We start from the raw sequence: 268,792 nt of genomic DNA on the forward strand, positions 1-268,792 counted from the left end.
TTGCTATTTTACTTGTAGTTTAATTACTTCATCTTCAGTTTGTCAGAAAGTTTTTCTTTCTCCATATTCTCAATGTTCTGGACTTGAACAAGTGGATTAAAGACAGACTTATGTCTAAACTGGAAATTTTATTTATATAGCACCAGTTCACAACCACAGTCACCTCAGTGCACTTTTTATTGTAACGTAAAGACCCTACAATATTAGAAAGAAACCCCAAATAATTACACAACCCCCTATGAGCGAGTACGGTGGCGACAGTGTGGATGAATACTCCCTTTTAACACAAGAACCCATCAGCAGAAACCGACCAGGGTTATGACTCAAACTTTATTAGATTTTAATATAAAAAAAAACCAACAACAAAATAACAAAAAAAACACACACACACACACAAAAAAACCCAGAAGATAACAGAATGGACATTCCCAGTCACAACAACAAAAGAAATTAAGAATCAATACATATTCTCATCCAAAAAACCAAAATCCAAAATAACGTAAATACACAATGATGCCAATATTTCACATAGACCCAATTACAGGTATCATATTTAGTCCGACCTTAACTACTTTAGCCGGATACGTCACTGACCTGTATATGAAAGGTAGTTGGCCCATTTATCATTATAGTCGTCCAGTCTATTTAGCAGCCTATATGATAATTTTTCGTAAGCTGCCACTTGTCCCAAAGAAATATACCATTGAGAGAAGGTAGGAGTCGATGAGGCCTTCCACTCTTTCACCAACAGCTTCCTCCCCAGCATAATAGCCGTTTGTACCCAATGAGCAAGAGGAGTGGGTAAGTGACTCAAAGCTGAAGGGTCTCCTAATACATAAAGACTATTCATAAATGGGACCCCTTGGCCTACAACCTTCTCTACTACAGTGTGAATATGAATCCAATAATCTTGGACTTTGGAGCACCCCCAAAGCAAATGTAAAAGTGTGCCACTATCCTGCTGGCACTTCCAGCATACATCGTCAGTCGCTAGACCCACCGTGTGCAACCGTGAGGGTGTCCAGTAAACTCTATTTAAAATCTTAAATTGAACCAATCTTGAACGCAGTTCACGTGACGTTTTTTTCAGATTCCTAAAAATGCCAGTCCATTCCTCCACTGTAAAGCTGAGATTTAAGTCCATTTCCCAGGTTCTTTTGAGGGACAGTGTGTTAGGATCGGAAGCTAATAAAAGCATTTTGTAATAAGCTGATGTCTCTTGTCCACGCCCGAAGATTTTTTTGATTTCCTCCAGAAAGTCGCAGCTTAAAGGGAACTTTGTGGATGAGCCAAATGTATTAACCATCAAATGTCTTAGTTGCAGGTATTTCCAAAATTCCTGCCGAGGTAACCGACCAGGGTTATAACATCCGGAGTAAGTCTCTGGTTAGATATCATGTTCCTGAGATTTTTTTGGCGAATAACCTCAGTTTTATCTTAAATTAGGAGCAGGAGATTAGACGTAATCCAGGTCTTTATGTGATTAGACTTTAAACTCTGAGGATGCAACAACTAAAACAGTTTTTTTTACTTTTCCAATCATGGTGGAGAAGACAAAGAATAGGGTTTTCGAATAAATTCAAACTTTAATTATCTTTATAATCGCTAATGAAGGATTTCTGCCACTCCTCTTCATCGTGTGCTTTGAGTATTCTCAGATTTGGAAATGTGAAACACAGTGGAAAGTTGATTGTCACTGAGAGGGGGTCTGTTTCTGGATTTGTTAAACGTCATTAATTCATGCATTTATTACTTCTGGGCTTAACACCTGTATTTCGGGTTTTTCTAAAAGTTTCTTAAAAAGCCCTCAATTGATCAAGAATACTGTAGTGAGCGTAAAAAGAGACTAGAAAGGGACTAGACGGAGAGACCATATTTATCCCATATCAGCTTCTTGTCACTGGCTACCTGTTAAATTCAGAATTTGATTTAAACTTCTTGGCGATAGTCAGAAATAAAAGCTCCCTTTTAACAGGAAGAAACATGCAGCAGAGCCAACTTCAGGCAGTGTTCAATGCAGCCACTATATGTGATTTCTTGTCTGAAAATACCGGCTAACTGTTCGCTAAGCAGTAGTGAAAATGTGAAAATGGAACGTAAAGTGCAAACAGAGAAATCTTTGATGTAAAGTTGCACATTTTGAGACATGTTGATACCTCTAATGGCAACCAATTCACCTCGCAATGCCCTGCAGCCATTCAGGCAATACAGGAAACCTGGAGACTTGCTAACAGGGTTCTAGATGCACCCTTATTATTTATGCACCCTTCAACTATGTTATAAGTTTCGATGTTGTAATCTTTGTCCACCAAAGAACTGCAACTTCCCAGTTGGCAGCAGATGTTTAAAACACATCAAAGACAATTACCAACTGATCCAAGCAGGTCCAGGAAGAGTGTGTCAGTATATCAGTCAATATACCAGATTTTTAAATTGCTAAATATCTGTGTTTGGAATCAGTTTTCAAAATCCTATATCAGTCACTGTGAATGTGAAGCATATATAATACTTGGCCCTATAATTTTCTTAATATTTCTCCCTTTTGGTTTTCATGCTAGTAATGCAGAAATTCTTCCACATGGGAATCTTTTATAATCTTTTCTATATTCCCTAGTATGTGATAGATTTTGTCCTACAGCAGGGGTGGGCAACTCCAGGCCTCGAGGGCCAGTGTCCTGCAGGTTTTAGATATCACCCTGGGTCAACACACCTGAATCACATGATTAGTTCGTTACCAAGCCTCTGAAGAACTTCAGGACATTTTTGAGGAGGTAATTTAACCATTTGAATCAGCTGTGTTGGATCAAGGACACATCTAAAACCTGTAGGACACCAGGACTCAAGGCCTGTCCTACATGAATGGTTACTGATTATATATACTGCAACATTCCATTACTTAAAGTTTAGATTCAGCTACAGATGAGGACAAAATTATCCACCCCTCCCCCCATTCTTTTTGCTGGATAACAATCTGCAGTCATTTGTTCTAGTTTTCAACAAGTCTCGCACACGTCTCCAGAGCAGTCCGAGCCCCTTCTTCTTTGGCGAATCTCTCAAGCTACTCCAGATTTGATGGTATTCTGACATGAACGTTTATCTTCTGTTCACCCCACAGATTCTTATTAAATGTGCCTTCTGCACCACAAACAGGACTGTAGACCCTATTCGAACATCAAATTTTGGAACCTTTGAATCCCTGCTTTAAAGATGGACATACGGTGGCCGCAAGAGGCCAAACGGACTGCAACTTAAGAAAACACCAGCAATAAGAAAAACGCTGCAAAAGCACACAAAACACAACGGAAATAGGAAAAAAGAAAACAGAAATAGGAAAAACAACAACGGAATTAGGAAAAAAGGAAACAGAAATAGGAAAAACTACAATGGAATTAGGAAAAAAGACAACGGAAACAGGAAAAAACAAAACAGAAATAGGAAGAACAACAATAGAATTAGGAAAAAAGACAACGGAAATAAGAAAAAACAAAACAGAAATAGGAAAAACGACAACGGAATTAGGAAAAAAGACAACGGAAATAGGAAAAAACAAAACAGAAATAGGAAAAACGACAACGGAAATAGGAAAAATGACAACGGAAACAGGAAAAAACCAAACAGAAATAGGAAAAACAACAACGGAATTAGGAAAAAAGACAACGGAAATAGGAAAAAGGAAAACAGAAACAGGAAAAAACAAAACAGAAATAGGAAAAACGACAATAGAATTAGGAAAAAAGACAACAGAAATAAGAAAAAACAAAACAGAAATAGGAAAAACGACAACGGAATTAGGAAAAAAGACAACGGAAATAGGAAAAAACAAAACAGAAATAGGAAAAACGACAACGGAAATAGGAAAAATGACAACGGAAATAGGAAAAAACAAAACAGAAATAGGAAAAACGACAATGGAATTAGGAAAAAAGACAAAAGAAATAGGAAAAAGGAAAACAGAAAAAGGAAAAAACAGATTTCCAAGAGTACAAGGGAAGTGTTTCTGGGGAGACAATAACCCGATGGACCAGTTGCAGGAACCAAAATATGCTAAGAATTGCGCTGGGAGACACTTAAAAGAAGTGGAGGATCTATCGGTTTTGTGGGGAAAGAAAAGATGAGAGGTAAGTGTGTTAGCCTAACTATTAGCCTAAAAATCTGTCATCAGTATTATATGAATCTTGATAAAACACACCTAGCATGTTTTGGGTTCCTGCAACTGGTCGGTCGGGTTATTGTCTCCCCAGAAACACTTTCCTTGTGTTTTTTCCTATTTCTGTTTTCGTTTTTCCTATTTTGCAAAATATTCCCAGCTTATGTAAGTTAAAGGATACAGCAGTAAGCAATCAGTTGTTGATGACATAAATATCTTATGTGTTAATGAGAGCACTGATAATAAAAGCTGACAACACAATCTTTGCCCACTACATCTTCATGGACAATGAGTTCTTCCTGCCTACTGTCACAGGTGTGCCTCTGAGGATTGCACTCTCTGGTACTTTTACACCCGGTATCAAGGGTGGACTGAGGATTGCTCGTGACATGGTAATTCTCCATAAATATGTTTAAATGTCACCTGTCATTTTTTCACCACATCATCACAGGTGTTAACTTCTGTTCCTGTTTCCATATAGATTAAAGTGACTTTCATGCCCTCTGCTGGTATTGAGTTTGTAACTCAGATGGTTTCTCACAGCCCTGAATATGTCAACTCTGGATTAGAAATGCAAACGAATGTTTTCCATGAGAGTGGCCTCCATGCCAAGATCACAAGAGCAGTCATGAAATACAACAGAAGGAGGCATGTTATCACTGCTGACATCCAGATCCCTGACTACAATGTGAAGGCTGGAGGCTGGGTGTTGTGGATGGAAACACAAAGGGCAGATGAACTCACTCCATCTCTCTTGATTTAATAAACAAAAATGTTTCTCAGTGCGTCCTGGTTGGTCGTGCCAAGTAAGAAAGCAGATTTTCCTACCAGAGACACTATTCCTGAATACTTAAGTGCATTAAACTTCATGGTAAATATTTAAACAATCTAATTTTTAGACCTCAACAACATAAACAATGCTTATTTCCGTATGCCTCTTGGAGGAAAGCCAACTTAACTCCCCACCAGCTTTGACCACTCCAGACCTGTCTCTAAACCAGTATGGACTGGAAATCTCCTCCATGAAGATTCCCATCCCAGAGATTGTTATTCCTGAGAGCTTCACTGTGTCTATTCCTCTGTTTGGTAGAGCTGAGGTTTCAACAGATGAAAAACAACTTGACAAAGAGGCCTCTGTGGCTTTTGGCTAAGTTGGACATTAAAATAACCTCCACAAATAAAATTCCAAAGCTTGAAGCTACACACTGAAGATCACTGATAAATTTAAAATTAACTTAGTAGTTAAAATGAGGAGCTGTTTTTATTTGAAGGATTTATTTGCGGTTTGTGACTTTGTTTCTTTTATAATGTTTTGGTAATGTACTTTACAAATCTACTAATAGATTTTGGTTGTATAAAATGTAACACTAATAACTTGAAAAAACTTGCTGCTGAGCTAAAGAGGCTCTTTTCATCCATTGACTTCAAAGCTTATATTGAGGAACTAGTGAACTACATTCTTAGGCAGATTCACACTGGCACTGATTTCATTTGGAAAATAATTCAGGGTCTCGTGAGTAAGATCAACATAATAAATTCCAAAATAAGAAAATGCTCAAGCTGTCTAAAAAATTAAATATTGACAGAATTATCAGTTATGTAGTTTAATGAATGCCTTTGAGGATATCAACACGTGAAAACCACTAAGGATTGTTTTCATGTTCAACCTTGAGACCAACTTTATCGCACTGTGTGTGCATTAATTTGAAAATCAGGGCCCCTCTGGTGGTCCTCCATGGGCTCTTGCTCTCTCTGGGGGGCCTCTAGGTGTCTGGGGCCTGGATCTCCTCCATGCCTGCTTCATGTCCTGGGGGCCAGGGCTATGGCTCCCGACACCCACTAGTGTGTGTTCACAGACACAGACTATATCTTTCTTGGCTGCTGCCTCAAAGCATACGTTGCATTGTCGGTCTTGTGTGCTGCTTAGTAGCATTCAGTATTTATTATTTATTGTTTCTTATACTTATCTAGGTTGTTGCTGTGATCTCCCTACTGTGTTGTTCTCTTTTTGCTTGTTCTATTTTTTTCTTCCAGCACATGAAGTATTTGTACTATTTCTCACCTCTGCATATGAAGGTAGATCCAAGGAGAACCAACATCTTCTAAGCATATCTCCTTATGTCTGGAAAGTTCTCTTCTGTGAAGGAAGGATAAAAATCCAACAGTGATACTGACTTGAAGGATATTTTGGAACTCAAACCTACAGATGCACAAATGTAATGTCTATTTCCAACCAGAGGGGGTCACTGGGACCTTTTTGTCACAAAATATGTAAAAACAGAGCGACAAGGCTGTGATAGCTCATATGTTGTTGAATTAATGAGAAACAAAAATAGACTGGGCATTTGTCTTTTCGATACTTATTGTAAAAAATATAGGTAATTTATATATTAGTCACTCACAACATTTTTTAATTCTTAACATGTTTCAGTAATTGAATTTTGTGTTAAAGTGGGAAAAAAAATGCATTTTAGACATAAATAAGTAACATGAAAAGCTTGAAGCCCACAGGGTTGTTGATTTTTCTCAAATATATTTCACTCGTGTGAAAAAGAAAGTATACCTTCTTGTTCTTCAGTGTTCAGATTGTACATATCAGGACATAATAAAAAATAATCTGGTCAGGTCAGGTTATCAGGTTCTAAAATAATTGAAACACAATCAGAAAAGAACAACAACAGAGAATTATTACACTGTTTCATTATTTATTTAACAAAAATTAAGTCAAAATGCCAAAAAACATGAAAAACTAAGTATATGCTATAAAAGCAGATGTTTGGGCAGTTTGCCTTCTGCTGTGTTAACAGAGTGCCTAGTAGGAAAGACGTGGTCAGTAATCTTAAAGAAGCAATTGCTGCTGCCGATTAATCTGGCTAGGCTTATAATGTTATTTCCAAACAATCTAAAGTGCATCATTCTGCAGTGAGAAAGATTATTCACATTTAAAACAGCTGTGTGGACATCCCAACAAATTGCAATGCAATGCTCAGAGAAACTGCAAGAAGAAAAAACAGGGGCTCTATTTTAATTTCTACAGGCCACAGTTAGCATCTTAAATCTTAAAGTTTACAACTGCAAAATTCAAAAAGACTGTGGCTTTTTTTAGAAGGCTTCCCAGGAGAAATATTCTTCATACCAGAAAAGAACATTCAAGAATCAAGATGGCAACACAGCTCAGGTGTAAAAGGTTGCACCTGAACAGATCACAAGATTTCTGGAATAATATCTTTTGGGCAAATGAGACCAACATGAAGATGTTTGGTCATAAAGCACAGCACCACGTTTGGTAAAAAATCAAACAGCAGATTTGTACCAGCAGATCAAACCGACTGTCAAACCTGGGGGTGGATGAGGGATGATTTGAGTCCTTTATATACCCAAGTATTCTAGAGTCGGATGTGAGGCTATCCAGCCCACAGCTAAAGCTTGGTTGAAACTAGATCAAGCAAACAGGTCAATGATCCCAAGCACAACAGCAAATCACCAACAGAATGGCTAAAAAAAAAGAAGGAGGTGTTGCAATGGTCCAGTCAAAGTCCAGACCTCAAACTGACTAAAATGCTGTGGTGGGACCTTAAGAGAGCTGTACATAAATCAATGTCCACAAACCTCAATGAATTGAAGCAACGTTATAAGTAGGCGAAAATTCCTCCGCAATGATGTAAGCGACTTATAATGTCATCCACAAAATGATTACTTCAGTTTATTGCTGCTAAAGGTTGCTCGAAAGCTACTGAATTATGGGGTGTACATAGATTTTCACACTTTTTGGCTTAATTTTTGTTAAATTCACAATTACACTGTGTAACATGTCTTGAGGTTTTTGTTCATCTGAGATCGTATTTAGATAACTGTACAATCTGCTGAGGACCGTATGATTTTTGTTTTGTCCTGTTACACAAACTTTACAATTAAAAGAAGGTATACCTTCTTTTTTCATATGTTTGTAATAAACAGAAACATAGTCTCTGTATTTACTTCATCACCGATGTACAAGACATTTTTATATAAAATTAGCGTAAACAAGTCGTGGCAAACCGAGCAGAGCTTCACCTCTGATAAAACTTTGAGGACCATTGCCAGAAACTGAAACCTTTGATCCATGACTGCCCTTCCATAGCAGTACAGGAACATGTTATCAAGTTCCTGGAGATAGTAGAAGTTACTCGTCAGTGAGATGTAGGACAGTGTTTTCCCAATGCTCTCCTTAAACAGGACCGTAAGTTTCCAGATGCTAAACAAATCAAGCCTCTTTCTGACCATAAACACGTGAACAAACATTGTGAAATTTACACAAACATTGCATTATGCAACATTTTGCAATAAATTAAACATCTACTAAACAATAGCTGCAATTATTCATCATCTGGTGGGTTTAACATGTCTGTCTGGCCTTTCTTTACTCCATCTGTTGCACATCCCTATTTGGTTTTGCAAGACACATCCAAAGCCACCTTCCACAAGTTCAGTCTTGACCAAGGCAGAGAAACCTCAGACGCTGTCCTAAAGCTGCAACATCTGTAATATTCTTGTCTCTCAAGCTAAAGCAAGCTATAAAAACAAATGTTGGGTAACTGCTATTACCATGACTCAAATCCCTTTTGTTCAAACAGGCCTACATGCAGTAGCTGTTCAGTCGCAGTGTGTGTGTGTGTGTGTGTGTGTTTGTTTCTTCTATTTTAGTTTGCTGCTTTCACTGTCTTACAGTGTTTTACACAGGTTTTTAATTTTTATTTTCTGTATTAAACACGTCAAGTTCACGTATAATTAAACTTAATATTTAAATAAAAATGCCTGGTTGGTGTCTGATACCCAAATACACTGTATATAAAATGCTTGCCAAAGAAACACACAGACATTACTTAATAGTGACCAGCACTGTGTTGTTCATCAGCTGACAGGAATCAACATGTCTGCATTGCTTTACTTTGATTCACCTGTTGCACATCCTGATCCAGTGTTGCAGAGGCCACCCAGAGCTATTGTCTTTTGCTGCAGCTGCTCCAAAGTTGTGGAATGATCTGCCCTTGCACGTTAGGCAGGCCTCTTCCCTTTCTGAGTTTAAGACTCTTCTTAAAACGTATTTATTCACTGAAGCCTTTGGCACTGTTTAAGGGGGTTGACTCAGTTTGTTTTAACATGTTTTATTTTATTTTATTTATTTAGGTATTTATTTATTTTATCTTATTTTATTCTATTTTTTTAAATTTATTTTTTAAATTTTATTTTTACTTTGCTTATGCTATTTGTATATGTACAGCACTTTGTGAACCCTGGTTTTATGCTAAAGTGCTTTATAAATAAAGCTGGTATGGTATGGTATTGTCCACAAGTTCAGACCAAGTCTTCCTAAAGCTGGTTTATCTGTCACTCTGTTGATTTTGAACTCTGACATAAGCGTGGCAACCTACTTTATAGGCCCAGAACTAATAATGTCCAGTACTAACAGATGCATTGGTCGTTTCAGCTTCATTGCTAGAGTCATGATTAGATTTATTTAAAATGTACTTAAAATAGCTTTTAAAACATTTTTTCACACAAGGATCATGCCAAACAAAGATCATTCCATAGTCAGAAAGTACGCTGTAAACCTGAGTAATTAGCTTGATTTATTATGCCTTTGAGGCAATGATACATGAGCCAGTGTGATGAAACTTTCATCTGTTTTAAATCCTATAAAATGTGTTCAGTTTACACGGCAGAAAGCTTTGAAAGGAAGTAAAGAATTAAAGAAACCTGAGATCTGGGTCTTATTTGGTCTCTGCATTAGCTTTTTAATCCAAAGATTTTGAAACGTAGCTCTTTACTTGTTGCTTGTGAGAATTGTCTGACTTTTCCAGTTCACAGTGATGAGTACAATATTCATCTTGTTATGCAAAAACACAAAAAAACAACAAAAAAACTTGTAAGTTATTTTAAGGCAGAATGACTATGAAAATAAAGCACAGGGATGAGGTTAATTTGAGTATAAAACTGCAACATGTTGCCTTACTGTCATTCTAAAAGGTTAATGAGTAGGCACATTTGAGGGTGGCATACTCGTACCTGACAATTTGTAATTACACTTTGCTAGGACCCCTGTTTACCTTTAGAACTACCTTAATTCTTTCTGGCATAGATTCAACAAACTGCTGAAAACCTTCCTCTAAAGTTTTGCTCCATGTTGACATGATAACATTACACAGTCGCCGCAGAATTGTTAGTTGCACAACCGTGTTGCACCATTCCACCATCCCGCGATGCTCTATTGGATTGAGATTGAATGCAGTGAACTCATTGTCAATACTCTAGTAGCCTGTGGTAGGCAAACAATCCTCAGCTGGTGTGAAGGGGCCCACCACCTGAACACTTCATACAAAGCAGGATGTTTTTCCAATCTTTCCAATTTTGGTTAGCCCACGTGAGCTGTAGCCTTAGTTTCCTGCTCTTAGCTGTGTATTAGCTCATAATCTTTTATACTAAGTTATGTTCCTGATGTGTTGTCCATCAAATTCAAACTGAGCTCATATTTTACTTAAATGCTACGTTTTCTAAGTCAAACATTTCATATGTCATCTGTGTTCAATTGTGGGTAAAATGTGCGGTTTATGGTATTTTCATATCATTGAATTCTGTTTTTATGTACACTGTACACAACAACCCAGCTTGTGGAGAAATTGAATTGGCTTTTAGCTTTAAGTATATTTTATTAATTTTAATATTTATCATGAAAATATGTCAGGATTGAGGTTAAAGACAGTAAATCTTTAGTTAGCCATTTGCTTATTGTGTTACATTTGACAGAAAATGCAAGATATTTCTATCTGCCTTGACTCTTCTCTGTATTCATTTATGTTTGTTTAGTCATTATGACTCATGCCGGATCAACAAAATACTATCACTACAGTATCAGAGGGGATTTTTCTGAGTGGCTCTAAAGCAATGAAGTGTCTCCTTCCAACTAAAAGCTGTAAGGGTACAAACATCATTCATGCCATGATCTTAGTCTTAAATCATTTGTGTTAATTTTGTCTCCTTAATGACTTATATATACACTACATCTCCCATGTTTGTTTACTGCATTGTGGTTTTTATTATTATTGCTTTATACTTATTAATTAAATGTCCAGCACTGCCATTTCCCTCTTTTATCCACTAAACATCTGGTTTAAACGTATTAATCAGAGGTAATATATTCACACTGGTTTTGATGGCGAGCACTTAAACCTGTTGAACCTTATTGATTTGGTAAGTTTTCCTTGTTTTCGGAGATCAGCAGAAGATCAGTATCTCAGACTGAACTTTGACTTGAGCCCAAATGAAACAGGAGACAAACATCTTTGTTTACCTTTATTTAGGAAACTAGCTTTATTTTCAAAGTGACCATTTCATATTTTTTGATGAGATATTTAACCATAATGCTGCAAGTGATTAAAGTACATAAAAAAGCCAAGTAAAAAGGTTCGATACATATTTCTAATTGCTCTTTTAAATAGCCCTCATTTATCCAATTAAACTAACTAACAATTGGTCACTTCATATCATCTTGTTCACTGCAACTGGCCTGTTGCTAAATTAGATGATCTGCTGTGTGGTAACTTGACTTTAGTCCAAAGATAGAATGGTAAAGAAAGATTTTACAGCTTTGATATTATAAAGGTTTCTCTTTTTCCTCTGACATTAAAATGGAATCATTAATAGCAGAGACAAAAGAAACAGACATGTTAACAGGAGGTGTCAGTGAAATGGCTTATTTAAATAGTGGTTTTAGTATTAGTCCCAAAAATTCACTATTTTCTCCTATTCCCATACATCCCATAAGGCCACATAGTCCATAAAGTCTACATACTGTACTGTAACCCATTTGCACAGTACTGATGTTACTCTTGTGCAACATCAGCTAGTCTCCTTGTGTCTGATTGACTTATCTTGAGTTCATTTCTCCTGTAAGCCTTATCTAGAAGCTTTCACGGGCTTTTCTTAGTAGGTGAAAGGTTAGCCATAAATACTGAGACACCACTGCTGAGATTTATTTGCATCCAGTCTGGTTCCCACTGGGAGTGACTAAAGCTCCAGGGGGCTCTTGCCCACAGGAAGCTATGAAACCTTGCCATAGTCACACCTCTCACCCTGTTATTCCGAATGCACCACAGCAAATGAGAAATCAATAAGCAGGTTTATGGATTACTGGACCTTTAGTGATCTGAAAGGCACTGGTTATCATTCATTTAACAGCTTCAGCACTTTACTACTTCAGGCCATTTGTCATATTATAATAATTACATTTTGCATGTGTTGCTGTGGGACATATTGCATAGTGCATATTGCAGTAGAAGTCATTTTAGTCAAATTAGAATTGGCTAAAACTAAACTCTTCTTATTTTGTGAATGAACAGTTTAGTAAGCCATGGTTGATGTTTAAGGCTATTACAAGACTACAAGAGTCTAGGGTGGATCCTAAAATGATGTTACACCCAAATGCAAGACATAACTGTTGGAGTTCAGAAGGGAATATTTTGAGTTTTCCATTCAGGTATTTCAGGTATTCCAACTTCTTCTGGACCAATCCCTTTGAAATCGAAATTCAGCGTCCTCCCACCACACCTTCTACCCCAAATCCCACTGATAGGGGAAGCAGCTTATAAAAAGGGATGCAAGTTGAATTTGAGTGAAATAGCTTCAAGGTTTCATTTTAATTTTATTCCATAAGTGAAATTACTCATTATAATCACTTTCACTTTGTATTTTTTCCCTGGATCTCCAAGTGCCACCCTAGAGATCCCACCACCATTCTGAGAACCACTGCAGATGCACTGTACTTCTGATGACTGATTAGGCCCATCAGAGTCCTATCTACCATGTGCATGTCATAAAACACCTAATGCTTTGAGACGTGCTTTAATATATGCTGATAACAAACTTTAAGCAGGAGCACACTAGCAGCGGGCGATATGGGTTCACATGCTTCGGGCATCTATGAGGCAAAGGTGAGCGTCTGTGAAGGCGTTCGCATATTTGTAGTACATCATAGTGCCACATTTGCGCTATAAGCTATATTTTGAATCGTATGAACGTTCATGCACTCATACGTTTGAAACAAAGAAATAATACTCAGAGAAACTTTATTAATCCCAAAGGAAATTCTGTAAAATCAAAACTGAAACCTACCTCAGTCAGGTGAACTGATTGCCTCTTAGAATAATGGCACAAAGCATTGAAATGAAAGTCAATAAAATCCTGATACTACCAAATGTTTCTGTGCCCTGAGCTTTGAATGCAACATACAAACAAAGTTATTGATCCATGATGATTAGTACCTACACAACACTGATGATGGTTATTAAAAATGTTAGCTAGCAAGACTATATTAATGTTGTAATAAAATATAATGATATATGAAAACATATAAACATTAGTATTATTCTAGTACCACAAAATCTATGTTGTACTGCACTACATTACTTACTAACACATAAAGTAGTACAGCACTAAATAGCAAATTATCTGCTAGATAGAAATTGTGTGTGTGTGTGGGGGGGGGGTTGGTTTTTTAACAATAACCATTAGCATTAGCATTCTATATTAATGACCTCAGGATGATCTCAAACCAGAAATAATAAAACAACAGTCATTTAGAATAATCACTGGCCACCCCCACCCAGTGCTGACAGACAGTCTTTTTACCTTTGACCTGCCACAAGGACTGCTCAGACTTTGGAACCAGGGCAACACATTTGCAAGTCCCTGCAATCACATACAGTATGTCGTGAAAGCTATAAAAGCCATAAGGCGAAAGCACAAGAATTAGTCTTCAGAGAAAGAGGGGGACTCTACTTACCTTAAGGCTTCTAGGAGCTTAACCCATGATGTTGGGTTACAAGCTCTGCCTTGTGCTGTTTCTGGGCACATGCACACTAGCCCGTGAGTACAATATATATATATTTTTTAAAGGCAGTGGATTTTTAAAACTTAGACCTGTATGTGACTTAAATCTGCTTGTTTAAAAATATGTAACGGATGCTTTTTTTTAGCTTTGTGAAAAGTTGGCAACTTGCTCTGAAATGGAAAACATATTTTACAAATTTGAGACGATGATATTTGATACCGTTTATGTCTCTTACGTTTTTTAAAATAGAGCAAAACAAATGTGTAACTATTTAATTAGACTTCGACATATAAAATTTTACAGTAAATATTGTTAGTTTGTGTCAAGTGTTTTGCAAGGCATTGACAAATAACATGTTTTTTTTTATTATTAGTAGTATTTATTAATGTATTTAACTTGTAGCTTAAACATTCACCAAACAAAAATCCCCAGTTTCCCCCCAGTAGGAGACACAAATTCCTTAGGGCTTGCATAAGACAGCGTATTTGACATAAAATCTGCCAAATCGAATGCGCAGAGGCTCACGCTTGGAATAAGAGAGCAGCCAAAAGTGGCATAATTACTGTATTCAATCATTTACACTTGTGTTGTTGCACTGTAACGGCAACTTGTGCGTTTGTTTGGGGTTTTTTCGTTTTTCAGAGCAAGATGTTGGAAGTGTTGAGGAACCATCTCCAGCCTGCTTTTGTGAGTTTCTTTGTTGTCATTGTTTGAAAGTAAACATTTTATAATGTGTAATTTAATATTATCAAGTGGGAAAATTGAAATGGGAAGCTTGAAATATTTAATTTCCTAGAACGTATATAAAGAACTACACATTAAAGATTTGGCTTCAGTTCCAAAAGTCCTGGATGTAAAGCTTTGGTTTGAGTGGAGCTATCCTTGAAGTTTTTATTTTAGTTAAGCATTTGATAAACTGGCTGTTGTTGGTCTAACTGTCGCTGTAAATGCTTTAAATACTTTTCAGTGGCCAAAAGATACAGGCACTTCAGAAGATTTGTGTATGACTACGAAGCTGAGACCTTTAATACTGTGAATGGAGCTACAGACAACAAAAGCGGCCCCAAAGTCTCCTGCACAGTAAGTCTTCGAGCTTAGATCATTGCTGGGGGGAAAAAAAACAGCAATCTCATGACCCCGAATGTAAAACAAGAAGTGCAAACAAACTGTTTATTCTGCTGCGCAGGTTGAGGTTGATGTGCCCCAGACCTGTAGCTTCATCCTCCGCACAACAGAGTGCTCTCTGAGTGAGGCTGTTGGCGTTGATGATGAGGGGAATCCACTGTATCGTCCTGCTGCTGGAGCTGAGGCTTTCAAAGCTGCCATGGAGAAGTGAGTCATCTTGTTTGTAGGGAAGATTTATCTATTTCGTTAATTGCTCTCAGAAATTAGGATCCAGGGTAACTGAGGAAATCAAAGAGTGACCTGAATGGCAGGCTGTAAATGATGATCTGTCCACGTCAACAGAAACACTCTAAAGATCACAGTCGAAGGACAGACAGATGTCAAGCTGTACCCTGAGGACGATGAGCCCGTCAACATCCTCAACATCAAGAGAGGAATTGTCTCTGCTCTCATGGTGCCTGTGATGGAAGAGGAAAAGAACAATGAAATGGTAGCTCCCCTCACTTGTTTATTACTTGATTTCTTCTTTTTTGGGGGATATTTTCATGGCTTCATAGTTGGCAATTAAATCAGGCCAAGTAGAGCCTGATTCAGTTTGTTGTTTAGTCATGCACAGATAAGTTGCACAAGGAGCAGATAAGCTGCCCCAGTCAGAGCAGATAAATACACTGTTGTAACAGCATGTTCCAACAATGACAATCTTTAGCAACAGCTCAAAGTCCTAGATAACTTTATCTTGTTATTGACATATGGTGCTCTCATAATGGGAGGTAATCTATAAGAATGATTGATTACCTGATTTAAGAGATAAGTTAAAGGAAAGAAAGCACGTCCACAGGTCCAGTTCTTACAGCTTGAATATTGAATTGTTTTGAACATCCTAATCATTTCCAGCCCACCGTGCACGGAGTGTGCTCCACCAACTTCACCGTCAACAACAGACAGGACATTGCTACTGATGTGACAGTCAGCAGGGATCTGTCCAGATGTGACTGGTTCACTGCCCGCAGACAGGACACCAGTCCCCTGGCTCTCGTCTCTGGCATGGTAAGAGTTCACACAACAATCTGACACTGCCATCACAAACTCAGGCCAAGAGTCAAAATATCAGCACTCAATCCTCAGTGGAAAACAATATGGTCTGATTACATTATTAAAAAGAACCCAAGCTATATTTTCATAGTATAAAACCACAAAGCAGACATCCATCCCTTTTTTCTTCACACGTGAAGCCATAAAGTACATCTACATTTCCCAGCATTCTACGTTCTCCAAACGTCTGACAAAACATTGATTTTTTTGATTTTTTGATTTTTTGCCTGTCAGAAATACGGCCTGTCCAAGCTGATCAGGAGCACTCAGAGCTGTAACTACAGGTTTGACAACCAGAAGAAACACATGACCAGTGGAACCTGCACAGAGAAACACATCTTCCTGCCCCTGTCCCATGAGTAAGTTTTATTTTGACTTTTTGTATATTTTTCATGAATAATTTTGTGAATTCTCTTTGAAATCTAACGCACATTTGGGGATTTCTCTCTTCTGAAAAAAGAAACCAATATGGAATTTCTGCTATGGTGAAGCAGACTGTGACTCTGAGAGCGACTGCCAAGATCAACGACAGAATCTTTGATCACAGTGAGTGCTTCTGTTGTGTGAAAACAAATTTTGTAAAAATGGGGGAAAAACTAATATAAATATTCTATGTGTGTCTCTAACATCCACATTCTAATAGATTTTCCACTGCTTGTGATTTATTTCTGTACAGATGAGGACAATGTCAAGTACTTGCCAATGGATGTTGTTGACGACAAATCCCCAGTACAAACCATGGATGCTGTCGCTGCCACAATGCAGAAGCTGAACTCTCTGTCAGAGACCAACGAGGGCGAGAAGCGCGCCGGCCTTTTCCGCCAGCTGGTGTCAGAGTTTCGTGGCCTGAAGGGGGACATCCTGAACTCGGCTATTGTTGAGATGACAGATATTTCACCCTCTCTGACGTGGCAAGCTCTGGCTCAGTGTGGTACACCAGAATGCACCAGCGCCATGCTCAAGCTTCTCAGGACCTTTGATGGAGACGCTGTTGAGGTTGATGCTGTAGTCTACGCCCTGGGGCTGCTGCCGAACCCTTCCCGCCAGATGGTGAAAGACTTGCTGGCAATGGCTCAGTACAAGCAGAGCAAACCCATCATGTATGCTTTGAGCAATGCAGCCAGGAAGTAAGTGAACATACTGTACATATATGACATTCTGAAGGACGCTCTCCTCAATGCAGTAACAGTGAATTGTGGTGCCTGTTTTAAATTAATACATGATCCCTAATGTCTATCTTTGCCTCTAGACTGTATAAATCTGAGGGAGTCACTCCAGAGATCACAGCTGTCTACAAATACATTGCTTCTCTTCTGGGTGCAGACTGCGCTGGTGACAAAGACCTGACTTTCCTGACTTTAAGGGTAGGTAACAAGACGTGAATAAGAATAAATTTTCATTCAAGAAAACTTTATTATATCAAGACAATACAGAGGGGAAAAAACACTGATGCCACATTTCCTGAAGACAAAGATAAACATTTTTTCATGGGAACATTTAATTGCATGATTTATGATTTGCTTTAATATTCTGTCCAGGTTGTTGGTAACATGGGAGACGCAATGGAGGCCGTCGATCCTGCTATTAAGACCACCCTGCTCAAGTGCATGAGACAGCCTGCAACCACTTTGTCCGTGCAGCTGGCCGCCATCCAGGCTTTCAGGCGCATGTCTGTGACAGATGAGGTAACTAACCACATTCCTCTTCTACATGAACAGTCTCCTTGCTTCCCAGTTTTATAGTGGAGACAAGCTGCAGCTACAAAGACCATTAAGTCACTGTTTTTTCACATTGTTTTCCTGTCCAGATTCGTGCCAACCTCCAGAGGGTCAGCCAGTATTCCAAGGGCGCTGTACAGAAACGTCTGGCAGCTTATCTGACACTGATGAGAAACCCCGAGGACAGTGACATTGAGGTGGTGAAGAAGCTGCTTAACCAAGAGCAGAACGAGCAGATCAGGGCTTTTGTGTCCTCCCACATCTACAACATCATTTCCTCGACTGATTCAGAGACCAAAAAGTAAGAATAAAGCATTTTTCAGCTTAATTAATATACTAATATAGCGCCGATTTGGGCACCCATCTATTTACACTCAGCTAATAGTTTTACTTTTAATCTTCACTCCAGGCTTGGTGAGAAAATAATGGATGCCCTGCAGGACACAGAAGTTTCTACACACAGTGACTACACCACAAAATCTCGCAACTATGAGCTGGGAATGGCACATGAGAGCATGGCGGCCAAAATTCAAGGCAATGTCATTTTCGATCCCAGCAGCACGTTGCCAAGGGAGGTCTTGCTGGAAACTACCCTGAATGCTTTTGGTTACAGCATGGATATTTGGGAGGTATGTACAGTGCTTTTCACATACAATTATTTATGCCATTTCAAATTGTAGTTTTACACCTTTAACACTGAACTTTATTCATGGGGATTAATGTTATTTGATGGGACCTAACCCTAACAACTCCTGGTTCATTTTTGTATTCATATTATTAAATTATTTTTGGCAGGTTGGCATGGAAGGAAAAGGCTTTGAGCCAACCATTGAGGCTCTGTTTGGCAAGAATGGATTCTTCCCTGACACAGTGTCCAAGGCTCTGTACTGGGCTGAAGAACAGATGTCACCAAAGATCAAGGAAGTTCTGGAGAAATGGGTTGCTCCACTGAAAATAGAGGGGCAAAAGGTATATCACTCGCATAACTGTTTCTGTTAAACACTCTTAATCTGAGTGAACATATCATTGTCACTCACACCAACATATCTAACATATTGGTCCCTTTTTCTTAAGGCTCCTGAAAACCTCGCAATAGAAATTGTCCGCAACCTCAACAAGCTGGTAAAAGACCTGCTGAACCGAGAGTCCCCAGAGGCCATGGCCTACCTGAGGCTAATGGGAGCTGAGCTTGGCTACATCAAGAGCAATGAACTGAAGTCTATTGCTGAAAATGCAATGATGTATGCAAACATTTTCATGAGGATAATGCCTACAAAGGTAGTGTTCTGTAGTCATTAATATAGTGTCTATATAGATTTTTTTTTCTTTCCCGCTGAAAAACTGTATTTGTTAACTGTATTTCTTCCTGTCAGGTCATGTCTAACCTGATTTCAAGCACTCGCAATGAGATTTTTGCCCATTACATCTTCATGGACAACAAATTCATGATGTCAACAGCATCTGGCTTGCCTCTGACATTTGCTCTGTCTGGCACCTTTGCTCCTGGTGCAAAAGGAGGTCTTCGCATTACTCCAAACATGGTAAAGCTTCCATCTTTTATATTTAACCCGTGTTTAGTACTATACTAAAACAGCAATTGTTATTACAATGTTGCTGTTTTAATTGTTTGTTTCTGTGACATGTCTATAGAATTCTCAGTAATATTAATCCTGACTGTTGGTCATTTTTTCCCCACACACTTCAATTTTTCTGTGATCCCATTTGTTTCCAGGAGCTGGTGTTCATGCCCGCCATTGGAATTGAGTTCATGACTCAGATGGGAATCCATGTGCCTGAATTTGTTGTCTCTTCAGTTGAGATGCACACCAACATGTACCATGAGAGCTCTTTCAATGCCAAGATCACCATGGAGCAAAACCAGGTCAAGCTTTCCATCCCTGCTCCACAGGACACCATGAAATTCTTGAGAATCAGGTAAAAAACAATCTGATAACATACTTTGTGTAATACAAGTAAATGCTATTAATTGATATTGATTGAATAATTATAAAGAACACTAGAACCAGGGAGCATATTGCATTTTATATATTCTGTATGTTTAATAAAGTTGTTAGAAGTTGTAAAGTAATTTTGCTGTTCTTTGTTTGAAATAGCAACAAAGTTATGATTGTGGGTGCTGGGCACGCTACAGTGATCCCACACAGACTGGCCGACTCCAGCTGCAGCCCTCTCTTCTCTGGAGTCAAATACTGCACAAAAACACTTCATGGTGACGCTCCTGGCAAGACGGCTGTTCCTTACTTCCCTCTGAACGGAGAGACTGAGTAAGATGTTCTTTAAAAAGTCAGGTTTTGCTTTGTTTCTTTGCTAAACAAGAAATGGAAATGCCTTAAATATGATCATGTAACATATTTCCATTTAATGCAGAATATTGTTTAGTATATTGTGATACAGTTGAAAACACCACCTTACTTCACCTTATATTTATACTTGGTCAAGAATAGAGATGAAAAGATTTTAGCTCATCTGAGATGGTGTTTTTAGCTGGATGTATGCACATGAGATCATAGATTTCATTGCATTAGGAGAAATAAAAATTTACTAAAGACTATTTTTACTCAAGGTTTGCTCTGGACATCGAGCCTACTAAAGAGGTCTCTGAGTACACAGCCAGTATCACCTATGGCGAAGAAAAGGATGGACGCCACAAGGTTAATTCTGTGAAGATGACCCTGAAAGCCGAAGGTATGAATATTGCTTTTTTTATTGCTTTTTTTTTTTATCAAGGATTTTATTACATGTGCTGCATCTTTCTTTTCTTTTCTTTTTCTTTTTTTGAGTTATACAGATAAGTGATTAACCTTTTTCTGACTCTGTGACTTCAGGTGCTCAACCTACTGAGGCTACAGTCACCATGAAATACAACAGGAACAGAAATGTCTTCAGCACTCAAATCTACATACCTGACTTTGATGTTGAGGCGGGCGTCAAGCTCGGCATGACAGATAGCAATGCCAGAGGCAAATCCATTACCCTCGAGATCTCCAACAAGAACGTGCCTCAACTCACTTTGACAGGCCGTGCCAAGTGAGTAAACCCAGCAAAATCTTTCCTTAAACTGTTGAGTTACTTTACTATAATTCCACAGACCTCATTGCAGAAATTAACTGCTTTTTTATATTTAATTTTAGGCTTCAGGCCATGACTGATGGCATGCTGCAGCTTCAGCTGTTAGTCCCCTCACTCAGGACAGATGCCACAGTCACTGCTACCATGAGCAAAGCTGACGGACTCACCATGGAGATCAGAAGTGATGTCAAGCTCCCAGAGATCTCCTCTATTCAGGCAGTCACCTTCAAATATGGTAATTTTGCTCAAGAAGAGTGGTAATGGAGCTCAAAGAATGGCACAGTTCAAAACACTGTCTTTTTGCTGTCACAGGTGAAGAGCAGGCTGAGGTTCAGCTGACGTCCAACATGAATGCTGAAACAAAAGTCCCAGTGCATTACACTAAGGTCCTCGAGGCCTGGCTCAGGAAGACTGCAGAGGATGTTATGGACCAGCGGGTTGTCAAGACTGATATGAAACTACGACACATCCTCAACAAAGGACTTGAGGTAAAAATAATTTTATTCTAACTGAATGTTTATTTCGTAGTTTTTAGTTTGTCCAGACTGAATCATAAGAAATATGATGTGTTTTAATCAGGCCAGCAATATCTGGATGGACAAAGTCTCAGCTGATTGTCCCTATATGGCGAGACTGAGGAACAGCTTAACTATGATGGAATTGCCATCTGTGCCTGAAAACCTGTTCATGAACCTGTAAGTGAAGCAAAAACAGTAATTAGTATCTTCATAATTGTTATGATAATAAAAAAAACTTTCAAACCTTATACCGAATAAATACAACATTTTAACAAGTTCCCTACTTTCACCATTTCAACAGTGAAAGCACACTGAGATACCAGTTCAACCAGGACCGTCTGACTATCACCATCCCAGTTCCTTTTGGGGGCAAATCATCTGAGGAGCTGAGGATACCTCAAATGGTCACCACTCCACACATTTCCATGCCGAAGTTGGGCATAGATTTTGCCCCACGAGGAATCCAAATCCCAACTTTTAACATCCCATCTGACTATGATCTCACCCTGCCTCTGATGGGCATGGTGGAAATGGCTGCCAAGGTCGACACCAACTATTATAAGTGGGAGGCAACAGCCTATGCTGGTAACAACACTGCAGAGTCTCCAAACTATGTGGCCAAATTCAACATTATGGCTGACAGTCCGATCAAATTCCTCTCGTTTTCAGCTGAGGGTAATTATTTATTCTTTATTCTTATAAACTATACATTTGTTATTGAACAGTGCAGAAAAAACATAGACGCTGATATGAATTGTTAATTTTTTCTTTTATTTGTCTGTTCTAAAGGAGCAACCAAAGTCACTGACACAGAAGCGAAAACTATGGAATTCACTCTTGATGGTTCCCTGAAACACATGCTGATCACCACAGGTTTTAATGTTCAGGAAACCATTGCAGTCACAGACAGTTTGATGTCAACTGGCCGCTACAACGTGCATGCTGTTGCCCCTGTGGGTCTGGACACCTCCCTGACTATTACTACCCAGACGGCCCTTGACTCTAAAAAGCTTTTTGGAAATGTTAACACAAATGGAAGTGTCACTGTTGGACCCATGACTGCTACCACCACCTATCTCTACACCTTCTCGGTCGAGCCAGCGAAGAAAGAAGCAATAATGCAGAGCTCACTGAATGTGAAGTCTGAAGACCTGAAGCTTGAAAACAAGATGAAGGCATCATATGCAGAGGAGGAGCTTCTGTTTGACTCTAACACTAAAGTGAACAGCGACCCCATTGTGCACAACACCAAAATTAACCTTAGGTACAAGGATCTCAAGCTTACCATCCAGTCCAGCTCTGAGACACAGGCTGATGAGAGGATGCTTCGGAGCCAGACAGAGTTTGCTGCCTCTAGAGGACAGGCCAGTCTCAGAATAGAGAATCTAGCCGATGATACAAGCAACCGTATCTACTCACTGCTTACTGGTTCCCTTAATCCCTCTGGCTTGGAGGTCAACACTGAGGCCTCCATGAACATCTTCTCAAGCCTCGCCTCTCACAAGGCCGACTTTTCCCTGAACACCAATGGCCTGACCACCAGCTGTACAACAACCGCCCAGCACAGTCCATTCACATTTGAGAATATTTTCAATGGTACAGTTGACACTTCAAGTGCCACCATGTCTCTCACAACAAAAGGAGGCATTAAAGAAAACAAAGCAGAGCTCACCATTGGAGGCAAAATTGCAACCACAGACGTCTACCTTAACAGCAACTTTGAGGCTAACCTCTTTGACATCAACAGCAGGAACAGAGTGAACTTCAGAGTGAATGAAAATGGCTTGACTCTCTCTAACAACATGGTTGGATCTTTCAAGGAGATGAGGAGTGAAAACACAAATGCACTGTCTCTTACACTGAGGTCTTTTACCTTGCAGTCCAAGACTGACAACTTGCTTGACAGCAGCAACTCTTACAAGCATGACATCACAGTCGAGATGGACCGTTCTGCTGCCTCAGTTATTGTGAAAAATGACCTGAAGATAATGGAGGTTAGCTTTGTGAATGATGCTCAGTTCAAGGCAAAGCCCTACAACCTGGAGCTGACTGGAACAGTGACGGGAGCTTTCTCAGAGGAAGAGCTCAAACACATCTATGAAATCAAGTTTATTGACCTGGTCCTGTCTGCAAAGTACAACACCAACGGTAAACTCCTGGGAACTCAAATGACGCATACCACTGATATCGAGGTTGCTGGCCTGACCATGAAGTTCAACAATGTGGCTAACTTCAACTCGCCATCTCTTCATCTGGACAGCAAAGTTGCAACTGTGGCTGCACCCTTCACCCTGAACATTGATTCCATTTTCAATTCAAATGGTGCAGTGCATCTGTATGGAAAGCAGAGTGGCGAATTATACAGCAAATTCCTCCTGAGAGCACAACCCATGCTTTTCACACAGTCATTTGAGTACAGAGCTTCAACCACACATGAACTAGAAGGCAGACCAACCATTACAACAAATATGGACAACAAGTTCAGCAGCATGCTGAGCCTCCAAGAGCAAAGCGTCGCACTGAAGGTGACATCTAAAGTAAATGAGCACGGCTTTGAACAGGAAATGAGTGCCTACAACAATGCAGAAAGAATGGGTGTTGAAATGGCAGGAGCAGTCTCCACTCCCCTCTTCAGTGAGTCCAGTCAAAATTATGGCATCTCTGGATTTGTGAAATATGACAAGAACAGTGACAGTCACTCTCTCCAGATCCCATTTATTGAGCATCTGCCTGCATTCGTTGAAAAGATGAAGAGCACAGTGATGGTGCTGATGGACAACAGCATTGAGATGCTAAAAGACATCAACAACAGGTATGAGATCAGTGCCAAGTTCCAGCTCAAGGTGGCAGAACTAAAGGAGGCCATTGACAACTTTGACTTCAACCTGTTTGTCCAAGACCTGAGAAAATTCATCAGCTCAATGGAAAACTTCATCACCAACCTGACATCCAAGCTCCCAACTGAAAAAGTCATGAACATACTGAAATCTATCAAAGATACCATAATGGTTTGGATGAAGAAACATGACATTGCAAACAAGTTCCAAGTGATTTACACCAAAATTGAAGAGATTCTCTCCAGCTTTGAAGTTGAAAAACAGATTGGAGCCTTCATGGATGAGATTGTTAAAATTATGAAGCAGTATCAGGTCAGGGAAAAGATTCAGCATGCATTTGATGCTCTCAGGTCAATTGACATTCAGCTTGTGATGAAAAACATAATGGTACCTGTTCAGGAGCTGTTGAATGAGCTATATGCCTTTGACTTCAAACAGCTAATTGATGACATGAGTGACTATTTCATGAGAATGATCCAGAAAGTAAAGTCCTTTGATTATGACACCCTCACCATGGAGCTGAAAGAGAAAGTGGCAGATATGAGCAAGATCCCCTGTTTTGGAAAACTTTATGGCGAGTTCAGAGTTACTTCACCTCATTATAAACTCACAACCACTGCTGACCTGGAGAACACCACAACAATTTCTGACACACCAGAGTTCAAAATGAACCTCATCTCAAAGACTACATCTACTTTGCGAATCCTTGACTTCACTGTGGATGCCAGTGCACATTTATCTGTGCCCAAGATGAGTCATTTGTCCATCTCTGAGGTCATCAAGGTTGATCAGTCGTCTTTTAAACTTGACCACAAGGGTCAAATGACCTTCTATGGTCTGACAGCTGAAGCTTCTGCTCATACTACCTCAACAGCAACAACTGAGCTCTACTCTGCAACCCTTGTTAACAATGCAGTCTTCAACATGGAAAATGGAATTTCAACCACCGTAGCTACTAATTACAAACATGACCTCAACATGCCTGCCCTTAACATCTTTAGTGAAATGGAAATTAATGAAAAGGTAGTTTTCCTGCTTAAAGATGGCTCCATCCAACTGACCTTTAACAATGTGGCCAGTGAAAAATATGCAATTCGGGACTTCTCAGATGAGGCACGCCACAAGAGCGACTTGTCAGTGATCATGGATTTCCATAAAGCCAAAGTGAGTTTCACTGGAACAACAAACAGTACCCTTCTGAAAATGAATCAGAATGTTGGTGCTGAAATATGCATTTTCAGCCACGTAGTTGTTGATGCCAAGGCTGAGACTGAAACACCTTTCATTAAAAACAGCGTTGCAGAACTCAAGTTCGAGGCAAAGGTTGAAGACATGAAAATTGATTTCTCTGCCTCTCACAGTGCACAGCTGGTTGGTCAGGTTGAAGGAACTCTCTCAAGCTCAGCCCTTGCTCTGGTCACACCTAATGAGATTAAGCTTTATACCAAGAACACAGCAAATACCAAAATTGCCCTTCCATTAAAGCTGTCTGGAAAGATAGATCTCCAGAATGACATTGCTTTCAATGTAAGCACCAAAGTACAGCAGGCTAGTTGGACAGGTCTGGCTAGATTCAACCAGTACAAATACTCCCATGACTTTGCTGTGGACAACAGAGAAACAGAAATTAACCTGCATTCCCAAATCAAAGGCGACGCCAATCTTGATGTATTGAAGCAGCCTATCACCATTCCTGAAATTACCTTGCCATTTGTTGACATGAAGACACCAAAAGTGGAGGACTACTCACTGTGGGAAGACACTGGTCTGGGCAATCTACTAATCACAACACAGCAAACATTTGATATGAGCTCCAAGCTGAAGTACACTAAGAACCATGAGTTGATCACCATTGACATCAATATGGATCCAGTCATCAATGCCATTAACACCAATTTCAAGACACTGCACAAGAAAATGATGAATGGCAAGGATAGGGCTGCTGCCATACTCGCTACATCATATGACAAAGCGAAGGAAGAGTATGAAAAATATAGCACTGAGTTGCCTAAAACTATTACTGTCCCTGCCTATAAGGTTCCCATGATGAACATTGAGACATCAACATTCACAATTCCCCTGCCTGACTTCACCCTCATCACAATGCCCACTCTGCGTGTGCCCTCTGCCCTACGCAAGGTAACTCTTCCAAAAATCACCCTGCCCAAAATTCAGAGCATCAAGATCCCAGTTATGGGTGATATGACCTATGAGATCTCCATGAAGACACCAATGATCACTCTCAAGACTACTGCAAGCATCCTAAACCAGGACAGCATCACCATCAAACTAGATGCTTCTTCAACATCTGAATTTGAGATCCTGAATGGAATGATTGAGGGCAACACCAATGTGAACGTGATAGGTGGATTTAAAATGGCCTCTCTCCTCAATGTGAAACATTCAATGCTAGAGGGACACCATGACAGCACCATCTTCCTAACTACTGAAAATGTAGCTATCGCCATCACAAACACAGCAAAGGTCAACATTCTTGACCTGACCATGGAAATCTATGAGGAGATTACAGGAAATCCAGAAGAAGGCCTTATTGTCTCAGTTTCCAATCCATCTGCAGGACTCATTGCAGTTCAGATGCAGGCTAAGCAACCGGCACAAGTGAAAGCAAGACTCTATGGTCGTTACCCGGTAAGATAATAGTCTACTATCGATGCACTTTCTAATTAAAGCTTTTTTTTCAACCTAAATGATATATTATTTAAATAATTAACCTATTGGTTTTCATGTGTACTGTTTAGTCTGAGCCATCCACAGACATTGATATCTTGGGTCTGAAGATGTCTGTGATCAACTCTGAGAAGCTGAACCTTCAAACAACCTGGAATATGGAAATACCATACGAGATGATGCTCGGAGCGAAGAAACAGGTGCCTGCGGTAATGGAAATAGTGTCTGAATCTGCCATCATGACATACAACAAGGTCAACAAACAAGTTAGAAGACTGGAAGGTTCCTTTGCACAGGCTAAAAAGCAGGGTAATGTGATGTTCAAGAGGGCTATTAACAGTCTCGAATCAGTAAAATCTTGCAAGATTGTGACAACTGTCACAGATAATACTGTTTTGATCCTCAAAAACTACCAGAAGAAAGTTGAAAAGTTCCTTGATGCTGTTGTTAAATTTCTGAGAGAGACTAGGTTCCAGATTCCTGGCTATAAAGAGAAGCTGTCCGGGCTTGAGGTCTATCAGAAATGTACTGCTTTTGTTGTTGATGTATCTGAAGAAGCAGTCCATAAGATTCCAGAGTACCTTTCTTCCATGTTTGCAACTGCACTTGATTATTTCCAAGCCATTGAATTCACCTTCCCAGGTTCTAACCGCATTGTCAGTGGAAAGGAAATTCTTGATGATATGTTGGTAGCTTTAAAGAAAATCCAGGACCAAGTGGTTGTTACTGTGAGAAAATTTAGAGATATCCGGCTGGAGGACATTATAAAGAAATTATCAGCAATCACGCAGTTTACCATCCAACAGAGTGAGAAGCTTCTCCAAACTCTAAAATCCCAGAATCTGGAGACACTTTCTGACTTTGTGAGCACTGCATACAACGATGCCATGAACTCTCCTGTTCTGGCTGGTGTTGTCAAGCCGGTTGAAGAGGTCTGCAGAGTTGTTATGGAATATCTAAAAGCTGTGGCTGCTAAACTCCAAAATATTTTGGCTGACATATCTAGTAAACAACTCACAGCTGACATCCAGTCCTGGATTAACTCAATGGTAAAAGGCATTAATACTCTGCAAAACAATGCCATTACATCCCTGAAGGAAAAAAGCAAAAATGTTGAAAAATATGTTAGAGTAAGTGACCAAAAAGTAGAGGTTGACATTCCTTTGCCATTTGTTGCCAAATTCAACTAAGCAACCATAGCTAACAATGATATAGGAAATAGTGTCTGTATTGACTTTCTGTGTTTTGTAACCAACGGTGCAATAGTGAATCTATTTTCATAACAGCAAACCAAACTGAGCAATAAAAATGATGCCTGTATAATGTTTGTTCCTTTACTAGTTTTCAAATTGATAAATTTGTTTATTATTTCACAGCAGACGCCCAGTGCTCCCTTTTTGTCTTGTACTATTTAAAAAAAAACCCTGTCTGGGTATCAATAAATACAGTTTGTACTGCATTCATGTCTGTGCATTCTTTACATAAAGTTTAACATGGCTGGTTATAAAGATTGGAAGCTAATGGACTATGAATATTACTCCATGTAGTGTTTTACGTTTTCCTGTAGAGATTTAAAAAAAGAATAAAAAGCTTACTCCCTAAAGATCACAACAATACACCCTTGCCATTAGTCATTTCTATCCTCTGGTCTAATTTTAGATCGGACACAAATAGTTTCTGTGATATACACACACATATTTCTTATAATAAAACAATCACAATAAATGTAGAAACAGAGTCATTTTGACCATGGTTATAACAATAGTTAGAAGTCAAGTCTCAAAATGTACCCCCCCTTTGGAATAATGGGACTATTTTGTCTGGGGACAGCTACAGGCTATGTGTCATCATGAGAAGTATGTGACTCATGTAAAGTGATAAATAAGTCATTGGAAGTATAAACAAGCTTAAATCTTTAAAGGGTTTGCAAATAATATGAGAATGAGTAAACTATGAGACTCTTAAAAGTAAACATATTCATAATAATGGGAACACGACTCAGTACAGTGTATACAGTGCTTAACAAATTTATCAGACTGTCTGTCATAAAATAAAGAAAATGCAAATATTTTTTTAAATCTATCAAAAATATATTTATAACTAAAACAAATGATGCTGTTCTTTATTATTTATTAGGAAAATGACAAATTGAATCCAATGTTTCCAAGTACACTGGACTTCTCTGAGAACTCAAATATGAACCAAACATAACATTCAAACACTAAAACAGATTTTTCTATTCAGGAATGTTTGTAAATAAATAACTGTAGTAAAAATAATAATAATAATGTGCTTTAAATATTTTTTCTGCTTTTCTGTAAAATGGTAAAAGTGGAAATTCATGGATAACAACAATAATTATATTTTAGCAGTAAAAATATTTATTTTGAACATATTGTAATATTAACAAAAATGTTTTCATTATTAACAGTACTGTTAATTTTGGGAATTTGGGTCATAAATCTGTATAGTGGGGTATAATTATTCATTTTCGTATAAGTGTTATTTAATGTTGTCACTTGTTGGAGAGCAGGTATTTTGAACTAGCATAAATTTCTTTCAGCAAAACATACAAAAGTAAGTTAACTGCAAATACACAAGTACATCAGATTTACTCTTGTTTCAAAGGCCTGAATCAAAGTGATGGTTCAGTGGATCCTGATTAAAGCAAATAAAGAAAGAAATACTAATTCTCAAAATTTACCACCAGGTTCCAACTATTTTATCAGTATACGTAATGTTTCTTTGTATGATCAAAGCAAAGGGAGCTGTGTGTCAGGAAAATGCGACAAGAGTGGAAAAGTGCAGTTACTGAAACACATTGATTTTCTTTATTGACTTTCCCAGAACAGTACCACTTGTTCCCGTACATTCTGTTTTTTTCCCCTCACAAAATTTCCACTCTTTTAACTGTACCATTCTTCTACAGAAAGCATTTTGTAATTACACCAATGGCATCAAATAAACTCTTACAAAGAGATACGTTTGGCATATTCCACAATTTCCTTTTGTGTGTTTTAGTTAAATAAAAGGAGACGCAAACTGTACCATCTTATCACAAATACTAACCTAAAATCATTGCAAATCAGAGGCACATGAGGGGGGCCGGTGTGGGAAATTAACCAGTCCAGCACAATGCATTCCTGTGCTGTATGTCAGCAAAAAAAAAAAAAAAAAAAAAAAAGAGCCCAGCAACAGACAGCAGACAGGAGGAATGTGACTTTTAAACGCCACCGTAACTCTGGCTGGATTTTTTTTTTTTTTTTGTTAAAGTCTTTTTAAACTCAGATGTACCTGCAGTGCAGTTACTTAGTAAAACACAGACAAAGTGTTTAAAGCAAAAATCCATCTTTTTTGTTTCCATGACAAGTAAAAGAGCAAAACATGAACAGTAAGAGTTTCACCCTTAACAACAGTCTCTGTAACTGATGTTCACAGTCATATGAACAAACACTCCCACCATCATGCAAGAGGACAGTTACACAACACTTATGTAGACACTGGAAAAAAAAAAATCTGAATCCTTTTCACAAAAATGAAAAAAAAAAAAAAAAAAAAATATCAGCTCAAAATACACTGATTTTAGCTTTCAGTAACATTTTTTGACAACATAAATTTAAGGTACATTCACTGTCATAATGGAAGACATTGAGATTTTAAGAAAAAAAAAAGGAAAAACTTTCTTTCTCAACTGTATTTAATTCAGTTTAACAGCTCTATACACATTCTTAACCATTAGTACTTCACATTTACCGTTTTCTCGCGTTTTAATAATCAAAGGGAAGCCCTTTAGTTTAAGTGTGTGTCACTATTACATAAGTGTTCTACAAATAGAATTGCATGAAACACTTCCAATAAAGTGTTGCCATCAGATGGCTTAATCCCACATGAGCGTGTGCTGTTGGGTCATAAACAGCAGTTTCATGACACTTTGAGAAAACGCCCTTTACCGAGCAAGGCCATCACATGCCACACCATCTCAAGTGCTTAATTGTCTCTTGGAAATATCCTCCGTACCACTCTAAATGAAGCTGTGCCCAAACAGAAAATTTCAAGCTGTTTTTCTTTCCCCAAGTGTTTGAAAGAGCAGAGACAGCTGGATGGAAATGAGACTATATACTACTGTATGTGCTTCAAAAGATGCTGTTCAGATGTGCTGTACAGAAATATATGTACAGAGGACAGTGTGTTTGTATAAATTAGCCAAAATGAGTTAAAACTTGTGTAAAAGCATGCTTAGCAACATAAAAAACTAAAGTAGTAAAACATGACTCCCACTTAATACTGACAGAGTTTCTGCCTGAAAACCTGCAAAACTACAGGACATTGTGGTTAGCCCTTTTCAAGACTGGTCCAGGTGTAGTCTTGTAAACTTTGAATCAAATCTAACCTGCTGCACAATTTAAAGGAAAAAAAAAAAAAAAAAAAGGCGTTTAATACAGTGGAATCAAAACTATACGTTATTTTTAGCCGTGCTCCTAACTAACAAACTCTCAAAACATAAATAACCAATTATAGCCTTGTGCTATGAAATGTCTTTGCAAAAGTGCCCTAAAACATCACAAAAACAAAAACAACAAGTTGGCAATGACTTGTAGTTTTAACAAGCTTTCTTTCTATGAGTTGCTGTAGCATCCAGGTCTTGTGCAAGATCAAACTTCAATTTCGTCATATTAAAAATAACAGTGCATTTGTTCTTTTTGTTTTGCTTGTTACACGGTATAACCTTGGCAATAAGGCTTGTGGCCTATGCAAACTTTAAAACACAAAAAAGAGAGCAGAGTAATCTTGACTCTCCAGCAGGCCTTCGCGTCTACACGAGAAGATGCAGAAGGGGATTGAAAAGTCTCCCATTGAAATCAAACGGTTTGTGATTTTTTTCAGTCAGACTGGGATCATGTGACCCAAAAAGAACATGCCAACATGCCATAACCAGTGTATTTCCCCCCCCAACACATTACACCCGCCATCTGATGATATTCGTGTGTGTTCCAATCAGCTCCGTTTGCAGTCATCGGTTTTGGTTCAAGCAAAGGCATCCAACTTCGAGGGAGTGTCCGAACAATGGTCACTGCCCTCACATGTCCAGACACGGACCCCAACGCAGGAAACGTCTGTTCTTGCGCTTCCCAGTAGCCCCCCGCCCAAGCCAGAGTCACTTCACATTAAAACACAGCATTTGAAACAGCCACCTGGGGTTGTTTGTCGTTTCTGTAAAGCCGCCCGTGTTGCCGTGTCAAATACTTCCCAGATCCCCTCCTTGGTTTTAGCTGAGCACTCCAAATAGTCATATGCGCCAATGCGCGTGGCCATGGCCCGGCCATCCTCTGTTTTCACTGGCTCCAGCTTCAACCGAGACAGCTCATTCTTTACGTTCTCGTCGTTGCGGAGATCCTTCTTGTTGGCCACTAATATGATGGGTACGTTCGGACAAAAGTGTTTCACTTCAGGGACCCACTTTTCAGGGATGTTTTCCAACGAGTCTGGGCTGTCCACCGAGAAGCACATCAGAATGACGTCGGTGTCCGGATAGGAGAGCGGCCGCAGCCGGTCGTAGTCCTCTTGTCCGGCTGTGTCCCACAAAGCCAGCTGGACTTGCTTGTTATCCACTTCTATGTCCGCCACATACGTCTCAAACACAGTCGGGACATACACTTCTGGAAACTCGTCTTTGCTGAATACTATCAGTAGACATGTTTTCCCACATGCACCGTCGCCCACCACGACAAGTTTCTTTCGTATGTCTGCCATTGCTGCCTCTCCCAGTTCTCGCTCTCAAACACGGCTCAGTCCAAAGTCGGCAGTTGTAATGTTTAGTCGTGTCAACTCGAGTAGCTTTTAAACTCTAAGCAGATACTGGTCAAACTCGTCCCTCAAGCCAGTCCTTTCCACTAACTCCGGAGTCTTTTGCCACAAACTACAGCAATCTCTTTATAAAGCGTAAGGCGTTTACCTAAATATAGCAATCCAATCGAAAATGGGGAAGTGAGATCACCGTCTGTAAAGGAAAAGGTGATTGGATCCCGTCGGGTTTTTCTTGCGTTGGAGGAGGGAGGGGTCACTGACCACGAGGATCCACCCGATTGAGAATCAGCCGAAATCAACTAAATATCACAGCACGATGACGATAAATATACACGTACTTCTTCTTTAAAAACTCCCTTTCAAATAAGCTTCCTGGACACATTGCCTTGCTACTTTTATTACTGAGTCAGCATTTTGTTCACAAAATGAAATGAGCCGGCTATCTAATACGGATTCATTCAAACTAAGCCAGTTTATCCTATGAAATGTGAGAGTGATTTTGGGTGGGGAAGTGTCTCTGAGACTAATTTCTATGGTACCACACGTTAGGTTGCCTAACACAGGGGGATTTGGTGCTCAAAAGGCACGCTGGGAAGGCAAATTGACACTGACATTGTTATACGCATGTCTACGTAGTTCACGCTATTTACAGGGAGGGGGCACTAGCGTAGACAAACTCTTAGCTTTGACTACCAAGCTTTGCTAAATCACCGCTCTCTCTCCAAGGAAACAAAACAATATAGAATCGTGTTGACGGCGTGCAACAAGCACAGATCCTCTCTCGACACGACAACGCGTGAGTATGCCCTCACATCTGTTCACAACCGAATCCAAAGCTGTGTAAGGGAACTGCTTTGGAGGCGGTTGTCGCCGTGCGAGTATTTCCCCTTTTGTTTAGCGGTTAAGGCCCCTCTGTTTGGAACTTGAAGGGGGGCCATGTTGTTTAGCCACTCAGTGTTTGGCTGATGTTTTAGCTAACAACAGCAACATGGCTATTAGCGTTTGTTAGCTCCCGGAGATGGCCGTAACGTGTTGTGTACAGTGAATATTGGATAATAAGTCGAGAAAATGTGTTCTATTTAACATGCAAAGCCACTCCCTGACTATAAAACAGGAGTGAATTAAGCGAATTTCTTTGATGTCTCACCAATAATAAACACAACAGGCCCTTTGCGGTTAGCACTAGCTGGTTAGCTCCACTGAACCAATGGTTAGCTTTAACCATGTTCGATTTCCGCTAGCAGAAATACATGAGGGAGGGAAAAAGTAAACAATCAAAAAAACCGAGGATACAAACCAAAAAGCAAAAATAATCTATTAGATAAATAAATAAATAAGCATTTACGCAAATTCCCGATGAAAGTCGTTAAGGTAGCTTCCTTATTGTAACAGCGGCTTGCTTGCTGCTGGCTAGGCTAGGCTAGCTAGCCAGGCTGCTAATTGGTGTGCCACAATGAACAGTTTCAAATTTGAGTACGTTGTTGCAAGCTCGTTACATCATCTCAAAAATCAGTCGTGGCTATCGCTGAATAGTTGCATTTATGCGTGTATGTCTGTGTGGTAGCCGAAGCTTTATTACTGGTATCCCCAGTCTTATAGTCACCAGCTAGTATTTGGCTAACGACAACGTTACCGAGCGGTGTTGCTCTTATAAGCCACCAACATCGATGTCAGTCGCTTGTTTTGTTCTTGGCCCGATCTTTTTAATTTAACAAAACATTAATAACCTGTTGTAGGACAAATAGTTCAGCAGAATTAGACAACTATATCCCTGGCGTGTTGTTAGCAGCTCGGGAATTAGTCTTGTCCCAGCGAGGAAAATTAAAAGCATTCGTTATCATTTTATTATTCTTTTGGATGAACGTCTTTAATGGGATGCAGTGTAAAAGCTGATTTTTGTCTGAAGGCTCAAGGAGGATTTAATAAGTCCACGATGTTCGCATTATAATAGCATGGGCTTTCATAAGAGCCAATTATAATGCCGTAAACACCACATTGTAATGGGTGCTACATTACATTATATAATGAAAGTAAATCTTACTTTGTCTGTTTATTGTTTTGTTTTGTTTTTTAGGCTTTCCCGTGGAATGAGCATTCCATGCAGCATCCTAGGTATGAATGACGTGGCCTGGCAGGAGACAAGAGGTGGGATGCTGCATGCAAACGGTGCTCCTGAGTCTGGGGGTGTCCGAGTTCATGGCGGAGGGCCCCTAGCCACAGTTGGGGGAGCTGGTCAGGCTCCTGGAGGGCCACATATACAGGGCATGGACAGGGTTCCTAACCCTACCCCAGGTACCCCACAGCCCCCGCTGAGCGGGAGGTCTCAGGATGACGCCACAGTAGGATACTTCTTTCAGAGGCAGCCTGGGGAGCAGCTTGTGAGTTGCACACCTAGCAAGCATCGCTGGCCTACTGGGGATGCCAATCATGTCGATCAGGTAAAGAGTTGGTTTGTTTTTTTGTTTTATTGAGATAAGGCATGTGGTGATGTGCAGTTTAGTATAATTACCAGACAGAACAAGTCCTCAATTTTCACTGATTATTATATTGGTATAAACGGCAAGTAAACAATCTGTTGTTTATTGTTTAAATGTAGTACTTTGTTATTATTGGAATTACAGACAGGTCTATCCACAGCCGTTTGCCCAGTCAAACGTGAGGTGAGGTTTGGAGTGCAGATTTCAGAGATCACCAGTCTCTTACTACAAGTATTAAAAACCCATAGCACTGCTTCTGATTTACAACAGACATCAGCAAGATTATAGTTTTGGCCATTGTGTCAGCACAACAGGGGTGTGAGTCTCACCATGTTGACTGAGCCAGAGTTGTAATAGAAAGTGTGGTTATTAAATAATGAAATAAATGCTGCAATTACACTTTAATGAAGAAAGCTTGTCTTTTAATTCTGTTCCCCTTCAAATTATTCCCCTTCTGCACCTACAGACTGCTGCACTCGGGGCTTTCAGTGATCAAAGCAGCGTAGTAAGTCTTCTTCCATTAGTGGTCTAAGAGGCTTCATGGTTTTGTTCTACACTGTTGGATCAGGCTTGGAAGTGCTTCTCTTAAACGCAAATGTGATTTTGAAGGAAAATAAATAAAGTTGCGTGGTACTTGTATCAGATGAATAAGGAGGGTTGACATGTAGTTGGCCAGAAATGGCTTCACTAGGACAGCTCAGCATACAGATATGGATGGAAATATTTTCCCACAGCTTTGGCTTCTCTTTTGTTGACCATATATTGAGAAATGTCTACAATCTGTCTGTAGTAATGTTAAGCCAATGGTGCACTGGAAACCAATCCTCTTTTTAATTTCAAAACCTGTCTTTGTGTTTCATTTCATTTAATAGCCACACCTCACATCCTGTCTCAACAGTACTTTAAGCTGCTCTGCAGCTTTTTTTGTTGCTACATACAAAGCCCCGTCTCGTGTTTAGGTTATTTCATTTTTTTTCTTCCAAACTACATTCAAACTATTCTGTTTCATGCAAGCAAGTCATTGTGCCCTGCAGAAGAGCGAGTATAATCGCCTCTCTTTATAAATCATCATGTGTAGTTTGTGCAAATGGTTTTTGTGTTTAGCGCTGCATAGGTCCTAGTCTAGAAATGTTTTTTAAAAAAGGTCTTTCTCAGATTTTTATTTTTATTTTCAGTTTTCCTTAACACATCATGTATAGTGGGCAGGGGGGGGTCATACAATAACCAAAGCTAAATGATCGTGTCAGATACCTTAACATAAGTCGAACAGTCAGGATTAATTGCTTTGGGATTTCATGTAAGATAACTTTATTAAACAACAGTCTCTTATTGGCTTAACAGCATATTCAAAATACCATGTAAGTCATAATTCGTGTCTGGCTTATTTCACAAAACCAGAATGTTACGTAATGTAAAAACAATTGCACAGATTGAAGAATAAATGTTAGTTTTTTGCTATGAATCTTTATGTATTCTATTGAATTGTCACATATTCTTACAACAAGCACTCTTTAGCATTGCAGGTACAATTTTACAGTTAAAATTTTGTTAAATCAGTGCTGTTTAATTTAAAATGTTTTTTTTTTTTTTCTTCTTTTTTTTTCCTTTTTTAAATCTCTGTCTCAGGTCCGTGCAGTGGATGAAATGAACTATGATTTTCAAGCTCTTGCTTTGGAGTCGAGGGGGATGGGAGAGGTAAGAACAGTTTTTGTCTGCATATCGTTCACTCTCCTCACTCTTGTACAGTTTTCTGTGATTATTATTTTATTCTTTCCCCGCGCTACAGAATTGAAAAGTGACTGTACACATCTGTAGGTTGCTATTTTACAGAGGCCATATTTAAGTATGGCTATCTTCAGTCCTGTGAAACCACGTCTACAGAAACTATAGAAATGCTGAACTATTTTTAAAGCATCAATGTTTACACCACCACCACCGAGTCTTTAAAATACAGATTTATTGTAAACTAGTTCATCTTACCCTTTATTGAAATCCGTTAAACCCTCACCTGACCCTGTTTGTTTGCCTAATAAAGAGTTTTCTGAAAGCTTTTTGACTTAATGCTATTACTTTTTTTTTTTTCTTTTTTTTAACGATAAACACCTTCTGCTCCTCTGTCTGCTACACTGATGTAGTTACATTTTTTTCATATGTCTCAGACCCCCCACCCCAGGCTGCTGCGTGTAAATCTATGTGCAGTCCTCTACAGTGATGGTAAAACTGTGTTGTATAGGAGTGTTTTTCTTACTTTATGAAGCGAGAAGACTAAAATAGCCTGTTCACTTAAGCAAATAAATTGTTCACTTAGTGTTTGGTTAAAGCATCAGTTGCAGCATTGACTTTCTTACTAATGACAAATCTTCTTAACAATGGTCATAAAACTTGGCACGACTTTCCTAGAAATCTTCAAGCTCAACCAGCCTTTTTTCCTGGCAGTGTAGATTGGGTCATTGACTTGTTTGCCTCACCGGAGCACTCAAGGGGGGGAAAAGATTTCAGTTAGAATTTAATCTATTTTAAGAGGAGTCTGAAACAGAAAATTTGTACGGATTCTTTAGAAAAGCATTATTGAACTGACTTGAAGTTAACCAAGAGTTGCTGAAAGGTCTTGAGTGTAATAGCCCCAATTATAGGTAATTAGTGTCTATAATGGGTAATTAGGTCCAACTTACACTAAATAATAAACATTTGAATCCTATGTCAATAAAAAATTCTTATGAATTAGTAGTCAGTCACTCCCTATGTCTGTGTACAAATACAGTCTAAACCGTTATTGCAGCTTAGATTGTTGAATTAAGTGATTTTTCCTGATATCTTCCAATTATGCCAATTAATTATTAGTGAGTTTAACTTGGCCTCAAAACATTCTGTTCTCAAACATCCCATTCACATACGGAGTCGAAAATACGTCTCCCTTTGCACTCGCAGTTTGGAATCATAAATGCAAATGCTTTTCTACACCATTCAGAAACGCTGTTTATTTTTTTTCTTAGCTTTTGCCAGCAAAAAAGCTCTGGGATTCTGATGAGCTGGCCAAAGATGGCAGGAAAGGAATGCTTCTTGGAGAAGAGTGGAGAGACAATGCATGGGGATCATCTCGTGAGTGTCTTTTCTCTAATTAATTAATTATTACATGTGTTAAGATATCTGTTCCAGTCATGTTTTTGGGAATGGAATAGCTCAGTTTTCACAGGTGCCTGCCAGCTATAACGTTTTGATATAAATACTGTTAGAACGATATAAATACAGTGGCAAGAAAAAGTAAGTGAACCCTTTGGAATTTGTCTTAAAATCAGGTCAGATCTTCATCTGAGTTACAATTATAAACAAACCAGATTTTTTTTTTTTCTGCTTTTTTTAAATTTTGTGTTGAAATTGCACACATACACAATTATTTTTACATATATCATGGCGCATTTTGACTTTATTTTGTCCAAAGGCTATGTTAGAAAATGGTAAACATCTCCCTTCACGAATACCAGCTATAAATCATTCCTGGTTAGGACAGTAAGGACTGATTTAGAGTAATGCAGCAAGTGTTTGTAGAGCCTGTGGTGTAACTTGTGTAAGTGGCCGACTTCATTGGCGGCATTTACGCTTGTGCGAAATACATTCTGTGCTGATTACCTCGTGGTTATGTCCTGGTCATTTCTATGCGGAGTCATCCAATAGAAACCAATTAACTGGTGGGGCTTTTTTTTCCCTGTCTTTGATTCCCACTCGCTGCATTCCCTCACATCTATTCTGATAGGTTCAACAACCTGCCTGCAGGAATTTGCTGACATTTGTGAATCCTTACATTGATGCTATGATCATTATTCCTCATATTGAAGTGATGACAGTTATTCTCTCACTGATGAATTAAGAAACTGCAGCAGAAAGGCAGCTGGACATGCACAGGAAGAATCGGCAGTACTGAACAGGCCAATCACAATCGTTGTGGGCTGCGTGGACATGATGGGTAGTTAAATCGCTGGTTAGAATGCCACTGCTGTCCATAAAACCTTGCCTGATATTTGCTAAAGGTGTACTTTGATCCTTCACAGCACTACTGCAATACTGAATGATGTAGCTAAACTGCAAAGTAAAGCCTGCGCTTCCTTTGCCTGAGTTCAAATTATTCTTCATTTATCTCATTTGTCCCTTTTATCCAACATTTATCTGATTGGTTGTCCCTCGTAAACGGAAGGTTAGAACAGCAGGTGAATGGAGCTGCTGAGCTTGCAGCCAGATATGTGTGCATAAGATGAACATATTAAGCACATCTGCTCTAAGTGACCTCACACAGAGCTAAGAGTAGGGGAAAAAAAATGAAATTAACCATTTAGAACAGTCTGAATCCTTACTTACTAACCATAGCTGATTATTTGAAATAGCCATGTTTATTATGAGCATTGACCATTGTGCCCATTCACATATGGCTGAAAATGAGCTAAAGTATAATAGGTTCCTGTTACAAGAAGGTCTAACGGTTCAGTCAGAGCCCAGTTTCTTAATCTAATAGAGGTGCTGAAGAATGAGCTCGAGGATAATTCACGCCAGAGATTCATTTCTGACAACATGGCTGAAGTCAGACGATTCTAGAAGAATGAGTCAAACTTCCTCCTGATTGTGGCTGCAGAAAACCTTTGAGATCACTGCTGCCACAGGAGGTTCAGTCACTTGTCAAATCCAAGGGTTCCCTTACTTTTTCTACCAGCAATCTAAAGTTTTAACAAAGACATAAGAGATTGTTTGGGTCAAACATCACGTTTGTGTTACTTGTGACTCAGATGAAGATCAAATCAGATTTTCTGACCAGTGAACGCAGAAGAACATGTAATTCCACGGGTTCACTTCGCTTGCCACTGTATTTGATTACGACTTTTCGTTCAGATCATTCAGTGTCTCAGCCAATCATGGTGCAGCGACGGCCAGGCCAGGGTTTCCATGGGAATGGTGATGCCAATTCTGTGCTTTCACCTCGCTCAGAAGGCGGAGGTCTCGGCGTGAGCATGGTGGAGTACGTCCTGAGTTCGTCCCCTGGTGACAAGATGGATGGCCGCTACAGGAATGGTGGCTATGTAAGCCAGACTCTTGCATCTCATCGATCTTACCAAAAGTGGAGTTTGGATTTCTTTGTCTAATTGTTTTTCTGTCTGTCGTATTTACACAGGGTGCAGGAGATGCTGACCAAGATGGGAGAGAGAAAAGTGATGCGCAAGAGAAGGTGTCGCCTTTTGAAGAGGACAAAAGCCCTGAGATGAAGGTGGGAGAGGAGAGTGATCCTACTAAAGCCAATGGAAGAGGTCTGCTGAACGGCATGGACAGAGACTGTAAAGACTTCAAGTGGGTTTTCCTTTTACAGTGATACAAGTTAACCAGTAGAAAATGGGTTTAAAAAAATTAAGTGACTTATGTGGCCATCTTTTAAATAACTGTATCTCTGATATATGTGCAGATGTTTAGCCTTTCAGTTCAAAATTAAATATAAAATATCAGACTGTGTAAATATGAACATTTATAGGTTGATTTGAGGGTTTTTAGACTTTGGTTTCACCCCAAAGTAACAGTTGTGTATAAATATGGCAGTCCTTCTTAAACTTAAATTGTTTTTTTTGGTTTTTTTAGCCCAACTCCTGGAAGCCGTCAAGCTTCTCCCACTGAGGCTGTGGAGAGGATGGGTCCCAGTCAGACAGGTTTGGAGATGATGGGGCAGCACCACCACCCTCATGTTCTCCAACAGCAGAACCCCTCCCAAAACAAGGTCCAAGCTGAGGATTTCCAGAACCAGGAGGCCCAGAACATGGGCGGTATGGAGCAGCAAGCTGGTGTGGAGTCCTTACAGTTTGACTATGCTGGTAATCAGATTCAGGTGGACTCTTCAGGGACTCCAGTTGGATTGTTTGACTACAACTCTCAGCAGCAGGTCTGTTAAATTCACAAAATCTAGTTGGTAGTTTGCTCAGCAGGTTGTGAGCAGTTTGTTGATTTTTTTTTTTTTTTTTTCTCCCCAGTTGTTCCAGAGGTCTAATCCATTGACTGTTCAACAGCTCACTGCAGCTCAGCAGCAACAATATGCACTGGCTGCAGCCCAGCAGCAGCATCTTGGTGAGACAGACTTTGTTCTCCTCAGATTCTTTTGCAGTATTGTTTAACTGCTTTGTCTCTCAGGTTGTCTCTGTTTGAGTTGCATAGACTTTTGAATGAGAATTATATTGCTGTTCTTCCTCATATTACTCAGCTGGCCTTGCTCCTGCGTTTGTGCCAAACCCTTACATCATTAATGCTGCCCCACCTGGAGCTGATCCCTACACTGCTGCTGGGTTGGCAGCAGCAGCAACGCTTGCAGGTGATCACATGTTCATCCGCAAGTTCTCATTGATATCCAACAGATCATTATTATTTTATTTTTCTTTTACTCTTCATTATCTTCTGCCCAGATCCAATGTATAACTTCAGAAGTGTTTTTTTTCTCTCCCCCCTCCCCAGGCCCCACAGTTGTTCCACCACAGTACTACGGCGTCCCTTGGGGTGTGTACCCAGCTAATCTTTTCCAGCAGCAGCCTGCATCTACTGCCAATCACTCGGCCAATCAGCAAGCATCCAGTCAAGGGCCAGGGCCAGGGCAACCACAGGTAGGAATAATTTCTTTAACCAGTATTAATTCCCTACCTTATTCGCCTCGTATGATTGTATGAAAAATGTGCTTCAGGATGCGGTTTCAGTCATCTGTCTGTGACCAGTTATCGTGTGCAGAATGTTTATGATGACAGGATTACCCTGAAAATGAGTCATCCATGAAGACCTGCTGTTAAAATTTAGAAAAGTTAAAAGTGGGCAGGGCTTCGGTGGCGTAGCTCCATCAGTTGTGCATTTGATTCAGAAATGTTCTGGGGTTGGTTGTATATGTTTCCGAGCAACTCGTGACGTCTGATCAAACCAAACAGTTGTGGTAAAACACGTTAGCTATATTTTAGCTGTTCCTCATTTAGTCACTTGTTTATTTTTTGTTGTGACGACAAGTTGAGATTGCTTCCCTTCCCAGTGCCAGTAACAGTATTTTTTTTTTTTTTTTTTTTTTAACCGTTTCTGCCAGGTGATGCGCACTGGAACCAACCAGCGACCTCTTACACCTGGGCAAGGCCAGCAGAGCCAGCAGGAATCCCTAGCTGCAGCAGCTGCTGCAAACCCTGCATTGGCATACACAGGAATGCCTGGTTGGTCTACCATTTCATACTTATGCTGTACTGCAATGTAGCCAAAGACACTGACAACCAAATACATTTTTTTTTTTCCTTTGTTGGTTCACATTAAGTGTACACAGTGTGGAAGTAGTAGTAGTAGTAGTAACAAAACACTGAAACAGTGTTTCTAACAACACTCTAAGTATGTTGTGTAGTAGTAGTAAACTGTAATTACTAGAGATGGCACGATACCACTTTTTTATGTCCGATACCGATATCATAAATTTGGATATCTGCCGATACCGATATGAATCCGATATAGTGTGTTTTTTAATCAATAAAACTGTTTTTTTAATATCTTGCTGCATTTTGTATAAGTTCATACTCAAGTTTAAATAAACAACAACACTAAAGCTATTCTGTTATACCTGTATGTAAAAAAATGCACTGCACCCAAAATATTTCATAGTTCAGCAACACTGATCAATCTAATAAACTTAAACCTACTCCATCCTCCCTATTCTGGTATTTTAAAGAGTACTTAGCAGAAATATTAAGCAACCTAACTAATAGGGTTGCAAACTCCCAGCAAAAAAAAATAGGGAACCACCCCCCACCCTCCACCTCATGATGCTTAATCGATGTAATCAACTTTAATTTGATGCAGTGTGGAAAAAAATGCACAGAATTAAATTATTTTTCAAGAATAATTAAATAGATTCAACATCTTTCTTCAACAGAATTGCAGACTGCACAGATGGTACTTTCCCAAAGGAAAAAGTACTATAGCTTACTAGGGTATATTAGACTTAACAGTTACTATATACAGTAATGGACTTCTATACATTTTACATCAGATTAAAACTTTGGGTGTAAGATTCAGATAATTATTTATTAAAAGCTAGACATTTTAAATGAGAATAAGAAAGAAAAGTATGTCTTTGTGCCCCCTTTTCCCTGTTCATGCCCTATCGGCCCCCCTGGCTAAACTTTGCTAGATCCGCCCCTGCACAGTTACCAGCCGTCAGGTACGTAGAAAAGGATCCTGGTGTAGAAAGTAATATTAAATAAATTCTAACAACAGCTTATCAAGCTTAAACGTGCTGCTGTTGTTCAGCCGCTGGTTTCCTCTTTCTGGTGCAAAGTGGGCCAAAAACAAAGAAGAGAGACGGACTCGCGACAGAAAAGCCGATCAGCTGATCATTAAGCAGTTTCACGATTGAAGTAGCCGCAGGAAGGTGAGGGAGGGAGAAGAGGCACTCGCTCCATATATCGGTTGTTAAGCTTAACGTGGGAACGCTTTACAAACATTCAGAGATGAACTTACACACTTGCTTTACTTCTCTCTGGGATAACTTCCTCGGAGATGAAATGCTGGATTGCTAGCGAGGCTACAAATACACACAGCCGCTCAATCACGTGATGCACACTGCTCCGACCTGCTACGGTTATAAGCCGAATTACACCGTGTCGCAAGTTTTGTGAGGTGTTTTTTTTTTTTTATATTTAATGTATCGGATTACATTTTTAATTTCTCACCGATATCCGATCCAGTAATTTAGGTCAGTATCGGACCGATACGTAATATCGGATCGGTCCATCTCTAGTAATTACTAACTATCTCCTCTTTGTGTGTCTTTTTTCTTCCTCAGGTTATCAGGTTTTGGCCCCTGCAGCTTACTATGACCAGACTGGAGCTTTGGTAATGGGCCCTGGTGCCCGCACCGGTCTGGGTGGGCCTGTTCGTCTAGTCCAAACCCCACTTCTTATCAACCATGCAGCGGCGCAGGCTGGTAAGAATTTTTTTTTTTTTTTTTTTTTTTTTCTTTAATTTGTTTTAATTAAGGAATTCTTTTCTCTCCGGTGTCACCAGCTGTTTGCTCAGAGGGGATCTGTGGATGGTTTGGTGTTTGTCTATCCTGTTGTAGGGTTTTTACATTGCATTCAAGTGCCTTGGGGTAACTGTTGATATTTGGCACTATATAACTCAAATTTAGCTAATCTAATTGCATTAGAGATCATTATTTGGAATTCGGTGACTGTACCAACTGTTATTTTGTCTGATTCAAATCTCAAAAAAGGTCTCTCTCATCTCCTGTGGACTATTTTTTTTTTTTTTTTTTTTTTTTCCACTGACACCTTCTTCAAAAAACCAAATGTGACGTTGATCAGATAAGCAGATCTCATAGTTTGGTTTATATTTGTTCTGTTAGCAGTGTTTGTCTCCTGCAGTTACCACTGCTGTCTCCACTCTGTGTGTGGGGAGGACACACACCGAGCAATGTTTCATTTGGCTATTTTTGTGAATAAATTCATTACTTTAATACGTTCCCAAGCCTCTTACCCCGAGTTTAATCACCACACATAAGCAGTAACCTTTAAATATAGGTGGAAAAAATGATTCAGCCAAGAAGTCCCAGCTTCTACAAAGTGTGTTCACGCTGATGGTTTAAAATGCAAAGTGGCTCTCCCAAAAATAGCTGAATATGTTTATATTTAATTCTGCTTTTTATTATTTGTTTATATTTGAGCTTGTCATTTGTGTTTATCTGTGGAAAAATGACTTCACCCACTTAGCAGTTCTCTAGCAATCTGCCAGATCTGCTGTTTTGAGTAGGCACAGTTGCATGCGCACATGTAGCGATCTGATTTGTATAGATGTCCTCTTCTCAAAATGATAACTTAATGAGTGCTTCTGTGTGGTGTGTTGAGCAAATAATATGTGTGTGTATTATTAATAGAGCTGGGACTTTTTTTTTCTTCTTAGATATGCCTACTATAATGTCCGTCCCACACACCCACTTCTTTCTATTCTTACTTGATTAGTACCACTCATGTGACTTTTCCTCACCTTTGACCTCTCACAACAATCTCTCTCCATCAGCAGCAGCAGTGTCTGCATCTGGCTCCGGTAACAACATGTCTGGTCCTCCAGCCAACGGACTGTACCGCTCCATGCCTCAGGCTCAACCTCAGCCGCAGCAGCAGCAGGCTCCTCCACCCAGCAGCGGCCTGCCCTCCAGCTCATTCTACGGATCTGGATCAGTCCCTAACACCTCTCAGAGCAGCTCCCTTTTCTCTCACACCTCTGCTGCCCCACCACCCCCAAGCTCTTCCCTGGGCTTCAGCAGCACCGGCGGCTCTCTTGGCGTTGGCCTGGGCTCTGCTCTTGGGGGTTTTGGCTCTTCTGGTCAGTGGCTAAACGACATGCTGCTTGTAGAGGAAAATGGTCTTGAGTTAAATTTAAGTTTTGTGTTCTAAAAGTGCTTTGTTAATGATTTTTCAGTATCCAGCTCGACCAGTAGCAGTGTATCCCGCAGGGATTCCCTGTTGGCAAGTTCTGACCTATACAAACGAGGTGGCAGCAGTTTAACTCCCATTGGGCAGCCGTTTTATAACAGCCTGGGTTACTCCTCTTCACCTAGCCCCATTGGCCTTACACCAGGTCATTCCCCACTCACTCCTCCGCCATCTTTGCCCTCTTCCCATGGATCCTCTTCCAGCCTTCACCTAGGTAAGCCTAAGGGGGGGATGTTTACCTTTGGTCGAATGTTGTTTTTGAGGTAGAAAATAAAGAAGCATTTGAGCCTGTTCGTAAGTGAGGATTGATGCGACTTAAATAGAATAGAACTTTAAGTTGTCATCCCCTGTTAGGGGCAGCTTCAGTGAAATTGATGCTTGTAAATGAAATATTCAAAATTGTCTTATTTAATCCTAGGTGGCCTGACAAATGGCAGTGGTCGTTACATTTCTGCAGCTCCCGGAGCTGAGGCCAAATACCGGAGCACAGGCAGCACGTCCAGTCTGTTCAATTCCAGCAGCCAGTTGTTCCCTCCCTCACGGCCCCGCTACAGCCGCTCTGATGTCATGCCATCTGGACGCAGCCGCCTATTGGAAGACTTCAGGAACAACCGTTTTCCAAACCTCCAGCTCCGTGACTTGCCTGGACACATGGTGGAGTTCTCTCAAGACCAGCACGGATCCAGGTGACGGGCCTAATTTAATGCTTGAAAATGCCACAGCACAATAGAATATATAGGCTTTTGGGAAATAATGAGTTTCTTTTAGGTCTTGTAAATGTAAGCCTTAGCCAAAAAAGAAAAAAACGCAAAAAACTACATTGCAGTGTTACACTTTGTATAATGAGTCTTTGGAGTGTCTTTTTAATCGTTCACTGCTTCCTCCCATCTAGATTTATCCAGCAGAAGCTAGAGAGGGCCACTCCTGCTGAGAGACAGATGGTGTTTGGAGAGATTTTGCAAGCAGCATACCAACTGATGACTGATGTATTTGGGAATTATGTCATCCAAAAGTTCTTTGAGGTTGGGAGTGTTAAAGTTCATCCTTGTGTCTTTTGAGTAACTGCACAGTATAAACTAAACTAGATTCCATTTATAATAGATTACTCTCATATTGTAATAGATTCCAGCATATATAATATATTTTTTATGTTGTCTCAGTTTGGAAGTGCAGACCAGAAACTTGCTTTAGCGACCCGTATCCGCGGACACGTCCTTCCCCTGGCGTTGCAGATGTATGGGTGCAGGGTCATTCAGAAAGCCCTGGAGTCCATTTCCTCAGACCAGCAGGTAATTGTAAGTGAGATTTCACTTCTTTATAACCTTTTTATTTTCTATTGAAAAGCATTTTATTCGTCCTTCATATTAAAGGCTTTGATTTAAACAGTCTTCTTTTACGATATACTTTGATGTCATTTTCTTCCATTTAGAGCGACATTGTCCGTGAGCTTGATGGCCATGTGCTGAAGTGTGTGAAAGACCAGAATGGGAACCATGTGGTACAGAAGTGCATTGAATGTGTCCAGCCTCAGGCCCTTCAGTTCATCATTGATGCCTTCCAGGGACAGGTGGGTCTTTTTAGTTTTTGTTTTTGTTTTTTAGAATAGCTGCCATATAATAAGCTGCCTTATAATGTAACTACCATTCAGTATAGTTTATTTTTGTAGACTCGTGTGATCCGTAGGGTTGCATTAATATCTAAATCCTCTGATGTACTTTCACTACATGTAACAATAAGTACTGTTTTTATTTTCTAGGTTTTTGTACTTTCCACACACCCCTATGGCTGCAGAGTTATCCAAAGGATCTTGGAGCACTGCACCCAGGAGCAAACTCTGCCCATCCTGGAAGAGCTTCATCAGCACTCTGAACAGCTGGGCCAGGTGTGCACATCAATTTCCTCTCTGTCCCGTTTTAAACTCCACGCTGACTGCCTTATTTTTGCTAGCTGCGACTGATCGCTGTTGACATTTATCATTTTATGTTGCGTATTTGCATGTGTCCTTCATGTTTGAACATTTCATATTTTTAGCCTGTCATTGTTCCTGTGTAGTTGTGGTCTGCTAAGTGTAAGGATGAATGTAATTGTGCTGTTAGCTGACATTACATCTGACATATGTGATTATTTAAACATCCACCCTGCCCCCCTCACTTATTCCATCTAGAAATATCAAGGCGTATCATTGGAGATGACACCCAAAACATATTATACAGTGTCCCGTGATGCACTGTTCAAGGTCAGAATAATTTGCCTCTATCGCGGATGTCCCTGTGCTCACTTCCTTTTTCCCCTCTTTATTTTTTTTAATCTTTTCTTCTGTAAAGAATCTAATTTAACATTTAGATAGTTTTCCAACTCCCAACATTTATAGTCCTTTCCTAACCCACTGAGCTGCCTGTTCTTTCTTTTTCCTCCCTTCTTGCTTTATGCCAGAGGATTTAGGGACATGCTAATCTGCTGTCTGATGATCCCTCTTTTGCCTACAGCATTTTTTGATCAGTCTGTTTTTCCCTTTTTTAAAAAAAATAAAAATAAAAAAAAAAAATCTAATTTTGCTAAAATTATAATTGTTTGATTCAAATCTAGGAGTGTGAAACTCTATTATAACCAAATAGTTCACAAATGGTGTTTTAAAACCAACATAATGCAAGTTCATGTTAAAACAGATTGACAGAAAATGGTTCGGGAGGCAAATACTTCAAATTTAAAGGTGGAGATCACACTACCTACCCAACAAATTACCACTTTAACAAGCTTGGCAGTTGAGTGGTGTTATTTGTTGTTTGGTCAGTTAATTCTTTGTCTCCATCTTGTCGCACTAAAAATTACACCCGTAACTGTCTATCACCCGTTTCTGAAGGGGCAAAGATGCTATTGGTTGTGTTGCCTGGTCAGCGACACAAACCAGCAGCATCTGTTTTGTCTGACCTTCCGCAGTGATGACGTAAGGGTATTCGAAATACTACAAATGGGGGTGTCGCTCATTCATCGGCCAATCATTGTAGAGTTGCATGATTACCCTATCAATCGAGGCCAATGGGGAGAAAGTAGTGCATGAGTATCAATCATGTTCAGTTGTATCTCACAGTTTGTTTGGTTTTTTTGTTGTTGTGATTAATCTTGTTGAGATGACTTTGCCTTGCCCTTACATCTCTGTTGCCTCCTGCAGGATCAGTACGGTAACTACGTCATTCAGCATGTTTTGGAGCATGGCAGACCAGAAGATAAGAGCAAGATAGTGGCAGAGGTGCGCGGGAAGGTTCTTGTCCTGAGCCAGCATAAATTTGCAAGGTAAGCTAAGCAGTCTGTATGGATTAAGAGTGGGCTGTATATTGTTTGCAGATTTTGACATTAACAGGACAGACAGTGAATATTCTAAAGTTCATTTTGTATGAAATGATTGTGAAAAATAAATATTCTGTTGTGGGAGGGAAAGCACTCACATTACTGTCAGTATTAGAGCAGCTGTGTTTCTTCACACTTCTGCTGGTGTGAGGACAGATGTGAGTGATTTGCACTAGCAAAACTAAGGAACATAAGTTGATGCATATCATCTGAAGATCAGTCAATACGCTGTTGTTGTTTTTCTACATCTTTCGAGTGTTTACATTTGTAAAAAAACGGTTAATAGTAGGTTTATAACACGCAGGTTAACGACTCACGTTTGGGCCTGATAGGAGATCATTTTAGGCCTGGGATAATTTATCAATAACCATGTGGTAACAGTGGCAGGAAGTTCATAACCTAGATCTTTCTTGAGTCGAGGAAGATGGGAATGCTGAATTTTAGGTACCTGATGGTTCCATGTTCTTTGTTTTTAAAGCAGAGTCCATTCTGCTTAGCTTGGAGTAAATTCTTTTGTAATGTATAAGTGGCAGCATGATGGTACAGTGGTTATGGCTATCACCTCACAACAAGAATGTTCCTGGTTTGAATCTCCGGTTTGGCTCAGGCCTTGCTGTATGGAGTTTGTAAGTTCACCCTGTGCCTGCATGGGTTTCCTCGAGCTTCCTCTCACACTCTGAAGATATTCATTTTAGGCAGGTCCTGTGCTTGAAGTGTATAGCATAAAATTATGATTGAATGCTTGGTTAAGATGAGATATGCAGTGAAGTGCCTTGAGTGGTCCATAAGAATAGAAAAGTGCTTTCTTAATGTGAGTACATTAGGCAAGTAGATATTTTAAAAGACACGTCTATGTTGAACTAAATGTGTCTGTACGAGTCGTTATACCTGTCATATTGGTTTTCGCTCTTGTGGATGTGATGTGTTTGTCAGTGAGCAAACACGACTTTAGGCCAACTTTGGACCTTAATTAATTTTAGTTTGATTTATTTAATTACATGGCTCACGACTATTGTGAATATGTGGGACAACGGATGTTGGCTAAGTAGGAGGAAAAGACCACAGAAGTTTCATGGAGGTAGGGACAGAGGGTGTAGAGGGTTGGTGTGACAGAGGATCCTAGGGATGGGGTGAGATGGAGGCAGATGATCCACTGTGGGGATCTTTAAAGGGAGAAGCCAAAAGTTGAGGACAAATCCTCGACTAGGAGCCAGTATCACAAAACAACTCCCACGTTCAGTTCCTGTAGTTAAACAAAAGTGGTTATCTACTTGTTTCGTAATACAAGGTTTTCCAGTCTTGCTACCATTAGCCAATTTGTAAAAATACACGTCTGCTGGCAGCAGAGTGGTATATTTTATAAATTTAAAAGATGAGCTGTAATATTAGGAAAAAATAAGATACTCACAAACTTAACATAACTGCTGCAATTAAACAGCAATATACAAGTGTATGAGTGTTTGACGGGAAAAGTGATCCTTGTAACTTTTAGAAAAGTGATGTAAGAATATAGTAAATGACTAATATCCTCTGTAGTGTAACATGGAGCAGTCGGTAAGACTGTCTCAGTGGGCCATCATTGTAGCATATGTTTAGAGTTTTGTGTTTCATAAAATTCATAAACTTTTTCCAACTGAAGTTGTTGGAAAAAGTTTGGAATTCTAATCAATAAATGTCCTCAGCTTTAGGAATAAATTGCTGTGTAACTCTAAAATTGAACCTGTTAGCCAACAGAAAAAAAAAATGAAGCTGGGAATAGTAGTCCCCTCTCCTAAAAACCTGTGTCTGGTAGATTGTAAACTGATAGACAAAGGGCTTAGACACTCTAAAAACTAAATGCCCTTATTGGGATGGTCCAGTGGGGGAGGATTATCTGGAATTTTCTATAGTCAGTAGGTGGGAATGTTGTACATGTTGTTTTCTTATCAAACATAACCTGGTTGTGTCAGGTGTAAAAGTAGGTCAAAGTAATCCTCCTTCATATTTCCCAAATTCAAGTTTACCCCATTAACCAGCCCTTGCATCACAGTTGGGGTCTTAGGTGTAAAACTTCAGAATAACCATGGCCTGTAACAGGTCAGCAAAAACTTAAACTAATTGAGCTGTTTGAACACACTGCCTAATAATTACAGTTTGCTAACACACATGCAAACATTGCACGTGATGCCAAAAACAAAAGAAAATGATTCTAATATGCTGGCATCTCTCTGCTTCCATCTGTTCAGTTATAAACTTGAGTAACAGTAGCATATTTTTTTTTTTTCCCCCAGTAATGTGGTGGAGAAGTGTGTGATCCACTCCTCGCGTGCAGAGAGAGCTCTGCTGATAGATGAAGTGTGCTGCCAGAAGGACGGGCCCCACAGCGCCTTGTACACCATGATGAAAGACCAGTACGCCAACTATGTTGTCCAAAGAATGATCGACATGGCAGAACCTGCTCAGCGTAAAATCATCATGCACAAGGTGAGTCGCCTACTAAATGTGCTCATGTTAGTGGTAATGGGTGTTAGTGGGTGGATTGTGGTCCATTTGATCCAGTGAATTCTATCTGTATTCTATAAGGTTTAGCAAAGCTTAAAAAGTCTAATCTGTTGATGTCCATAGTTTCTGACAAGTGATCAGATCAACTTCGCTGGTAAAAGTTTAACTGTGAAGTTTTATCAGTGGTATCCAGGGCGTTGCACAGCTCATTCAGATCATGAAACAGCCAATGTTAAAACAAGTGCCTGCATTGGTGCTTTCAAGGACCCTTGATATGTGAAATATGACCAGAAAGACCTGTTGTTAGTCATGTTATCAGTGCCATTATGTGTACAGCGATTGTATTTTGCATGAAAACAAAGTAATAACTAGGGTGTGCACTTCCATATGTATCTGCCAGCATTGTGTCCATTGTTTACATATTTTACATTACTCTTTGTGTACATCAGTGCAGGCTGTTGTGAAGGCTCTTGTGTTGACATCAAACTAGTTAGTGCTGTTTTTGTTTTTAAACATCAGTGTAGTGTTGGCACCGGAAATTTGCTAAAATATCTGCATTCTTTCTGCTGGCCAACAGGGGGCGACTCCTGTGGTTCCAAAAATAGCCATTTTTTTTGTAGACTTCTGCAAGAAAATCACTTAACTCATGAATTCAGTAACCCTTTTACATACACAATCTCCGTCAGTAGTTTCAAGACTTACTTAATGTAACATGATATGCATTTTGTAAATTATGCTACCCATAATTTGAAAACATGCCCATTCTTTACCCCTACTTCCAGATTTAAAATCAGTCGAGCTTCTTTAGATTTTAAATGCAGTTATCATCTTCTCTTCTTTCTTTAGATCCGGCCTCACATTGCCACTTTGCGTAAGTACACCTACGGGAAGCACATTCTAGCCAAGCTAGAGAAGTACTACATGAAGAGTGGATCTGAACTGGGTCCAATCGGCGGTCCCACGAATGGTCTGATGTAGTCACGTACACATCCCAGGTCCCCTGAACAAGTGGAGGAGTAGGAGCCCCAAACCCCCTGTTCTGTCTGAGATGCGCTCCTTAGCCATAGGGGTTAGCCTTTGACGCCCTCTGTTATCCCATCATTTGGGGGGGCAAGTTACCAAAAAAACAAGACAAGTCAACTTCACCTAAGAACGCTGTGACAACTGACCCCTGCCACTCTGCCACCCCTGGTGCAGGTCCCCAGCGTGGCCCCCAGGGGACGCACAGTCAGCAGGCTGTTTATTCTTTTTGTTTTTCTTTTGTTTTCCTCCTTTTTTTTTCTTCTTTTTTTTCCCTGGGTAAAGCACAAGCCCATTGTTAATGATGTAATTGATGTATTTGACTGGTTTTCATATTATCTTGTACATTTAGTTTTTTACCTTGTAAATTCTCTGTAGAAAAAGAAATTATTACACATTTGCTGAAATTTACAGTTCTTACAATTAACACCAGCAAGTGACTTTATAAAGGCTAAACTGAGTGATCCTTTTAAAACACGATTCCATTTGTTTTTGTAAACAGACAGCTGTTCTTATTAAGCTTAGGCAATTTATTATAATATTTGTATATTATCCCACACACAGTTTAAAAAAAAAAAAAAGAAAGAAAAAGGAAAAAAAAGTGTTTTCCCATGCCAAAGCAGCTGATGGATTAGTTTTCAAATAGCATCACATAGTATGGATGGACAGAAATCCCTCCATCCACAAGCGAGTACTATGCGTCACGTGCCACAGTCACCCAGAGGTCTTTGAGGCCGCTTTGCCAGCTCGGGGTTTGGAAATTGGTGCTTTACTCTAGGGTAGCGTTTGCCAGTGGTGGCTTTTTCTTGCCTCGTTTTTTTTTGTTTTGTTTTTTTTTTCCCCACACCCTTTGCGGGAGTGTGTGCATGTTTGGTTACTCCAGCAGCTCGTAGCCTGCATTATGTTTTGGTACTGACAGAATGAGCTGCTACATCCACCGAGCACCATTTGAGCCGTCTTACTCTCCCCTCATGCAGGCGATCACTTGATTTTTATGCAGGGGGAAATAAAACGCTACCATTTAACTTAAAGAAGCAGAGCATGAGGTTTGGTTGTACAGCGGGCGTATGACCTGGTTTAATATTAACATAAAATGACCATAGCTTTGGGTGGGGTGGGGTGGGGTGGGGCTTTTTGCAGGGATAGCAGGGTGGGAGTGGGGTACGCGTTGGCATGCTGTAATAGGTTTTAATCCTTAGAATGATTTTTTTTCTTTCCTTTATGTTTTGTGTAACATCTTATCTGTCTTGTAGTTTGAGATGAACACTGCCCTAGAAAACAGTATCTTTATGTACTGAATAATCATCTCTTGTGTAGAAGTAGTTGAGCAATGTATAGCATCTTTATGTATGAGTAAATTGTTGCTCTTTTTTTTTGGTTGAGGGGCTTGCAGCAGTGATGGGAACCCCCACCGCCTGAAGGTCAGAGCAGTCCAAAAAATTATCATTATTATTATTTTATTTCTGGAATTTGGTCAGTTTTGTACATCTGAGGTGAAATAAATTAGACGTAGCTGAAGAAAGGGATGTTTAAAGAACCTTTTTCTTTTTTTTCTTTGGGTATGTAAGTGGATTGGCGGAGGCCGGTGGGGCCATCAAAAGCTATACAATTCACCTGTAACGCTCGTAGTGATGGCTTCTTTGCTTCATATGAATTGTAGAATAAATGTAGTATATGTGCAGTTAATAAGTGTAAGATTATTAGTTTCACTAAAACAAAAAGTCTAGTTGTGGTGTTTGACAGGCCTTGCTCTAAATTTGTAGTGATGCTTTTATTTGTCTGTACAGTTGTACATTTGTAAACGTTTATGCTGTAAATGGGATGTCTTTTACACTTTTTCTTTATTTTTCTTTTCTGTTTTTTTGGAGGGGGGAGAAAAAGGCTAATGTGCATTTAGATGTGTGTATATTCATCACTCCTTTCCCCTTGAATATAATGTATACAGGTTTTATTTGATCAAGTGTTATTTTAAAGGAAATGAAAAGTTAATGGCTTCACAATCTGGCATGGTTTTTGTTTTTAAATCTGTTCTGGGCCAGCCTCTATTTGTACTGAAGCTGTAACATCCACTGTTGATAGTCTTTCTGATGTGTGACAGTTTAAAAAAAAAAAAAAAAAAAAAAGGAAAAAAAGAAAACACTCTGTACTAAAATCGAGGCTGCATTTAGTCCTCTCTGCTACCATGGAAACTTCACAGGATATGACGAGAATTATTTTTGTACAGAAGAGTGCTGTATTTTGGAACAGCTACTACCTTGTAAGCAAAAGCAATGTAAAATATTGTCAATTATATAAATATGAACATATGAGTTTTGTCACACTGTCAAAGTCATGTACATTTTCAGGTGGCCTTATGTACATTTCCAGATGTTAGATGAAGAAAACGAACTCCTTTTTCGAAGCAGAATTGTGACATTGTATGATTAAACTGTTCTTCTAACATTTGACCTTAATTATTGCCGAGTTTTTTTTCCTCCTCATATATTAATGATTTCTTTAATCATTTCAAGATGCTGGATTTTAAACTAACGCTGAAATAAGTGCCCCAAAATTAGTTGGTGTGTGTGAATATGTGTGTGTGAATTAGGGTCAAGTTTTAGCCTCAGTGAAGACTAACATGTTTTTAAGATTAGCTTCTTTTATCTATGTATAAACACATCCACTTGTATCAGTATGTGCCAGACTGGTGTTGGAAAGATTAACATTAATTTCTGCTTTCCAAAACAATTAAAAAGCCTTCACTTCACTAAAAACGCAGCAGCTGGAACAGAAGCTAAAAGCGAACTTGTTAACTCTTCTGTATTTTTCTTCATCAGCTTTGTGGTAAATCAAAAATTACATTTATATTCCTCCTCGCGTATGAAATGCTGAATGACTTAAAGATATCTTGGCATTTATCTCAGTTTCCAGCCTTGGTCTTAGTTCCTACAGTTACAAGTCTTCAGGTCCTTTTTATGTAGAACAGCTCCCACTCTGAATCCGGTGACCCTGAACAGTCCCTTAGTTATGCTGCTATAGTCTCAAATTGCTTATGGACTTCCTGTGAAGCACTGAGCACTTCTTTTCTGAGGTGGATTGATGCTGGAGCAGCCGTGGCTAAGGAGATAAGAGTCTACTATTTATGTCTGACAAGGAGCTTAGGCATGAAATAACACAGAATGAATGATGCGTGGAAGTACAACCCCAAGCCCCAAAATGTTTAGATGTTGTGTAAAGTGTAAATTAAAGCAGAATGCAATAATTTGCAAATCTCATAAACCCATGTGTTATTAATAATCAAATACAGAAAACATCAAATGTTTATAATGACACATTTTATTATTTCATGAAAAATCTTTGCTCATTTTGAATTTGACGGCAGGAAGACATCTCAAAAAAGTTGGTTCGGGGGGAAAAAATACTTGAAAAATTCTGACAAAGAGATTAAAGAACATTTTTCAACTAATTAGGATAACTGGAAACGTCAGTTACATGATTGAGTATAAAAATCGCATCTTAGCAACGAAGAGTTTCTCAGAAAGGAATCTGAGCCGAAGCTCGGTGTAAAATTGTGAAGGCGTTGGATATGTCATCATCTACAGTACATAATATCATGGAAAGATTCAGAGAGGAATCCCAGATGTTTACAAACTGATGTTAAAAGAAGAAGGGATGCTATACAGTGATGAACATGGCCCTGACCCAAAGATATGTTTTGTTAGATTGGTAGATTTCTGCATTTTAAACATGTTAATATATTTTCTGCGTTCTATTGTGAACAGAAAATGGGTTTATGACATCTGCAGATTCCTGTATCGTATTTTTACTTACCTTTTACACAGAGTCCAAACATTTTTGGAGTCAGGGTTGTAAAAAACATTTTGGTCGAGTAAATAAATAGAGTAATTAAAAAAGCACGTCTACCATCCTCTGGCCTTGAGCCTGTTCTGTAAGATATCTTTTTCTGTGTGAAGGGAGTTCTTCCTTTGGGCCATTGCCATGTGCTTCTGGGGAATCAGCTGATTAGTATGGTTCTCTTTCTTTACCTTACAATATAAACACCTTGAGAGGCTGGTGTGGTACATAAGCAAAAATGATTTAAATGATCACACATGAATACACAGTGAGGAACCAGCTTATTATATCTACAAACAATTCTACATAACTCTTTCAATTCTTTACTGAATTGGTTCCAATCTTTTGTTCTTCTGAAAATTTTATACAGCAGTTATTATAGTTTTATGGTTATCTCTATATCGTTTTGACTTTTTGTTTTAAATTCAGTTTATTTTCCCTTTCCAGGGTGGATTTTTTCATTATAAATGTTTATTTTTAGTTTAATTTTTATTAGTTCCAATGTTAGTTTGAGTCTTTTTAATTATTACTGTATGGAGAGCATGTGTCAGAGGCAAAGTCTAAGAAAATTTCAGGTAAAGTACAGGTATAACAGTAAAAATCTTCTGAAAGCAGGTGACTCATAGTGTGTCATAGTATTTACAGCAAACATGTTTTTCAGTGACTCATTAGAACTCATTGTAATCAATGTTTTTAACAAACAGACCGATAGGAAAAGTAGCGATGTTTCCCTTACATTTTTATTTTACTTTAGTTCGTTTTTCGAGTTCACAAATCGTTTTAGTTAAAAATTTTTTTTTTCAAATTTCTTCTTATTATTATCATTTTAGTTAACTAAAACGTTTTTTGATTTTTGTTTTTTACATCTAGTTTTAGTTTTAAGTTTAGTTTTGGTTAAATAGATTTTTTTTTATACAAAGCCAACAGGATCCTCACGCGATATGATATAGATAAAAAGATGTCAAACTGTCAAACTACAGCAAGAATAAACGGTTTTGCTTTTATTTCCTCCTACGGTAAGTTAATTTATTAATTAACTTATTATTATTAATTTATTTGATCTTCTCAGGGGTCTGACTTATGTACAGACGCCAGCGTATGAGCCCTGCCACCTGTTATCAGCTACAGTGAACGCGTGTTTTATTGGTGGGCGGGGTTTGGACACCGTGACACCGGGAGAGGCTGGAAGTTCAATAAAAACACCTTCGCAGCTCCGGGGAAGAGCAAAGTGGACACCAGCTCAGCTGAAACATGCGGCTATCTTTGGCAGCTTCTTTATTTTTCTCTCTGGGATTAATACATCCGGTGTGGACGTCGGTAAGTCCTTTTCATCTTGTTCAACACTTAAAAAAGCAATACGAGACGCTAAAGATCTCGCGCTCACCTTTCTCACTTCCTGAAGTTAACCGGGCTGGATTAGACTTTCGAGCAAGAGATGTTAATGTGTTGTCAGCTAAGGGTGTCTTGTGGTTTGTTTTTATTTTTAGGATGAGTCAACTGAAGATAATAGCAATTAAAGACCAGTTTCTGTCGTTTGTAAAAGTCATGTGACTGCAAAAAACAATAGCACACACCTATTATCCACCATATTGTTATCAGTAGTAGTGATGAAGTAATCTAATCCTTTTAATCAAAGCTGAAATTCTTAACTGTAAAAAAAATAACATAGAAATAATCAAAAGTATAAGGAGGCTTCTCGCTTGTTTATAATGGTGCATGGTGTAATGTAAAGGCCGTAAAAATCAGATATATTTCAATAAATTGTTCTAACCTAAGAAATATACAAGAAAACGTTTTCGAATTAGTTGAAATTTCTTTGTGAAATTGTCTGATCTTTTCATCTAAGCTTCATTAAAAGGCAAAGTTTTGTGTGCTTCAGGGTTTCGACTGGAGTCTTTAATCCTCCCTGAAACCTACATGATGTATGATCTATGAGGCTATAAGCTTAAGTTCGGTTAGCGTAATGACTCTGATTTGGCCTCCATAGCATTAGTTTTCTTCTTTTTCAACCATTCTGTTGTCGATTTACTCGTGTTCATTGTGTCTGGTTTAAACATCCAGCCTCTCCTGACCTCAGGGCATATACACATGCTGTGACACATGACTGAAAAAATGTTTTGATGCGGTCTTAAAATTCATTATCATCTCAGTGATTGAAAGCCCTCCAGGTCCTGAGCACCTATTGTGCTTTAGCAGGATTGTAAGACTGGTTCTTATATAGTGCTGTCCTACTCTGGTTGAGCACTCAAAGCACTTCCTTCTATGTTTAGGTGTAGGCAAGCGTCGGGAGCACTTTGGAGTTCAGCATCTTACCCGATCACGCAGACAGGGATCAAACCATGAAACCTTCTGATTAGTAAACAACCCACTCCACTTCCTGAGCCACAGCCACCCACGATGTTATGTTGTTGTGGAGTCCCTTGTTTCCCCCCCTTTTTGCTTTTAGTGTCATTTCTCCATGAGCATTGTCATAATGGCGTTGTAGAGGTTTCAACAAGTATTTTCTCATAACCTCAGGTTCTGTTTACCGCCTTCTTGAAGGGCATCCACAATCTGGGAGAGCATCAAGGGTTCTGATTCCCTCCATAATAATAGTGTTTGTCATACTCAAGTCATTGAAAATGGTTTATTCGGTGAATGTTGTTCATGGTTCAACCAATTTATATCGAGAAAAGCAAACTTTCCCAGTACAGACTCTGTATGGTGGGTCATGTTTACAACCCACGTTCCATATCTCATCTCTAAAACTGTAACACATGAATTCAAGTAGCTTTTGGAGGCTGTGTTATGACTCAGTGGAGCCTCGGTTTATTGGCTTAGTATGACTGTGTTTGCCTGTAACTGTAACAGAGCACATTTTATTAGAGATAATGCAGAATACCGGTCGAAGAGTACACAAACTCTTTCTTGCAGCTGTAGAATGGCTTCCTTATGAGGCTTGTATCTGTTCATTACACATAAACAACAGATTGTATATGTTTTATTGTACTTTGGGTTCTGAATTCACTGGAGGACTAGACATTCCCATTCTGATTGTTCTAGCTAAAGAATTAAACTAAATGTCACCTGTATTTATTTTTACTCCCTGAAGTTGTATTTTGTTAAGTTTAATTACTTGCCAAATGGGTGGAGTTGTATTCCCGCTTAAAGTCATCTACTTGACACTACATGCCAGTAACAATCTAATCACTTGTGCCATTATGGGCTTGTCAGCCACAGTGTGTGTGTGTTTCAGGTTATTTATTTTTTTGTGGGACTTTGTATCCTTGACATGATTCATGTCTTTATTGGCTTCTTAAGGAAAGTACCTTCATTAGCTTCCTTCACCTCTTGTATGTTTTCATATCTAACAATACAACGGGAAGCAGTCAGCATGTTTAAATACCCTCTTGTGTTTTTTTTCCCATGATGTTAGTTTCCTGTCCCTCCAGAGGACTTGGAGGGATCAGGTTATGACCTGGATGGTTCTGGTTCCGGTTCTGGAGATGGAGATGGGTCAGAGCAGGGTAATTCTTCATCTATACAATGTTAATGACCCGTTTTACATGATGTACGTGACCACTGTATGTTTCATCCTCTCTAACTGCACTCTTGCCAGGTGTAACTGAAGATCAGCACAACAGCAAAGACGGCAGAATTCTGAAACCAGAAACCAGAGACGAGACCAAGATTACTTTCCATGTATGACTTACTTCAGTCAGTCCCATGATTTCTTCACCTGTTGACGTTGGTGGTGTAACAGGAAGTGATCGTGTGTACCTGTCTTGTCTTTTGCTTTAGGGCTTTTCAGACAAGACGTTTGGTAACACGCACAGGTCTGCAGCACACGATGACTCTGGATATGTTATTATAGCAAACAGCAGGAGCTACTTTGAGAATAGTGAATTCCTTGCAGGTACTTTGCAATATGGCACAATGAGAAAGCTATAAGCTGTGACTTTCTAGTATAGCTCACCTATGTTTATGTTTACAGGTGTTATTGCAGGGGGAGTAACGGGATTGGCTCTTGCAGCAACTGTGGCAGCAATATTAATCTACAAATGGCAGAAGAAAGAGGAGGAGGACCGCTACAGTCTGGGCCCAGAGAAGGCTTTAGATCATAATTATCAGAAACCAAACAGGGAAAAAGTATTCCTTGTTTAACCACACCTGCATCTGATAACTGTAAAGCCGTTGTTTGATAAGTTGATGCTACTGGCCAATTTATGTACCTCAAAATCTACTGTAAATGCATACTTTACTCGTGGTCTCTGGAAGGAAGGTGGGGTTCATATTTCTTATGCACTTAAAGTGAAATATGTCTATTGTTGTTGAATGTATTTATATTTAAGATAAAACATTAAGGATTTTTTAAATCGATGATCTTCCAGGTGTCCGTCTTTTAAAAATAATTGTGATTCCTTCATCGTACACCGAGTAGCTGTAGCACTGGGGTCGTATCCTCTGAGTTTTGGGTGATGTGGGATTTTGTTACGATGTGTAATTTTAATTGCCTTCAGTGTGTTTGGTTGAATGAAGGTAAAGCAAAGATGCACAATTTAATATGTAATTAGTTATCATTATATGAAAGTTTCTGTTTAATTGTTTTGAAGAGGTAGCTTATTGTAGCATTTATATTTGCCTTTAAACGGGCAAAAAAAATATCTACTGCACTTCTAAAGAAAATGGAGTGAAACAGGCCTGTCCACCAGACATTTTGACAAATCACAATGTAATAATAAAACACAAAAAAGCAGGCGAATTAACTTTTTTTGTAGAAACTTGGCTACTCTGTCATGTTTTACAGGGACGGGTGAATAAATGAGAACCATTGTTAAGTTGCCAGAGAGTGATAATCAAAATTTCTGTAATGTGGGGACCATTGATAAGCAGGAAAATCTGTGTCATTCACCATTACTTTAAGCTATGTGACCCATGTGATATGAGATATGAATTGAAGGGGCAGCTCATTTAAGAGTGCATAACACCGCTATAGCTGCTGTAATGCAACATGTTTTATGTTGCGTATATGTATGTCTATTTTTTTTTATGTAATAATCAATAATAAAACAACTTTGTAACAATTAAAATCTGATTTTTTTTTTATGTGCATAGGTGGTTTCTTTGAACCACAGAGTTTGCTTATATGTGCATATGACTGAGAGTTTGTGCATTTTATTGCATGGCACGTGTTACTACTCAAAGATGATCAGAACTGCAGAGCCTTGATTAAGTAGAAGGTTGTTTTATACACTGCATCCTGTAGGCTCAATACAAACTGAAAGGCTTTAAATTATAATACCCAAATAAATATCATCTGTAAGATATTTTGTGTTAGTGAGCTTCATTATTTTCAATAGTATTATTATTTTTTTGTTATTGTTATTACCAGAAATATAAGAGCGACAGTGACAGTAGTGTGGTGTGCAGTAGTAGTGATTTAATTTACAATGGAAATGGACAGACTGTGGACTATGATGTTTGCAGATGACAGAGACCAGGTAAAAGAGAGTGCGTGAAGGTGGGGATTTGCTCTGGAGAAAAGAGGAATGACAGTCAGTAGAGGAAAGTCAGAATATGTCTTTGGAGGGGGAAGATGAAGGTAGATGAGTTTAAAACCTATGGTCAACCTTCCAAAGTGGGTGGAACAGGTGGAGATGTGAGTTAGGGATAGCAGCAAGTCTAAAAGGTAAGGTTTACAAGATGCTAGTGAAACCCGCTATCATGTATGGTTTGGAGATACTGGTAGCACACAAAAAACATGTGAGGTAGAGCTGGAGGTGGCAGAGTTGAACATGCTGAGAATTTCACTGTGAGCGACCGGGATCAAAATCAGAATCAGAATCAGAAAGACTTTATTTATCCCCAAGGGGCAATTAATCTCCTAGGACCTGCCGTCCACATATGTGGACATCACATTTTTGGTTATTTTGACCAAAATACTCAATTTTGCTCTACGTGGGCCTGATATCCACTTACGAGGACATTATACTGCTACTGTTCTATCAAAATTTTAAATGAATATCCTCATTTGTGGCTCTCATTTTTCTTAAAAACAAAAATAAGGTAAAAAAATAAAATAAAATCTGGAAATTCTTTGTTTTTACATTCATCGGGCCCCAATATGCCCAAATATCAAAGAGAAATTAAAAATGCATGCCGTGGAAGAGTTCGGGTCTTAGGAGGTTAAGATAAAACAGCAGCATGACGTTGAAGATAAGGACAGGGCATAAACAGGCAATAAGAGTGAGATAATAAATACACAGAATACACAGAATGGATAGATGGATGGACAGGATCGGAAATGTGTGCATCCGAGGGAGAGCTCAGGTCGAGGAGTTTGGAGACAAAGTTAGAGAGGCGAGACTGAGATGGGTTGGAAATGTACAGAGGAAAATTATTGGATCTTGAAGATAGAGCTGGCAGGTAGGAGGTTTATGGATGCAGTGAAGGAGGACATGCAGGGGTTGGTATGGCAGAGGGGGATGCAAGGGGAAAAAAATGAGGTGTGTGCAGATGAAATAAAAATAATTTATGAACATTTTTGCGTTGAGGAATATTCAGTAAAGTAAATCTATTTAGGCCTATTTAATTTTTTTATTTCTTTGCGGCCAATGGTTGAACCCCCTGTCAATCAAACCCTGGTGTCCCTGCCTTTTCCTGCCCGTCAGAGGGTTTGTTTTCATGCGCGCTGCGCGCAGGCCGTCAGGGAAGTGGTGGGCGTTCCTCCGCATTCGCTCGTTGACTGTTGATGCTGAGAAGAATTTCTCCTCCGCGATCAGCTCTTCAGATGTTTCTCCCTACGCTTGTAGAGGACATGCATCATTTTAAACCCAGTCGAGACAGACTGTACACCACCAAGTGTTGCGGATGTTGCCACGTCCGAACGGGGACGATCATCCTGGGAACATGGTACATGGTACGTACTGTGGTTCGCAATGATAGGGGTCAGTAAGCTAACGTTAGCTAGCACTTTACCAGTTCCGTTAAGTTCCCCAAAGTAGGAAGTTATGCAACGAAGGATGTTAATACAAGGTGAAAATGGCTCTGAGAATTTGTTGCGATAGTTTTTAGGGACTAAAATATGAAGTAGCTGTTACTCTGGACTCTTTAGTCGTCGAGTTAGTGTTAACAGACAGCTAGGGTTAGCAATAACCCGCTACCGCTGTCATGTCGGATTTTGCTTTCTGTTAGTCTCAAACTCGCACAAGTTTAAAAAAAATTCGGTTAGAAAACTGAAACACAGACAACAGGTAGTGATTCATCATTTTATCGCAGTCATCAGCAGCTGGTTGGTTATTATGCATATTAAAATACATGAAATTTGACTTGCGTAGCTGACATTTCGCTAACTTGCTAACATAACGGTTAACAAATAGTGGCCATAATAAGATTTAGAACCCAAAAAACCAAAAACGCGCAATTAACACAATAATGGTACTTATTGTGTCTCATATATGTGGTGGTGGTGATGGTGATGGCAGTTGTATTAAAGTAGTCAAAAGTAAAGTAATTGGGCATGCCCATGTAGCTAAGGTTAGCTAACTGTTTTTTGCGCATCTTGTTGCTGCAGCTCTGCTGGCTGGTTAGAGTTAAATCGCTCACTGAATTAATCCCCCTTTCCTTTGCCCACATCACGTAGCAGATGTTGCAGGCTTTGGTTGCGTATGTAAATCCCGTTTTGCTTTTTTTTACCCCTCTGCAGCTGCACAAAATTTGCCTGGTTTAAACACGTGAACTGCGACTCCCAAATCACTCGGTCATGTCCATAATGCTCTCTACTGCAGTCGGTTAAATGAATAACACTCGTAATCGACCGAGGTGTCAATTTTACATTATTTAATCATACAGTTACAACGTATCAGTTGAATGTCTGGTAGATAAATAAATACTAGCAGTTACACACATTATACCAAGCTTATTTTCTCAAATTAATATCCATAAAAACTTCGATGGAGTTTATAAAGTTAAGCCCTCCACTCTTTCCTTTGTTGTTTTGTTGTTGTTTTTCTTTTTGGGGTTTTATGTTCGCTCATCTTTAGCCCAGCTCAAGCCGTACATGTATACGTATAGTATTGCTCACTATCGGGTGGGTGATATAGCCTCAATATTACGTCGCAGTATTCCAAGAAAACTTGCATATATTATATATATACATAAATATTTCTGACAATATAGGAAAAAAAACTAAACAGTGTGTTTTTTATATTTGCAGGCAGCTGCATTTGTAACTTAATGACTCAGTTCCTAATTTAAGGTGTGAATCAAATAAAACAAGACGCAAACAGCAGGATTATAGTTCAACAGTTGTAATATATCTAGTGACAGCATAAATCAAATGTCAGCACAAAAGTATCCCAGGTAGTTTTCTCTTGGGATATTTCAAGTAAAAATAGAAAATGTCTGCTTAACACTTTAGCTTAAATAAAGTAGTTGTAACCTTGTAATACTTGTAATACTACAGGAGCTGTACAATATTGTCACAAAAAAAATCTACCTGAGATGTTGTATCTTGGCTTGAGCTTCTTAACCAGCTGTTGAAGCCCTACTACAAGCTTAACCACACGAGTAATTTCCAGCCACTGTTTGCTCTTCCTGTAATATGTGGTGCATCTAACAAGTTGCAGTGCTGCTTGGTGGAATCATTTGTTTATATTTACGTTGAACTTCACCAGCTGTTAGTATCTACTCCTTTCCAGAAATTTGATTCTGTTCATTTGGAGTTTAGTAGGTGAAATGTTTAGTCACTCATCCAAGTGAGTGGATATTATTCATCCTTACCTGGATGATTAAGCTTACATCAAGACATATCTCCTGCCTTGTAGCCTGGTTGTACTCGACTGTGTAATTTTTTATTTTATTTTTTTGAAACAAGTGTGTTGTTTCCACCTTTAGCAGAACCATTTTTCTTGCATATTTTGTAAAGTATTGCACTTTGTTGGAGGATGTTGAAGTAGCTTCCTTTTTAGGTAATAAATTATCATTGGAGGCTGACCCATGGCTCTTGCTTTCATGCTCAAGCTTGTCTCCTTGTTGCACACTGGGGAACTTTAACACATGATGTTGCTATAGCAGTGATATTGTGATATGACACTTTTATAACACGTGGTATAAATTATCATGGCTGTTATAATATGGCACAGCCCTACTCACTGTGCATTCAGACAGCGCTACACAACAGCAGGCTCTGTTATTTTCAATACAGAGTATGTAGCGACATGGTTTTTAATGTGGTTTAGGCATCTCAGGCTTGTTTGTTGTTACTGTTAATGTAAAAAGCGGAAGTAGAGTTACTGAGAGAGGCGAAATGAAGACGTACCTACTAGCTGGGGACTTAAGTATAGTTGATGCAGCATGGTGGTGCAGCAGTTAACAGTGTTGCTTCAGCCAGAAGGTTCCTGTTCTGAGTCTGCTGGCCAGCTGGGGCTTTACTGTGTTTAGTTTGCAAGTTGTCCTTTTGCCCGTTTGGATTTTCTCCAGGTGTACAGACTTCCTTCTACAGTCATGCACGTTAGGTTAACGGATCCTAAATTGCATGCATGCTGGTGTCAGCAATGATAGACTAAATAACTAAATATTCACCTCTTTGTCAGTAATTTTGATCTAGAAAATTTAAATATTGTGTCTCAGATGTGTCAGTCACTTAGTCTTAACAATACATATGTGGTCATATTCAGTAAAGAAGCATTAACCGCAAGTAAAGATAGCTGGTAGTACTAATTGGTAAGCTAGTCTGGGGTTATGTGTTACATATAACACCAAGTGTCATACATTCCAGATTTTAGTTATTGAAAAGTGTACTTAGTTTTTTGTAGTGTTTCTTTTTTAACAATTTTGAACTTTTTCAGCTTAAATTGTGCTACTTTAGAGTGTTTTGGGATGTTGTTTTTACTTTCAAGCTACAATTTTCTCAAGTGCTTATCCAGCTGGGGCTCCCAGTTGTCAAATAGCAGGTGGAGTATATGAAAAACAGGTTGCTAGTCCATGATAAAATCAAACTAGTTGAAAGTGACTTTGACACGTTAATCACTTTATGATAAGGAGAGTGTTTTCTTGTTTAACTGTCCACAAATGAGTCACCAAAAAGATTCTTAAAATAGTGTTTGGTTTAACCTGTCAGTATGTGGGCTGGTTTTTCAAAGGCACCGGATCAGAACTGGTCCCGTGGCCCATTAGTGGGAAGTCGGTAATGGTGTGTAGCAGTGATTAATTCGGGCATCCACGTTTGGCATAAAAATGATCTTTCAAGCAGATGATATCAAAGGAGAATTTGAAGGCTACATAACAGAGACCCAGTGTAGGTTTTATTTATGTCAGTGAGTAATTAGAGCATAAGTTGAAGGGCACAGGTGTAAGGGGGCTTCCAGATTGGGTTCACTTAATATCTTTGGGCTTAAACAGTATGTGCTAGACTCCTAATTTTGAAAGCATTCAAAAAAAACAAAAACAGAACAGTTTCTGAAAGATATTGTTGTGCCTTCTTGAATCATGGAACAAGATGAATACCCAGATAAGGCAAAGAAGGAGGTTTTGCAATCTTGTTGTGATCTTTATCTGATCATACAAGTTTACTTCTCTTCCTTTTATGTAACCAGTGGTTTCAGTTGATTTTTTTCAACAGTATACTTGTTGCTGTGCCTTTCAGCTTCAGTGTTGGCATGTTTCTGGAATCTAAAATGTGTCCCAAAATAGTTCTTCTTGATGTAAAAGTGCATGGTAATTGTATATTCATCTACTTTTGGTAAAGGAATACATATCTATGTATTTTAAACCCTTTTGAACCTTCTCTTTCCTCCACTCAGGTAGTGAACCTGTTGATGGGCATCCTGCTCACTGTCGCTGTGACCCACCCAGAGAACGTCCCCACTATCGACCTGCAGTATGAGGTCATTGACCACTATTTTGCTTCTGACCGGATGTCTGGTAAGTAAAAACAAATTGTCATAAAACGAATTTCATAACAAAAAAACCTGGATTGTATTCTGGTTAGTGGATCATACACCAGTATTAACTTTCAAAGGTTGGTCTTTGAATTGTGCTGCGTCCTATGACAGTAAGGGCTTGTGCTCTGAGGTAGAATCAGTGAAACATTAGTTCACTCCGTTGGAATAAATAGTGGAGCCATGTCTTTTCTTTTCAGTGCTTTCCACTAACTCATGAGTCGCTGTTATTCTGTGGTTGATCATGTGATTCATTTTCCACTGGGAGATCAGCTCCACACTGACTGCAAAACAAAATTCACAAGGACAGCAGAACACTGTTAAGTTGTTTACGTGTCATCTTAAAATGTAGTTTGGGGTGTGGTGCCACTGGTGCTACTTCCTTTGTGACTCCTTGAGGATTTATGTTTGTTTAGATATTTGTGCGTGCGTGATGGGGCAGGGCTGGCAGGACTGAGTGTGAGTTTTGTTTAGCTGGCAGTTGTTTTGTTGGTTGGCTTGGTGAAGGCCTCTTCATTTTTCTAAAACAGTGACTCAGCGAGAGAGGAGGGCCACATCGGCCATGGGGTGACCTTCCTATAACAGGCTTGTGGCAGCACACAGGACATTGGAGGATGTCCACTGCTTGCAAAAGCAATGTTAATATTCAGATGGGTTAAGTTGTTAAAAGTCGTGACCATTAGGGCAGCTTCATCAGCCTCCACTCATTCAGCAGTCGAAGTCATTTTAAAAAGTAGTGCAGCTGATAGAAAGAACAGGTGAAAGTGGGTCTGTGGGTTTGAGGTTAAGGTCATTTCTTTAAATACTCCTTTTAGATATGCTGGTATGAATACAAAATCCTGTGTTATTAATATCGGAACTATGAGTTGATAAAATTTTAGCTGTTCGTCTTCCTGCTTTAAAAATATATTGTAATATATTATTGCAGTGTGTGCATTTGCCCCTATTAAATGTATTTTTCTTGAGCGGCAGTCCCCTGTCAGGTTCATGCATCAGTGAACATGTTGTTCTGCCTGAGCTACTGAATAACGGAAGATTTTGTCTGGACCGCATTGCTGTAGTTGCTGTCTCACAGCATCTCCAGTGCAACAGGCAGAACAGTTGAGTATGAGAGAGACTGAGAAAGTGATGGGGAGAGAGAGGAGGATATGAAAGGCAGACCTTTTAATTATACCAGACTGAGTTTCATTACGTCTTTACTGACTGAAAGCGAGAGGCTTAATGCTCCCCAGAGCTGGCCTTTAAAATGGAGTGAGCTGGAAAGAGAGAATCCCTGGAGACTGTTCACTTAACACTGTATGCAGCTGCCTCAAAGACCACAGGCAAAAATCCATTCTTCCTCACTTACTGTATGTTTAACAATAAAGTAGTAGTGCTGTAGTAAAATGTAGTAAAATCTTTAACTGTATTCATTCAGTGTATTCCTTCTGTCTTTTTCTCATACAGAAAATGCCTGTGTTGGATTTGCCATCTCTCTGTTGATGCTCACTATCAGTGCCATGATGGTGTACGGAGCTATTACTGTAAGTGTGCACTGTAAATAATCATTTTTTTACTTTTAAATCTCTTTGACAGCATGTAATAGATTTAAAGTGTTGTCATGCTTTTTTTAATGCAAAAATGTAATCCCAAATGTCGTGTTTAAAAGTGTAAAAGAAAAAGAAGCAGGAAAAGAGGTAACCAAGGGAGAAAAACACGCCAAATAGCCCTGATGGCATGGGGCTGTAGCACACAATACTGTGATCTTACTGCCTGTTGTCTTTACCTCACAGGCTTGCCTGATGGCATCAAGACTGACAGGTTTGATAGCATTTTGACGTGGACCTGTATTTAGCTGCTAGTATGGATGACTACACAGTTAAAAGTATGACACCCATCTGCAGGCTGGGTATACTGTGCATGCTGATTGCTGTGCAGGTAGAAACCCAGAGACAAATGTGGCAGATACCCTTTTCCACTGTAGTATACCAGGTACCCCTTTTAGATAACCCCCACCCCCACCCAAGTGTTTAATTATAATGTACCAAATCCAATTTCCTACTTAATGTTAGCATTGAAGAAGATTTTTGTCAGAACCTGAGTACACTGTGCTTTGGTAGAAAGAAAATGTATCAGAAAGGACTGTTTTGCTGATTCAAACCTTCTCTATATATATTTATGATAATGCCTGTTCATATGGGTGCTCATTGTTAGCTGTTTGTGTTTTGTTTGCCTCAAAGCACATCTGATATCTCAATCTGAGCAGTGGAAATTCTCAGAATCATAAAGTTTAAAACTTGGAAGGAGACTTCTTAAGAACTGAGTAGTGCACCCACAGCTGTAAGATTTGTAGATCTAAATAAACCCTAAACATATTAATGTTATCTTAATTAAGACAAGTGTTTAGAGATAAGGTTTGAATCTGCATTATGGTTCTTCCAAAAATTATAAAAGATCTGCCCAAGTGACTCATTTTTTAATCATGTTTCTTTTTTTCTTTCTTTCTTTCTTTCTTTCTTTCTTTCTTTCTTTTTTTTTTTTTTTTTAAGCATCGTGAGGGCTGGCTCATCCCATTTTTCTGCTACCAGCTGTTTGACTTTGCTCTGAGCTGCCTGGTGGCCATCAGTTCTCTCACGTACCTACCCAGGATCAGAGACTACCTGGACCAGCTGGTCAGTGTCAGCAGTTCAAAGTCCAATGTTGTTTTTCACAATATCTCAATCTGACTACACCCTTTCCATTTATGACAGTATCTTTACAACTTCTCACTTGGCCCTTATCCAGTATCGCCCTCTTTGCTCTCTCTAAAGATTTAGTGATTCACACCATGCCCAGCCGGAAACTGAGATTTCGGACACTTATTAGTCATCATTTTCCATAAGTGCTGTTGCATAAATGCAAAGTTGTTAAGAAGGTAGTGTACTTTTGTGTCACACTGAAAGTCTCTTGGACACTACAGCATATAAATGTAACTGGCTCTCTCCAACAGTGTGTCTTTTAACCTGTCTTCCTCCCATCAACCCCAACCGGTCACGGCAGATGGCTGTCGCTCCATGAGGTCCTGTTAAAAGGGAGTTTTTCCTCCCTACTGTCGCCAAGTGCCTCTTTAAAGAGCATTGTTTGATTTTCTCTCCATTATTGTAGCGTCTTTACCTTAGCATATAAAGTGCCTTGAGGCATCTGTTTTTGTGATTTAGTGCTATATAAATAAAACTGAGTAAATGTGCACATTTATACATCAAACACTCAATTAGTAAACAGTCAGTCTTTATAGGGAGTAGTTTCAGATGCAGCCATGACCACTGAAGCAACAGTCGTCGTATCCACAACCTAAGCTTTTCATGCTTCTAACGATAATAAGAAAGAGTATTCTGATTTTTATCGCTACACATACAGAGGTTATTTCCTAGAGGAAGAAAATTAAGAAAACAAATTAGCTAATTGTTATTCTTTCAGTAAGGGTGCTTCAGAAGAAAAAAAAAGAAAACGATAGTAGTATTTTTACATTTCGAGTGTGGAAGTGCTGACAGTAAAGTGAGTAAGAATCAACATTTTGTCTCCTTTTCTTCCTCAGCCGGATTTCCCATACAAGGATAACCTCCTCTATATGAACTCCAGCTGCCTGCTGCTCGTTGTGCTGGTCTTCTTTGCCTTCCTCATCATCCTCAAGGTGAATCTATCAATTATTCACAGTCAGACATAGTTTTATTAGTATGTTTGTTTGGTTTTGGCATATGTGTTCATTTAGGAGGAGGAGACGGGAAGCTGTCGACTGTAACAATACAAATAGTTTTCTCTCTGCTTTCCAGGCTTATTTGATCAACTGTGTGTGGAACTGCTACAAGTATATTAACAACAGGAACATGCCAGAAATCGCTGTGTACCCTGCCTTTGAAACCCCTCCCCAGGTATGCAAGCCACCTCAGTATCTATGAACAGAAAGTATTGAGACACTAGCACCGTGATGGTGTAGTTGAGGCAGAACATGACTCTCAATTCCTTTTTTCAGAGACATTGCTGTTTATTACAGAGACTCTGCTTGGTTGGGTTTTTGGTTTCATGTTGTTTTTTTCCTGCTCTCTGTACAATGAGCTACTTTAAATGTTTCTCTCTCTTCTTTAGTACATCTTGCCTACTTATGAGATGGCCATGAAGATGCCAGAGAAGGAGCCGCCTCCTCCTTACATGCCAGCCTAAGCACCAGCCCTGTTGCCAAAACACACACACACACACACACACACACACGCACAGCCATCATATGCATTCCTTCTTGCCCTAACCTTATCCCCGACCCCTCTGACCTGTTGTGTAAGTGTAAGACCACTGAAGATGTTTAGTTCAACCCTCCCACCCGCCCTCAGCCGCTGTATTTCTATAGTGTCTATAGAGCGTTCTGGAGATGAGAGAAGAAAGGTGGCAAATGAGAGCATGACTGAAAATAAATGAATGAATGAATGTGTTTAAAAAGAGGCACAAGTGCATCCCCATCCCACTCCCAACTTCTGCCAACATTTTTTTGGTGTCTTAGTAAAAGGGATATATGTGAAAGTTAAACTGCTTGAAATGCTCTTATCAATCCAGCACATCCCATTAATAGATTGATATATGAAGGTTAAAAGAAAAACAAACTGACAATCCACTTATTATAGCACTTATTGTTGCATTGTGTTACAGTTTTCCCCCCAATCATTAAGAAGTAAATGATTCTATCTCAGTCTTGAATGGAGTCTGTAGCACTTTTTTGTCTGTTATTTATTTAGCTTCACTGTAATTAAGTTTTACTCCCACCTTAGACATCATCACCACTCTCTGCTGCCCCTGTGTGTTGGCAAAGGTAGTAAACTGTTCCAGCTAAGGAAAACTGTGGGGGCAGAGGGCACTGATGGTGGATCATTTTCTCTGCCTTTTTTTAAAAAAAACTTTTACCTGGTACCTGTAGGAAACGGCTAGTCTTGTGAAAATTAGTTGTTGCATGCTTATCGGCAAACCTTACCCTCGTTCCTATATTGATCATATGATTTATTCTAGTAGAAATACATTTGACTTCAATAAACCTTTCAAAACAATTACATCTTAGTTCTCGTCTTTTTTTTTTCTCATTATAAATAAACTGAAGGAAAATCGAGAGATGTTAAAAACAAAGAGCTCTCACTACAAGTCTTGAAATAGCATTAAGGACGAAAAAAAACCCCAACCACATGATTTTTAGCAGATTGAGTTTAAAGAGACCGACCGGAGGGGTGGGGCTTGTTCTATATTTATTTACTTTTCCTCCATATTTAGTGTAGAATTCAGTGAGTTAATAGCTCCATACTCGATATGCACATGTTTTTGAATGTTTGCAGATTTTAAAAAATTTATAATCTTATATATTTATAATCTACAACCTTATGTAAACGGTCTCATAGACTCATATACTGGTGATTGATAATACTCATACGCCATCTAGTGTCAACAGGTAGTAATACAGTTAGTGTTTAGGGACGACCTCAACCCAGCCCTTATTTCTTTATTTTGTTTCCAAGTAGCCAGACTTTCTTTTAATTTTTGAAAGTGGTATTAAACAGTAATTCTTTAGAATTTTTTAAGGTAATGTGTTATTGTCTATAGCTACACAGGTTTTATATTAAGTTATTCAAACTCTGGACTTTGTTGGTAGAGTGTATTTCAAATAGCATGTTTAGACCAACAAAATTACATATTTTCCACTTCATAGTCCCACTTTTTGTTGCATATTTGCAACACTGTTGCAAAAAATTGAAAAAGTAAGAACAAACTCTCTGAAAAATAAAAAGGAGACACTTTAGACTCATCTATACACCTTCTCCTGAAGTTCATGACCCACCTTTTTGGGGCAGACACTTTGACGTGTCTCACTCAGGTCTCCTCCTACTCAGTGGCGGTTTGACCCCCTGATCCTCACAGACAAAGTATTCAGAGAGGTCAGACCACAGAAGGAGCTCTGCACACTAAAATGATGAAGGCTTTTCACTGGATCCTCCTGTACTGCGCTGCACCGCTGCTGTCTGATGTACAGGCCACATACCACCTCATGGCAGGGGATCCCGAGCTGATGGCTGCTCAGAGTTACGCTCAAACCAGAAATAACGGGCGCCCACCGCTCAGGACCCTGAATCCAGCAAGTAAGTCTTTCATTTTTAGTATTCTCGTTTTACACAAAAGTCTAGCAGTGGTGGAATAAGTAGGCTAGGAAAAGAAATACAGCAGCTTAAAAACATTTAAAATATCAGAGAGCAGAGCAACTAGAATTTGACTCCCAAGTTTAGTGGAGTAGACATGGTACAAGATACTTGAGTGAGCATACTTTGTCCACCACTCCTTCTTAGCAGTATTATTTTGCTTTTTTCCACAAAAAAGTAATGCACATTTTTTGTAGTAAACACCATTCATTTTTAATATTACAGATATTTCATTCATAAAAATTCATTCTAACAAATACATTTTACACTCTTCTCAAACATCATGCATGAATTCTCAGATCTTGGCCGGGGGTTTCACAAGCTCTGTTAAGACTATAGTAGAAGCTTGTCTGAAACAGCCTGGATGGCTGAATGCATATACTAATAATTTGTCTGTGATCCTAAGTAAACAAAAGAGATTACTGCACAGTGTATTTTACTTACTGCACAATGTCAACTTACACAACTTTCCTGTTTACCTTCTACCAACCTACTAATGTTCTCATCACTTTTCCTTTCTGGTGGCCCTGTAGTTCACAGAAGTGACTACACGTATAGAGGAAGGTATCACTACCACTACCAGCCACCAAGGATCCCTCCACCGGTAGTGTATCACCCCATTCCTCTATCTCCACCAGTGACTTACCACAGACCCCCAGTCCCCATGTCCCCTTTTCACCACACATTCAAAGGCCCAGGTGTGCCACATATGCATCACATACACAAAGCTCTCTCACCACCACTGGTTCGTCATCCCCAACATGGGATCAAAGACCCGTTCCCTCACAAAATGAAAGGTCTCTGCCCCTCACCTGTGGTACGCCCTCCAACTCAACCAGAACCGACAATTCTACCAACCCTGCCAGCGAGTACAGTGGCACCGGTGACCGCCGTGCCGCCAGGGAAGACCACCGCTCCTGTGACGCTACCGGTCAGTACCCAAAGCGGCTTCATCACCACCGTCAGTCCTGTGCCGACAGGTAGAATATTACCAGTCAGGTTTGCTTTCCAAACCAACCAATGCTCCTCACTGTTTTTCAGGTCAGATATTTTAGTTCACTTTCATCAGTGATGTTTATGTAAAGAGGTAAACACTCCAGAAATTATCTAGTTTAATGTATGTGTGTAAAACCGGACTGGCAGGGATTCTAACTGCCATTGACATGCCATTTTTCATGTATTGGGCATAGGGCATCCCTTTCATTCAGGAAAATGACATGAAAGGATAAAGCATGTCTCTGATGGACTGTTGAATCCCTGAAATGATGCATAGTATGTCACATAGCATACAGTATCATTCTAGAAGAACCACCATGGCGATGCTCAATTGTTTCATTGAGTGCATCCCAAAGTATTCTTTCTTCTTTTGTGGATGAATAACTACATAATGACCTCAGAGAAAGTACAAATGTTTGTCTGAATAACGAACTGGATTTTTTTTTTTGTATTAAATCGATTTAATCCTGCCATGGTTTGATCACAGAGACAGACTCTCAGTGCAGAAGCCGTTCCCTGGACCTGGTCTTCATCATTGACAGCTCTCGCAGCGTGCGTCGAGGAGAGTTTGAGAAGGTTAAAATCTTTCTGGCCAACATGGTCGACACCCTCGAAGTGGGCTCAGATGCCACCAGGGTGGCTGTGGTCAACTACGCCAGCACGGTCAAGACAGAGTTCCTGCTCAAAGACTATTTTAGCAAACTAGACTTGAAGAAAGCCATCTCCCGCATTGAGCCCTTGGCGACTGGCACCATGACCGGCCTCGCCATCAAAACTGCAGTGAATGAAGCTTTCACCGAGCAGTCTGGAGCCCGGCCTCGTTCTAGGAATATCTCCAAGGTGGCCATCATTGTGACAGACGGGAGACCTCAAGACCAGGTGGAAGAAGTGTCTGCTTCAGCCCGGGGAAAGGGTATCGAGATCTACGCTGTCGGGGTGGACCGTGCGGACATGCGATCCCTGCAGCTGATGGCCAGCACCCCTCTGGAGGACCACGTCTTCTACGTGGAAACCTACGGCGTCATCGAGAAGCTCACGTCCAAATTCAGAGAGACCCTGTGCGGTAGGACATAGAAGGGCCTGCAAGAGCTTTTTCCATCATTAAGTCTGGTTCTAGTTCCTCAGTAAGGGGCATCTACAGTCCACAAGGAGGAGGCTGTTGTGGGTCATTGACAGTTATTGGTAAAAATGTAAAAAAAAGTATTAGAACAGATGGTCTCAGCCCCCGTATGGACTGCAGATGTCGGTTCTAGAACGTGCTTGTAGTCGCCAATTTAAACCCACGGAAAGTCTTAAGACTGTCAGCTTCTCTTTAAAAAGCAAAAAGTTTACATGGTGATCATAGATTGATTATTTTTGCAAACAAAGTGTCCTGATTCTCAGATTTTTTCCTTAGTCTGTGAAAATAATTCAAACGTAGAGTAAAACCTCTCTACAAAGTTTTTAAACATTTGGAAAACTGATTAGAAAGCATTCGGATGAACATAACATGATAAGTGAAATCCATCCATATAAGCTGATTTTATTCTCTTTTTGAAACATCAGCTTGAATAATAGAAACATTGAATTTTCAAAGTAAATTTATCAGACACAATGATCAACAATCAGAAACGGTTTGCTAACTTGTGTGACTGCTCTTCAATTATGTTCGTGTACTAAAAAAAAGATGTTAAAGCTGAAGGTTTGAAAATTCATGTTTTGCTGTATTGTTTCTCCTTATGTGTGAATTTGTGTGCGTCTGTTCGTTAACTGTCCAAACTGATGGTGCTTTATTATGTTACCTCAGTTTCTGCCATATGTGTGATCAACTACAAATATCTTCGAAAAGTTTCCAGTCATACTTTTTTAACTCGTGCATGCAGAAAAAAATCATAAAATTCCAAAATGTAAAGTAAAAAATAGCTTCTATCTTTTTTAGCATAGTCTTACGTTTCACAAGCTACCCCCCTACTGTGCTGTATGCTTGCACGCGAAAAACTGTACCCATGCTGCCATCCCTTAATCCTGGCTTATTCTAGGTGTGGACCCCTGCTCCATGGGACACGACTGCAAACACATTTGTGTCAACAGCAACGCCTCGTATTACTGCAAGTGCCGGAAAGGTTATATCTTGAATGCGGACAAGAAAACATGTTCCCTGAAACGTAAGAACATACTGTGTGGATTCCTGCAGCTCTTTGGTGTCATACTAATGCTGCTCAACAGTTTAAAGACATGTGTAGATACCCAGCTTGGATTCTGATCAGGGTTTCATAACACTGCAAAAATCCTGAATCTGTAACAGATGGTTTTGTTTTTTTGGACAGTTTACGTGAAATTTGTACTTTTCTGCCTTAAAAATCTGCTTCCCTTCATTTGAGCTTTGTTTTGTTCTCCATCAGCAGTCTAGTGGGGGAAAGTGGCGTGGGTGGTGCTCTGTGTGCTTTTTCACTCTCTGCGTGATCTGTTACCCTGATGTGAAATTTGCTTTCTCCCGGCAAAGAGGTGAAGGTCGAGGTGGTGGAGGATCCCTGCAAATGCGAGGCTAGACTGGCTTTCCAGAAGCAGACGCAGGCAGCCATCCAACAGCTCACAGCCAAGCATATCCAGTCTGTTGTTTCAGATGGACGACAGTTTATTATAAACAGTCTCTGCAGCTGACAGCTGGTGGTTTCTTTGTGTTATTATTGTTACTGGTGTTATTGCTCCATTGTATAATTGTCAAATAAAAGTCCTTGACTCCTCAAACTTGCTGACGTGACTGGGAGAATAGAGCGTCTTGAGAACACGGTGGGCCGTGCCTGAAGCTTTGCACGTAAGTAAGAGTCAGCGGCTTTTTCCTCCATGATTGGTAGTAAAAGGTTCCCACCCACTGGGAGCAATCTGACCTCCTGATTATTTATTTTCCGCAGAGCCAGATGACTTTTGTTGCTCCCACAGACTACTGCATCATGGGGAGGAACTTCCTGTGATCCACTCTAACTTCAACCACAGACTGAGAGAAGCGATGACTCACAAATCAACCCCCCAGGTTACTGACTGCTAAGCAACAATGTCTACAAATAAACTTTATTTTAACTTTTTATTGATGATTTTTTCCCCCAAATCTACTGTAAATGTTACTTAAACTAAACCCCCAGGAGCATATTAAAATGTATAGTTATCTAACATTTCTTTAGTCTTTTTTTTCTATTTTGTATAAATGTATATTGTATATATTAGCCTCATGCCGTATTACATGCCTTAATAAATATGTAACTTGAATTCAGCTAAAAATACAGAATAATGAATATTTTTCCATTTATCGGGTGGTGACACAAACATGTATCATACCATATATATAATAAATATATATAAAATATATATTTTAAAAAATACAATTACTATCTAAAGATGTAATAGCGTTATAGTAAATTCTTTAAGTAGTAAAATTCTAGCTGATTGACTGAAAGATGGCATTTATTTTGTGAAAATATTTAGCATTATAACTCTGCATTCCAGAGTTATTACAGTTTTTGTATTTTTTTTTTAGCTTAGTTTTATTGTATTTACTTTTCAGTGTATGTTCCCTTTTTTAAGCAAAGCTTTTATTGTTTGGATATGATTAGTTTTCTTGGTTTTAATGTTAGTTTTAGCCTTTTGTAGATGTTGCTGTATGGAGGGAATATGCTAGATGTAGGAAAATGAATACAAATGTTACAAAAAAAACAGAATTTCTGTGAAAGCAGGTATCTTCATTAAACATGTCTGTTTAAGCCTCACTGCTCACTGCTTATAAACCCAAAAACATTACTGTAAATGAAGGCTGGCACTTAATGATGATTAATTTTTCAAGTTTAAATAAAATTAAAATTAAATGTATCAAACTGTCTCGGTAACTCTTCTAAAATTCATTCCAAGTCCTCTCAATGAACATCTATCTTCAAAAACTTGAAGGTATTTAGGAAAACATGTCTGCAGATACAAAAGAGTCATTGCCTCTCTCTTACATAACTGTACATTTTTATGGCATACACATATTTCTATGTCAACTTAGAAAGGCAAATATGAAGGTAAAGCTCTAACATGTCTGTTTACAGTGTGCTGTAACGCCGTTTGGCTTCACAGAACGGTAAGATGTGTGGGGTCAGGGGGAAATCAGTTTTTAAACCTCTATTTTTTTCACTCAGAAACATCTTTGATAGTAAAACATAAAGCACGATTAAAGTCTACAGTTTACTTCTCTGACTGCTCTGAGCTGAAAACTTTCTGGTTTTGTACCCTGCTATCTTTTACACTTCGGCTGGTGCCAGAAAAACAACAGACAGAGGTCATCGTGTCACCTCTGGAATGACTTGGCAGCACTGACAACAGAGCTTCTCTGTCTGCGCTGTCTGTGTGAGTCAACATGCCAACGTTTGCCTCAGGTCTGCTCTGGATCCTCTCCCTCCTTCCTTTAAGCAGACATCTGTTTTAGGTTTGTTTGCTATTTCAGTTCATAGTTACCACACACAGGCACAGAGAGGTGAGCCCACCAGTGTTTCGGGGGGAAAAAGATGAATGGGACTCACATGCTACTGAGAAGTGGAAAAGACACTACAACGAATGTCTCTTCAGGAGGTTTAGATAGCAGAATTGTCTGCTTTCATTCATTGATTAGTCTGTTACTTTAACAGCTGCACTTGTCCTCATTTAAATGCTTTTCTCTTGTCTCCTTATAATAAACCGTTTACCCTTTCTCACAAGTGTTAAGCTGGGGATGCTTTAAAGTAACCATATGTGCTTGTCAGAGGTGCAAAGCAGTGAACTTCCTGCTAGGTTTTTATTTTGGGAAGAGAAGTGTGAGGCCACTCTCATATCTACACACTAAATATTAATCACCTTAGTATAAAACCTGGAAACAGGAAGAGAAAATGGAAATGACCATAATTTTCGTGACCAAAAAAATTTGCCATCTATCTCAGGCTCCAGAAATCAAATCGGCCTCATGAAATATTTCTTATAATCATTAATCCAGACAATAACTGTTTTGTCATTGGAGTAATAAAATAGAAAACGGACTTTGACTTGTGCAACAGCCAAATCTCATGATAAACAGTCTGTTCTGTAATTGTGATCGATGTATCTGAATGTATCACAGTGCAGACTGAGAGTTTTACATCAGCTGCACGTCACATGAGCTCCACATTGTCAGCGTTTTTCATCAGACAATTTATTTTAAATCTACATTTGTACATCATGTTTGTGTTGTATGATGCGCGCACAGAAAGGTTTATTTTTATGTTGTTTGTTGCCACGGTTGCATTCATTTCTATTTAATTTAAAAATCTGCCAAATATGTAAATTACTCATAAAAGTGTATACAGCTATATGTACGAATGGCACATATGTTTTACCTTCAGAGTGACTCTGTGCTGTAGTTCACCTTCAATAGGACCCTCTTTTGAAGATGTGTCTTTCCTGGTTCTGTCAGTTCAAAGTGATCTTGGATGTTTTGTGTTAATTCTCTCAGCAAACAGCAACATTTTGGGTGATGAGACTCGGCGGTGCTGAGATTTCTGAACATTATGTTTTCTTCATGATATTGGTGTCAAAATAAAACAGTTCAATCTTACACAAAGCTGACTTCCTCCTCTTGGATTCCTGTCATGTAATAATTTACAGTCACAGTGACGTGAAAATTAGTATATTACATCCGTTTTCTCAGTAGAGTCAACAGACAGTGGCCTACATGCCCTTCCTCTGGTCAAAACTGTCTCTGTTTGATCCGTTTCAACTCGTCCACACAGTCTAGAGATAAATGGGCTGTAAAAGGGAAGTGCACAGCCTCTGAATGACCTTTAGCTCTTAGGGTGTAATTTTTTCCAGCAGGACCGTTGACTTCTTCACCCTGGACATTCTTCCCTACAGAATTCCCTTCTTGTTGTTTACTGCAGTGAGAGTTCCCATTCTCTGGCTACTGGGGTGATTAATAAGCATTTTTTTTCTTTAAAATATGAAAAAACCTCTTTGTAGATATGAAGTATCTAGTTGGATTTCCCAGTCAGATGATATGCTTTTTATAGATATAATCAATATTAGTTGCATTAACTGCATCGTTTACTTTTTAAATCAAATCCAAGTCGAGCCTGACACCTGCTGTTAGAAAAAGAAAGCACAGTTTGGTTTTCACTCACATGGTGTTTTGTCTTATGTAACATCCATCCATTTTCTGCAACATATCCAATTTAGGGTCACATTAGGGCTGGAGCCTAATCCCAGCTGACATCACAGAAGAGGCGGGGTGTATCCAGGACAGGTTTTAAATCTATTGCAGAGCTAATACATAGAGACAGACAACCACTCACACCTACAGTCAATTTAGACACACCAATAAAATCTAACGTGCGTGTTTTTGGACTGTGTGAGAAAGCTGGAGTTCCTGTAGAGAAGTCATGGAGACACACAGAGAACATGGAAACTCCACACAGCCAGCTGGTGGATTCAAACCCAGGACCTTCTTGCTATTAGGCGATGGTGCAGGTAGATAGTTTGCCCACCTTTTTTCTTTCTATTTTGTGATTTTAAAATCTGAAACAAAAAGATGCTTTACATAGTTTAAGACAGACTATTTAAAAGATACTTTACGTTAAATATATATACATATATGAGGCTCTTTTACTGTACCCCTAAGAGCCACAGTAAAACGATAAGAAGATAATCTCTCTTCCACAAATGTGTGTACACATGAAAAATCAAGAAAAACAGAGAAAGCTGGGAGATGCTTGATGTAGTTTAGTAGTTATTATGAGCAAAGAAAATAATATAGGAAAGGTGCATTTTTACAACAACTTAATGAAGCAAATGGGAGAGAGAGGAGAACAGATGGAAAAAGGTTAGTAAGGAAGGAGTGAGGGCATCTATGAAGAGGATGAAAAAGGGAAAGGCAGGTGGTCCTGATGGCACACCAGTGGATTTTTAACAGGTTGTTTAATGCAATTATTGGGAGCGATTGGATGCCTGAGGAATGAGGAAGGTGTACTGGTACCAGTTTTCAAGAACAGGGATGATGTGTAGAGCTGTAGTAACTACAGAGGGATAAATGAGCCCTACCATGAAGACATGGCAAAGTATTATTAAAGGTATGTTAAGAGGACAGGTGACAATCAGTGAGCAGCAGTATGGTTTCATGCTGAGAAAGAGCACTAGAGATGCAGCGTTTGCTTTGAGAATGTGATGGAGACATACAGAGAAGGTGCTTCACTGTGGCTTTGTGGCTCTAAAGAAAGCATGTCATGGGGTGCCAAGAGATGAGCTGCGGTACTAGATGAGGAATTCAGGAGTGACGGATAAGTATGTCAGAGTGGCACAGGACATGTATGAGTACAGCGAGAGTGTGGTGGGGTGTGCAGTAGGACAGACGGGTTCAAGGTGGGGGTGGGATTACATGAGGGAGATGCTCTGAGAAGCTTCCGAAAGTGGTGATGGACAGGCTGACAGATGAGGTCAGGCAGGAGTCTCTGTGGACTATGCTGTTTGCAGATGACAGATCTGTAGTGAGAGTAGGGAGAGAGAAGAGGAATGAAAGTCAGGCAGAAGACCTGTTTGTGAATGAGAGAGTAGAAACAGCGAAAGTAAATGATTTTCAGTACTTTGGATCAACCGTCCAAAGCAATGGTTAGTGCACAAGACAGACAAAGTTGATGGTTTGACATGTGTAGAAGATAGAGATTAGATGAAGGATGTTAGCTATATATATATATATATATACATATATATATATATATATATATAGCTGCCAGGCAGGACAGAAAGAGGAAGACCATAGAGAATGGTGCTTCGTAAGTATTCAAAACAATAAAAACTATTTTTTTCTTCTTTTTCTTGTTTTACTAATAAAGGTTTTAAAACTTTATTCGTGTTTAGTACCATGAACACACATAATTATACAACAAACATTAAAAAGTAAGTTTGATCGCTGATCTACGCCGACATGTGAACCACGCTATGATTGGACAGTTTGTAGCGCAACGTCATATCCGCAGGTGAAAAACAAGAAAAACCTTTCGCACACATGGAGGAGAATAATTCCCAAATACTCGAAAATGCCCACGCTGAGTTTAAAAGGGAGAATTTTAAAATGGCAGAGGAGCTGTACACAAAGTTTATCTCTTCCTGCTTACAGTCCAGGTATCGTCATTTTATTCTGGAGACGCTAAAGGCTAGCTGTTGTCGTTTATGACATGGTGGTGTTACGACACATTCTGTTACACATTAAATTTTGTGACCAATTGTCGCTAACTGCTAGCTAATTTCAGTTCCCTTCCCCTTTCTCTCTCATGTTCACATTTAACTGTAGCCATGATTTTAAATGGGAGTTTTAACTGTGTTATATTTGAACAGGGAATGTGAAGCAAGCAGTTTAGCAACTGCTTATAACAATCGCGGGCAGATAAAGTACCTCCGGGTGGACTTTCGTGAAGCCGTGGATGACTACACCTCTGCGATACAAGCTGACAGCCAGTTTGAAGTCCCTTTCTACAACAGAGGACTAATTCGTTATAGATTAGGTAAGAAGAAGCGACAGACACAGCTCGCAGCGGCAAGCCAGTTCACATCAATAGCCAAAAAACACCTCAACTTCCGCCCATTACCTTCAAAATAAGTGTCTTTTTCTCTGCTTCGTTTTTATTAACCTCTGTAGGTCCTATTTGAAAACAGTCCACTAAAATGTAAATAAGAATCACAAATGAATAATGACAGAAGTAATTCACCTATTGTATACCATATAAAGAAATATAAGCACACACTGTGTATTTATACAAGGTGTGTGAGGTCAACATATGGGATGAACATCTCCATTATAGCAGACTTGCCTGTGTTTCCTCATAAGCATCATCTGAAACATAAATGACACTATGTCTATTAGAAGAATGACATTACTCCTTCCAATTGCGTTGAAAAGGTGTTTTAAACTATTTTGGCTAGACAGTATTTAAGTACAAGTCAGGTTTCAGATCCCATCATAGCACAGAAACAGCTCTTGTTATAGTCATCAATGACTCACAGAGAGTTTCATCCCTGTTTTGCTTGATCTCACTGCTGCCTTTGACACTGATGATTGTGACACTTTAATTTAAAGGCTTCATGATTCAGTTAGTTTGGCGGGTCAGGTTCTCAATGTCTACCTCAAGGGTAGACATTTGTGTTTCAGGTAGTACATTTATTGAGGAAAAATAAAATCTCCGTTCTTGGTCCATTATTCTGACATGCTCCTGTTTGGTACTATCATGAAAAATAATGATATATCCTATCACTCTTATGCAGATGATACACAGCTGTACCTATTTATCACCCTTTTCTCTGAAACACTGACAAAGACAGGAGCCATGTCATAATTTTGGACAGTGATATCAGTTTCGATTGTTAATGAGCTTACCAAAACTGCTTTCTACGGTGCACATATATATCAATAGTTAGAAAAATCTTATCTCAAACTGACTCTTAGAAATGGGTCCATGTAATCATATCAAGGAGGTTAGACTACTATAACTCTCTATTTGCAGGATTATCCAAATCATTAGTAGGACAACATAAACTAATTCAGAATCTGGCAGCCAGAACCCTTACATGTATACAGAAATTTTAACATATTGTCACAAAATGTGGCTTAAAAAGAGATGTGGTGATCTGTGGATGGCTGCAACTCCACTGAAAACTAAAGATGATTACAAGAAAACACAAACACAGCAAAGACAAAAGACATTGTATATAAGAATAAATGCAAGACAGTAGAAACAGTAAAGGCTTCTGAAATCGTCAACTGTTATTCTGTAACTGTTTGGTGCTTTCTTTTCTACAACACTAGATGGAGCTGTGTATTTGCTGTCAAACTTGCCACAACCCTTGTGCTTTTACTGCCCAACAACTGCTGACTCTTTAAAATCCAGCCAAGAAGTGTATTATAAAAGATACCCTTATATTTAATATGTATTTAGTATTTTTATTATCTTACAGGCTTTTTTGACGATGCCAAGAGTGATTTCCAGCAGGCATTAAAGCTCAATCCGGATTTTGAAGATGCCAAAGTGAGCCTTCAACAGACACTTCTGGACCAGGAGCACAAGATAAACAGGGGATACTGACAGCTTCTGAACCTACGTGTCATGTGGCTCTGATAACAAAATGTACACCAGTGCACTTAATATCAATAATTGTCCAACTGTTTTTATTCGCTTGTCATTTTTTTGTTTTTAAATATAAAGTGATTTGCACAAACAAAGACAGAGCTGAAAATCAGAGGATAATTGATCAGATGAAGCAGACGTCCCACTGGATCAGGGGCCACAGTTGATGGATTTTTATTAAGAAGAGCATTAATATTCCTTTTTCACACCGACTCAAGCTCCTCTCAGTTAGTGAAAAATTGATATCCCTTTATAAAGGGCCGTATAAGACTGTGACTGGACACTGCAGACTTATCGACCCATCAGGTGAAAGCCTGATAAATGTTGGAGCACCCTGTTGAAGATTTTAGGAGAGGCTTTGTGACTTTAAATGAACCCTAATAAGAAGCTGACATAAAATGATAATGAGGAATGTCTCAGCTGCTTAAAGCACACTTTGTGTCCTAAATTTAGCTTAAGTTTTAATACAACAAGGTGATGTGGTTTTAAAGGAAGGAAGTCAGCAAATATAGAAACAACAAACATACACAGAAAACAATATAAATATAATATAGACAAATGTAAATAGAATCACAAATCAATGACTAATAAATTATTTAATGACACATGTCTGTCTCACGCTTGCTTATTCACACAAATGCAGATTTTGTGATGTCCTACGAGAAGCAAAGGCATCATAAGTGGAGCCTCCTCACAGTGAGTGAGGCAGGAAGCATCACTGATGTGTTTCACCTGTGCAGAGGTGATTACCTGCTGTATAAAACAGCTGCTGACGCCTAAGTGAAGCAGTCAGCTCTTTTGTGTCAGAGCTGGTTTGTTGGTGGCAGGTCTTGCTGGGGGGTTTCCAATGCCAAGCTCTGGTTGGTTTCAGTAATTTTTTTTATTTTTTTTTGGATGGTTACGTTGACACTGCAGCATGTGGCGGCTTAAAAACATGTAAGTTTAAGTTTAGTCTTTAGTTTTCTGACGGTTACTCAAATTTTTCTAAAATGTGCATTTTTTTTTCCCCCCTCAAGTTTATTATGGAACTTGGTGGCTGCAGTAATTGTTTTAGGTCAAGCATGGCCAAATGCGAAGCTCTCTTCACAGTCAAGTAAGACTAACTCATGTTAAACTACTCCAGATCAAATTAAGTGAGACTACACTACCTGACCATCGTCTTCTTTCACAGGCAGTGGTATAAAGGCAGACTGTTTAGGAAATCTAATGAGGCTGTCAATGGACGAGGCTCTAGCAGTGGGGAACCAGCTTGTAGTGGAAGCCATCAGTGAGTTAAAGGCCTAATTAGTAACAGGCTGTGTCATTGTTTTGAGAAGTGATCCCTCATGTTTGCATGTCCTCTCCAGATGGCACCCAGCGTGTCTTGTTGACACCCAGCCTGGCTGCTCAGTGTGGGTACAGCATGGAGTCTGACCCCTGGGGTAACACAAGAGTCTACACATCTCTGATGGGCTGCTTTGTGGACAACAAGGTATGTTCAGCTGAGGTGGAACTTTTTTTTTTTCTTTCCAAACTTTACAAATTTAAATATCAACTAGATTTTACTTCAACCTACCATTTAATAGAAACCTTAAAATTTTAGGTCTGCAAGTTTTGCAATTAAATTTGCGAATGAGTACAGGTAATAGTGTATCGGGAACTAACTGCTCAAAAAAACTCTTCTCTTATAGGACGATGCAACATTTAAAATTGGCTTGAAACTCCAAATGTACAGCCAGAGGCCATCAGATGTGGTAACTCATGATGTGAGTCAGACGTGCAGCTACACTCGCTGGGCCCCTAAAGAGGTTCTCTGTGACAGGAACTACATGGAAGTAGGTTACTTCACACTGCCAGGTTTACTTTAATACTTGTGCCCTTCAAACTCTTCAATTAGCTTTGTCTTGTATTCTAGGTGTCAAACTACTTGATGAAATCTAATCCACAAACTAAGCGGCCGGCTCAGGATCAAAACGTTGACTCCAATCTGCTTGAGGTTCCTAGATTATAGATTTAAGAAAATTACTAAATGCAAGTGAATGAAGGCTCAAAATGTTCCATTTTGCTGCAGGACTCTGGTGCATCACATGGTATCTGGAAGATGACATTTTTCACCCCTGAACCAGTGGTAATGGTGCCGAGGGAGGCTGAACAAGCTGGCTACAGTGCAATGACTACCTCAACCAGATTGATTATGCGAAGCCCTTACAATACACCAGAGACCTTCTCGGAGGATGTAAGGATTACTTCATAATGGATAATTATTTCTGGTAATTAAAAATGACAGTAAGCTCCATATTTTTTATTTTTTTCCTTAAGGTGGCTGGAATCCCCATGGAAGTCTTCAAGGTGAGCGTCTACAACAAGGCAGAAAGTGGTCTGGGTATCGTGAACTTGGCAGCAGCTTGTCCCACAGGTGAGCCTCAAACCTACTTCACAATAAGCATTAAAGTGCAGAATTGTCAATAAGTTGCTTCCTCTCTTCTAGGGGGCGTCCTCTTCACTGAGAGTGTGATCTCTTGGTACATCCCTCGCCGCATGACCCCTCTGATGGACGGCACATTCAGAATTGTAGAGATGCACATGGGCATCAATGGGCAGAGGCTGGATAGGTCTCAGATGGCTGCGAGAGGGTACACACTATCCACCACAGACTTTCACATTGTTGCCGAGATCCCAGTGGGCTCACCCGACGGTTACTACAAGGTCTGGAAATCTAGCTCAACATGCAACTTGTGTTTGTATGCACGTTTTATTAAAATGCCGTAAATAATTGCAGAGTCATGCCCCAGAATACCAGTACCATGTCACCTACACTGTGGAGCCGATGCTCGAGGTACTCTGGAGGGCAGATGGGACCCAAAATGATATAAAATACAAGGTTTTGTTCCCCATTACAACACCTCTGATGCCCAGACCTCCCCATGCGGAAGATTGTAAGTCCCACTTAAAGGTAAGAACTGAAAGTAGAGGTTGCAGGAAAAGCCTTAACACATGGCTTGTTCCTCAGATACTGTTCCAGAGGACGGTTTGTTTAGCGTCAGGTTGGGGAGCTTCCTTCATGATGTGGAGCTGAAGAACATCACCTTCTTTACTGGTGTTCTCACTGTGGAGGAGAGCAATGCCAGAGGGCTCATTGTCCAGGAGCACATCTACACCAATGGCACCAAGGGCTTCTCTTTACAAGTGGCCTTCGATGCCGATGTCGTCCTGAAGACTGTATGTGGCCAACTATGGGAAATTGCACTCAATACTGTATTCCAACTCCCAACATGACTTTTTTTTTTTTGTCTCCCTTAAGAATCCTGAACCCTTGGTTACAACCTACTCTCTTCCTTTGACCTTTGGGCTGCTCATCCTGCCTGAGGGAACTTCCTTTGCTCATGAGGTGACACTGCAGGCGTCTCTGCAGGATGTTGGTGAGACAATCTTAACTTTTCTAGAATTGAAAATTGAGCTTTGAACTCCAGATGGCTTACTTTTCTTTTCCTTGCAGTGCTGCCTGCACTTACTGGCACCTGTGATCAGAAGCACTTTTACGTCAGGGTGAAATATGGCAGTCAAGGCCGTAATTTTGAGACCACGGTTGGAACTCGACAGCTAACCCCTGAACTGGCTAAAGCCTACAAGCTGCAGGAAAACCGCACACACTTGCACCTCAGAGTGCCCTACACTGCCCAAGACTCAAACTTTGAGGTATATAATATAACTCCTTGAAAACCTTCAAGCATAGACTGGTAAATGCCAGTCTCCTCAGGATCGGAATTAAATGTGCTCTGAACATCTTGCAGCTCGTTTCCTCAGTTTCCATCCAAGCCAGACTTGACATCGTGCTCTGGGAACCAAACAATCAGTGGGTGCTTGGTGACCTCTCCCTGGCCTGCAGCTTCCCCTTGATGACGACTAGTAAGATTTGATCACTTAAGCTTGTCATTAAAGTAACAAACACTCATAATAAATGTCTACTTTCTTCAGAATGCTATCCCAATGGAACAATAACAGCAGTGGCTGTGAAGCTGGAATCTGTGCCCAGTCTCGTCCCAAGTCAGCTAACTTTGAAGGACCGGTCTTGTAGACCAGTTTTCAGCGACGATCGCTTTGCCCACTTTTCTTTCTCTGCAGATTCATGTGGAACAAGTAGAACAGTACGTTTACAGACCTTTTTCAGTTGAAAGTGCCTTTTGGGAAATGTGTTAATCAACTTGTGTGGCTTTTTTTTTTTTTTTTTTAAGTTCTTTGACAACTACATGCTTGATCAAAATGAGATCAGCCTGTATCACAAGGTAACAGCAAAAACATCACCTGCTGAACCTGAGTACAGGTAGGTAGACTTGACCAGTGAGTTATCCTGATGAACTGCTGATTTCCCAAGTTAAAGTGTGTGTGTGGGGTTTTTTTTTTTTTTTTTTATCCCATTTAGGCAAACCATCTACTGCTACTACATGGTCAACAAAACACAAACTGTTGCATTTAGCCACAAACCAAGGGGCTATGATCCTAGAGCAGAAATTGGGACAGGGCTGCTAATGGTGCAAATGAGGCTAGCCCGGGGTAAGTCTGACAGTCGGTTTGCTAAAAGGTGGAGAATTTGACATCTGTCTTTAGGCGTATACACCACCTTAGTGTTCTAATTGAGCTTTTCTTCCAGATGCTGCTTATGAGCAGTTTTACCAAGCTCAAGATTATCCACTGGAGAAATACCTGAGAGACCCCCTGTTTTTTGAGGTGGTGCTGATGCAGTCAACAGACCCCCAGTTGGAGCTCATCGTGGAGAACTGCTGGGCTACTCGTCAAGAAGACAGGACATCTGTACCCCGCTGGGACATCATTGTGAACAGGTGATGGCATTAAGTAAATGCCAAAGTTGAAGATCTCTATACTTCAACTATATAGTCCAGCTAACTTTGCCATCATTAATAGTCTAGAGTGGGTGGTTAATTCACTTAGCAAATGAGTCTTCATGCTACATTTAATTTTTTTCTTCACTAGTTGTGAGAATCGCGATGACACCCATGTGACAGTCTTCCACCCAGTTATGGATAATGTTGCCATGCCATCCCACGTCAAACGCTTCTCTATGAGGATGTTCACCTTCACCAATGACAATGAAGTTCTGAGAGATCAGGTGACTCGGTCGATCTAGTCATAGGCCTGTCTAATGCAATACTGTATCAATGTGTGCTTAACCTTCCAGTCTCCCCACAGATCTATGTGCACTGTGATGCAGTGATTTGTAATACAAATGGCCCACCAGATGGCATCTGCAGAGGCCAGTGTGTGCATCCCACAGGCACAAAGGGCACTAAATTTCAAGGGCTGAAAGGTGCTAAAAGGGGTACGTGTTAATGGTGTAAGTAAGACTGGGACAAACTTTAAGTTTGAAGTGCAGTTGGTGACTTTTTTTTTTCTTCCCTACTTGTAGAGCAAAGAAGTACAGAGTCAGCTCACCAATGGCAGCTCTCCTCTGGACCCATCCTACTTTCAAATTGATATTTCAATAAAAAAATCTTAAGCTATGTGGTGTCTAAGCTTTTCAATTTGTAAGTTTGGTCATGCCTGTATTGTAGACACAGGCCTAAAGTTCTAAACTGTTCTGGTTGACATCTTTAACTGGCTATAACGAAGCTTCAAATGTAGCCATATCAGTTTACTTAAAATGATGCCATTTGCATAATGCACTTGTCTGAACACACTGGGTTCAAACAAAAGGGCATTGAAATGTGAAGTAAACTGCATGGTATAGAGTCATGGGCTGAGCTTCACATGAAGTGTTAAGCTTAAATTACTTGTACAAACTTGCTACAACTTTCAGAAGGGTGTGGTCACGGTTTATAAATGCAATACTCTGTGGATGGGGTGTTCCATTCACAACCCAGTGTGGCTGAGTCATCTTCCTAGCTGACATTTTGCTGTTTGCCAAAGGCTTGTAAATGCTGAGTGATTCCTAGTGACTGTGAGAATGGTACGGACTGTGGTTAATGCAGAACAAAGTATTCAAATTAAATGGCCATTCTGGTTTATACATGTAACTCAATACTCGACAAACAATTCTTGCTACTATGGCAAATTACAGAACTTCTGTAGTTGAGCAAGTTTATCTGAGACTACTCACAGAATTGCTTATCATATTTTAGTGACAATGCATTGTGCACCTTCATAGCTTTTAATTTGTCTGTGCAACCAGTGAAACTTGCACTTTAAACTAATCACCTGTAAATTATGATGGCGGTTTGGCTACAATTTTGTGGTTCAATAATTTTTCTAGTCTGTTTAATCCTATAGTTTAAGTGGCTTGGAGGGGTAAAAAAAATATAAGGTAAATCTTTAATCACAGATCTTAATGAAATAAAATTGCTCTTGATATTCACTTGAGAATAATCAACCCTTCAAGGGTTAAAATTGCACCACAAATCAAACTGGTTTCATTTTTATAATCCAGTTTTCACAGAAGGCAGCTTATGGTTGGCACAGATCAGATATTGTCCTAGCCCTATAATTTATGTAGTCTTGTATAGATGCACCATAAACTTCTAATTGAAATGTCAGTGTATAGAGTACAACTCAAAATGCATGTGGAATAAGGACAATCACTGGCTACAGGGACAGCCATAAATCGCTTTGACTAAACTTTCATGGACAAACTAAAGTACTTTGCTTGCTCTGACTGCCAGAAAGTGGAGTCAGCATCCATCTTGTGCTTCCAGGGAAGAAGGAGACAACACATTTACGGCAACACCGGCTCAGACCCCCCCGCACAGAAGTGGCTTGAGCAGATGGAGATAATGATTGCTGAAGGCCTGTGCAGAAGAAAAGCATGTTCTCTAACCTCACTAAGGCAGGCAGCAGTTCTCACCTGGCTCAAGTTGGCCACGATTGTCCCAATTCCCAAGAAAACAGCAGTCAGCTGGATAAATACTAACCCAGTCCGCCCATCATCGCTAAGTGTTTTCCATACTTCAAACCCACATCAAGACTGCTATTTCTACTGCATATTAGACTAACAGGTCATGCAGTTATAACTCTCTTACACACCTGGATCAACTAGAAAGCATACGTAATGCTGTCATTTATGTGATGTTACAGTAGCTCTACATTCCCTATGAAACAGACCCCCAAATGTCAGACCTCATCAACATAGTGTCTAACCAGATATTTACTCCGGATGGTATTACCTTGGCCTCTAGTAACACGGAGGAATCATTTGACCAGATATGTCCTTCAACATGTATATCAAACAAATATGTAGGACTGCTTTCTTTCCATTTGTGCAATATCTCTAAAATTAGAAACATCCTGTCTTAGAGTGATTCTAAAGACCTAGTTCGTGCATTTATTACTTCTAGGCGGGACTACTGTAATTGATATTATAAGGCTAAAAACTAACAGAAAAGCCTTTGGTTGATTCCAAATGCTTCTGTGAGAGCATATTTCTCTCATATCAGCTCCTCTTAATTGATCCTTCAGCTTTCCAGCTTTTCTCTTCTGTGGAATGCTCCCTCTACTTTTAAGATTAGGTTTAAAACGTTCCTTTAAAGCATATAGTTAGGATGGGTTCAGGTGAACCCAAATCCCCCATTAGTTACACTGCTAATGACCTGGGCTTCTGGGGGCATCCCATGATCCACCGAGTATTTGTTCTTCACTGTGTGTGTTTACACACCACTTTGCATTTAATCTTTAGTTATTAATCTCTCTTTAGTTATTAATCTCCCAGCCTTGGGGAGCGGCAGCAGATGGCTGCCGCTCCCCAAGGCTGGTTCTGCCAGGGGTTTCTTCCAGTTAAAAGGGAGTTTTTCCTTCTCAGTGTCACCAAAGTGCTGGCTCATTGGGGATTGTTTGACTGTTGGGGTTTTCTCTGTATTGTTGTAGGTCTTTAACTTACAATATACAGCACCTTAAGGCCACTGTTGTGATTTGGCACTGTATTGAGCTGAATCAACTCCAATCCTGATTCACAGCAACTGCTAACGAGCTTCTGTTGTTCCACCATTGAGAGGCTCCTGATAGCACAAGATCAGAAAGATGTGCAGAGGGCGGCAAAAGTGGCCTCATCGGAACTACACCACTCTGGAAAGATGCACTGGTCGACTGCTCAAGAAAGAAGAGTACTCCATTTAATTTTATTTACCGTTGATGAGCTGCTGAATGGAATTTTAATGACAAAGTATCCATTTATCAAGAAATATTTTGAAGTGCACAAATGCACCCACCACACTACAAAAATCCCAGTTAATGCCTCTGAAAATATGAGTTTGTGGGGAAATTGTTCCTGTGGGCTGTAAAATGAGCCACTTTATGCTGATGCATTTTGAAGAAAACTACTCAAATACTTACTGGGCATTTTTTTAAAGTACAAAAGCAACCTTAAATTATTAGGATTCTAATCAGTCTTTTGCCAACTCTAGGCATCACCACATTAAATCTACTTTCATTTGCATCTTCAGTCACAAGACAGAACATCATCATTCTGGTCTTCCTCCTGCCTGACAGAGCAATTTGTCTCCAACCTAAGCTGTCCTTCAATCGTGTCCAGTCTGGCAACCCCCCCCCCCCCAAATATATTGGCACCTTCATTTCTCCAGCTTTGACTGCGGTTTGTCAGTGCCACAATCTCTCCATATCATAAACCTTACATTTGTCTCTTAAGACACATGGTCACTAGTATTCCACTTGTGAATGCACACTCACCTCTGTAAGAGTCCTTAACCCAAAGAGGTACATTCAATTATGACTTCTCACATAATTTGATAGGTGAGGCAACATTACTGACTCCATACTCAGAATTACAGTTGAAAACTCAAATTTCCACAGGTAGCAAAGCAGAGGAAAGACCAGACAAAAGTGAATTTAAAAGAAAAGCTTTATTGTATCAACTCATAATTACTGGTCCAAATGTCACAAATGATTTTGAACTTGGTTCCTCTGAGATATGTCTTTTACCTGTGGAGAGAAGAGAATGAAGTTAGTTAACAGTAACCAATTTCAACAGGTTGAATAGAAAATTAGTCTGAGACAGAAGTACTATGGCACACAATGTTCTCTTTTTCTGGGTCAAACCCTGGAAACAAAGTGTTCCATTATAGAGGACCTCATACTATACCTTTTCTGTTCTCTGGGTCTGAACATTGCCCATTACAAATGCCACCTAATGGATTTCTGGTATCACAGATCACAACATCACAGTGGACGAAGACCTAGAAGATGCAAGTGTTTTTACGAGTACTGATTTGCATGTGCAGTTTTCTGAACCATGAAATGATTTGTTTTTACAGGCCGAGTTACCTGAAGACTTAGATCCTCTTCATTTTCAGCAAAGGCAAACATCTGGACCTCAAAGCGCTTGAAGTGAGAGGGATGCTGAACCCTGGCATCAGTCCACACTGGATGGAAGACCACATGGTGTGGGTCTGTGTGTGGACAGCTGGACAATTTAAAAGAAGAAAAATTTAGTCTCCACCCCATCCTTGCTTCAGTATGAAGGAAAAGTTTATGCTAATACGCAAACACCAGCTTGAGCGTTACCCGTTTATGATCAGATCCCATCTTGGTTGGGACATCTTGTCCTCATCCAATGTCGCCCAGCAGTTCTCCAGCTCCAGTGATACTTTATTTGTTGCACTCATGAGCTCCACCTCAAAATACAGCGGCTGCTGGAGATAGTTCATGATGGGAGAGTCCTCGAGTCTGTAAAACTCGCTGAAGGAGTCGTCTAAGTGCAGAGGGACAGTATGAACTGACATTAATGACAAGAGGCTTCAAACAACATAATCAGCTCAGGACATTGAGGTTTTTCCCTCTCACACGTAGCACACAAGTGACATTTGGCTTCTCAGAAATGCTGCGTACACACCAGCCAATTATGGCCATGCATGGATCTACTTGGGAGCTGCCAGCTCCCAGAACAAATTCCGATTTGCTTCTCGCATAAAGCTCAATATTCAAATTTTCTGGGATTTGAGAATAAAAACTCAGATTTAGCGAAGGCTTAACTACTTTAATGAGAGCTGCGCCTAAGGATGAAAGTCAAAGTAGAATGACAAAAACTATACATTTAATACCAACTCCTTACACGCCATAGACAAGGCATTTTAGATTATAAGAGCTCCTGGAGTAAAAAGCATTAGAAGCTGATGGTCAAAACATTAAGCAGGAGAAAATTTTGAATAAATATTCTCCACATGCCAGCAACCTTTAAAGTCTGAACCATATAGTTGCCAGAATTTTTAAATTTAAAACTATTAGATCTTCTAGAGATAAAGCAGTAAGGTTTAGTTAGTAAAGGTAGTTAAAGATTTAAAATTGCTTAATGATTTGAGGATAATTGAGTTTTTGGGAGGAGCATCTTAAATGTCTCCACAGTGCTGGAGTTGTATTTGTGGTGGAGGGGAAAATGAAATGATGCCAACTTCTTACCCAAAGAAAGTCTCATTGCCACTTGCAGCTGGCCTTTTGCATTTTCAGCATAAGGTTCACTCCTGCGAGGTCTGGTGTGGAAGGACACAGCGTGGGTTGTGTTGAGGTCGTAGTAACATGAAACCTTTAGCCTAGAAGGCAAGCCATGAGATTTGAATGCAGTCAGAGGTGCAAAGACCAGAGAGAAAATTCTTACAGACAGTCATCTTCGTCTCAGTATCAAAGATTGAATAAGGGATAATGCAAAGCTGAAGAGTCCATTTAGTCCAGAGATTCAAGTTACTTTTAAAAACTTTATTAGGAAAATTAGGAGACTAAAGTTCAGACACTCACGCAAACTCTGCTTCCTCAGAGTCTGATGCACTTTTTGTTTCAAGGTCATGTGGCACAGAGATGTCATTTTCGTAGAGCATTGCATTGGGCAAAAACTAAGGGAACAAAGTTAAAGACAATACATCAGATCAGCCTCAGCATTAATAGTCTGTATTAGTCATCAAGCTGTGTAGTGACAATACCTTTCTGGTAGTCCCACAGGAGTTAGCAGTGAAGACAAAGTAAGCGTAGCGGTCGTCACTGTAGACTGGACCGCAGGTGGGGTCGTGCAGCGTGAGCTCACTGGGGTTCAGGCTGGGAACAGACTCCAGTTTCACAGCCAGAGTAGTTATGGTGCCATTAGGGAAACACTCTGAAAAGAAGAGTTTAAACACTAGACTCGAACTCTCCAAGGAAAACGTATTTAAACAACAAGAAACCCAACAAACCAGTGAGCGGTAAGAAGAAATTGCAAGCCATCGAGAAGTCCGTGATGGGCACGTTAGTTTCTGGATCCTTCAGGATCACGTCAATTCTGGTCCTAATGGAAGTTGGTGTAATAGCCTGAAACATTGTTTAAGTTAGAGCAAGCAGGACATTAAACAGAAGCTTCTCATCTACAGCAAAGCACAAAATACCTCAAACTCAACATCAGGGGCTGCAAACGGCACTACAAGATTGAAGTGAGTTCCATTCTCCGTGTAGCCATACTGCTGAGCCAAACCTGGCGTCAGCAGTCGTTTTCCCACCATGGCCTGAAAGTTGAAGTCTGAGGTTCCATGTTTCACAAGGACATAAAAGTTCTGGTAATCACAGCCTCCAGAGACCGAAGGAGGAACTGCAGATAGATTAAAAATGCATCAAGAACCCTGGCCTGCAGCTGGTGCAAGATGACAAACATTTTAGGCTTGTGTGTTTGTATATAACCAGCATACAGACCCCTGTCTTCCAGTGTGGCTTCCAGATAAGCAGTGTGAGAAAATGTAGCAAACTCATTCAGCACCAGCAAACCAAAGGTCAGGTGAAGAGAGTAGACTATAAATCCCATTCCCCTCTGGAGGGAAATGGAAAGATTAGCAGTCAAATTAAATATGCATTAATATTCCATCCCCAAGCTGAAATTAAATCTTACCGATTGTAGCACGGCAGGGTCTGTGAAGGGCACTTCAAGTATAAAGACCTTCAAGCTGCTGTTAGGGGACACTTGCTCTCTGACGTTAAAGCCTCTGGCATGGCACTGTGCTATAGTCAAAACCTCAGAGGGGAAGGTGATGTTCATCAGCGCCACGTCAGGAGCAAAATGCCCAAGCACCACCTTAAACACTCGCTGCTTTGGAACAGTATCTGTAGGGACGAGAGATGAGGAATTCAGTGAGCTTGCATTTTACACAAATAATCACAATATATGATAAGGGGATGTGAGACTCACTGTCGAAAACTTGAAGATTCAGTGACAGCAAAGGCGTTGTGATGGGAAACAAGACTTTGTATCTTGTGTCTTCTCCATCTTCAGTCCAGAGCAACTCCAGCATGGGTTCGATTGTGTAGGAGAGGAGATACCGATTTCCCTGGATATGGCTCTGTTTATCATTTTATAAACAAGAATTCGTCAGTACGACTACGCCTAATGGAACATAGCTAAAAGCAGAACAAGAGTTGTAATAATTCTTTGTAAGGTTCCTGCTTTAATGCTTGTAGAGCAACTCTTTGGGAGGCTCAGCTTTGGAAATGGGCCCTCGTTTCACAGTGAAACATGGCTTTTATGACTTTGCCATCTTAAAAGGCCAAGGAAGCCATTTATCAGTATATACACTTGATATAAATCTTGATTTCTTATAAAACCCACTGCCTTTCACCTTAAAGTATCCACCGTCGGCCCCAACAGGAATCTGAACAATGATGTACGAGACGTCGGCAGACAGCTTGGCCGGCATCTCAGTAGGATCAAGCCTCTGACCGTTGATACCCAAGTACACCTCCAAGAGCTGAACCCGTCCAGAGGACATTAAGGGGTCAATGTGTTGGGGCAGGCGCCAAGTGATCATGGTGGGTGTGAAGGAAACACTATGACCTGCACATAAGGCAGAATCAGAGGCCAAAACAGACACTCTACTATACAGCATTTAGAGGCTACGAGGTCTGCTGACAGACAACTTTGCTAACAGCTTAGCATTTCTAAACCACACATTCATACAAGTCTTCATCTAAACCCTGGGACAGACAGCAAGTTAACATTTCTAAATGTCCAAATGCATCACCACCCTAGGAATCGTTAATGGAGAAGACTAGAAAAACAATTTGCATGTTTAACTGCTAAAGCATTCAGGTTTTAAACACTAGATGACATGAGTTCCCTGCAGCTTTCACATGGTTAGAGTGTAATTACCATCCAGCACTGGACAAGCAGCTACAGCGTCAACTCGAGCAGTCAGCCACTGCTTCTCAAAGATTGTCGAAGTTTTGAACACCTTCATGGGCACCCCTGCTACCTGCAGGGTGAGACAACCATTTACTGCATTGAAGATAAAGCATGTGTGCAGAAGAGCAGTTCGTTAGAACGTGGAAATGCAGGCTAATGTACTTTATCTTGTCAAATCGATGTGAGACCGTAACAAGTTTAAAGAGGTAGTCTGATCATATAATTTAATCTAAATCCAATTGGTTACTGACTGCAAGTGTGAGCAAGTAGATAGCCATCTAATGGGCTGCAAGTACTTTAACCAGAGGCTGTGTGTAGGACAAGATGCCAGGTCATGTCAGGCATGTGTGAAAAGCATGCGATCTGCAGTTTACTCACAGTCTGGGTGTACGTTGCCAGTGCAGACCTAGAACTCCGGAGAATCACCCTGGTGGGAGTGTTTCCTACCCCGTATCCCCTTTGGTGGGCCTCAGTCGCCTTCATGATCCTCTCCTCAGGTGTGAAGAACACAACTGTTGTGATTCTGTATCCTGCATCTATCGGGTGTTTCTGTAAGGCAAACACCAGAGCGTGACTTTACATGCAAAGGTGGTTTCTGAGAATAGACGAGAGGCCAAACGAGCTCCAACCTCTGCGGCTTGTCGAGTATAAGCAAACTCTGGACTGCCCTGTTGCTTGGAATATGCAGGAAGGCCATAATCATCTGCAGCCGCCCTCTTCACTGACACCTAGAAACGAGACCCTTCGAGTCAATGATAAGCCATCTCTCACCTCTCCAGCACCTCTATTAGCCTTGATGCTCTTATGGGCTATAGTTCCACTTATCATATAGATGGGAACATGACCACGGAAGGTTTTGCTGCAGTCACTTGCCTCCATGTAGTTGTGGTCACAGACAATTTCCCTGAAGGCCCAGGAAGTGTAGCGGCAGGTTTTAACCACCTGGTACACCTCGTCTTCAAGCATCTGGTTTCCATGGAGTCGAAGATGCAAAGCAGTGGTGAATTCTTTATCGTCCTAAAAAAAAAAATAAATAAATAAAATAAAATAAATATACATTTTTAAATATATAAAAAAAGCAAGTTAATACTAGAAGCCTAGGACACACATTGGGTACTTTAAAAATTTAACAAACAAAACCCCTAATAATTCTGTCTTGATCCTTGTTACGTTACCACATTGTGAGCAAAACAGTTTTGAAGAGAGGCATAAATCAAGGCGTTTCCCAGCAGATCAATCTTCACACTGATGCCACACTGCGAGGCTAAACTTGGCATAAGAGGAATGGCAGTGTTATCTGAGGAGAGGAGAGGGAACAAAAAAAAAAAAAAGTGAGAAAAGTTAAGATTTGAGAGGCAAGAAGCCAAAGACAAATAATTTTCAGCTTACTCATGACGGCAGTAATTTTCAGAAGATTTCCTCCAAGTGGACCAACGTCCACACGCATCACATTCCCCAGACACTGAGCAGTGATATCTGGAAATAAACATGTACGTGAGTAAGTAAGCAGTAGTTGGATTAGTTTTTCCTAAACACGGTCACTTATTTTTTTTTTTAAATTATAACTTACTTAAAGGGGGCCTCTTTTGAGCCTCTGTGTTCATAACAGCTATCAAAAGAATGAACCACCTGAAAAACAATTTAGTCAGTTAAAGCAAAAAATCTGAAAGTTTAACTAAAAAAGGGATCTTAGAGAAATAAAGCTACAAACCCCAATCCTAATGAGTGACCCATGGCACAAGAGGTGGGGAAGTGGTAATCTTAGCATTCCTGTTTTTACCGTTTTTAAAGAAGTTTGTAGGGGGCCTAAACGCTCCTCTTTGGGTAAGATGAGGGAGGTTACAGCCACACACAGGTGGATCTCGTTGGAGCCTGATGAGGTTGATTGGGTGGAAGTGAGTTTTAACCTGATTTGCAAAAACACTGACGACACTTGTACTGGAATGAAATTTAAATATGCTTGTCCAACCAAATGAACCATTGTAAAGTAAAGTGCATTAATAAAATGAAGCATGTCTGTTTGTTTTGTTTTATTTTATGCTGAGAATTCATCCAAACTCTGGAGAGCATTTAAAAATTAAAAGTTATAGCACAAAACCAAAGCAGAAATGAATTTTAAAAAGGCAACAGTGTTTTGTGCTATTGCTAATAATTGCTGGTTTTACGTCCTTCACCTGAGGGAACAAGTCTATGTGAATAAAGTAAAATAAAAAATGAAGGTGTGACATTTTTTATACAATCTTCCAATAACCCACCTAAGCTGAAACGAGTGGTGCAAATTTAAAAATGTGACAAATTCACAGTAAAACCAATTAGAAAAAGTCAAAATAAAGTTGGGGTCTTGAGAGGTGCCACTGGGGTCAGAAGATTGTCCTTGTGCAGGTTGTGAGTTCATGATGGTTGTGCCACACAAAAGCAGAAAAACTATCAACAACCTTTGTGTAGCCCTGAACATTTGTACACAAATTTATTCAGAAAGCACATAGATATTAAAATGGCAAATTGAGTTTTTAAGTCCTAAAGAGCAGGAAGCACTCAGGAAACCCTCTGTGCTTTTAGGAGGTGAAGAAATAGATTTTATGGAGGGTCAAAACTGCTCAAATCAACAATTAAAACAAACAAAGATACTTAAGACAAATTATCATCAAATGCACCATAAAATAATATTATAGTTAATTTAGAAAGTAAGAAATAATTTCATATTTCTGTATTATTTAGGTATTCATCAATCCCCCTATTTATTGTTTACTTCATTTTATTTTATTATTTATTTTTCCTCCACTAAAACATTATTAATTAAAAACATTTGAAAAATACATCAGAACTTCAGTAAATACTTATACAATCCAGCAATAAAAGCAAACAAAATAAATTATATCATTTTTTTTTAAATGCCTGCATTAATTTATTTTAATATATTTTTATAGTATATACATTTATTGTGTCAAATTTTTTGTGCTTCTTAATCTTGGCAGTTTTGGTCTTCCATATCGCATACAGACGTTCTGGGGGATGCTGAAGTTTCTTTCTTTGAGGGGATAAAAACACCGAGTTTGGTAAGTTATAAAACCTGATTTATAAACGTTGAACAGCAGCTGTTTGATGAGCACAGTGTTAGAGTCTGGTTTGGCAGTTCGCCTCCCGGCAGCGCTTTCTCAAAGTGGATTCAAATGTCAGATATTACTTACTTTGCTCTCTGCAGCCAGCGCGCTGTCTCCGCGCTGGTTCAACTGCAGCTGTTTCACTCAAATACAGAACAAGTGAGGTTTGCAAGGGACATTGAGCACATCTGAAGTGACATTTAAAGAGATGGCGATAGCCCAGGATAGAAACATAATAATTTTGGAGGCTCTTTTAAAATAAAGCGACTAGGTTACATGCGTTATACATTTCTCAAGAAGTGTTCCCAGCCTCTCGCTGCCCTCTCCTCTCCTCCCTCGCCCCTCCCTGTTCCCTAGAATAGGGAACAAACTGCCTCCGCGCTTCTGTCCCGCCTCCAGCTCTTCTTGTCCCGTCCGCGGAGCTGCGGCGCCTCACTCCCTCCGTTGACCTGCTCTTTGCGGCATTTCAGGAGAAGATGAAAAGCAAAACGGCAGGATAAAAGTTCTTTTTCATGGAAAGAAACGCTCCAAATACAGGTATGTTTTTCATGCTTTGCATTTTGCATGCAAGACCCCATAATTAACAGACTTATCGGGTCCTTATTAACCAATTAAACAAAACAAAAAAAACCAACTTTAATTTGAAAAACTCAGCTGCACTTAAACCAGCTTAGTGTCTAGAATTCAGCTGTTTAAAAATATCTACACAAAAATGTAGACACGTGCTGGAAATCAGTGTAATATGATATTTTTTTTAGTGGTAATCCTGTACATGTGACAGCACCTCATGCCTCTGCTCACTCAGTACAAGCCATTTCCTGTGTGTGCGGTATTGATCCCCCTCCCTCCTTCCAAAGACTAATGTATTCTACAAACAGTGCAGTCAAATGTGTCTTGATAGAAACCATCCATTTGAACGTTCCAGTTAGTCTTCACTGGGGAATCCTTGTGGACATTTTAGTTGTCATAAAAAAGGGAAAAAAGTGTGCTAGAATGAACTGACTTCACTGTAATTGTGTTTTCAGGATCATGGGGTATGGGCAAATCCTCCACCGGCGTGGGGATGAGGAGGACCAGGTCCACCTCAATGTGGGAGGGGTACGGCATGAACTGGATCCTGATATGGTGCTCCGCTTTCCTCACACACGTTTGGCTCGTCTGCTGTGCTGCCAGAGCGAGGCGGCAATCCTGGAGCTGTGTGACGACTACAGCCCGGCTGAGAAGGAGTACTACTTTGACAGGAATCCTCGGGTTTTCCTCTGCGTGCTTAACTTTTACCACACAGGACAAATCCACATGATGGAGGAGCTGTGCGTTTTTTCTTTCTGCCAGGAGATTGAGTACTGGGGCATCAAGGAGCTCCACCTCAGCCCCTGCTGCAGTAACTGGTACCACGAGAGGAAGGAGTACATCGAGGACAGAGACTGGGACATCGGGAGCGAAGACCAGCAGGAGCCGAGCTTCGACTCCTCGTTTGAGGAGCTCTCTGCTCTCGATAAAGACCTCGCCAAGTTTAAAGGTGCCTGGTGTGCAGAAATTCGCAGCTACGTGTGGCTCAGACTGGAGGATCCGGGTCACTCGAGAGCCTCGAAGATCATTGCTGTGGCTTCCCTCAGCGTGGTGTTGACCTCCATCGTTGCCATGTGTGTTCACAGCATGCCAGAGTTTCAGCGTGTGGATGACAGTGACAGGCCCATCGAGGACCCCGTGCTCACTAGACTGGAAGAGGTTTGCATCGCCTGCTTCTCCGCAGAGTTTATAATCAGGTTAATCGTCGCGCCCTCCCGACGGAAGTTTCTCGGAAACCCCTTGAACATAATCGACGCCGCTTCGATTTTGCCATTTTATGCCACTTTAGCTCTGGAGACAGCCGACGAGGAGAGCGCCGAGGAGAATGAGGACATAGAAAACGTGGGGAAAGTGGTGCAGGTTCTGCGCCTCATGCGGGTTCTCAGAATCCTCAAACTGGCTCGCCACTCCATCGGACTGCGAGCGCTGGGGGCCACCGTCCGCCACAGCTACCAGGAGGTGGGCCTGCTCCTTCTCTTCCTCTCAGTGGGAATCTCCATCTTTTCTGCTCTCATCTACTTCGCGGAGAAGGAAGAGAAGCAAACAGATTTGGGGACAATACCTTCAGGTTGGTGGTGGGCCACAATCACCATGACCACAGTCGGCTACGGGGACACCTGCCCCGTGACGGTGGCGGGGAAGATTGTGGCCACCGTGTGTATCATCTGTGGCCTGCTAGTGGTGGCTCTTCCCATCACCATCATCTTTAACAAGTTTTCAAAGTACTATCAAAGAAACAAAGCCATGGAGGGACAGTGCATCACCAAGCCTGAAAGACAAGACCCAGAACTCCCTCATTACAACATCAGGGAACTGTTAACGGGAAGCGTGTACCCCTTTATAGGAAGCATCGCCTTTAGGAACAGTGGGAGCAGCGGAGGGGACGATACGGACGCCTCCAGTCTCCAGGACATCGAGGTGTACGATAATGACGCTTGTGAAAATGGAGCAGCCAAATGAGATTCCTGCCATTTCACTGAGCATCACTCCCTTTATGACTGCGAGTCAGTCTCTGCCTCTCGGGGCAGAGTGCTCCATCACTGACCCTGCCTTCCTGCACTGTCTTCCCCCTGCAATTTGACAGAGAAATATTGTGGCCAAGTTTTTTTTTTCCTCCTCTATCTCTCTCTCTTTCTCTCTCTCTCCCGCTGAAATATACAGCGTCGCTAAAACCAGGAAATCTAAAGGGAATTATCTGAACCTTGCTCAGAGGTTTGAAAGCCCATTTTCTGCTTGAGAAAACTGCAATGATGCATGTAGGAGGCCATAATGTTAATGTTTTTCAAAGTAATGTCCTTTATTGATTTCCTGCTTGCTGAAAAGTTCAGACAGAGAGTTTGCCAAATGCAAAAGTCGAGGATGACAACAGCACAGTTTGATGTTTAAAAATGGCGTTATAGATCTCCACGTTGGCTGCATGACCAAAAATAAATGCATTTTGAAAGAGAGTAATAAAAATAGTAGAATTATGCACAAAAATTGATGAAGAGAGGTGTCACATTCCTCTCCGAGCACCGTGGAAGTCGCTGATGTGCCGGGTTTTTATTTCGTTTTTGTTCGTTTTGGACAGTTCTGACATCTTGGGGAAAGGGGAACTCATGTGGACATGAAATAAAACTCACAAGACAGGTGCTGCTCATTTGTGCCTGTTCAGATAAGCTTAAGATTCAGGCGTTTGCATTTATTTCTTCACACGAGTTTAAACTCACATCAGGTAATCAATGTGGCAAATGTACTTTTTGAGGAGTGCAACACTTTGAAAATGCAAAGAAACCTTCGTTTTTGTGGTATTCTTCAGCCTTATCTCTCCCTGAATGTATTGATCTCCTGTCCCCTGTTATAATTTCTGCTTGGATGAACGCTGCCCTACCAAACTTTTCTCTGCAGGCGTCTAAAGGTGCTCATGCAGCTGACCAGAAACAATTCGAACGTGAATTTGATGGCGGTTGAGGAAAAAACATGTAAAAGCACCTTAAAAGTCTGCATGAGGGGCCGGTTTCTGTTCAAACACACAGACTAACTGAGGCTTAACCTGAACAGATAAACGCCATTACGGTCTGATTATTCCTTAGAAGTAACAAATGAGTTTCGATCACTTGGTTTCCTGTATCAGGTGTGCTCAGTAACCAGATTAGCATATTGCTTATTCCACACTTTGGGTTTACTGCCTTTGTCAGTTGTCTTTTATTGTAATGACAGAACTGGCGCAGACACCCGCTGATTATCAATAAATTTACATGCACAAGTGAAGAGCACAGTTGATGGCATACAGTACATGACAGTGATTTTGCAGCCATGCATGCAGTGTGCATCTTTCCAGAGGCACGACTGCCCATATTTGTCAGGATATCTTTCAAAAAAACAAACAAAAGAAACCCATGTGATTAGTCACCACACGAATAAAGGGAAATGATGGACGATTTCAGCTCTCTGTTCAATTCTTGTTTGAACTGCTCGCACCTCATGCCCTTCACTCAGAGGTCACAGTTAGACATCATTCACGTTAAGGCCCCGAAGCATCCGCTGCAACAAAATGAAAGGAAGTAACGATCTCATACATTTGAGGCATTGTTAGAATAATGGTTACAATAAAATGGTAGTGCTGCTTTTCTGAAATGTAGATTGCTGTGAATGTTGCACAGTAATAATAAGGCACAACACCTTTTAACGTTATTCAGCCACGATACAATTTTTTTATGACTTCTTGATGCAGATAAAAATGAACATCAAAAGAACACTAAAAGTTTTTGTAAAAAAGACTTTTTATACGACTGAAAAACCTGAACACACCCATATATGTCTTTACACTTAGTCGGTGAGGACAATATTTCATTGAAAACCAAATCTGTAATCTTTATTCAATATATGTGTGAACATGTATATCTCTGTATGTGTTAAGAAATCTGCCCCAGGACATTCAGCTGACAATGCAACACAGTTGGCAACAGATAACTGCACAGATATCTGTTCCTCACCATTACTCACAGCCCTGTGGCTTCTTGGGCTTTGGTTTTGAAGAGGGACGTGGATTTCACTACTTGTATAGCCTTCCTATATAGCCCATTTCCCATAGCCGGTGGTGTCTCTCATCTATTTTTTCTCATTGTAGCTGTTGAGTTGAGTTTGCACTGCAGAATGACAACAGTTGCACCCAGGTTCAAATGTTTAGTTGATGTTGCTCTTACATTGCACATATTCCTGCAAGCATTTCCATTTCCAGTCCTCAAATCATTCAACTATTACAGTTTTTTTTATTTTAGTGTAAATGCCTGGATGCCAGAAAGTTTCACAAGGAAGAACCAGCTGCCAGAAGCCAAACAGTTTATTATTCAGCACCTGTCTCATAACTGTTTGCGGGCGCTTCCATTTTTTTATGTAGACCTTTATACTTCTGTATTACTATTTGGACTCCTTCCCTCAAAGGTCAACACAGTAAAGATGAACAGTTATAGAGACAGAGTGCAGTGGAGTCATGGCTTCTACTGGAGGAGAAAATTGCATGTGCTGGTAAAAATGATGGATACCTCAAAACTTCTGTGTGGTGAGATGAACTAAAAACAGTGAAAAGAACACAGAATTAATTGTTTATAAGCTGTTGAACAGAAAAAGGAAGCCTTTCATGAGGTGACATCGGGTGATTTTCAGGTGGGATTCAGAGGGATTCTGATCTACTGAATTGCTACTGATTGTGTGCAGAAAGCAGTTTGTCTTCAATAAGCCAAAAATCAAAATTTGTTAAAAGTGCCTTAGTTAACTACAGTAGTAATAATAGGTTTCATATATATAGTTGGATGTCAGCTAACTGTATATGAGGGGTGTAAACAGACTGGCAGCAATGTGGTGATGAGAAATTTCAATGAAATTCAGCAACTTATAGCAACGACAGACAAAACAACTGACCAACAGACTTAGTATAAGGTGGATATATCAGCCATCAGTTAGTGCAGACCTGTCATGAAGCCCTGACCGGATAGCTTTTGGTGTTTTGAAACCAAAGGACGGATTAATGAGCGCTAACCCTGGCTATTCCTCCTTTCTGACTCGTCATAATTTACAAAATGAACATCATGCTTTATTCAGTATGACCTGAAGGTAGCGACTGAGCCTGTAAAGTTACTGATATCACAGAGCGACTGAGCTGCAGACGTCTATACAAGTGGAAGTCTTTCTGCAGAGCAGTCGAACTCTTCTGGCCATTGTTAGGTGGTTGCTCAGCAATGTGATGATAATACGTCATGCATATTTCAAATTTTGTGGATATAAATTAGATGTTAGTGTTGTGAAATTTAAATAATAGACTATAGTACATGCTTAAAAGCTACAAATGGGTCATTTTATTCTGTTGGTTGGTGGTCGTTTATGCTGCCTATCCTGTGAGCTGGTGAAGCTACTACCACTGGGAGTGAAGAGAACCATTGATTGACATATGATGGCGTGCTGAACATTAGAGTTGAATTTGATGTTCATTAGTGCCTATATGATATATGATGATGAGCACTTTGCTTTATATGTGGACAGAGCTATAGGCTGACAAAGCAAAACATATATTTTTTTAGCCCGTTAAAAGGTTTGCTGGGGGTTTTTTTGGTTAAAGTTAATCTTCGGGTGGCTGTGATTCGATCCCTGGCTGCACTAGTCTGTGTGCCAAAGTATTCTTGGGCAAGATACTGAACCCACTGCATTCATTGCATTGAGTGAATGCGTGTGAATGTTAGATAGAAAGCACTTAGGCATAGGGGAAAAGTGCTTGTATGAATATGTGTGTGTAAGTGGGTGAATAAGACATGTTACATAGAGTCCTTTAAGTGATCAAAAAGGGTACAAAAAACTACAGAAGAAGCAGTCCATTTACCATTCACAAGAACAATCTATAGTGATCTGTTTTCTCATGGAATCAAATAAATCAATACAACTTTATTTTGGTATTTAAATATGCCTCCAGCTCATTTATTTTAAACCGCCTTGGCAGTTTTTTATAACTGCCACTGCATCCAGCCATTAAGTAAACCTTGTATGATTGTAACTGTGTTACTTTCACTCCAGCAGAACTCTCTAACAGGTACTAAAATTCTCCACTGCATGCAAAAATGCATTTACTACAGGAACATGTCATTTTGCAGGACAGGGTGACGTTGGTCAGGGTGTTGCTGATGTAAATAATAAATGCACTTACCTGTTAAGGTCACATTGAATATGTCAGCAGAAATGTCACAGCGAGTTTCAGGGAGTTCCAGACTTCCCATTTAGGCTTTTCTTTTTCTTTTCTTTTTTTTAATGAAACAACCACCTTCATTACATTAAGGCTGAAGTGAAACTGCTTACTACAATACTTCTGTTGGGCCGAATAAAATCTTAATCCGAGTTAATGTAGAGTACTAAAGCACTGGGATAAAAGGTGTCACTGGACAATTGAACTCCTGTCAGGAACACTGTGATTACTTTCATGAGCTGAAAAATAAAAGCAAATCAATAAAATGTATTTAAGGAGCTTCCCCCCCTCCTCTGGATTTATGTCCATAATCGCCAGTCAGCACTTTGATGTTAATTTGAAGTGAGTTGTTTGTGCGCAGTACAGACAGTGATGTCTTTCAGCTGGCAGTGCTGTCAGGAGGGGATACTTCAGCAGCGTCTGGTGGACATTAATGTTAAACAAAAGTCACCGAAAAGAATGATGGAGGGGGGAAAGAAGCATTGCAGGCTTTCACACTTATCCATCTGTGTGGCTTCAGTGTGTTTTGATATTTCAAAGAGAAAAACAGAAATCTACACTTGAAATATCTGACATTTGTTTTCAGGTATGAGTTTAAATCTGTATATTTAAAACCCCTCTAGGTCTATAACAGCATCTGTCAGTGAACCTCACACACGAGGAAAAGGTCATTGCATGCAGTGATGAATGTGCAAGAGGCAAAGGGGACTTTTTATGTGGTGTGAAATTCTGCTGAGGCATGCTGCACCAGCCCACCATGAATTAAAGTTAGCCTAGTATAGAAGTGTTATAATATATATAACAGTGTTATAAAGAAATAACAGTGAGTTAAGACTTAAAGAAAGATGGTAGACGTGCATGTGGGCTCCAAATTAAAAGAAAGTCGAGATTTTAGAGCCTAACATGTTCACAGGTGATGTCCTTAAAAAATTAAGTACATTCCGTAATTCAGTAGTTCATAGAACCACCTTTAACGGGAATAACTTGAAGTAATCATTTTCTGTATGATAATAACAAAACATGAGCTGCTTATTTGGCTGATATAAGTTCCAAAATACAAATCCAAAACAGAGACAAAGTAATACAGAGTAACAAAATCCAGGTGGCTCATGAAACACACGGGGAAACAGTACAATGCAATAAAGACAACAAATAAAAACTGAAGTTTTAAGTACACATAGAAACACAGAGGGCAATCAGAGAGGAGTGGAAACACCTAGATAACAGAAAACAGCTAAAACTAATCAAAAACAGTGAGATAGGGGAAGTAAAACTGCATGACACAGTGACTGTCAAAATAAAACGGGAAGAGACGAATACTTGCAAATTTTTGGAAGACACTAGGACGACTATTAAAGTACAAGGGATCAAAACTATAAACAATACCAAGCACTAATGGAAACCAGGTTAAAAACATAGTAAGAAGACTAAATATGGATAAATTATTAAATTAAAGAAAAGCCTGAAAGTAAAAAACTAGAAAATTCTAAAGAAACTTTTCAGTGACCTGTTCCTGTAGGGATCTAACTGGATTCTAATCACGGCGGCAAAATGTCCCTCAAAGCATAAAAGAGCCACTCAGTGTAGGCGTCGAGGGTTCTTGCTTTCCCATTTGTCATCGCTTCTGTATTTTGTCACTTTATTAAAGTGCTGCTCGTAGCAAGGTTAACAATGACTTTACACTATAATTCACAGGAAAATAAAAGTAGTACACAAGCTGTAATCATTATGGTTGTAGCTATTAGATAAATTCATCAAGTTGGCATTATATTTCATGGTCCCAGGGCTTGTTCTTGTCTTCCGGAAACTTTTTTAATATTATTGACTGTTTTGTTGTATTCTGAGCTTCTTTTTCTATGATATAATTGTTTCTTGATTTTATTATTGTACTCCAACTTTCCCTTGCTTCTCTCGTCATAATTTAGTATGTTGGTTTCTACTCGCTCCATTTAGCTGTCTATCTTTTACCCCATTTCCTTCCCTTCTATCTCTTTCTCTCTCTCTCTCTCTCTCTCTCTCTCTCTCTCTATGTATATATATATATATTTATATATATACATACATATATATAACCCAGCCCAGACAACCAATCACCAATTAACCTTCCATGTTCCAGGTATCTTTGTATCTACGTCAGGTTTCATGTTGTGGGTCTTTTTTATGTTTATCTTTAGTTTCCCCAGTTTAGGTTATTGTTTAGCTTCACCTCTGCCTTTTGATTTGTAATGTTTTTCCAGCCTTAATAAACGGCTCGTTTTCTGTTAACGTTCAAGTTTTGTTCCACGTTCCACGTCTGCATTTTGGGTCCTCTTCGTCACTCTATACAGTCTGCCTCTGCCAGACTATGACACATTCATCCATGCATTCTCTTATCTGACCCATTTAATCTTAAGTGTTAAAATAGTCAATAAAAATAGTTTTTATATTGATCTTACATTAATTTTGTGTCTCTCACATAAAGGTCCCGTTATACCTTGTGTAAAAATGAACAGTTTTTAGGTTGGAAAACGGGCAGATTTTTATTTATAAAGTTGTTTTACTCACCCATATCTCTTCCAAGCTTTAGTTTCCAAAGCTTTATAAATTGTTCCAAAAGATGTGCTACACGGGGGGGAGAGGGCTTTTATTTCTGGTCCTCCATATTCATTCAATGTTCTATCAAACAGCTAAAATCTCAAATTGCGGGTTTATGTTGGCTGATTTAGCAAAAATGGATTGTATCCATCAGTGATCTGTAATACATTTGATTACACTCTCATAAATGATATTTTTTATCTGAATGGGAGTGTACTAAAAGAAATTAAAATTTAAGAAAAACAATTGCAGTGATAAACCATGTCCCAAATTTACAACGAATTATCCACTTAGGTTGTTATTGGCCTTCTAAAACTGAGGAACAGCTCTCCACAAACTGGATTCACTGGTACATTTCTGCATTTATTAACTAAAACATTAAGTTTAAATCTGTTTTAGAACATTTGTAATTTATAGTGTTTACTAACAAAAAAAATCAGCTTGAACGCTGTTTACCCTGCAGGTCGATGGCCAATTATAAAAATCTATATTGGGAAAGAGATATTAGAGAGGCAAAGCTGAGATGGTTGGAACATGCGCAGAGGAGAGATGGTGAATACATTGGAGAAAGAGTGTTGACAATGGAGCAGCCAGGCAGGAGTAAAAGAGAAAGACCACAGAGAAGTGGACTTGCAGAGAGGGATGGAGTGAAAGCCAGCGATAGGATGAAATGGAGGCACTGTGGCGAGAGCAGCCGAGAGAAGAAGAATGTAATAGAAATGTAATTTTTGGATTCAGTGGTATAGTTTTAATGCAGTAACTTGTGCAACAACACCATAATGAGCCAACTCTAAAATAAATATATAACTTTAATGTTTCCACATTTGTGAAATGTTAATGAGCCGGGACATGATTTTGTCAAGAGAGAAATGAAGAGAGAAGTAGAAGAGTTGTTTTTTTTAGTTCCTCGTGTGAATCAGAAACTGCAGAGACGACAGCTAGGAGAAAGTGTTTTAATATTTCCATTAGCCCTTGCACTTAAATGTATATATAATGTTTTGATCAATCATTACATGGTACAGCCAGCCACAGAGTACAGCCAGATCACATTCACTCTGCGGCAGCAGTGGTTTCAGCTAAGGTCAGCTATAACACAGAAACAATTTTGTTTAGATTTCTCTCCTGCTTTTCCCCTCTTGTGCAGGTTTACTGAGACTGAGTGAAAGTTGTTATTGTGTAAGTCTATAATCATTTATTACACTGACAGAGGTTTAGTTTTTAACACCAAGACCCATAAATCATCAGCAGTTTACTCAAAAAACAACTGAGGGGTTTTTTTTTTTATCTTCAGTTACATAAAGAACCATCGTTTCCTAAACCCACTTAATTCCAGAGTTAGAAAGACTTTATTGTAAACCACAAAACAAACGTTTTTACTTGATTATTATTTAAAGAGTTTCCATAGCATGTTTCTTTTCCATCTTTTATTATAAATTTATTAGTGACCACCTGACAAATCTGTTTTAAATAAAGTGTAAAATAATCCAAGCGATTTGGGTTGCAGATTCTTTATGCTGATCTCCTGATTAGTTTTAAAAAAATGAATTCTTCGACACATTCCCTCAGCCAATAGTTAGATTCATGCTTTATTCACTTAGTACTGCACTTCCTCGAAGCAATCAGTGCTGTTATGTTAATACCATTGGCGGATGTAGTTTGCTAAGCTGACATGAAGATGATGACTTTGAGGTCAGTCATTATTAATTTAGTCGCCATTAATAATTCAGCCTAATGTCCATATTCAAACCCTACATGTAGTTGAAATTGTTGAGCATTATAAATACTTTGAGCTCTGTCTGGATACTAGACTCGGTTTGAGACCAATGTGGAGTAATGTTGTGGGCAGCTGAAAGTATATACTGGGCTCTCTGCATAGCTGACCCTTTCCTCAGTCAGCTCTTCGTTTTTGTGACAGGTAAACTCACCTGTCACGTCATAAGTTTCCACATAGATTTAGACATTTATGTATTATACCTTCTTGATGCTGTTTCTCACATGTATAGGGTACATGTTATTTATCAATGCCATTTGCACTACTGTTTGTTAAAATTCTCTTTTGCACAAGTGGCACCTCTTACACACACTGGGTTCAAATAGTTTCCTGTCTAAATATAGAATGATTGTTTTTTTATATAATTTCACTGCAGGGTTTTATAAGTAAGTAAGTGAGTACTGATTATATAAACCTAGCATAAAATGTAAAGAAATTAGTGTTTGGTCGATTATTTCTTTGTTGTTACAATGCTTCCTGGCAATAAATCTTATTTTGTTAAAAAGCCTATTTATTTCCCCTCAAATAGTACCACATTTGTAAGGAAACGTTGCATTCAACCAAGACTAGATGGCAGTCAAACAGATATTCAACTCATCGTCAGAAAGCTGAATGTCATCTGGATAAAAATAGTAAAACATGTTTTTTTTAAAAAGCAACTGAAAGTCAAAGAGATATGATATATAGGTTAAAGATTATGGGTCCCAAAATTGTTCCCTGTGGAACTCCACAGGACTTGACAGCTTTTTTCTGACAAGAAATACTACTGGTACTACTAGCAATAATAATAATACTTTTGTACTTGCATAAGGAAGCTGGAAATGGTAAAGTAGAAGATCTTCATGACTCAACAGGCTACCTTAACAGCTATATGAAACTTGTAAACAAATGTGAAGAAAACTTTTTTTTTTTTCATCAGGCATGTACATTTGTATTTCACATGGTCCTGGGTTCTTGTTTAGTTTCTCTTTAAATTTTATTGATATTTTTTTAATGTTTTTAACGTTTTCTTGTTCCTGGTATTCCCAAAGTGTCCCATCTTTCCCTTTCTCTGTCATGTTAATGTCACAGTGTTACTATTTTGTCTTCTGGCTAGTTTCGGTTTCTGGTTTCAATTCAATTAAAATTTATTTATATAGCTCCACATCAGAACAACAGTTGCCTCAAGGTGCTTTATATTTTAAGGTAAAGACCCTCCAATAATACAAGGACAACAGAGGAAAAACCTGACAATCATATGACCCCCTGTGAGCAAGCACTTTGGCGACAGTGAGAAGGAAAAACTCTCTTTTAACATGAAGAACCTCCAGAAGAACCAGGTTCAGGGATGGGCGGCCATCTGCTGTGACCAGTTAGAGAGAGGGAAGCAGACAGGACAAAGACAGGCTGTGGAAGAGAGCCAGAGATTAATAATAACTAATAGCTAATTGATTGTTGGTTTTCTTATGTGTTGTTTTTGTTTACACCTTTCTTTGTCTTTGTCTGTCACACCCACTGTCTTCTCATCTGCTATTAATAGTTTCCATCTGTGTCCTCTCCCCTGCTCTTTGTCACATCTTCTACTGTTTGTACTCTCCTGAGAGGTATGATGAAATAAGTTCTGCAGTCTAACAATGCTTAAAACCCCAGTCAGAGATAATGGGTATCATGATACTGGTTCTCACCTGTCTTTGTTAACTCAGGCGTTCTGCTTCAGGCTCTGTGCTCTCGTGAAAGGGGGTGTTGAACATGCCATTTGACTCTTCTTAAACAGGAAATGGATCAATTGAGCAATGCTTACTTAAGTCAGTAACATTATTAGATGACCAGGTGATAAAGATCTGTAGAGAGCATAAAGAAAAATATTACAGTATAATGTATTACTTTTGTTGCCAAGACAAGAGCAGTTCTGCAGAAAATCATTAATCTTGTGAATTCATGATCATCACAAGCACAGCAAGAAAAAAAATAGATAGACATTATCTCACATTACATTTATTTTAGGGCTTCGGGCGCTCTCTGTGCGGCTTCACATTAGAGATCTGAAACTTTTTGATACATTTAAACATAAAAAATTACACAGTGTGTTCAGGTCTGACACTCACATAGCCTAATAAAGGAGATGTGGACATCACTTAAGTTTGTCACCAGATCAAATTGGGATTAATCTTAATGATTAACCGATTAACTGTTTAATAAAATATAGTAGCTGCAATTCCAGTCATATAAAAACCTGCTCTAGATGTAATATACCACTTCAGATCAATTCATGCTTATTTTGGGCTCCTGTTGTGTAATCCCGTTTTATTTATTTATTTATTTTTTACATGAAGGGTATGCGAAGGTTCAATAAGGAAAATCTGCAATCACCCATCTGCCTGCTTTCCTGGGTGTTACGCTGCTTTTCTGTTCTTTACATCACTACCACTTTCCCGCGCTGTCAATCTCAATACTGTCATCGTTACTCTAGTCCAATAATCTTCCTGCCCGCCTTCTTTGAGCCAAAAAGCCTCCACTTTGTGTGGTTTAAATCTGTGCTCTCTGACATTCTTCAAACACTCATTCGTGAAACATACCGCCTAGCCAAACTCAACCTCGCAGACACCTCAGTTAGAGCTCCATCCAAGCTTCGATCGTTACCTTCATCAGCACCAGCTTTTAGACTCCGGGTGTCCTGTCCTAAATCTTAAAAATGCCTGGATTCCATCGGAGTCTAATTGCCAAATACATGGATTTCAGTATCTCAATAAGTAATGTAAGTAATTTATCCGTATTAAAATAGTCTATATATATAGTTCTCTGATTTTTATCATCCAATGTAGGCTTGTTTTTCTGTTATACTTGTTTCCTGTGTTCTACATTTGGGTTCTACACTATCATTAGGATGCTTTTGCGACTCTGCTCACTACTTTTGGCTGTTTTTTAAATCATGGATGCGAAATCTATCCTAAACCTAATGTGTTGTTTCCTTATTTTCTAATATAGATTTTTTAAACTTACAATATTTTGATATTGGCTGAGCTCTGGACGAAAATCATTCAATATAGAGCTTTTACACAGCAGCAGACTTGTAACTTGTAGGCAAACAGAAGTGATGCTGACACCCATAAAATAACAGAACCTTCATTATTGCAGTCAGCCTGACCTGATATCAATAAGAAGAATATTGAGTTAAATATAAAACAAGTGAGTAAGATATTACCTTCCTGTGTCATGACTGAACTGAATTTAATCATTGAAAAAATATATGGATTCTTAGCCACAGCCAAACTCCCCTTCACCTCATCTCAATCACTGTGGTGTGACTTATCCTCTTTAGAGCTCGAGGAGACTGAAGCATTTCAGTAAGCCTTTTTGGTCATGCCTCGACTTCTCTACCCTTTCACTCATACCCAGGAAACCCTCAGTAATTATGAATGCAGAGATAAGCAGATAATCCAGAGTCCCATGTGCAGTCTGCTGTCCGTCTCAGAGGGGCCTGACCTCAGTCCTCAGCTCCAGTTTAGCCCTCGCAGTGACAGTATTCGCTCCTCCAGGACCTCTGATATTTGCCTTTGCACATAGATTTCTGTTTGTTTAGACAAGTTACCTGAGGTCAAAACCTAAACGCTGCAAGGTTGCTGCATAGCTTGAATCACCGTGATGCTCAGATGCACAGAAGCATTGCAATTTCAATCAAAGGACAGGTTGCCGATTTCCCCTTTTTATCTCAACTTTTGAGATTTCAAGACTGTTCAAATAATCTTGTTCCACATTGTCTGCCAATATAATACATTTATTCTGCATTTGGCTTGTTTAGGTCCTTTGATGAGGGAATATAATTACAATATAGCAGAATATTTTAGACCAGGAGTGTCGAACTCCAGACCTCGAGGGCCGGTGTCCTGCAGGTTTTAGAGCACAGGTGTCGAACTCCAGGCCTCGAGGGATAGTGTCCTGCAGGTTTTAGATGTATCCTTGATCCAACACAGCTGATTTAAATGGCTAAATGACCTCCTAAACATGTCTTGATGTTCTCCAGAGGCCTGGTAATGAACTAATAATTTGATTAAGGTGTGTTGGCCCAGGGTGAGCTCTAAAACCTGCAGGACACCGGCCCTTGAGACCTGGAGTTCGACACCCCTGTTTTAGAGCTTACTCTGGGTCAACACACCTGAATCAAATGATTAGTTCATTACCAGGCCTCTGGAGACATGTTGAGGAGGTAATTTAGCCATTTAAATCAAGGACACGTCTAAAACCTGCAGGACACCGGCCCCCGAGGCCTGGAGTTCGACACCTGTGTTTTAGACCAACGCTTGTGACTGATTAAAGTTTGTCTGCACAGCATAAGTTTGTGACCAGATGGCAGGCTGCTGCTTAACTATACTGATGCATGGTAAGTTTTTCTTTAGCTAAAAATCGAGTTGAGAAAACTGTTACTCCTCTAACATGCAGTTTTACTCTCACAGTGCTTTGGCAGTTTGTCATCCTCCCAATCAGCTACTCTGCCTTGCTTCTGCTTAGCATTTAAACTCTGACTGGTCAGTGTGCTCAGGAATGTCCCACCACTAATCACTCACAGCAGTTGAAACTAGCTCTGTAACGATGCACAATTATTCCTGAATTAGTTTTTATGGGGCACTATTACCAGTGGTCTAACTTCATTAATTACTCTAGTTAAAAAAAAAAAAAAGGTGCACTTTTAAACAAATATTTCTTTCTCTAATTTTCTTCTACTGCAGGAAAAACGGGCATAATATAATTACTTGTGAGTTTAGGACATAGTGTATTTCTTGTGCTGTTAATCACGGGCTCACGAGCATTATAAGAATTAAATTTACATTCCATTTATGCGCTCCAGCGTGACAGAGAGCCGAGCTGGGCCAGGCCCCAGCAAAGATAAAGTGAGGATGAAAATGTCAACAACATGGCTGCAGCTCTTAGCCTGGATGATGAAGTGATGCACTCGCGATCGGTGGAGAGCCGCAACGAGGAGAGCGAGGATTTAATGGAGGCAGTAAAAGAAAGCAGGTGAGCTCTGAGTCGTGGTAATGAATCAGTGGAAGAGAGAGGGAGAGAAGAGCAGCATTTTCACCTGAAGTACCCAGAACTTTTAGTTTCAGCTGATGAAAGCCATGAAAGCACCCCAAGTTCTGCAGAGACGAACTGATCCTCAGATTATAGGACTCGTGAGAAGATGCAGAACTTAAAAAAAAAATCTGACTTCGTAAGTAAGAGTTAGACACAAGGCACAGTCAAAAAATACAGTTTGCACATGTCTTTGGTTCACAGCTATTTTTGACGCTTTCAAAATATCAAATAACAATTAAAAATGTCTATTTTAATTTTTGAGATGTCAAAGTTACATTTCACCCAAATATACTGAACATTCAGTCTACTACAATCTGGTAGAAAAAGCCAGAGTTTGTATATTTGTATAAAACTTACCTGTTTAAACTGTTTCCCAGCTGTGTGTCCACACAGGAAGTGATTTGTTCTTTTCTCATCATTTTGTTGCTGATCTTTGGTTCCCAGTGTTTGAGTCATTACTCAAAAAAATAAATATACTAGAAACATGTACAGGTAGATGTGGAGGCTAAAATGCTACAAGTCTGTATCCCTTGTATTCCCATTCTTGTATCCCAATGCATATCACAGTGACTATTTCTCCAAGGAAACTGGATTCATTAAAGTCTAAACCACAATTTCTTCCTCAGTATTAATTGTATGCAACCAGTACAGCAATGCGTTTACAGTTTATTGCTTTGTGTTAGTTTTATGCATATTCACCCAACTTGATTGATTTAAGTTCCAGCTGTGAAACATTGCTCAGATTTTTTTGAACAAATACACATAAACAGCATTTAAAACACAGAAAATCCACAGTACCAATTTCACATGATATAAAAATAAATCCAGCTAAAGTACTGAGGAATCTGCCCACGCATGAATTTATAATTTTATTACTTGTAGCCCATAATCATAAAATCCAATGATGCACTAAAATCTCTCAGGACTGAGGCTCAAAGTTACTGCAGTGCGATATTCTTTCCCACGATTGTTGAAGCCAGCTGCCTGGACTTATACAATCCAAGTGCTGCATAATTATGTCTACTCAGCCTTTCACCACATTAATAAATGTCTGAAAATTAAAAATCAATGGAAACCTATACCTTAATAGAATTCTATTGTAGCTTTTGCTGAGTTTGGAGTTAAGTTTAATCTCTTTCTAATCACCTGTGTTATTTATTAAGCTCTATATTTGCATTTGTATTTGTCTGTATTGCAGCAGCATCCTTGGCAAATGTCTTTGGAACCTTTTTGGCAGTTGTACAGCTGTTACAGCTTCCAAATAAAGTCTTAATGATTCTTTAATGTTTTAATAAAGGCAGTTAACCTGATGGATTTTAATATTTAGCCTATTAACTTTTAGTACTTAGCAACTGCCCTCACAGAAAAGAAAAAGTCTAAAAGATTAGTTTTGAATGGAAGCAAAGTCAAATTATACATATCTGTTCAGTTTCTCGTTAATGCAAGTATCTGATCAGCCAATCACATAGCAGGATGTCTGTGCATTTAGGCATGTTGAAGTGGTCGAGATGACCTGGTGAAGTTTAGGATATGGCAGTTGGTGCTAATAGGTTGGTTTGAGTATTTCAGAAACTGCTCATCTACTCTGATTTTCTTATCTTTAGGGTTTACAGATGAGCTGAAGAAGACAAAATATCCAGAGAACGGTTGTTCTCTAGGTGAATATGCTCTGTATTATCAGAGGAGAATTGTTAGACTGCATTGACCTGACAGGAAGGTAACAGAAACTCAAATAACTGCTTGTTACAACCAAGACATGCAGAAGAGCATCTCTGAACACACAAATTACTTCCAGCCTTGAAGCAGAAGGGCTGCAGCAGCAGAAGACCGCACGGGTTGCGACTCCTGTTGCTGCCACATTTGGATGGTAGAGTAATTTGATGTGAAGAACATAAAAACATGGATCCATCCTGCCTTGTATCAATGACTCAGGTTGCTGCTGGTGGTGTAATGGTGTGGGGGATATTTTCTTGGCACACTGAGGGCCTTTTAGTACCAGCTGAGCATTATTCAATTGCCTGAGGCTACACGAGTATTGTTGCTGACCATGTCCATCCCTTTATAACCACAGTGTATTCATCTTCTGATGGCTGCTTCTAGCTGGGTAAAACATCATATCACAAAGCTCAAGTTTCTTGAATGTGACAACGAGTTCACTGTGCCCAAATGGCCTCTACAATCACTAGATCTCAATCCAATAAAGACCTTTTGCTGTAACAGGAGATTTGCACCCACCAAATCTGCAGGAGCTCTGTGATGCTATCATGTCAATATGGACCAACACCCTGAGGAATGCTTCCAGAAGCCTTTTCAGTCAGTCCATGAAGAATTAAGGCAGTAATAGCAAGGCATAGCTAATAAAGTGGCTGACAAGTAGAAGTTTATTCCATGGAAAAAGACAGTTCTGCTGTTACTGAATGATAAATGTTGCACAATGAAAAAAACACCCTACAAATTACACAGTAACAATGCAAAAGTTCATTTACCTGACCATTTTAATGGTGACAAACTATATGATACATCTGCTGCATCGCCCCACTTACCACATTAAAAAAAGGGTGAATGGGGGTGAAATGTCCCATTATTTCCAAAAAGTTTAGAAGCAGATTAGCCTCTGAATTACAATCTCCTTTCCTCTCGCTTCTCTAACTCCTTTTGTGCTGATTGTTACGACACAGCCCTTTGCTCGTTTCAGGTTTCGGTGTGTCAGTAGTATCAGTATCTTTGTGTTGTCAATTTGGCATTAAAATGGAAATCGATTGCGCCGTGCTGTGAGACCCAAAGCACTTACCAAACACGGAAGACATTATTCAGCGAATAATTGGCTGCTGCATTGCCAAGCAGAATTGTGCCCAAGTGATTGCTCTGATTAGCCGAAGATGACCCTGTGGATAATTGATTTACTTATTGCAGAAAGATTAATGCAAAGATTAATTGTCTTGCAAAGTAGAAAGTTCATCTTAATGCTGGTGAGAAATTGTGTCTCTTTTAAATGTAGCTCTCTTTACTTTTGTGCACTTTAAAGATATTTGTAATTTTATTTTTTTTATTTTTTTTTAGTAGATTTAATCTTTTAGCCTAAGGTAATGAAAACAACAATGTCATTTAAAATAAAGCATGGGCTTCGTATTCTCCTTTTCTGGTCTGATGATCCATTAAATTATTTTGGGAGATCTTGCCCGAGTGATTAATCAGAGAGGTCCTGCATTATTTTTTTTTTTTTAAAGATATAGCCTGAAATTTAAAGCAACTAGCCTGCATCTTCTTGGGTAATCTGATCAATTTATAAAAGTTTCCAATGAAAAACTTACAGCCAGATTTGAGCAAAGTGCAACTGAAATGAACAAGACTGAACTTTTTACCCCATAAAATTTGAGTTTACCATATCTTCCCTGTAAAGAACTTCCTATAGTAGACAGCCTCTTACTGTTGTTTATTATAATGAAATGTGTCAGGCATTTAATCATGAAGACAGTTAAAGATGTTGCTGGAATTGTGCAGATCGCTTCATGTCATCCTCACGGCATTAATAGCGTGTTACATAACATGTTTGCAGAAATCTATACAAAGATACAAGCACAAATCTGTGATAGCTGCGGAGAAGGAGCATCATTGTTTATGTTGGCGAGCAGATGTGGACGTTACCGGAGTTGTCAGTTCAATTTAAATAAGTGCCCAAGGAGCTGAAGAACAATCTCTGTGTGTAATGGACAGCGACAGCGTATTTACCTGAATATGTAAACAGAGAAAGCAGTCTTGGCCGAAGCAATTGTCTTGTTTAATAACACACGGTGCAAAATCTAGCCACCACACAGAGAGTGAAATAACAGCCTTATGCAGAGTCATTAAGAGACGATAAGTCTGATTTAGATCGTTCCCAGGCACCAGAGAGAATGTTCCTATTGATCGATTGCACAATAAAGTGCAACCAAAAGAAGATTTATGTGATGTTTTCTTCATTTCTGCATGCAAATGTGGCAAAATAAAGAGATCAACAGTGCTTATGAGCGGAATGGTGGGCAATCAGTAAACTCCTGTCAAAATGTTATCTGTTACTTGGGGTGTTTATTGATTTTTAGTCCAGTGCAGCTCTTCTTTTTACCTTTGTGAAGCCACAAACTGGCAACTCTGTGCTGCAGAGTTGTAAACTTAAGGAACTTTAAATAAGTAGCATTTATTTTTTTAAAAAACCAAATACATATGAAAGCTTTGAAGGGTAAGGACATTATTATAGCGTAAAATTATAAAAATCTGTTGTCTGATTGAACAAAACTTTCTAGTTTACACCTTTAGCTTTGAAAACCGTCCTCCCCCACATTTAGTTGTTATTTTAGTAGAGAATGTTGCACATTATTAACCGAAACTTCCCTTTCATTAGTGTGTGAGGACAATTTTTTATTTTTTTGTAAGAACATCAGCTAGATACAGAGATTAATTGATAAATGACTATCAAAATGCAGGGACAAACATAAACAAAGCATATACTGGAATAAGGCAGGAACTAACACTGAAATAGAGCAATAAAGCCCAGGGCAGGACTATTTATACACAGGAGCCTTAAAGGGGATTGGCCAATGAAAGGTAACAAGAAACAGGTGAAGACTATCAAGACAAATAGTGAGGGGAGGAACTGAAACTCAACACAAGACACAATAGAAAACCAAACGGGAAGTGAACAACAACCATAAGTGAAACAAGGAGACATTGAAACTTGAATGAAGTGATAACGGGCGCAGTGAGGATGAAGGCTATGAGTACAATACATGAACTAAAACATGAAAAAACACAAAGAACTAAGCTCATTTCTGGAGAATGACATAAGTAATTCAGAACCAGAAATTCAGGAACAGAGCAAGGAACCAAAGTCACAACAGAATAAGAAAGAAATAAAAACAATAATCCAAAACTTCAAATGCTAAAGACGAAAACCTAAACAGAACCTCAGACTTGAATATATTAACTGATAACTCTAAATAGAAAACTAGGATCAAATCTGGGGACTGTGGCAGTTTGTTGTTTTGCAGCAATAATAATCATAAATCTGAAGTTTTGCGAAGTTTTGAATAACTGTAACCTTGTCGAGGCATCAAAACGGAACCGCAAACAGCACAGGTGAGTTATAAGGTTCTGTAGTAGGGGCAGCTGTTAAAGCCCAGTTGTTATCTCCTATAGTACAAGGCTACTAGGTTCACACCCCAAATTTAAAGCATGCATATTCAAAAAAAAAAAAATGTATTTTACATTGTAGCTTAAATTTGTAATAGAAAAAAATGCAGAAAATTTGTGTGCAAGCAGAGCAGTCACAACTTTAAAACAGTAGACCTCAAGCTAATAAAAGCAAGGAATAGTATCAGGATGCACTACAGGAAAAAGTACTGGCAGAGGTCCTGTGCTCCAGAGAAAACTTTTCCAGCCCTGTCATGACAAATTAGTTCAGCATAAGTTTCCAGCAACAGTTTCAGAAAACACAGCAAAGGGTACATTGCCCTTAAAATTGTCTGTCAAGCATTTGTGGGCTGTCACTGAAAAACAAGTTTGATTCATGGAGGGCCAATCTCGCAGCTTACGGGACTTATAAGAATCTGCTGCTCACATTTGTGACTGATGATGCAGGTGTCACCACCTCTTTGAGTTCATCCTTCAAAGGGTCAGAGCAGTTTCGGTGAAACAAGGCAGATCTATGCAATATTAATGCAGCTACTTAATGCTGTGGCTAGATTTTATAAATGCATGTACTCTCCTATTGGAATTTTGACCTTTTAATGAAACAGGAAAAGCCCATATATAATTTAATAAAGGCATAATGCTACTGTAGAATCCTTGCTTATACTTATATAAACAATGATGCAGACATCATTGTCAAATTGAGGAAAGTCCCTGTGAAACAGCAGTGGTGCCTGATTTAAATCCCATCATGTAGCTCTTAGTACAGCATGCCCACTAATGGAGCTTTGGCTGGATGCCTTGATCGATCACAAGACCGCAATGCTGAAGAAGTCCTGATTTCGACAAATCGGGACCCATCCTCCAGTTTATGTCCTGCTGACACTCCAGTACTCAGGATGCAGAAGGACTGCTTAATCATGGTTGCTGCGGGGTGGGGGTGGTGCAGGTGAGATGGACAGGACAGGGAATCACGCAATGCATGCGTCACTGACATAAATCTGAACATCTTGGCTACTACATCACCTCCCCGGTGAGAGGAGAAGGCTGAATGTTGATGACTTTATGATGGATGACTGATTCAGGAGCCATCGGATCCGATGATGGATCACAGCCAGACTGAACAGGTCGTTGGCCACGCTGAAACTGTCAGCTCAGGGGTTTGAGGGAAACGTCGCCATGCAGAAGGAAAACATGCTGATGCAGTTTGTGCATATTAACTATGAGTTCAGTGGAGCATCGGGTTTTCTTGGAGGATTTTTTTTTTTTTTTTTCATATTTCTCATTTGACAAACATCTTTAAAATAGAATAGGACGTAAACGCCCCTGGGAGCAGAGTTTCATTCGCCATACATTAAATTTTGACAACACATAAACCACCTGAACTCTGCCCAACCAGCATTTCAATTTTCAGGCTTGCAGAGTTTTATTAGCAATTTAACAGTAGCTTCAAGGAGAATGTTTTTATGGCATCACAGTGGTGATCCATCAGTAATCATCAGTGGGAGGAAGATTAAGAGTACAAGAAAGCCTATTTCTTTCAATGTATTTCATAAACAAATATAAATCACCGCCTCCAATTACAATTTCTTAAGGAAACACAGTTCCTTTTTTGTGTTACATATAAAGTCACATCAGAGTTTTTGGGATTTCCTTATTAGAAAGATTCTCTACCTTAAGCAGCTCAAAGCACTATAACAAAATATACTGTAAGGTCACTATACTTTATGGGATTATTGGTATTTTTTTTACTCATTTCAAGAGAAGTAATGCTGTTTTATTGCAGCATGAGTGATAAATAGCGCCCTAAAAGGCTGTCATTGTTAAAGCCTGGACTTTGTGAGGATGGGCCAAAACCTCTTGTTCTCTCATGGGGAGACTGGCAGGAGTCGGGAAATGAGGACTGAATCAAGAGCACTTACACTGAGCGAGTGAATTTGGCAGGACTACAGCCACCACTTTACTCACAGATCATTTTAAATTTCAGCAAGGTGGCCTCCCAAGCTGATCCTTTTTGCAGAGTCAGGCTGAAGGAAGACTCAGTAATAAACAAGAAATGGCTTTATTGAAGAGAACAGGGCAAAAAGGCAGCACCTTCTTTGTATTATTGCAGCAGCAATTTATAGCAAATTACTCCTTTTTAAATGTGTCCCACTATTCAGGCTAGATTAAATTCTTATTTCCCTGTAAGATCTGCATATTTTCACCTTTTATAGCCACTCTCTACCTCAGCGATGTCATGATTAATGGATTATTCTGACATTTTTATAAAACAGCCCTATTTCCTTTTTTATCCCAAAGAGGTAGGTCAGGAAATTGATGCCACTTTAATAGTGATGGGGTAGTTAAGCTTAGCACATAAATAAAGATGGACATAACAAGGTGTGATGTCACTGACTGGTTTATAGAGACAGTATAAAAGATGCATTTAGCTTCTGGACCGTAAAAGTGAAGGTGATGTTCAAGAATTTAAAAGGCTGCTCACCTAATCTATGACCTCAGTAACTATTGTCATAAGTAGTTTATGTTCTAGATGCTAGTCTAAAACCTTATGGTCCCTTTTAGAACAAGAATAAAGGAGTAAGTCTACAGTGCCCTAAAATTGCTTTTAAAATCCTGTTTCAATTCTCAGTCATCACTTGCATTATTATTAACTCTAAGTGAGGGTGTAATTTTTGCTTTCATTAAACTCTTCTATCAAGTCTTGGCAATCAGGGAGCAAAGAAAATGATCATTTTCATTCACACACATCAAAAAATATTCACAAGTTTTGCAAAAAATTCTGATTTGGCCTTCTCCAGAATAGAGGGTCGGGGCAGGAGTAAGGTCACGATTGGCACCTATGATGATTTATGGTTCATTTATTTCTGCAGTCAGTGTTTGTAGAGCTTATGATGCAGCCTGAACTGTTGGCAGCATTTATACCTGCAGGCTGCAATGACTGCATAGGTTACTGCACAGGGTTTCAGAAAGCATCAAGGCTCTTAGAAAGACACGTTCTGAACAATAAAGCAGATTTTTTAGGAACTACTTTGTAAATATGTCTTAGTGTATTTATGAACTATTAAACATGTTGAAAGTTCCTCTACATATCAGAGGGAGCTACTGTTTACTCCATTTGTTTAACCAAAACACTCAGTTATCTGTGAGTGGTTTGGTCTTATCTGCAATGTCTAGTTAGATGTTAGCAATGCATTTTTTAAAAGATTTGATTTGAATTTGTAATACTTTACTTGAATCTCTTGTTAAAATGGTATTAAATAAGAACTTAATAAACAGTTTATAACACACTTGTCTGTAAATATATTATTGCTTAGGTCTAACTCATCAGAGATAAACTCCGACTATAATAAGAAATAAAAATTACTTTCTTACTCATGGCGTAGCCTTTTGTTAGTTAGTTTATTTGTGGCATTACAATAGCTGTGCCCATCTTTTATATACAGTCTATGGTTTGCACTAGTTTATACTGGCAGTTTAAAGCCTGCCTGCACTTGGGGTAAAGTAAGCTGCTTTGGCTTGACTGGGGGAATAGAGCACATATCATCATGAAATACAAACTTGTTAAATACTGCATGACAGCATCCTGTTGGGTCTTTGTGTGCATTTAAAATGAACACAAGCTGCCAAAGTCTTAGACAGAGGGAGTTCAGAGGAGAGCAGCCAGCTGATAATCAGCATTGTGGCTATTCTCTAGAGAGAAGATGGAGCTTTCTGACTGGGAATCAATTTTATTTATTTATTTATTTTGCTTAGCATAATGAGTGAAATCATAATGAAATATCTAGCCTGGCTCTGTCACAAGGTTAAGAATTACTCCATCAGAACCTCGAGAACTCACTATTTATAGAGTGTATTAGTACGCTCGTGAAAGTCTAGAAGGTTTAATGTGGTTAGTATACTCTCAGAACACCAAGCCCTACCATTTCCTTCTCTTTATTTATGGCTGGTGTTTCTAATCTTCCCATCTAACTTCTCACAAGAAAGTAAATTCACATATTTACAAATACAGAGCTATTTGTTAAAGCTGCTAAAGCACGAAATTTAAGGATTAAAATGTAAAAATATGAAAATAAGAAGGGCCTTGAGCAACAGAAGCAATAACACACGATGCTGTTTGAAGGTACAGTCTATCTTTTCTATTAATCAGTCGCAGACACCTCATTGTTTTAATGCACCAGATCTCAGTTGCACTGGAGACGAATGGAGTCCAGTCAAAGACCATTTACATAACCGAGTGAGTAACGCTGCTGACTCTTGCTAAAATACAGACAGATGGGTTTAATTCCATTAAGTGAGCTACTGTGTGAGAGTAGAGTAGCAGCTGATCTACAGCATAGCACGAGGCTCTAGACTGTAAAATGAAGCCGAGCTTTAGGTGGAGATGACACAGGTGCAGGCAATCAAAGTGAGAGATGACACGGGGCAGGAGGTCAGCTAAGCAGATTACATCTCTCAAGGCCACTGACCAAATTTCCGCTGAGTGGTTTGTCAGTTATATGGTCAATACGGTCATTACATGAAGTGATTTCGTTTCAGCATCAAGGCCAGCTGGATGTAAGCAATGCTGAAGAGATTATGTGTAGTACATAGATCATAGCTTCAGAGGAAGCTGGAGGCACACGCTCCATCATCATGAACAAGCTGATTTATAAATGCTTCAAATTATTTAATGGAGTTTTCGTGGTGTTTCCAAGCAAAATACAATAAATCAATGTACTCTACAGCTTTCTGCTTAATAACATACACTTCCAACTTAACTTTTTTTGGTCCATTTTCTGATGAGATGCTCTGTTTACCAAATGTGTAAGTTGTAACTAATGAATTGAGTCATAAATAATTTAAGCAACTTGAACTTTTCCATTTGTAGGCTCTGAATAATATCCATGGCTAACATCAGTGTGACCGCACACCTGCAAAAGACACTAATTAATGGTGATTAGCTGAAATTAGTATGCTTATGAATCTTTAGTAGAGTAAACCTCTTAGAAAAGATGGTTTTCTTTTTTACTTTCCTCTATTATTATCATGAACAAAAGTAAACATGTCTCTTTTATGGAGTTACTGGCAACTTTGTACCCAGTTTTTAGTCCCATTCCCTTTTATTGGCCTGAATACACAGACACTTGTCACTTTATATTGTAATGATAGTAGTATAGGAGTATATTTGAATTATACTCCTATCATTCTATGGCTGTCACAGACAGGTAAGTGTGGGCTGTGTTAGGTCAGGACTATGAGACAGGAGGTCAGGTAACCAGCTCAGCACCAAATGTCCTGTCCTTTTCAGTAGGCCAGGGGTGGGGGACCTTCAGGTTTTAGATGTGTCCTTAATCCAACACCGCTGATTTAAATGGCTGAATTTCATCCTCAACATGTCTTGAAGTTCTCCAGAGGCCTGATAATGAACTAACGGTAATAGTAATGAAGATTTGATTCAGGTGTGTTGACCCAGGGTGATATCTAAACCCTGCAGGACACCGGCCCTTGAGCCCTGGAGTTCCCCACCAAAGAACCGCCGTCCTTTCTGACCATGCTCTGCAAAAATAACTAGAAAATTACTTGAACTTAGATTGGTAATGGTGAGGGGCTACTGCAAGGAAACCACTGATAATTTGCAACTACTTCCTTCCAACTGAAATAATTACAATTTACACAACAACAACGTTAAGTTCTAAAATCTCTGTGACCCTATCTGTGCGATAGGCTCCAGCCCCAGACAACCCTGAATCGAATAAGCAGAAGAAAACTGACGCATGCATGTGCAAAATTTTGCATGTACAGATTTTCTTTTCTTTTTACCTTTTTGCCTTCATTTAAAATGAGCAGTAGAGAACAGAGAAACAGTAGACATCATGTCCCCTGCTCTACAAATGTGCCGAGGAAGACACAATCCAGGGAGAGTGAGGTTGATGTCTGGTACCTTAACCCCTCAAATATATATATTTAAAACCATTTGCATGGACTGTGACGTTGGAACATTTGATTCTCTTGAATTTTTATGGACAGAAATTCTCAGACAGGCAGAGATTCTGAGTATCACAATAATGACACTCAGAAACAGACAGCCAGGAACACAAAAGCTGTCAGTCATTCATCTGTCCTTTCACTGATGGATCAGAGTGACAGTGAGGGAAGTGGAGCCTGTACTTTTATTTTTCATACCTATCTTACTCTCCTCATTGTTACCCATCTTTGTCAACTAATATATTTACTTTCATAACTTTATTTGCATTATTTTCACTTTATATATCCGCTGGTCACTATTAGATTGGGCCCACTTTTGCAGTCAGAGCTGACATGATTCTTCATGGCATAGATTCAATAAAGTGCTGCAAGCATTCCTCAGAGACTTCGGTCCATATTACCATGACAGCATCACACAGTTGCTGCAGATTTGTTAGCCGCACATCCATGATGCAAATCTCCCATTCCACCACATCCCAAACGGGTCTGTCTACTGGATTGAGATCTGGTGACTGTGGAGGTCATTTACATTTACATTTACAGTGAACTCAGTGTCACATCTGAGAAACCAGTTTGACTTTAAATGAAGCTCGGTTGATAGTAAGCAGCCTAAACTTTGATATACTTTTGATACAAGACAGGATGGATCCATACTTTCATTTTTTTTATGCCAGATTTTGACCTTACCATCTAAATGTGAGAACAGAAACTCTGACTCGTCAGATGAGGCAACATTTTTCCAATAATCTTTTGGAAAAACGTCAAATTTTGGTGAACTTGTGTGAATTATCACCTCAGCTTCCTCTTCTTAGTTGAGGCTGCAGGTTCGGTCTTCTGCTGCTGTAGTCCATTTGTTTCATAGTTCAATGCTTTTTAAGTGGTTGATTAAATATTTGTCATAATGAGCACTGTTATCACAGACAGCAAACAAGATTTGATGTCTTTTAATGATGAAAAATCATATCATGAATGTTGAATGCTTTTGCCTGTTAAGGAACCACAATTTGAAATACTGCCTGCTGCATGGTGCTTCATCTATAAGGAGTTTCTTTTTGAGCATGCTATACACTTTGGCCTTGGTTTCCTTCCATATAGCTACCACAAGAATGAAACTGACCTGCAGCCGCACAGGTCAAACCCTGAAAATATTTTCTGGCTCACTGGCTGAACATTAATAATCTTTCTGCTTTGCATCAGGTTTAACCTTGGCCCTGCTGGAAGAGAGCCACAGATCCCCGCATTCGTCTTCCAGACATTTAGTGACATTGATTTAGCATTTAGCCTTTGTCTCCACTGTGCCGCTCCAGTCTGAATTGTAATATCTTCATCTTCTACGTCCCAACCTATTTTATTGCATCCATATAACTGGGTTTCTAATGGGGCCTTATTAGCAGGCCCTGTGCTCGGGGAAGACATTTGATCCTCACTGTAAACCCAGTAATACTCTGTCACTGGCACGGCAAAACAAGTCCTCAGGACAGTGAGTACACCACACTGTCAGCTGCATTTCACTGCATATACACACACATATAGCCACACTTTTAAACTGTTAATCAGATATGTTCTAAGTTGTGCACTTTAAAAAGCTTAATGATCTTAAGAAGAAACATTTTAGTATTTTATAAAGAAATATGTTACGTAGTGTATCCTTCATGTTTCATATTTTGTCTGTCTTTCAGAATCCAAACTGCTCCCAGAAATTATTCATCTACAAGCAATTAACTGCTTACTTTTTATGTCCCATCATCACAGTGCAAAATTTATGCTTGTGCCACAGGTGATCCACATGGAGCAGATGATGTGATTAGATTTTAGAGCATCTTTCTGCATAAATCTGCATGAGATAAAACTGATTTATTAAAAAATTCTCCCAATTTGTAATGAGAAATCTCTCCTGCGTGGATACACCTGTAATCTGTCACTGCACTGGTCACGCAGTCTGTTTTCATCCAATAAAGCAATTCCATCTGGGATACAGTTGACATTCTCCAGTGAGCTGTTTCTATACTTTTGTGTAACCTAAACCCAAATTCCCAAGGTAGATTTCGGCACCAATCTTTACACAGACCCTGGTTTTAAATCTGCCCATGTGGATTTGCATGTGGATTTGCGCAATCGTAAACATGCTTTACTAACAGGTTTCTCCCAGTAATCGGCTAATTTAATTGCATGTACACACAGGCAAAGACAATAAAGCAATGAATGTACCTCTTGGTTTGTTCAACTGTTAGAAAAGGGCCGGGTAGTTACAGATAGCTTTAATGTCATGTGGTGGTTTATTATTTTTTGACTCATTTTCTCACATCAGCTAGTAATCTGCAAGATGAATATATCAGGATTAACTTTATATTACAAAGAGGGAATGTGCGTTGTATCTCAAATTCTTTTGAACCTTCTCTTTTTGTTTATTGGATCTAAGTGGAGCTTTTAAAAAAACTTTTAGATGATATATTATAACACGAGGATTATCCTTCTCCAAATATACAAAGACTTTTCAGCAACACCTAGGAAGAAGTTATGGGTAACCAAATATAGCAGAAACCCACAGAGGAGCCATCATGTGCAAATGTCTAATGCCATGTGGGCCTGCATGGCAAGCAGACTGGTTTATTCAACTTCTGTCACACTGTGAGATAAAACAGAGACAGAGAAGTGTGAATGAGGCTTGAATTTCACAAGATGATGTAACAACAACTGTGACAGTAGCCGACATTCTGCAAAGGCTGTGGCGTTTGAAATTTTATTGATTGCCATTAATATTCCTCAAACCAATGCAAAAGAAACAGCCTGGACTTTTGAGAAAGGACAGGGCAGATTTGTACTAAGGTTGTGGTCTTATGCTGTTGTAACTCATCGGCCTATGTGTTGGATATATTCTTCATTGTGCTTTTTGGCTCATTTCACTTATGAGACTTGTGATCTTTAGTTACCATACCCATTTTCTTTAGCGCCAAATCAGTTTGGCTGTTCAGCTTTATCATCAACAATATTTTTTTTTTGTTTGTTTTGTGGCGAACATCTCAGAAGATTCGTTTCAGAGGTCCTGCCCTTACTGATGTGTCATAGTTCCTGGCCTCTATCTCCAGGATTTTATCTTACATACTGCCTTGCCCCATGCCCCATGCTGCCTTACGGTGCATACACACCGAACGCACAACTGCATCGTGCAGTAATCACATGATTAAGCATGTGTAGAGGTGTTCTCATTCATCTTCTTGAAGTGCCCAATGAGTTTGTCGTGTGCAACCCTCATCCTTTTCTTTTTCGTTGTAAAGTCAATACATTTGGCCTGGTTTTGTGGCAGGGTGGTGTTGAGAGGGCCATCAGTAATGAAAAATTATATAGTGCAAACTGCAAGTCAGCATTTTGATTTCTACACCTTTTGCAGTAGTGGCATTAGCAGGATTTTTTTTAAATGGGGTGGACCAGGAGTGGCAAGAACACACCATGGAAACACAGTGGGGGGACCTAAAACAAATGTATGAGACCAGAAATGTATGGTTTATGTCACAGTTGCCTGAAATGTTTCTGTAATAGTCAATCCACCAGTATGTGCAAGCGCTTTAGCTGGAATTATATTTATATTTTCACAAAAAGTAGAAAAATGATCTTAAAGCATATGATTATTTTTCAATTAAGATGCCAAATTACAGCTATTTACTTCCATTTCTGAACAGAGAAATTAGTTTTAGTGGTTAAATATTTGATTAATTTCTGATTTCTCAGAGAAGTCTAATGTGATGGTTCAAATTCAGATATAAAAACATGAATTCAATTAGTTATTTACCTAATAACTAATGTTAAACTTGATTATCCGACATACAGTAGAGTAAACAGAAAAGGTAGTATAAGATGGAAACAGTAAATTAAAGCACAAATACATTAAAGCTCAGTAAAGCATTAATTTGGGTTAGCCGCTATTAGCCTCAGCTAACAGATTAGCTTCACTTAGCTGTTTTTAGCTTGCATTAGTGAATCTTTCTTTAAATAGAACACCATTGTTCAACTTGGATACTTACCGAATAAACTCTTATGATGTGAGCATGTAATCAAATGATCAAAATTAAGTCAGAGGAAAAGTGTGATTTTTTTTTTTTTTTTTTTTTTTTTTTTTAAAGGACACTTTATGTTAGGTATAATGTTAGCTTAAAACTAGCTTCTGTTGTTATTTAGCTGGCTAGTTCTTATCTGTCCAGACACGCTACTCAATTTATATTTATTCAATTCAATTTAATTTTTGAATTAAATTCAGTTTTATTTATATAGTTCCAAATCACACCAACGGTTAGTTGCTTCAATAGTCTTTGTACTGTAATGTAAAGACCCAAAAAGGAAAAACAATCAGATGACCCATATGAGCAAGCATTTTGGGGACAGTGGGAAAGAAAAAACTGCCTAACAGGAACAAGCCTTTTGCAGAACCAGGCTCAGGGAGGGCTGCTATCTGTTGCGACCAGTTAGTGGTGAGGGGAAAAAGACAGGACATAGTTATGAGTACAATATTTCTTTTTTCCCTGTTAAAGAATCAAAAATAAATAAAAAAGCTCTTCTCATTTAAAACTTCTAGAGCGTGCAAAAGAAATGTGTAAAACCAAGTGTTTCAGGCGGTCTGTAGCCTGAGCTTTTGGCATGTAAAGAAAAGGATAGTAGGTCCACTTTAAATCAAAGGATCACATGAAGCAAATGTTTTTTTTTTACACTCATCCAAAGTCAGATTATGTGTTTAAAGCAATGTCTGCTGGAGGAAAGTAAATGAAAGCCACTCAGTCACTGATGGGCTGGAGACAGAAACAGAGCCACTTTGTCTTCAATAATCTCAGCGCAATATGCCTCGCATCTCATCTCCCGAGGGCATCATTTCCCTTTATGGCTCACACTCCTAAATGGCTGAATTATGTCACCAAAGATCAATGCAAAAATTTCACCACACCCTAGCGTCTGAAGACAAGTTGGCTTTCCAGACCTTAATCTTAAAATTATAGGCCTTTGGAGCCTGTCTGGCATACTATATAAGACCTATGAGCACAGCATTAGAAGTAAATCTCTCTTTGCCCACTAGATGTATAAGGATGTTGTGATTTAGGAATATAAAATGACATAAATCTTAACTTGGTCTACATAGAATTTCAGCCACGTTTATCTTAGGCCAATCAGACAACAGCAATATTTCCTTTCACCTACAAGCAACCATGATGGGAAATTCTCAGATCACACTGAACCTCTGTCTCCATCTGCTGGTTAAACAAAAAAACCCATCCACTCCTCAGAAGAATATATTTCTTTAATACATTTCTCAATTCACCAGTCATATTACAGCCGACATGATTACTTCTTATATTATCAAAAAAAAAAAATCACTGAAAAAAAATGCAGTATCATAAATATATGACAGTCTCATATATATATTTTTTGTACATATTCATTTCAAAGGTCCCTTAGTTTAAAAATAAGTGTACATCCCACCTAAAAATTTGATAGAAATCTGCTAAATTCAGCGCTGTTTTTTTTCTGTAAGTATTTGAAACAGAATGGCTTCTGTCTTTAAAGGGAAGCAACTATAAAGTGAAGATTGCCTTGAGCTCATTTTATTGCTAGAAAGATATCCTGATTCATCAAACAATGATTGAAGAAGATCTGTTATATCTGTTATATCTTATTTAATTGAACTTATGTTCAGTTAAATAAGATATAAAAAGGCCCTATTAGCAAAAGCAGAAGCATAGCACACGGACATTTTACACACACAAAAACATACTGATTATTTCAAAGGTACAAATGTGAAAATGTGGAGTGTGGCTTTCACGCTGACGGTGTGAATCTGAATGACAGTCAAAGACAAACAGTTCAGGTCAGGAAACAAGTGAAAAGATCAACAGGAAGACTTTAAAAGCATTCTCTTGTGCTTATTCTGCTCCTCATGGGGGAGCACGTGTTTTTAAACACCTCCCTCCCTGATTTGTTCACCATCTCCCCTCTATTTACACGTCAATCCATCCCATTAATGTTCGTCTTTATATCGGTCTCAGTGCCAGTCTTCATCGTCGTCATCCTCCCTCTCTGACGAGTCCTCTTGGCTGCTGGCCTCAGCCTGCTCTGACGCTCCATTCCCATTACCTCCCCGCAGCGTCTCTTCAGTAGACACAGCTGCCGCCGCCGCCGCCGCTGCAGCTGCTGCAGCCGCCGCCTTCCTGGCTCGAGCTTGAGCTGCTGCCTGCTCCTCCTCCTCCTTCTGACGCAGCGCTGCGGCCTTCTTCTCCTGCTCGGCGTGACTCTTCATGTGAGCGCTTCGACTCTTCACTTTATAAAACACTCTGTAAGAGAGGAAAAGGGTGCAGCGTTATGCTTGACAGCAGTTGTTTGGAATAAAGCAGCGCTATTGAAAAATCACGGAATTCACAGAAACTTCTAAACATGATGTGCCCCACATAGAGATCAGCACACTGAGGTGAACCAAAAATCACCAGCATTATTTGGACTCTTATAATGGATAAGCAAACATTCATAACACAATGCTAAAAGGTCAGGAATTAACGCCAATCTCTGTGACGGTTTTTGCCGTACCTGTTGCATTTCTTGCACGGAAAAATCTGGTCAGGTTCCTGCAAGGGCTTCGGTGGCACCCGGGGCTTCTTTGCAGCAGGCTCAGCCCGAGATCTGGGATGTGCTGGAGACTGATGAGCCTCTTTATGAACAGTATCTGGCTCTTTGAGCACCAGCACTGTTCCTGCCTGAAGAGGCAGAAACATAAGATTGAGTTTTAGCACAATTTGGACCAATGGTTCATAAAATTGTGATTTTTAAAAAAAAAAAAAAACTTATATATATATTGTTGTTTCCGTTATTTTAAACAAATATATTAACTGATAAGGATGTGTATCAAAGAACTATGAAATGAAATCCTTACATAGTCATGAACCTGTAGTGACTGAGCGACCCTCGCCTGCTGGTTTCTCTCATTGATCTGCTCTAAAGACATATTCTTCTTGTCATCCTCATCCGCTTCACCTTGACTCATCTTCGGCTGCTGTGAACTCTGTAAGGAATCCCACCAGGGAAATTAGGCAGACTATGACCCAGAATCTTAAACATTACTTCAAGACAATAAGATCCTTGTTCCTTCATTAAAGGGGACCCGTTATTTATTTATTTTTTACCCTAGTCTTACTTCTTAATATTGTCAAAAAAAGGGGGAAACAAACAAACAAACAAACAAAAAAACAGCGGTTTTCCTTAATAAAGTCGCACAGAGCTGTTGAGAGTTTTGCAGCCTCCACTCCCTGTTACGCTTGACTCAGCTTTTCAAGATTTACTCAAAATGCTTTCTTAGTTGCCAGATCCCCCCCTCCTCCCCTCCCTAAAAAAAGAAAGCACATTAACAGTGGATACACAAAATGTATTACTCTATTCAAGGAACCCAGATGAGGGGCAGCCAATCAGAAGTAAAGTGGGTATCCTGTTTCAAACTAACAGGCTCTATATATGGGGAAGGATAGGATTAGATTAAAAATTGGATCCAGACATCTTTATATAGCGTAATAATCATATATAAATATGATTATTACTCTACATTTTTAGACCATCTAATGTGCAACCCTCCTTTTCTCACAACCACCAACTCATCGTTCTTGAGTCCAGTGATCTTAACATTTTGTGTGGACAGAGCACATCCTTACTTTGGTACTTTTGTAAATAACTGCTGTCAACCAGAGAATAGGTCCAGGGGGTGCTTTATTGAGGGTCACACAAATGCATGTATCAGAAATGCTGAAGAAAACCACTGGCTGAAGGGTGTCTGTTTCTTTTTGCTGCCGTGTATTTAAAATAACGGCAAAAAGACGTGGCACAAAGCAAGTCATTTTTCTTTCTCCATGTGCAGACATCTGTACTCACACGCAATGAAACCCCTTCTTTAAAACACTAAAGTTCCATTTTATTAGTTGAAAAATGTTGTTCACTTTTAAATGATCCTAAATGTATTCAAACAGATAAATATAACATGGAAGACACATTCAACCATGGACACTGAAACGCACATGAGATATTGTAAATACTATGTATACTCTCCCTGCAAAGGGTCATGGTAAAAAGCACACCAATCAGTTCAAAGGTTTTATGTATAAGGACATAATCTAAAGCACACCTATTGTACTGAAGTAATACTAGGTAAATACAACCTCAGGTGAGCAACAGTAACTTATTACAAAGTGTCATTATTTATTTAACAACAATTTTGCCAAAATTAAGAAGCAGTGTTTGAAAAGCTGAGTGCATCCCATAATTCAAGAGCTTATTTAACCACCTTTAGAAGCAATAACGTGAAGTAAGTGTTTTCTGTGACTTAATCAGTCTCTCACATCATTGTGGAGGAATTTTGTCCCACCCTTCTTTACAGTGTTGCTTCAGTTCACTGTAGTTTGCAGGCATTTGTTTATGCACAGCTCTCCAAGGTCCTGCCAAAGCATTTCAGTCAGGTTGATGTCTGGATTTTAATTGGACAATTGTAACAAATATTAATGATGTTGTAGATTTACTGCTGGGTTTGGGGTCATTCTCCTGTTGTATGACTCTAAGCTTAAGCTGTTGGACAAACGGCCTCACATGGTTGAGTCTGACTGCAAAACCAAGCCCAAATCCTCACTCCTCCACCGCCATGCCTGACAGTTAGTTAGTATCAGGCGTTTGTGCTCTAATGTGTGTTTGTACGTGAGGATTTTGAGCAGATGTGGTGCTGTTAATTATAGCCATAAGGCTGTTGTAGAGGCCTTGGTTTCAAGCCACGCTGAAGCCATTTATTGCACGTCTTCCCCAGCTTTCCCGTTTCCTCTCCACTGTCCTATCTCAATAAAGCTTAACAAAATCAATCAAATGCATTTGATTAGCAGCACCGTGCTGCCATGTAGCCTCTAGATTCCTACGGAAGCACTAAGGCTGTAATTTTTCACCCAGTGCTTCTGCAAACAATAAACTAAGGACCAGATTACTTGTATTATGTCCTGATATGTAAGACCTTAGAATTCAGGATGTGCTTTTTATTACCATGACTGCATACTGACTCTTTAATATAACTGTCAGATTTAACTGCACTTACCTTGACGTCCACGACTGCCTCTGCGTGTTTTTCCACAGGTGAATCAGGAGGGCCGAACATTAAAATCCCATTGCGACCAACCTTCACCTGCTTCTTGTATGTGTAGTAGAACTCCACACACTGAGCCACGGTCTTAGTCCGCACCTTTAAAACAGTCAGAAGAGCGTGCACATGTAAAGCTGTATTGAATAATAAGAATACGTAAGATAATCCTTGATAAGTCACTCTGTCTCAGCTTATTTTACCGCTTTTTTTAAACCCACATTTCCTATAAAAGTAGTCATTTCCTGTCGCAAAGAGGATGTGAATTTTTCAGTCTGAATGACTTTTGCACTTTTTGAACCTTTTTAAAGATGCGGCTCGTCTTTGTGTTGAGAGGTGAGCGTCCTCTTCCTGTTTACTCATTTTCCATTACATCTAAATCTGGCATCATGCAGCAAAGACCGAAAGTCTTAACTATTATCGTCTTGTTTGATTAAAGCAATTACGTGAATGCCTCGAGGAGTGCGCAAAGGATTTATTGACGCTACACAGAATGCATTTAATCGTATGCAACTGTTTGTTTGGTTGCTTTCTTTCCACCCCCCCCCATCGATTCACAGTTGCTCTTGCTGCGGGGTCAGATTAACGAGCATACCAGTTTCTGCACCAGAAAGAAGTCCTTCCTGTAGGCAGAGATCCCCTTATTGAAAAACCGCTTCTCCTCTGCTGTCCAGCTGTCAGAGCCTGAGCGGAAAACAAATGCAGTAAAATTAGGTGAGTGAGCAAGAGTATAAATTACAGAGAAAGAGAGAGAAAGGCAAAGAGAAAGCAGGTGACAGCTGATTGAAGCAATTAACATAAAAAGCTTTTTTGTTGTTGTTGTTACCTGAGTAGTGATAATCTATCAATTGATGGCCTTTGGGGAAAATTGGATCCTGATGCATCAAACGTCCCAGTGTTTCCTTAAAAGTTGACATCACCGTGAGCAAAGGCATGTCCCTCATTTGAAAGCTATGAAACACTTACAAGTAGAAGTGTAAATAATGTAATATCTGTAAGTCACTTTACTCACAAGGAAATCTCCTCCACATTCATGAAAACAGTGCAAAGCCAGCTCCTGATTGGTTCCTCCTCCTCTCAAAACACTCGAACATGCCATGTTCATCAAATCCTCCACTACAAAGAGAACGTGAGGAGTGTTGATGGTGACAAAAAGCTCAAAGTATGAATAAAAAGCGAGGTCGGTGGGTCACGTGTTATGGTGGACACTTACTGGTCTCTTGGTCACCATGTTTGAAGGCGGCGTCATCAACAGGAACCCAAACCAAGTCCGCTTTGTGCTGGTCGGACTGGGAAGAAGCTTCATCTTGCAAATCAGGAATTTCTGCCTGGTACTTTTGCCCAATGTTGATCCGTCTGAATGCCAACACAGAGAGCTGAGTTATGAAGCCGTCAGTTAGAACAATAGTAGGTTGTTCGGATGTTTAAGTGCTACTCACGGTTCGAGGCTCACAGGTGTAGCCTCGGCGTTCAAGGTGAAGAGAGGCGGCGTAACGTCTGAACTCGCTGGAAGAGGCCAATGAAAAAGCTCTTGCTCGTTAAGTAATTCATTCAAATAAGTAACTCACATATATCACCGCAAAAGAACTGAAGCAACCGAGACTTACTGGAGCGCAGAAGGCTCCGAGCTGCAGACTTGGGCGTGGGCGGGGGCGGCAGGATTTGGTTGGTTACAGCTATGTTAGTGAGGAAGGTGGAGAAGTAGAGTCCGGAGCCCTCCCGCACAGGAGACAGGATGGGTGGTGGCGTGTATGGGGGAAGGGTAAGAGGGTTGTCCATCAGGCGCACGGGAGAACGGAGGTTGCTCTGAAAGGAAGTGATGCTGGAGTAGACGGATGGTGCGATGAAGGTGGCTGGTTTGGGAGGAGGGATGATGAGAGGTTCGGGACGAGGCCTGCGCTTCAATTTAGCTTTTCCGTCCTCATCAAGTCCTGTATCGCTTTCCTCATCCTGGATGGAAGAAGCAGAGTTAACACAAACCTATATTTTTTTATAACAATCATAAGCTGGTTTCACGCCTGACTGATCAAATTCTAGCATCTAACCATGAAATGAAATGAGGGAACAAGATAAATACAAATGTCAGGAATAAATTCTCCCTGCTATCCTCCACCTTCCTCCTGTATTAACCTTTATTGCTCCTGGATCAGACACAACCGGCCATTAAGCTGACTGAACGTTCTCACGTGGTTTATCGTGACGCAATTTAAGTTTCTGTGTGAAAAGAAACCAAACCACAGGAAAAAGCCACACACAGACAAACTCATCAGCTGATTTGAACCAGACTAAATGAAGTACGGATGTGAAAATGCCCCCGACCTAAAGGTGTGATTGCAGCCGAGCGAGTCGTGAATACGAATGACACGTCTGCTTTTTAACCAGCATCAAGAACTCCATCACAAGTTTATCCTCATTCTATGTTCTCTGGGGTCAATGCAGGGGTTATTCATAGACAAATTAGAATTTATTTTTTCATTGACACAAATCCTGGTTTTGATAAAGACACAAAGTTTTTCCAGAGGTAACATTCTGTGCAGACCCTTCAGCCTCCTAGTAGATGTATCAGGTAAGTGGACTGATTCTTATATAGTGCTTTTCTACTCTCCCGGAGTGATCTATGGTATAAATTTGAACATTTTTCAAAAAATATATTCTCCAGTAAACGGAGAAACAGAATCAGAGCTGGCACAAGCTAAAATCCCCTAGGATGAAGTACTAGGACCACATTAAGGAAAAGTAGATTCTTATTTATTTCATTTTAAATTTGGAGATTAAAGTTGTCGTTTTAAGTCATACAACTCCCACGGCTGCTTTACTCTCTACAAAATGCCGGGTGTAGATGAGTAATTGAAACGACAACTTTAATCTCTGCATTTTGACTTTTTTTCAAAATGAACACTGACATTTATGTTGTGGCTCTAATACTCCTACCAAATACTATCATTAATGTTTACTTCTCATCCCACTGTCACAACCACGAGCTTCTCGTCAAAGCCATGTGTGCGCCCTTTCTTCTGCGGAGCAATATATTTGGCAGATGCAGTTTTTTTTGGTTTGTTTTTAATAGAAATTGTATTGTTTTCTGGGACGGGGGAACAGTGGTCCACACAGCAAGAAGGGCCTGGGTTCAATCCCAGCGGCCGGCTGTGTAGAGTCAGCATGATCGCTGGCTTCCTCCCACAGTCCAAAGACATGCGTGCTAGCTTAATTTGCCATTCTAAACCGGCCCTGTGACAGATTCATGACCTGTCTGGGTTATGTGGTTATGAAAATGTATGAATAAAGTCACTGAAAAAGACACTGAAGCTGAATTTTTCGAATGTATTTTTGGCACGTTTAGCACTAAACTGTGGCGTTGCTTTACAGTAAGAATAAGCAAACCTCTCTACACCAAACCTACTCCACCAGATAAAAATATCTAAGCTCGATTCGGGGTTTGTCTTCTCCCTACATTGATATTTTTTTTTTTTTTTTTTTTTTTGCATTACACACAAAATAGATTTAATCATCTGGCCCAGTGAGGAGTGCACTTCCTGAATCTGACTTCACTGTGAACCTACAGTCTGTAATGATGTTCATGTGGTTCAGGATTTTGGAATTAATGAGTCACATCATCTAATTCAGGCCATAAATTGTGGGTTGGTCCAAGTTTCAGTTGCACATCTCTGTTACTCCTCAGCAGATGTCTGAAAGACTCAAAGTCTCAATGTTTAACCACTGCGAGGTCTGAGGCGACCCATGAGAAGTTGAACTTTGAGGTTGTTTGTGTAACTGGGTGGGATGACATTGTCTTTGCTAACAATACTGCTCAAACTTGCATTTTAAAGGGGGGTATCAAGGTAGTTATGCAATGTGGTCTAAGCCTGAATAAACATCTGCAAACACAACATCTGTAAATGTTTCATCATGGTATGCAAAAAAGGAAAAAAAGTCCCTTTAAAGTGACTGAAAGGAAAACAATTCAAATCTCTCGTCCTCGGGGAACTAACCTGAGCAAAACTCTCAGTCATGGTGCTTCTCAGCGATCGCCGACGAGCCACAATGACAGAAGGTTTGCGATCGGATGGTGCAGCAGGCCGCTCGCCCTGACCGGGCCGCCCCTGAGCCCAGCCACCCTGAGGATCTGTTTGACCTCTGTGCACTGGCACAGACACTGGGATGACCAGGGGCACCATTGTGGCTTGCCTGCTTGAAGCACCTTCTTCCTGTTGAGGCACAATAAGGAAAGAGGCAGGAAGATTAGAAAAGGCAGAAGAGAGTTGGGGAAGTAGCAGGAAAATAAAGGAAAAGGGATTGAGATATAAAAAGAGGAAGAAGTCCAAGTGGTCATATGAGCTTTTTTTGCATTCGGCTTCAATTTAAACAAAAAGAATCAGAATCATTCTTTCTGAACAGAAATATCTATTTTGTAAAATTTGAATCACTAAAAAGTCCCCAAGATACAAGAGACATACATTTCTTACATTCACCAGCTACTTTATTAGGTACAGCTGCTTTAACTGCTCATCAGTACAAATATCCAATCAGTTAATCACATGGCAGCAACCTGGTGCATTTAGGCAAATAGACACGGTTAAGATGATCCGCTGAAGTGCAAATCAACCACTTGGAAGAAATGTGATTTAAGTGACTTTAAATGTGATATTGTTGGTGCCAGATGAGCTTGTCTGAGTATTTCAGAAACTGCTGATCTACTGGGATTTTCCCACACAAGCATCTCTAGGGTTTACAGAGAACGATCAGAAAAAGAGAAAATATCCTGCGAGCAGCAGTTCTCTGGGAGAAATGCCTCGTCGATGCCAAAGATCAGAGGAGAATGCCCAGACTACTTTGAGCTGTTAAGAAGGAAAGAGTATCTTCAATAATAACAATCAAGGTACGCAGAAGAGCATCTCTTAACTCCCAACACGAGCTACAGCAGCAGAAGACCACACTGGGTGCCACTCCTGTCAGCTAAGAACAGGAAACGGAGGCAACAACTCAAACAGGCTCAACAAAATTGCACAACAGATGAAAAAATGTTGCCCGGTCTGATGAGTCTCAGTTTCTGCTCCAACATCCAGGTGGTAGGTCAGAATTTAGTGTAAACAACAGAATAGCGCACCACGTCACAGAGCTCATCATCTCAAACTGTTCTCGAACATCACAGTGAGCTCAGTGCACTCAAATGGCCTTCACAGCCAGCAGATCTCAATCTGGCTGAGCACTTTTGGGATGTGGCAGAACAGGAGACTCATGCTATGGACGTGCAGCCGATAAATCTGGAGTGTTATGTCATGACATCAATATGCATCAAAATCTCTGAGGAATGTTTCCAGTACCTTGCTTTAAGTTATGCATGCACTAGCAGATCTAGTTGTACCTAATAAAGTGTCCAGTGAACATAGAAAGCACAAAAAAAAAAATTGCAAATAAAGTTCAAAAATATATTATTTGAATAAAAAGCAGCAACGACAACAACAACAACAACATGATACTGTCATGTCAATCTGGACAAATTTCTCTGAGACAACTCATTTAATCGATGCCACAGAGAATAGAAAGAATAGAGAATAGAGGGAAACATGTACCCAATAAAGTGACAGGCGAGTTTACATTTAAGAGTTAAAAGCACCTAAATGATAAAGAAGTAACTTATTATCTTCCTCTAAATTAATTCCTCAACTAATAAACCCATATCAGCTTGAAATGCCATAATTAAGAGATCAATTAAAAATTAAAATTTAAAATAAATAAACACGACAGAGCAGAAACATTAAAGTCTCTATCAAAACATGTGCATTATACCTGTAAAAAAAAAAATTAAAAATAACAAAAAAATATATATATATATGTATATATAAAATTTCATCATAGGGCTTTACAAGCACGTACTTTTACAGGCTTTCGGAGAAGTCCACATGCCTGCCTGGTATTTCTGCTCATTCTAACTCAAAGAAAAACTGAAAAAAAACTAGCAAAGTGAGTAATCCTGGCTTCTAGTGGTGGGGGTTAAAGCATGAATCAGTTTTGTGATTCATAATTTAGGCAAAGTTAAGAACAAAAGTAAAGACACTCGAGTCTCGTCTCCTGACCTAGAAACAAAGTACAGTTTAACTAACCACAACGCAACAGCTCTGGGTTGTGAATAGCCACCTTAAACCTGTTTGGCGTGTAGTGAGGAGAAAAGGAGTGTAGCTGTACTATACAGGTTGACAGTGCTGCCCCTCCCTAGCTCTGCTGAATGACTGGGAAAAGGCCTGAGGAATGTGGAGGTGTGCAGACATGCAGCTGCTCCAACGTGCGCGCGGTGCAAGAAAGCCTCCGATAAGCTTGTAACCCCCTGAGGGAAGAGGACTACCTGTCCGTTTGCTCGCGTTAAAATGGACTCAAACTGAGTTTTACTCATTTCTGCGACTTGTGTTTATGTAAAAAAACCAAAAAAAAAAACAACTGCAAAAGAAACCTTAAAGAAGCAGGCCCCAGTGGGTGTGCCATGCTTAAAGTAAATATTATATATCCTGAATAAAACGGCCGAGGGTATCATCTTTCATACAGCAGTAAAATGAGGAGAGCAGATCAAAAAGGCGAACCTTCAGCGAACGGCAGACATTCAGGTTTCACCAGATACGTTGTCTGCAGTATTGATGTGCAACTTGTTAAAACAGCCCGCAATGGCTGAGGCTCAACAGCTGCACGAGTCGAGTAAACAAGCCCAAGAAAAGGATTTTGTAAACCATAGGGAAGTTCTGCATAGAAACAGAGTCCTTCCTCTTTGTACAGCTGCTTGCCAACTTTGCCAGATGAGAAAATCTGCTCTCACTTGCACAAATTAGCTGCCTGCCCCGTTCCCTCTCAAGCAACCTGAGCCTAAAGAGAGTACTTTATTTCTTTTTTTTAAAAATCATATTACTCTCATAAATTATTGTTAAATTCCCTACAGCAGCAGTGTAATGAGCGATTTCTCTTTTACCTTTACAATTTTTGCAGGCAGGGACTCCATCTCTGACGCCTTCTGTGCCAGGGTTTCCAAGTTGATCTCCTTGGATGCCCTCCTTCTCCTACGGATGACCCCTCCTGTTGTCACTTGGCTTTCCCCTGCTTTCGCAGCCTGCGCACCCGCTACTCCGTTTTGGGGCGGTGGAGGCTCTTTGGCTTGAGACCAGATGTTTGTGGAAGGGGACCCAGTGGCGACTGCCCCTCCCTGGAAAGGCGACGCGAGCGCCGAGGAGCAGCCGCGTTTGCGGGCTCTGTGGGATTTGTGCCGGCCTTTTCAGGGCATTGATCAGGAACGGCTGACGCGTCACAGCTTTGAGCCTCTGCTTCCTGCTGCGGCTCTGCCGACTGAACATCTTCTTTGGACCCGGTTTCAGATGGAGGCGGCTCAGCAGGCTGATAAGCGACGAAGTTTTGGGTCTGCTGCTGTTTTGGTTGCACCAGTGGCTGTGTCGTGTCTTGCTGTGGCACATTTTGCTGCTGTAACTGTTGCTGTTGTTGCTGCTGCTGTTGCTGTTGTTGCATTTGCTGGATTTGTTGCTGTCTCTCCTGGAGCTGCTGCTGATGATACTGTTGCTGCATTTGTTGCTGCAGGTGTTGGATTTGATGCTGCTGGATTTGGTGCTGCTGTTGCTGCAAATGTTGCTGTTGTTGCTGCTGCTGCTGCAGCTGAATCTGATGCTGTTGATGCAACTGCTGTTGCTGCTGCTGCTGTTGTTGTTGTTGTTGGTGATGATGGTGATGATGAATTTGTTGCTGCTGCTGTTGTTGTTGTTGCTGCTGCTGCTGCTGCTGCATCTGGTGTAGAAGCTGCTGCTGAGTTTTAGGCTGCTCGCTGTAGGGCAGGTTCGGAATTGCCTTGTTTGCCGGAAAAACCGAGTAATAGCCAGATGAGAACTGTTGCTTGCTGGGTCTGAATGTTGCCTGGAAGGGCTGCAGCATGGACCCCTGCAAACCATGAGGTGGCACATGTGACTGGCCTTGGAGCTCCACGCCTTTGTGGCCGTGTTGATAGGCTTGCAGCTGAGCCTGGTGCATCGCCGCCGCTGCAGCATGCTGTTCCCACTCGATCCCCCTGCCTTGAGCTGGAGCCTGGGTGGCATCTCTATAAACCTCCACAGGTCCAGACAGCTGATTTTCCCCTCCCATCGGCAGAGCTACACCTTCGTGGACTCCCTTGTGGAACGTCATCTGATTCCTGACGGTCACTCCGCTCATGTAGGGGCCAAAATTCTGCCCCCAGGTCGACACAGGAACTTCCTGGGACCAGCCAGGGGCCTGTAAGGAGTCCTGGTGCATCCATTTTACTGGAGCACCCTGTTGATAGTGCGGTAAACTCTGGGGCCCTTTCTCTTGATTATAAACACCAGAGCTGCTGGCAGAGTCACTGTGGCTTGACTCTAAAGCTGGCGGTCCCATACCATAATAAACCTCCCCTGGGTGCTGCACAGCCTCTTTCATGGCTGCAGCACGGTGCTTACCACTCTTGTCAGTATTTACTTGAGCAGGAAGACTCATAGTAATAGAGCTTTCAGTCCCGATCTGTGAGCGTGCAAAAGCAAGTTGGTGCCTCTGTAGTGCGCTTTCACTGCTTGTGGTGAAGAAATTCTTTAACTGTGTATACAGAGGTATCTGGGAGGAAATATAAATCCCAAAGGAAAGCACAGGGTGGAGAACACGCAGTCCTCCTTCAAGAATCAAATCTGAGGCTCGCTGTCCATCCTCTTTAGATGTGCAAGACCTTACGATAGAAAGAAGAAGTCAGACACTTTTGTTTTCTTAGAAGACACAAAGTTTTCACTCGATTCTCAGTCGTCTTTGGCAATGAGGAAATTGAGGCCTACACCAGCAGATAGCCCCGTTAGAGTAAAGTGAAAATATACAGGACTGCACGCAGATTGAGCAGAGAGAAAGAGTGCGCGCAGAGAGGGCATTACAAGTTTCGAAGGGACAGACAGACCTCAACACGGAGGCGCTTACACTGTAGCTGCCATTTGGCACAACAAGAAATACAGGAAACGAAGGGGCTCGTGCAACCACCCGAGCGATAGCCAGTGATGTTTGTGTGAGAGGAGAAAAAAAGAGCAATAAGGAAGCGTCTGAGGAGCGCAGAGCTCTTAGGCAATACAGCAGATTAAAAAGCATTACTTACACACCGTGTGATCACCTTATCAATGGTGCAAAGAGTCGCCCGTGTCCAACTCCACGGAGTCACTTTGGTTTCGATCAACTGCGCGCAGCTCCATGAAGGGATCGTGCGCAGCAAATGTCATAACTCTTGACAACTTTCCCTCGAGTTTCACAGCGCGCAATATGGCGAGCAGGCGAGCGAGCAGCCCCGCGGAAATACGCTCCAAAGTCCGGCCAGGGCCCGGGGCAGGCTCAGTAACGCCGTAGTTACAATGTTGCACACTGTATCCGCAAAACCGTGCACTTCCAGGAAAACATGTCCACAACTTCCCCCCCCCCCTCCACCTCCTCCTCCTCTCCTGCACGCAACGTAAGTAAACCCACACGCGAGACGCTGAACGTGCAGCGGCCCGCTCGGGCACTTCCTCAGATCAGTGCGCTTTCACTGAGAGGAAAGCTCCGAGTGTTTAAAGCCGCCGTTTCGGTTTGTCCGAGGTGCGCGGAAAAAGAAAAAAAAGGCTGCGAAACTGCGCAAAACACGCAGAAAGTTGTGCACCTCGAAACGCACCGCCTCACCCCAAAACAGCTCAAGTCACATCCTGTTATCCAATCCGATTGTTTGGCCACTCCCATCCCCGTATCCGTGTGCGTTTGTTTCTCAGTGGCGGCTTCCCCGGAAATCGGAGACTCGGCTCGTCACACGGACGCAGTTTGTTGGTTAAAATCAGGCCTCCAACCGGGTTTGCGTTTGGATAATTCATCTGGTTCAACAAACCTCAGCTCTTCTATTATATTTTATTTATCGTTTTATTCATTAACGCGATCTTATTACACGTTATTTAAAGCCCAACTACTCACTTTTATCATTTCATCCATGTTCATGTTTTTAACGAGAAACCTATTTTAAGCAGCTTCTCTGTTTCCTGCCAGAGAAGAATACGGTTTCCCGTCATCTGCATCTGTCCACAGTGTTATTTACGAGCAGGCACCACACTGATTACCTGGGGTGCATGCGCAAACCATGTTGCCTCATTTTTCACATGTAGAAGACCCACCTACACCCACCAGCCACTTTGGTGGTACACCTGCTCAGCTACATTTTGGCACGCAAACATTATCAACATGACCTACTGAATTTAAACAGAGCATCCGAATGGTGAAATAAAAGTCAATGACAGATAGTTTTCATCTTCTCTGTTTAAATGGGTTGTTTAATGGACTGTACTTAATATTATTGGTCACCCAGTCGTGTGCACATTTATGCAAGGTCTTTTCTCTAAGCCTTAAGTTCTTCCTCACATTCCCACAGACTCACTCATATTACAAGGGATGCATCGAGAGAGTTCAGTCTCTTGTCCAAGGATACTTCGACATACAGACTGTCTAAGCCAGAGACTGAACTACCAACCTTCTAGCTAGTATGTGAAATGACTTTTCATTCAAAGGAAATATGGGACTCCAGATAAATCACTGATAACAATAAGGATAACCTTATATTATATTAGAGATTTTAATATGTATTTATTTATTTATTTATTTTTCTGGCTCTTACTCCAGAAAGCATCCACGCTTTCTGGAGTAAGAGCCAGAAAATCAGGAATCATTTCGGACTTGCACAGACCAAAGACACGCTTACTTGGTTAACCAGTGATTCTATATTGCGTGTAGGTGTGAAGCTGAGAGTGTGTCTCTGTTGGTTAAATAAAATAAATGAAATATAAATACAGAGCCCCAAACCTCCTCTGGAATTAACATAAAGACAAAAGCTGTGCACTAGGAGCTTTGTTGGCAGGGTTTTCCACAACTGAGCAGCTTCTGAAGGTGCAATGTGTAAGTGGCCCAGTGCTTTTGCCCATATAGTTTATGTGGAACGGGCTCTGAGGCTTTGACTCAAACATTTTGTTCTTCACCGGCTTGTTTTTGTTAAAACAAACTTGAGGAGCGACAGGTGGCTCTGATTGAAAATCTAAAGCCACTGCGTGCTCATACAGTAGTCGACTTGCAGTAAATGTTTTCCTGCTTCTCTGTATTTATAGTAACATTATTCTAAATATTGACATCATCCTGACTTTAGACTCACAAGTAAAACAGAACTCATTAATAAAAATGTTTGCTAAGGTCAGAAATCCAAGTCAAGTATACTTAGAGTTGTTTTTTTATTTTTAGAGGGGCTGCCCCTGCTAGAAATTCCAAATAATGATGACAACTTTTGTAAACAGTTGCTGACCTCATGCAACACACTTTATTTATCTTAGTTTTTGATACGTATTGCATTTAAACACATAAATGAGAACGCATCATGATTTCATGAAACAGATTTGTGTCTATTTTGCATGTGTTTCAAACACACATGCCTCTATTTGTAGCACACATGTATAGTCAACTTTTGCATGTTCAGCTCTTTATCTTTGTTTTACTATCCCCATTGTTAGTGGGGCCCTGCATTATTGCATGCACATTCAGTCAGCATTCACAAAGACATAAACATAATACAAATATCAATTAAATTCATAGAAGAGAACACAAAAATAAAATAATAGTCAAGCTTCATATTAGACGCACAAATGTGGTCACTTGGCTTTTGAGATCTTCTACCCAAATGAGGAAAAGATGGGCCTTCAAAATGCATCTCTTTCAAATGCAGGAACTGGAATATACCAAGTGTCACGTCATCACGGGGGAGGCCATGAAACGTTTACTTTAAATAGGTTGTTTATTTTACGTGACATTTGGGTTTGGTATTCAGTTGTTTTTTGCATTCAATTATTGATAAGTTAAACTAACTGACAAACTAGTTGCTGTTTTATTTACTTCTTATAAGATAACTTGTTTGTGATAGTTCCCCCGTGGGTCATCTTTGGTGTGAGCAAGTATTTAAGTTCCCTTTTGTTTTGTGTCTGATAGGTCAGTTATATTTTCAGTCTGGGTTTGTGTTGCAGTTACTTTACCCTCATCCCTAACCAGCTGGGTCCCTCACAGTCTGTGTTTTTACTCCTTTGTATTTTGGAGACAAATCCTGAACTTTGTTCTCCACTTCAGGTTGACATTATTTTGTTGATTTAGATCATAAATGCTTAGAATAAATAAGCTAATAAATGATGCATTATCACAACATTTGCACAGAACAGTAGATTTAAGCTGCAATCTCTGCATGTCTTCCTTCATTGCTTCCAATGCTTCTTAATATACCAAAGGCAGATAATATAGGGGAGAGCAGTGTGTCATCACTTAGGAAATGACCACTAAAACACTGTGATGTTTTACTTTCCATGGCAACATACACTGAACTGAGGCTAGAAACAAAGTATCGATCCCATCAAACTAGTATCGATCTGATACTGATATTAGCGTTGGTATCGATTCTATCGATATTTCGATCGGCCCGCCCATCTCTTCCTTGAGTCACTCCTACGCATACCTCACCACTATCTTGCTCATAACAAATGAATGTCAGAACTTTGGGATAAAGTATATCTGAATTCCGCTTAAAGTAATACTTTGACATTTTTCGCCGCCCGATTGGCTTTTGGGCCCTCGTGTTGCCATATTTTTTTTTTTTTTTTTTTTTTTTTTTTGTAAAGAAAGAAGTGTAATCGTCCCTGGAGAAAGTGTGTGTCGCGAAGTGAAGGCTTATCGGTATTTTTTTCAAGGGCACAAAACTGCGGCTCCCACTTCGTTTCTCAGCCGTTTTTCCCTTCCTCTGGAGTGGAGCTGTCTCCGTCAGCGTCTCGCGGATGCGGGACTTTGTGGAGCAATCAGTGGACTCGAGTTCTCTGACGTCACCGCCGCCGCTGCTGAGAGAGAGCGTTCGGGGCATCAGCAGCAGGCTAGCTGGCTAACTGCGGCTAACGTCAGCTATGGTCCACCACCATTGCCTCATTTCTGAAATAAACAACTCATTGGAACCACTCGCATAGCTCGGAGTACGCCGGGAGCATGGGGACCGCTTGGATTTTACACTCTAGCCGAAATCGCGATAGCGCACAGGAGCGAGGTGAGAGAGGCTTGCTACCTAACCGTTATCCATTGGTAAATGTGCTAGTTAGCTTGTTTACAGGACCACCGCAGTGAACACTGTGTGCTGGCGAGGGTAGCCTCTGAATGGCTTATCTTATCTAACGTCAACTGAATATTCTGTGCTATCTGTGTTATGCTTTAGCTGTGATTCCAACTAACTACACTATAGTAGGTTCTGTTTAAAAAAAAAAAAAAAAAAAAAATCAGCTAGGGAAGGTTTGGGTTTTAAATGCCCATTTGAGAGACGTGAGCTAACATTTACATATGAGCCACATGCTCCAGTCAGAGCACAGTAAGATGACCTGTATGTTCTGTGGATTCAGCATCACGAAGTTTGCAGTGTTTTGAAAGAGGAAACTGACCTGGTCTCTTAAAGCTGTCCCCTCTTTGCAGTGAAGAGCTTGCGACACTGATGCCAGCTGTAGGCTGTAGCTGAGAGCACTCAGGATGAGTGGGGCTGGAGAGCATACAGACATCCTGTCGGTGGGAGACGTGGTCAGAGACAGATGGAAAGTGGTAAGTCTCACTTTAGAAGGAAGAAAAATCATGCTGGTTCATTTCTTCACTATAATACACTTGAGCTGACAATGATAATTACCTTCCTTTTCAGGCCAGGAAGATAGGTGGAGGTGGGTTTGGGGAAATCTATGAGGTTCTGGATCAGCTGAGCCAGGCCACAGTGGCATTGAAGGTTGAGTCTGCTCAGCAGCCCAAGCAAGTGCTGAAGATGGAAGTGGCTGTGCTGAAGAAGCTTCAAGGTGAGTTATACTGTGCCAAACCACTGGCAGAGTAGCTGAAGTAATTCTTGGGCAGGGTGTTTTCTGCACTTAAATGCATTTGGCACCCATCAGAGAGTTTTTGGGCTTCCACCAAAACATAAAGAAACAAAGGAAATTCACTAGGACTGCAATTTTTGAGACATATTTGTTAGTGGAGGTGAATTTATTCCAGGTTAGACTACATTTCTGTTCATCAAATGACAAAAAAAACGACAGGGAGATGCACAGTCTTGTGTTGTCAGGTAACACAGACTCTTTGTCTTAACTAAATGAAGACCATTCAAGATTAAGTGCAAAGTCACTCCCCACAGGCTCGTTTTGAAAAACCTTGTTTGGGGGGGAAAATGGTATGTAAGATATCTTTTCTACCCTTTCTTCCTCAAAATAGAATTTCTTTAATTCAATTAAAGTTGTTATTTCATGTAAATGTGGGTCATGTAGAACACACAACACTGCAAAAAAATGTGGTGTATCAGAATCATGCTTTGCAGCTCGTTCAAGCAGGAAAGTAATGGATGACTTGTGTATTATCTCTAAGGAAATGTCTAGGAATGTAACACTTCATTGATATTTGCCTGGTTGACTGCAGTTGGTTCATTGGTAAATGACATGACATTCAGAAATGGCAATGGCTTTTGTTCTGTGGTCTCCTGTCCTTTTTTGCAGTCTTTATGAAGGGTGTGATACAAAGCTGAGATGATTTAAATCTTATATGAGTTTAAAAAAAATTCTTTTCCCCTTTGTGCAAAATGGAATATGTAACAGAAATGCAAACTATACAAAAAGAAGAAGAAGAGCAAATTCTTGTTTTGTACATTGGCTTTTGTACATTATCTTATTATTACACATAATCGGTGCTGGAAAATATGTATTACTGAAAGAAATGTGTGTGTATATATATTATATATATATATATACTATATATATTTATTTGCTTTTATAAAAATATATATACAGTATAATTCTAAACATAAAAAATAGATATCTTGGTTCAGATTTACTAAGCCAGGCTGCAGGCATTAAAAATGCGCAGATGATGCAGGGGTGTAAAATTCTTCGGGTGGTCTACTAACAATGCAGTAAATTCATTTTCAGCTCATTTAGATAATGACCAGCAATCTCCAACAGCAGTGCAAATTAGCAGCTCATACATGAGGGAGCGAGTACTCGACTAACAAAAATAATACAGTGTAAAACAGGTTTACACATTTTCTTTATATCGAGAGGCAGCTGAAGGAGAATCATCTTGTTTCTGATATAATAGCTAACTCTTCTCATCTGTCTTAGAGGTTGAGACAGCTGTTCTCTGGATACGTCTAACAGCTCAAGTGGTGCAGAACTTTTTCAGAAGAGGGCCGCTTTTTTACAAACGATCTCTGTGTGAAGCTGAAATCTGTCAGTAACAGCTGACCTGTACGATGTGTAGAGGAGCAGAAAACTTTATTTGCTGTCACATCCTGACCCATACACATATTGAACTTACTGTTGATTCTTACTGTTATTGTGCTCTCTGCGTTTTTTTTCTGCCTGCCATGTGAGGCTACGCCAGTATTACATGGCGTAGGAGTCAGACGTGAATCCAACACATTTCAGATGCGTCCTGTTAATTGCTTCATTTTCTCTGACATTTTAATATTGCATGTCGTAGATCTGTTACTGGAGAGCAAAACAAAACAGTGATGAGCCACCTCTAATTCCTTTATATTTTGGTAGGGAAATGGGTATGCTTTCACTGCATTGGCAGTGTGTTTGACATCATTGTCGTGGTAACAAATAAAGTCATTGCCAATCAAATACGTCCCAGATGATGGATCAAAACCTCTTTCCTGATCTTCTCTATACATATTGATGATAATTGGATTAATCACTCCATAAGACCAGTTACCTTGATGTAAAAATACTATTTTGTGTTTGTCAAACTGTGTTATCTTTGACGTTTTTCCTTGAGTCAGCTAAAAACATCGGAATGAGTCATGTTTTTTGCAACAGGCTGCTAGTATCAAAATGCCTAAAGATGCAGTTTAAGAACTGGTTCTTTGCTGAGTTCTCTGTTATGTGGAGACAGCACTGGTTCATTGAGTTAGGTGCTTTTTTTTATATGCAAACAAACAAACAAATAAAAATCATTCCTTTGACAATGGGTCAGTAAAAAGTCTAGACGGAAAATGAGTGGAAAAGCAACCAATGTCCAAAGATAAATTTTGAAAGACCTTCAAAAAGCCTGGAGAACTATTGCTCTAAAAAAATACAAGAAAGCCTGACTCATTTGAAGCAAAAAATAAAGAAATGAGTGGTGGCTCAAGACTTTTGCACAGCACTGTATATCTTGTATAGGGATCTAACCCTTTGAAGGGCTTGGCTCTAAACAGGTTCAGGGTGAGATTGGGTAAAGAGCTGCAAGGCACACACAGATTTGAGTCATCCATCCTTGCTAGGTGTGCGCTTGTTCTCGTAACACATTCCCTGTCATTCAAATAAATTCAGATTCGTAGAAGCAACAATCACAGACATGGAATAAAACACACTTTTTTCTGTGTTAAATTTAGCACAATTTGCAGTAACTTTCCTGCCATAAATCGTATTAATAGGATTTGCTTAAATTACTCTCTGCCCCCCAAATTTTCTGCAGTAAAAGTAGCACTGACTCTGAATCTTATTAGTAAATCCTGATGGTAGCTTTTCAACACCAGCTAGGGTTTTGAACATGAAGATGGGAATAGCTCAAACTGTATAAATCTTTCTTTCACAGGCAAGGACCACGTGTGCCGCTTTGTGGGCTGTGGTAGGAATGATCGCTTCAACTATGTGGTGATGGAACTCCAGGTAAGAGCCTTGCAAATCAGCAGTAGTTCATTTAATCTGCTCTGCTTCTTGAATTTGACAGTGTTGACTTTCTCTCTGAAGGGGAGGAACCTTGCGGATTTGCGCAGAACGATGACCCGTGGCACCTTTTCCGTCTCCACAACTTTAAGACTTGGCAAGCAGATTTTAGAGGCCATTGAAAGCATCCATTCTGTCGGCTTCCTGCACCGTGACATTAAACCAGTAAGTCGACCCTTGGGTTAGATCTTATTTTATTTGAATATTACAAACAGGAACCTTTAAACTTGTTTGTTTCTGTAAAATTGTAGTCAAACTTTGCGATGGGAAGACTAGCCAGCACCTGCAGGTGCTGCTACATGCTCGATTTTGGTTTGGCCCGTCAGTTCACCAACTCCAGCCAGGAAGTCCGTCCAGTAAGTACTCTGTGCCGATTATACTAGAGCATAAATAAAGCTTTAAATCATAAAGGTACTTGTACACATAATATTATATGCTCAGAAATGGTTTTATAGCATATACTGCCAGCTGTTAAAGGCTTTAGTTTGGAAATTGATTTTAAATAGTGCCCATAATAAATCAAAAAGAAGTTGCATCACCCATGTTCTGTATATAAAAGTGCCAGTATGTATGTACACACGTAAACTCCCTGTGTAATGTCGTGCAGTTTAAAATCCTAACTTGATGTTAAACAAAAAAATATTGCTCTAGACCACCAGAGTGTCATCCAGGTGTAATCTAGGGATTACAGAGTCAGAGGTATACATTAGAGTTCACACACAACTGCTGCTTTAACTCAGCATGTCATCATGTGACGTGAGCCTGGGACTCCACACTCAGAGCTAAAGTGTGTACAAGATGAAAACAGTAAATTCAGTTTCCCGTTAAATATAGTAATTTTAAAAATACCCAAATGTTACTTATGAGTTTAAAATGTGGTTTTAGCTTTGTGTTTGCTTTACATTTACACCCGTTTATCATTATCACTGCCAAATATCTCTTTTCTTTCAGCCTCGTCCCGTGGCAGGCTTCAGAGGAACTGTGCGATATGCTTCAATCAATGCTCACAAGAATAAGGTGAGCTTGCGCTGTAGATGTATTGAGCACGTCGATTATATGAAAGTTGGATGTAGCCCCCGAGTCTGAAAAGTGAAGTGCCTTAAACTTACCTTCTCTTTAATGGCCAGCAGGGGCGACTCCTGTTGTTGCAAAATAGAGTTCGGGTTGTATAGAAGTCTATGGGAAAACAGACCTTGCCTCCTTTGCTCTGTGACCTCAGTAAAAGCTTCCCTAACGAGTTGACCCGGTGGCTGGTTTCAGATCATAATGAATAAAACATGAAGTTTGTCAGTCTAAGAGTCAGAAAAGAGGGTTGTCTGGAATATGCTCAAATCATGTCTCAGATCCAGTTTTAGAATCCAATAGATGGGTACGGTGCAAATTGCTCAAATTGGGGCTTCGTAACAGAACTTCACTAACCATATGGTGACATCACAGTGGCAAAGAGGAAACACTATTCCTGAGTGTATGCGTCAAGTTTTGGGAGCCCGTTTACCCTTTAACCCCCCCCCCCCCTTTTTTTTTTCTTGTTTCCAAATTTGCAGGAAATGGGTCGTCACGATGACCTGTGGTCCCTCTTCTACATGCTGGTAGAATTTATGATTGGTCAGCTTCCCTGGAGAAAAATTAAGGACAAAGTATGTGCCTCAATGACTTCATTACTACATTCTAGCAATACACTGTAAGGTCATCCTCTCACTCTTTTCCCTCCTGTCTTCCCAGGAGCAAGTAGGAAATCTAAAAGAGACATACGATCATCGACTCATGCTGAAGCACCTTCCCTCAGAGTTTAGTACCTTCTTGGAGCACATCATGACCTTGGACTATTACACTAAGCCTGACTATCAGGTTGGCATTCACTCCCTTGTTTGGCTTATTTTGCATGTGCTGTTTATTCTTCTGCAACTGTAAAACGCTGATACATGCGTTTTATTTTTATTCTCCGTGACAGCTCCTGATGTCAGTGTTCGAGAATGCCATGAAGAGCCACAACGTGCTGGAGAATGACCCCTATGACTGGGAGAAATGTGATTCAGAGGATATGCTGACCATCACTGCCGCAGCAACCACTGCTCAGCAGCTCACCCGCCTCACGCCAGCATACTTGGGGTACGTGTTTGAAATGCCGTAGGTCGGTCGTTTAACTCACACTTCCTTCACACTCGGTTGGGTATGCGCTCAGTTATATAGCTGCAGCTTTTTTTAGACTCGAAATCTGCTCAGTCAGATATCCCTGAGAAATCACTGCTCTAAATTATGTTGTGGAAATGAGTTGCAAGGTGACCTTCTGCTGTCTTCCACAGCATGGCCAATGCTTCAGTGCTGCCAGGCGAGCTGCAGAGGGAGAACACTGAGGATGTCCTGCAAGGGGAGCGCCTCAGTGACGCTGACAACTGCCCCCCGATCCCCACGCCGACCACCCCTGGTGCAGACGTATGGGAAGAGATGGACCGTAACAAAAACCATAAACACGCTCAGCCAATGATCAGGAAGGTCAGTGGAATGTACCTTAATGTAAAGTATGATGCTCTTAGCTCTGGATGTAATATTCATACAGTACTGCTGCTCTTTTGTGCTGTCGGCTGGATCATTTTGCAACACTACGCTGGCTGCTCATGCCCCCCAGTCATTACACATCATCACCGAGTGTTTCCCATAAATATGATTTAAGAATACATTTACTTTTCAATGAGAAAAGCTCTCTCTGACCTCTGCTCCTACATCTTCCTCTGCTAAACTTTGGTTGAAATTGTTCACTGTCTTCCTGACGAATTAGTAAAGAAGAAACAACTTGGGCTGCCTTCCCCTGTTTAAAGTGTCTTGCTACAGTTTCTAAAAACTCCTTCTTCTTCTTTCTTTTTTCCCCCAGGTTGTGAGTGAGGACGAACATAGTCAGAACCAGGGAAACCAAAGTCCAAACACCGGCTCCATGCAGAGCTCGCCTAGACGGGTGCGATCAGAGACCATGTTTTTGGAACGGGCTGCACCGTTGCTCCGGAGGATGAGACACAGCCAGAGCTTGGCTTTTGAAAAGAGGCTCGGACCAGAACCCAAACCCACCATCGAGCGGTTCCTTGAGGCCTAGTCAGTAATTAAAAATTGCAATTAAACAAAAGCTTCAGCCAGATGCATTCTTACCTAAATGCTTACAATGTGTCATTTCAGCCTGGGCAAACAGCGGCCTGTGCTTTCTCATGTTGGAGAAAAGTCAATTCCTGAAAAAGGCCCTGAGCAGCAGACGTCTTCCTGCAACGAGGAGCGCTCTGGCACAGCAACCCCCGACCCAGAGGAAGGCGCAGCAAGCAGCGGCTTTGTTGCTGTAAACTTTAGTCCCGTGCCTCAAGAGGGAGACTCTCAGGAGTGGGTGATGCTGGAGCTAGAGCAAGGATCTGGAGGAAGCAAGCCAGCAGCAGAAGCATCACATGAGGGCAAGCCCGGGTCTCACATTGCTGCTGAGACGGAGAACCACTTGTCCGAGCGGCAGGATGGCCAGTCCACCGGTGTGCCCAGCAGCCCTGTGCTGTCGCAGATGGCCATGCCTGGCACGTGGTTACTGGGACACAGGAGGCTGCCGGGCATGCTGGGACAAATGCCTTCAGTCATTATGGGAAGGTCCCAGATGGAGCAGGTAGGAATAACAATAATCTTGTTGTACATTAACTGAGATCTGCACAGGGGAGATGAATTCGACTAAACAGGTTCAACTTTAAGGCTGACTTCACACAGAGTTTGCACAGTTGCTATGCAAATGTAGATGCTGAAGCTTTCTGGAATTCCAATTTGAATGTTTGATGGATAATTTTAAGAATAAAATTTAACAGCGTACAACAGCAAAAAATATCCAGTCATTACATGCAAGATTAACATTATATCAGTTATTTCCAAGTGTCACTTGGTAGAGTCGTTGAATGTATAGAAAACCAAGGGTATAATTTTTTTGGTGAACTCTCTTTAAGCCTCAGTTGCATTGCACCTGCTAATCAGTGCTAAGTAACATACAAATGTTTCACTCACAGGAAACTATGGTACAGACTTACTGGACAGGGTGTTAAGGTTAACTGCACTGCAAACCACATTTTACATGAGATGACTATTAAAAATACTCCAAAAGGCACCACCAAGTCCAGTAAGTGGAGGTGGAGCCTAGCGGATAGCTGGTTGCTACAACCACCTGTGTGGACATCCACCTGTGAATCACAGTCCATCCCTGTAATTTTAATCCTTAAAATAGTTTAATGGGCAGCTTCTAAAGATTAGAATTGCATGATGTCACCTTTGGCTCTTGCTTGTTGTTACTCATGTGTCGTCTCATGTTTTTAATTACAATTAACTGATAAAATAACCTGGAGGCTTAGAATGGAGAAATGTATTTTACTGATACCTAATTTTTACATCTTTTGTTTTTTACCATCTAATAATCATCTAATTCCCTTTAGTCTTCCAGCTGTGTGCCACAATCACCTGTACAGGAGAGGAGTGATGCAATACCTCTAGAGGCACCATCTGGTAAATCTGAGGAAGGGAAGTTGGACTTAGCGCCGGTCCCAAGTCTTGCCAAAGGCCCCACAGCTCATCTGGCCAACGACAGAGACCCAGAGAGCGATTCTGGTCTGCCCGATCGCTCCTCGGAACCGAATCAGCAGCCTCAAGCCGACACCGTGGGCGGTGCTGTTGAGAGCACAGTCACCGTGTCCTCCTCGCCGCCTCCTGCTCTGCTCAAACGAAGGGACTCTCCCTCATCGCCAAGGTTGAGTCGAATCCCTGTCCGAGATCCAAGCAACCCCTTGGACTCTCCGAGCAGGGACCTGAACATAGAGAAGCGTAACCGCTGGAGCAGTCCCATCCCCGGCTCCCCCACCCACTCACCCTCTCCATCTCTGTCCTGTGACAACCTCCCCTGCGCCCTGCCCAGAGACAGGCTCTCCTCAGACCGAGGCTCCAGATCCGACTGTGCAGGAGAAGACCCTCTCTCGCTGTCCTTGTCATCATGCAGTAAAAGTAAAATCCCACGTCCTGTGAGTGCCACGTTTGTGCCGGAGCAACTCACTAGCAGGTTTCTGCCCCGGCCACCTCCTGGGAAACCGCCCATCCGCCCATGTGTAGACAACAGGTATGTGGTCCAGACTGTGGAAATGTGATACAGTCATTGTTTCCCAGTATGTTTTTTTTTTTTTTTTTGTTTTGTTTTTTTCTCACCTGCCCAAGAAAATGAAATTATCTATACTTGATGTACTACTAATAATAATCCACTTATTCCTGTTCTGAATGTTCAGCTGCTGCTAACCAGTTAACTCTAAACTCTGAATCAGTAAACAGTAAAATTTGCAAATGTCTGACGTGATTTGTGTGTAACTTTTGAGGACTCATGAATGCCCGCTCTAATCCACACACAAATACGAAACAATTTGACCAACCATAAGATTAATTTACAAATGCATACGATTTTACGATGCATGCCCACGTGGAGTTTTGAGACTAATTTCACGCTGCCGGCTTCGGACAGATCCATGAATGTACGTAGTAGTTAACTCCCAGTGTAAAACTGGGACATCTGGGCAATACATAACTGTATATCTAACACAGCAGAGACAAAACAAATTTGTTTTGTCAACAAAAGTGACAAAAGAAATGAAACTACAGCCTTACGTTTAAAAAAAAATCAACTATATGATTCTGTTTGAGAAAACAGAGTTTAAAAAAAAAAAAAAAGGTGAAAATATGGCAAATAATATTCTTTTTTTTCTTTGACTGCTTTAAAAATCAAAGCATCCCTCCGTCATATTAAGTCTGTTTGAAAACAAACAACAACAAAAGGATGGACACTGCCAATAGGATAAGCATACAATGAAACTGGAAGCACTGCTGAACTTTGTGTATACAGACAAACATAAACAATCATACTATTAAAATAACAGAATAATAAAAATAGGTTCTTTACTATAATAAATTAGAACGATAAATAAATATGGAGGATCCTAATGATGGCAGCTAATACTAATACACAGTAATTCAAATAGCTGTTGCTGAGAATTTGTTTTGATTTTTTTTTTTTTTTTCTTGCAGACGGCGGCGGTTAAGGGTGCGAGCCAGCAGCACCAGCGACGCAGACTTCCTGGCGAGCCTGACCCAGCTGATGCAGGACCGCAGCGGGATGCTCTTCAGCCCGCCTCCCTGCCCTCGCAGCTCATCTTCCTCCCTGCAGCGTTCGCTCAGCTCCTCCCCGTCCCGGGAGCTCCGCGACGGCGGGGCACTGCAGGGCCGTAGCCGCTCTCCGTCTAGCTTATCTGGCTCCCCTCCTCGGCACGCTCACCCTCCGGACAGGTCTGGCGGGCTGGGTCAGTGGAGCCACGGCTCCAGAGGAAGGGGTTCGATCTACGAGGGTAAAGGCTCCGGCAAAGTGACTTGATGTGCCCGTGTTTCCACACAAATGACTGATCCGTATCGTGCAACTTGTAGCGAGAGGCTGCCTCACATCCAGTCACCCTGATAGCATGTGTAAATATGGTATTTACTCAAGGGAATGTACTGTATGTAATGTAAAGTGTATGATAAATTGTATTTATTTATTTATTCATTCATTCCTTGGATGTGTCTCTCAGAATACTTGACTTTGGTGGCTTGATACCTGCAGCGGAAACACAAATAGTGAGAAAATCTTGAGATTGCCAACTTTTACCTCTCATATCACTACACTCTCTTAACACTCCATATAGGCCTACTATGAGACCAAAAAGGTTATGTTTAATACTTGAGGGATGTAAAAAAATCCTAAAATAAAGTAATGCTAATTGTAGATATGTACCATTAGGAAAATGGTATACACTAATAGAGCCATGTACTCACATTTAGAACACTATAGTAGTAAACACCACAAGCAGCACACAGACATCAGCATTCATGTACAGAAGCAGGGCATGCAGTCCCATATTGACCTCACTCCTGTAAAACTGCTAGATTAATTATAGTATGTAACAATGAATTGCTCATTTTGGCATATCAGAGTGTGGTAGTGTGCTCTTACTTTGCTATAAAGTATTTATCATGCAGAAGGCATCAGCATATTAGAATGTACATGTTTAAGTGCACTCATACTTTAGTATTGTAAACGTGCATGAGTGTCATTGCAAATGATTTCTGGATTGTTTTTTTTGTTTTTTTATTTGTACAATTGGCTGAAGCATCTGCATTTTTATTGAGCTGCTTCTGATCAAAATACATCCATGACATAGACCAGCAATGACTTGGACTATTCCTTCTCATGAGTGTTGAAATTGTATCTTGTTGTTGTGCTTCATGCTCATCTTAAAGGCAGTTTTAATATAGTTTACGTTATAAGTAAGTAAACAAATGACATCTCCCCCAAAAAAGGTTTTCCACCCCTTTACGTCTCTGCTCCTTGATAATCAACAGACATTTCTGCAAACAGTTTCTGTTAGAATAAGCCAATTATCAGATAAGGGGGAAAGAATGCACAGATGAACCTCGACTGAGCATGCTCAAGTGGTACATTTTATGAAAGTCATTTCCCCTGAGAACAAACTCTTGTCAGATTCCGTTGAAGCAGCTGCTTTTGGCGACAGATGCCTCTGCAAGCGCAAAACAGCCTGCTGACAATGGTGGCTGAATGTTGTGGTAGAGCTGAAGGGTTGCAGATAACAGCGATAAGATGGAGGCATCTGTTATTTCACAGATTTAAACTGAAAGAAGATGAATTCGTTAGCGGCAGCAACTATCAGGAAGTTATCGTGAGGTCAGACAACATCTAATATTTAGCTAAAGGTAGATTAACCATACATCACACTGTGTGGTCTTTAAGATATGATGAGGCCTGATTACCTGCATACAGTAGTTCATGATACTGTGATGATCACATTATCAGCTTAATACAGTACTTTTCTCTTGGAGTGGAGGCTCACTTGTTGGTCCTAAAAGTAGAATGGAAGACAGAGACTTCAGCTATCAGGGCCCTCTTACTTAGTTGTGCTGCAACAGGACTTCCCGTGATGCACTGAGCACTACAACTCCATTGATGTGCCATGACGTTTGTCTACTCAATCCCAGTTTGTGTTTTATCTTCATCTCTCTATGTTCTTTTCTTTTCTTTCCCCTCATCTCCCCCAGTTATTTACAGCAGAAAACCAGCCCTCCCTAAGCCTGGTTCCGGTCTCTTCCTGTTAAAAGAGAGTTCTTCTTTTCCACTGTTGCCAAGTGCTTTCTCGTAGGGGATTGTCTGATTATTGGGATTTTCCCTAAAATATTGTAGGGTATTTGTTGGCTCCATAGTTTAGTGGATTGCAAGTTTGTTTGGCAAATGAAAGGTGGCAAATCCGCTTTGCGGTTACGTCAGGATGGGCGTGCAGAATGAAACTGCAAATCTAACATTTATAACTACTCACTGTGACAAAAGAGCAGCCAAGGGTTTCATTGTAGGATTTAGCTTTAGTGCAATATAAATTCAAGTGAACCAAAATGGAAATTTGCTGACACAAGCGTACAACTTCAACAGTTCCATTAGTGAAAATGTCTTAACATTTAAAGGCTAATTTTTTTTTTTTTTTTTTAAGATGTAAAGTAAAATAAGTGTTCTGGATTCATAGCATCATCCAACATGCAGGAAAGTGTAAGAAAAATCTTTATAGTAAAAAATATGTTTATTTACAATATAAGGTAAGCTGACAAACAGTTTTTATGTCATAATGAAAGGTCTTTAAAAGTTATGTATACATATATTCTGCTCTCCAATTAGCATACAGTAGTTCATAAACAGCCAGGAACTGTACCAAATGTATGACATGCTTAATTATAGAAGGACAAAACTTTGAGCGGATGACAAAAAATGGTTGGAACCCTAAATGAGAAGCCAGCACCACACGAAACCTAAAAACCGCAGGTTTCTTTTGAGGTCTAGAAGAGCGGCGCAGACTGTCTGGGGTCGTCTGGTAAAACGCTGATGGAGTCCTCCGCCTTTCCACACAGCATGCAGAGCATAGTGTACTCCTGGACAACACAGAAAAAGACCCGTAAAGTAACAGAATCCACAGTGTGAGTCTCTACCGGTTCGGTGACGACGGCGCTACTTGCCTGATATTCATCGACAACAGAGAATGTGTATTCGTGCCTGGCGATGACGTGGTCACAGTTTTTACAAACATCTGGAAAGACAAACAGAACACGGGATTATTTTTAAACTTGCTTCTGGATGGGTTTTCCCACAGTCTGAAAGTTAAAAAAAACAACAGCAGCAAAAAAAGACGGATTTACCATGAACTACTGTGTGTGACCATTTTGATTTAAAACCATTGTGTTGCTCTATCAGCTTTTCCTTATTTGCCTGAGGCTTTTAAATGGATTTCAACATTGTGGAAGAGTATAAATACTGTATAACTTCTATAACCAATAGTCGTTGCTACTAGAAGTGCAATTTTGCCTTTCCTCATTTTCTGTCATGTACAATATTTGGAAAAAAGTGCTGGGCCCCCTACACATTAGACCTACAGGAGCTGCTCAGCCATGCCAAAAATTATCCTGGCTTATCATTTTTGTACTGATGTTAATGCCAGAGGTGGTTTGGGGCTTTTATTATTATTGTTATTGAGTCAGCAGAGCTTTGGCAACTTTTACACCGCATGCACCTCAGCACTCTGCATCTTTATTTGGACTGAGATTTGGTGGTTGAGTTGCTGTGGTGCCTAAATGCTTCCACTATACAAAAATACCACTTACAGCTGATCGCAGAAGATGAATGAACAAGAAATATTTCTTCCCCCATATTTGGACAAGTTTTTTGTCACAGCAGCTGAAATGATGATGTAATAATAATAACAACACTATATCTAGGAGGAAAGAAACTTGTTGCAGCGGTGGGGGCATCCTATTACAGTGCCACGCTCTGATTCGGTGAGCTCTTTAGAACGACCCATTCGCACACAAATGTTTGTAAAGGCAGACTGCAAGGCTACGTGATTGATTTTACACATCTAAATTAAAATACTTAGCATACTTTTGAATTCTGAATTAAGATTAAAACTAAATTAAAATACCCTTGTGCAAACAAATACTAAAGCGTGACGGATAATGAAGTCACTATATGTGAAAGTCCCAAAAAAGTTGATTCTGTTCATCTTGACGTCATGTTTTCGGTGGGAGAAATGTTTCATCGCTCATCCAAGTGACTTCTTTAGTCTCACCTGACTGCAGGTTTCTTTAGAAAACATACATGTAATCTCTTTTAGCCCAACATTCAGGCTTCAGACCGCCTGAAAGCCCTCCATTTCAGGCATTTTTTTTTTCCTACGCTTGGATCTTTATGTTGCCAGTGAGAGCGGATATCCATAATATGGTCACCTCAGATACCCCCAATCGAAAGAAGCTTGGCCTAAAAAGGGAGAGTCTGTTTTGTGTCATCCACTCATTTCAAGCAGTGGATGAGGGCGCACCCAGGCCCAGCTTAAGATGAATGTGAATGAAATCAAAGCTACTCTAGTAGATTGCATAAATACAGTTACAGAGCTATAAATGAGAGTAAGGGGTCATCTTTAAAGACTTTCCGCAAGCTTTTGGAATTTGGCTCTTATCCATCTACAAGAGCACTTATGTATCATCCAAAGGTTATGGGATTTTCCATGGAACCCACTACGTGGAAAGGGAAATAAAAAATTGCAAGCACAGCTTTCTATAAGATGTCAGTGCAGCCATACAGGTCCTTCTCCAAACCTAACAGACTGCCTGGGAGTACATACTGTAACATGAGGTGGGGTGTGGGCCACAAACTACCGCCCCATTTAAGTGCATTTTTATCTGGTGGCACTGCTATTATCTACATGTTTTCTCTTCTAGTTGGAGCACTGTTGGTAGAGACTAACGGTCATATGTGACGATCTCCTCTCCATCATCGTCCTCGGTGGCTTTGTTGCTGATCATCACGAAGTCCCTGTGATGGCAGTTGGCACAGCCCAGGTAGTTCATCAAGTAGGAGCCGTTCTCCAGACAAGTGTTACCCTGTGCGGGGAATAAAGCATTGCAAACATATTTTGGCTCCTTAACGTGATTCTTAAGCATTTTATCAGAGCATCACTGTTTGTTTTGGCTTGTTTACCAAACGGAAGCGAGATAAACGTCACTGATAGCTAAGTGTAGCGTTAGCTGGACGGGATACTTTAAGTTTAGTCACTCGGTATCATCAACTTACCCGGTCCGGATACTCTTTCTGCACGCAGCCGTTGCACATTTTAACCAAATAAAATTTTAACTAATTAAAATAATTATAATTATTAAAGAAAAAAACGCCACACATACAGTAACACCCAGCTAACAAATATGTAGAAAAAACCTCTTCCTCTGCCTCTTCCTCACGAGACGGCGGTCTCTGTAGCCCAAGCAGAGCTGTAAAACATCCTGAACGGCGGACATTGCTTGAAATCCTTCTACTTGCCCCATCTTACCTTTTGTAGATCTACGAAATCTCCTTTCCTCTCACAAACTTCCGGTCTCCGGAACGCGATTGGCGGACTTTGACGTGACGTGATTTACGCAGGCAAACATGGCGGCATGAGACCAGTGGATGCTTGTTGCCTTGTGAAATTTATGCGGTAAATATTATTTGCAGCTAAGATTTTGTTACGTGGAACCCTAATAGGCGTCACTTTGATGCGATTAACTTTACCCAGCGGCTTTGGCGAATCGTAATGCCGTTAATGCTTGTGGACAAGTGTTAAAACCGTTTCAAACGAGTGGCTAGTTCTGACTTGAAGACCACGTTGAGCTAATTTTTTTTCCTTTTTTTTTTTTTATTGAAGTGTTTCAATGGCTGTACTTCTTTTCTACTGCTCAGGTTGAATATAAATGCTGCCATCAGTAATGACATGTTGAGACACTGAACAGTTTGGGGTTCTAGTCTCAAGTCATCAGAAATGGCAAACGTTCAAACTCCACACGAGAAGGTGGTCAAATCCCATGTGGAGCAGAATCCTCCTCAAACCTCCCAGACGTCTAAAAGCAGCTACTGCATTTTGTGTCGCAGCTGGTATTTGAAGCATGTAAGTGGCTCTTGATTCACCGAGGCATCTGGATTCTCAGTAGAGATGAATGACATGCAGTGTTTAACCTGCAGCTCTTTATAGATAATTTGTAATCTTGATAATATGTCTCTAACTACAGGCAGCACACGAGCATATGCACAGCATGCTGCATCACAGAGAGCTGGAGTCAGTGTTGGGCAAGTGAGTACTGTGTCTAATTTGAGAAATGTGTGTTTATTACTACTTAGGACAAACACCTTTCATTCAGTCAGACATACAGTGCTGTGCAAGAGTCTTGAACCACCTCTCTTTTCTTTATACATTGCCTCAGAAGCCAAAACTTTTTGCAGTTTTTCAAGTAGCCTTGAACAATATTGAATTCTATTCAGTTTTATTTATATAGTGCCAAATCACGTTAAGGTGCTTTATATTGTAAGAAAGAAAACTCTGAAATTCAAACAATCCCCTTTGAGCAAGAATTTGGTGACAGTGGGAAGGAAAAAAACTCCCTTTTAACAGGAAGAAACTGCTGACAGATCTAGGCAAAAGGAGGGGCAGCCATCTGCCGCGAACACTTGGGGGTCATGAGAGAAAGTATGGAAGAAAATATTTCTTTAGACTTTCACTGCTTCCCCTTTCACTTTCAGTCCAGTCATTATACCTGACCATTTTCAGTGTTTGTTTGTTTTTTTTAAGCCGCTGACAGTGACTTACAATTCATTCAAGCATAGAAAAGGACATTTAAATCAAGAGATGAACTAGTGATGTCTCTACACATCATGGCCACCAACTTGGCAAAGAATCTGGTTTAACTTGTATCTTTAGGCACTTTTCTATTAGCAGCCTGTCCCAAAAAAACATTATTTATTCCAATCTCTTTAGTTGAATCTATGAAAATGACAAAGATGACAAAGTTTCACTGACATATAACGGTATCTTTAATTCTGACAATATATGTTGTGCCCTTTCTTGAACAGCGATTCCTTTCATGACTGTCAGGCATGCAGAGCTTCCTCCATGGGTTTAAATGAGTATGCCCAGCACATCTCGACCGTTCAGCACAAAGCCAAGTTGAAGAGCTTGATGTCCAAAAATGTGAAGCCCCTGTCTCTGTTTAAGACTCTCAGCACAGAGTCTATAACCCGGATCATGGAGAGAAACAAGGCACTAAAGAGAGAGAAGTAAGTTTTTCACCTGTTTTTAATAAAACTATTGGAATCTCTCCATGTTATAATATGTTGTTGTTGGAAACATCTGCCTTTTTTTCCATTCGTAGGAAGAAAGTAACAAAAAAAAAAAGAAAGAAACTCAAGCAGGTGGCTGGTCAGAAGCGTGCTCATTCGTCAAAGGGAACCACCGCAACAAAGACTGGTGCATCCAAAGTGGAAAAGCATAGACGGTTAAAACCGGTGCAGCTGGAGCAAAGGCAGAATGATGAGCACAAAGGCAGGAGCAATGCTGTCGTCCAGAACAAGGAGAACAAAGTATCCAGTAAGCAAAGACCTCCTCACAATGCAGAATCAAGCCTTCATTGTCAAAGCAGGAGACTGGCTCCTATGTCTGGAGAGCCCGAAGGTCGAAGCTGGCATAACGCTTCTGTCAACAATCAGCATTGCCTAGTCAAACATGTGACCTCCCAAATGGAAAGATTTGTCAAGACTCAAGGGGGTGCCACAGACCACTGGCACCAGATGGCAGGACCTGCTGTGAGCCAGTACAACTATCGCAGCAGGAAGTATAATGGTGCAACAAACAAAGACTTCACCAGTGACCAGCTCCCTGATAATGGAGCCGTCATCTTTGATCAGAGCCAAGCTGCGACTACAAGGCAGGAAAGTGTACGCTGCTCAGCTCAACCTGCACCGGCCAACAGCGCAGCTCCTATACGAGAAGTTGACGTCACTGCCATGCTGAAGCAAATCAGAAGAGCGCTGGGTGTGAGGGAGCCATGCAGAGCAGACCGAGAAGCCCGGAGACAGAAGAGTGAGGCTGGCGTCCAGGTGGCTGATCCCGTGACCTCACAACAAAGCAGAACTGAGGCAGAGCAGCCAGCAGGCACCTCCGCTTCGACTGAAAAAGTTCAGAACTGTGAAAAGAGCTCAGGAGGTGCAGACAGACTGCCAAACAACGGGAATAACGCATCTCAGGTGGCCACCAACGGCCTGACTTCACCTAAAAGATGTACTGAAAAGAGCGCTTCATCTGAGCCCGACTCAAACAAACCTAAGGTTCGAATTGCTCACAAAGCAGGCCAAGCTCATGGGGAGAAGGAGGCTGGATGTAAATCAACTACAAAAACGTTGCTTAGCCTTTCGGGGGCCAGGAGTAATCAGAACTGGACTGCAGGGCATGAGAAGGTGAAAAGGAAGGCAAAAGGCACGCCGAGGTGAGGAAATCGCCATCCAATAAGGTGTTTTGTTGTATTTGTGCTTTCCCAGTTTGGAGTTGGATATTTCTTTATGCTATTTGTTGCCACTGTTTAAACTTTCAGGTTTGGAATTGAGTTGTCGAATCGTCCGACTCACCAAGACTCAGTGCATCCGCAGGACCTGCCACTGTCCGAAGGCTTCCACTGGGAGTCGTTTCCAAACTCTGTTTCGATGCCACACTCGACTGCACCCCCTCCATTCCGAGACACTGCTGATACTGAGCGTGCCAGAGAGACACAGTCAGACTCTCAGGTTCAGGAAGCTTCGGGACAGCCGGCTGCAGCTCAGGATCCTGGCAGCAGCCAGACAGCTGCACGAATACAGATGAAAGTGGAGCCAAACTTTGAGGATTTTAATGCAGCTTTAACCGGCAGCACTAGCAAGAGGAAACACACCATGGTGACGGTGATTAGTACTGCATGCTGTGACGCATTTCCAAAACATCCAGTTTGCCGATGCATTTCAGTGCTGGAATTGATGTGTTTTTGCAGGTTGACGGTCTTTCTGACAAGGAGCCAAGTGGGAAAAAGAAGAAAACAAAGTCAAACAAAGGTGATTCTGATGATTAGTAAGATTTTTTTTCTAGGTGACAAACCTTTTTATATGCAATGAAATGAAAGAAATTGGAACAAATATTGTCACATTTGACCTCTGACCTCTCCTTCAAGGCCAATAGATTGAGCTTAAGGTCAAAGTGATAATGATGCTCTATTTAAAACTATGTTTCCTCCTGCCATTGTTTGTATTGACATCATATTGGGATATATGGGGTTCTAAATATCACGTTAACTTTCTACCTCAATCTGCTTTCAAACGTTCATAAACTGTCTTTTATCCTTAAAACTATGCTTAAATTATGAGGCAGCTTAAGATAGTGTTGCATTTTTGGGGGGTGTTTCAAACATTCATCAGTCGTTCCCACTTTCTTTTTTTCCTCCACTTGCAGATCAGGAACAAATGGACCAGCTGTTGGCGGTGTCACTGCGTGAGGAAGAGTTGAGCCACTCATTGCAGAATTTGGACAAGTCTCTGGTCCAGGCCCGTAATGCCCTGCAAACTGCGTATGCAGAAGTCCAGAGACTTTTGCTACTGAGACAGCAGGTAATGAAGAAATGTCCAGTAAATAAATGTTTGACCTCAAAGGAGCCATTCATAAGTTTGGGTTTTTCTGCTGTTTTAGTTCACTTCTGAGGTCAACAGCCTAAGAGCCAAGCGCATTGAGATCCTGCAGGGAATGCAAGGTACGGTAGATGTACACTGGCAGTGAAAGCTTGAACTCAGAATGGTTCGGTGGGCAACAAATGCTTTTCTCTCGTCTTTCTTAATCTCTTCCAGAAGGGTACTCGGGAACATCGTCATCAGGGGGAGCTGCCAGTGTTCGATCTCCCTCCATTTCTCCTTCGAGCCTGTTGTCTGGCTCCTCAACAACTCAGCAATCAGCTTCCACAGCTCCAGCATTATCCATCACCCCACCTCTTCCAGCTCCTCTCGCTTTAACAGTGAAGCAAGAAGTGTGCCATCGGTCCACAGTTGGACAAGCCAGCCACTTGTCCACAACGGTGCCCAGTAACACCAATGCTGCTCAGGTCCCTCTGAACCAACCCGTATCTTTGTTTCCCTCCCTGCTGCTCCCACAAACACACTTAGCAGCTCCCTTAACTGCTGCTGCTGCCATCTCTGCCAATCAGTCCAACGCAGAGTGCTCCACATCTGCAAATATACTTCTTTCTCTTGAATCATCTGCCAGGCAGCAGCAGCAAGAAACAAGAGAGGGATTACAGGACTGTGCAAAGACAAAGATGGTGGCTAAAGAACCAGAGCCAGCCGGTGGTAATCCCAAAAGAGAAAAACGGCAACCTGTGGCAGATGACAAGGGGAACGAGAGCGACGATTCTGTTGAAATGATTGACCGCTCCAACATGGAGGTCATAGCCGTCGATGAATCGGACTGTGAGGACTCCCTTGGAAAAGATTTAAAAGTTCCGGCGCAGCCACAGGAGCCTTCTCACTCTGTGAATGCTGAGTTCAGCTCTGCAAGCACACAAACGTCTCAACAAAGTCAGGATGAGAGGTGAGGTTCACGCTTTGGATCGTTTCAGGGTTCCAATCCTGGAATTTACAGGAAAACTGATCCATTTCTCTCATCCCTTCAGTAAAATTAAGCCTCCAGCTTTGGAAGGGAAAGATGCCAACACTCCTGCAGGTGAGTAATCTCTGCTGTTTGTCAGCAGTGATAAGACATACTGCCTTTTTGAGCTCAAATTTACCATGAAAATTTCAAATATGTTATATATTTTTTAGATTCTTAAAAAAAAAAAAGAAATAAACCTAGTCGCTGTTATTTCAGCATCCGTTGATGATGAGGAGCCATCCTTGGGAGAGTTTCTAAATCACAGCGGCCCCGTGCACGGCCTTCAAGTCCACAATGGTGTCCTGTACACGTGTTCGGGGGACAACACGGCTCGGGCCTACAGTCTAGTGGTATGTTCTTGGCACTTCAAAATTTTGTCCAGTTTTATCTCTAGTGGCATTTTTTTCAAGAGCTACAAAAAACAATTACACAGTTTCCACTGTGTCACTTACTGTTGACATATTTATACAATAATTTACAATTACCTGCAGAAAATCGGTGTCAGTATATAGTAAGTTACATAAATTACTGTGAAGACATAACTTCACATACTGCACCCGTCTCTACAGATTGTAATGAAATGTTGTTGTGCAGTTTTTAATGAAATGAGCTGACAGTTAACCGTGAGCAGGGGTTAAAGTGGGATTTGGCAGGCACTGATACACGCTAAGACTGGGTGTAGCAGTATTAGAATTACTAACTGTACCAACTGAATTCAGTAAGATGTAAGCAGATATTATGTGAGATATTTGGCTAATTTCCAGTTCCTATTTGCTAAAATTTCACTTGCAGTTCCCACCTGGGAAAATAATCACTCATCTTCTTGTCACTCATCTCTTTCTCACATATTTCTTCATCATCAGTGTCGCACATTAACGTTTTTTCTCTCTGTGGGAAACGCAGCAGATGCTCCTCTTTAGTAGGCAGCTATAAGCTTAACTACAGCAACCCCAGCTTTACATGTGCACCATGAATGCATCGCAGGGGTGAGATGGGGTGTGTTCAAGGTGTAAATGAGCCGTGGGACGTTATTTTCTTATCACTGAAGTATCTCCAGGCGATCACCAGAAGCAACGCCAGGCTGCAGCGTGTGAACTCATATCAATATGAACTAACCTGACTGCCAGATTTAGTTGCTCATTAGCTGAAAGTTCTGGAATGCTGTCTTTCCAAACCGTTCTGGTCCACTTTAGCCCTGACCATGGACAGCATAGCAGATTGTAAATGGGAATAAGAGTTTGCTGGCAGTTGCTTGGAGAAATTGGTCGTAAACTTGCAGCTTTTCTTTGGAATGGAAATGTGCTCTGTTTCTGATTTGCATTGCACTTTTACAGGTTTTACTACCACTCTGTGGTTAGTTAGCCAGTGTTTGCAGACAAGCATTTTTCATGCAAACGGATGGAAACTGGGGGCCATCTGCTAGCGACCAAAACGATCACAATGAGGTTTTTGGTACAGCACCCTCTTTGAGAGTGATTTTAATCAGATATAAGCGACTGAATGTCACTGTTTTGTCTTTAAAGAAATGTATGTCTCTTTTCTCTATTATTAACATCTATATTTTGTCTTATGTATCCAGACCAAGGAGTGCTTAACAATATTTGATGGTCACACAAATAAAATCAACTGTCTACTGGTGTCATCCATCCCAAATATGCCGACACGCCTCTACACAGGATCCAGCGATCAAACTATCCGCTGTTACAGTATAAAGGTATGTAATGTCTTGATAGGACTTAATGTGTTTGGTGTTGGACGTGTTTTTGGAAGTAATAAAGTGCTGCTGTCACAAAGTTGTCCACTGGCTGGATTTTAGTGTGAAACTCAAGAGTCAGATTGTGTTTGTTGAAGTAAACATGTGTTTTATTTAGCATTTATTGATTTTGTCTTATAATCGACTGTTTTCTGCAGTCTAAGAAGTGTCTGGAGCAGCTTGCCCTTCCTGACAGAGTGCTGTATTTGCACATAGCCTGGAGTATTCTGTATGCTGGGACCGCCAGCGGATCAGTTGCTAGCTATGACGTGAAGGTCAGTGAAATCGGGTAATTATATGCCATAGTGTTCATTAAAAAAAAAAAAAGATTCCCTTCCCTTCTCTTCTTTCCAACAACGTCCTCTCCGATCTTTTTAGACTCTGAAACAGCTGGATGTGTTCGAGTGCCACGGCCCACGAGGCGTGAGCTGCCTGGGCACAGCTCAGGAGGGCGCTCGCCGGCTGCTTCTGGTCGGGTCGTATGACAGCACCATTAGCGTGCGCGATGCCAAGAGCGGCCTGCTGCTGCGGTCGCTGCAGGGTCACACCAAGACTGTACTTTGTATGAAGGTGGGGAAATTCTACATCCTTTAACAATCTATTTTGTCTATATCTATGTCATGCTAAGAAAAAAACTCTTAGAGAAATTCATCATAACTCTTGCAGACCTCCTTATCTCGCTACTAGATATTCCACCACACTATGAAGCAAATTAGATAGAAAAGGCTGAAACAAGATTAGGCAATAACAGACCACAACAGCTGTTGGCCAGACAGTAAAAATGTTATAAATGAAAATACAGTACAACATTTTTATTTTGGATTTGAAAATAAATGAAATGTAGGTTGGAAGTCAAAGAATTAAGTTGAGCCCAAAGCTGAAAACGGTTATTAAAGTTCTCATAATCAACATCAAGTCTGTACTGACATCATAGTCAACATTCAGCATGTGGTAAAACTTGATAGTCATAAAATGACAACAGTGAAAATGTTTTGTTTGTCTGTAAATGTGGGAGGAAATGGTTGGCTGCTGTTTGGTTTATTACTTGCAGGCAGCACTTCTTGCATCTTGTTGACTTGGTTGTTGTTGTTTTTTTCAGGTAGTGAATGACCTGGTTTTCAGTGGTTCCAGTGACACGTCTGTACATGCCCACAACATCCATGTAAGTGACTTGACTTTAAAAAAGATCAGTAAAATTATGCTAGCAGGAATTTTTATTGTTATTTTTAAAAAAAAAAAATGGAATTCTGTTTTAATGTTTTCTTTTTGTTTTAGTGTTTTAGTTTGGGTGTTTTTAGTCATAAAATGTTGATGTTTTATCACATGAAAGATGCAGACACCAAATCATTTCTGCTAGCATGAGTTTTTTTTTTTTTTTTAAGCCTGGCTATCAGTCAACCATAAAAAGCTCATTTTCGTCCGGCAGCAGCATAAAAACTCAAGTTTGAAAATGCAATAACTCAAGAACAAGGTGATAAAAGATTTTGAAATTGACACAATCGGTGTATCTACTAAAAATCTCGAAAGAATTTGAATCTCAGGGAGCTTGACCTCAAGATCAAGGTCAGAGGTACATTTTTTTTTAAAACGTTGTGAACAGAATAAATCGAGAAAGATGTCACTGTAAATTTTCGAATTGCTACTGTAGAAGCACTACTAAAAGTGTCTGACGACTTCTAATCCTGGTAACCTTGACCTCAAGGTCAGAGGCCGACTTTTGTGAAAATCACTGAGGATTTTCGCATTTATAACATAGGTGCTTCTACTAGGAGGCTGAGGGCTATTACTGTTGGCTGCCGGTATTTTTAGTGTAACTTTAGTTATGTGTACTAGCCTTGTGCTTTTGGTAAGTGATGTGTGCTTGTTATCGTTTAGTTTTGTTGCCATGTTTTCCTGTCTGCAGACGGGCGAGTTGGTTCGCATCTACAAGGGTCACGGTCATGCTGTCACATCAATTGTCATCTTGGGGAAAGTGATGGTAACAGCCTGTTTGGATAAACTGGTTCGAGTTTATGAGCTACAGGTATTATGACTCTATTTTCTTCCAAAATAGAACAGAAAAGAATGCAACAAAGTCGCTTTTGAATGGATGATTTTTTTCTTTTGTAAATGACCGTTGCAAATCCATTTAGACTTTAAATGCTGTGCAGCATTGGTTGGTTGATGCTACATATTTGTCGCTGTGCATGTAACCAGTAACACAGACAACACAATTTGAGGAACTTTGATTTTTTTTTCCCAACTTTAAAAAAAAAAAAAACTTTTATTAAAACCTTTTGTAATCTGGTTTTAGTTACAGTTATCTACTGTCTTGTGTGTGTGTTTTGTTTTTTGTTTAGTCTCACGACCGGCTGCAGGTATATGGAGGTCACAGTGACATGGTGATGTGCATGGCTGTACATAAAAGTGTGGTAAGTGGAATTAAAACCGGTCCAGCTGTATTTTTTTTCCTTTTAAATATAAACTTGCGTGGCAGAGGTTCATACAGGAAGGGATGGATTAACACTGCTGACTTGTGTCTCTGTGGTCGATTGCTCCACATGCAGATCTACACAGGCTGTTATGATGGCAGTGTTCAAGCTGTAAAGCTCAACTTGATGAAAAACTACCGCTGCTGGGTAAGAACCTGATGTTATTAATTGGAACAGTGACTCCTGCAGCAACGTTCACACAGTGTCTTTTTCTTGAAGATTTTGTGTTGCATTTGCTCTCTTTCCAGTGGCAGAATTGCTCTCTGATCTTCGGCATGCAGGAACATTTGCTACAGCACCTTACTAAAGATCACAGCAACCAAAATCTGCAGACGGTCAAATGTCGCTGGAGAGGCTGCAACACGTTTTTTGCCACGCAGCATTCAGTCAGTCAGGTATTGAACAGTTTGCTAGCGTACCTCATTAGCTAGGCTTTGTGTTTTCTTCTTGTGGTTCATTCACAGAGACCAGTTTGTCAGCTTTGTTTGCGTTTTTGCCGCAGGAGCTTCCTGAACACATGCAGACTCACGTGGAGAACGACAGTAACGTGCAGCCCTGACGGGAATGGTGGTAAAGTGATGCAGCAAGCCAGGGTGGAGTCTCACACGCACTCACATTTTTGTTACCAGCTTGTCATTTTGGTGGTATTCTGAGATTTCAAAGTCATCAAACTCCAAGTAAAATTCTGAAATTCCCTGAGATTAAAGTTAGAAAATTGAGAGAAATACACGACACAGATTGTGTTTCAGCGAGAATGAGCAGCAGATGATAGCTTGAGCTGGAAAACATAAGCTTCTAAATCATCTAAATCACTGTTGCTTTCTCCTGGAAAGGCTCAGCGCTAAAAATCACTAGTGTGCTACTGATGGTTATAAAGTAAAGCATAATGCCATAAATCATGCAGTGCGGGCATATAAACCTGATCAGGATATCTATGCAGAGTAAAGTCACTTTGTTTCTTCCTCTCATAAATGTGTCAATTAATCTCAGGCGATTTGTATTTTCTCACCGCTTTGTGAGTTAATAATAATATTCGGCTTTTTTCCCTCTTAAAATATTTTGCATTTTTCTCCTATATTTACCACTCTAATCCCACGAAATTGAACTTCTTTTCCTTGGAAGTTTATAACTGGTATTTTCTTGAAGTGCCACTAATCCATTAGATCATTTCATACTTTGTAATTTGGACTTATTTGATGATTAAAATAGTTTCCTGCTTTTTTTTTTTGGTTTTTTTTTCTTCCTGTGAAGACGTTGAGCTGTCATGAATATCATTCATTTGTATGTGAAGCTAATAAACATGCAGGAAATTGAGAAACGTGTCAGAATAACTGTGAAGTAGACTGTACGGTGAACTCCACCAGCTGATGATGTTATGGAAGCTCGTGTTCGCCACTGAAAAAAAAAAGTTTGCTCTCCATAAATCAACATTTCAAGTTGTATATCGTGAAATTTCAACTTACTCCGAAGTACCTTAAAATTTTGAAGTATTTAGTAAGCCAAAATTTTCAGATGCGCAACTCAAAGTTTCAACTTTGTCTGGCAATTTTTAAAAACTTATTTATTTATATTTTCCCAGTGGCGGAATTGAGATTCCGTATGATACCCATGAGTTTTCTAGGAGACTCCTCGCCTCCCCAGACAGATGGGAGAGATCAAAAATAATGCAGCAGAAGCAGAGATACTGTATTTCTTTGACACATAGCTGAACCACCATGATTTTATTCATGTAAAGCCTCAATTCTCCTGCTTATTATTCCTTTATTTTGTCAGCTGACTTATAACTTTTACATTTTCACATTTCTGACTGTAAATCTTGGAAATGTTCTGTTTCCCTGTTTAACTTTGGACAGCCTGGTTTCAAATATGTGATGTAGAACAAAGACTCTCCAGCAATCTTGTGTAATAAAAGTCACGCCTTAATTTTAGTACAGTATGTATTTTATTTTAATACCTACTGTATGTGTACATCAATAAAATTACAACAAATAATCACAGTGTTCGCCTCCACTTTAAAATAAAAGCACTGATAGCCACATATTCCACATATTCTAACAACAAAGGTAAATTCTGCATCTGTGCATGTCTGTTTACATTTTACATTAACATCTGATGTAACCTGGTTATCAGAGCTCAGAAAACCTACTTCTTATCTGTTTTAATATTTAAAAGATTGCAGGAATAAACCTGACAATTAAATCTGAATCTAAAGGAAATTGGAGCAATGACGAGCTACGTCATGATGAAGTTTATTCCAATCTCACGTGATGAGTCGCCAACTGACATGGACATGATCTATGAGTACATCGTCAGCTGAAGCCACTGTAAAGAGAATAAAAGAGAATAATTGTCATTTACTGTAGCACAGCAAAAGCCACCTTAATGAAACCATTTCTGTGTTTTGGTTTTAACTGTGTGACTCAAGTCAGCAAGAAAATATTAGAAACACCCTTCAGTGAAATGTAGTTTTCACTCTGTATAGAGTACACTTCTCAATTTCTGTAGTTCCAGGCTTTCCCCCCCCCCCTCATTTTATTCCTACTTTAAGTTTTATTCTTTACAAGGTCACAAATGACCTAAATAGGAACAGATTAAGTTATGGAAAGAGGCGCAGAACAGCAAAAATAAGAGCGTCTTACCTCCAGGACATTGAGCTTGATTATTCCATCTCCATCTTTGTCAAAGGCATTGAATGCTCCTGTAAGAGAGACAACAGATTATGGAGCCGGGTAACTTTTCAACCACTCAGAGCTGTAAAAAGACATTAATTCATTCTGTAAGATAATTAGATTCAGTAAAGTAAATTTAATATCACTGTGTCATCATAACAATGTCTTAAATCTGTCAAATAGGCTAATAATCAGTCCTATGCAAGTGTTTTTGGCATATTATGTTTAATGTGCACCAGATGTGTGTGGTCTGTACTTACTGAACATGCCTTCTAGCCTCACAAAGCAGCAGATGTAACTATCAAAATCAATGTTCAGGCGTTCATCTGCATAGCGCATGGCTATGATGTCATACAGTTGTCTGTTGAGTTGAAACCCTGATATGGAGATAAAAAAAATAATACATGTAAATTACATCATTCTCACATTAAAGTGGAACGCACGGGCAATGAGTGCATTGGCAAAATATGTTAATTCTAAAAAGAAATAATAACTATTGTGCTACAAATGAAAAATCTACAAGGTTTTTCTGCTCACCTGCATCATTAACAGCATTCCTCATCTCGAAACTACTGATAGACCAGTTTTTATCTTTGTCGTAACGTTTGAAGATGAGCTGCAGACCCAAAGTCGGACAATCAGATAAAAACATATCAAGCGTGAGTAGACATCAGCTGTGGTTAAAGCTATCCTACCTGCCAGTCCTTGATCTTTTTCCACAAGTGTTTGAACTCCTGCAGATTCAGCTTTCCTGTCCCATCAGTCTGAGCACAAAAGCATCAGTCATGGAAACACCTGCTACGTACTGTTCAACCCAACTGTTTTACTTGACTTTCCAGAATAACGTATTTACATAAGGTGCAATGTTCTGTTCTGTTACTGAGAAACTGGGCAAACAGTAGAGTTATGTGCACGCAATCCTCTAGTTGAAATCAGGTGAAAGGATACGTCCATTAAGGCGATCATACTCCGACACGTCTCGAGGCTGAAACCTTCTGACTTTATGTCATTATCTGTGGAAAAACACAGCTCAGTGTGAATGCTGAGCACGCCGGCGGCAGCTGTACTCGCAATCTTTTCTGCGTACTCACGTTTGGAAAGCACGTTTTTTAAGATCGTTTTGAGTTCATTGGCACAGATCTGCATGTCCTGAGGGAGCAATGATTTGTTTCATATTAGCCGATAAGAGTCTTTATAGTGTTGTCCTCAAACTAACTTAGCAATAAAGCGCTATACAAATACAGGCCATTTACCAATACTCACATCACCAGCAATCTGTTGGTAAATAGCCCTGAACTGCTTTTCCTCCTCGGTTTCCTCAGGTTGGAGAAGTTTCCGCTGGAGGAGAGAGGAAAGAAATTATTTACAAAGACTTACGAAGACTTAGAAACGTGAAGGAAAGAAACACTGATGAACTTTGCTGTGCAGCAGTAACTAAAGATTAGAAATAAGGTTTCAAAGTTCGAATGCTTCTAACTCAAAGAGTCCAACACCTGTAGTTGTGGAAGAAGAAAGTTTTCACAGGAATCTGTGCAGTCCCATGAAAAACTAAAAACACTGCTGATTCAGTCACTTGTAGAACTGCACAATAACCTGAAGTAATCATTTTCTGTACGACTTCATGAGTCTTTACAATGTTGCGTCAGTTCATTGGGGACATTTGTGCACAGGACCTCGATTCTTTTCTTTTTCAGTCATTCTGTTGTAGATTTGTTGTTGCACGACCCAGTTTCAGCTTTCGGCAGCTGTTGACAGATGGCCTCACATTTGGATCTAGAATACTTTGGTATACACAGGAGTTTATGGTTGACTCAATGACAGCAAGGTGTCCAGGTCCTGTGGCTGCCAAACAAGCCCACATCATCACCCCTCCCCCAGCGTGCTTGGCAGTTGGTATGAGGTTTTTGTGTTGATATGTTGTGTTTGGTTTTCACTAAACGTGGTGTCGTGCACCTTCACTTTGGTCTCGTCTGTCTAAAGGACATTGGCTCGCAAAGTTGAGTCTGAATAAACCACAAGACTTCTGGAACAAAGCTCTGCTGCCATGTTCGTTTTAGAGAATAGAGACTTCTTCCTGACAACTCTCCCAAAAAAGCTCTTGGATTTTTTTTTTTTGCAGTTTCTCTGAGCATTACCTTGGGGTGAACTTGGTGATACATCCACTCCTGGGAAGATTGTTGCACTGTTTTGACACACAACAGAATTTTCCTGAACAGTAAACAGTCAAAACCTCTAATTTAAAGAGGTGCTCCCACTTTCTGATGATCAATTAATCAAGTGCATTTGATTACAAGCACCTAAAAGCACTAAGAGTATACTTCGTTTCTGAGAGGACTGCATAGAGCCTTGTGAAAACTTTCTTTTTTACACGAGTTATGGATATAGGTTTTAAAACTTTAGTTTATATAGACATATAAGCGATCAAAGTGGCACCTTTGAGGAATTACCCCTTTCAATTCATGACCCAAAGCGTGCATCCAAATCAACAAAGACTGGTTTCACCAGAAGATTGAACTACTTGAATGGCCCAGCCAGAGCCCAGACCGGACTCCAATACTGAGTCCGTGTTTGACTTTGTTGGGAAATAATTGTGGATAATCTTCTTCCTGCCAGAGAAGGATGTTTTCTGATGTTCGAAGCAACAAAGTTGGGTCATTTTCAAAAGGTTTTTACTTGAAGATTTCATTTTAATTTTATACAGAACGCTGTACACTCAGTGAGTCTCTATTTGGTACTACTGTGCAGTATAATGCAGTCCAATACATCTTCTCTATCATAGGATGCATTTATAGCACTCATAATAATCAGTTGCCGCTGACATTGTTACAAAAGTGTAAATCAAATTTCATATAAATTAATAAAGTCATATTTAAAGGTAGTGTTACACTAAAATATATCGACAGAGTGTTTTGCTTTGTTATTGTTGTTCTCGTGAGCAACGCATAAAGTTATTTAGTTACCATACTAACTGGTCTTTATAGGCATTATAAAGGGAAAGCAGGTATATCTATAAGGTGTAATCATTAAATGATGGGATGTGTTTCTCTATGATACCAGAGGAGAGCAGCATATGGGAAAAAAAGACTGCGGACAGCTAACATTAGAGTATGTCTCTACAGGAAAACAGGTGCAGCTGAGTTACTTGAGCTCTACTGGCTTCAGACTCAATTGTTTTATTCCCAGTCATGTTATTTGATCCAGTGAAGATTGCATTTTGGAGTCATCAGTCACCAGGAAGATATGACAGACATGAGCTGTCTGCCATGTGACAGAAGACTCACCATTAACAGTGTATCTGCTTCCACACCAATGACATTACCTTTGGTTTCTTCCTCTTCTCCCCCCGAATCGTGTCATGCTCGATTTCTTTGCTGGCAAGTGCTCTGTCTGACACAAATACAATAGGCTGGCATATAGAAAAGACAAAAAGAATTTAAAAAAAGAGTCAGTTTGCAGTAATCCCACTAATCATAAACTCTACATTTAATATTGTGTCTGCTAACACGTGATGGAAAGGGGCAGTGAAGAAAGAGCCTGGCAAAAAAGCAGCCTAACAATCCAACTGCTACATGCACTCATTACCTTTTCTTTCTGCTTCTTGTCTTGCTGGTGACCAATAAGACAAGGAGAGACAAAACAATGAAATGAGATGAAATGGAGGAGGAAACACTTGGAAATTCAAGTCTATTAGTTGGTCTGAGTACAGAACATATGCATCAGGACAAGCTAGGGAAAGTTCAAGAGTAAAGTTAATGAATATTTAAGACACAAAGCTGGGCTTTAAAATTAAATTCAAACCGATATTGCAGTGATCTGTAGGACATGCTGATCTGAAAGGCATATAAGGCAGACTTTAAACAGGGAGTGGGATGTTTAGTGTCATATTCGGCCAAAGACATGTATGTATGAATAAGAGGGTGGGCGGGGCCCTGCCACTTTTTGTTTGACCAGCCAATTAGGAGCGAGTGAGTTTAAGTGGAGGGGAGCTTGTTTCATACAGTGGATTAACTGAGGGGGGTGCACCTAGGATAAATGAGGGTTATTTTGAACCAAATATATGCAAAGCTACTTAAGTTGAGTCCAAGAATACGGCGTTGTATGTGAGCATAGTGTTAAAGTTAAATGTGGCATCTAATGACTGTCTGCTGCACTCCGTGGAAAGATGAATTTAGTATTTTGATCCTTCTTGAAGCGGGATTTTTGCTGAGATGAGGGAGTTGAGTGCTACCGTAAGGATGTGATGCAACCCCAACTAGCAAATTTGGCACTGTATAAATAAATAAATAAAATTGAATAAATGTTTTTGAAATACACTCACCAGCCACTTTATTAGGTACACCCACTGAACTGTTTGTTAACACAAATCAGCCAGTCATCGTGCATTGTGCTACAGTTTGCACAAGTTCACCAAAATTGGACAATAGAGGATTGGAAAAAAATGTTAGGTGGTCTGAGTCTCAATTATGGGTGGTTGGGTCAGAATTTGGTGTAACCAACGTGAACGCACAAATCCATCATGCCTTGTATCAACAATTCAACCTGCTGGTGGTGGAATAATGGTGTGGGCACACTGAGCACCTTTTGGTCTCCTTAGTACCAAAAACGTTTAACTGCAAGAGTATTGTTGGTGACCATGTCTATTACTTTCTGACTACAGTGTATCCATCTTCTGATGGCTGTTTCCAGCACAATAACATGCCATGTCACAAAACTCAGATAATCTCAAACTCGTTTCTTGAACATGACAATAAGTTCACTGCACTCAAATAGCCTCCACAGTCCCCTGATCTCAATCCAGTGGAGTACCTTTGGGATGTGGTGGAACGGGAGAGTCCTATAATGTGTGCAACTGACAAATCTGCAACAGCTGTATGATGCTATCATGTCAGTATGGACTAAAATCTCTGAGGAATGTTTCCAGCAGCTTGTTGAATAAATGCCACGAAGAATTAAGGCAGCTCTGAGAGCAAAAAGGGTACAACCTAAAGGTATACCTGAAGGTATACCTAATGAAATGACCGGTGAGTGTGTGTGATTAAACACAGGTTTCTAAACAGGAAAGATAAACCAGCCCATCAGTTTACAGTCCACTGCAATAAAAGCAAGAACATATTTCAACCCCACTGCTTCTAACATTACGCTGCAAACCTGCGTTTGATCTGATCCGATCGTAGTCTCTGCCTCCCTGTGGAGAAAAGCAAACATACATCAGCAGTGCTGCCTTTCTACATCTTGTAATTTTAAAAGCAATTTGGCTCTCAAGAAAAACACGATAGTAACCCTTACTCTGATGTGCTCTGCTTCTCAGAGAAGACCCTGAGGATGAACTCTCCTTCTTCATGGGGTTTAAAGGTTGTGGGGATGATGACGTACTCACCGGGAGGCAGACAGAAACGCTCCGTTACCTCCCGCAGGTTAATGTAAGTCTTGCATTTTGCCTTGGAGGCTGTGTAGAGGAAGAAGTCCTTCTGCAGATGCTGATTCTGCCCACACATCTGTGAACAGGGGTGTAGAAATGGTGACTTGTTAATGATAGCAATAAGAAATATTATAATGTATTTTAACTTTTCTTTCCCTCCTTTTTATACAAGTGAAACCTCTCTTGGGGATATAAAGTAAATAAAGTGAAAGATGCAAGATCATCATACCTCCTTCGGCACCTGCAGAGACACAAAAGAAGTTAAATATCAGGTTAACATCTGAAATCCTGGAGACGTGTGTACTTTCTGAAGAAAGGATGAAGTGTGGACACTACCTCGTAGATGGAAAAGCCTATGGTGAGAAATTTGGCCCCTTGATGGCGCTGCATCCTTCGACCTTTCTGCATCAGTGCCACGACAACAGTGCAGGCCACCTGCTCGTCATCCGGGTCATCGTCCTCCTCATACAGCTGCAGACGATACTGAGGGTTTGTCCAAAACGTGTCTGTAAAATACACAAAGTAAATATGCAGCACAGTTTCATATAAACTATGTAAGTGAGAGTTTTTACAATATCGTCTTTTAAAGGATGAAAGCTGATCCAAAAAGAACAAAGCCTACCTGGGAAGTTCCTACAGCCACCAGCAGAGCTTCCTCTCACCCAGCGACCCTCGTGGACCGACACTGTCCAGGTGTTTCTTTCATCCCCCTGCAGCGTGTCGGGGGTCAGGTTGCACATCTCCAGCTTGGTGAAATTCTTCTTGAAATCAGCAAAGGACATCCTGAAGTGAAACACAAAACAAGTAAAAACAAAAAAGGTGTCTGCTGAGTAAATACAGTCACTAGGTTCATCATTCCCCCACAATGCAATGCAAACGAATGGTTCTCAAGTAGAACAATGTTAAGTAAACAGTGGGAGAACAACTCCAAAGAGTTTTACAGATATTTGAGTATAGTTAAATACATGTAGCATTCTCTTAGGTTTTATTAGCTTTTGAAATTTGACTGTAGTATTATGCTGTAAAAAGTTTAAAATTGTAACTCTTTGCAGGTTAATTTTGTAGTGAACAAAACTGCTTGTTGGATGGATGGATGGGTTTTGCTATTTATAGGTTTTTATCAGTAGTGGGGCAACAAAGAGGCCATGCATGGTGGCAGTTGAAAAGTCATTCTATGTACAATGAAGTCTCAAAATCACCATAAGGTGTTTGACGCTAAGCTGAGATTTGAGGTAAATACAAACAGTGATGGTAGCTATATATTATACTATAGTAGTAACTACTCACAAAACTGTGGTGGAAAGATTTTTTAAAAATGTTGCGTCATTATAGACAAAAAGGTGTGTGGGAAGGTGTTTCACTCACCAGAACTCACTTGCCTCTATGGTCTGTTTTTTCAGGTTTTCTCTGTCTGCAGCGGAAATGGTCGACCACTCCTTTGAACTGTGGAAAGATCAAATATCCTAAATACAAACTAAGTAAATAGGTGAGACTATTTTTTTTAAAATTATGCTGGCAAGTTGTGAGACCTCCACTACCACCATGTCTTACTTAAGGGTGATATGCTGTGTTATTTAAGAGTAAAAATATACAAACTTTGCACTCCAGGGTCCTTTCCAGAGCACAAAACCCCAGGGATTGCGCAAACGAATCAGGCGAATTCTTGTGTCCTTTGAAACCTCGTCACACTTGCAAAGAAGCAGGACAATAAATAACCAAAAAATGCCTTGTCCACCAGAGGATGTGCATTTACATGGATGTCTCACTCTACCTCCTCCAGACTTATGATGGAATAGGCATGACCCCTGACCAGCCCCTGCTCAGTCCGACTCTCCAATTCACTCTCTGAACAAACCTGACAGACAAAGCATGCATCATATGTTTTATTATTAGACTCCATAGTAGCTTTGACTGATTCACAGTTTAAAATAATCCTTGTTTATCCTATACTTGGTATTGTTGTGGACACTCAGTTTATTTCCTGTGCAAAATAAGTCATTTTAACTCTAAGCCATTTTAAGCCAATAACAGCAAAACAGCAGGTGGGTGGGGCTGTGTGCCCGAGAGTTACATATGATGGATATCCGCTCTCTTTGACAGAGCTGAGGGAAGGGAAAAAATGTCGAAAACTCAGTGTGAAATCTGTGCATTTGACTTGCATTTAAAGCTAACACTTAAAATGAAAGAAACATGACAAAGATTGATGCTTTAACCTCAAACACATACATCTATGGAGCAGCCCATCAGTGAGCCTCTCTCCAGCGCATTCTTCATGATCTTGTAGAGCTCTGTGGGATCATCAGACAATTCAAAGTACTCGGTAACTCCACCTGTGAAATCCTCCATGGCTTCCAAAGTGTTCCCTCCTTTCAGTGCCTCATAAGACCCGTGCAACCTGAGAGAGAGGTCAATCATTCTGGTCAGTGTGCTGACATGTGTGTTCTCCGGGGCTGATACTTTTCGCACAGCTGGCTGCCAATTCGGGAAATATGAGGACGCTCGAGGTGTGTCACAAATCAGTGTGAGAGTACACTGCGAAAGTACATACGGCTCAGTAACACAGTTCATAATTGGTTGCTAAATCTCAGTTCAAGACTGAGATTTGTTGTTCAGGCTAAAACATTTATTGAAAAACCTCAATTTGCGTTAAAAACACCTGAAACAGTTCAATGCCAGACTTTTTTTCAATAAGAAGAAACAAGGACTGTCATTCAGTGTATGGACTGGAAATCTGAACCACGCTGAACAGCAACGCATGTCAGATGATGGTGTGCACATGACTGCATGGGACATTAATAGGCTCTGCTTACTTGGCATAAGCTTTTTCCAAAAGAGCGCTCCAGAACTCGTTCTTTCTGAAAGACTTTGTGAAAACCAGCTGGTTGTTGCAGGTGGGAATGCGGTCGTCCACGACGACATCGATCCACTCGCCATAACGCCAGAACTGAGTGTGGAAACGACAGAGAAAATCATTGATGACACGGCAGAGAAAGTATTTTTACCATGCAAGGAAAATAGCTCACCATCCACGAGATGATTTATTTATTTATCAATTTTAAGTAAGGCGAAACAATTGATAACTTTTCTTTTTTCTTTTTTTAAAAAAAAAAAAAGTACTTTAAGGTGAAAAACATCTTTTAAACTTTTATCATCAGCTCAAAATGTGTTCTGTGCCCTGGACTACTGCAATTCATTGTTTTCAGGATGTCCAAAAATCTCCCTGAAAAGCCTTCAGTTAATCCAAAATGCTCCAGACAGAGTACTGACATATAACTGACATATAGGGACTATAAAGAGTGAGCATATTTCTCCTATATTGAAATATCCTATACTGGCTTCCCTTCGTTGGCTTCCTGTTAAATCCAGAATTGAATTCAAAATCCTGCTCCTCACATACAAGGTCTTAAATAAACAGGCTCCATCTTATCTTAATGACCTTTTAGCACCATATCACCCTATTAGAGCACTTCGCTCTCGCACTGCAGGCTTACTTGTTGTTCCTAGAGTATCTAAAAGTAGAATGGGAGGGAGAGCCTTCAGTTTTCAGGCCCCTCTTCTATGAAACCAGCTTCCAGTTTGGATTCGGGAGACAGACACTATTTCTACTTTTAAGATTAGGCTTAAAACTTTCCTTTTTGATGAAGCATATAGTTAGTTATATTTCTTCTTCAGTCACCTTTCTCACTCACTATGTGTTAATAGACCTCTCTGCACTGAATCACACTTGTTATTAATCTCTGTCTCTCTTCCACAGCATGTCTTCTATCCTGTCTTCCTTCTCTCACCCCAACCGGTCGCAGCAGATGGCCCCGCCCCTCCCTGAGCCTGGTTCTGCTGGAGGTTTCTTCCTGTTAAAAGGGAGTTTTTCCTTCCCACTGTCGCCAAAGTGCTTGCTCAAAGGGGTCATATGATTGTTGGGTTTTTCTCTGTATGTATTATTATAGGGTCTACCTTACAATATAAAGCGCCTTGAGGCGACTGTTGTTGTGATAAAACTGAATTGAATGAATAAACATGAAGCAAAAATTCTGAGGAAAATTACTGAGGAAAACATGCTTGATGTAAACTGAGTAGACGCCAATCAAGTCAATTTCATTTGGCCAGATTCTGTTAAAATAAAAATTTTACTTTGTAAAATTTACATGTAATCAAATTACTATTACTAATAAGTCAGTATTTTGGGCATAATAACTTTTTTCCGTCTACATCATTCATATAATTATACTGCTGTCTGAAAAAGGCATCAACATTTTTTATTGCACAGAAATTTGTAAATGTATTATCTGTATATCCGTCATCATATCATATGTTTCACATTAATAGATACTATCGTATAATTCCATGTTGACATATTTGGATTTAAAAAAAAGTTTGATTGTTATCTACTCAAATGTGATTTTGAGTTACGTCTTTAAAATTTTATAACACTTTATAACACCGTGTTTATTCTAATATATTTTTGAGGCAAACACTAAACCTTTTACACCATTTTATTCATTTTAAAGACTGAGCTATGAGTGAACATATTCACAATCAGGTTATTAACACTAAATACAGTCAACAAAACCAAACCAAGGTGTATTTTTACACTTTATCCAAGAACATAAAAATGTATTTATAAAAAATTACTCTCCCAATGACCAAATGATCATAGTAAAAAACTAATATATCTAAATCTGAAATACTCTTTGACATATGTTTTACTTGGTTTTCCTTTTACTAGAAATTTGACACACATAAAATGGTTTTCTGTTAACAGCACGATGCCCAAAATGTCACATTTCAACCTGGAAGTGGAAGATGCCGGCGTAGTTTTCTGTGAAGCTCTGATCCGGGGGAATAACTCTGTACAGCAGCTTCTCGTTCAGCGTGAGACAGGCGATGGCAGCCAGCAGCCAGCAGTCACCTGTCGACAACAGATTGATGAGCTGTGATTTCATCCAAACAAATTACTTCACAGGGTAACAGAGTTGTCACACACCAAATTGCCGCAAGTGTCAGAACTCGAACTCGGACTCAGGCTCGAGGTCAGTAATTGTTCAGTGTGCTCACTTGCCCCACAGCCAATATAAAATCAGCCTGTAGATGAAACTGACACTTACACTGCTCGGCTTAATGTTTTCAGGCTCTGGCAGCTGTTTTTTTTATGTCATCCCTTTTATAAAAATTAGTCAGAGGCAGGGCATTTGATAGTAAACCATTTGCACTGCCAATTTAGAATCACTAATTAACCTATTAATTAAAACCATGCATGTTTTTGGACTGAGTACCCGGAAATAATCTACGCAAACATGAGGAAAACATGCAAACTCCACACAGAAAGGCACCAGCTGGAGCTTCTTGCTATGAGGCGACAGTACTAACTTAACATGCAGGCTTAAATCACCACTGTAATGTCTTTTCAAAAGAGTGAAATGTGGGTAAAATCACTTTTTTGAAAGCACAGACAGTTCAGATATTACCTAATTCTCCCTGACAGATGTCTGTTCTGTTGGCTCCATCTATGATGAACTGGGGGTTTTCACAAATTTCCTGGAAGACAAAAAACATTAGGAAAGGAATTTTTTTTTTTAATATGTTATGAAATCTCAGTCTTTTCACATTATGAAAGTAATGATTTTCCATGACATAATGCATTTGTTATGTGTCAGCGGATGATGAAAATGACTAAAATGCAGAATAATTGTTCTTTCCATGGAGAATCGGTATAGAATCTCAATTGTTATATTTTTTTCATCCAGGAAGTGAAATACTTGAGATTAAAAAACTCTTTTGCAACACTTCCTGCGTCCCGACAGGCAGTTAACCCGTGAGAAACCTGAGCCCCAAGGGAAAACCCAGGACTTTCTTTCTTTGAGCCACTTTTCCGTTGGTATCAAACTGCATGGAAAAAGTTGGCTTTGTATATAAAACCAGAAACTTTGGTTCCAAGTTATTTGTACAGATTAAGCTCCTGATTATAATGTAACTGATATTAGACAAAAGTTCTGTACTGCTGTTTGTGTTCATACAACTTTAAAATCTGCTTTCAAACATCAGATTTATGTTTATTCAATAATTTGTATCACAAAATTATTTTTCAACATCAAATTATTTTGATCTCAGAGTTTTGTTATGTATGTTTAAATATATGATATATTTTATACATGTATAAATCTATAATAATTTTAAAACCTGTTGTTTAAAATCTTAGGGAGAGGGCAGCAAAAGTTTAGACAAATAAGTGGTACTAAAAAGAAACAGCTGGGGAAACATTTTGCAATTAAATAGTTTATTTGGCAACAGGTTAGTGATATGACTGGTTTAAAAATAACTTCTTAGAGAGGCAGAGTTTCTCCAGGGCAGAGCTTCACCAATCTGGAATAATGCTCCTAAATGTAAAATTGTGACGACTTGGAATATTTCATTATTTAAAGTGAATAATATCATCACAAGATTCAGAAAATCTGGAGAAATCTCTCTGTGTAAAGAAGAACAACTTTAATAACTGACCAACGCGTTTCGTCTTGTGGCCTTCATCAGGGTCATAGAAGGCCACAAGCCGAAACGCGTTGGTCAGTTATTAAAGTTGTTCTTCTTTCCTCAAGTGTTGCTGGAGTTTCTGTTTTTTTAATTCTCTCATCTTCTCCATGTACCTTGGAAGCAGGTGAAGTTGTGCCAGGATTTTTTGCTGAAATCTCTCTGTGTATCAGAAAGGCTGAAAATCCGTATTGGATGGTCATAATCTTTGGGCTTGGAAATCACTTCCAAAAATCTTTGAATGTGGACACAGTTCATTCTGCAATCCGCAAATGCTTTGTGATGCAAAGAAGAAGCCATGTATGAACATGATCGTATCTAGAAATCTCATTTAAAATTGACTGAAACAAACTGAAAAACTGTTCATCTCTGTATCTACGATCATCTCTGAACTCAGCCTGTGCATCTGGAAAGGCACTATCAGTGCTGAAAGGTATATACAGGTTTTAGAGTGACATGTGCTCCTATCCAGACAACGTCTTTTCAGAAAGAGCCTTACTTATTCCAGAAACACAATGGTAAACCACATCTTGTCTCTATTAAAAAGCACAGCTTCGTAAAAGAAAAGTCCCTGTGCTGAACCTTTTCAGAATTAGGTTTGTAAATATCTGCCTCCTCAACTCTTCTCTCCTCGTGTCACTTCCTCACCTCTTTTGGGACGGATTAAGGTCTTTAGTTGAGGAGTTTCAAAGATTTGAAGCTTGTGAAATGATAAAGGGGATTTGTCCATCCTGACATGCTCCCCTGGTTTCTTTCTGTTTTTACCAAACTTCTTATGGTTAGATTTCAGATTGCCGCTTCCCCAACGAGCAATTTATTTGCAATATAATATATATAAAATATAAAAGCTTATATTTCTGTTGATGGAAAACTAAAATCTGGATTTACAACTGAAAGCAAGTTGATGTAATGCCTTCTGCCGGGTCAGGTTTTGGAACCATGAGACGCCCTCTGCATTCACTTCATATTTACATGGAAGCTCCTGTTAGAGGCCCTCTGGTATAAAAGACCTCACCTCATAACTCCTGATTACAAATGTATTTGTAAAACAAGGCGTTGTTGTCTGGACTGCTCACTATAATGTATATTCACACACATGTACATACATGATTTCAGCATTTGGCTTAAGTATGAATTATGCTGTGGGTCATACATCTCCATTGTATAATACAGCCTGTGACTAAGGCCATAATTCCCATGAAATTAAATGGAAAATGTATTTTATTTGAAATTACAATGTAGTTAGATTTGCCTACAAATAGTTAAAGGTTGGTACACAGAATATACTGTAATGTAAGCAGTTTTTAGTAGTGTGCAATTTCATAGTAATTTTGAAGAAAAACAAACTATTTTTCCCCATTTTACATCATAAAATATAAAAATGCAGTTTCATGTTCCTGATTTAAAGCACCCTCCACAGCTGACCCCTGTGTGGCATTCAGGTATCACTGACCTCAGCTGAATGTCTCACGCTTCATTGGTGAAACATGAAGCAGCAATCAGCCTTCATGTTAGTGTTATACTGGATTTACAAAGCAGGCATTTAAGAATGGGATTAGTGAATAATGTTGGGTTGAAAATTATTTTCTTATGATTTAATGAAAATGTAAAAAATACATCATACCATCATGCTGAAAGGAATAGACAGAAGAGCCATATTTATGCTGTTCATACAGGTCAGTGATGATTAATGCAATACATATATGTATTTATTTATTTTTATTTAACACCTTTTATAATCTTGCACCTGGGGTTTTTAAACAACTTTTTATCCTAATTTTTGCTTTGCTTTTCATTTTTATCATACTTCTGTGAATTTTGTGTAATGGAATCGAATGCCTTTGTACAACACTAAAAAGTGTTGAATAGGAAAAAAAATGTAATACTTCCACTTTGTTGCGGTTTTAACTCCTCTTCCTGTATCTGATATCTGATATTACACCACAGATTTCAATTTTTTTGTTCTTTTTGTTCTCTCATCCAGCCAAAGGATCGATGAGCTGATGTCATGGCAAGGCATCAATTGTCCAAAAATCTGTCCGCCCACAATTGACAAGAACTAGGTGTGTCACAGAGTGTAACAGTTTAAAGCTCTTGAATCCATGACACATACCACAATGTTGATACTCAAAGTTTTTTTGTGCATATTTCCAACCTGTACATGCTATGCACGGTAAGAAATATGGACACTGTAGCTCATAAAGCATTTATATTATGAAGGAAACATTAAATATGCTAAAGGAAAAAAAGCTGAATAGCAAGGTGTCCAGTTGGATCCACTGATTTATTTACTATGTAATGATCCAGGTGATCATCTTACATTCGTGAGCTAATATTTGGAATAGTTCAAAAAGAGCATTTTACATTCTGGCATTGATTCATAAGTTTTGTGTAACAGGTAGGACTTTTCTCATCGCTGCTTCTGCCTCTTGGTGTTAATGTCTTTCTCAGTGTGTTTGCATGTAACATGAACATGTCTGAATACCTTTTGCCAAATGCCACTTTAACGACTGCCAGTCTGACTCATTTACCGCCAAAGGCAAATGCCCTGGAAAAGTATCAAACCCTTTTGGGAGTGTGCATCATAAAAAATATGAACCCCCGAGGTCAACGCTGAGTTGCCGGTTTGAATCCCAGCACCAGCTGAGTGCGACCCTCTGCGTGAGAGTCAGCTGTCTGTGATTGTAGAAGGTGATAACCGAGCGCAATGCGTGAGCCACCATGCAACCGTCTGAACCTGACACTCCACCCTTGTGGTGTGGAGGAAGTGATAAGGTACACAGATTTAAGAGAAGCACCTATGTAAACATGTAAGAGACTCATTCGCATTATGTGCAACTTGGCCTAAACGACACGATCCCTGAAGCTGGCACTCACCGATGGACGTTTCCATTCAATCTTCATTGAAGGTTTTCTACTGTAGAAAAGCGAGGAGTCATCTGCGGGGAACAGAGGGTCTTCAAACATAACATTCTTCTCCACATATTTGTCTCGCAGCTCCAGAAAGGTCTTAAGACGCTTGGCATCTTTGACGGCCTCATTCCTGCTGAGAATTGCTGAGTAGATGGAGTTTGACCCTGCATTTGGGTACGCAGCTTTGGTATCCAGCTGGAGAGATGTCTCAGTTTCATAAAGCACTTTCACCTTTGTTTTTTCAACAAGAGGCACTTTGCCGTCGTGTTTCTCATCTCCCATCTTGTTAGTGAACTCCTCGGCCTTTCCTCGGCTGTCTCAAGTGCAAAACGGGAAACTCTGTTGCACAAGAAGCTTCGAAATAGCCCAAAAAACCTCTTGTAACCTCCCTGACTCCAGTGCTCACTTTTAGTTCCTGTATTTAATGAAAAGTGCTGTCATGGGTCATGGGCAGCCACCAGTCCGGCTCTCACACCAGCACTCACTGTTGTGTCCCTGGAGCTCATTGAACCTAATTATAGACCTTTTAAAAGAGGGGCGGGTGCTTCTCAGAGGGCAACTCTGACCCTGTCCTAACATTTGCAAGTCACAGTGAGAGGTTAAAAAGGGTGGTCCATATTCTAAAAGAGATGAGATTGAGATGAGACTAGAAAATAAGCTGCTACTATAGTTTGGTGTCCACTAAAAAGTCCTCATGCCACTTCTTAAAAAATATTAACTGAGTTGTTAGTTAGTGGTTTTTATAATGTAGAGTTTGACAGTTACTTATTATGTGTCTTCCCTACTTTAATACAACAGTCAAAGATACACTCACTGTTTTTCCAATCTTCTATTGTCCAATTTTGGTGAACGTGAACGAATCCTGCTGTAGCTGATCTGCTTCAACTTTTGATGTTTTCTGTGCTTCAAAGATGTTCTTCTCTATATCTTGGATGCAGCGAGTGGTTTTTTGTGGTTATTTGACACCTCAAAGCGCTCTGGGAGTACTCTTTCTGACCTCTGGCATCAATAAGGCATTTGTACCCAGAAAACCGTTGCTCACTGGATATTTTCTCTTTTCCAGACCATTCTCTGTAAACCACAGAGATGACACCAACAACCAGGCCACAATCAAAGTCACTTAAATCATTTTATTTCCCATTCTGATCCTGAGTTTGAACTTCAGCAGGTCATCGTCAGCATGGTAAATCAGTTAGCTACACAGGTGTACCTAACAAAGTGGCCAGTGAGTGTAATTAAATTTACATACATCCAGCCAATGGGCAGTGAGGAAGAATTATTCTGGAATATTTCTGGGAATTTAAAGAGTTCACCTTTTTTGTAACTTTATCTTACCTTGAAACACCAAAATAGTAAAAATGTAGCATAATACTACATAATGAGCAATACACGAATATCTACATATCGACAAAAAGGGTGTTATACTATCTATAAATAAATATTTATTGCAGACTCTACGATATTTTGGATTTAATACCTTTACACAAACCTAATTATGTACAACACAAAGTCAAAAGTCAGGAGGTAAACATTTTCAATTAAAAAAAAATTAGTTGGTGTGTTCTGCTTGAATTTGGACTCAATTTAAACCCAGTTTAATTCAACATTAGTCGTGTAGACTGAAAAGACACCTAGCGGTAAAACAAACGCAGTAACACTGACTTCCTTGTGAATGGTTTTATTTGGCTGACAAAGACAACCAATCACCGGCATTCAGTTGGCCTACATGTCTGTCAGTCAATGCTCATAACAAATACAAAAGGAAAGGCGTTAAACACTGGTTGCCAGGTCTGAGAGAAACACGCTTTCCCCCAGTCCTTTAATAACGAAGCATTATGACATTCATGCCTTCTAAATCTTCTTCTTCATTTGTGGCTCCCTTTACATGAATAAATCAAACTTATTATGTTTAACAGTCTTAATATTATCAGGTAAAACGATGGCCTACCAAATCAAATATTACAAAGTTGACTTAGTTATCATTTTGACCTTTGGATACAAACACTTAACATCTTGCTGGATATTTTCTGACCATTCTCTGTAAACCCCAGAGATAGCTGATTTGGAAAATCCCAGCAGATCCTGAAAACACTCAGACCAGCCTTGTGAGGCACCAACAACCATGAAATATTTAAAGTCACTTAAATCCCCTTCTCCCCATTCTGATGCTCAATTTGAACAGCAGATCTAATGCTTTACCATTCTGTACATAGTACGTGCTTTGACTTTTTCCATGCTTATGCTTTTATTTTATTTTATTTTATTTTAGTTATTTGTTTTACTTGTGTGAATGGAACTCACAAAGTAAAATTGCTGTTGCTCAGTTTAACTGCTGTTCATGGAGAGCCTTCATGAGCATGAACTTAAACAGGCTATTCATGCTCAAAAACCCTCCAGTGTGGCTAAATTAAAAAAATTCTGCAAAGAAGTGTGGGGCAAAATTCCGCTGCATCAATGATAAAGACTTATTGCTAATCAGGCCAAAAGCTGTACTGTACTAAATGCTACCAAGTGTGGCACAAAAAAAATATGTTTGGGGGCAATTAATTTTTCACACGTCCAGTTTTTTTTCCTTAAGTAAATTAAATCATCACTTAAAAGGCTATATTTTCCCTTTTTTGCGTAGTTTTGTCTGCTATTATAGTTAGCTTGATTTCTAATACTGAAGTGGGATAAATACACAAGAAGAAGAAGAAGGCAACACCGTGTAAGTTACGTGGGAACGATTTGAACACCCCAGAAGGGGGATTCGATGCCTTGTATCTGGCAACCCACAACGGCTTTGACGTGCCCGAGCTCGTAGTGCAGTGTGCATCTGGAAGTTGTCGCCATCATATCTGGCTAAATGTTAACCTAGCTCTCAAGTCAGTTAGCCACTGTGTTCGAGGATATAAAGATATAAAGATTAGCCTGCTCGTGCTTCATGTGCTGAGCTCCTGTGATGGTCGTGATGCTTTAATCAACACTTAGGACTGCGTTGCTGTGACGTTTACTCGCACTACCAGCGGCTGTTGTCAGAGCTCACATTAGCAAGAGTCTTGAGAAGCAGTGAGGGGCGGAGGACTGCTCCGACCCTACGCGGTACAAACAGCGACAGACGTTTAATATCAAAGTTAGTAAAGTAAAGGCTCTGGGCGTCTCGTAGACTCTTCGTTAGCTCTGACTGCTGTCGTTGAAGTTCGCAACGTAGCTCCGCAAAGCTAGCTGCAACTCCGCCGAGAAACATTGAAGATTCGCAGCTGACAGAGCAAAACCTCCGGCCCGGATTGCTCTGCGGCGACGGGAGTCTGTTAAACTGGAGCTGGCATCGTCTCATCTCCCATCTATAACATGTATGTCCATGTGTTTGTGCTCATTCTGCTCATAATTGTGACTTATTGTGGCCTTTCCTGTTGGAGCTAACTTCCTTTTGCAAAGTATCCACGGTGACTCTTCACCTGCAGCTAGATTAGCCGGCTACAGCCACCACGTAGTTACATGTTGTTGCCTTGCTAGCTTTCTAATAACAGTCGTACAGCCTCAGCAGATGAGAAGTGACATTATGGAGTATGGCGTTTATATTCTGGTGGGTCATTTTGTGTGTCCTGCAGCGGGCTGCTGGGCCTGACAACCGGGAAGATGTCTGAGGGGGAGAGCAAGCAGGCCCCGGACACTGTCCAGGAAGTGAAGCCGGAGTCCGCGGCCGCTGCACCCACAGGTCAAGGTGTGTCATCCGTGTCTCCGCCGGTGTCCATGGTGACCCAGCCTCCTGCTACTGCTGCCACGGAGGATGAGGAAGAGGAGAGTGAGGATGAGTCAGAGATTTTGGAGGAGAGTCCCTGTGGACGCTGGCAGAAACGCAGAGAAGAGGTAGGGAGGGGGGTCAGTTTTTTCTCCACTAACTTAACTTGAATAAATATCTGGTGCATTATTTATGTATTTATTCTTACTCGCCTTAAGGTGAATCAGCGCAATGTGCCTGGGATTGATAATGCTTACTTGGCCATGGACACAGAAGAAGGAGTCGAGGTGGTGTGGAATGAGGTCATGTTCTCAGAAAGAAAGAATTTCAAACTGCAAGAGGTGGGTGCAGAGCGAGGCCAGTGTGGTAAAATACAGCTAAAGCACTAGGTGACTGTGCACGTAACCACGATTGATCTATATGTAGTGATGGTGCAGGGTCTCTGTCGCCTTACTCGACAGAAGCCTGTGCATTTTTCTGCTTTCCGTACTGTGTTTTTTGGCAATTTTATAAACAAAACTGATATTTAAACTTGATTGATGGCCAAAACCTCTTTTGTATATGCAGGAAAAACCACAGTTATGGTCAGTTATATGATTGTTGGAACTAACAACATACTTGGAAGCAACAAAACAGCCTAACAATGGTTTTAAGGATTTTTTTTTAATGGGATTTGTTGCTCTCTTTTCTGTAATACTGCTGCTTTTCTTTTTCCTCTTTGGTTTTAAGCTCCTTAGGCAAGTTGTTGGACTCCTTGCAGCCAGAACCCATAGCAGAGTTCACGCTGTACCCGTGTAGTTGCAGAAACAAATCAGAAATTTGGAAGGGAGGGAGTGTGTGGACTATAAGAACAGAACAGTACAATCTGTATTTCAACTTGCTGTCTAAAAAGATTTCAGTCCTGGTGATTTGGCGACACCTGGAGTCAGTGATGGAAACAGCAATGACAGTTTCATGCTACAGGTCACAAAATTATGGGCAGCAAATCAAATTATTGTTTAACTAAAAAAGTCAGAAAGCATTCGGACTTTGTCCGTCGTGATATGAGGAGCTGTGATTGATTGATTTGGTTACCTTTCTGGAAAAGTGAAGAAGTGCAGGCTGTCTTCTTCCAGCCTACTTTGGATTCTCCTTCCTGTTGTGCCAAAAAAGTGATTTATGGTAATTCCCAAAAAAGGATTGTGGCAAAAATATCTCAAACATACCTCTCATGAGTGATATTAAGTCATTTTGAGCCACAAAGAACATTGCTATTAAAAGGTAGATGCTGCAATCAGTTTTTTTTGGCAAAGTGACTGTTATATAGATCTATAAATGTCTTTTTCAAGAGACATTTGGCCAAAAGAGCAGTGGAAATTGTAACAAATATAACATAAAATTTCTGTAAAGATATTTTAAGCGCCAAAAAAGGAGTAGATTGATTATAATGTAGGTACAGCACATTAGGATACTCACCAAACATGTCATTTCTTTATTTTATATCTAACTCCTTCATAAAATTCAGTTCACTGCAGTCTGTTTACCAGTACCAGTAAAGATATTACACAAATTGGAAATCACATTTTAGCAGGCAGTCACTTTTTGGCACAATCTAGCCTCTGCAATATTTGTCGCAATGATCCATCTGATTCAAAGCGTTTGTTTGTTTTCGTAAAAACACCTTGAAAAACAAGATATGGGAATATATGGGATTTTTCATTTATGAGTAAAGTGTTTCATTTTTTTTTCTTGTTTTCACCAAAGGAAAAGGTCAAAGCCGTGTTTGACAATTTGATCCAGCTGGAACATTTGAACATTGTGAAATTCCATAAGTACTGGGCAGATGTCAAAGAAAACAGAGCGAGGGTAGGAGTTTGTTTCATTGTTTCATTCTTTGATCATTTCATCAAATTATATAAACACAGGCACAATGGCCTGGATTCTTATTTGATTTCAATATTGTCTTTTGTCTGCAGGTTATTTTCATCACTGAATACATGTCCTCAGGAAGCCTCAAACAGTTTTTGAAGAAGACAAAAAAGAACCACAAGACAATGAATGAAAAGGTGGGTGGATTTTGAAATGTTGATACATTTGAGAGATCAAACACGGTTAATTAAAAATCATGTTTAAAGATATTAACTTCTCTGTTTGTTGTTCATATTTGACAGGCCTGGAAGCGCTGGTGCACACAGATCCTATCTGCTCTCAGGTTAGTGTTCTCTGTCACAGTATTTGTGAGGTGTGGCACATGATTCACTGCTACACTAATATGAGATACATTTATTACAGCCTTATTAGGATAGCTATGGTACAAAGGTCCTTGTTTTTATTTTTAACCACTGTTTGCTATTCTCCAGTTACCTGCACTCCTGTGAACCTCCCATCATTCATGGCAACCTCACCTGTGACACCATCTTCATCCAGCACAATGGCCTCATCAAAATTGGCTCCGGTGGGTTCCACAGATCATTTAAAGCAGTTTGCAGTGCCTTCAGCGACGGTTTGGTTTCTGTGTTGAAGATGTTCTCACTGTTATTTCTTTTTTTCTTCAGTTGCTCCTGACACTATCAATAACCATGTGAAAACCTGCCGGGAAGAGCAGAAGAGCCTTCACTTTTTTGCTCCAGAATATGGAGGTGAGGTCCTCCGGGTGTATCGTTTTATGCTGCTGAGGTGTGCAGTTGTGTTTCTGTGATACTGATCAGGCTTCCGTCTGCTTTCAGCTGTTGCCAATGTTACCACAGCTGTGGATATCTATTCCTTTGGAATGTGCGCCTTAGAGGTGAGGCGATGCCTTTTTCTGCTCCTAGCTGTTAGTCACCTGCTCTGTTGTTACTGTGGTAATATGAGCGCAGTTTGCCTGAAGACCAAAAGCAGTGAATGCTCAACCTGTTATTTCTGTCTTAAAAATACTTTTATTGTCTTTTGCACCATAACAGAGACTGTTGTTGACTGAAGGCTCCTGTTTATTTCATGAATCTCTCCTTTGTCCACTCACTTCCTCAGATGGCTGTGTTGGAAATCCAAAGTAACGGAGATTCGTCCTATGTGTCCCAAGAAGCCATAAACAGTGCCATTCAGTCCTTAGAGGACCCGCTGCAACGGGTGAGCGAGGAGCAAGCAGGCGTCTAAAGCTCTCATGGCTGTTTGGAAGAGAGATTTATAACCTGCATGTGTTTCAGGAGTTTATCCAGAAGTGTCTGGAGGTCGACCCCAGTAAGCGACCCACAGCCAAGGAGCTGCTGTTTCACCAGGCCTTGTTTGAGGTGCCCTTACTGAAGCTGCTGGCTGCACACTGCATCGTCAGCCACCAGCGTGAGTCAAAGCACACACACATGGAAAATCTGATCCTTTATAAACACGTACTTTCACTTTAATAATGCACTTGATTCCCTGTGTTTCAAGCTTGCTGTTTTGTCAGCATCAACTGGGCGTTCAGCTCAGCAGAAGACCCAATAAAACACTGACACACCTACCAAATATCTATACTTAGACTTTATTGCGGTAACATAAGCAGTTTGAAATAATGTCTGCAGCTTTTAAAGGACAAATTGTCAATATTTTTAAAACCATAAATAAGTGAGATGGAACAGGTTAGCAGTTACAGCCATTATGACACTTCCATCGTATACCAAAATACTTTGTTATGCACTCTGCAGGCACAAAGACTTGAAGACTTATGCACAGTCACACAAATTGCCTGTAATGTTATTTTTATTTTGGAAAACTAACTATCATTGATCGGTGTTCTTCTTTAATAGTGGTCTTCTCTGTTTACCTCAGACATGATTCCTGAAAATGCTTTAGAAGAGATGACAAAGAACATGGACCCTAACCTGGTTATCGTTGAGGGCAAAGAGGGGATTCAGATGAAGTAAGTCTGAGTGTAAATGTAGGAAGTGTAACTTGTGGAGATTTGATGATTTCTGTGATTTGATCATCTTTAGTTTATCATCATTGCCTTTCATTAAGTCCTACTATGTCTAAAGTTTTCTGACTGTTTAATTACTGGAGTGTAAATAATAGTCTTTCTTTTGCTCCAGGCTTTCCCAGTTTCCTGCTCTTGAGCTGGACAAATTTCTGGAAGATGTAAGGTAAGAGAACAGCTGGAAATGCAGCTTTTAACAAATTAGCAGTTGGTTATAAATTTCTCACTTTAAGCTTGGATCAGTTGGCAAAATCAGCTAAGGAAAGTGAAATGAGAGTTGTTTCCGCTGCACTGAAATCAAAAACAGGAAGCTGTGGTTGTTGTGTGTTCAGTAAAAGCAGTTTTGGATGCATTGAACAATGTGCAACTGCCGCATTTTAACTAAAGCTGTGGTAGCTTACATTTGACGTTCATTTAACAGGAATGGGATCTACCCTCTGACTGCATTTGGGGTCCCATGTCCTCAGCAACCCCAGCAGGAGGCTGTGAAGTCACCCATAGTTCCCCCATCGGTCAAAACCCCGACCCCTGAACCCGCAGAGCTTGAGACAAGGAAGGTAAGAACAGAAAGCAGACTGACATTAGATAATTAATAGTACTCTTCATAGATTTTAATACCATAAAAATAAAATGATAATGCATGGCTGTTGTCTTTATCAGCATTTTCCTTTATAAATAATAATAATAATAAAAACTTGCAATCATTTTAATCCCAACCTGTCAATGCATTAAACAGTTTTCCTTTTGGTCCTTGAAGGTCCTTCAGATGCAGTGTAATATTGAGCCTGTTGATGAGGGCACGAAACATCACGTAAGTCACAGCTCTGCCCGTCTGCTGAGTGATGAAGTAACGACATCTGTACTACATGTGAACGTGCTTTGTTAGACCTCTGAATGGACTGGTTTCATTTTACTTTCAGCTGACCTTGCTGTTGAAACTTGAGGACAAACTGAACAGGCACTTGAGCTGTGATTTGTTACCAAGTGAGTGTCTTGTTTTGAGAATATTTCACCATGCTTTCATTTTTGCATGCCTTTCACAAGTAAGAAAATGGTTTTAAATGCTTTGTAAAGGGAGCACAGTGCCAAAGGTTTGCTGTAGAGGTTTAACTCAAAGCAGAGAACTTACAGATATACTAACGATACTATGCTTTAGTGTATCTTTAAGTATTTTGGGAGGGGTTTTCTATCTCAAAGAATATTGCTACGATCTGCTGCTGATATTTGTTGCATTGCTACCTTTATATTGCACTCATAAGCAGTGCTGGGTAATGTTGCTTTTAAAAGTAACTTTATACGTCACACTATTAAAAGTCATCCGATATGTTACAGTGTTGCCCACTAAAAATAAATACCCCTTTTCAGTTAGCTTGCGCAAGTTGGTTATGTTGTCCAGTCTGTTCAGCCTGCTCTGCATTCACTTCTTAGTGTGGGCTGTGGCCCCCTTGTGGGCTTTGTAGGTAGTGCAGGTGGACTATTTTAAGCTGCACTTAGCTCAAAGGTACCTCTTAAGCGATGAAATGCTTATTTGAAAAAGTAACTAAATATCTAATTAATCTGAGTGCTGTAACCTGTGACTTTGACACCCAGCACTGATCACAAGAACTCTTAAGCATTGCAGTATTTCTCAGGTGATGCAACTGTTACAAACGATAGGACAGGACGAAGTAGGCGCCTAAATGCTTTGTAACCCCATCACCATTTAAATATTGTGTTTTTGTTCAGATGAGAACGTGCAGGAGCTGGCTGTGGAGCTCGTTCAGCTGGGATTTATCAGTGAGGTGAGGTTTTATCAGTGAAGTTACCACATACTGCTATCAGAGAACAATTAGAAAGGTTAGTTTGACCTCACTGCCTTTTCATTTCAGGGCGATCAGCCTCGACTCGCATCTGTTCTCGAAGAGGCCTTCTCTAAGTTTTACAGCCGGAATGGTTCTCTCAATCCGGTGACTGTTTCCTCATAGCCGAGGACTCGCCAGGCCTTCTTTCAGCCTTCCTCATCCTTTTACAGCAGGACTAGCTTTTGCTTCACCTCCGAGTTGCAGGAAAGCCTTTGCGAGGACAGAGGAGGAAGCCTTGGTCTGACTGCAGATCCCACAGCCTGTTCTTGTATCTTCTAGTGGGAAAAGCTGCCACTAAGTGGTTGTTGCTTTAGATCTCTTTGTTTTCCCACCAAATACAGCCATCTGCTTCTCTATTAAGAGGAAATCCTAGTTGCAATGGAAAATACAAATGTTTTCACAGTTTGGCTTATTTCTTTCAGTTCTGAAGTAGTGAAGAAATGTTAGAGGTAAGCAAAAAAAAAAAAAAAAGGGTGGCAACAGTATTTTCCTTAATTCAGTGTTAAAATTGTATTTTAAACATTTTTACTTTACACTGTTTAATAGTTGTCTGTATGGAAAAAAATTTGTCTTGTGTGTGAGTGTGTGTGTGTGTGAGAGAGATGGTAATGTAGGGTTAAATCTGGTTGTCTGGTCCTTTAAACTGTTTCCTGAGCAGCGAGTGAGGAATCATCATACCTTGTATCACTTCTGGAAGGCTGAATCGCATCAAGCGAGTATCAGTTTTACTTTACAGATCTGAAATTGTGCAACATATTCATGAAATGCAGCTGAAAAACAATCGAAAGAGCTACAGATAAAATATTCAAAAGATCAAACTATTTATTTGTGTTACATCTTTTTCTCAGTGTGTATTGTACTTCAGTTTCAGCACTAAGGCCGGTGGGTGTTTGAATGTACGCTTTTACTTGCCCTTTTTCTTTAAATCGCACACTTATTTTTCACGACAAAAAGGTGGCACCGCTTCACTGCGGTCCAGCTACTATAAGTAGAGAATTGCAGCACTTATGAGTCGGGGTTAAGTTAATGAAAAGTTGTCTGTAGGTGACATTTTACAAACAGGGTGTTGGTTCGACCAATGTGGGCTTCCTCTAGTGTTTAAGCATGTGATGGATGATCATCATTGAAGTTGGTGAATGCATGTATGCTTTTCCATGCCCAAATGGAAACCGATGCATGCCGTAGACTTGCTTCTGGAGTTTGTTTAGGTTTTTTTTTTTTTTTTTTTTAAAGATTTACTGTGATAATGTACCGTGTAGAGAGACTTGTGTCAGCTTAGGCCTATCAACCTTTAGCTCGAGTAGCTCTGACATGGGTTTCCTTCATGGATACCTGAGCTAAAATCTTTTGAGAAGTTCAGCTAATTGGCTCAGACCACTCTTTATCTGTTAAGTGTCTGGGGATCTCTCTGCTAGTTTGCACATTTCTGTATCCTGATGGGAGATGTCCTGTGGCTTGTTTCTCATGTACACCAACGGGAGGTTAAGATTTAGAGATTGAAATTCAGTCGGTGATCCAGTCTCGGTGTCTCCATGCTGTGACAGGGTCTGTGGATATATTGTGAGAGATGAGTGTGGGGCTGCCTGGCATGCTTGTAAACATCTTGTGCACTGTATGCTGGACACTGCTCTGTGTCTGCAATGCATTAACCCTCTTTTTTCACTTCCTGAAATAAAAAAATTACACTGTCAGCACTTAATGATATTGTTGTGTGGCATCTTCTTTTTTATCAATAACAAACAGATCAACTCTAATAAGCAAATAATAGAAAACTCATCATTCTTATTTGTGCTCAGACCAGAGTTAAAGTTATCTGCCTTGGTCTTTCCATGGGAAAACAATTGGTGCTTCCCACCCAACCTCCTTAAAATCTGGTTTATTTGCATAATTTTGGCATATCTCATGAAGTCCTGTCACACTGTTCCAAGTTACAGGCCCTTTATGTATATGAGAGATGGTTAAAATTTAATACTTTATAAATTGCCTTGGTTTTTTTTCTGCATTTTTGAACTCTCATTACTTCTACATTCCCAGGAACTAAAAAATAGGTTTATGCTCGGTTTAAAAACTCCCACCGAATCAATTTTACAACCATTCCAAGGGTCACAATCTCCAGTCCAGTTAGTTTTTTTTGTTCGTCTTTTTTAAAAGATGTTTTTTCTATGATCAACTTTAAGCATGTACACAACAGAGATGATTGAAGAAAAAAAAAAAAAAAAAAACTCACCGAAAGCTGTTTCCCCCTCCCTCCCAGGCCTTTACTGCAGCCACCTTCAGTTGCTGCATGTTTGTGGGTCTCTGCTTGTCAGTTTTGTCTTCAGCAGTGTAGGGACTAACGCGTTATTAAGTAACGCATTACAGTAACTACGTTATTATTGTGGTAACGAGCACGGTAACTAGTTATTGTGCCAAAATCAATAACGCGTTTATCGTTACCCGGATTTAGATAGGGTCGTTATTCGTTACTTCGTGTGTTGTGTTCGCTTACCTCAGAATTCGGAAACACGCACCTGGGAATGATGTCACACTCGAGTGAACGGCGTTTTGGTTAGCCTCGTCAGAGAAGTCGGGATTCCAATATTGCGACGCCCTTCGAAAACGGTTGTTTTGCTAGCCCTCTACAAAAACAAATTACTACTAAACACATATGCAGCTCATCTGCAGTGTGGAATCACCTACATCTTCCTACTCGGAAGGTAGAATTTTCGAGTTCCGAGTACAATCGAAAGCACCACAACTGCAGTTTCCGTGTTGGACGTAAAAAGCGCACGTGACGCTGTGACGTAGGCTAGAATCTACCATCATATTTTATTTATCTACATGGCCTGACTGGAGGAAATATTATTTTGGTTAAATATTAACTATTTGTGAGGCTGAAAATACTTATTATTTATTTTATGTCTCTTTGTGAGGCTGAAAATACTTATTATTTATTTTATTTCTCTTTGTGAGGCTGAACATACTTGTTATTTATTTTATTTCTCTTTGTGAGGCTGAAAATACTTTTAAGTTTGCCCGTCATTACTGAACATGAAGTCTCCAGTTGGTGCAGTTCAGCTGTTTTCAGTTAAGTTTACAAAGAATGGACAAACCTCACTGTGTTTATGTTGAACCGTTTTTGCACTACATTTTTTGCACTATTTAGAAACCTACAGCTCCTAAATGGTCTGAGGCACAGTTTAATGTCGGCACTGCTAAAAGTATACTTTCTACTCATTTCAATGGCAAAAATAAATATACCTTTCAAAAGTTTCAACACACTGTATGTCTTGTTTTGTGATCCACTGCTTCTTCCTAGTGATACTACGTACAATGATTAGATTTATAACACTGCTGCATCAACCCCAAAATGATGTGTTTGCATTTATAGAGGTTTGAAACAATAGAAATAGATTAAAACAGACAGATAAAAAAGTGACACATAAAACAAACATTGTTAATTTCCAATTTAGTTTCATTCATTTCATCATTAACTTGCACTCACACTACTACACTGCCATTTTAGGTTCAGGCCATTAGGTGGCACAGTGCACTTGTGGCAGGATAGTGCTAACATGTAAGCAAGCTAGGAGACTGGCATCCTTGCTGGGTATCCAGTTAGGGAAGCAACACATTAATAAGAGAATTTTGAGTAAAACCAAAGTTACTTTCCCTAGTAAGTAGTTACTCTGAAAGTAACGAGTAACTTGAAGTAACTGAGTTCAAAATGTCTTCAAACCCATGCCCCAAAGGCACTCTGTAACTTAGCTCAGCATGAATCTACAGATCAGAAAAGGAGATCATCTAAATAATCTCAGCATCTCTTGTTGATCTGTTGTGAGGCCAAAAAGTTTATGAAGATGTTCTTTATTAGCCATTACACTAAAGTTTTCAGAAAGAACTTCCCTTTGCAGAAGAAGTCAATTTTGCTCGTTTTACCTTCAAAGTCAGAAAATGACACCATAAATGGCTCCTGAGTGAAGGAACATGCACACGTCTGCACAAATGAGACTCATTTGATACTTCAAATAATTTATACAAAACAGGGTCCTGGTGTATCAGGAGTGTGATCTCCAGCCTCAGAGCATCATCGTTTGAATTAACAATTGTTCGTCCAAAAACGTTAAGAAACTGTAGCCCTTGTACAAGTATATCCATGTACATAAAGTCACAATGTGTGCTCAAATAACGGTTGAATAAAACACATTTCATGCTGACAAACACAGTGCCGTACAAAATTACAGCAGTATAATCGAAGAACAGCAAGACTAAAAAATATTTTTGATATAAAACACCCTAGAAACACGCTCTAAATAAAAAGCTACCAAAATGGCGACATCCAGTTCGTGAGTGTTTTTCAGCTGCGTGGGTAATTTTTCAATTCTGTACAATGAGTAAAAAAAAAAGAAAGAAAGAAAGAAATGAAGCGAAAACTACAAAAACAGTACATAGCACTTCAATTCAAACACATTACTCTTTCACATTAAAATTTGTGTTTTACTTCCGAGTTTGAAAGTATATTAGGCACAGTAATTTCATCCGTGAGCCATGTTTCGTCAACACCGTCCCCCTTGTCCTTCACGGCTCTGCTTTACCTCTCGGACAAGGTCGCGGTCTCTCTTTTCCAGATGCCACTGTGGAGCCACGAGCTGCCAAACATCAAAAAAATTGCTGGCTCTCAGTCACAGCTGAAGTGAGCTTTCTTTTACAAAATTTATCAGGTCAGTAAGACAATAAAACATCACTTAACTGTTCTCAAGAGTCTCCCGGATGGCAACCAGGAATATTCATATAAAGACGACGCCTGTTATATTCCAACTCTAAAGGGTTTCATTCCAAAACTCTGTGTTGAACGCACATCTTTTGTCTGAATTTCAGCACAATTAAGATACTCCTAATTCTCTATTTACAGGCACACACAAGAACATCTTGATGCATACTTGTTTTAAACATTTGGGGTATGTTAAATAGTCACATTTACACTTTGATAGAATGGTACGAGGATCAGCCACAACATTAAAACCACCGACAGATGAAGTGAACAACATTGAATATCTTATTACAATTTTCAGCGGGAAGATTTTGAATTTACTTTGACACCCACCCACTCATCTGTTTTCGGGTCCGGGTCACTAAGAGCTCCCAGCAATTCCAGGGTCTGCCCGGGGGCCTCATTCCAGTAGGGCATGCCAGAAACACCTCCCCTAGGAGGCATACTTGTCATATGCCACTCCCGAACAACCCAGCTTCTTATCGTATCTCTAAGGGAGAGCCCACCCTGCCTTTGGAGAAAACTCTTACAGTGTCTGAAAGAATGAGATCCATCTACAGCTCGTGGCCTTAGGTGAGAGTGGAAAGCAGATCAACCCGGAAATCACCACAAAAGAATACAGGTTTATCATCCACTTAAATACTTCGGCAAACCAAACACCCCGCTACATGGTAATGGCGTTCACCGATGGCTGCGTTCTTCCACAAAAAGTGCTCATGAGCATATCAAGAAACGCAGAAAACAACCCAAAGCGGTGACTGTACTCAGTTTGGGACAACAGACACCTGAAGAGACCACGTAAGAGTAGTCCCTCCTCTTAAAGGGTCTCAATCCAAACTCTCAATCCAAATCGAGCCCAACTCAAAACCTACAGAAAACCTGCAGCAATCCAAGGATCTAGCAGCTCCAGAGGTCTTGTGTCCGTGAAGGTTTTCATTGCTCAAGAGGGGCCTGCACATTATTCAGCTGGTGGTTTTAATGGTGTAGCTGACCAGGTTATATAAATGTGTGTGTATATATATATATGTACCAAATGTATCAAATATTTTTTCTCCAATAGGGACATTTGTTAGAGAAAAGTTTATTATCATAACCACTGAGGCTTTGACAAAAGTCTGTATTAGAATTTCTCATCTTTCTATAATCATGTTTAGACATGAATGAAAATAATGTCCACAACTCCAATATTTGCCCAAAATCCGTTAAAGATTTAAGTCTAAAATATGGCCTCTTTTTCAAAGAAAAGCAGAGACAATGAAAAAAACGTGATGGCTGATTTCCATTTAGCGGCTCCAGTTTCAGAGTCACATGGTCTGACTGTCACGACTGACTCAGACACCAGAACAGAAGTCAGCCACCGTTTTCTTAATTTTATGATCAGTACTGCTGGACCTCAATGATCATTTTGTTCTAATAAATACTGACAAATAGGGCTTAAAAAAAGATATTACTTTGAATCTTCTTGTCAGTATTGCAGCAGATCAAGAAAAATCTGAATTCTTACACATCTGTAAGTTTAACACATGAAATGACTTAAATAGTGTTGTTTGGTCAGTTTTACTTTCATGCCAGGAGTTAAACTGTACAGAGTGGTTTAATGAAATATTTTACAGCTGCAGCAGAGAACCTGTCAGTGCCATCTTCCTCTGGGAATGTCCACATCGGGCACCAGGTCTTCATTCAGATAAATCTACTTGGTTTGTATCTCTACTGACACCTGCATTTGTATTTAATCGCGATAAGTAAACCTTTTTTTTTCGTTCAAAAAAATGACCAGCTCTGCATATTAGATACCTCATTTTGGAGTGAAACTCTTCGACCCGTGATGTGGCAGAAAACAGGAAATATACAGAATAATATCAAGTTAGCACCAACAGTGCAGCAAAAGGCATTCGACTCGTGGAGGCTTGGCCTGGTTCCACTCATGGCTGGAAGTAGAGGACTTCGCGGTGTTGTTTAGCTCTGTGATAAACTCGTCCGGATCTGACGAGTTCTGAGGAGGTGTGAAAGCTCTGGGACGTCCCCTATTTCTTCAAACACTGGTACATCAAGGCTCGTGGATTCAGCACGTAGCGCTCGGAGTTGAGCAACTTGGTGAGATTCTGTGGCACGTGGGGCCGGGGAGCCATGTAGGACATGCCAGGGCTCACCGCCATCACCTCGGCAATCTTCTTCTTCATCTCACTTATCTCCCTGTCCTGCTTCATCACCTTATCTGTCAGAGGAAGGTGTAAATGTAAGGAGATGGATACTGAATGAGCTGCAACGCATAGTATTTCTGTTATTTCTGCACTCGAAAGTAAGCCGAGCAAGATTTTCTCTGTCTGTGCAAAATCCCCTTAATCTTAACCTTAAGCTCAAATCGCAGTAATGAGCTAGATGGATTATTCAAAGAAGACTTTATCTGAGCAGTCTAAACTGATCGCTAAGATTTGTGGTATCAAGGGTGTTATCTACATTTGGCTGAAATTTCCCACAAGGAGGAGAAGTGGTCGTGTGAGGTCTGACAACTGAAATGTTAAAACACCGTCAATTAAACCACAAAATCATTGGGTTTAATTTGATGGATTTTTGGTCGAATGCTTGAAATCAGATCTGTAGTTTAGCACAGCTCTGACATTTCTCCAGGCCTGAGACTGGCAGTAGGGTTACAGTAGCCCGTCACCCCTAGAGGCTGGGGTTATGTCTCCACCTCCTCTCAAACTGGGAAGATTTCACATATTAAGTGAATGTGTTAACCACTACACCACAAAGCCACTTTCATAGTCTCTCACTAACCATTAAAAGCACTTGCCAAAGACAGTACAAAGGAAAAAATAAAGCTAGTGCAAAACTTTCTTTCTTTCTAATGGCCAGGAGGGGAATGCACAGTGAACAGCCCTCAGCACCCTCGCTCTGTCACCTCAGTACACACTTTTTGGTGTATACGCAGTCTCAACTGATAGTTTCAGGTCATACTGAATAAAAACAAGAAGTTCACTTTGTAAATAAAGGTCCATGTTAGAGTCAGACAGCGGGATCATCCAGGGTATGCTCATAGGCTTGAACATCCAGTACCCTCAGTTTTTCAGGCAGATCAACCTTGAGGTTAAGGTGACAGAGATTTGAACTCCTACTGTATCTTGGACGTGTATGCTGACGACAATCACCCATCGGCCTTTTACGACTGATGGGTAAAAAGCTGAAATGGCAAAACTGCTTCAAATCGGGACTTCATTAACCAATCAGTAACATCATGGTGGCTGCATCCATCTTTTATACTTTCTATGCAACTGACAAGTGGCTTAAAGGAAGATTACAGAACTTCTTGGGGATAATACGCCTCATCGTATTATCCTTCACTGATGAAGTCATGTGAGCATGGTCTAGTAGTTTGTATATAACCTAACATTAGCTTTTTACTACTGCAAATTGGATTCAAGCTTCCAAAATACAACTTATAAACAAAAGTACTGGGACATCTACACACTACACCTACAGGAACTGCTCAGCAATGGAAACCCATGCCATGAAGCTCCCACTATCACTAAGCTCTTTAGAACAACTCATTCTTTTTTTCACAATTGCTTGTTAAGGCAATGTCACTGAAAAAAAACTGAACTCAAAGATTAAGAGGTGTGGCCCAATGCTATTGTCTATGTAATTAATCATAACTGGCATCAATTTGTGAAGAATTTGTTTCCAAATATGTTTTTGTGTATTTTATGTATTTGTGATAATCCCAAAGTAATCCCTTTGGCTTTTTGTTGAGGGAACCACAACAATGCTAAAAGAAAAACATTAAATACACAATTTTAAAAAATCCCAGCAGTCACACGATGGTGCTGTTGGATCCGACTCACAATTTGCTCCACATATCATAGTTTGCTTTTCCTTAACAGTAACTTCTAATCTAATGGCAGTTTGCAGATCAAACTGAAGAAGGCGAAAAAACACAATGATGTAAATCAGGGATGTCAAACTGACTTTACAGTCCGTTTAAAGCATATCATATTTGATGCATGAGTTTTTGAGACTTTTAGATTTTTTCTTAATTAATATATAACGTTTTTCCCCATAGGTTGACTAAACACTTCATTTTCAAAAAATTGAATTTTCTGCATTTATGTCATGGTTCAGGATTTAACGGGTTAAGTGGAAATAATTTTAACTACACACTGAATCCCTCAGATATCTTAATATAAGAAAAACGGTAAATCTTCTACATGATAAAGAAATTGCTGAAAGTCATCTGACGACTCTTTGAGAATAAATTGTAAGAAATAAATGTATAAAATTACAGAAGAAATTCTGGTAATTCACTGTCCAGACTGTCCTGTAATTATAAAATAGGTTTTGTTAAGTCACAGAAAATATATTTTCTTTTGGTTTTACATTAATGTGGACCCTTTTCTGTCATTTAATAGTTTATCTATCACTTAAGTACTTTGGTGTCGTATGAATGCCAGTGGGGGAGGTCTTTATCCATATGAAAAACCTGTAAAACCTCTGAAAACACAATAAAAGTCCAAAATTTATGCCATAGTATCCTTCACATTTTCCAAAGCTGTCAGGTGGGATTGACACCCCTGATCTAAATTAATATCAGAAATAAGTATATCAACCTTGGGCGATTTCTAGCTGTCTGCGGGCGTCTCCCAGCGCAGAGAAGAGGTCCAGTTTGATGCGAGTCTCAGCGCTCAGGTTGTACTCCAGATGTTGAGCCTTTTCCTGCATGGCTGACAAAGTGGACAGCAGCATATCTGTCTCTTTTTCCACACAGCGGTACTTTCCCAAAGCCTGAGTCCAAAGAACACATTAGCAGTAAGAATAAGTGCAAAACATCAAAATGCCAGTAGTAATTCCTGCAGCGACCACCTGTGGGAGTTGGTTCTTTGGTTTCCTGAGGATCTTTTTCTTTTTTTTTTATTTCAGACAGGCACAGTTTACGCTCAGAAAACCAATGCACCACACACATAATTACTTCCAAACAGTGATGACGACCAGCCAGCCATTCAAAAAACATAAAATCTGCAGCACATTATCATTAAGATATTTTGAAAGATGACTCTTTCTGGGTTAATAATTTGCCTTTTGTGAAAGGTGATAAAAAGTGTAATGTTTTTATGAAAGACCTGGCTTCTAGTCCAGCATGCTCCATGGAAAGTATGCCACTAAAATGACATCAAATACCACACAGAACCACAATTTACACACCTAATGTCACACAAAAACACCCATACAGTAATGCTGCATACTGATGTGATGACAGTGCATTATGGCGACCGCAGGCCAAAATGAAGCAGATTACAAAAAAATGCTCAAGGTCCCCAATGAAAACCATTCTGTTTTCTTAGAGAACAAAAGGAGTTAAACACACAAAAATCAGAAACAGCAAATCAAACGGCAAAAGAAGGACTTCATGACCAAACTGAGGACAACCGAGCACTGGATCACTTGAGACTCACAGACACTTAAATGCACAAGTTCATTCCCAAATAGAGTAAAAAGATACCTCAACATCACTCTCTAGATCTACCACACGACTCTCTTTCACTTGATACTCCAGTTGTAGTTGTTTGTACTCTGTCTCTAGCTCTTTAACCCTTTTCCTTAACATTTGGGTTTCACAGTGTTCCTGCCTGGTGTAGGAAACGGAGAAAATGAGAGCGTTTGAGCAGTGACAGAGAGGCTTTGGCGGGAACTGAAGACCAGTTTGCACAGAAAGAAACAGAACATTTGATTTGCATTATAGACACTGATGTTTTCTTTTTCAATTATTTTGAACACACACGAGAGATTTCTTTAAAAGAAGTAACTGCTTATGGTAGATTAAAGAATCATCTGTTTTCTTGCAGAGAATTAGAGAAAAAGATCAATGTCACTCTTGGTTAGCTTAGAGCTAAGATAGGAACGCGGGAAAAGCAGCTAGCTTGGCTTTGTTTAAAGATAGCATACGCTCTTTGACCACTTAAGTACGCCTGTTGAACAGCTCATTAGCGCAAATATCTCATCAGCCAATCACATGGAAGCAACTCAATTCATTCAAGCTTTCAGATACATTCAAGGAGATCAGAATGAAGAATAAAAGCGATTAAAGTCACTTTGTTTGTGGCACGGCTAATGGTGCCAGTATTTCAGAAACTGATGATGTACTGGAATTTTCCCACACAACCATCTCTAGGGTTTACAGAGAATGGTCTGAAGAAGAGAAAATCCAGTCAGTGGCACTTCTCTGGGAGAAAATGCCTTGTTTTGTTTTTTAAAACATGTCAACCCTGTATTGGACTATTTCTTGGCTAACCTTTAGCGAAAGAACACCAAATTAAACAATAAAGTGTCAGTTAGCATGGTTTCGGTCCCACAGGCTTAAAGACTGGTAAATGTATTCCCAACCAGTTGGTGAGTGGTTGTAAAGCTGTTCACAAACGATGCTGCACTGAAAACCTCTTTCGATTGCTTTGATTACTAGCAGGTTGCCATGGTCGCCCCTAGTTTACATGGAAGTCGCTGACTTGCCTGCAAATGCTGGATAACTATTTACTGTGCTGTAGTGGAACTTCAAAAACTGCGACATAACCCAGAAATGGAGTTCAGTGACTGTTTAAGTAAATGTTGTAACTACATGTGTTGACCCAACATGTATTTATGTTTCTAGAGAGGTTACACCATAGGTTGCAGTATAAGATTTCAGTGGAGGTTGCAGTTACGACATACCTATGGCACAGACTTCCTGCTGAATCATAATTCTTCCTGTAAGGATGACCATGGCAATCTGTGAGCAACCAAAGCAGATGCAAGGTGGTTTTCTTTGTAGCACTCTCTTTGCAACCGATTTTACCGACCGACTCCCAGCAACTTCATGCTGAGCAGTTAAGGAATACACATTTTTACTTAGCAAGTGCTGGTTGCCAGAGGGCCACCGACTGGTCTCTGGGCCTGCGTGACTGAGGCTTAAGGTCTAAGTGATGACTGGCAGCCTTCTTAACCTCTGAACAGCGCAAGGCTAACTGGCTAAGGAAGGCTACTCAAAATAATGTTAATCTCCTCGTCTAACTCTCAACAAGAAAGCAAGTAAACATCATTTAAACCAAATGTTTGGCCGCATGCTTACAGCAACATTTAACTCAGAGCAAGTTTCAGGAAATATAAGAGGGAATTTAAAAGTGTGGGTTACCTGTTTGTTAGACTCCGTGCTGTGCTCGCCGCCTCCTCCAGCTTTTGAGCCTGAAGCTCAGCCAACTGCTTCTCAGCAGAGAGTCTGGCCTCTGCCTCTGCTCTGGTCTTCTTCTCCAGCATCACACAAGTCTGCTTGTCCCTCTGCTTGTTTTTAGTTAGGCACAGAATTCTGAAGGGATGATATTAAAGTGGTTTTAAATAAGTTGCAGAAAAAGAGCATCAATATGTGGGTTACTGCCACATGCAAATGGACTCATTTGAGATCAGCGTCAAGCATACTTCAAAAACAGACATAAATGTTAAACAGGTTTCTTATCAGCCTTGTAGTTGTTAAGTCACTGGAGAGCACCTTCCTTAAAAAAAACTGGAGCATGTCTTATCAAAGCTGGTGGTGCTGATCAAAACTGCATAAACTGCTCTTCTCAAATGCGATTTTATAGCCTCTGGCTGCTGGACGTGGCTTTGATGTGGTAAATGTGTTAGGAGTACCTCTGTAGTGGGATAAAATAACTAACTGAGCCTCCCTCCCCCCATTTTTTTTAGCTCTAAATATGCTTAGAGTGATAATCTGAGTCACATACTGGAGGAAAAGGAGGAGTGGAAACAAAATTTGCATAAAAAAAGACAAGAAAAGTAGATACTGTGGCAATATACAGGTAATAAAAATGGTTTGTGCGACAAAGCAGGTCTGCAGCAGTGCAGCTGATCAGCAAAGTCAGTGATCTCATCATATTCTCTTTTATATAGTGATATGCTATACTTCATTCATACAGCACATTCACCTGATCTGATATTGTAGCTTTACACATAAACCTTTTGTTTTTCTTGTGCAGGTTATCAATTCTACAGTTTTGCATGACAGTTCAGTTCAGTTCTTTTGCTTTGTTTCATGGACAGAGGAAAGAATTTCATTGTCACTTTAGGTTTGGATAAGATGGGATAAACATTTTTTCATATATACTGACAGTAGCTACAGTATTTTAAGTACTATAAAATCCGGTTTTGTGTGATAATAACTGGTGCACAACTCGAAAAGTAGAGGGTTAAAAGTCTACAATATAATATCTTTAGGTAGCTTTTGCCTGTTTAGTTGTTTATACCCATAAAAAGGAATCAAAGACCACTCACTTGCTCTGGAGAAGCATGTTGGACTGTCTGAGCAGGGAAACCTCTGGTCTAAGGCTCCTCTCGCTGTTGGTCAAGTTGCAGATGTGACTTCGAAGCTCCTGTTCGGTCTGCCTGCTCGCCTGCAGCTCGCTCTTTAGCCTCCTCAGCTCCTGCTCCAGCCTTCAAGATAAACAACGACATTTTAGCACCGCTGTAAGCATCACATGAGTCAAGCTTAGCTAAATAATGACATAACTTACTTGCTTGTCTGTTCAGCGTGGTAACTCTGAGCTGCTGTGGCGCTCTTCTCTGCAGCATCCCTGTTGGGGCTGACTGTTTTGGAGCTGGACCTGTGTTTCTTCTCAGTCCTTCCCGCAGGAGGCGAAGGAGTATTCGAGCTGCTTCTTCTGACTTTTGGTGAGGAGTTCTTAGCTGCTCGCGTTGCTTTGCTGCCGTGCTCCTCTTGAGGTAGATTTTCTGGAGTTGTTGATGATTCCGGTCCTCCTGTGCTGCTGTGCAGCAGATCTTTGGACTCACCCACACTGGGTTTGGATGATGACGACGATGGTGGCCGGCGGTTTGGTTCGGCTGACCTCACCTCCTGCGACCCTTTCTCTGCCGCTCTCTCCTCGCTGCGGATCTGGAGGCAGTCCACGGTGTGTGCCTCGTCTTGGGCCACCACAGCACCGTTCTGACACTGATACTGACTCGACTCAGGCTTGACTTTCCATTTGGAGGCTGTAAAAACAAAACAGGTCAGTTTTAGGGGTCTACTATGGAGCTCAGAAACATCTGGGATGAATAAACATTTATGGCTATCCTCACTTTGGTATGAACTAACATTTAAAACTTTAAACAGGGCCAGCATCAGTCACTAGAATTACTTATTAATTACAATGATTTCTCACTGACTTAACCCAACCGAAAGATTTGCCTGCAGTCCTTTCACTGATCCTAAGGAGTGATAAACAGGTTCTCCACTGCTTCGCACAGTTTACACCAGGGATGTCAAATCCATTTTACATCATGGGGCACACTCAGCCCACTCTGATCTTAAGTGCACCCGAAACACCCCTTTCTGTCAGTGTAAAGAAGTTTAAATACACATTTAATCCCTCAGATACCTTAATATAAGAAACACACACATCTCAGTTGTTCTATATGATAAAGAAATGTTGCTATAGTGAAACTCTTTGAGCTTAAATTGTAAGAAGAAGATGTGTGAAATTACAGAAAACATTCGAGCGGATCATTGCCCAAACTGTCCTGTAATTATTAAACATTCTGCTATTTGTTAAATTACAGAAAATATCTATGTATTTGTTTGTTTGTTTAATTTACTGTGGGCACATTGTAAAAAAACAGACATTTTTACAATACATAGTTAAAAACTAGTGCTGTCAGCGTTAATCTCGTTAAAATGACGTTAACGTCATAACCACATTAACGAGGCAAATCTCCATTAGCGAGTTAGCGCGGATCATCCGTGTGTGGGGCTGCATGGTGTCAACGGATTAGCACGGTTAGCTCGTTAACGTGTTGACGCTGTCCAGCCCCACGCACAGGGCGATCCGCGGTAACTCGCTAACATAGATTTGCTGCATTTATGGCAGTTATGGCGTTAACGTCATTTTAGTGAGATTAACGCTGACAGCACTATTAAAAACACAAACTTTTCAGTGATTTCAATGGTCAAAATCACTCAATTACTTTGGTGTAGTATGAATGCCAGTGGGGGAGGTCTTTATCCATAGGAAAAGCTGTAAAACTTTTTAAAAGTCCAGCATTAGCTGGTTGAGAAAATGGGTGGATTTATGACGGGGACCACATTTTTTCATATTAGCATTATGTTGTTTTAAGTAAGACTTAAAAGTAATAATTTGCTCTGTAAAGTCTTTATGAGGTTATAAATAAAGATTCTTATTTAGACTTACTTTGGCCACCACAGGATTTTGAACCACAGTGATTTCTACTTCCATCTTTTATATACAGTCCAAATTTCACCAGTACTGACTAGTAATGTTTGCTGAGTTTGTAATTAGTATTAAAATAGCCAGAAAATGAAAACATGGGTAGACATGACTGTTTAAAAAAAATAAAAAATAAAAAATCGACAACTTAAAATTTCAAATTTATTTTTTATAATGCACGTATTGAAATTTTTTTTTTTGTCAAAATTGTTTTAAAAATTATTTTTTAAAACAATTTTAACTTATTCCTTTCCCTTCATCTCTGTTCATGTTAGTTTCTCCCCCTATCATGTAATTACCATATTAAACGATACATTTATACATTGGTATGCAGCACTTATCTATTTTCAGAAGCACTCTAAAATATTTTGATAGCACAAAGCGTCAAACAGTTGCAGTAACAAGAAGATTGCTTACTTTGGTGTGCCAGCAGCAACACATCATGTTCTAGGAGGTTATTAAATACAGTTTCAGCTTGGGACTTTTACTGTCTGTGTCTTCTCAGCGAATTGACTCACAAATGTTTGTTATAATCACCTGACTGAGTGGAGATTGTAATAAACTGTCAGCTTGAAAACAAGAACGACCGCAACCAAAAGAAGAGTGAAAAACCCTCCAGATAGTAAGAATGGTAGGTGGCAGTGCAAATGCATGGATGGTGCAGGTGCACAGACTCACTGCTGCTGCCATCTGTGCCTGTCTTGGGATAAACCTGCAGGCCTGGGGGTAACGAGTGCTGAAGGAGGTGCATGTGGAAGTCATTCTCACTCTGCACTGCTTTCTGTATGCGCAGCTTAAAGATGTTGGTGAAGTAGCAGGTGGCATCAAACCCCAGATAAACTACAGGATATCCAATACTGAAAGTGAATACAAGGCAGTTAGAATAGAATAGAACAGCCCTTTATTGTCATTGTACATGTACAAGGAAATTGTGGGTGCTCCACATTAACTGTGCCGGAATAAATTATAAATATTAGAAAGTAGTTAGTATTTAATATTTCAGTGATGAAATATTAAATACTAAATCTAAACTTTATACATTTTGTAACAAATAAACATACCAGTGAGCGGCAAAAAGATGGGACAGGTTGGCATGTGAGGTTTTAAGGTCTTTGAGTCGAAGTGAAGCCTCTGTGTACACGAGCAGGATCCACAGAGACACAGTTGATATACAGATGCCCTTCTCTGAGGAAAAATGATCAGATAAGAAGAAAATTACTAATAAATCAAAATAAGAGAATATTTTTGATTTTATGAGATGAAGAAAGTTAGGCAGATTTTGCCAAGTGGATGATAATTGTCATACTCACCTGTGTGCCATATGTAATTGAATAACACATAGGTGCTCGCCACAAAGAACAGCCAGTGCAAAGGAACAAAAATTAAACAAAAGATGTCCAGAGTGAAGGCAGCGCAAACAAAAACAACACAAATAACCTGCAAACAAAAAGGGAAAGAAAGAAAAAACAACAACAACAGGAAAGTAAAATGTGAGTAATTCACTGAAAATAGAAGAAAAGCCATGTTCTTGTTCACTGCGTGAAGCCTACTACACATCACTGGCTGGCTTATCATCATCAGGGCCAGTGCACAGAATATGAAATCACACACAGCAGGAGTCCTCACCAGCCCATGGCAGTGGAAAGTGGTGTACACGCTCCCAAAGAAGAGCCAGCACGGCCACAGGTACTCCAGTCTGAATTCAAGGATGAAGTCTGCCAGCAGCACCAGTGTCCACATCACCATAAACTTCAGGAAGGTGTACGCGCTACAAAGACATGCAGACATTATTAAAAAGAAGAAGAAAGAAGAAGGAAAAATCAATCCACCTTCATTATTATTATTTCGCTTTGAACTCATGGCAAACAAATGTGCCTCTTTCTCTGAATCCAGTAAATAAAGGCTGTCAGATACTCACACACAGCCCAGTATGAGACTGGAAACTGCAAAAACGGCATTAACCTCTAATTGAGCCAGCTGCGTCTTAAAAATACAGTCCTTCCTTTTAAGCAGGGCCACTGTAACAAGAACAATGACTGTTCCCTCATTTTATTAGGCAGCCGCAAGCCAAACAGGAGCTGTGGTTTTCCTCCTTTGTTCTGCTCATCCATAGGCTGCTATCACATCACCCCTTCTTTGTTTGGTAACCATGGCAATATTTCATCTGGAGGAGAGAGGGAGCACCACAGCATCCTTCTGCAAGTCCACAGCAGCCTTTCAATTTTACTAATAAAGAATGCATTTCAATTAATCTCACTTGTATTTATATTATAACTACTAACCGTGCAGGTTGTTCTACAAGAAAGAAAATAAATAGCTGAATCAGCTAGGAGAGGGCTTTTAAACAGCATATTAAATTCATCCTAGACGCTCAATTTAGTCTTTTTATTATCTCGTTCTCCTTGAGTAGCGTACTTAATTGGCCTAATAAAACTCCCAAGCAGAGCTGATGTAACTTTAGTTCTCTATATGATGTTATTGAAATAGCGCCCTTTATTGTATTTAGCACTAGCACTAAATATAATTACCAAACAAGCTAGTGAAGTGTAAAGGAATCACCACAGCATCTTTAATTCTCCAATCAAGTTCTTATCTGCTTTGTAGTATTTCCAGTAGTGTAATTCAATTATGTGTGTTTGTGTTTGTGTGAAATCGCTGCACACAAAGAGCAAGAAATTTAATATGTGACTGGCTCGCAAACACAAAATAAAATAGGACGTCTAAATCTCAAAAATAAACACCATCTCTTGCATGTGCAGTTTTTTGTGTAAAAAAAAAAAAAGAAAAGAAAGAAAAAAGAAAAAAGAAAGAAAGATACACAATGAACAGAAAAAGTGGTGTTTCGTTCTTATTTGCGTGTCTTTTCTTGTCTGGACTCAGTCTAGACGCTTCCAGATTTTGTGTGTCAAATAAGCCAAACAGGAAGGCTTGTTTGTTTCTATTTTTCCAAAGGATGAATGGAAATAAATAAACAAAACGCAATGTGGCCGTGTTAATTTCACGCGCGATTAAGAGTGGAGGACAGAGCAGGCAGTAAGAACGCAGATGAGACGAAAGCAGGCCGACGTCAACTTGCACAGCTTCTGTTTTTATTCTGTAAACAAGGCGGGCTGAAGTAACCCGGCGCAACATTTGCGCCTTAATTCTGCCGCACTGAGGCTAATTAAAGCGTCACGCTGGCTCATTTAGGATGTGAGGGGCGGATGGAGGTGATGGGATGCGAGTCAGAAAGGTGAGCGGGATGACGACGGCTGAAATCTACACAAAGACGGCCACCACAACAAAAGCAGCCGCCAGGCGACGCGGCTCGCTACCTTTCAGACAGCTTCTCCGTGATTTTCAGCTTTTTCATCTTCCGTAGCCTGTTCGCGTCCACATAACGTTTCTTCATCTTATGGCTTCTGCTCCCCGCGTGCTGATGTTGGACACACTGCAGCAGAGGCGACAGCGACGGGGGATAAACGACAGAGCCGAGTGAAAAGACAAAACAGCCCGGCTCCCTCTTTGTGGATGAGGATGCTCACTTCAACCTGTGATGATGTCTGCGAGCAAATGTAGAGGACCGACACTTCTGCGCACGCTCAGTGGAGGTTGTATCTCCAAGCGTTTATCGCAGAAGGGGAGCAAATCAACACACTGTACACATGTGTTCTGTTAATTATGACACACACTGCACAAAAATTCTAACCGGGCTCATTATAAGTTCGATAATAAAGGTGATTATCATTCAACTCTCATTTTTTTAGTCTCTTTCAGTTCCTTGATTGGGTTTTAAACTCCATAACTTTACTGTTTCAATCCAAAGCGTGTCAAACATCAGGTCCGGGGACCCGGCAAAGACTCCTGTGCAGCCCAATGGACAGTTTTGGAAAATGTGATGGAGGGACTTCTAACTGTATTACAGCTTTTTCTACTTATCAGGACCTCCCCCTGCAGTAATTAAGTGAGAGATAAACACTGTCTACTATAGAAATGGCTTTTTTTTGTGTTTATTTTGTTTAGTTTTTCTTTTTGGGGGTGGAGCCTTATTGAAATAAAAGCATGACATTTTCTGCCAATTAACAAAAACTTTCAGTTTTTTAATTAGCTACATTAGCTACAGGACAGGCTGGGCAATAAGCTATTACAACTTTTTCTGTAATTGTATACAGTATCTTACAATGAACGCTCCAAAAGTTGTGCTGGTAGATGATTTTCATTTACTACAGCAGCATGTCTATGTCGTGTAGAAAATACTGTTGAGACTGCACTACTTTTTATATTAAGATATCTGAAAGATTAAGTGTGTAGTTTACACTGGTTTTCGCTGTTTTCACTGGTCTGGTCTACTTAATATAAAACTGATGTAAAATGAGTTGACAGGTGAGATGTTACTTTGTTATAGCAACATTAAGTTAAACGCAAGTAACTTAAATACACTCATCGACTGATCTGAAAACCTGAACATCAAGTCAGTTAAACTTCAGGAAATCACTCAGTCTAGTAAGGAAATATAAAACACTGTTAATTTGTTTCACCTGTGTTGAGGTGAATGAAAGTGACAACAAGTGCACTGGAGAGGCAAACCGTGAAATGGACACAGTGGACCTGCATGATTATTACACACTTTGCCATGCTATCCGGTTGACCTGATGCTAGCAATGGTCAGCAATCTGTCAGCAGGGATATGGAGTAAAGTGACTGCTAAACCATTTCTGCTTTGGGAAGTTTTCTTCTTGTTGCCTCTCTGTGAGAAAGAAATACTTCATTTAAATGTAATGTTTGGAGTTTTTTGTAATAAAAAAACCCAATACATAAACAAAACAGGGAGAAACAAATAAATGACACAGAAACCATTTAAACAGTAGAAAATCTGACCACGTGGAGCATGTTTTGTAGTGAATGGTCTTTACAGCTAGTTTTTATTTATAAGTCTGAATACAGAAAGACATTTTGTGCTCCACTCAAATGTTATGAAACAAGTGTTTACACTGCAAGGGAGCAGATTTATTTTTACTCAACAGAAATAAACCTGTTCTTTCAAGTAAGATAAGATTACTTTTGTGGAAGGAAATGCAGAAAATAGAGGAAATAAAAGAGAAGGACTCCCCTAAATGATTGTGAATTGAATCATGATGACTGGATATACCACAGATGTAATTTGCCATACTTTGACCAACACCCTGTGTTTGATATATCGTTAGCTTGCAGTATTGTTATTACAATTTCTTCATATTTTATTGTATGAATTATGTGTTTTTGCTTCAAAGGTGAAGTTTGCGGGTCTGACCAGTTCTCCATAAGCTGACAAGAATATAGAGAGGAGAAATATTATCAATGCTCTTAATCGCATTTAAATTTTGTAATACCATTTACAGTCATGTTAAAAAGGTTTTCACAGGATTTCATGCAGTTCTGTGGAAAACTAAATAGATACCATGAATCAGTATTTTACAGAACCACATTCATCAGCAGTAAATTGGAGCAATAGTTTCCTGTATGACTTTATCAGTTACATCATTGCAGAGGAATTTTGGCCTTTGATATTGTTGATTTGCTTCATTGAAGTTTGGGGGCATTGATTTATGCATAGCTCTCTTTAGGGCCCACCACAGCATTTGGACTTTGACTAAACCATTACATCACATTGATTGATTTCTTTTCCAGCTGTTCTGTTGTAGATTTGCTGCTGTGATTGAGATCACCGTCCTGTCACATGTCCCCAATTTTTTCAGAGCTCTTTCCAAAGTCAGTAAGGTTTCGATAAAAGTCAAACAATTTGGCCTCTAAGGTTTAAAAATGTGGTGAAAGGGTTTTTATTTGTGACTCACAGAGCTGAAGTGATTGACTGACTGTTTTGAAAAAGGTGATATGAGTGTCTTTTGCACGGATGAGATTGCGCTATGAAAAAAGTATTTTTCAAAGCATCGAAACATATGGAGAAAAATTCTAACACAGAGCTGAATGTTTCAGACTAGACAAACTGCCAAAACCTGTGCTTTTACATGGATGGTCACATTTGTTAAAGTTCAGTTAGAATTCATTTGATTAGCAGCACCTGGCTAATTATCCTTTTATTTCCCATGGAAGCAGTAAGGATGCACTTAATGAGGAGTTTAATGCAATCTTCTGTTTGATATTCAAAATTACAGCAAAAGGAAACTATACATAGAAAAAAAAAATTATCACAGGGGTGCAGTGAAAACACACACCTGCGACACACAGACATGACCAAGGACTTGTCCCAGGTGTGGGACAGGCAGGTGTGGTTGTTCTTTCACGAGTCCTTGAATTTGTCTGTTTGTTTCACTCATGCCTAAGTGGTCCTGCCTGTATAAATCACACATGTGGGGCTCTTGGAGGGTGACAGGGTGGGAGTGACAGGTAACTGCGATGATGTACAGCTTTCCTCTGCTGTGCACTCTGGAGTATTTGTGTAATAATTTCAAATATGCGATTGACATGAGTTAATAACGTTTCCTCTGAACAAGACTTGCTTATTACAGCTTTAACAGAGCTTACAATAAGCATAAACAAAAGAGTTTTGCAGACAACAATGTGTTATTCAAACATTAAAGATTAAATGGCCATTCTTTTGCTCTGCTCTCCAAAGAGATGGAACAACAAGGCTGGAGCCAGTGCTGAGGATAAGCCGATACCTGATCCATGAGTCACAGGCCAACCAGAAACAGAGCAATCAGCAGTAAGTTCCTGTTTCTTTGACTGTTTTAATTTAGTAACTACAAGGAATCAGTCATTTTTTAAGTAGTCGAAGGGCATACACAGAAAATCACAGAAGCGTTCAAATAGCAGCACATTATAAATCCTTATAAAAAAGAAATATTAACCTTGTTTCTCATGACATTTTGTTGGTCTAAGTTTTAGTGTTATTTTATGTTTGTCTTTTTTCTGTACTGTAATCATGTTTCATTTATTTGACCGTTTTCTGAAGGGGCCCACCGTCGTCATCAATTTCTTAGATTTCACAAGGCAAGACAGCAAATTTCCTTTGGGTTCTTAATGTGAGCACTCATTCATTTTGCGATTTAGAAAGTGTCACCACACTGATTAAAGTATCCATTGCCTCATCTTTGCCAGCGGCTGTGGGGAAAATCTGTACATGTCCAGCTTTCAGAACACCTGGAGCAACATAATCCAGACCTAGAATGACGAGGTGAAGGACTTCAGCTATGGAGTGGGATCTATCAATGGAGGAGTGGTGGGACGCTAAACACAGGTTCTTCTTCATCTTCTTCTTTGGGCTGCTCCCTTTAGGAGTCGCCACAGTAGATCCTCTGCCTCCATCTCAATTCCATCCTCTTCTGTCACACCAACCCTTCTTCCTTCTTCACTACACCCATGAACCTTCTCTGAGGTCTTCCTCTTTTCCTCCTGTCTGGCAGCTCCAGCTTCAAAACCCTTTGTCAAGTATATCCTGTATCCTTCCCCTGCACATGTCCAAGCCATCTCAGTCTCGCCTCTCTAGCTTTATCTCGAAACCACTCAAACAGACATATCCCCCTGATGCATTGATTTCTAATCATGTCCATCCTGGTCACTCCCAATGAAAATCTTAAGACCTCCTGTCTTTTTGCACAAGCCACCATCCCTAAACCATACATCGTATCAGGTCTTACTACCAACTTGTAAAATTTCTCTTTTAGTCTTGCTGCTATCCTCCACAGGTACTGTTTAATATAAATATAGAGACATATAGTATATATAGTATAACTCAGGGACCCTTGAGGTAATGCTACTGGATATATGTATCCTTCCACAGGTGGTTTGGCACAACTCCAATCAGATCGGCTGTGCTATGGCCTACTGTCCCAACTCCAAATACAATTACTTCTATGTCTGCCAATACTGCCCACCCTGAGTATAAAGCATCCTGTAGTGATGATGTTTATTAAATAGTTTTTATTCACTTCAAATGAATATATCTGGTTGTTGAAGAGTAATTTGCGGTAAATGGATCCAAATGCTTTGGAGCATCATGCAATACAAAATGAATTTAGAAGTAAAAGTAAAATATAATTTCCTTTGTTTTACCCTGAATGTATTCATTTTCTGTTTCGTTATTATCTGTGTATTGTGAAACCTGTTCAGCTACTCTACTGAGTGCTTTCTTATACACACAATAAAATTATCATTAGAAGCAAAGTTGATGGGTGAAACACGAGCAACTTGCATCTAATTCAAACATGGTTTGAAGAAAATAGTGACAACTTTGGGCTGATATCCAGTGTTTGCTGTAATGTTTAGTATTTGATGGTCTGACCTACAAGGTCCCTAGAAGAAGGGACCTTCCTGTGCGGTGACTGCCCCAACGCCTGTGAAAACAAACTATGCAGTAAGTAACATCCAATCAGAATATAATTTGTACAATTTATTCATGATCACAGATTAGCTCTACTTTGAGCAGTTGCTAAACAATGATAAAATAAATATTCTTAAATGGTGAGGAAGGTTACAAAATATATGGTTTATGCTACTGTTTAATGCTTCTGTATCAGTCTGATGAATACATTGACTGTCGCGAAGTGAAGCAACAGTGGAGCTACAATCACCCAACTGTGACTTCGTGGTTTCCCACTTCTTGCGAGTGCACCAATCAGATTATCTAAATGCCACATATCTGCAGACTGGTCAGCTTCAATAAAGATATGCTTATTAAAAACTTGCATTTGTGTTGTGTCTCTTAGCTTGGTCACCTAAAATCGCCACATACAAAAAAGTCAACTTGTTATGCTGTTATAGAGTAAGTGGTCTATTTGATGTGTTCAGTAATTAGCAGAGATTGAAGAGGAAATTTACTTTGTCACACACGCATTTTACAGGACAAACACTGCCGGTGGCGGGCAGATGCCCTCTAATCTCAGGAGACGTGTAAACTGGCTGAGAGGAAGAGCAGCAGACCCAACAGGATGGATTTGTTAAGAGATTTTTTCTTTTAAATCACAAAAAACCCACCATCAATAGCATTTTGTGTTTTACTTAATTAGTTCCATGTTGTGGTGCGTTGAATGTCTGCATCACTGCATACCACAGATCTCAGTCCAATTAAGCATCTGTGAGACGTGCTGGACAAAGTAGTCTGATCTGTGGAGACCCCACCTCAGAGCTAGCAGGACTTAAATGATCTGCTCCTAACACCTTGGTGCCAGTTACTACAGCGCACCTTCAGAGAGTCTATGCTCCCACTTTTCTGCATCTGAGCCTGAGAGTGCTTCTCATCAGGGGTCAACCCCACATGTCCCAGCTACACAGCGGGTTCCTGGTTCACATAAGGCTGTGTCTGTGTGAGGCAGGCTCATGCAGTCTACCAATGAGGAGCACAGATAGAGCTACAGGCTCGTCTGGTTGGAATTCATCCCAACTGGATCCTTTTTTTCCTTGCCTTGAGTTTCCACTTTTCGCTAAGTGGCGTGTGTTTTCGTTTCAGCCCATCAAAATTTCCATTCCAACTTAAACATTAGATTTCCTATTGCCACACTGTCGCACGGACTGCCATTGTGTGAAAATTAGTTCCCTTTCCATACGATAACAAACTTGTTTTATTGAAAATAAACACTTGGACCACATCTCTGTAACCTTGAGCGCATGCCAAAAAAAGCCTCTCTGCTCATATCAGTGAACAGTGGAGCTGGAAGGAGTTTCTTCATCTGATGGCTTCTGCTCCCTTCATGCTGACACACTGCAGCAGCAGCAGAGACCAGGAAAAAAGAACAGAGTTGAGACAAAATATAAAACAAATCGGATCCCTCCTTGTGAACGAGGGTGCTCACTTGCTGCTATGATTGGGATCATCGTCCTGTTGCTTCTCCCAATTTTGGCTAAGCTTTAGCTGGCTGGAGCTCATGGTCAAATCAATGACAGCAAGGTGCCCCAGTGTTGTGGCTGCTGAAAAGACAAAAATCACCACAAAAGTGCTTGACATTTGATATGAAGTGTCTGTGCTGGTCTACCAAACATAATGATTTGTATTGTCTTGATGCATGCTCAATCATCCAGGCAAGTAAATCCCAAAAGGTTGATTCTGTTCATCTGGAGGTAGCATTTTCAGTGGGAGAAATATTTTGTCACTCATCCAAGTGATTTCTTCAGTCTCAGCTGACTGCAGGTTTCCCCAAACCTTATAAACAGTACATTGCACAATGACTGAAACTAGCACCACTGAATGAATAATGGGCCTGAAGGCCAGTTCATAGATCATTAATATGCAAATTGTCATGAGAATTTAATATGCAATAAAGGCTGATTCTCATGAGAATTTGCATATTAATGATCAATGAACTGATCATTAATATGCGAGGCTGGGGAAACCTGCAGTCAGCTGAGACTGAAGAAGTCACTTGGAGGAGTGACGAAACATTTCTCCCACTGAAAATGTTACGTCCAGATGAACAGAATCAACCTTTTGGGAACGATTTGTATTATGGTTAAACATCTCCACTTGTATCCTCCAGCTGCCCTACTGCTACTGAAAAAACACCAGTTACTCACCTGCTTGCCCTGCCTCGCCACTGTTACTCTACATTAGACCAACATTTTTGCAGAGCTCTTTTCAAAGTCACTAAGGTTTTGAAAGAAATCAAACTATTTGATTTCTAAGTCTTAAAAAGTAGGTGAAAGAGTTTCCATTTGTGAATCACAGAGCTGAAGTGATTGACTGATTTGGCATATTTTGAAAACGGTGATTTGAGCATCTTTTGCACAGGTGAGCTTACGTTATGAAAACAGCCTTTACTGTTTCGAGAACTGCATTGAGAGTGGTGAGAATGATGTTCCTTGTCACGGTCCTGGGTCATGCGACCCAGTGTTTTGAGTTTCACTGTATTTTATTATGCATTCATGTTCTAGTTTCATTTTAGCTTATTTAGTTAATTTGTATTATGACTAGGTTTCTGTTATTGTTCATTGTTTAGTAGATTCCCCTTGTGTCTTCACCCCTGTGTTTTGGTCTCCCTTGCCCTTCATGTTGTCATGTCTGCATCTCGTCATGTTTACTGTCTATTTTGCAAGTCTTGTTTCCATGTTCATGTGTTTTGGCTCACTACCCATGTGGCATCATTATGTTCATTCTAGTCAGCTGTTTCCTCATATGTCTCCACTTCCCCTGATCACCTCATGTGTGTATTTAAGTATTTTCTCTCTTACTATTCGTTGTCAGGTTGTCTGCCCATGTTAGTCATAGTCAAAGTCATAGTCTTGTCTTACTTGTCGGGTTTAGTTTTTCTTTATTCATGAGGTTCATGTTTGTGTAGTCCTCCTCTTGTTTTTGGTTTTGATTCTTGTATCAGCCCAAATAAAGGCTTGCTTTTTGTTTAACTTCAGTTCAGTTCTCCCGTGTCTGCTTTTTGGGTCTGTACCTTAAACTCACCGGCTGCCCAGCCGTGACAGTTCCTGATTGGAGAATTGCATCAAAACAATAGAGAAAAATTATAAACTGCCAAAACATCTGCTTTTATATGGTTGGTCACATTTGTTAAAGTTCAGTTAGACTGTATTTGATTAGCAGCACCTAGCTAATTATCCTCTTACTTCCTGTGGAAGCAGTAAAGATGCACTTAATGAGGAGTTCAATATGATCTTCGATATCCACCATCCAGACGGATGGCAAAACAACTAGTAGCTCAGTGTTCCAACATTTGGTAGAAGGAACTGCTGTCACAGCTAGAGATCAACGAGGTACAACATAAATGCTACCGCAAGAGGGAGCCAGGACGACAGGTCAGGGGCAGATATGATCACCCCCGCCCAAGATTGGGTACCACAGCCCAAGTACGATGGAAGAAACAATATTAAGTGGGAGAGTAACTAACCTAAAAGATAGGATCATGGCAAAGCTGTAAATCTGGAGCCTCTGTAAGGGCTACCAATATTACGTGAAGTACCCTCTGAAGATGTGAATGCAGCACTAAGGACAATCCCTACTGCGTCCATCACAGAGACTAGTCAGCTGATCTACACCACAGTAGCAGTGATCCGTGAGATGGCTGGCTACAAGATGAACAGCCACATGGAGCAGTACCCTCCATGGAGAAGGAGACTAAAGATCAAGATCAAGATCAAGGTAGCACAGAGGGGAGTTAGCCAACTATCACAGTTGCAGAAAGGTGCGATGAAGAAGGTGCCTTGGTACCCGAGGCCTTGGAAACTGCCGAGCAAAGACTCATAGCCAGCCACTTGAAGAGGTACACTAGAGAGATAGAACCCAGGAGAATAAACTAGCCTTACTCCACAGAACCATCTAAGGTGTACTCCCAGTAGCAAGAGAACAGTATGAGAACAGCCCCACCAATGTTGGAGATGGAGCAAAACTGAACTAGCATATAGGAGAAGGACACAATCCATAATCGCGATGCTCAGCGGCTAGTGGATTTAAGAGCAGAACACAGGAATCTCCCGAACAGGGTCCAGTAACCATCACATTGACAAACATCCCAGGAAAGGTCTCCAGTATGAAGAGTTGGACAGCACCAGGTCCTGCCTTGATTCATGCCTACTGGTTGAAGAAGCTGACTGCACTCCTTGAGTGTCTGGCAGCACAAATAGCAAGGCTGCTAATAGTTGAAACACACCCAGAATGGCTAACTGAAGGATGGACTGTCCTGCTCCCTAAGGATCAGGAGACCCTCACCCCAGAAGAGACCCTCACCATCTAACGACCGGCCAATAACCTGCCTCAGTACCACATGGAAGCTCCTGCAACATGTAGAAGATGGTAAAACAGGCAAATGCTAAGAAATGGGCCAATACCTGCTCTATGAGTCACAGTCCTGCCAGTAACGGAGCGATCAGCAGTAAGTTCCTGTTTCTTTGACTGCTTTAATCCAGTAACCACAAGGAATCAGTCATTTTGAATCAGTAGTAGAACACCATGTATGGAAACACACAGAAGCATGCAAATAGCAGCACATAATGAATCCTTACATGTTGGACAGGAAAAAAAAATCCTTATTTCTCGTCTTGTTGATCTAGGTTTAACTGCTATTTTATGTTTGTCTTTTTTCTGTACTGATGTAATCATGTTTCCTTTATTGTTTTCTGAAGGGGCCCATCGTTGTCATCGCTTTCCTAGATTTCACAAGGCAAGACAGCAAATTTCCTTTGAGTTCTTAATGTGAGCACTCACACTTGATTTCACAAAGACGATGAAGACGAATTTTCTTTGATGAGTGATTTTAAATTGAGCACTCATTTGTTTTGCGATTTAAAAAGTGTCACCACACTGATTAAAGTATCTCACTCCTCCTCTTAGCCAGCGACTGTGGGGAAAATCTGTACATGTCCAGCTTTCAGAACACCTGGAGCAACATAATACAGACCTAGAACGATGAGGTGAAGGACTTCAGCACTTTTTATTACTTCCCCTTCATCGCCTGGACCCTTTTAGGGGAACGCAACACCCTGATGCGCTGATTTCTATCCTGGTCACTCCTAATGAAAATGAGACCTCCTGTCTTTTTGTCCAAGCCACAATCCCTAAACCATACATCATATCTGGTCTTACTACCATCTTGTAAATCTTCCCTTTTACTCTTGCTACTATCCTCCTGTCACATGTACAGTTTTATATAAATATAGAGACATATAGTATATATAGTATAACTCAGGGACCCTTACTTGAGGTAATGCTACTGAATGCCACTCCACTCTATTAACCGATGTTTCAATCTATCTATATCTCTATAAATGTATCCTTCCACAGGTGATTCGCCAAAACTCCAATCAGATCAGCTGTGCTATGGCCTACTGTCTCAACTCCCAATACAAGTACTTCCATGTCTGCCACTACTGCCCACCATGAGTATAAAGCATTATGTAGTGATGATGTCTCTTAAAAAATATTTACTCACTTCAAATGAATATATCTGATTGTTGAAGAGTACTTTGCAGTGAATGGATCCAAATGCTTTGAAGCATCATGTAATACAAAATGAATTTGAGATTAAAAGTAACATCAAGCAAATTTCCTTTGTTTTATCCTGAATGTATTCATTTTCTCTTTCATTATTATCTGTGTATTGTGAAACCTGTTCAGTTACTGAGCTCTTTCTTATACACACAGTAATGAAATTATCATTAGAAGCAAAGGTGATGTGTGAAATATGAGCAACTAATTCAAACACAGTTTGTTTGCAGTGGAAACTGTCAGTTTGCTCGACCCTACAAGTAGGAAACTTGCTGCGGTGAATTCCCCAACGTCTGTGAAAACAAACTGTGCCGTAAGTAGAAACATCCAATCGGAATATAATTTGTACAATTTTATTCATGACCACAGATTAGCTCTACTGCTAAACAAAGATAACGTAAATATTCTTAAATGGTGAGGAAGGTTATTTTTATGCTTTTGTTTTATGCTTCTTTATCACAGTAACTGTCCCAAACTGAAGCAACAGTGGAGCTCCAACTACCCAACTGTGACTTCGTGGTTTCCCACTTCTTGCAAGTGCGCCAATCAGATTATCTAAATCCCACATACGTGCTGACTGCAGCTTCAACAAACATATGCTTATTAAAAACGTGCATTGTGTTGTGTAAGTTTCTTAAAGAAGAAACTTACTTTGATGGTCAACTCTGAGGACAAGCACTGCTGTTAGCCCAAGGGCCGTTAGCCTTTAACTTTATGGCAGGGTTAAACTCGCAGAGAGTAAGAGGAGCAGACCCAATAGGGTGCATTTCTTAAGAGTGATCACAAAAAGAATTCAATAAGAAAAATTCATAGTTTGACCAGTAATAGTATTTCCAATTAGACTTTTAGATTTAAAAAACTTGTTTAAAATAATAACTGGCTGAATAAACCATAAATTACAATATCGAATAAGTTTTTATAAAACCTCCGCTAACACACTCACAATGAGTTAATGATTAAATATATAAATAAATGTGCATGTAAACACTTTGCCTATCACTTTGACTTTATAAATAATGAACATGAACACATTATTTATGAGCTCATTAATAAAAAAGAAACATGTATTTCCCTCGCCACAGATTATGTACTAAGGATGAGTAATGCTTTACAAATGATGAATTAAGCATTTACTAATGCTCATTATTGCTTAATGTCATTGTTATGACGTGTTACCGTTTCACGCATGTCTGAGTGGTGCTGGCTCTATAAATGAGACCTGCAGGCTCATGCAGTCATTGACAGGCTTAGAATCAACCATGCTGTTTTACACTTTTCCTCTGCTGTGCGCTCTGGGCCTCACTGCAGTCCTTCAGGTGCCTGGCACCTTGGGGGTAAGTAAAGTCATATATCCTCTTTAATGTTGTTTTCATCTAGTTATTTCTTGGTTTTTTGAGCAATAATTTTTGACCATTATTTTCTCTCTCATCTCTGAAAATCACATCTGAAGCAGGGTGAGTGTAGTAGTTATTCATACATAAATCTTGACTGATATGAACTATATTTAATCTATCATTCAAGGTGTTAATTTGCTTTAACTGCTTTCATTTAGTGACCACTACAACTGAGAAGAATGAGATTGTGAACAAGCACAATGCTCTGAGGAGAAATGTTCAACCTACTGCGAGCAACATGTTGAAGATGGTAAAACTCAGAAGTTATTACATAATGTTAATGCCTTGCACAACTAACATTATACTGTTGTGTCATGTTCAGCTTAATGAATGAAAGCACACAGCACTTTTTTGTGTACACATTTGTTCTTATCTACATGTTCTGATTTAACGGGCCGTCTTGTCCTCTGCTCCCTGCAGAACTGGAACAACGAGGCTGAAGCCACTGCTCAGAGGTGGGCTAACACCTGCTCCATGGGGCATAGTCCTGCCAGCTACAGAGTGATCAGCAGTAAGTTCCTCATTACTCCTCGCGCCTTAGAAAAAACACCACAAAAGCACAGAAAAAGAAGCACTTGTGTGTTTGTTTTTTACGTCACTCTCAATGTCAGATTGAGAGTGGCAACACAGAAAAACAGGGAAAGATGCATATAACTGCACATTATGAATCACCATCTTAAAAGTTTGGTTTGTTAACATTTTGTAATTCTTTTATGGTTTCTGTTTGTTTCTCTAAGTTTTAAAAAGTGTTATTTTTCTGTACTGCCATAATCATCGTTCATTTATGAATCGTGGCTCAAGAGTTGGGAGTTCGCCTTGTAATCGGAAGGTTACCGGTTCGAGCCCCGGCTCGGACAGTCTCGGTTGTTGTGTCCTTGGGCAAGACACTTCACCCGTTGCCTACTGGTGGTGGTCAGAGGGCCCGGTGGCGCCAGTGTCCGGCAGCCTCGCCTCTGTCAGTGCGCCCCAGGGTGGCTGTGGCTACAACGTAGCTTGCCATCACCAGTGTATGAATGTGTGTGTGAATGGGTGAATGACTGGATATGTAAAGCGCTTTGGGGTCCTTAGGGACCATAAAGGCGCTATATAAATACAGGCCATTTACCATTTATTGGGCAATATTTTGCAAAGATGCTTTTATCAAGTCCTTTGATTTCACAAGATGCTGATGATGATGATGATGATGATGATAAATTTTCTTTGATGAGTGATCTCGAACTGAGCATTCATTTGTTTTGGGATTTAAAAAGTCTCACCAACCTGATGAAAGTATCTCTGTCCTCTTCTTCTTTAAATGTAGCCAGCGGCTGTGGGGAAAATCTATACTATTCCAGCTTCCAGAACACTTGGAGCAATGTAATCCAGTCCTGGTATGACGAGGTGAAGGACTTCAGCTATGGAGTGGGATCTATCAATGGAGGAGTGGTGGGACACTACACACAGGTACAGTGATACATATACATGCACTTAACTAAAAGTGATTCTTAAGCCCAAACCCTGGCTTTAAGAAACATTTGTATTTTGTCTCTCTGTGCAGGTTGTTTGGTACAGGTCTAATCAGATCGGCTGTGCTATGGCCTACTGTCCCAACTCTGCTTACAAGTACTTCTACGTCTGCCATTACTGCCCACCGTACGTATATAGCATCTTGCCATAATGATGTGTTGTATAAAATGGCATCTTTTAATCTTTTGAACTTCCTCTTTTGTCTGCATCCTGTATCAGTATTATTTATACATTTTAGACCCTGATAAGCTAAGTCATTAGTGATTTCTAATATACACAATGATGAAATGATCACTAGGAGCAGTGATTGAATTGCACTTCCTTCAAGAAGAATATGTGGATTTTGTAATTCATTTAATGCATAGAAATTTGCATTTAATTTGTCATGAAATAGTATTTCATAGTTGCTTTGAGTTCTCATAGGATAACTGTGACATGTTTGGGATGACATCCAGCGTTAGTGTTTGCTGTATTATTAGTATTGCTGATTGTCTGACCTACAATTACAGTGGAAACTACCAGTTTACCCAACCCTACAAGAAAGGACCCTCCTGCGGTGACTGTCCCAACGCCTGTGAAAACAACCTGTGCAGTAAGTACAAATATCCTGTAGGAATATAATAGTTGTAAACAAGGTGAGATATACATGTTTCTGTTTTGCAGACCTTTAGGGAAATCTCAGTGTAAGCCTTTGATAAAGTAATATATTGTGTAAAGATAAAGTTACATTGATTCTGTGTGCACCACATATAATAAAGTTGCACGCATTTTCTGGTTGCAAGATTTGGCAGCTCTTCAATATAGAGCCAAATCACAACAACAGTCAGCTCAAGGCACTTTATATTGTAAGTTAAAGACCCTACAATAATACAGTGGGGATTATATGCATAAATTTTGTTACAGCACTTTCAGAATGGCATCCACTTAATACATTTAATTAAATGTATTAACCAATGTTATCAATAAATGATCAGACAGAAGAGGGTTTTCAGGCAATAGTGTTAAATGTTCAGCTTTTATGCCATATGTCAGAACAAGATCCAGAGTGTGATTAAAGTCTAAAGCTTCTTTTACATTCTGAGAAAAGCAAATTGAGTCTAATATTGGAGTAATTGCAGTGTTGAAGCTGTCATTTTCAGGTATCTAAATGGATGTTAAAATTATCCACAACAATTATTTTATCTGAACTAAGCACCAAACCAGATAGATCATCTGATAGCTAAATTTATTTTAGCTGATGAACAAAGCTAACCTAAAACTGTTGTCTAGAATGGTAAAGAAGGTTACAAAACTGTACAATAGAGGTAATTATCTTTGCCCTCCTCACCAACTTAATGCTTATTATGTTCTTTATGCTTTTCTCTCTCTCACAGCCAACCCCTGTCCCTTCTCTGATAAGTACAATAACTGTCCCGAGCTGAAGCAGCAGTGGGGCTGCAGCCACCCAGACGTTGCCTCTTGGTGCCCCGCCTCCTGTAAATGCACCAATCAGATTATCTAAATGCCCCATGTCCAAATGTGCACTGATTGGTCAGCTTCAATAAAGATATGCATAACAAAAAACCTGCATTTGTGATGCGCATTCTTACCTATCCAACCACCATATGCTGTTAGTGAGTAAATGGTCTGTTTGACTGGGTCAGTAATTAGCAGAGATTAAAAAGGAAATTTACTTTGGCACACTACTTCTGAGGACAAACACTGCCGGCAGGAGCAGATGCCCTTTGACTTTAGGTGAGGTGTAAACTCACAGAGAGGAAGAGGAGCAGGGTGGATTTGGCAGAGGTTAGGAGGAAATACAAAAAAAAAAATCACAAACTTGAGCCAAGAAACATCCACAGTTTGAGACCGCATCTGATAGCAGTGACTAATTATGATATACACCACAAGTCGAATTTTAGATTTTTTTCTTTTATGTTTAAGTGCCCTGATTTAAGCGGTTAGATTATTTTGTATTTATCAAATACAAAATAATGGGCCATTTGTCCCAGGATTTTTCAAGTATTTTTGACTTTTTTTGAGTTTTGTTTTTGTGGTTTTAATGATTCTTTTTGATTCTTGAGTGTTCTTCTGAGTTCCTGGTTGCATTAGAGGTTATTGTTCCTTCCTCTTGTCCCAGTACTTCTGTATTAGGGTCATCCATGTGACTGTGTTTCCCTGTTTAGTTATCTCTTCTCACTTCCCACTTAATTGTGATAGTTAGTTGTCCCTTGAGTCTTGCTCTTGGTCTTACTTCCCTTTTCTCATCCGCCGTGATTTAGTTCAGCTGTGTCTTGCTTTCCCCTTTTGTCTCCACCTCCCTGCTTGCCCTTCTGTGTGGGTACAGATAAATAGTGCTGTCCTCCCATTAGTCGTTTGTCAGAGCTTTTGTTTGCATGCACTCAGTGTTTCCCGATTTTTTGTGGTCCTTTAACTTTGTATGTAGTTTACTTTTCCCTTTCGGACTTTGTTTCACATTTCTCCCTTGCCCTTTATGTTTTTCTCTCTGGACATTTTTTAACAGCCAAAATAAACTCCTCACTTTTTGTTACAGCTCGCCTGTTTCCCTTTTTTGCATTTTGGGTCAAAAACTCCATTATTGACAGACCATGACAGTATTGTGCATTTACATATGACTTCAATAGTTTTAAAGGTCGCCCAACTGATATAATCAATAAAATAGTACGCTGATGATGTAATAGCTCATACGGCTTACAATCTATCACACATTTTTCTTTGAGGAGTACAGAAAAAAGTCTCATTCACCACCAAATTAAAGTGTTTAAATTCAGGAGCATGGATAAAGACTGAGTACTAACCACAGCCATCTCAATTATCTTACTGGTATTAGCATAATGGCAAAAGGAAGACCTCATCCATATCACCCCAATAGTACCACTTTGTCCATGATCAAGACCAGCAAAATCATGATCATCACCATCTAGCAGGCGGTAGGGCTGGACTCTTTGTAAGAGTTAAAGAGAGAGAATGATGTGAGAGGGACAGCAGGTCGGGTGTCTTTCAATTCTAAGTTTCCATTTTAGTACATAACAAAAGATGCTGTCTAAGCATCTTTAGAACCAGAAGATTAAACTGCGGCTCCATGATATGCCACCAAAGCATTTCTTGATGTTATCCGATTTACCATTTTATTATCTGCTGGATTGCTTAGCATTATTTTATTGGCTTGTAGCTTCCATCTAGAATTATCATTGAAAAGAAGAGACTCATCAAAAATATGTCAACAGGACAGGAATAGCAGATATAGGATTGTGAATGTTGAAAAGCATCCTTCAGGTTTTTCACTCATAAATACAGAATGTTATGCTGATCATGTTGGTAAACCGGATTTCTGGCGTGTCATTGCTAATCAAGACCCAGTGCCATGGTACTAGCTTTTGACCAGACCTAACCTAGTTTAAGACATAATTATGCTGTAATCCAAATTACGTATAGATGGCAGAAAGGAGCACACAAACACTCATTTTTTAAACATAATAATCCAAACTGGCATATTCAGGAGTAGCGCAAAACAACAGATATGACCTTGACCTCAAGCATAGTTTATTTAAAGACCATTTGGGTGATCATTGTGTGCAAGTTTTAATAAAAGTTGACCACTAATCTGGGAGAAGTGGGGATTCCTGTGAATTGTGGATGGATGGATGGACAACAGATGACGTCCTTCAGGCAGATGAGCTAAAATGTATTTTGAAAAAAGTGCTACTTTGGCTCTGATGCGCCTGCATCTCTGTGTTTGTTGTGGCTGATCTAGTCTAAAGCAACAGAAGTCTATCTGGCTCTGAATTATGAGAGCACATACATGTTCATCATTAGCAAGATATAGATATAGCTTAGTTTTAAATGACAACTTCCCTGCTGTATTGGCCCTGAAAATAGCATCACATCCAGAAAAGGCGTGATTAAATTGCCAATACTGGTGACAGACTTGGCCCTCCATGACCAGCTAGATACCCTCCTTTTCTTTCAGATTGCATGCTTTTACTTTAACTGCTCATTTGAAAAAGAAATGCTCTTACTTTCCCACATGCAAGGCTGAGAGAGAGTGGTTCTCCTCAGGGGTCAACCCCACATGTCCCAGCTACACAGCAGGTTCCTGGTTGAAATAAGGTTGTGTCCGTGTGAGGCAGGCTCATGCAGTCTACCAATGAGGAGCACAGATAGATCTACAGGCTCGTCTGGTTGGAATTCATCCCAACTGGATCCTTTTTTTCTTGCCTTGAGTTTCCACTTTTTGCTAAGTGGCGGGTGTTTTTATTTCAGCTCATAAAATAGTCCATCAAACTTACACATTAGATTTCCTATTGCCGCACTGTCGCACGGACTGCCATTGTTTGGAAATTAGTTCCCTTTCCATGCGATAACAAACTTCTTTCATTGAAAATAAACACTTGGACTGCACTTTTGTAACACTGAGTGTAAGCCAAAAAGGCCTCTCTGCTCACATCATAGCATATGGGATTCAAACCAAAAGCTGGAAGACAGATGAGTGAGCTACCTGAAGTGAGCGAATGGGGGAGCTGCAAGGAGTTTCTAGTCCCCCAGCAGAGGGGTGATAAGGGGATGAGTTTTTCCTCTGCCAGTGGGTGTTGCGATAGCAGAGGTCTTCTGGTTTGGCCAGCCTCGATAAGCCCTGTCTTGCCATCCTGTGGGGCTTATCAACTGCAGCAGCGAGCCTCAACAGTTAGTCCCACAGCCAGAAAATGTTTACAGCTTTGGCGTCAGTTTGTCTTCCTGAAATGCAGATTGTGTAATACAGAAATAATTACATGTTTGTTAAAGCATGTTTGTTGTTGAGTTTATTCATATCTATAATTATCTATGGTGGATTTTGCTGCAAAAGATAAATTCATTCTCTATAGTCATTTTATCTAAACTCGCGCGGGCTGAGTTAAAATCAGACAACTTATGCTAACACAGCTAAAATAGCTTGCTACATCTGCTCCAACAGACAGCTTTGCTGCATGTGTAGTAAACAAGAAAGGCTACATCTCCCTTGTTATTTCTTTTAATAAACCAGTGATGGGAGGGGAATAAGTTGGCGGAAGCTCAGAAGAGACATTTTAATAGGCAGGAAGACACATACATCAGTCTGTCCAGACTGAAGACAGTTCATTTAGTCTGAGCCGTTATCTCGCCACATCAAACACGGTCCCTTTGGATTAGAAACAGGATGCCTAAAAAAGAACCGAGTGCATCTGAACCTGACAAAAGATCTCGAGATTCAGTGCAACAAATTAGTATTGCATTCGTCCAACTTACTTGAAAACTAAGATTAAACAATACACACGCAAAAAATGTATACTTTTCCCTCACAGACATGAAGCAATAATTTTATTAAAATGAAAATGAAATATTTAAAATTAAAGGTTTATTCATTTCAATATTTAATCAATAAGGAAAATGTGTTTGCTATAAACTGAACATTTGCCAATCAAGGAAATTTCATTTGACCAATTCAACATTTTTCTCTGTACTTGTGTAGCAAAATGACATAGAAAATTTACACAATATGATCTTTGAGTGCATGCAGAGAGAAAGTAACATCCAAAAGTTCAACGCTTTACTGCATGTCTGTCATTACTGTCGAAACCATGAAGTGATTATTGTTTATGTTCATTATTCATGTTGCTTAAAAAGACAAAAATATATGAAATTAAACATCTCCAGTAAATGAAAAGTTTTCATGTCAAGAATGGGACATTTAAAGTATACTTTAGTATTATGCATCACTTCTAGCAGTATTAGTAGCATTAAAAATGCATTCATTAACTGAACTTCTGGGCCAGGCATCTTTGTCTGAGCTGTGATGTCAGATGCTTGTCTGAGGGAACTCAGTGCAGACTCTAATCCAAGTCACTCCTCTTCATTCACGTAGCATCAGTATTTTTCTGTACTTATATTCACATCTTTTTTTTGAAGAGCAGCTTTGTGTTGAGAACTATTTTCCATCCATGACCTTTTCAGCAAAGGCCTCAAACGCACAGCACACCACGCTCAAGTATTACCTGTAGGAAGTGAGCTCCTGCTACACGAATAGTTAGGAAGGCCTCTAATGAAAGCAGAGCACTCGAGTTGTGCCGCTTCCTTCCTTTCATTGAGTGCCATTAGATGCGGCACAACAAAGCTTGCTGACCTTGCCTCTTAAGCTTTCAACACAGAAAACAAGAGGAGATCTGAAGCAAAGCTCCCTGAGAACGGCTCTCCTCTGTCACATGCCAGCTCACTGACAGATCACTTTTATCGATAAAAACTTGAAAGAAGGAGCGCTATACATGGTAAAAACTGTATTTCTAATCTGTATGCAGTAGCGGGTGCTGCACTAACTTCCCTTTATTGTCCTGAAAGGTTCAAAAACTGTTGTTTTATGATGAGTGCAAAAACTGAGCTCCACCCTATTAAATATAACAGGCCTGGTTCATTTGATAAATTAGCAGGCGGGTGGTGTTCTTTCTCACTGATAGCTATACTCGCGCCAATGAGTACATTAGATGTACATTAAGCAAACACTTGGAGAGGAGATCCAAACAAGCTGCAGAGGAAATGGTTAAACATGGGTGTATCCCAAACAGAATACAGGGTAAAACACGCAAAGCTGCAAAAATAAAATCAAGAGTGAGAAAAATACACAACATACCGATGATGTGGTCATAGCATTTTAAACAAAATGTGTTTATAGTTGTAGAATAAAAACGTAAAACTCTCCAATGAGGCACCTTCATTGAGGCATTATAAAATATTAATTTTGTGTTCATTATTTTAACAGTTTAAATTCAATATTAAGAGCAACACATGTGCCTGCACATCTTTTCAGGGTTTGGTGTGTTTATAATATTTTTAAATGTTCTGTTTTTCTGTTTCTTTTTCTTAACATTTCCTTCATCTGGTGCTGATTATGTTAGAAAGGTTAGAGCAGAGCGGGGAATTTGCAGGAAGTAGTAGAACACAATATGTACACGCATGCATACAAACATATGGTACAATGTGGAGTCTAGACACTGATGGTGGTGAAGATGAAACCTGAGGCTTGGATGGAGCTCTGACTGACTCAGGTGAGGTGGAGGTGGGGAGGAAGTGGGCTGCATGAATGAGAGTCTGAAAAGGAGAATGATGAGAACACAGATTTAAACCAAGCAGAGCGGAGGCTGATTGGCTCAAAGAAGGCAGGTGAGAAGATGATTGGACTAGAGCAGGCGTGTCGAACTCCAGGCATCGAGGACCGGTGTCCTGCAGGTTTTAGATATCACCCTGTTTCAACAGACCTGAATCACATGATTAGTTCATTATCAGGCCTCTGGGGAACTTCAGGACATGGTGAGGAGGTCATTTAGCCATTTAAGTCAGCTGTGTTGGATCAAGGACACATCTAAAACCTGCAGGACACCGGCCCTCGAGGCCTGGAGTTCGACACCTGTGGACTAGAGTAATGATGTCAGTATTGAGATTGAGAGTCAGGGTTCAATAAGGACATCTTCCTTATTTAACTTACGCATACAGTAAGCTTCATATTCAAAATTAAATATTAAAGCTTTGCATTTTACTCATTTGCCCTTTTACATACAGCATCTGCAACTACAGGGAGTGCAGAATTATTAGGCAAATGAGTATTTTGTCCACATCATCCTCTTCATGCATGTTGTCTTACTCCAAGCTGTATAGGCTCGAAAGCCTACTACCAATTAAGCATATTAGGTGATGTGCATCTCTGTAATGAGAAGGGGTGTGGTCTAATGACATCAACACCCTATATCAGGTGTGCATAATTATTAGGCAACTTCCTTTCCTTTGGCAAAATGGGTCAAAAGAAGGACTTGACAGGCTCAGAAAAGTCAAAAATAGTGAGATATCTTGCAGAGGGATGCAGCAGTCTTAAAATTGCAAAGCTTCTGAAGCGTGATCATCGAACAATCAAGCGTTTCATTCAAAATAGTCAACAGGGTCGCAAGAAGCGTGTGGAAAAACCAAGGCGCAAAATAACTGCCCATGAACTGAGAAAAGTCAAGCGTGCAGCTGCCAAGATGCCACTTGCCACCAGTTTGGCCATATTTCAGAGCTGCAACATCACTGGAGTGCCAAAAAGCACAAGGTGTGCAATACTCAGAGACATGGCCAAGGTAAGAAAGGCTGAAAGACGACCACCACTGAACAAGACACACAAGCTGAAACGTCAAGACTGGGCCAAGAAATATCTCAAGACTGATTTTTCTAAGGTTTTATGGACTGATGAAATGAGAATGAGTCTTGATGGGCCAGATGGATGGGCCCGTGGCTGGATTGGTAAAGGGCAGAGAGCTCCAGTCCGACTCAGACGCCAGCAAGGTGGAGGTGGAGTACTGGTTTGGGCTGGTATCATCAAAGATGAGCTTGTGGGGCCTTTTCGGGTTGAGGATGGAGTCAAGCTCAACTCCCAGTCCTACTGCCAGTTTCTGGAAGACACCTTCTTCAAGCAGTGGTACAGGAAGAAGTCTGCATCCTTCAAGAAAAACATGATTTTCATGCAGGACAATGCTCCATCACACGCGTCCAAGTACTCCACAGCGTGGCTGGCAAGAAAGGGTATAAAAGAAGAAAAACTAATGACATGGCCTCCTTGTTCACCTGATCTGAACCCCATTGAGAACCTGTGGTCCATCATCAAATGTGAGATTTACAAGGAGGGAAAACAGTACACCTCTCTGAACAGTGTCTGGGAGGCTGTGGTTGCTGCTGCACGCAATGTTGATGGTGAACAGATCAAAACACTGACAGAATCCATGGAGGGCAGGCTTTTGAGTGTCCTTGCAAAGAAAGGTGGCTATATTGGTCGCTGATTTGTTTTTGTTTTGTTTTTGAATGTCAGAAATGTATATTTGTGAATGTGGAGATGTTATATTGGTTTCATTGGTAAAAATAAATAATTGAAATGGGTATATATTTGTTTTTTGTTAAGTTGCCTAATAATTATGCACAGTAATAGTCACCTGCACACACAGATATCCCCCTGAAATAGCTAAAACTAAAAACAAACTAAAAACTACTTCCAAAAACATTCAGCTTTGATATTAATGAGGTTTTTAGGTTCATTGAGAACATGGTTGTTGTTCAATAATAAAATTATTCCTCAAAAATACAACTTGCCTAATAATTCTGCACTCCCTGTGTATATATATATATATATATATATATATATATATGTGTGTGTGTGTGTGCAGGTGAAAGTTAATGTCAATAAAACTAACCAAAAGACTAAAATGACTCTGTCACTCTGTCTTTGAATTTTCTGGAGTTCATTTTGAGCTGCAGATCAACATGTTAGGTTCTAAGGTAAGTGTATGTGTGAGTAAATTACAGCGTGTGTGTCTGCAGCAGTGAGCAGTGAGGTTCACACATGTATTTGGATCTCTATAAGCTATATCAGGCTGTGGACACATACATCTTATTTCTTAGTATGATCATCTGATTGCTCGTGTGAGTGTCTTTGTAGGATTTGTGGACTATAAAAAAAAAACATAAGACGGAATTTTCAGATCAAAATCAATTTTCTCTTTCAAAGTCACTGAAAAGCCATATGTTCATTTATCACAGTGTACCATGCCAAGAAGTGTTGCAGGACGTCACTTCAATCAGCTTCAAAGAAATCTTATTAAATGCTGTTATCAGATTTCTGTGCAAAAACTCAGAGTTCTCACAAACTCTGAGTCTGAAAAATGACTCAGCTTGGAAGTGAAAAAAAAACCCCTGTAGTTTCGCTATTTGAAGCACCACTCAAGTGTGACTCCTCCAAGAGCAGCTCAGTCTCCACAGACTGTAATGTTTAATGTCCAACTTTAGATTGGAAGTGCACATACTCGTGCAAAAAACGGTTTTGTTCTCTTTATATTATTTACAAGAATTTCCCAAATCTGAAATAAACTATGCCTTTTCTTATCTTACATTCTTCCTTCATACCAACTGTTATTTTTCTGTAACTCATTCTGAAGTTTTTAAGGCTTGCAGATATGTATTATTACAAGCAGGACTGTTTGAAATGAAATGCAGGTGTAGGTCTGCTAGGCGTCACCTCCACTAATTCAAATGAAATGAACCGTTGTGTTTGTGGTGACTGTGCCTTTTGGAGTATTGTGTTATCCAGTCATACTTTGGACTGCGGAGGCGTTATTTTTATTAACAAAACATATGAGAAGTCTTTGTTCTAGTTTTGGTGAGGGAAATTCCACTATTTTATTCTAGTGCTAAGTAGTGGTTGCTGAGTGGTGCTAAATAGTAGCACATATTGCTACTATATGGCTATTATTATAAAGCTAAAGTCATGATTTCAACACAGCACTTCACAAAACAGAGGATGGTCTGAGGGTGGCTGTGTGTCTTATACAGTCTATGGTTCTCACACCCTCTCTGTGGCACTTGTGCCTCACCAAACAGTTGCTGTGTAACATTACACATTTCCTGAAATATATTCCTGCATGAAATTATAGACAACTGATATTTGAGAACAGTGACAGAACCATTTACCTGTCCTGGTGTGTATTCATAATGCGAACACACAAATACTGCATGACAGCAACATTTTCTCCAGAGCACCAGTCTCACTGCAGAACTCTGGGTACTCCCCACCCACCCGGCTCTTGGCCTTAATAATAAATAAGCCTCACAGGTCTTTACATCTGCTTATCTCTGCTGCCACATAATCTGACACAGACGTTTGCCGGGCCTGACATTTACACAGAAGCCCGGGAGAACAGTGCTCTATCTCATCCTGTGAATCTGCTTGGTATTAGCTGGTGTCAGACAGATGCACTGCCCAAATCCATAAGCTTCGCTCAGGAATGGCTTGGTCGTGCATGGGGTCGATCACTCACGGTTCATTATTTCAATGAGCAGCAGACACATTCCTAGTACAGCAGGTATGTCATGTGAGAGTTTGAAAGGTCAAGTCTTCCTGGAAAGACTGACAACTGTCTTGAGTGTTTCCACTTGTAAATAATCTTTCTAACTGCAGAACAATGGACTTCAAATTGTTGGTAAATGGTCTTATAACCCTTTCCAGATCGATGAGCAGCAACAGTTCCTTATTATTGCCGATGTCCTTCCTCCTTCGCACAACACTAAACCTCAACTAAGCCTCACACACAGTTTGGTTCAACTCATGTTAAATTCTGCATTTTATTTAATTTTTAAATATAAAAAGTTAATTCAGGAACTACTACTTCAACATGCTCCAGGATCTCAGATGAGATTTTAAAATTTCAGGTTGCGTCTACGTTCCAGATTACAATATTGCAGAAGGTGATCTGGAGAAAGCTTGGAGCTAAACTAGAAAAAGAAGCAAAGTAGACAGAGTGTAGCAGTCGATTCAAACATGGTGAGCTTTTAATCACAAATCACAATCAACCAGTAGAAATTCCTCATATGTTTCGGATTATATTCTGTGGCTGTATCTCCCTGAAGGAGAAAATATATATGTATTTACTGTTACAGTCTAAATCTCAAAGGGAATATAAATGACGAGATGGAGAGAGATTCATAGCAGGTAATTATTTCTATAGTTGCATAATCAGAGCCCTCCCCTCACCGCTGAATACTCTACACTAAGAACTACTGCCAAATGTCATCATAAATTTCAGATTTATTGTTCTCTCATAACCAACTACAGCTTTTAAAAGAGCATGTATTTCACCACAGGCATGTGAAGCATTCTCATTGTCCTCTACAGATATATGATGACAATTTAAAGCACTGTTTAGTTATATTACTTAACATGAAAAACACAAAACACTGTTATCTCACTGCAGCAGTGGTCCTGGTTGTGTGTGGTGTTTCCATGCTCTCTCTGGGCACTCCATATTCCTCCCATAGTCCAAAACACCTGGGATAGGCTCTCTCCACCCCAGCCCCCCAGCAGTATCTCTCTCACTAGCAATCTCAATGCAGAGCAATTGAGATGAGATACTGCAATGAGTCACAATGCAAAATCTCCACACTCTGTGATCGAACTCCAAGATGACAACGTGGAGTGGAAACAATCAGAGACTTCTAAGAACATTTGGGAGTGGAGAGGATGGAGCGAGCTGCCTGCAGTCCTGATCTCTACCCCAATGAGGTCAGCTTGGACTATTCGTGCCAGACTGACCAGCGCAACCAGATTGGCTGACTTGCAACCAATGCTGGTTGAAGAATTGTATGCCATCCAACAGCTGGCGACCAGCAAAAGGATGAGGTGCCAGGTTGTTGTGGTGGTGTATGGTTCCTCAACATGCTGCTGAAGCCCCTGCTTGTTAAATGAATAAATTATTAAACTGCTAATGTGACTTGTTACTTTAGATTTCAATCCTCCAATTCAATAAACGACACCAAACAAGAGTCAAGAGCAGTATAAGCTGTGTGGCAATGGAAGAGAAGATTTGGGCAACCCCCATGCTCAACTCTGCTGCTCAGCCACAAATGCATTTTCCTTACAAATTTAGGAGGAAATAAACAAACTGTCCAGCAGTTTAAGATTTGGTGCCAAGGAGCACCGTTACAACAAAGAAATAATCGACTAAACACAAATTTCCTTACTTTTTTGATACATTTCTTAACTAGTCCCACGACAAATTGTTGCAAACTACCCTCAAACTTACTGAGCAGCTCACATGAAACTGTTTGTAGCATTGCATGTATTCAACCAATAAAATGTTAAAGTTTTAATGTTGCCCACTGGCTGAGAATAACTGGCTGTTACGATACCCACAACCACAGCCTCTTGGCTATCTTACACATAAATTATTATTGCACGCACACATGCCCACATAAATAGAACATTCTAAAAAAAAGCAAAGTATTTGCACATCGAGCAGTGAGTACAACTCAACCACGGCTTGTTAGATTTGGAATAAACTGTGACTGGCTTTCACTGCTTTGACACAAGGCGTGTGACACAAACTGTGATGAGTACGCAATGCCCTTAACATGCCTTGTGGACACATTTGGTATATATTTAACATATGTCCTAGAAGATTAATTAAAGGGAAACTTGTGTAACGTCCCTCTGTTTTCACTGGCTGCCAAACAATTCTGCAAACTGTAAATGTTTTCATTGACTCTGAGTTTTCATAATTAAGTCTCTGGTTACATCATAGGTCCTCTCAGCTGTGTAGTCTGTGGTGCTGCTTGCGTGACAAGTCCTTTTCTCTGTTTTCCTCTCTTTACTACATCTCTATCATGCTTTAAAAAAAGCCTCTTTACATCCTGTGCATTGAAAGCCCACTCCCCATGTTGTTTGGGCTGGGATGTTTTCTCATTTTGCTACCCCCCTCACTCACCCCTCTTCCATTCTTGCTATTTCTATGGGATGTCCTGGGTTGTGGCCCAATCATTTTAGTTTTTATTAAGATGTGGTGATAGTCTGGCAGGGTTGATTGCCCGCATGGAGACGCATGAGGAAAGGGTGCGGCAAAGGCCTGTAATTAGGCGTCATTTAAAGAAACCCGTGCTAGATAAAGCAATTACCACATCACTGCAGGGAGGCCGTAGGACATTGGGATGTACTGCAGAGGAAGCTCTGGCTATCAATGTCTTTCATCCAACAATAATATCGCAGCAATTCCTTTCAAGCTGGGCAGTTTATATATAAGGATAATCAGCGTGGAAGAATAGAACAGGGGTGATATTGAATGCCCTTTAACGCATCTCCACTTGCTGCTGTCTCTGCTGTGCATGCAATTAGCTTGACATTTAAAAAGCAAAAAGAAGAATGTGGCTTAGCACCGACTTTATGAGAACAAGCCTGGCTCCTGACATGTCACCCTTCTCTCCGTTTGAATGCATTTCTCATTGTTTTCTGCACCAGAAGAAATGTCAAACTTTAATAGAGTTTTACCATATATTTAATGCTTGCACTGGCCTATTATCAGATGCTGCTGGTGTTATCTTTGTAATTGAGGAAACTAGAAAGCAAAGCAAAGACTTATCTATGTATGTGAGCAAACAGAAGAAGTCCCACGGCACTGCAAAGCAACCCCCACCCCTCTGCTGGCTTTCTGCAGCTGGCCTGTTACACATACTCCCTCAGATAGACCACATACTGTGTGTAAACAGTACACATGGCTTGAAAAAAAAATTTGTGGAAATAATGAAGTCAAACCTACTATAGAGTACACCTGCTTTCTTCTGATCACTGATGAACTTGAAAAAGCAGAAAACTGCCGTTTCTCTCTATCGCATTTTGCACATGTGGTTTAGGTCCAACGGCATACATTCAGTATATTCGCTCGTCTGTCCGCACTCTCTTGGGACTGATGCCTGCTTTGCTTCCCATGGTAACATGATAAGCACACATGGCACCAAATCCTGCCCACACCTGTTAAACATTCAAACTGAGCGATGCAGCTATCATCATCTGCAGTTGTCTGTAAAGATTTTGAAGTACTGTACTTTAACTACTATGAAGAGGCCAGAACTGATTGACATCAAAGTATTTTTTCTTATCAAGCCCTTATCTGAAAAGCCATTTAGGCCTCCATGCTATAGTTTCTGTCTGACCTCACTTTGCTCCTGCGGGTTATAAATTCACCCTACACTACCGAGATGCTATGAGGGCCATAACTGCTCTTTACTTAAATAACATTAAGTGCCATCACAACATAAACATGATGAGAGTTTGTGATTGTCCTTGATTGCTAGCATCCAACATGGTGATTACCCGCCTGCATAGGCTTCCCTCCAAGTGGGCTTATCAGGGCGTACAACTGTTTCTCAGCCCTAGCCACAGGAAACAAGCGATGGGGTGCAGACAGGGGACTGTGGTGAAAGAGTAGTTTGAGATGGATAGAATGAGCATCCATCGCTATCTCCCTTAAATAATGTTAGAAATTATATGCTGAGACCAAGGACTGGAGGTAATGGTACAAAAGGACGGTGATGTTTGTCAAGATATTTCAGTACATTAATGTGTCAGAAAATTGTAGGCAGGATTAAGGATGGCCGTTTTTTTAACTACTTTGGTAGCTACAGCTATTGGCATTTCTCACATGACGTCAGGCGCACATTGCTCAAAACCTCCTAGTGATTGCTTTGGTTGCTAGCAGGCTGCCCGGGCTGCCTGTAAAGGGGAATTTGCAACATGAATGTGCAAATCTAGAGCAACTGTGTGACACTATCTATGTCAAAACCTTGTAGAATCTGTGCTATGAAGAATTAAGACAGCTCTTTTTTTTATACTTTATTTTTATTGAAAGTTTTATAATTTTGACAATTGAATTAAGACAGAGCACGGTGGCACGGTGGTTAGCACTGTTGCCGCACAGCAAGAAGGTCCTGAGTTCAATTCCACCATCAGGCCGGGGTCTTTCTGTGTGGAGTTTGCATGTTCTCCCCGTGTTTGCGTGGGTTCCCTCTGGGTACTCCGGCTTCCTCCCACCGTCCAAAGACATGCAGTTTGAGGGGATAGGTTAATTGGATAATCCAAATTGTCACTAGGTGTGAGTGAATGTGAGCGTGAATGGTTGTCTGTCCCTGTGTGTTGGCCCTGCGACAGACTGGCGACCTGTCCAGGGTGTACCCCGCCTCTCGCCCTATGACAGCTGGGATAGGCTCCAGCGCCCCCGCGACCCTGGAAAGGATAAGCGGAAGCGAATGGATGGAATTAAGACAACTCTGAAGGCAAAATCGGGTTCGACCTAGTATTAGCAAGGTACCTAATAAAGTGTCCAGTAAATGTAAGATTGGCGCTGACTATTAGTATCAGACCAGAATTTTGTTGTATCACTAAATATCTCTCATAATTTATTGAACTCAGAGTCTCTAGTTGGAAATCAAAACTTTTAAAAATCTGAATATTTAAAGAAAAAATATTATAAAAGCATAAAGACACTAACTAGATTCTAACAGCTGGTTCAAATGCTTTTTTAAACAAGTGAAATGATCTGATCTCCTAGGAAAGCGGTTATTTTAAAATGAACCGTAAGAAGGAGTACACAATATTTCTCTTTTTAGGTCTTTGAAATGAGAGAAGACCAGATCCTCTCTCCTCTCATCTGTAGCTTGAACAGACACCTACTGAGTGTCTGAAGTGGACCACTTCTTTGACCCACCCCATCACAGTACCTCCTGCTACTGTTGTCCCATTAAAAGGCTGTGGTTGCATATAGACCTAGTGACATACGTAGAGCAGGACTGCAACACTGAAACGCTTTTTGCTTTTAGAAACCGAGTTCTTTTAAAATAACTCTCTGCACAGGATTTTTAATACATTCCTGAATCTAAGGAATTTCTGTTTAATGTAAATTTCTGAGTATAGTGATAGCGACAGATTTGCAACAGATGCCAGCACATTTTTTATTTTTGCTGATTTATCACAATTAACTGTTGTATTATCACAAACAGATTGCATTTAATTTCCAACATGGCCCCATTCAATTACAAACCGATAGCAGACTTACTCTTGGCACACCAAAATCTCTTTAAAGACAGTAACAGTCATGTGAGCTTATAGATCTGGTCCTAGTCTTCAAAGCAACCATTTGATAATGTTGCTTAACTCTGAACACTGTCTTCTTCTCTAGATTTGCATTCTTATTTCGCTATTCATAATATGAACTAGAAATTTTAATCACCCAGTGTCCTTATCCTTGACAGATTACAGCTTTCATTTACCTGCTTCAGCTACAGACAAGCTGTTCTTTTTATTCAAATGTAATATTTTTACCTTCCAGTTTTTGGTATTCTGGGTTTTACAGGCAGAACTGACCTGCAGCGCTGCTCTTACCATGAAACAGATTAAAAACAGAAACACTACAACAAATGTTTCCCAGTGGATGCACTAGCTTCAAAAAAGACTTCAAAGTATCACAGCTGCCTCACAGAGAGTAAAGGTCAGCACTGACTTCAGAAATTCTCCTCGTTTTCTTCAGATGGATTACTACAGATACTGCACATGCAAATCTCTTTGGATATCAGGCACACTTGTGTGCAAAGCTGCATGTGAAGTTGCATACATGCAACATTCAACCATCAAAGATTGATTGCTTTGACTTATGAGGTGAAAAGACCTGGGTTTTGTCTGTCACACTAACAGTCTATGTTTCTAATCAGTCACATGCATATCTTTATATGGAGGAATCTTCTGTATGCAGGAATGTGGTGCTGTTCCCCTGACCGTCAAACAAAGTATGTAACTTTGCATGAAGTCTGTGTAAGGAGAGTAATCCTCATGATTACATAAAGGTCTTATCTTCACTGATGAGAAGTTCTTTTACAATAACAATGGATGGAGAGGTGATATTTGCATGGGAAAGCCCAATAAAAGCATCAGTTCAGAACAATTCATGCTTATTTATTTATATAGTGTCAGTTCACAATGACAATGAATAATAAATATAGGTTTATATTGCATTGTGTTATTATTTAACAGAAATTACCCCAAAAAGCAGAAGCAGTGAGTGAAAAACTAAGTGCATCTCATGACTCAACTTGTAGCTTGTTGAACAACCTTTAGCAGCAATAGCCTGGAGTAATCATTTCCTCTATGACTTTATCAGTCTCTCTCATCACTGTGGAGGAATTGTGGCCGACTCTTATTTACAACACTGTCCCTGTTCATTGAAGTGTCCAGGCATTAGTTTATGTACAGCTCCCTTAAGCTCCCACCACACCATTTCAATCAGAGTGAGGTCCAGGTTCATGATGGGGTCATTGCAACGCCTTGATTCGTTCCTTTTTTGGTTATTCTGTTGCAGGTTTGCAGCTGTGCTTCGGATCACTGTCCCACAGAGTGACCCAGTTTCAGCCAGGCTTTAGATGCCAGACAGATGGCCTCACATTTGACTCTAGGATACTTTATTATACGGAGGAGTTCAAGGTCGACTCAGTGACCACAGTAAATTTTGTTAAAAAAAATAACAACACTGTATAATGTGCTGTGATATGACATGATAAGGATTAATCCTTTTTTTCCTATTATGTCCTGAAATGTAAAACCAGAGAATTGAAAGGAGGCGCACTTTCTTTTAACCATGACTATAAGCATCAAGTGGCAGCATGTCAGACAGTAGAAGATAAAGATTTTTTATCAATGGGAAGATTTTTTTTTCTTGCTTTGAAAACTGTTCACTGCAAAAGTGATGTAAAACTACAATTTGCCTTGAGGTGGAGAGTTCATTCAAAGAGCTACTATATGGAATGTAACTATATGCATTATATATGAAATACTGCGCTTTAATTCCGTATTATACTCCCACAGTTGACTCAGTACATCAAAAGACTCATTTTCAAACAAAAGAAAAAGTACAAATGCGAGAATGAACATCCAAAGCTGAGTTTGACTTTTACATATTGGCTTTCCAAGAATGTCCTGAAACAGATTGGAGTAGTAATTAATCATCCAACTCCTTCCCGCTTTGATCCCTTACACTGAGTCGTGCTGCCATTATAGCAAAAAAAAAAAAAGCCTCCCGTCTCTGACACATGGATCAAACGAACAGAGTATCAGCTGGTTTGAAAGCAGAACAAGGAGCTCTGTGAAGTCATTTATGTTGCATAACAGTTCATGAGGATCCGAGACAAAAGGAGCCAATTTAGCCCTGATGTCTTGTTTATTTTCCAAAAATCTGCATTTTACGGCGGGGTTGTGGCTGAGGAAAGATAAATTGCTTAATGGCTTTCCTGGAATGCGAAGTTCACAGGAAGGCTAGATTAAAACTGATTTTGGCAGATACAAGAATGCTTTCCTTTGCTTTCAACTTTAATGTTCAAAGTTTATCAGTTTTTGTGAGCCTTAACAAGCCAACACATTCCTTTGGAGAAATAACAACAGCATTTGTTTGATGAAATCGCCAACATATTCCATATAAACCTGAGTGACATGCAAAGTGCAAAAGGCGTGATCTTGAACGCCTCACGGATTTGCTGATACAGATAAAATCTTATTGTGCTTTGACTACAAGTGCTTTTCATGCGGTTTTCACAACATGAACAGAGAGAAACAAACAACAGTCTATCTTTTATTTGGCTTCAGTTTCACAAGTATACGCAAACGGTGCATCAATCATGGAGCGCTTAAAGTCTAACAGAGGAGGTTATATGGATGGAAGAAGCATCAGATTCACCATTTTAGAGTTTCTCCTTCAAAGGTCAGCAACCGTTCATGGGTCATAATAAATTCCTATGTTCACAGTGATATAAATAAATTCACTACAAGTAAACAATTTAATTCAAAGACACTTGCTAGGGGCAGAGCTTTAAAGAAATAAATACATATGATGAAAAAGTCATTTAAAAAATGAATTCTTCCACATATTTAAGGTGTTTATTGTTTACTTGCAGCTCACACTTGAGCATCTCTGTGGCTTGCACCAAGTGTAAAATAATAGTAATAGTAAGACAAACAACTGCAGATGAAGACAGAAGTATTATCTAAATTTTAAAATTTCTTGTATAAGTATTTCTCATCCATCCATCCATCCATCCATCCATCCATCCATCCATCCATCCATCCATCCATCCATTCATTCTTCTGCTTACACAGTGATGGGTCGAGAAGCCAGCAGCCTAAGCAGAGAAGCCCAGACTTGCCTCTCCCCAGCCACCTCCTCCAGCTTATCCAGGGGAACACCAAGGCGTTCCCAGACTACGAGAGATACAATCTCCACAGCGTGTCTTGGGTATCCTCACCTCACCCATCCTAGTGAGATGCCCGAACCACCGGAACTTGCTCCTTTTGATGTGGAAGAGTAGCGGCTCTACTTTGAGCCCTTCTCTAACAACTGAAGTCCTCAACCTATCACTAAGGGAGAGGCCAGCCACCCTTTAAAGAAAGCTCATTTCTGTATTGTCACTCTTACCGTCACAAAGCTGGTGACCATAGGTGAGGGTAGGAAAGTAGATCAGCCAGTAAATCCACAGGTTTGCTTTTACGCTCAGCTCTCTCTTCACCACGATAAACCAGCACGGCATTTACATCACTGCAGACACACAAGTATTTCCTAAGTGGAGCAAACTTGTCTCTCTTTTTTTTTATTTTATGATTTATTTTGAGGCTATATAAAGTCTGATGACAGCCACTGTGAAATGAAATTATACAAATAAAACTGAATTGTGCTGAAAGTTCAGTTCTCCGTGCATTGTTATTTTAAAGCAAACTTCTTATCACTGTATGGATACTTAAGACCTGTATGGAGTCATGAGGCTTACTCTCCTACACATGCAAAGTTACATACTTTGTTTGATGGTCAGGGAACCAGCACCACATTCTTGCATCTAGAGGATTCCTCCGCATAAAGATATCCACGTGACTGATTAGAAACAGTTAGTGTGGCAGACAAAACCCAGGTCTTTTCTCCTGACAAGTCAAAGGTGTAAAGTAATCAGTTTTTTGTTGGGTGGATGTTGCATGCATGCAACATCACATGCAGCTTTGCACACAAATGAGCAAAAACTTATCCACCCATATCTTGTTTTTTAAAAGTCATTAAAGATCTTTGTGGTTGTTTCACTCTGGAAACAGCACACTTCAAAGAAATCATTAAAAGCCCCAAATTACCATAGCGTTCATACAGATGATCTCTGGATATAAACATCTTCTGTAGGCTAAGCTTTACAAATGTTCTGATGTAATTTTTCAAAAGAAAACAAATATTGTATTTTCTCAAGCTTATTTATTTAGATATACAGAGCAGATAAGCATAATATCACCATTACCCATAAGGCCTCAACCTTTGTCTAATCACTAGATCAAACACTGACATTAAGACTCCCGGGGATACTCGATGTGAAATGTGAGATTGAGAGAATGTAGTGTTATCAAACAGTCTTTACAAAAGTAAACAGTTCTCACGCTCTCTGAAAATGCCGACGGACTAGAGCCAAGTGAGAAAAAGCTAATCCTCTAAGTCTTAAAATGTTTTCAGATTGGAGTTTCATTTCTCCAGGGTCCAGAGAAATGGGAAAAATCTGTACATAAAATGAACACAGCTGAGTAGCTCATTTTTTTAATAACTAAAATCCAGAAAAATAATTCGGTTCGGTTCAATTTTATTTATATAGATTTTAAGTCACAACAGTAGTCGCCTCAAGGCGCTTTATATTGTAAGGTAAGAACCCTACAATAACAAAGAGAAAACCCCAACAATTAAATGACCCCCTCTGAGCATTCACTTCTCAACAGTGGGAAGGAAAAACTCCCTTTAAACAGGAAGAAACCTCCGACAGAACCAGGCTCAGGGAGGGGCCATTTGCTGCAACCGGTGGGGGGGGGGGGTGGGAGAAATAAGAAAAATAAATAAGATAAAAGAAAAAGAAAATAAGACAAGAAGAAGCTGGTCTGAGGGAGTACTTGTCACTGTTCTTTCTTTCACACACATACATTCTTCTTTCACATACATATACTTTCATTTTTATTCTCATATTTACACATATTTAACATGCATAATGCAATATTATGCTCTCTTATACATGTATTTTCATTCATGCAAATAACATATGTATGTAAGAAGAGAATGCATGCATGTCTGAAGAAAATATATGTATGCAAGAGAATAATGTATGTGTATGAAAGAGTACAGTGGAAACATAAGGAGTAGTGGAAATGGAAGGCAGGTTGCCTGTACTGCTGTGATTGGCTGAGAAGCACGAGCCGGTTACTTTCAGGTGTCTAACAGCATGGATGAGGGAGAAGAAACTTGAGTACTTCAGCAAGCTTTGCGATATCAGTCTTTTCGATATCAGACCCAGAAGCACTTTGCCAACTGAAACCACCGATCATGGAAAAGGTAAGAACAAAACAGGATGCTACTTAACTGTACATTTGCCAAATACAAAATATTAAATGTGCTTTGCTGATTTAGCAACACACTTTGGTACCCTTACAACATTTTAGCACTAGCTAATTCATTCAGATAAGCATCCACATTAAAAACAGTAAATACCATGATGTTTATTTAAATATTAGTGGCACTATTTGTACTTGTGACCCAGATGTAAGTTGATGCTTACTTTGATAGTATTTTATAGTAAACCATCTTTATTAATGTGGGTGGTGGTAGCTACATTAGCCTAAAGAAGAAGACTGAAGAAGTCACTTGGATGAGTGACGAAACATTCCTCCCACTGAAAATGCTACGTCCAGATGAACACAATCAACTTTTAGAGTATGTAAATATAAAAATTAAAATAAAACTATGTGAGAGTGCAAGTATATGTATGCGAAGAAGAATGCATGTGTGTGAAAGTGAAAGAAGGATTTTTGGCTTTTACGGCCCCTCATATTTTTCTCTGGTTTCATAAGCAGTCAGTAAAAAAAAATCAGCCATCCATTTAAGAACTGTGATATTTTCTCTGCTTCTCTGTTTCTTGCATCGTTAACGAATCTTGACGATCAAAACGGACGGAAAAGAATCCGTAGCTTCTCTTTGAATTTGTTCAATACATTCTAATACATTGTTTAAGTTATAATGTCATTTTCATTACTACTACTAATTTAACCACGATACTAGTAAAGAAAACAGGATGACTTTAAACAGCTTCATTGGTTGGTTCTTCTGGGTTAGGTCTGGGTATGTCAAATAAGTTTTCCAAATGTATTACATTTTCTGGTTTAAGATTGACTTCCTGCTTAAGGATGAACTTCCTGTGTTAGGAAATGCATACACATGAATGTCAGAATGCATGTATGCAAAAGGATAAATATTGGGATTGTATGTATATATGAGTAAAGGAGTACAAATATCTATGCATTGAAAAATAAAGGGTATTTATATGCACGAGTAGAAATGGCTGCACCTGTAAGGATAATAAATGTGTGTCAGCATAAAAATATGTAGCATTAATTAAAAATAGAATATGTGTGAAAGGAAAATTACTGTATGAGTGAATATACATGCATACACATTGTACACAACATTCATTGCAATGTTGACCCTATGCTAACTTGCATATGACAAATAAAGCTGAAACCGATATGAAATCAGAATAAAAGTGTGCAAAGATGACAATACATGTACGCAAGTGTGACAATATCTGTATATGAAAGAACAATATATTTACACAAGAGTGACATAACAAACTTTAGCTTGTATGGCCCCTCATAATATGGACTACGAGACCCCCCTATATTTTTTCAAATTTACCAAATAGCTCACGGTGCCTCTTCCTACTTAAACAGCCTTGTTAGAAAGCCAGAGTTAAATTCTACAGCGAACACCAATTGAATATTTAGTCAGTGCAAACAGAGCAGTCTCAGCAGTGCGGCAGTGTTTCTGATATCTATCAAAGTGATTTCCCAAAGGGTCAGGGTAAAAAGAAAAAAGCTCACTGCTCTCAGTTCCAAAAGACGTAGAAATGTGTTGCTGGCAGTGATTTTTTGCTAGTTCATAAAGCTCCTGGCTCAGTTGGAGGACCTCTGGCCTCAGGTAATTTGGTGAAGAGTCTCAGATTGTCACCACACTCTCAGTGGGAGCCACTTAAAGGATCAGCGCCTGCGGAGCAATCTGAACCACTGTAAGCTTGGATGGTTTGCAGTGGGAAAGCAAGCACAGGGCATTTATGCTGTATGTAAGAGTGACTAAACAGCTGATGGTAAAGCACTGAAATACCCTGCTACCCTGACAAAGAAGCATTATAATTTTTAAGATTGTTTTGTTTTTGCGCTTGTTAAAAGATCTAGAAGGTTCATGAGGGACACTGAGTCAGACACACTCATAAACAACATATTATTCTAACCATAACACATTGTATTGATGAACAGTTAAATGACTAATTTAAATCTTTGGTGGGAATAAGAAAAATCCTCCAAACAGCGCAAAGATGAAAGACTATATTTTCATAGTTAAATACTTGTAGAACACTTTAATTGTAACACACCAATGCTCCTCTGTATATCAGAGACAGATTTTTACACTCTACTACGTTAGTTTACCTGAAGTTATAATTATCTTGGAATGGTTTGGTTATCAAATATGAATTTGTACACACTGGCCACATTGTTAGGGACACCTGTTCAACTGCTTGTGAACCCAAAGTTCTAATCGACCTGCTGAAGTTCAAACTAAGCATCAGAATGAGAAAAAACTGGATTTAACTGACTTTGAACGTGATATAGTTGTTTCAAAAACTGCTGATCTACTATCTCCAGTGGGCATTCTCCCTTGATCATATCTGAGTGCACAACATGTTCAACCTTGAAGCAGACTGGCTACAGCTGCAGAAGGCACCACTCTTGTAAGGTAAGAACAGGAAGCCGAGGGAATAATTTGCATAAGCGCAATAATATTGGAAAACAGAAGATTGGAAAAGTACCAACTGAGCGTTTTTTAAACACCACAGCTCTCTGAGTATTGTTTCCATCCACATCCAACCCTTTATCACCCCAGTGTACCCATCTTCTGATGTCTGCTTCAAGCAGGATAACACAAAATGTCACAAATCATTTTAAACTGGTTTCTTAAAGATGATGGTGAGTTTATTGAACTCAAATGGCCTCCACAGCCACCAGCTCCAACTCAGTACTAGCAAAGTACTTAACAAAGTGGCTGGTGAGTGCATGTGAGATACTTGTGGGATGCTTGAGATGTCCCTGCTTGAGTATTTAATAAGCAGTGAATGTCATTGTATGTTAATATTAATAAGTGCTTGTCTTCAGTGCTGAGATTTATATCATAACACCTGTTTTTTGCATTGAATATTGGTATGTGTCTTTTGATATACCAACCTCAACATCTCAGGAGAAGTCACTTACAACAGGACAAGCTGCTGTTAACCAACACGTTGATACACACTCATATGTGTTTACAACTAAGTTAGAGAGCACAATAGAGTGCTCACTAAATGTTTACACACTGCTAAATGGGGAGGGGTGGAAAGCAAAGTGTTCCTGGCTCTAATCTAATCTCATCTAATCAAATTTAAAGAAACTGTGGAACAGCTAAGTCACAAAATTTAGTATTATTAATAACATGATGTTATACAAGTTCAGTCATTGTAAATGTTTTCTTGTATTAAATTAAAGGAATTGTACAATTTGATTTTCCACGTGATTACCACTTGTTATTTATTTTAGTGACACTTTGAGGGTTTAAACAATATACCAACAGTTCGATTTACCAAAACACTGCTTAGATGTAAATAAATTACAAAAAATCCACCACAACCTTTTCTTTCTACACATTTTGTGATAATACTTCTGTATCTTTCGTATTTGTATCATTGTATCTGAAAATGCAAGCGCATCAGTAAAAACACAACAAAGCAAAATAAAAATAATAAAACACTAATGTTGCTTAACAGGGGAAAAAAGGGTAACAAAAGAGTAACAGTTTGAAAGTTGTTACATATTAGCAGATGTAAATAATAAGTATCCCCTTCTATAAATGCATGTCTTATTTGCACATTAGATTTGCATTTTCTGCTGCTGTATTTCAAGACATAAAAGGATGAGTGCAAAGTTAAGTAAACAAACATGCAGTAACTTTGACAGTGTAAAATGAGTGGGAAGGAGCAGTCATTAAGTCTTTTCGTGTCCGCTCATTGGCTGTGTGTCGTTACGTTTGTGTTTTGTTTTGCCCCCTCCGGCATCCACAGAGGAAACCCATCCCTCGTGAGCAAAGTGCACGACGGAGGGGGTGCTCACCACCGAGGCCCTGGTCTTCTGCCTTGTCATTGGTCACGGCGAAACCTACATCAGTTTAAAACCAGACACCACTTTCTTCACACAGCACAACCCCCTAAAAAGAGAGCTGAGGAGGGACAGGCTGCACGAGAGATAAGCAGAGTCGGTCTCAGGATGCCTGCATATGCCACCAACATGAGGACAAAGTTCCCCATCATAGCCTTGATTTTGGAGATTATCACCATCATCCTATTTGCAGTATTTGTCGTCTATGATGATGGGGAACATGGACACCATGACTCACACGACACCCACAATAACACTGACCATAAATTGGAGCCTATGGACCTCTACCCCAGTAAGTCTACCTGGAGCCGCATGCTTGCTTGTTTGGTCAACATGTTATTTATAAATAGATTTTTATGAATGTTATATCTGTTATATCACAGTGTTGAGACTGCATCTAATTAACTGGCAAAAAATTTAGACTAAAAGCAGAAAATATTAGTCACACTGAAATTTTACAGAAAACAATGACAAACATTTTGCTTGTTTCTCATAAAATAGCAAAGTAAACAACATTTCCACATTTCTTTTTACTTTCATTTTCTTGAATAAAAGAAATTCTATTTTAGGGGTCTAGTTAATCAATCAGTTACTTGCAAACACAAATTGGAGGTTGTTTCCAGCGTAGGTCAACTAAATGCAATAAAAGAAGTCATGGGGTTGAATTCTCATCTGTCACAAGGTCTAATCAAACACATGCAGCTGAGAAAACAAGTGAATCCTGTTGGGAAAGGTGGAGGTCACATGTGATTGACATTACTGTGTCCAAAAAAAGGCTCATAAAGGACAGTCAGGTGGAAGCTGGAGGTTTTGTGCCGCATTTAAATTGATATTTTTCAAGTTATCTTGCAGTAGCTTTGGCATTTTTTGTGGGCTCTCAGCGGTTTCTACAGTTAAGCTGCTTCTTTGCAGCTTGTGCACTTATCTGCATTCAGATAGCTGCTGTTTTATTGCATGAGTGTCTGCTCACGATTGGGTGGGGCGGTTGTGACACCCAAGAGATTAGCTCAGCATTGAAGCTGACCATATCTTCTGCTTCACATGGGATGTTTAAGTCGCATACGTTGACTATCAAGAAATACATTTTGAAGTAAAGATCACATTTAAGGCTAGACTCTGCTGTGAACTCTGCTGTGTCTTTTCTGCACAAAACGTATGTTATCTTTGTAACACTCTATTAATTCCCAGTTAGTCATAAAGGAGTAAAAAATATGCAGTGATTTATCTCCAAAAGCTCAGAAGGGACATTTGTTTTTGGAATAACAGGCCCAGAGCTAAAACTTTTGCAAAATTTAAATTATGCTTGATTATCTAAAACCATTAGCATTTAAACTGGGACTGCGCGATGTTAGAAAGCATGAGGCTTGGGGTTGCATGCTGAAAGAGATCCATTATCTCACACATCCCAGACTTATGCAATTACAAGCTCAAAGCACAACAAATAAGCAGTTAAAATATGCAATTTGCAGAAGTAAAATTGTGGTCGTCTGGTATGAAAAAATACCTCAAAAATGTTCTAATTATGACTTTTTTCTTTCATTTCTTCTTAAAGAGTGGTTAATATGTTAAATTAAACATTAAAGTAATGGAAGACTTTGACTTAAGACTTTGTAAAATAAAATAATTATTCATCTTTTTCATGCATGGGTTGAAAAAAAGCTGCACAGTTGCACCTGAGGTGTCTCTCTCTTGTCTTGGTTCAGCCAGTTCTTCAGAGGATTCGCGTTACCTAACATCTAGGCGTGGTGCCAGTCACTGTGGCTGCTTTCCAGTTTTATCTCATCCCCGTCCGCAATCTACTGTTCACTACTACAAAGAGAGCAATTCTGACTCACCCAGCTGAGAAACAGAGAGGGGTAAAAGTGCAAGTTCAGTGGCAAAAAGATTTTCTTCACAGCTTCAACAGCTTCATAGAGATAAGCTTAGTCAGATATCTACACATCAGCTTGCAGGTGCAGATGTCTTCAAAATGCTGATTGTTACTGCTAATTAAGACTGAAAGGGAAACATGTGATTCTCTTTTGGTGTTTGGTTTTGATGTTGAACTGTCAGAACCTGGAGCATTTTTGTTATAATAGAGCACACAGTAATCAGATGTTGAGCTATCAGGGCTTTTAAGCACATATACAGATTCCTGATTAAAGCAGATGTGAGTGGGTTTGTATATTTCCCAAATACCCAAGTAGGTGTTAGAAATTTGCTGACATTCTATATGCAGAAACAGTTTATGGAAATAGATGTGGATGAATTTAATCTCCCCCATTATCGCCATTTGATAGCTGCTGCTTGCAAAATAATGTACTCTGATGTAAATGGTGCATAGGAGCCTGACGCTTTAAACAGCTTAAACGCACCTACGTCTGAGTTTGGGCTTTTTCATCTAGGGGATAAAATCAAAATGTTGAGATTAAGTTCACATTCAACCTTTTTTTTACTTTTCAAAATGCAAAATCATAATAAATACTTCACACTTTTAACATAAATGTCTATCTACAAAATATGAAGCAGATGATACTTTTATAGTATAATACAAGGCCACAGCTAGGAAAGGCTGATCTTGCCTTAGCACAAAGACTGGAAACAACTAATCTGACTCTTTTACAAGTCGATAAAAATCTCCAAAGTTTAATGTTTAACACGTTTTATGTAAGTGTAAAAACAACATGTTGTCAGACTGTTTCTTGGCAGCGTATAATAACATCCTGCAGCCTTTGCCATTTGTCTGATAAACTTCTGAAAACCTTGTGGTAATAACACTTCAGCAATTAAACAGATGAGATGTCACATGTAAAATAAAGAATTGTGAGAGGCTTAAACAGGAAGATCTTTTTGCTTTACTTCAGGGAGTTCAAAGTTGGTCTTCTCCATTTTCAGTCTTTGTGCTAAGCTAACCAAAAAAATATGTCACACATGAACACAGCAGAACCACAGACTGTATATAAAAGATGGGCGCACTCCCATTGTTTCTGGTCTCATTATGTTAAAATTGTAATTTTAGCATTTTGGTTAAATGCTAATAGAGACAACAACTAGAGACAGACGTGACTATAGTTGGATGCAAAAATAGAGTCCTAAACTATCAGCTAAACTTCATAACCTTGGTTAGCAAGTTGCCTTCATAATTTATACAGATGCTTAGTGCAGACATAATAGACAGGTAGCTGCTAACTGGTGTTGAGAGACTAATGTGCAATACCACACAAAAGGCTTTTCAAAGCTACCAACACCAAAAACATGGTCAAGAGGTCCAGTCCAGTGATGCTAATTAGCCTAGTGAAGCTTAGCAGACAGCCATTCAGTGTCCAGCTGTTTATATCAGCTCATCAGGCACTTAGAATAGCCACGCCCCTAACTAAACTCACCCACTCTCTTCTATCCATAGACCAAAACCTTATTTGTACCAGGCTGTAAGCATGTTTACTTTCACGGTGAAGTTCAACATTTTAAAACTCAACTAGCTTTCAGATCCTGCCTCCAGTGGCCAGCAGAGGAAGTGCAGGTTTTTTGGCACATACTTGTTTTAAGTCATTTAAGTACTCATAACTAACTAAGAACAAAGAAACTGAAGAAACAGCTGTAAAAGTATCCTTTAAGGCTGCAACACGGTGTGTCCTGTCTAGACAATAACAGACACAACTGTGCTCATTACGAACTAAGGAAATGAGTCTATTGTTTCCCAGCCTACACATACATACAACTTGATATATTTTCCACATGTGAAGCTCATCATAGCGAGCTTAAAGCCTTAAGGGAAACAGAAGTCTCCCTTCCTGCCATAACGATGACTCAAATCCCCCTAAAATATAGTTGGCCTTACTCCAGACTCATCTATCCTCACTTACCTTAAAGATTTGTTTGTACCTTCTTACTGCCGAATACCACATATATATACATAATCAAACAGGGGATATAAGATGAGCAAACTCCAAACCCTGCTGCCTTTTTCAGTCTAACAGCTGACAAAAAGAGATAAGAGTGCACAAAGCATCCCCTCCCTCTGAGACATCTTAAGTTTAGACTTATTAAGATCATATGCACTTAATAGAAAAGCACAAGGCCACAACCCCAACAGGGACAGTGGGGGTATTTTCCCAGCATGCCATTCATAGTGTGATTGAATTGCTTTTCCACCTGACAGGTCACAGCTGACAATGCAGCCACTGTGGACAGAAATGACTCCTGAGAAGTCCAGCTACTTCTCAATGAGTCATTTAAACCACAAAGTAAAAAAAAAAAACATACCACTGTGAGCAGCAGGGTCACAGCAAATAATTTACTTTGAACTGAATAAGTGCTTCATTCAATTCATTTATAAGACCACATTCAACTGAGGTTAAAGTGGGACTAGCTAACACAGCATTAACTGACCTCCCTTCTCATGTCCCCAGTGTTTCAGGACGTCCACGTCATGATCTTCATCGGCTTCGGGTTCCTGATGACATTTCTCAAGAGATACGGGTTCAGCAGCGTGGGCATCAACTTGCTCCTGGCTGCCTTCGGCCTGCAGTGGGGCCTCCTCATGCAGGGCATCTGGCACCTGGACGGGGGCAAGATTAAAGTCAGCATTTTGAAGTATGGCTTTCTTCGCTGCACATATCGCTTTTCAAAAACAACTGCTATAAGAAAAATGCACATGGCTGGCTGTAGGTTTGGGGTTGCTGTCATGATGCAAGTCCCTAAGACTTGCACAGCATTCTACATCATTACCAAGTACATGCTAAATAAAGCCAAATCCTGCACATGAGTCGCTCTAATAGATCACAGATGATGTCTGTTGATGTTTTTTCTAATAACTTTTGTCCTCACTTCTGCAGAATAATCAATGCAGATTTCAGCACAGCTACGGTCCTGATTTCATTTGGCGCCGTTCTGGGTAAAACCAGCCCTGTGCAGCTCCTCATCATGACCATACTGGAGATCACCATCTTTTCCGTCAATGAGCATCTGGTGGTTGGTCTCATGAAAGTGAGTTCATAGTAGCAAGCGCATGTGTGTCCATGAACTGAGCAAAAAAACATCAATCCCCACATAACAACCACGAATATTCACTGTTTTATCAAACGCTACTGTGGGTCTGTCATGCCTTTCTCTTCAACAGGCTAGTGATGTTGGAGCATCTATGGTCATCCATGCTTATGGAGCCTACTTTGGCTTGGCAGTGGCTCGAGTACTTTACAGACCAGGTTTAAGAAATGGACATGAGAACGATGGATCTGTTTATCACTCTGATATGTTTGCTATGATCGGTAAGAGAGCACTGAAAAAAATTCTGTGATCATATATTAAAATGTGTTTACAGAGATAGCTTTCCCTTCTTTCCCGTGACTTTCCCTCCCTGGTGCATCATTGGCCTCCAATAGAAGTCAGACTTATGCCATCTAGTGGACACAGACAGCTGTGCAGCATGGACCTTGATGTTTCCATTTTTAACGTCCTCTTCTACAGGAACCATCTTTTTGTGGATGTTCTGGCCCAGCTTTAACTCAGCCATCGCTGAACCACCGTTGAGCTACACTCAGCTCACTGCAGTGATCAACACCTACCTCTCCCTGGCCACCTGTGTGCTCTCTGCCTACGCCATCTCCAGCCTGGTGGAGCACAAAGGAAAACTGGACATGGTCCGGCAACTTTACTCTAATAGTTATAACAGCGACAGTTCACAGAGTTAAAAGCAGAAATTCAGTCATACAGTTGTCTTTATGTCTTTCTACTGCACAGGTGCACATTCAGAACGCCACCTTGGCTGGTGGTGTTGCAGTGGGAACATGTGCTGACATGAGCATCGGGCCATTTGGAGCCATGCTGATTGGGTTCGTCGCTGGCATTATCTCCACCGTGGGATTCAAATACCTAAGTGTGAGTCAAAAGAAAGACAACTGGTACAACCTGGTACAGGCTGAATCTGAATTAACAATGTGTACTTTTGTTGGTGACTAAAAATCCCCTGTTATTCCTTCTCTGCAGCCTATACTGGCATCCAACCTGGGTATCCAGGATACCTGCGGGGTCCACAATCTGCATGGCTTGCCTGGCATCCTGGGCGGGCTGGCTGGAATTGTGGCTGCAGCTTTGGGGAAAAAAGACGGGTAATAGTCACCTCACGCACTGAAAATCTCACCACAGTATTATAATAACCCATATATACACACATAAAAGCAATATGGCTTTGACACGATTTACTTCATTTAAAAGTCACTTCTTCTCATCCTGTCTCCTCAGTGCTAGCGCTACCATGCAAGCTGCTGCCTTGGGTTCATCCCTCGGGTTCGCTTTGGTTGGAGGTACTATTACAGGTGGGCAAAGGAGACTAATAAAACCATAAATGTTACACCTAATGGCCAAATTGCTCAATGGAAAGACATTGAGGTTTAGAAACGGGTGATCAAACATTCATTTTCTTCTTTAAGGTCTAATAATGAAGTTGCCTTTCTGGGGACAACCTCCAGACCAGAACTGCTTCGATGACTCTATTTACTGGGAGGTAAGAAATCCCATTCCTCATAAATATTATCTTCAGGTCTCTGACTGTCTGGTACGAGTGGCAGAAGGCAGATTTGTTTGTTCAAGTTATTAACTCAGATAGACGTGGTTCATATATCAGTATAACTAGAGAAAAAGAGCAAGCGAGCACATCCAGGCACGAAAAACTACACATACCTGACAAACATCATGTTTTAATAATTAAAGTATTAAACTAGAGCCAAATAATAATCAGTCAATCAGTATATTAGATGCAGATTTTAATTCACAGAAACACATTGTGCATATCATGCATGTGCATAAATGCATTGTGCATTTGTTTGAACTGTATTTTGCTTGCCTGGTGACCATTTATGCCACAGACAAATAATTCGCATTGCTCGTTTTCCAGGTTCCTAATGAGGAGGAAGAGAACGAGGAGAGCCTGGCTCACGGAGATCAATCAAAGCACAAAGCAGATGTTTAAACAATTGCCCATGATTTGCCTTAGCTATAAATGAAGAAGTTTTTTAAAAAGTCACAATTCAGCTTCACCACAAGACCAAATATCAGTTTGTTGACGCAGGATTCGCTTAAACGTGGTGCTTATTCCATTTCTGAACTGCGAACCACGCACAGAGTTATTTTCCATCATAGTAAAGTTTGAATTTGTATCGGAAAGAGCACTTATACATTTATGCATAAAAGCTAAAAATATATATATATATATATATGCATGATAAAAATTTTAAATTTGGTTAAAACTTCAGGGATTTTTTTTTTTTTTACACTTTGATTTATATTCACGAACCACTCCACAGCTTCACTGCTGACACACTTGTATAAGCTCTTTTTTTTTTTCAAATTTTCATTTTATATCATAAAAATACATAAAAGCATGTTTACTATATGATTACAGTGTGTATTTTTCTTATACATTATATTTTTCTGTAGAAGCTCGAGCAGAAAAACTGCGCTTTGACCCACTGGTTCACATCACCTCACTGGAGCCCAGTCCTCATGTGAGAGGTCAAGTCAGGCATTGTAAAAACCAGCAGCGTGGCTCTGACGTGTGCAGGGATAGCCGTATGATATTACTGCAACTAATAAACCTTCCTAGCATTTTCTATCTTTCTGAGCGCAGCTGTTGAAAAGTTGATTGGCTGTCACTAGGTGAGCTGGGGTTTGTTTTTCACTCTGTTTTCTATTCAGAGCAAATGTATTCCTACATGTACATACAGTTTAGATCTTAGACATGGACATGGTCAGTTTTATCAAAGCTTTAAACATAGCAACTGGTACTGAATATTTTTCAGATATTATTCAAACAGTATAAAAGGAAGCTACCTACCGATATGCAGTACCACGATGGCAACAAATGAGCTGTCGTACCATAGATAATATCATAATATCCACCAGTTTTCTTTCCTCTATTGCTGTGAAACTTGTGCACTGTGCAGTCCCTCAATCTAGATTTTGAACAGCATGACGGCAAAGCACTGCAGGACAGGTTAAAAGACGGGACTGAGTGCTAGATAAAACTGACTTAATGATTTTCTTGTTTTTTTTTTCAAATGATCTATGATGCTCACACTAAAATGCATCATGATTTTGTATTTTTATACAGCTGACATGAGCTCTTATTTGTATGGTATTCTATTACTGTCATAATAAACATGTTTTTGTACAGTTTTTGTGGTCATTTTAAAAGCATGTTTCAATCATTTCAAGTTCTCAGTTTAACTAAAGAAATGTTGTGGGGGGGGGGGGGGGTTGTTGTTTTGTTTGTTTGTTTTTTTCATTCTACACAATATGACCGATTCTGATTACCAGAATGACATCATTGCATAATCTGACTCTTCGATCGGTGCTGGGTTCAATTACAACTACAATTTCTCCGTTTCTCATTGATTTTTTTGATGGATCGCCATGAACTTTTGTTCAGACATCCATCACTCATCACTGAACCTGCAATACACACAATATACTTGAGCTCTGCAGAGCCCACTACATCAGCTGAATTATCCGTATTAGAGACAACTAAACAAACAAACATCTGAAAATAAATGCATGGAAATTTTTATTAGGGGTCACCAAAGCAGATCATCTGCCTCAATCTCACCTTATCCATAGTACCTTCCTCTGTCACACAAACCATCTACATGTGTTTTTGTTAGTGCCACCACCTCTCACTTCTTCTGACCTTCATTGCTCTTCTCTACAGAGCATAACTCCACCTCTCCAGGCTTTCTTCCAACTACTTTGTACTCTCACTATAGATCACAGTGTCGTCTCCTGCCTGACCTCATCTGTCACCCTGTCTATCACCACTGCAAACAAGAAGGGATTCAGAGCCGATTTTTGATGTAATCACACCCCCACCTTGAACCCATATGTTGCTCCTACTGCACACCTCACCACTGCTTTGCTGTCCTCATGCAGTGTAGGATGAACACAGTGTTTGTGTGGGACAAAGAGAGACGCGTTAACAATGCTGGGATGTAGTGAAATATATAATATAGAAGGCAACTTTTTTTAACATTCTTACTAAGGAAATACAATAATAATAATAATAAAAGAAAGGTCAAGTTTATTCTAATTTATCACTTGTGATAGTTGCTGTATTCGAAGATAGCTGCTGTTCTCCCTGGTAACAATCTTGGTAGATTGGTATACCTGTTTTAAACAAATTATGACTCAGACATATTATGTCAATTCACATCATTTTTTCTCCTGTGCAAAATTGAAATACATGTCTAGCAGGAAAAAAACATGACCAAAACTTTCCAATGATATTCATCAAAATCTACAAAGCTGTAGCTTGCAACCTTCTTTAGTGCACATAGCATTTTCTTGATTTTATTTTATAAATTTTATTCATTTAATTAAAATAAAAAGCCTTCTTTTCACATACACTGCGTAAAAAGGCGAATTTTAGATGCATCTCCCACAGGACCTGTCAAAATGTGGG

At 39.9% G+C, this 268,792-nt stretch overlaps 20 protein-coding genes and 3 long non-coding RNA genes across 43 annotated transcripts; 17 read left to right on the plus strand and 6 right to left on the minus strand.

Annotated features, from left to right (window-relative positions):
- The first annotated feature begins 4,084 nt into the window (after positions 1–4,084).
- On the plus strand, positions 4,085–5,117 carry LOC109194789 (apolipoprotein B-100). The gene is made up of 3 exons (XM_019345599.2): positions 4,085–4,118; positions 4,463–4,539; positions 4,629–5,117. Exons 1-3 carry the CDS (start codon positions 4,112–4,114, stop codon positions 4,908–4,910), a joined length of 366 nt encoding a protein of 121 aa, XP_019201144.1. The 5' UTR covers positions 4,085–4,111; the 3' UTR covers positions 4,911–5,117.
- An 8,765-nt stretch (positions 5,118–13,882) lies between these two features.
- Positions 13,883–28,539, plus strand: LOC100696798 (apolipoprotein B-100). The gene is made up of 26 exons (XM_003446376.4): positions 13,883–14,047; positions 14,655–14,699; positions 14,980–15,092; positions 15,199–15,344; positions 15,480–15,627; positions 16,032–16,184; positions 16,464–16,588; positions 16,690–16,775; positions 16,906–17,356; positions 17,479–17,593; positions 17,768–17,914; positions 18,037–18,248; positions 18,357–18,576; positions 18,743–18,916; positions 19,022–19,225; positions 19,321–19,488; positions 19,680–19,882; positions 20,062–20,232; positions 20,532–20,653; positions 20,794–20,995; positions 21,100–21,272; positions 21,350–21,525; positions 21,617–21,732; positions 21,857–22,230; positions 22,345–27,041; positions 27,152–28,539. The coding sequence occupies exons 1-26, from the start codon at positions 13,990–13,992 to the stop codon at positions 28,268–28,270; spliced, it is 9,918 nt and encodes a 3,305-aa protein (XP_003446424.2). The 5' UTR covers positions 13,883–13,989; the 3' UTR covers positions 28,271–28,539.
- Positions 28,540–29,932: 1,393 nt separating this feature from the next.
- Positions 29,933–32,993, minus strand: LOC102078688 (rho-related GTP-binding protein RhoB). Its single transcript, XM_005474963.4, has one exon. It carries the CDS (start codon positions 32,829–32,831, stop codon positions 32,241–32,243), a length of 591 nt encoding a protein of 196 aa, XP_005475020.1. The 5' UTR covers positions 32,832–32,993; the 3' UTR covers positions 29,933–32,240.
- Positions 32,994–33,209: 216 nt separating this feature from the next.
- pum2 (pumilio RNA-binding family member 2) lies at positions 33,210–55,127 on the plus strand. Of its 9 annotated transcripts, none has more exons than XM_013271986.3 (24): positions 33,210–33,681; positions 34,960–35,323; positions 35,829–35,867; positions 36,989–37,057; positions 38,356–38,461; positions 40,238–40,425; positions 40,518–40,690; positions 40,973–41,270; positions 41,359–41,452; positions 41,586–41,693; positions 41,834–41,979; positions 42,441–42,561; positions 44,181–44,321; positions 45,413–45,718; positions 45,815–46,042; positions 46,247–46,514; positions 46,721–46,850; positions 46,989–47,123; positions 47,258–47,395; positions 47,585–47,710; positions 47,993–48,064; positions 48,998–49,119; positions 51,444–51,636; positions 52,501–55,127. In XM_013271986.3, the coding sequence occupies exons 2-24, from the start codon at positions 34,973–34,975 to the stop codon at positions 52,630–52,632; spliced, it is 3,684 nt and encodes a 1,227-aa protein (XP_013127440.1). In that variant the 5' UTR covers positions 33,210–33,681; positions 34,960–34,972; the 3' UTR covers positions 52,633–55,127. The 9 variants fall into 9 exon arrangements, with proteins under 9 accessions (XP_013127440.1, XP_013127443.1, XP_013127442.1 ...); XM_013271989.3 differs by having other exon boundaries at positions 46,989–47,117; XM_013271988.3 differs by having other exon boundaries at positions 45,416–45,718.
- A 2,541-nt stretch (positions 55,128–57,668) lies between these two features.
- On the plus strand, positions 57,669–61,577 carry LOC100700823 (uncharacterized). The gene is made up of 5 exons (XM_003446308.5): positions 57,669–57,825; positions 59,924–60,014; positions 60,107–60,189; positions 60,289–60,403; positions 60,482–61,577. Exons 1-5 carry the CDS (start codon positions 57,760–57,762, stop codon positions 60,649–60,651), a joined length of 525 nt encoding a protein of 174 aa, XP_003446356.1. The 5' UTR covers positions 57,669–57,759; the 3' UTR covers positions 60,652–61,577.
- Positions 61,578–63,172: 1,595 nt separating this feature from the next.
- On the plus strand, positions 63,173–72,470 carry laptm4a (lysosomal protein transmembrane 4 alpha). Its single transcript, XM_003446306.4, has 7 exons — positions 63,173–63,406; positions 67,290–67,410; positions 68,874–68,950; positions 69,956–70,078; positions 70,981–71,076; positions 71,216–71,314; positions 71,529–72,470. The coding sequence occupies exons 1-7, from the start codon at positions 63,239–63,241 to the stop codon at positions 71,601–71,603; spliced, it is 759 nt and encodes a 252-aa protein (XP_003446354.1). The 5' UTR covers positions 63,173–63,238; the 3' UTR covers positions 71,604–72,470.
- A 90-nt stretch (positions 72,471–72,560) lies between these two features.
- matn3a (matrilin 3a) lies at positions 72,561–77,751 on the plus strand. The gene is made up of 7 exons (XM_003446374.5): positions 72,561–73,549; positions 74,140–74,586; positions 75,090–75,665; positions 76,621–76,746; positions 77,085–77,183; positions 77,331–77,396; positions 77,494–77,751. The coding sequence occupies exons 1-6, from the start codon at positions 73,381–73,383 to the stop codon at positions 77,384–77,386; spliced, it is 1,473 nt and encodes a 490-aa protein (XP_003446422.2). The 5' UTR covers positions 72,561–73,380; the 3' UTR covers positions 77,387–77,396; positions 77,494–77,751.
- Positions 77,752–82,557: 4,806 nt separating this feature from the next.
- ttc32 (tetratricopeptide repeat domain 32) lies at positions 82,558–85,331 on the plus strand. The gene is made up of 3 exons (XM_003446305.5): positions 82,558–82,729; positions 82,943–83,109; positions 84,557–85,331. The coding sequence occupies exons 1-3, from the start codon at positions 82,614–82,616 to the stop codon at positions 84,682–84,684; spliced, it is 411 nt and encodes a 136-aa protein (XP_003446353.1). The 5' UTR covers positions 82,558–82,613; the 3' UTR covers positions 84,685–85,331.
- Positions 85,332–85,500: 169 nt separating this feature from the next.
- zpax1 (zona pellucida protein AX 1) lies at positions 85,501–90,221 on the plus strand. The gene is made up of 21 exons (XM_003446373.5): positions 85,501–85,662; positions 85,743–85,819; positions 85,898–85,993; positions 86,073–86,197; positions 86,397–86,540; positions 86,621–86,701; positions 86,777–86,941; positions 87,025–87,121; positions 87,194–87,411; positions 87,485–87,641; positions 87,716–87,924; positions 88,007–88,124; positions 88,202–88,401; positions 88,497–88,611; positions 88,681–88,850; positions 88,938–89,026; positions 89,126–89,256; positions 89,354–89,543; positions 89,695–89,830; positions 89,911–90,040; positions 90,128–90,221. Exons 1-21 carry the CDS (start codon positions 85,643–85,645, stop codon positions 90,193–90,195), a joined length of 2,736 nt encoding a protein of 911 aa, XP_003446421.2. The 5' UTR covers positions 85,501–85,642; the 3' UTR covers positions 90,196–90,221.
- A 3,326-nt stretch (positions 90,222–93,547) lies between these two features.
- LOC100695742 (uncharacterized) lies at positions 93,548–99,719 on the minus strand. 2 transcript variants are annotated; one of them, XM_005474964.4, is made up of 21 exons: positions 99,561–99,719; positions 99,420–99,478; positions 99,239–99,325; positions 99,025–99,146; positions 98,723–98,866; positions 98,479–98,577; positions 98,228–98,398; positions 97,817–97,919; positions 97,287–97,501; positions 96,860–97,010; positions 96,563–96,774; positions 96,370–96,484; positions 96,069–96,268; positions 95,880–95,994; positions 95,634–95,803; positions 95,452–95,546; positions 95,119–95,249; positions 94,228–94,414; positions 93,988–94,126; positions 93,806–93,899; positions 93,548–93,645 (listed from the first exon to the last, which is right to left on the minus strand). In XM_005474964.4, the coding sequence occupies exons 1-21, from the start codon at positions 99,581–99,583 to the stop codon at positions 93,575–93,577; spliced, it is 2,703 nt and encodes a 900-aa protein (XP_005475021.1). In that variant the 5' UTR covers positions 99,584–99,719; the 3' UTR covers positions 93,548–93,574. The 2 variants fall into 2 exon arrangements, with proteins under 2 accessions (XP_005475021.1, XP_025755002.1); XM_025899217.1 differs by having other exon boundaries at positions 99,630–99,702.
- Positions 99,711–104,944, plus strand: kcns3b (potassium voltage-gated channel, delayed-rectifier, subfamily S, member 3b). 3 transcript variants are annotated; one of them, XM_005474965.3, is made up of 4 exons: positions 99,711–99,744; positions 100,825–100,905; positions 101,308–101,487; positions 101,976–104,944. In XM_005474965.3, the coding sequence occupies exon 4, from the start codon at positions 101,980–101,982 to the stop codon at positions 103,477–103,479; it is 1,500 nt and encodes a 499-aa protein (XP_005475022.1). In that variant the 5' UTR covers positions 99,711–99,744; positions 100,825–100,905; positions 101,308–101,487; positions 101,976–101,979; the 3' UTR covers positions 103,480–104,944. The 3 variants fall into 3 exon arrangements, with proteins under 3 accessions (XP_005475022.1, XP_019201868.1, XP_025755003.1); XM_019346323.2 differs by having other exon boundaries at positions 101,313–101,487; XM_025899218.1 differs by lacking the exon at positions 99,711–99,744 and having other exon boundaries at positions 100,703–100,905.
- Positions 104,945–116,281: 11,337 nt separating this feature from the next.
- LOC102079473 (uncharacterized) lies at positions 116,282–130,240 on the plus strand. 3 transcript variants are annotated; one of them, XR_269871.4, is made up of 5 exons: positions 116,282–116,430; positions 116,896–117,065; positions 118,730–118,842; positions 129,453–129,735; positions 129,935–130,240. It is a non-coding gene; the product is annotated as an uncharacterized LOC102079473 (long non-coding RNA). The 3 variants fall into 3 exon arrangements; XR_269872.4 differs by having other exon boundaries at positions 118,730–118,783; XR_003214093.1 differs by lacking the exons at positions 129,453–129,735; positions 129,935–130,240 and having other exon boundaries at positions 118,730–120,225.
- Positions 130,241–133,521: 3,281 nt separating this feature from the next.
- On the minus strand, positions 133,522–147,132 carry mideasa (mitotic deacetylase associated SANT domain protein a). The gene is given in 14 exon segments (XM_013272044.3): positions 133,522–134,566; positions 134,817–134,983; positions 135,160–135,288; positions 137,344–137,487; positions 137,981–138,069; positions 138,212–138,287; positions 138,398–138,501; positions 138,599–138,741; positions 138,825–138,891; positions 138,993–139,335; positions 141,375–141,590; positions 144,338–144,484; positions 144,487–146,101; positions 146,513–147,132. Coding segments are annotated over 13 exon segments (3,249 nt in total). The 5' UTR covers positions 145,822–146,101; positions 146,513–147,132; the 3' UTR covers positions 133,522–134,277.
- Positions 147,133–150,079: 2,947 nt separating this feature from the next.
- On the plus strand, positions 150,080–161,403 carry ttbk2b (tau tubulin kinase 2b). The gene is made up of 15 exons (XM_005474966.4): positions 150,080–150,484; positions 150,901–151,023; positions 151,118–151,265; positions 154,036–154,109; positions 154,191–154,331; positions 154,418–154,522; positions 155,118–155,183; positions 155,711–155,803; positions 155,889–156,014; positions 156,118–156,275; positions 156,470–156,659; positions 157,036–157,250; positions 157,332–157,794; positions 158,603–159,276; positions 160,230–161,403. The coding sequence occupies exons 2-15, from the start codon at positions 150,955–150,957 to the stop codon at positions 160,570–160,572; spliced, it is 2,865 nt and encodes a 954-aa protein (XP_005475023.1). The 5' UTR covers positions 150,080–150,484; positions 150,901–150,954; the 3' UTR covers positions 160,573–161,403.
- Positions 161,404–162,798: 1,395 nt separating this feature from the next.
- On the minus strand, positions 162,799–165,570 carry churc1 (churchill domain containing 1). The gene is made up of 4 exons (XM_003446304.5): positions 165,355–165,570; positions 165,029–165,164; positions 163,248–163,318; positions 162,799–163,163 (listed from the first exon to the last, which is right to left on the minus strand). The coding sequence occupies exons 1-4, from the start codon at positions 165,391–165,393 to the stop codon at positions 163,071–163,073; spliced, it is 339 nt and encodes a 112-aa protein (XP_003446352.1). The 5' UTR covers positions 165,394–165,570; the 3' UTR covers positions 162,799–163,070.
- LOC112842391 (uncharacterized) lies at positions 163,325–165,156 on the plus strand. The gene is made up of 2 exons (XR_003214135.1): positions 163,325–164,063; positions 165,003–165,156. It is a non-coding gene; the product is annotated as an uncharacterized LOC112842391 (long non-coding RNA).
- Positions 165,571–165,621: 51 nt separating the features above from the next.
- znf106b (zinc finger protein 106b) lies at positions 165,622–176,708 on the plus strand. Of its 2 annotated transcripts, none has more exons than XM_003446369.5 (21): positions 165,622–165,754; positions 165,997–166,201; positions 166,323–166,384; positions 167,161–167,364; positions 167,460–168,569; positions 168,675–169,017; positions 169,104–169,164; positions 169,559–169,713; positions 169,793–169,853; positions 169,948–170,683; positions 170,766–170,815; positions 170,960–171,093; positions 172,323–172,457; positions 172,655–172,771; positions 172,875–173,066; positions 173,596–173,658; positions 174,400–174,519; positions 174,836–174,907; positions 175,043–175,114; positions 175,216–175,362; positions 175,470–176,708. In XM_003446369.5, the coding sequence occupies exons 2-21, from the start codon at positions 166,076–166,078 to the stop codon at positions 175,524–175,526; spliced, it is 4,017 nt and encodes a 1,338-aa protein (XP_003446417.1). In that variant the 5' UTR covers positions 165,622–165,754; positions 165,997–166,075; the 3' UTR covers positions 175,527–176,708. The 2 variants fall into 2 exon arrangements, with proteins under 2 accessions (XP_003446417.1, XP_005475025.1); XM_005474968.4 differs by having other exon boundaries at positions 168,675–169,011.
- Positions 176,185–192,982, minus strand: capn3b (calpain 3b). Of its 2 annotated transcripts, XM_003446303.5 has the most exons (23): positions 192,452–192,982; positions 188,518–188,587; positions 187,843–187,961; positions 185,866–185,999; positions 185,282–185,450; positions 184,827–184,910; positions 184,652–184,743; positions 184,421–184,498; positions 183,678–183,838; positions 183,392–183,561; positions 183,285–183,296; positions 182,923–183,131; positions 182,785–182,821; positions 181,219–181,242; positions 180,956–181,042; positions 178,900–178,974; positions 178,728–178,785; positions 178,585–178,649; positions 178,332–178,400; positions 178,174–178,252; positions 177,897–178,013; positions 177,607–177,665; positions 176,185–177,289 (listed from the first exon to the last, which is right to left on the minus strand). In XM_003446303.5, exons 1-23 carry the CDS (start codon positions 192,767–192,769, stop codon positions 177,263–177,265), a joined length of 2,313 nt encoding a protein of 770 aa, XP_003446351.1. In that variant the 5' UTR covers positions 192,770–192,982; the 3' UTR covers positions 176,185–177,262. The 2 variants fall into 2 exon arrangements, with proteins under 2 accessions (XP_003446351.1, XP_013127461.1); XM_013272007.3 differs by lacking the exon at positions 181,219–181,242.
- Positions 192,983–195,257: 2,275 nt separating this feature from the next.
- On the plus strand, positions 195,258–203,658 carry nrbp1 (nuclear receptor binding protein 1). 2 transcript variants are annotated; one of them, XM_003446302.5, is made up of 18 exons: positions 195,258–195,819; positions 196,078–196,336; positions 196,427–196,549; positions 197,952–198,053; positions 198,164–198,253; positions 198,359–198,399; positions 198,548–198,642; positions 198,743–198,826; positions 198,914–198,972; positions 199,197–199,295; positions 199,373–199,505; positions 199,974–200,064; positions 200,234–200,284; positions 200,540–200,675; positions 200,876–200,929; positions 201,039–201,102; positions 201,844–201,899; positions 201,987–202,082. In XM_003446302.5, exons 2-18 carry the CDS (start codon positions 196,106–196,108, stop codon positions 202,080–202,082), a joined length of 1,605 nt encoding a protein of 534 aa, XP_003446350.1. In that variant the 5' UTR covers positions 195,258–195,819; positions 196,078–196,105. The 2 variants fall into 2 exon arrangements, with proteins under 2 accessions (XP_003446350.1, XP_019201729.1); XM_019346184.2 differs by lacking the exon at positions 195,258–195,819 and having other exon boundaries at positions 196,106–196,336; positions 201,987–203,658.
- Positions 203,659–205,390: 1,732 nt separating this feature from the next.
- Positions 205,391–220,486, minus strand: si:dkey-12h9.6 (macoilin-1). 2 transcript variants are annotated; one of them, XM_005474970.4, is made up of 11 exons: positions 220,259–220,486; positions 218,571–218,712; positions 218,255–218,381; positions 218,006–218,129; positions 217,623–217,801; positions 215,235–215,712; positions 214,996–215,154; positions 213,866–214,036; positions 212,204–212,330; positions 211,314–211,488; positions 205,391–208,924 (listed from the first exon to the last, which is right to left on the minus strand). In XM_005474970.4, exons 1-11 carry the CDS (start codon positions 220,333–220,335, stop codon positions 208,734–208,736), a joined length of 1,950 nt encoding a protein of 649 aa, XP_005475027.1. In that variant the 5' UTR covers positions 220,336–220,486; the 3' UTR covers positions 205,391–208,733. The 2 variants fall into 2 exon arrangements, with proteins under 2 accessions (XP_005475027.1, XP_025754716.1); XM_025898931.1 differs by lacking the exon at positions 220,259–220,486 and adding an exon at positions 218,863–219,018.
- Positions 220,487–220,544: 58 nt separating this feature from the next.
- Positions 220,545–226,587, plus strand: LOC112842410 (uncharacterized). Its single transcript, XR_003214167.1, has 3 exons — positions 220,545–220,660; positions 223,537–223,626; positions 224,022–226,587. It is a non-coding gene; the product is annotated as an uncharacterized LOC112842410 (long non-coding RNA).
- An 803-nt stretch (positions 226,588–227,390) lies between these two features.
- LOC102080370 (cysteine-rich venom protein Cau1) lies at positions 227,391–235,288 on the plus strand. 4 transcript variants are annotated; one of them, XM_025898710.1, is made up of 11 exons: positions 227,391–229,729; positions 229,980–231,154; positions 231,304–231,378; positions 232,150–232,175; positions 232,292–232,295; positions 232,394–232,485; positions 232,656–232,746; positions 233,536–233,678; positions 233,773–233,867; positions 234,251–234,333; positions 235,115–235,288. In XM_025898710.1, exons 6-11 carry the CDS (start codon positions 232,474–232,476, stop codon positions 235,240–235,242), a joined length of 552 nt encoding a protein of 183 aa, XP_025754495.1. In that variant the 5' UTR covers positions 227,391–229,729; positions 229,980–231,154; positions 231,304–231,378; positions 232,150–232,175; positions 232,292–232,295; positions 232,394–232,473; the 3' UTR covers positions 235,243–235,288. The 4 variants fall into 4 exon arrangements, with proteins under 4 accessions (XP_025754495.1, XP_025754494.1, XP_005475028.2 ...); XM_025898709.1 differs by lacking the exon at positions 232,292–232,295 and having other exon boundaries at positions 232,393–232,485; XM_005474971.4 differs by lacking the exons at positions 227,391–229,729; positions 229,980–231,154; positions 231,304–231,378 and having other exon boundaries at positions 231,386–232,175.
- Positions 235,289–259,386: 24,098 nt separating this feature from the next.
- On the plus strand, positions 259,387–267,513 carry rhag (Rh associated glycoprotein). Its single transcript, XM_003446300.4, has 10 exons — positions 259,387–259,654; positions 263,751–263,934; positions 264,177–264,327; positions 264,461–264,608; positions 264,808–264,980; positions 265,081–265,218; positions 265,327–265,448; positions 265,582–265,655; positions 265,770–265,843; positions 266,234–267,513. The coding sequence occupies exons 1-10, from the start codon at positions 259,471–259,473 to the stop codon at positions 266,306–266,308; spliced, it is 1,323 nt and encodes a 440-aa protein (XP_003446348.1). The 5' UTR covers positions 259,387–259,470; the 3' UTR covers positions 266,309–267,513.
- Positions 267,514–268,792: the final 1,279 nt, after the last annotated feature.

The sequence above is a fragment of the Oreochromis niloticus genome, linkage group LG15, assembly GCF_001858045.2.
Source record: "Oreochromis niloticus isolate F11D_XX linkage group LG15, O_niloticus_UMD_NMBU, whole genome shotgun sequence".
NCBI lineage: Eukaryota > Metazoa > Chordata > Actinopteri > Cichliformes > Cichlidae > Oreochromis > Oreochromis niloticus.

Coding starts and splice junctions, on each gene's coding strand:
- kcns3b (XM_005474965.3), top strand. CDS start 101,980: ATGGGGTATGGGCAAATCCTCCACCGGCGTGGGGATGAGGAGGACCAG.
- rhag (XM_003446300.4), top strand. CDS start 259,471: ATGCCTGCATATGCCACCAACATGAGGACAAAGTTCCCCATCATAGCC. Junction 259,655..263,750: donor GCCTATGGACCTCTACCCCA/GTAAGTCTACCT, acceptor TCATGTCCCCAG/TGTTTCAGGACGTCCACGTC. Junction 265,844..266,233: donor ATGACTCTATTTACTGGGAG/GTAAGAAATCCC, acceptor CTCGTTTTCCAG/GTTCCTAATGAGGAGGAAGA.
- nrbp1 (XM_003446302.5), top strand. CDS start 196,106: ATGTCTGAGGGGGAGAGCAAGCAGGCCCCGGACACTGTCCAGGAAGTG. Junction 198,973..199,196: donor TTGGAATGTGCGCCTTAGAG/GTGAGGCGATGC, acceptor TCACTTCCTCAG/ATGGCTGTGTTGGAAATCCA. Junction 200,285..200,539: donor AAATTTCTGGAAGATGTAAG/GTAAGAGAACAG, acceptor TTCATTTAACAG/GAATGGGATCTACCCTCTGA.
- LOC102078688 (XM_005474963.4), bottom strand. CDS start 32,831: ATGGCAGACATACGAAAGAAACTTGTCGTGGTGGGCGACGGTGCATGT.
- LOC100696798 (XM_003446376.4), top strand. CDS start 13,990: ATGATGTTGGGTTACAAGCTCTGCCTTGTGCTGTTTCTGGGCACATGC. Junction 15,345..15,479: donor TTCAAAGCTGCCATGGAGAA/GTGAGTCATCTT, acceptor CCACGTCAACAG/AAACACTCTAAAGATCACAG. Junction 17,357..17,478: donor TTGAGCAATGCAGCCAGGAA/GTAAGTGAACAT, acceptor CTTTGCCTCTAG/ACTGTATAAATCTGAGGGAG.
- capn3b (XM_003446303.5), bottom strand. CDS start 192,769: ATGGGAGATGAGAAACACGACGGCAAAGTGCCTCTTGTTGAAAAAACA. Junction 186,000..187,842: donor CCGGCATCTTCCACTTCCAG/GTTGAAATGTGA, acceptor TTCCACACTCAG/TTCTGGCGTTATGGCGAGTG. Junction 181,243..182,784: donor TCGGATCAGATCAAACGCAG/GTTTGCAGCGTA, acceptor ATTGGTCACCAG/CAAGACAAGAAGCAGAAAGA.
- zpax1 (XM_003446373.5), top strand. CDS start 85,643: ATGTGGCGGCTTAAAAACAT. Junction 86,541..86,620: donor GTGACAGGAACTACATGGAA/GTAGGTTACTTC, acceptor CTTGTATTCTAG/GTGTCAAACTACTTGATGAA. Junction 89,544..89,694: donor TGGGACATCATTGTGAACAG/GTGATGGCATTA, acceptor TTTCTTCACTAG/TTGTGAGAATCGCGATGACA.
- si:dkey-12h9.6 (XM_005474970.4), bottom strand. CDS start 220,335: ATGAAGAAACGTTATGTGGACGCGAACAGGCTACGGAAGATGAAAAAG. Junction 215,713..217,622: donor AGGCACAGATGGCAGCAGCA/GTGAGTCTGTGC, acceptor TTGTTTTTACAG/CCTCCAAATGGAAAGTCAAG. Junction 211,489..212,203: donor ATCTAGAGAGTGATGTTGAG/GTATCTTTTTAC, acceptor CTTTGGACTCAG/GCTTTGGGAAAGTACCGCTG.
- LOC100700823 (XM_003446308.5), top strand. CDS start 57,760: ATGCGGCTATCTTTGGCAGCTTCTTTATTTTTCTCTCTGGGATTAATA. Junction 57,826..59,923: donor TACATCCGGTGTGGACGTCG/GTAAGTCCTTTT, acceptor CCATGATGTTAG/TTTCCTGTCCCTCCAGAGGA. Junction 60,404..60,481: donor GAATAGTGAATTCCTTGCAG/GTACTTTGCAAT, acceptor TTATGTTTACAG/GTGTTATTGCAGGGGGAGTA.
- ttbk2b (XM_005474966.4), top strand. CDS start 150,955: ATGAGTGGGGCTGGAGAGCATACAGACATCCTGTCGGTGGGAGACGTG. Junction 155,804..155,888: donor GGAGAAAAATTAAGGACAAA/GTATGTGCCTCA, acceptor CTGTCTTCCCAG/GAGCAAGTAGGAAATCTAAA. Junction 156,015..156,117: donor ACACTAAGCCTGACTATCAG/GTTGGCATTCAC, acceptor TCTCCGTGACAG/CTCCTGATGTCAGTGTTCGA.
- pum2 (XM_013271986.3), top strand. CDS start 34,973: ATGAGCATTCCATGCAGCATCCTAGGTATGAATGACGTGGCCTGGCAG. Junction 47,396..47,584: donor TTGATGCCTTCCAGGGACAG/GTGGGTCTTTTT, acceptor TTTATTTTCTAG/GTTTTTGTACTTTCCACACA. Junction 47,711..47,992: donor ACTCTGAACAGCTGGGCCAG/GTGTGCACATCA, acceptor TATTCCATCTAG/AAATATCAAGGCGTATCATT.
- LOC109194789 (XM_019345599.2), top strand. Junction 4,540..4,628: donor TGAGGATTGCTCGTGACATG/GTAATTCTCCAT, acceptor GTTTCCATATAG/ATTAAAGTGACTTTCATGCC.
- ttc32 (XM_003446305.5), top strand. CDS start 82,614: ATGGAGGAGAATAATTCCCAAATACTCGAAAATGCCCACGCTGAGTTT. Junction 82,730..82,942: donor TCTTCCTGCTTACAGTCCAG/GTATCGTCATTT, acceptor ATATTTGAACAG/GGAATGTGAAGCAAGCAGTT. Junction 83,110..84,556: donor ACTAATTCGTTATAGATTAG/GTAAGAAGAAGC, acceptor ATTATCTTACAG/GCTTTTTTGACGATGCCAAG.
- LOC100695742 (XM_005474964.4), bottom strand. CDS start 99,583: ATGGGTCACTCATTAGGATTGGG. Junction 97,011..97,286: donor CCGACGGTGGATACTTTAAG/GTGAAAGGCAGT, acceptor AATGATAAACAG/AGCCATATCCAGGGAAATCG. Junction 95,250..95,451: donor TCTGAGGAAGCAGAGTTTGC/GTGAGTGTCTGA, acceptor CTTGCCTTCTAG/GCTAAAGGTTTCATGTTACT.
- LOC102080370 (XM_005474971.4), top strand. CDS start 232,071: ATGCAGTCATTGACAGGCTTAGAATCAACCATGCTGTTTTACACTTTT. Junction 232,747..233,535: donor CAGCTACAGAGTGATCAGCA/GTAAGTTCCTCA, acceptor CTTTAAATGTAG/CCAGCGGCTGTGGGGAAAAT. Junction 233,679..233,772: donor TGGTGGGACACTACACACAG/GTACAGTGATAC, acceptor CTCTCTGTGCAG/GTTGTTTGGTACAGGTCTAA.
- churc1 (XM_003446304.5), bottom strand. CDS start 165,393: ATGTGCAACGGCTGCGTGCAGAAAGAGTATCCGGACCGG. Junction 163,319..165,028: donor GGAGATCGTCACATATGACC/GTTAGTCTCTAC, acceptor TTGTCTTTCCAG/ATGTTTGTAAAAACTGTGAC. Junction 163,164..163,247: donor CTGTTGTCGATGAATATCAG/GCAAGTAGCGCC, acceptor TGTGTTGTCCAG/GAGTACACTATGCTCTGCAT.
- laptm4a (XM_003446306.4), top strand. CDS start 63,239: ATGCTGAGAAGAATTTCTCCTCCGCGATCAGCTCTTCAGATGTTTCTC. Junction 67,411..68,873: donor TGCTTCTGACCGGATGTCTG/GTAAGTAAAAAC, acceptor TTTCTCATACAG/AAAATGCCTGTGTTGGATTT. Junction 71,315..71,528: donor CCTTTGAAACCCCTCCCCAG/GTATGCAAGCCA, acceptor TCTCTTCTTTAG/TACATCTTGCCTACTTATGA.
- znf106b (XM_003446369.5), top strand. CDS start 166,076: ATGGCAAACGTTCAAACTCCACACGAGAAGGTGGTCAAATCCCATGTG. Junction 172,458..172,654: donor TCCGCTGTTACAGTATAAAG/GTATGTAATGTC, acceptor TGTTTTCTGCAG/TCTAAGAAGTGTCTGGAGCA. Junction 173,659..174,399: donor TACATGCCCACAACATCCAT/GTAAGTGACTTG, acceptor TCCTGTCTGCAG/ACGGGCGAGTTGGTTCGCAT.
- matn3a (XM_003446374.5), top strand. CDS start 73,381: ATGATGAAGGCTTTTCACTGGATCCTCCTGTACTGCGCTGCACCGCTG. Junction 73,550..74,139: donor CAGGACCCTGAATCCAGCAA/GTAAGTCTTTCA, acceptor GTGGCCCTGTAG/TTCACAGAAGTGACTACACG. Junction 77,184..77,330: donor CCAACAGCTCACAGCCAAGC/ATATCCAGTCTG, acceptor GACTCCTCAAAC/TTGCTGACGTGACTGGGAGA.